Here is a 258,827-nt window from a genome sequence, read left to right as displayed (position 1 = left end):
TGGCACATCACAAGGAGAGAAAAGATTGTGAGTGCACTGGTTGAGGAATAGTAACTGAAACCCTTAACTGTGAGCTTTCATTAAAGGCCTTTGGAAGTCAACCTTCTGCTTAGCTGTACTTTTATGGGGCACTCTGGGATCTCAGAAGCCCTTTTTTGATTCACTTTAGAAGTTTTGCGTTCAGCAAGTCCTTTCAAAGACAATAAAAATATCACCTGAGTATGTTTCACAAACCTGTGTTTGGAATCTGATCAAACATGATAATTACAGTATTTCTTTAGTGTTTCCTGCTCCAGTGTCAGTAATGGTATGCCCTACCCTACGTGGTCAAAGGAGGCAGGTTCCACACGTGTGGAAACTACTCCCTCTTGTTTAAATGACCTCCCACAATAAGTGTAGCTGCATTACTTTTGGTCTTAACAAACAAACAAGCAAAAAGCTTTAAGGATGAAAGAAGTCCAAACTGTACTTGTCTTGCAATGTAACATTCGGCTTGTTCACTGTTCCTTCTCTCAGAATGGTATATGCAACCGTCAGAGGTGACCAGTGTGATTTATTCTTGGCTACAAGAATGCACCTCCCAAAAGGAGAAGTACCTCTCTCTTTAAACCCAAGAGGTTTTGGTCATTTGGAAAACATGACAATGCAGAGGGGAAATGTTAGGGCAACTTTACTCATGCCCACATGCTTAGCAACCTCTTGCATTGTTTAGTTTGGGCAGTTTCACAGAACAGATGCACAATACATTCCATAGGATCTGCTTTTCTGGTTCTTTAAACACAGTCTCCTAGACAAGTCTACATCAAATGGAGTAAAAGCCTCAAGTTACAGCAGTAGCACAGGAGATTCAGCTGAAATTTCTTGTAAAGAACAAGAAAATAACACTATCAGTCTAAAATGAGAGCATCTCACAGTTTCACCTCTAGACTGCTTAAGAAAATTATTGACAGATGTGAAAGTGTACAGCAAGTCAGAAAAGCTCTCTTCTTCCGAGGCAGTATTCATGCAGAACAATTGTCCTGGATTTATAGACCAAACCCCAAACTAGTATTAAATAGTATATCTGGGTATCTGCCACTCTACTGTAGGACTAGACTGTAGTTTGAATACAGACCACAGTAAAACGTGAGAGGAGCAAACATGGAACCAGAAGTTCATCCTGTGTAGTAAGAGAGGAGAAAATAATATGTGGCATGGAAAGAAAGGTGTATTTATGAGACACATATTTCCAGCAGAAGGAACTTGGAAAAAAACTATGCCTTAGACAGTAAAGCATACAGCACAGCAGATCATTTTCTCCTCTGTGCTAGCAAGTCCTGGCAAGTGCATTGAGAGGAATGATTCAGGGTGCCACTTGGTCCTGGACAGGACCATTCTTGGATGCTTCCTGCTCACTGTCACAGGGCAAATCAGCCCTCTCACTCCATATCTAACAGTGTAGACGTCCCAAATCTGCTGCTAGAAAGTACTGTTTCTTGTCCCTATCTTCCATGTTGAGACACACTGCATCTATCACAGCCATACCTTTAGTTTATATTTATTCTTATGGTTAACCCTGAATTGTTAAATGGATGCATATGAACAACTAAGATCATTTTTAGACTAAATGTTAGCAGTGATGCATGATGTAATAATGTGCTCCTTAGTTACCTCTGCTGAAACGTCTTGGGTTTTGTGATTCTGTTTTTGCTTTGCTTCTGATCATTTTGCTTACGCTGGCAATATACTTGCTAATCCTTCATCATCCCAACAACATCGTTAATGATATCAGGTGTTTAAGGAAGTTAAGCTGAAGTTCATGGATTTGTTTCCCCCACAAAGAGTTGTTTACATAATAAAAAGTACTGTCAGGCAAAACATGCTTTTTTTCCCAGTAGTTAGCAAATCAGAGGGAGTAAAAATAAACTGGCTTATTTATTTTAGAAATCTTTCTATTTTGCTGAGCAGTCAGTTTCCTTTTTAGTAGCCTAATTTTAATACTTTGCCAGACCCCAACCAAATTCTTTTCCTTAGACTGGACTGAATCTCTTTTCCCAAGAAGTTTTAACTTCTAGGAAAGACTGTGAACAAAGCTAAATAACCTAAATACGTAGTTCCGTGGAGTGGCCTTGCACAGTAAATAGTTGTGGTAGTGCAGATAATTTCATGTTAGTGCAACTCTACCATTTGCTTGATAGATAATGTAGTAGGTAAGATCAATTCCTAAAATAATGATGTCAGTAGAAACCTTGATGTAATGTAGAGATAATGGCCCTGCAATATACTTCCTAGGGCAGTCCCCAGACAAGGACATGGCCTCTGTATTATCTTTCATCTGCAACCTCAACCTGACTTCTGGCAGTCTACAAAACCCCTCTGGCCTTGCAACAAGTTACGACAGGGGTTTTCTTAAAAGGATGCTGGGACTACTTCTCCCTGACGTTGTCTCTGCAAGGACAGCAAGCTGTGTGGAGGCTAAATGGAGTGATGGGGTGTGCTTACACACTTCAGGCACCAAATGTGATCCCATAATGTAGATGATTTTAGTCGTGAGGCTGCATAGGAGGGATGGGGAAGACAGAGAAGGAGGGAAAGGCTATTTTGTATAGCACTGTAGATGCCAGGCCAACAAAATCATTAAAAATAGCGTAAGGACACAGGAGGCAGGGGGATATGTGGTTATTATAAGGTAGCTCCCTGCTTAAGGAACACCCTGGCTGTGAATGTAAGGTGTGTATTTGCATTTTATAGTATTTTCCGGTAAGAGGAAGAATGGTCACTCATGGCGCTGGGCAGACAGTCCAGTAACAAGCGTGTTCCCAGGAGAATCAGAGCCAGTTTTGAAATCAGTAAGAGCAATGAATCCCGAAGAGCCTACTGGCATCATTTTCTTTCCAAGACCAAGACCTGATTTTGCCCTGAATTAGTCATTTGACATAGTCTGAAAAGTCACTATCTTGAACTAGCTTAAAACCACTATGACAAGTGCATGTGTAAGGAAAAGGCTGTTGCACAGCTGTCATAGGCTCTGTCACCTGTGTGACACTGGCTGGCAGTGGCCCACATGCACCACCCTCCTATTTGAATATAATACCATTAAGCCTTTCCTAATCTACGTCCTGATTCAGTCCTCCACCTCTGAGGAATCCCAGCCACTGTCCACTAGCAGCAGTGGGATCCTCCAAGAGGACTTTTGGGATGAAAAAAAAAAAAAATTAGAAGACTTGAAACTTACTCACAATGTTGTGAAATCCTGAGGAAAACGTAACAAGGCTTTTAACAAGTTGGATCCAAGGAGAAAGGAGACTTGTAGAAAGTATTGATTTTCTTGAATATTGCTGGAGTTTTTAACAAATCAGGATGAGAAGGCAAGTAGTGAGATTTTATAGACAGTAAGCTGAAGGATAACTGCATTCCTAGGAAAAGCTACTTTTTAAAAAAATGCAGATTTCACATCAGACTGCAGAAGGGAGGAGAATTCTCTGAAGAATTTTTTGACTGAACTTTAAATAATGATTCAGATACACTTCATCATATTCCTCATATTTATCTTAATTATACTTACTTGATATCGTAAGTAATTGAAATCAGGAATTCAAAGTGTGGAAAAGACTGGTAGAAGATACAGACTAACCTTTCTCAAGCTCTCTAGGTATGTTAGGTAAAACAAAGAAACTGGTTAGAGAGAAAAGATACAACTGCAGTAAGTAGACCGTCCTCCAAAAGAGGAACTTGGAAAGCTGGAATACTTTTCAGAAGAGAGTCTAGAGCAAAAACAGAGAGTATGCACAGCTGCTAACAATGTCCATACCTGAAAAATCCTGCGACAGCTGCAGAAAGATGTAAACATTTTGCAAGAATTTGTTGTCAAGAGAAAAAGAAGAAAAAGAAATAGTATATCTTTATCAGTATATCTTTATCAGTATATCTTTATCAGTATATCTTTAGTAGCAGAATAAAACTGGCTGTGGACCCTGCGGAATAGCAGGTAACCGTCCAGGGATTCCTCAGCCCAGAAGCATTTCTCTAGTCATGAGAAAGACACTCAAAGCACAGTGTAAACACCCTTTTACACTAGAAGTAATTAGTAAGAACAGAATATCCTATTAGTTCTGGTATATAAGAAAAGAAGATGATAGATTCTGACTGTGGTGCTGGGGGGTAATCAAATATATGACATTTCTTTTGAGATATTCTTTGTGGTAGAAGCAAATTAGAAACTCTCAATGTCCGTAGGAAAGGAGAAATAAACAGGCGTGCCTCTCAAAATACAACTGGGTTTTTTCCCCCCGATATTACTCTATGATTCAATAATAGGGTGTAAACAGGAAAATAAAGATGGATGAGGCATCTGATGAGATGAATGCTTTCAAAAGTATTTGACAACTGTTTTTGAAAATGATAGGCTTTTATAACCTAAGTAATTTTCTTAGATCATCCAGTCTCAGAAATAATGAGGAATAAATTTGCAGCAATACAGCGAAAGATGAGACATTGCACAAACTCATTAAGGCCATCCCAGTAAGGCAGCCAGGGAAGTACACACTGAGCCCCTTATTACCAGCTCAGTTCAGAGATACAGATCACTGATGACTTACTACTTCAGGTAATAAAATTATGTCACTGCAAGTATTATAACAGGCTTCAGAAAAATATGTAGAGGTCATACGGTATAACAAACTGTAAAAGAAAAGTCTGTAGAAAGAGAAAAAAATATAAGAAGTATGAAACCTGTAAAAAAAAAGTAAAGTGGATGAATGCAGTTCTGGAGATGCAGAAGCCAAACTCTAAAGGACGGACATTCTGGTAAAGATGATGTTATAATGTTGTGTCATTAGCCTGAAATTACATTATCAGAGACTCTAATAACAAATCATGTTACAGCACATCATAAATCTATATTTGTCAAACATAAAATATTAAAATTGATGTGTCTACTAATAGTTCATTGTAAGTGGTCAGGATTTCAAACAAATAGTGGAGGATTAAAGAGTTACATGAGAAGCATACATTACCAGATATTATCCACTGAACTGTTTACTGGAAAGTGCAATAAAAGAGCAAACAGATGTTCCAAAGTTTAGCCTTTGACAAAGGATCCAAGCTTGGCTCTGCTGAACTTCAGAACAGTGCCTTAAAGTACAGACAATCCCCAGGAGAGCTGTTAATTAACATGAAATAGTAGCCAGAAATCTTTCTTTAACCAAGACAGCAAAAAGCATAATTGACCCCAATGAATTAAAAACATCATAAAAATGCAAAGAAAAGTAAAATGGCTGGGGTTCCAGGATGCTAAAGCCTCAAGATGGTATTTACATGCACAGCAGCATTTGGTAGGCTCAAAGGGCTATGGTTCCTGAGGAAACTGCTCATAGTGCTGTAAAACACAAGCTTTTGAATGACAATCTTTCAGGAAAAAGCTACCATTTCCCCTTTTCTTTATCTTTAGTGGGAGAGACAAAGGAGGAACATGTAGCAGTGAAGTAAACATAAAGTGGAACAAGCGTAGAAATCTGTTTCTACCAGCTCTTACATGGAAAAGGGAGTCAGCAGCTGCAGCAAGCAGGAGGGAGAAAGAAGTGCCTCTTAGGGATCTGCTTCATCAAACACACTCTTGAAAGAGTTCCTAGGCACTTTCAAGGTGGTTAATATTGAAAGTGCTTGTAATATAAAATTGCAAGGTTAAATATTTCTCTCTTAATGTCAAGGATAGGCTCACCGTCATTAAGAGCGAGCAAAGACTAAGTTCAAAGGACCACAGTGCCATAGGATAATCCAAGTGAGGAGGGAGCTCAGGAGGTGCCTGGTACAAGACGTTGCTCCCAGCAGGGTCAGCCATGCGGTCAGACCAGGCTGCTCAGGGAGGGAGGGAGCCTGCACAGCCCCTGGGCAGCCTGTGCCACCGCTTGCCTTGTCCTCCTGGGGAAAGGCTTCCTTACGGCCAGCGTCAGCCCCTCTGCCCCTGACCTGTTCACTGTGCCCCTCTGAAAGAGCCCGGCTACCTGACAGCCCCTCGTAGGCACTGTGGCTGCTGTTAGGTGCCCCCAAGCCCCCCCTTGTCCAGGCTGAACCAGCCCTGGTGCTCCAGCCTCTGCGTACAGCACTGGAGCAGGCTGGAAACCCAACAGCGTGTCCTCCGTAGGTCCCATCCACAGACTCTCTCCCATCTGCTGTAGTGTGCTCAGTCACATTTGAACTGTGAGTCTGGCTATGGGTCTGCTTCCTTAAGAAGCTTGAAACATCCCTGTATACTCCTTGTAAACGCTGAAAGTTTTGCAGAAAAAAAGAAAATCCAAAGGATAAAAGTAATATAGAAAGCTGTATTTTTTTTCATAGTATTAATTCTGTGCATATATAGACTTGTATTTGAGGACTTGGAAGCACCTTACTGAACAGACCTAAAATAATCACACCCCATCATTTCCCATGGCAGGTATGATCTGGAGTACAGAGGAACTCAAAGTCCCATGCTACAACACTGCAGCCCCCAGAGTAAAGAACTGCTGTGAGATAATAGGAAAAGATGGCTCAGTGCTCTTCCACTGAGATTAGTAAGAAAAATCAGCATGCACTTCAGTGAAGAGTGGGAAATAGGCTGGAAGGAGTAAACCTCCTGCATGTTCAAGGTCAGCTAAAGTGACAGCCGCCTGAAAAAAAAATAAAATCATAAAAGCAACAGTGCTGTGTCTACGCAATGCTGAAAGAAAAGCCACTTAACAGCCAAACAACACAAATATTGCAATTAGTGCTGCTTGTGACTGCACAATATTGTGCAAAGCTGCATATTTTAGTCTTCTGTAGTTTGAGCTGCATCTGACACTGATTTTGCTGTCGTGTATCTGTGTGATCACATGCAGCAAAGGTCTTTGTTATGGTGCTGCCACCTAAAGTTATGAAACAGAGAAAGGGAAAACAGTGGCAATATGTCGATTTTGTGTGCCCTTCTCAGCTGTAAAATTAATAAAACAGCTTCTACATTAAAAAAGTCTGTGCTGATATGAACAAAGGTGACAAATTCATAGATAGCTTGTAAAGGGTTTATCTTCAGATTACCTTGGTTGGCACACAGCTTGTTTATTAGAGTGCAACAGAAATTTTGTTGGTGCGATGTGCACACTGCAAAGTCAGAAAGGTGTACCAATGAGTACATTAAATTATCAGGAACGTGCATTCACACCACCTTCAGTTGCTCTGCGTGTGTACTACACCAAATAAACTCCTTTATGTAGAGGTAGAGAAGTGTAGGCAGCTTTTAATGGAGAGCTGCTAACTGTAAAATAACCTAGTCTGCATCAACCTGTACATCACCTGATTTGTTCTGTGCCCACGGCCCATTTGTAAGGGGACTGAAAGCAGCAACAAAGGGAGCTGCGTATAAGCCTGAACAGACGTGACAGGCAGGTTTATGCTGCTGATTGCTGCCACAGTGGGGCCTGTCAGCAAAGCACTGGAAGGTATGTTTAAAAAAACTTGTATCTTATTAACAGCACCTGTGAGTAAATTTGGTGTCCCAGCCATCTTAGGCCAAGAGCTCACACATTTCACCTAACAGTGGTAACGGAAGAGAAGGGGTACACTTCTCTTTTTACTCAGTTAATTTATTCCTGTCCACTGTGCCTTGTGATAGTCTCCTGCTGGGGCTGTTGCCAAATATTTGGAATAGACGGGCTACAGATACCATCTTCAGAGGGCACTAGTGAGCTTCTCACCCCGCTCCATTAGTGGGCTCAAAGGCATATTGCCTGGTAAGGTGTTTCACCAATATTTATATACTTCAATATTCGTCAACTTCACACCCCAAGTCAAATGTCACTTCTCTGATTTACATAAAAGAGGATCATATTCTTATTTTGTCTATATTTACTATCTATGAAAGAGTTTGGAAAATTCCCAGGTCCATCTCTCAGTTCCTTCTTCTAATCAGTAAATGAAATTCACACTTGACTGAAGCTTAGATCACTTGCCTTAGGAAGGAATGAAATTATTTGTAGACATTTTTCTCATTAGATTTCTCCAAAACTGATAAAATTAGCGGCTGGTACATTTAGTGCATGATTGGCATTGTGCTTTAATTTCCGTTTTCCTTCCTATCATCTGACCAGTGCAGCAAATCTGCTCATTTTTCCTTCTTTTATGAAACTTCAAATTTCTTCCAATTAGATTATTTTATTTAATACAATGTTATGCAAAGTGGGCTTATAACCATTACTATTTCCCAAACCTAAAATGCATTTCTGTTCTTTATGCAATATATCTTCATAAAAAAGAATGCAGTGATAGCATATAAGTTGGAACCCCATAAATTCAAAGTTTTCATAACTAAAACCAGTTTAGAATTAACATGTAAGTTACCAAATATGAAATATGAATGCTTCATTTTTTCCCTCCAGAAATATCTATATCCTTTGGTAAAATGGGTACATTGCTTTCTTAAAGAGTTCTAGGGGGGGGTTAATTTTTTTTTTGAGCCCTCTTTTGCTTACAATTTTGTAAGTTATTGAAGATGACAGTTGTAAAACTGTGCAAGCAGTACTGAAACCAAGATACAATACTTCACCGGCACTTTCCTGAGGACAGTTATTTTTAATTACATGTGTATCAACCATTCAATGGGAAATTACAGTTGTCACAGTAAATTTCATCTAGCTACGATCAAAACCAAACTGGTAATTTTAATGGTTTTGATATATTGCCTCATATTTTCTGTTGCTTATTATATAGCACATTAAAATAATGAAATATTGATTTGTCAGATAGTCATTTGGTGTTAATGCAAAAACTGTAGTGCTACATCTAGGAAAAAAATCCACTTTCTATTAGACAGTACTTGTCATGTAATATGAACACAGTGTGAATTCTTAGAATGATAAAAATCTTGTAAACTGAAGGGCGATGAGCTTTTCATTGAATCATCTAGCAATGAAATAATTAAAGATTCATATCTCTTCAAGTTTCAAGTAATCATTGCTGATTACTATGCATTCTGAAAACATGCCAAGTAGCATGCATTGGTGATGATTCATAGTCTCTTTCTTTCTCGCACACAAAAACACACACGTGAATGCACACCTATGCACACACAGACTCCCAAAAAGGTAAGCAGGACTGTTTAATGCTTATGTGGAAGTCAAGAGCAGGAACCAATTTCCTAGACTGAACTGCCAGTTTTAGGCTTTTCGGTGCTGATTAGTTAGTTAGTTAGTTAGTTAGTTTAGTTATTTTCCTCTCTGGACGGGTATATTTAAACACAGAACCTAATTATAGATTATATCTGATTACTATCAATCTTATTTCTCTCTCCTCCTGAGGCGAGGCTGGGTCTTTCTATTTTTAAATAAGAAGACAAAGTAAGCTGTAAAAGCAAACACAGAATGCGTATCAGGCTTCTCTTTTGCCTTGTGACTGTATTTGCTACCTGTTTCTTTGCAAAGCCCCCCAGAAAAAAAACAGAGATAATATACCTGATGTAAATTTCAAACAAAAATTCCTTATAGACATTGGTACTGACAAAGCACTACAGTTTATTTATCAGTGTCACTGAATCACAGTGGCCTTTGCAATGGAAGTTCAGCAGTTAACATACAGATTAAGGCACTGGCATTGCAGAAAAGATTTTTTTTTTTTCTTCCTCCAAAACGTGTTTAAGGGCATCATCTCTACAATACAGCTGTCTACCCCAACCAGTTACATTTTTTTACATGTGAGCTAACTGTATTTATTGAATAAAGCTTTGCACAGCTGTTTTTTATTTGCCCTGTTGGCATTTTAATATCTGTATGGTTCAAGCAGATTTTGTTTTTAAATCATTGCCTGAAAACCTGACAGAGAAAACTGCTTAGAAAGAAATATACCTAATGTGGAAAAAAAGACTGAAACATCCTTGCCTGGATCTGAGTCTGTATATACAAAGTGATTTAGTGTATCAAAGCAGAGCAGGACACCTGCTTCTTGATGGCTGTTGTTATTTCATTTCTCTCTTTCTTTTATGTTTGGTTCCTTCTCAGGTGCGTGCTTCTGGTACAGCAGGATCCCTTCTGTTCACACATGCGTGGAAAATACCCTGTTACTTGCTCCATAGGGGTAGAACTACACTGTAGAAAATGGACCTTCCAGGTTTTATACATGCCCTGCCTCGCACAGTATTTCCCCATTGCCTGGTCAAGTCCTACAGGACTGTTGCAATACAAGCAATAAACAGTAATAACCAAGGCCTAGGCAAATAAAATATGAGCAGCTTCCTGCTCATCCACCATCCATATATGCCAGGAAAACCTTCCCTCCTGTCATTCCCACATAAGCTGCCTACACAGGCACCTGCCCCAGAAAACATGACAGTGTATTTTCACCCTTTCAGTGACGCTCCTGCCTGCTCCACTGAACAGCTATCGATGTGTGATTATCAGCAACATCAAATAGCCCTTTATCTTATCAGGACACCCGAGATAATTCTCTGCCATAGTTATTCTGTGTGGTCCCTTTTTTTCCCCTACGCATTACATTTAAATGTACTTTTGCAATTCCACCTGCTAATGGGAGCTAGGACAAATGAGGAAATCCTGCCGTTGCCCATGCCAACTCTCATCTGCCAAATCGAGTGTTTTATATAGCAAAAATATTTCCTGATGAGTCTCTGCAATGAAATATTAAAATTCACGTACAAACAAATAATGTTATGCTACAAGAAGAATCGAACTTTAAATGGAAAAAAATATATGATATTTTTTAAAGCTGCTCTGTCACACATGGTTTCTGCAATCAGACTTTCATTCTAGCACTTTGGGGTGTTGAGCACCCTTAAATTCCACTAGAAACTCATCGAATATGACAGGATTATGGCCTAAATGCTTTTAAAAGCTTCTGGTACCATTCAGTTGCTCAGACGGGGATTAAAACTACTGCAGGCAGTAGCAAAGTGGTAAATATTGACTCAGCAGTAAATAAAATCAGTCCATTGAGGTGGAGCGTACAATATGTGGTGGAGGAAGAGTCACGAGAAAGCATTATCGCTCTTGGGCAAATTAAACAGTTTACATCACAAAACCACATGCTGGAAAGTCACAGTCTTCGTAAAACACAGGGACACTTTATACTCACAGCAAAATTTAAACAAGGAAATTATGTGTTCTTTTTTTTTTAAATCTAGTCAAAAAGTTATTTTCTTTAGTTGCAAAACAGGTGAAGTCTGGTACTGATGGACAACTCACCACCCTTTAATATGTCTTAAAATGTGCATGTGTAAATTTTAGACCCTGTCAACAACTATGTTAAAAAATCTTACAATTTGTTATTTATAAAATGTGGGATGTTTCAATACCATTCTCTCCTATAAAAACACAAACACTTTATTACCAGCTAAAGAAAAATGGATGACATACAGGTGATCAAGTGATGAGAAAGATGGCAAGTTTAATAGCTCTTTTCAAGCCTTGTTAAGTGTGGTTAGTTTCACTCAAAATCAGTAACTGCAATGCCATTTTCTGCTCAGCATATAGCAGTCAGCTGTGAATCCACCACCAGGCTGAAATGTTAGTGTCTTATTAGTCTGAGTGCCTTTGTTTTTTATGTTTCTACAGAGCTATGAATATGTCATCAAATGATGGAAGGAATTTGCAGTAACACAAAGATGAGCTCTCCTTGATTTGGTTGCTCTTGCTTTCTCTTCCGTACTTTGGGGGATAAAGACAATATGAAGAAGGTAATATTAATATTAAAAAAAGCAAGTATGCCTAACTGGTCAGGCACCCTGCGTATACGTATATGAATGCCTGAGCAAAGGAATATGGCTCCATTACTGAAATGAAGCAAGCAGAAAAAGAAACAACTTGTGAGGTTTCACTGTATACCACTAAAACTGCTGGCAAAAGAACAAAAAGTTAGACTACCTCATGAAGTGGCTGTGAGATAAGAGGCGGTGTATGCATTTGAGGGGAAAATGGTTTATATTTGAGTGTTATGGTTTAACGCCGGCCGGCAACTAAGCCCCACACAGCCGCTCCCTCACTTCCCCTGCAGTGGGATGGGGGAGAGAATCGGAAGGGGAAAAGTGAGAAAACTCGTGGGTTGAAATAAAGACAGTTTAACAGGTAAAGCAAAAGCTGCACACGCAAGCAAAGCAAAACAAGGGATCCCTTCACTCCTTCCCATGGGCAGGCAGGTGTTCAGCCATCTCCAGGAAAGCAGGGCTCCATCACACGTAACGGTGACTTGGGAAGACAAACGCCATCACTCTGAACATACCCCCCTTCCTCCTTCTTCCCCCAGCTTTATACGTTGAGCATGACGTCATATGGTATGGAATATCCCTTTGGTCAGTTGGGGTCAGCTGTCCCAGCTGTGTCGCCTCCCAGCTTCTTGTGCCCCCCCAGCCTGCTCGCTGGTGGGGTGGTGTGAGAAGCAGAAAAGGCCTTGACTCTGTGTAAGCACTGCTCAGCAATAATGAAAACATCCCTGTAATATCAACACTGTTTCCAGCACAAATCCAAAACATAGCCCCGTACTAGCTACTATGAAGAAAATTAACTCTATCCCAGCCAAAACCAGCACATTGAGTTACTCTGCAACAGGAGAGAACAACAGGCTGGTGTGTTTCATATTTTTCTTTCCCAATACTTGAATGGCCATCTGCTTAAATCTGTGTATAGGTATGGGTTAATAACCAGTCCTCTGTCACAAGCTCACACCATGCTCCTATGAGGTTAAAACCTAACCATAAAAAATCTTAAAGAGGTAAAAGGTTGAAAAAATAGCATAAAATCACTTTTTTCTTTTTTCAGCCTAGCCCTTGAGCATCTTAAGCCATTTTAAAGGCCTAAATATAAACATCCATATGTGATAGATTTGTGGAAGTATGCTGATACCCAATTTGGAAACATATACATCCAAACACTTGATATAAACTTGAAAGGAACAGCAAAGTGATTGCATTATACCTCAGATAAGTTTGTTAGGGACACCTATAAAGGGTGTCACCCTTTTAAACATGATATGGGAAACATATATGAAAGTTCAAAATATATAATGGAATATTCTTTGTTAGAATAGACTGGCAGTTTGAATAGAATATTCATTATGTGAATGTGGAGTCTATATATTTATTTACGTATCATTTAACAGTTCATAGTAAACTAAAAAATAAATATTTGGTATTATACTCAACCTGAAATCAACAGTATCTCTGAGAAAAGAATAGACCTACTGAATAATTTAGGGTTTACATAAAAAGGGCAAATACCTTCTGGTAAATAGTACTGCATAATGCATATTTCAAAGCCTTTCATGTGAATTTCAAGTAACAGACTATACACGAGCAACCTAATCAGAGTTCAATGCCAGCAGGTAAGCTGTCAGAGGAACTCTCCAAGGCCAGATGGAGTCTCCCAGGTCTACACAAAGAACCAACCGACTGAAAGGGCATCTTTGTATGGGTGGAGAAAGCCTGGCTCAGTCATTTCCAGGATACTGACTATTGCACTGTGGCACAAAAAAGTACCCTGTGCACAATGAGACTGATGACATTTGAAAATTGGCTGATGGGTCTGGAAATTGGCACTGTTTAGCATTTGCAGTAAGACAGGACTCCTACATGTCATGCAAGATCACTCTCAACCACGTGCCACAGAGTCCACCAGCGGGTATTTTGTACAGCGGCTGCATACTGAAGCAGCCTGCCTGGCTCTCACAGCCCTGCTGTGGCGCAGCCCCATGGCCTGGCAGCAGCCTGCTGGAGAAACGATGGAGGGATCAATGAGAAACCTCCCCAGGGCCACCCTGCTGCCCTCGCTCGAGAGATGAAGTCCGGGTCAGCATCCTCAGCTGTCCTCGGCTCCCGCTCGCACCCCTGCCCCTGCCTGCCCCCGATTCTGCTGATCCCTGGTGGGAAGGAGTGAAACGCACACCGTCTCCACAGACAGGGGCCAAAACTCGAGCTTTCCAAATCACGCTTTAAAACACCCCTGTCTGGAGCTCAGGCATGAAGAAACAGTGAACAGGAGGTAGGAGCAAATGGCCTGGCCCAGTCTTCCCACCAAGATCATTGGGTCTAGATGAACTGGTAAGCACGAGCTGAGCTTAGTGATTCAGGGATCAGTAAATGATGCAAAGAAAAAATACCCTAATTTCCATTTTCTAAATTATTAGTCATCACATAATATTTTATAAATACATGGGGAAAGAGTGGACAGTTAATGTATTATCCAGCAGCCCTTTCATGATTTTCTTCAAAACTAGCTTTAATCTCAGTCTGTGAAATGAATGTAAAACTCTGAATATGAATGGAAATTTTAAAAGCTTGTTAATTGTTAACTGTTAATTTGCAAGCCTGAAGGATCTAATAATGGTTGGCTTTTACCTTGGAAACAGCTACTGAAGATACTATGAGCTTATAAAATGGAAGTATCACCAAAAGCCAAATAAAAGCTGAATTGAATAAATCAAAACATCTTTACTAATCTCTTGTAAGAAAGGATACCAGTCAGCATATATCTCCTTCACCAAGTAAAACGTTGTATCAGATCACTGAAGTGAAAGAGAATGTACTGCACTGTACTTATTAAGAGATGTGACAGCAACATAAGCTGTTACAAAATGTCTTTCACCAAAGGAAAACAGCACAAAAAAAAAGAAGCAAATATCACTTTAACCTGCAGGCTGCAGATATAAAACACGGGGTACTGAAGACATGAACAAAGCAAGCTTTTTGCAAAGAAAGGTTTTACAAAGTGGTCAACTGTTTAGGGACTGTACTACTGTTAATGTTTATGTATTTATACATTTCGTGTTTTCCCAAGATGCTATGCTGTGTTTTGACTCTTTTTACACAGCTAAAAGTCATAAAAGCTCAAGAAGAGAATCGAGTACTTCTTCAAGTGATTCCCAGTGTGGGCACAGAGGGCGAATTCCAGATCTTGGGGAGATCAGTAAGGGGTTTTTCCCTTGACCTCAATATGGTCAGATTCTTGCCTCAGGTATTCACAAACCAAAGAAAACCTGCGGAAAGATCAAGGGCAACAAAGACAAGGTCAAAGAGTATATGAGGTGGAACAGTTGTTCCCAGCTGCAGTGCATTGTTTTTGTAAGCAGCAAGTTAAAATATAATGAATTCCATATGATAAATTATTTCAGAGGGAAAAAAAAGAAAAAGTATGCTACCTGCCTGTAGCTTGTTATTAAGAAATCAGAGAAGAAAACAACATTTTCTAGTACTGTAGCAAATTCTAAACATGTCGCTTAAAATGTCAGCTTCTTTCAAAGGTGCCTGTGTATCACTAACATAAGTGAGCTCACTGCTGTTAATGAGTGACTCATGGATGTTCATTGTACAGAAAGAACACAAAGTATTTCATTGTACTTGTGCAAGTGAAATAATTTACAGATATACATCAATTTTCTACTGCATTACACTGAAGAATATTGTTAATATGGATTTCCTTTGCAGAGGTGCAATTTTGAATTTAGAAGAGACCTGTGGGAGTATGATTTAAAATTCTCATTTGGACTTTCCTGGGACATTATTAGGGAAATACAAGCAGGATTTACTGATGAAAAATGCGTATGTATGTACTTGGTATTGCTTTTTGGAGCCTTTCAAAGGCCTCATTGTTATTGAAAAAGTAATGCTTTGGTCAATAACCAAAAAGCAGTAAATCATTCACTTCCAAGCCCTTCTATACATGCACAAATGCTGAAATTCTGGCAGATTTTCAGAAGAGCCACAGCCACTATATGTTAAAATATTGGGAAGTGATAGTCTTTCCTGTCTTCTGCTATTCCAATATTGAGAATATTTTGTATAATGGCCCTTTAAAAAGCCAAAGGCAAGGACTAAGTGAGCATGTTCAGCAGCAGTTGTGAACGACAGGAGTCAGCAGCTTGGGAGAAGAATTACAGCTCCTGAAAGACTCAAAGAAAGAACATTTACTGATGTTAGGGGGCAAAACAACAGAAAGGAGCTTGTGATGGTATTTTGTAATCCTGTAGGGCAAACTCAAGGCCATTTCTGTTTTTTAGATACTTCTGAGTAAAAGGTGAAAGAAAGGGCTTTTCAGGAAAAAATGTTTACTGAGAAGGTGAGAAAAATATGCAAAATGAACAAAAAGCACAGGAAACACTTTTGTGGTGGTTATTAGCTTTCTGAGTTTTTTTTTTACCTTCCAATGACTGTCAAGTTCTGAAATTCTGAGCAAAACCAACCTCTGTGTTTTTGTCAACAAGACAGTGTATAAAGATACATTTAATTGTATTGAATAATTTTAAGCTTTTTTTTTTAAATGCCTGCAGTATGAAATTGCACAGGCCAGAGTTGAAATTTTTCAGTGTCCAACCGTGCATTCACTTTGATATTACAATAAAATGTACAGTACATCATTTGCCTGTAGCTGAATTCACAGATGTTGCAAGAGAAGTGAGAATGGGCACCAAACTGAAGGATGTGTGCCCAAGTCCCACTTCTGGTGGCTGCCCTTGCCATCCCCCAGGCTGAGAAGTGGAAGAGGCACACCAGCAGTGTCAGGAATCAGCAGCAAGGAGTGAGCGCTCCTGTGCTACAGTTCACTGCTGACAGCAAATGTGGAAAGGGAAAGGTAGTGCCCCATCCCCGTGGGGGCAGGATCCAGGATATGGATGCATGTGGCTGGCATGTCATTACATAGGCTCTCACTCTATCCACAGAGGAGAGGATAAAAGGTAATACCCTTTCTGTTATGAAGTAAGCCAAACATCTTAATCTGAATAGTCACACAGACCAAATCTAGTCAGGAAGGAAATGAGAAGTTCCATATTTTCTTACCATATCAGCATGTTAGGGTGTGTCAGTTGTAAACACATCATATTGTGTTGTAATTAGATATAGATTAAAAAGCAGTTATCAGTAGAACTCTTCCTTTCATTCTTTTACTCGGTGTCCTGAGTGTCCCCTTCTTCCTGAATTCTTCATCTTCCTCAGACTGGGGTCTGGGATTGCTGCCTACTGTTACCCTGCTATCTCGTCATACTGCAAATCTTATGTGCTTTACACCTGTAGAGCGAATAAGGCTTGAGGAATCAATATGGTTCTGCAGGATCTTCAACCTTTTCTGTCTAGCGTATTCCAGAGCAGTCCTTGTAGGAAGAATATCAGCTGACTGCCGCCAAAGCTGGAGTGGTTCACAGTCTGAGCCCAGAAGTAGACGGCCATGATGAAAATCACAAATAAGGGCATCTTAGTGTTTTCAGTCATAATTCACTTTCTTGCTTAGAACCCAATGAAAATAATTTTTGTTAACTTAAAAATCCACTAAAGTTGCTTTATGAGATTCTGCAGCTGGCAGAAGGATAAGATCACTTATCAGTGATCAGCATTCCTGGCAAGGGTCAGATCACTATTCATTGATAGGATAATTTGAGAAGCTTTTTGATCCTTTCCAAAACAAAAGCAATTAGGGTGATTGCAGTTTATGACCAGCATGAGAAGACCATGGCTCTTTGAAGGAATGTCTATATGCACACAGTGCCAAATCTGATGGATTTTTCTCACATCAGACGGCTTTAGAAAATAGGAGGAACCTTTCTTTCATTTGCATGAATTATTGCACCAACCGGTATTATGGTGAGATACTTTTCAATCTGCTTTTCAAAGGATGCGAGGCTTATATTTACTAAAATAATGTGAGACACCATGCCCAAAAGGGTATGAGGTTGACCTTGCTTACACAAGGACTGGAAAAGTATCACAAGAAGAAAAGGCATTGCCATGTACAGGTACGTAATATCACCTTATAAATATTGTGGGATGTGATACACAAAGTTATGCCTATACATCTTGATTTTGTATTATTTCTTGGAACAGCTGGTGGGCAGAAGGAGGCTCTAATATTCAATAGTGGGGTAATGCAAGAATGAAAATCGATGTGGGAGCTGTAATTTACAAGGGAAAACACAAGTAATGCTTAAGTTTCTATGAGAAATTGATGGAATACTAAAAACTAGTTACAGTGGAAAGAAATATTAATAACGACATAAAGCGCTTTCAGCGTAGCAGAGAGAATGGCCACACTTTCTCACAATTGGGAGACACCTCAATCTTTCAGTCCATTTAGAGGTGAAGAGCTACTTAAATGTTGAGGTGCCCTGGTAGGACGGATCTGAAGACCCTCCTGTCATCCGAACATGCAGGTTACACTGCCTGTCACACTTGGGCCTGACTTGACCTTCTCTCATCTCGCTGGACCAAATCGGCCTCCGCTAATCCGGCTCTTAAGTTGCCTGTAAAGCAATACCCATCCTGGATGGCTCCCATTTTCTTTTTTCTCATGTTACGAGCAAGGTGCAAAACCCAGTTGCCTACAGCTAATCTGGCATCCCAGGAAAATGTCTTCTTCGTTTCCCAAGTCTCAGGGAGCCACGTCTCCCACCGCCAGATGCTTCCTCTTGTAATGGCCTGTGGCAAGGCTGCGGCCGAGTCCCTCTGAAATTATGTGGGCTGGAAGGGGATGCATTTGGGGTTATTGACTCTTGTAAGGGTTACCGACTCCTGCGTCCGCCCAGCGAGGCGGGAGGTGGAGCGGCAGGCTTGACAGGTTTTGAGTCCCCCTCCTTCAGCCCGCCCCCTGGGTCAGCCACATCGATCCCCTTGCCACCGGGCCGAGGCAGCATTTTCCAAGGCTATTTTAATAAGAAAATTAAATTCGTCATTGAGCTACCATGACCCACAGCCTGCCCCAGCGACCAGGGCCAGCCCAGGCAGGGCCAGCCGGCCCGCAGCACGCCAACGGCCCGCCCTCCGCGCCCAGCCTGCCCTCCGCGCCCAGCCTGCCCTCCGCGCCCAGCCTGCCCTCCGCGCCCAGCCTGCCCTCCGCGCCCAGCCTGCCCTCCGCGCCCAGCCTGCCCTCCGCGCCCAGCCTGCCCTGACGGGCGGCCCCGCCCCCGCCCCGCCCCGCCCCCCGCGGTGCCGGCCGCCCGCACATGCGCAGGCAGGACCCGCCCCCTCGCCCCTTTCTCCCCCTCCCCCGTGGCGGCCGGCGCGCATGCGCGGCAGCCGGAGCCGGCGGGGCGGCGGGGGCAGGCGCAGGGGAGAGGGGTCGTGCCGTTGGGGGCGGGCGGTGGCGCCTCCGGAGCGGGCTCTCGCGGGATCTCTCTCGGCGGGCACGGAGGCAGGGAGCGGGCAGGCGGCGAGGCCGGTGGCAGGGGGCGCTGCGCCTCCGCGCCCCGCCCGCCCGCCCGGCGAGGCTCCGCCCCGCAGTATGTGCCGCCGCCTCCTCCGCCGCCCGCGGGACGAGGGGCGGCCGAGCGGCAGGGGCCGGCGGGCCGGCGGCGCCCTCTCGCCATGAACCTGCACCAGGTGCTGACGGGGGCCGTGAACCCCGGGGACAACTGCTTCTCCGTGGGGAGCCTGCACGACCAGCCCTTCACGGTGAGTCCTCCGCCGGGGCCCGGGCGCCTCCGCCGGGCCCGCGCCCCTGCGCCGCGCTCCCGGGCGCCTGAGCCGGCGCCGAAAGCGGCTGCGTCAGGCGCGGCGGCGGCCAGCCCTTGGAGGGGGGCGGCTCGCCCCCGGTAACGTCGTCGGCCGGTAGCGGCACTGCCCGCCGCCGGGGGAAGGCTTCCCCGAAAGGCCTGCGGCACACCTGCCCGGGGTCGGGGCGGCGGGGGCAGGCGTGCAAAACTTTCCCGGAGCGGCGGCGGTTCCCGGGCCCGGAGGTGCGGGCAGCGTCTGGGGTGGGCGGGACGGGCGGCGTTTCTAGCGGGGCAGGGGTGGAAGGGGCGCGGGGCGAGTGCGGTGCCCGGCGGAGGCAGGCACGCACATGCCGCTCCTGGGGGGGTTTGCTAACGCAGGAAGATGGTGGCTTCGATGGAGGATTACATAAACGGCAGCCGGTACGTGCGACTTTCTGTGGAAGGGAATTTCAGGACTCGCTTTCAGTCAGATGGGTAATTAAAATGCGTACTGGTCGTAGTTGAAGAGCTTGAAACACCGTGCCTGAGCGTTAAGATTTTAAAACCATTTTTGAACTCCCTGTCGATGTTTATACTTAGAGCGGAGAAAAAATACTTGCAGTATTTAGTAAAGGCTAAAGCCTTTTATTGGTGTTTGTTTTCCTCCCTTTCACTCTTGTTTTGTAAACAGACTTCTGTTGTTGTGTTTTTCTTCCTACTCTCCCTCTAAAATGTACCCTTCCTGCCTTCTGTTTTGGGCTGAAGAGGAGTCAAATAAGACACAGCAAAGTTTCTTGGCGCACCACGTTTGGTATTTTTAACCTTACCTTTTCTTGGCCGCCCCTAATTACAGCGTAATGCGGTTTTGCGTGTGACAGGGGAATGATAGATAGAAATGCAAGAACTAAGAAACTTTTTCTTTTCTGTCCCGTCTGGTGTACACAGTTAAATTCAGCTGGCTACTTGCAGCTTCGCTCTGTGGCAGCGGCGCAGTGCCAGTGCTGGAAAGGTGGGGTGCAGTCAGCGTTCAGAGCGAAGCACCGTAGAGCTGCTTCCCCAGAGTTAGGCTGGCTTCGTAAAGTCATTTATCTACAGCCTTGTCTGGTGATGTGCTTGCTTCTAAAGCAATGAATCCTGTAAGTTCATGTTGGAGGACTTCCTGAACTGCAGCAATTGAGACTTCAAATTCCAACTTTCTGATTTTAGTGATTTAGATCAAGTGCCAAACTTTTTGATATCCAGAAATGTTGAAGACCCACCAGTGGTGGGAAACCATTTGGTAAGAGACAAGGAGGTTTGCTTTACAGGGAAACGCTGGTAAGCTTTCAAAATATGTTCTCGTAAGTTTCCCATTTCGATATCATTCTTTTTTGAGGGAAATAGTTCAGGTTATCAGTGTTACTGAAGCGCTCTCTGCCTGTTATGGCCTAACTTATCAAAAGTGTTAGAGCCCCCCAGTGCATAAGAAGAGTAAGAATCTCTCTTTGGGGAGAAAGGAGTGATTGCGAGGTGCAGTTATCAGTAACTGTTTCTATCGTCTCTTTTTTTACAAGAGCTATTTTGACATAAATATAGTAACAATGTTTCCTATAGACACATTCATCTTGCTTTGTTTTGTCCTTTGCCCCAGAAGGTTATTAATGGATTTCTTTTCCTCAGATTTAAAACTGCTAACAGAAGTATCCTCGACTGCTTCAGGGCTTTTTTTTTTTTTGTTGCTCTTACTCATTTTATACTGCTATGTTAAGTTCACGAGATTGCTCAGGATTAAGAAGTGAAAGGTACTGAAGCTAATTTCTACCTTTTTGGAAAGAAATGGTAGACTTGACGTTTAGAAAATCCAACAAGAAAAATGGACAGTTGCTTTCCCATATCTGAAGTCATGATATAAACATTAATAAGTATAAATACTGTTGAATGATATCTTAGAAATGGAAAAAAAAACCCCATGTCTCAGCAAACTTCTATGCGTTCAGTTTTTGTGGCTGAGAATTCATAGCAACTGATATTTCAGGGTTATGTACTGTACAGGTGGGGTGAGTTACCTTTGTCTGACAAGGTCTGTAATACCTTGATTTTTGGGGGGGGGTACAGTATGGCCCAGAATATTGTCTGATATGCCGCACTAAATATTTAAGGTGAAAAGTTCTAAAATACTACAGTTTTAAGCCAAAAATAACATTCTTCTTCTAAACTCTGAAAAACTGGAAGTGAAACTTGTAGAAAGTGCCTGTACCCGTTGAATTGCATGCACCTTTCTGAATACGTGCAGTTCTGTTTTAAAATGGTATTTGAGATACTCGTCCTAATAGTGTGCAGGTTGCAGAGGTTTCTTGTTCTGGCCTTTTTTTTTTTTTTTAGGATGTGACGTGTGGAGCTTGAGCTTCCTTAGAGAGAACGCTGATAAAGAGGTTTTGGCATGTCTTTTATTTATATATAGAAAAAAGCTCATGAGCATCAAGATATCATAAGAAGCATGCCTGTTGTTTAGCTGCTGAGAACGGGTGGTAATAACGTATGGCACACTGAATGAATGAGAACTCAGCCCTCAGAAGTCAGAATTTAACTGTTACTCTCTATGTGTTTCTCCTGAAATCTAATTGTTTTATTTTCTGTGCTTGTCCACAGTGGACAACATCCTTTGCCTTCTTTTGTTTTTCTCCGATCTGAAATATATGAGTAAAAACATTTGTTTAATAAGTTCATGGAGCTCATCACATAGGATACTGCTGTACTAGTTACTACTGAAGTTGTATTTAAGTTGTTGGGTAACCAGCACTGATACCCCTTTTGTAATTGGTTGACTTTGTGCATTTTTGCTTATTCGGTTCTGCTTCTGTAATTTTTTTAAAAATTTTTTTTTCCAAGTTTCAGAAGGGGGGGGGGGGGGGGGAATCACTATGAGCAATAGCAACTTTACAAGCACAAGTCCCAAGACTGGTAATGGAAGTCACAAAAGAGCGGGCTGTTTGTAGTGGTAAAAATTTGGGAAAGAAAGATAAATTGCATGGTTTATTTCAATGCAAGCAGAATCTTTTCTGGACAGATTTCCTCTCTGTATGTGGTTAAACTCATCCTGGACTTGAGACTTGCTTTGTATGATTGACAAAGCTGTGAACTTCAATTGTTAAGTTGAAAAGTACTTGGAAAATGTGTTTTTGGATAGTTTGGTCAGACCACACTGAATTTTCCAAAGATACTGGGTTGTGATACAAAGATTTCCAGCTTTGTAAAATTTTTTTGATAAATAAAAGTAGTTTCTGTGGCTCAATAAAATTGTTACTTGTCTGTCTAGAAAATACTTAACATTTTCTTTGTATTTAGAACTGTGTGTATATCTATAGTCAAGAAAATTAACTGATTGGTCATAAGAGTCACTCAAGAAGTCACACTGTTTACACCTGCTTCTTGACTGTGGTTTAGAAAAGGGAAGGAAACCTTTCTGATACTTTTCCACCTCCCCCCCCCCCCCCCCCCCCCCCCACTCCCCCCCGTTCCAGTTAACTTATTCTGAACTTAAGAAATGAATTGTTTTTTTAACTGAATTAATCTTTAAAAAAAAAAAGGATAAAACCTCTTTAAACTTCAATGAAAAGTGCAGTTTCAGTGAGACTTGATTATCTCAATAAACCTTGAGACCCATCAGTGATAAAAAATGGCCTTGATGCGGCTTTAGAATTACCTCCCATACAGTAAGTGAATCAGTTGCAAAACAAAAGAAGCAAAAGATAGTGTGGGTTGTTGAACTGGTAAGCTTCCAGTATAGCTATAGCGGGGAGAGATAATTTCCAAATAAGTTACTGTGAACTGTTAAATGTAGTCCCTTGGTCTGCTTCGGCTAGGTGGTTCTGTGTGACCTTAGGCCCAGCACAGAGTTCTGCATTACCTTTCTAGTCTGTATGTTTATCCCATATATATTTGCATGTGTTTATATTTATATTACTTTATAAATGCGCATGTGTGCACACATACTACTGCATTCACTTGTGGATAATAGCTGGCAATTTAGGGTAGGTGTACTTGTGCCCTTCATGTAAGAGATGTAGGTTAAATAAAGTTTGTGCAAGTTGTGCAAGATAATGTGCCAGTCCCTATGTAGCTGTAGCTATGTCAGTACATAGAAAAAGTATATAAAGAGGGTCAAGTATAAGGGAAATAATTGCTTTAGAGGTGCTGTGCTATGTGCTATGTAAGAGGTCAAGGTGCCTGCTCATTTGCTTTTCTTCTGTTGAGAGTAGAGTCTGATTTGCCAATACCATTCTCTGTTTTTAAGAGTTGGTTATATCGGGCTTTTACTTTAGAAAGAAAATGGAATAGTTCATATAATTGTCTGTACTATTTTCTGTTAAAACTAACATGCTTTTAAAGCACTGTTATTGCCAAAATATCTGTTAATCTTCTCCAAAGAAATATGATTTTAGAAATAAGAACTGACGTCAGAATAAAAGAATGGGTTGAAATTGTGTCAAAACCCAGTACTGCCTGCAAAATCAGATTTATTTTCACAGGCCTGAAACATCTTTCACTTCCTAATTTCAGACTTGTTTTGCTATGTCAACAGCTAGTGAAATCCATGTTCATGCAGCTTGAACTAGTTCTATCTTGTTTGTTTGTGTAACAGAAGAACAAAGCATTGTTTAATAAACATTCCAAGAACATGATAATGTCAACATTATCTGCTTGTCCCATTGTGCAAAGACAACTTTCTTGTAAACATTCTAGGACATTCTTAAGGTGAAAGACTTTTATGGCCTGCCAAAATCGGACTTAGAGGCTCTGCTTGCTTTAAAAAGGCATCTTGGGGTTTGTTTTTTTTTTTTAAAACTAATATATATTTAGGAATTCTTTCCTAGTTGAACTGTATGGCAGCATTTTGTGTGCCCCCCTCTCCAGCCCATGTCTCCCTCCCCCGCCAAGGGCCAGGTAATGTAGACAAGAGTGTAGATATAAGAAATGCTTATACTCTGAAATTGCTTCTTCCCCTACGTGTAATAGAACACTTGAATTACTTTTTTTCTTAGTTTCCATAACTTATAAAAAGACAATCTCAGTAGCTTCTGTGAAAATGAAGATGAGGTGATGGGTGAACTATTGTGGATAAGTCTTGCAGTAAGAAGTAGATAAAGTTGACTGGTCAGCAGAATTCATTTTTGTTGTATCTGAGAGACTATTAGGGTATAGAAAGTATACCTTACTCCTGAGTACTGACTTCCATTATACCATGCTAAAATACCTCATACAGTTTTCTGAGGTGAGAAAAATGTAAGTATAAAATTAATCCAGCAGTTAGTTTTGTGCTCTTGTTTTAGAGAAATGTCTTTCTAAGATACTACTGCTTCTAAACCTCATTCAGAACTGGAGTCTGTGAGTGAGTATGAGGATGTGACTTCTCTGCACAGAGACAGTCTAATGGACGAGTTGCAGTGGGGACAGCAAAGAACAAAAGGAAGGACACCTTAGGAGGAGGGGAAGGAACACTCAAGCTTCCCTCCCAGAGTGTCTGGTCAGTGTGAGGTGTAATGGGACTGGGATGGTAGGCAACAATAGAAAAGGGAGCCTGTTGCACTTTCATTTGCCAGACAGCTTCATTACCTTCTATTCAGATACTTTTTTTTCTATGAAATATAGAGCTTCCTTCCCCTCTGCATCCTTTGCCTTTTGTCTTTGAAATTGTGGTTCTCCTGCAGGCAAACATTGACTGAACGTCAAAAATAACCTCCAAGTCATCATCCTTCTGCTTGGCTGTAGTTATATTTGGAAGCTCTTTGAAAATGCTTTTTTTTTTTTTCCTTTCCTACCTCTTTGGGGACAGATCAGCTCTGCAGGCTTATGAGCTAGTCACTGGTTCTGCAGCTTATTGGGGATTGGGAAGTCAATGTGACCAAGTATGATCTAATCCATCTGAATAGACTGATGTCAGAAGTGATTCTTTTTTTTTCCGAATGTCAATTTTTTTTCAGCTAATATGGAGAATTATGAGAACGTAAGGATGGAATGACTGTATTTTTCTTCCAAGAACAAGATTTTAAAAGGGCACTTGTATTGGGTTTGCATGGCAAGGTTTTGATAGCGGGGAGACTACAGGGGTGGCTTCTGTGAGAAGCTGCTGGAAGCTTCCCCCATGTCGAATAGAGCCAATGCCAGCCGGCTCCAAGACAGACCTGCCGCTGGCTAATGCCAAGCCAGTCAGCAACAGTGGTAGTGCCTCTGTGATAACATATTTAAGAAGGGGTAAAAAACCAAACCTCTGCAACAGCAGTTGCAGCAGGAGAGAGGAGTGAGAGTATGTGAGAGGAACAACCCTGGAGACACCAAGGTCAGTGAAGAAGGACGGGGAGGATGTGCTCTAGGCGCCAGAGCAGAGATTCACCTGCAGCCCGTGGTGAAGACCATGGTGAGGCAGGCTGTCCCCCTGCAGCCCATGGAGGTCCACAGTAGAGCAGATATCCACCTGCAGCGCATGGAGGACCCCATGCCAGAGCAGGTGGATGCGCCCAAAGGAAGCTGTGACACCATGGGAAGCCCACGCTGGAGCAGGCTCCTGGCAGGACTTGTGACCCCGTGGAGGACCCACGCTGGAGCAGTTCATAAAGAACTGTAGTCCATGGGAAGGACTCACATTGGAGAAGTTAATGGAGGACTGTCTCCTGTGGGAAGGACCCCACGCTGGAGCAGGGGAAGAGTGTGAGGAGTCCTCCCCCTGAGGAGGAAGGAGTTGCAGAGACAATGTGTGATGAACTGATTGCAACCCCCATTCCCTGTCCCTCTGTGCCGCTGGGGAGGAGGAGGTAGAGAAATCAGGAATGAAGTTGAGCCCAGGAAGAAAGGAGGGGTAGGGGGAAGGTGTTTTAAGACTTAGTTTTTATTTGTCATTATCCTACTCTGATTTGATAGGTAATAAATTACATTAATTTTCCCCAAGTCGAGTCTGTTTTGCCTGTGACGGTAATCGGTGAGTGATCACTCCCTGTCCTTATTTTGACCCACGAGCCTTTCATTATATTTTCTCTCCCCTGCCCAGCTGAGGAGGGGAGTGATAGGGCAGCTTGGTGGGCACCTGGTGTCCAGGCAGGGTCAACCCACCACAGCACTCCTGTTGCCCCACCCTGGTCTGGATTCTGACGAGTGCATTTATAATTAATTGTTAGAACTGAGAACCGCTGGGATGAGAAGATAATCCCTAACTTTTCTTCAGAAAGTTCATCCCCAATTTGACAAACGTTTTTTTTTTTAAACACACAGCATATGAAGTTGGGCAAGAAATTAGTATTAAACATAAAATAATAGCATCTTTAAACATAGCAAAAGGGAGGAGGAGCTATAGCTCTTGGACAAGAATTTATATTCATAAAGGGGACATTTTCAGGAAATGGCAAGTCTAGGATATTTGTGTACTTTTTTTGAGCTACTGCTATCCGGCACAGCCTGGGTTAGCAGGAGGTAGCCTGAGTTCTGATGCTATTTTAAATCTTTGTTCCTGATACATTGATGAATATACCAGTTCCTAAAGACTCCAGTGTGTAGTGTTTGATAGTTACTTTAGAGTTCTTCCAGTGCAAAATGCCAAGTGTATTCAGGATTTTTTTTATATGTTAAAACTGGTTGAGTTCTTGATCCCATTAAAATGGTTAGTTTATGAACTTCAGCATTGCTGCTAAAGGTATGTGTTACTATATATGCTAGTTCTTGCTTACCATGGTGGAAATACTGTAGTGTGACGCTATGTGATCTCAGGCTTGCATGTGAAGCTAGAAATGGAGAGAACCAGATGGGAGAAATCTAGTAAGTCTGTAAAAGTGCTGATGAGGCCTAGAGGGCCATACAGACGAGCCGGTGGGCTCAATATAGTCTTTGGCACTTCAGTCTTTTAAAGATATTTTTAATAAAGCCATGTTATCTCTTTAAAGTGAAGCACCTTTTTTTTTCCCTTAAAATTGCCTCCATATGGAATGGTAAATTCAACAAAGTGGCTTTGGGAAAAATTATATATGTAGTACTTCTGAATAACCTTTGCCTGGTGGACTAATGACTTAATCAGTGAGTCACCAGGTGAGATGGTTTTTAACTAAAGAAAAAAGTGTTCTGCAAGGAACAGGTCCAAAGTTCATGTCATTGTGATATCAAAATAATCACTTTAACATCTGAACAAAAAATAGTGCTCAATCTCCTCTTTTGGAATGAGTTTTAAATTAGACTGCTTTGGCACCTACAGTTTAGTATGTCAATTTGTAATAAATGCTGCTCTTTTGACAGGAGGAATTATACTGCTTGAACCTCTTGTGGAACTGAAGAGGGGACAGGACAGGAAGGGGCTCAAAAACCTGACCAATAGTAAATGATCATAAATAAATATATGGTTATATTTAGTCTGCAGAAGCATTCTAAGCAGCATTTTCAATTATCAGGTTATTTTAAGGGTGGCTGGTGGCCTGCTGGTTGGAAAGTAATAACTGAATATTGGCTGAGAATGGTGATCATAGTCTTCTGGGTAAGATTGTTTTGTGAAATATCACTGAACCCTTTGTGGGGAAAACTGTCTTTGAACCAAAATCTCCATATTTTTAATTTTATTTATTTTAATGTATGTAATGGTATGATAGTCTTGGTCAGGCTTGGCTAAAAGTACTCTTTCACGTGAAACACCTGAAAACATGATAATCAGATTTCAAATTTGTAAATCTAACATACAAGTTTTCTGCCTTTTTTCAAGTCAAAAATGTTTTTAGTTAATATACTGGAAATTAGTAGTGTTGGTTGTAAGGCACGATCATTTATGTCAGTATATGGAAATCTTCCATTTGTACTTTTTGTGAGACTGTTCTGCTCTTGAATCTTTTGGCCAACTAAAATGGCATTTTTGGCCCTTTTATTGTTCTCTTGCTCTCTAACAGAATACTATTTTTTGCGCTCTTAATTTTGTTGCTGCCTTCCTGCCTCTAACTTTTTAATGCTTGTGCATTCCTTGTTCTAGGACTCTCATCCTTGAATGCTATATTCTTATGCTTATTGGATTATTCTGCTCACTGTTGTTTCCACAAGTTTCTCCAGTGTTTAATCTTTCTCCATTTTAATCTGTGCTCAGTTTCTAACAAAACTTGCATAAAGGTAGGAAGAAATTTTGACTCAGACATTGCAGTACTCAATCAGCTGGCTCCGTGAGTGTGTTAGATATATCCAATTATTTAGTGACAATATAAATTTAAGAGAAAATAAAATTAATCCAGGGAATGCAAGTAACAGGAGACTCAACAAGTCTGAAAGCACAGCTTTGCTTTTCTATAACTAAGCTTCACTCTGTTACCCTTCTGAATTTTTCCTTTACTAAATTCCTTACTAAATGCTTTGTACCATTTTAGCTCCTCAGGTCTATTTCCCCTTTTCAAAAATTTATTTTTAAATGCCTCTGTCTCCAGTCTAGGAAATATCTTATTTTCCTACTTTACGTGAACTTTGTTCATCGTGCTTTTTCTTTTCTCTTAGATGTTTTCATAACTCCATCTTTTTTGCCACTTCTATCTTGAACCACTGTTTGCTTGTTATGCAAATTTTGTGATGCACTTCTAAGCATGGAGGAAGAGTAACTTGCCACTTCTGTTGCTTGATTTAAAACGTAGACATCTGTCTGATCTCTGCAAATACCTCTGTACTTCTCTCTGTAATGTTCTACAAGGATAGGATATGTGTATTATGCTGTTTCATACTTCACTGATATGCTGTAAATAGCTAAAGCTTTAATTATTGTTTCTTTTTTCTTTTTAGGCATATGCATCAGGATGTGATATTGTGGTATTGGGGACTGACTTTGAAAGATTACAGATAATCCCTGGAGCAAAACATGGAAACATTCAGGTGGGATGTGTGGACTGTTCAATGCAACAGGGGAAGGTACGTAGAGCAGCGTTTCTAATAATGTTCTAGCAATGTCATGTTAAGCGCCTTCTCAATAGTGTGGATACTTGCAAGTTAAAGCAAATACAGAAGAGTGAATAGTAAAATGGCTGATTGGTTCACGTCTTTATTTGTGGTAAGCAGCACAGTGAATGTGAAATAGTAACCATAGATGTGAGATTGTAGAAGATATGTAGGGCTGCACAGGAAGATACAGATACGCACAGGGCTGCATAGAGGAGATAGCAAGAATTTGTCTAAAAGATGAGTAAGGTGGAAGCAAAGGTAGTTTATTCACTATGGCTTCACACTACTGGGCTTGTCATCGACATGCTTTGACATGTTAGTGGCTGGTAGCAAATGAGTGCTTCCACAAAAATCACTTTCAGGTCATCCAGAAAAATGGCATCCTTTTCAAGCAATTGAAAAAGGCTTAAAATTGCTTTTGGACAGGGTTTTGCTTTCTTGAATTCTCAGCTTTTCTTTTTCTTATGTAGGTAAACTGGATCAGAAATGTTGTATTTTAGACACTATTAGGTTTCAAGTCCTTTTTACAGAGGTCTTTCTTAATTGTTCTGTCACAGTAAAAAAGAAATAACCAGTTAACTATACATTGGGATATCACAGTGTGATTAAGCTATTCACCAGCTCAGTAGGAGCTGTGTCTGGGTACATGTTGGCTCATCTAAGACGTCTTGTTTTACTTTGTTGCTTTCTTTAAGCCTGTCCTAGTGTCGTGGCTTAACCCCAGTTGGCAACCAAGCACCACACAGCCTCTTGCTCACCCTCCCCCCCACCCAGTGGGATGGGGGGAAGAATCAGAAGACCAAAAGCAAGAAAACTTGTGGGTTGAGATAAGAACAGTTTAATAATTGAAATAAAATAATAATAATAAATTGTAATGAAAAGGAAAACAACGAGAGAGAAAGAGAGGAACAAAACCGAGGAAAAATAGGTGATGCAACCACTCACCATCTGCTGACTGACGCCCAGCAAGTCCTCGAGCTGTGATCAGTGCCCCCCAGCCAACTCCCCCCAACTCTCCCTCCCCAGCTCCCCACAGTTCATATACTGAGCATGACATCACATGGTATGGAATATCCCTTTGGCCAGTTTGGGTCAGCTGTCCTGGCTGTGCCCCGTCCCAGCTTCTTGTGCACCTGCAGCCTTCTCAGTCGGTAGAGCATGGAAAACTAAAAAGTCCTTGACTAGTGTAAGCACTGCTTAGCAACAACTAAAACATTGGTGTGTTACCAACATTATTCTCATGCTAAATCCAGAACACAGCACTGTACCAGCTACTAGGAAGAAAATTAACTCTATCCCAGCCAAAACCAAGACACCTAGTGAGGAGATAATGTGAGCCTTCTGCACATCACTACAGGCCTTATGAGTTGATGAGAGCTTTGGTTAGATTTTGGTGTCCATCTAGAAACAAGACCCCTGCATGGAAACCAGTTCATGTTTACATGTGAAGTCTATGATGATGATCCTCAGCCACTCTCTGTTCCCGCTTTTTAACATTTGAGTGATGAACTCTTGAAATGGTAGTGAAGGCACATAAATGAAAATGAGGAAATGTTCTCCTCTGTCTCTGGTACTTCATAGCCATAAAGACTGCATGTGTTTCTCCATTGGCTGCTGTTAACGAGAAAGTTTTTTTTAATTCACTGGCCATATATTAACAGATGGTAAAATACACATGCAGATCACATATCACAGTTAATCTTACAAAATTTTTGTGCAAATTTGCAAGGTCATCTTGACTGCATGATAGTAGTTCTGTATGCATTTAAATGAAAAACTGTCCTTGAATTTTAAATTAATGCATATGAATATATCAAACGATCAAGCTTGCTAAGTTTTAGAATTTTTTCGTTTCTTAAGTAGACCTATGTGGTCGTTTTGATTCTGCAAGTTGGTATTGTTTGCTGTTAGCAATTAGACTAGATGTATTTGCAGAGTGCTGAAATACTAAGCAGTGAATGGCTAGGAATCTACTTATTGACCGGACTGATCAATACATTTCCAGTTCACTGTTGCAAGGATGGAATTTCTTCTTAGAGCTTCTTCATCAGTATTGACACACAGATTTCTCTTCAGTTTACCTCCAGATTATTCTTTGTTGTTTAAAATCTATAGGAAGAAGCAGAAAGCAAACAATGCAGCTTATTTAGGCTGCAATTTTGAACCTTTCTAGAAAGCACCCAGTTAAAATTTGTAGTTTACAAGTTATGTACCTGTCGTGGTTTAACCTCAGTCAGCAACTGAGCACCACACAGCTGCTTGCTCACTCCCCACCCACCTCCACCCACCTCCGCAGTGGGATGGGGGAGAGAATTGAAAGAATAAAAGTGAGAAAACTCGTGGGTTGAGATAAAAACAGTTTAATAATTGAAATAAAATACTACTACTAATAATAATAGTAATAATAAGAAGAATGTGCAAAGCAAGTGATGCACAGTGCAATTGCTCGCCCCCCGCCAACTGATGCCCAGCCAGTCCCCGAGCAGCAGCCCCCCCGGCCAGCTTTCCCCAGTTTATGTACTGAGCATGACGTCACATGGTATGGAATGTCCCTTTGGCCAGTTTGGGTCAGCTGTCCTGGCTGTGCCCCCTCCCCGCTTCTTGTGCACCCCCAGCCTTCTCAGTCGGTAGAGCATGGGAAGCTGGAAAGTCCTTGGCTAGTGTAAGCATTACCTAGCAACAACTAAAACATCGGTTTGTTATCAACATTATTGTAATGCTAAATCCAGAACACAGCACTGTACCAGCTACTAAGAAGGAAATGAACTCTATCCCAGCCAAAACCAGGATAGTACCTTTTTAATTTTTTACTTTACGGAGAACTGCTATCAAGCATTTTCTCCATAATAGCTGACCTTTACTGTCTTTGAAGGATCTCCGTCATTCATCCAAAGGGAGAATTGGTTTGTAAAAGAGTTACTTTCTAGTTATGAAAGTAATGAGTTGAAATTTTTCTCCATTCTTGCCCCCTAAATCTAATTCCAGTTTGTTGGAAAGCTGGTGCCTTGTGAAGCTACTCTAAAGCTGCAACAGCTTAGAACTTTGTGTATGACCCACCTCTCCCTTGTCTTTGAAGGGTAGGGGGAACATGGCACCATCTTTTCTCTTCCTAGTCTAGTTTTGGAGATAAACTTATTCTCTGTCTTCACGAATGAGATGAGGGGAAAAAAATGGATGAGAATTTTCAATCATCCCAAGAAAGCATGTATGTATACGTTTATATTTACATGTGTTTGTATGCGTATGTATACAAACTTTTTTAAAAAGTCTCCCATGGATTTGCAAGGACTAGTTTCACAAACAGGGCAATTTAATCTTAGGCCACTGAATCCAGTCTCTTGCTTCTGGTTGTAGGCAACTTGGTAATCAACAATTTATTTGTAAGTGGGTACAGTACTTGATCTTCTCCCACACAATGTAAGCTACAAGCCTCTTTCCATTTCCTCTAGTGAACATAAGAATTAAAGCCAAAACTTTTAATGAAAACCTGACAAAACTTTAATTGTTTTTGTGGTTTGGCTTGTACAAATACCTAACAGGGTACAAGAAGATGGTCCTAACTTCAATTAAACATTTCAAATAATCTGAAGTTGTTTGTGTCACGCCTAGTGACTGCAGTGTTACAATGTATATGAAGTGTTTTCTTTATGGAACAAACTATTTTACTGATGTCAAAGAAAAATGTAGGTACTGATTAAAAATTTCATTTAGTTTACGTGCTAATAGGTTGAAAATTGGTAAGTAAAACCAGTAAGTTTGTTAAATAAGACATTTTTAAATAAGACCTTTTTTTATAAGTAGAATTACTAATTATTTTGAGTATGATAGCTCAGTTTTGAATCCAGGGTTTATAATTTCATAAACTATACTAGGATGGGGTTTTTGTGTTTGTTTTTTAGTAGGCAGTCTGTGAGTTCTTTTCAAAGGAACTGTGATTGTTTTATTTTCTGCTGTTTGGTGGTGAGTGATAATGTAACTCAGTACGAGTTACGGAGCTTTTGATGAATGAGAAAAATGCTGAGGGCTTCTACGCAGTATGGAGGCCTGGTGGAGAAAAACATAAGTGTGTCAAGAAACTATTTGGTTTACACTAAAACTTTATAAAATGAGAACCTGATGCTGCCAGTTATATTCCTACTTTGGACAAAGTGGTGAGGGTGGACAAAGATTACCCCAAGGACTGATGCTTTATTCTTACATGGCGGTGCAAGAATTATAGTCATAGAATGGTTTGCGTTGGAAGGAACCTTTAAAGATGATCTAGCTCAACCTCCTGCCCTGTCATGGGCAGGGACATCTGTCACTAGGTCGTGTTGCTCAAAGCCATGTCCAACCTGACCTTGAATGTTTCCAGGGATGGGGCATCTACAACCTCTCTGGGCAACCTGTGCCAGTGTTTCACTACCCTCATTGTAAAAAATCTCTTCCTTATATCTAATCTAAATCTACCCTCTTTTAGTTTAAAACCATTACCCTTTGTCCTATCACTACAGGTCCTGGTAAAAAGTCTTTCTCCATCTTTCTTGTAAGTCCCCGTTAAGTATTGAAAGGCTGCAGTAAGGTCTCCCCAGAGCCTTCTCTTCTCCAGGCTGAACAACCCCAACTCTCTCGGCCTTTCTTCACAGGAGAGGTGTTCCATCCCTCTGACTGTTTTTGTGGCCCTCCTCTGGACCTGCTCGAACAGGTCCCTGTCTTTCTGGTGCTGGGGACACCAGAGCTGGATGTAACACTCTAGGTAGGGTCTCACTAGAGCAGGAGAATTGCCTCCCTCGCCCTGCTGGCCACCCTTCTTTTTATGCAGCCCGGGATGCGACTGGCTTTCTGGGCTGCAAGCGCACATTGGCAGCTCATGTTAAATTTTTTCATCCACCGGTACCCCCAAGTCCTTCTCCGCAGGGCTGCTCTCAATCCATTCATTCCCCTAGTCTATATTGTTACTGGGGATTGCCCAAGGTGCAGGACCTCGCACTTCACCTTGTTGAGGTTCGCCTTCGTGAGGTTTACATGGGCCCACTCCTCAAGCCTGTCGAGGTCCCTCTGCGTGGCATCTCTTCCTTCTAGCAAATCAGCTGAGTCACTCATCTCAGTGTCATCTGCAGACTTGCTGAGGGTGCACTCAGTACCACTGTCTATCATTAGGAATGACTGTAACCTCTCTCTTACAACTCAGTAAGGCTTCTCTGCCTTCTTATTTCTAATAACAGGACTTGGGACTACAATAGACATTTGGTTGATGTCTGGGTGGTTATTGTGGTAGTTTGGGAAATTAGTCAACACACGAATTTGCATTATTCTTTTTGGTGGCATGCCGCTCAGTGAGGACTAGTCTGAGTGGCTGTATCATTGTGGAAGCCTGTGGAAACTTTCAGGGGGTAGCAGTTGCTCTGGACACTGTTTAGCATTTTGGCATGCTAATATTACTTTGTCTTAAAAAACCACTAAACAATAAAAAATGGAAGAACTGTGCACACTTGGAAAAAAGGAAAAATCTAATCAATATGAGTTTATATAAACTTCTTGCTGTTGGGGTGTGGAATGGAATTACGAGAATAAAAGAGTAAGTGAGGTAGGTAGAGAATTAGAGAGGGCAAATATTAGCCTGAGATGTAAGGAAAAAGTTTCTTCAGGCATTTTGCAACTGTGACAAAATTATTCTTGGCATTTTTGGGTCAGGCTGATGTTTAAGTTGTTAGTGTGATAGAAATTTCTTTACCTATCTGTTCTTTTTAATGCAGAGGGTTTCTCTTGAAGCTACAGATCTATGAATTTTAGGATCTGTATGGATCTGTATGTTTGTACGTCTGTACAGTTGTACAGATCATGTACATCTGTAATTAACAGATATGTAAATAACATTAACAACTTAGGTATGACAGTTTAGTGCTTTTTTTTCTTGAAGCTGTTGTGGCTGATACTGAAATCAAAATGTAATTTATAAGGTGATTCTGACTTTCTTTAATGTTGTTAAAAGAAAACTGAATACTTTCTGAGCCAGAATTTCACAGAAATAGGAAATAGACTATTACAGCATATAAGAACTGTAGATGTGCTCCTTTTAATGTCAAGTATCACTTCAGAATATAGGATGTCCATTATGCATGACCTACGCAAACTCCTTCATTTTTGTAAATCTGTATTTCAGAGTAGTTTTGGGCAACATTGCCTTGTGATGGCTCTCTCAGGCTCTCTGCCTGAGGTCTTTAACGTACATTTGGTTTGTTTTGGCTCTTCTTAGCAAGTCTTTTAAGCTTGCTTTTATATAGATATCTTGAAATAAAATACTCTTACTTTTGTCTTAATGCAAGTTTGGGGTGGCTGATACCACTGATGGAATAAGACTTTGAAATACAAATTAAAGCTGACCATACTGCAACTTTTTTTGAAGTATTTTATGTTAGCATTTAGTAGTTCTTCTGTTTTGCAGTTCTCTGCATTGGGTGTTTAGCTTGCATAGCTTGAGTCTTCTGAATTAACTTTTTATAATGTAGCATGTTCTCATGCCAGGGAAGTCCACAAAAGTACCCTGAACCAATGTTGGTTCCATTTCTGAGAATGTGAACTTAGCAGACTCCTTTGAGTGTTTACCTAATTTAATGTGGAAAGAATATTGATAATAGATCTGGTTTAAAGAAAAAAATGCTCATGTCCACCTGTACTCTCAGTAGTTCGTCAGGGCTAATGTGTAAATAAAGAATTGTATTTTTATTATCGTCAACACTTGCTTCATGATTTTTACTAGATGTTGTTTTTCTGTTATTGAAAGGGAATATGGATGTGAGCTTCAGATTTATCTGCAAGGAGAGTTAAAAGTAGAATCAACAATTGGCATTTTATTCTTGTTTGTTCTATAGCTTGTTTGTTCTGTGTGTGATTATGTACGTATAAATATAAATTGCTTTAGATTGCAGCTTCTTATGGAAATGTGATTTGTATCTTTGAGCCAGTTAGCCTCTTGAAGCAGAACAGAAGTCATCATAATGTAAGTAATTCATCACTCCTTAATTCATTTACTCAGTTATAAAGCCTGACTCATTATTCTAATTTGCTTTAAAGTTGAAGATTTCTTTGATGTCTTCTTTTAATGCTAGAATAAAATTGAGAGATAAGATGGTCCTTGGGAAGTGAAAATGGTAGGAGGAGGGCAGAGACATGTTATTTGAAATAGTTTTAAAAGAAATAGGTTTTACTATAATGATTCATATAAAGTCTATGGCTTTTTTAGAATATCTGACTGAATGCTTATACTTCAGTGTTACAATGGTGAATAAGAACAATATTTATTCTCTTGATCGCATGGCTTAGTTTTGGTGACAGTGGTTTAGTGAATTAGCGGACTTCTTACATGGAGAGGATTACTCTTATCATTAGAAGCATTAGAGTCCAATTAAAGTCAGTTTGACAACATGAGGGCTTTGACAGCAATTGCTCAAGGAGCTTCAGTCTCCCTCTTCAGGGGTTTGGTCTCTCCATTTGTATTAATAAATTGTTTATACGGCTGTATAGTGGATTCCCTTCATTATACTAACCAGCTCAGTCATACGGTTCCTGGTGTACTTGTAAACCAGTGGTATTTTATATATTAATTAAATAGCTGGTGTCGAAAATATATATATATATAAAAAAATACTTTATACCACTGGAAAGCAGTGGAGTAAAATAACGGTAAAATGTGACTTCCTCTGCTCATATGAACTTTTTAGAAGTACTGCTCTCTTTTTTTGGTCATTGTAGCTGTTGAATCCATCCTGAATGTTTTTCTAGACCGATAAACACTATACTTACCTTGAAACTTCGAAGTTAGTGTAGTAAGTGTAAGCAATAGAGGAAGCACTCTCCACCCATGATTTGCTTTCAAATACTTATAATTGAAGACATATTCTGTTAATTCTATGCAATAATTGACAGCATATTTAGGTTGTAAGATTTTTCTCTGTCTTCCATTTACTAGAATGTTCAGGATCAAAAAAAACCAAAAAACAAACCCCAAAAAAACCCCCAAAAAACAGCTTCAGAAATACTTCATTTAGATCCTTATCTGCAGGTACTTCTTACTAAGTAAGAAGTTACTTAGTAAGTTACTAAGTAACAAGAAATTACTTGTTTTCTACCAAACTTCTGAAGATTTATTTGTTATATTTTAATTTTCACATGTATTCGTTTGATATTTTTGGAGTGGGGATGATTACTTTAAAAAATGTCTGTGAATTAAGAAAAAAATCTTTTGGCTCTTAATATTATTTCCAGTAATGATTTCAGTTTCTTTTATAATTCAAAGCATCAAAACTTTGCAACCTATTATGAAAACAGACCATATAAATATTTTGTGAATTTAATCCTCAGCTTGTTGCAGTGAATGAAGTAATGATGCAAAATCTGAAGATAATTAACTGTTCTGTTGTATATTAAAAAAAAAAAAGGGGGGAGGAGTATCATATGTTATCTTGACCTTATTGAAATCCTTTAATTCAACAATACTGCTGATATCAAACACCATGTGCATTTAGTGTATTTCATTTTGAAATATCTTTTGTTTTCCAAAAATAAAGTCAGACTTCCCTTTAAAAAAATCTCAGATTCTGATGATGATTTTATGTACTGAATTTTTTTCAAGCTATGTTTTTAAAATAAGTTAGAAACTTTTATTTGTACTGTCAGATTAATGGAAAGCTACTTTGTTTAAAAATCATAATGAATCCATTTTTATTAGATAAGCAATAATTATTTTTAAACACATCCCTCATAGAAGTTGGAGAGTGCAGTGAAGATGTACTATATTTATTATAAGAGGGGAAGGAAGAGTTTTAATGCTAACATTTGTGAATACTCAAAATTTCAGACGTTACATTATCAGTGGCAGAAGAATGCTCAAATATTACTGGAAGCCATAGCACATAATCTAACGTGGGATCCCACAGGTAAGAATAAAATGAAAGAAACACCTAACGATTTGATACCACAGCTAATTTTTTGTTTAAATTTCACCATTCTTTGAGGACAAGGAAAAGATTTTTGTTTTGTCCTAGCATGATAGAGAACACCAAAGTGGAGTGAAATCTACCTTTTGTCACTTGTCATAGGAGAGCCGAAATATTAGGCGCATCTGTATGGTCTTTCTTGATTATCCTAATCTCATCAGTATCTAATGTTTAAAAACATGGCTTAAAGGGTAAGTATTTGTTGTGAAAGAGGGGTGTCTACAGTAGCTCTATGTGTTTCTTTTAGAGAACAGCTACTTTGAAAATTGGATTAATTTTCACTATTTAAACTGTAGATACTCAAATCAAAATGTCTTATAATATGTGAGAGTATCTTCTTGCAAGATTGACCCAATCTGTATCCATGTAGGGGGACATGTAAAAGGCACGCTGCTATTATAGTAACTTTGCTATAGAAAAGGTGTTAAGACAGTATCTGGCATATTTTGTTCTGCAGTTTCAGCTTTGCAAAAGGGGTTTTTTTTCTCTTTATAGAAGTCTGTATTTTTACTTGTTTTGTAGTTATATTGTTATAAATATTTGCTTTAGGTACTCGCCTTTTGACTGGTTCCAGTTGTCTTCAGCTTTGGTCCAATGTTCTTTTGGAAAACCCTTCTGTCAGTGACAATACTGAAAGAACAGATGTTGGACTTGGAGAATGGAGGTGTATCTGGCAATGCAAGTAAGAAACTCGTTTAAAAACAAGCAATTCCTTTTTCCTTGCTGATTCATACCTTTCAGATTAAATACTTAGTGTAGTTTAGTAAAATCCTATTCTATACTGTTATTTGATAAATATGGTTGATACGTGATAAATTTGAATCATATTTCCCTTGAATATGTGACATTTCTTTCTTCCTGCAAGATCAGTTGTAATTGTTTTGGGGGTAGTTTATGTTCTTAGGCAGTTTTTCAATTATATTGAACACGAGTGAAATACTGAGGGAACACTGCTGTTGAGACTGGACCAGTAGACTTTGTTCCTTGTACAAGAAGTAAGGTGAAAGCTGCGTATTTGGAAATTAATTGTGCTTGCAGGACTGATTAAAATAAACTTCCTTCTATGTCCAATGTACTGCACCTTTCTTTCCTTCTCTCACATCTCCCCCCTTTCACACACCTTTTACTTTTTCTGTGTTTGTTCTGGATATTTGGGACAGTCATGCAAAGATGGATGCATTCTGTTTTACTGCATCTCTGAATGCTGCTCTTGTATTCATGTTGATTAATCATTTTAATCTTTGTTTCTGTGTATTGGTACATTCAGAAGAGTTTTAGTTTAGTAGTTCAGTTTGTAACACAATTTAAATCACGGTCCTTCCTGCCATAGAAAGACTTTTCTAATACATCAGGTGCACTGTTCACTTGGGACCAGTGTACCATATGGAAGTCCCTTAAAGAAGTCTCCTGAAGTGGCTGGCTGGAGACACCCACCTTAAATTATTCTTTATGAAGCACTTAGCATTAGTTGGGTAATTTCCTGGATGTACCTGAAAAAATCTTTTTTTTTAATTCTTTAGTTGTTCCTTTTTCTGTCTACTCTCTAACTTTTATCACGGAGATGTTTAAAATCCCAAGATCATCCAAATGACAACTGAAAAATTTTCCTTTGAATATGATGGACTTTCTAAATAGAAGTTGTTGAAGACTTAATTTACTGAGATGCCTTTGGACCCTCATCTCTCAGCCTAGTAAGAGGAGGAGTCAGCCTGTAGATAGAACGCCATGGGTATGGTTTTAGAATCTGGGGTTGTGGTAACAGTAGTCAAGATCATACCGATACTGCTTTTCCTCTGTCCCTTCAATAGTGTGTTTTGCATTTGTATCTTAAACCTTACAGAAGTCTTCATAGCTCTCCACTTGTTTCCCTCTTTTAAACTCTTTTGTGGAGGAGAGTGCGCTGAGTGTTGTGTGCTTTGAACTGGTAGGTCCTGGAAAGGGTCAACAGAACTTGCTTTGCAGTTCATCTTTTATGCCTGTATGTCTTCTGGCATTTGTACTTCAGTTAGATTTAGAATAGGTTTTTCTTAAGGAGGTGTTTGCAAGACAGTGATTTTGCAGTGCTACCCTTTGCCAGAATAATTTTTAGTGTCCGAAGGAGGCGTTCCCATATGTCTTCATATTGGCTCTACTAGGAGAATGTTGCTTAAACCTAGGTGGAAACTGACTTTCTTTTGATGCACAGCTTTTTTAATTGGCTTGCTCTTGTTACTGCACACAGTAAATGCATCATCCTTTTGTTGTCCTGATGGCTAACTTAATGCTTCTTGAAAGTTAGGCCTTACAACTTGTTATACGTCTGATAAATTCAAGATGAAAATGTACACTGTACTTGTTCTGCACAATTAAATTGTGTGTTCGTGTTGCCATTAATAAGCCTGTTACTTAGGCAATAGCTTAGTACTTCAAAACCTGTAAAAGAAGCTCATTTATTAGTATTTCCAATGAAAGTAAAACACAGCAAAAATGAACCACATACTTAGGTTTAGATTATTTTGGTGTGGCATCTTTTACCAATGTGACCATTAATATAAAAACTACTTTCAGATACTTCTTAACTACGGTATTCTTTTTACGACTTTTTGTTTTCTTGAGTTACAACTGTAGAAAGTATGAAAAATGGAGTTGTCTTTCAGAAAAGTTGGAAGATAGTATGGTACAGCAGAAGTCAATTTGGAAACCAAATGATTGTGAAGTGGAAGTAGAGTATATCTGCATAGAGTTTAATCTGTTAGCAGCTGTTTTTCTCATGATATTTTGGAATATTGGATATTGTAGCATCCTCAGCTACAACTTTTTGGTTTTCTATTTTTCCTGTGTGATCACAACCATGCATTGTACACAGGTTTACCTCCTAGTCCCGTCTGGACTTTGTTAAAGCTTAAATTGTTTCACACAATACAATGGACACTTGCATATAAGAATTACATAACTTTTATGAATTCAAGAGGAAAAAACTATTTAGAGTTCTGAAAAAGTTCTTAAAACTTATTTTCTGGTTTTAATTGTCTTTATTTCATAGAACTGCTTCTCAAGTTTGTTTAATGAAATTCTCACCAGACGGGGAGTTTTTTGCTACTGCTGGAAAGGTAAGCATTTTTTTCTCATTTGTTTTGTAGTAATTCAAATAAGTTATTAAAGCAAGCAAACAAACAAAACAAACCATACTTTTTTTTTAAAAAAAAGGCTTTTTAATGAAAAATTTTTTAAATCTTTTTTTGCATAGTATTTCCAGTAATCCCTCTCTGCATTTTTACATTTTTGTAAATAAGAATTTGGGAGAAAGGTAGTTTGGGGGGGAGAACCCAACAAATATTCACTGCTTACTCTTTTAAAATACTCATTTTTAATCAGTACCAAATAATAAGACATCAGAAAGAGAAGAGTTTCAGGGAATGGGGGAGATCTGTGGATGAGCTAACCGCTGAATATCCTTCTAGTAAGGAAATATATTCAGTATTTCACTATTATCGTGACACCATTAATCAAAAATAGCTCTTTAATATCTTTCTGTGTCAATGTGTTTGTATACCTAGAAGAGAATTCACATTCCCCTCCACAGGTATATTCACACATAATTGTCAGTGTTTGTGGCCAATCTTACAGATCAGTTCTGTGTGCTCAACATTGAGTGGTTTATCAGCAAAAGCAATAAAACCCTTTGGCAAAATAAGCCAAGAAGTTAAAGCAAAATGTCACTGTCATATCTTTTCACTTCCTGAAACACTAACTAATCTTTTATTTATACTACAAAACTTGCTGTTCAGGTTTTGTAAGAGAATAATATCCTAACAAGTCAAAGCAGAAAAAATCAAGATAAAGTAGAGGATCCAGTGAAAAAGTGTGACAAATCCATGCGAGAATTTATATTATTTGTTAAGGGATGTGAAATGAGTAATTGTTTTCTGCAAATACTACTGTTGCCTTTATTTGAGGGGAGAATGACATTGACATTGGTCAAAAAGTTCTGGTAAGAATGTCCAGATGCATCTTGTGAGAATTTATGGGATTATCAAAGTAGATAGTTAGGGGGAAAAATAAATGTTTTCAGATTACTGTTTTTTAAAAAGAAACAGAAAACTTAACAGTATAAGCAGTTTTAACACAGATTAACAGATGCAGGTGGGCATCAAGTTTGTGCTACCAACTAAAGAACCTAGCAGAGACTGCAGAATTATTAAAAAGGAAACAAAATACTGGTATGTAAGGTTAATTGGGACAATGCGATTGCTGGGATTAGTGAAAACCTGGTTTAAGTATCACAGAATCCAGAGCAGTATTAACCTGACAGAATGAGTTTCAGACTTAAGAATGAAAGAGAGTTGTGCAGTTTGGTCTAGTCTGTCTCGGAAGCATGAATGAAGAATTAGTATGTACACATAAAGATTGGTTAGAACAGAGTTTGATTTAGTAGTAGTATGTGGAATTTCGCTGTTGCTGTTTAGATCATAATGTTTCTTAGTACATGCTCGAAGCACAAAGATTCAAGGATGGTTCAGTCTGCAGATCTTGCTTTTAAAAGGTAGTTGTCATGCATATTTTCGTGATTCAGTTGTATGCATCAAGAACAGATGAGTAACACATATTTTGCTTAGTTGTAGGTGTTCGGTTTTTCCTCTAAAGCTTGCCATGTCAGATCGTTACGCTTGCTTAAAGAGTAACTTTTAAGGTATTTGCTATCTTTAAGGAAGAGACAAAGATGTAACAAATCTGTAAAATAATCTAGATTACTTTTTCTAGATAAACTATATACCAATTGACTAGTTTCCAACACATGAAGTGAAATACTAGACTTTCTTGATGAAAAACAATACTCCGTATAATAACAAAGCAACAAGTTCTCATGCTCCATTCCTGTTTTGCTTATCTGGGATGTCATATTGCTTGCCATATGTTCTGTGATGTCTTTAGCCATTTACTGGCTGAAAGGAGAGTTATTCCAGTTATAGTTAGGGTAACTATTACTTATAAAATTATTCGAGTACATGTTTTATAAAAAAAAAGTGTTTTGTAATTGTTGGCAATATATACTATATGTATTACTCTATATATTTTTTTCAATGCGTAGGAGTTAATATTTATTTTAAAAGTCAAGTTTTAATGGATTCTAATTTTATAGTATGTGATTGAATTGTGGAAAAATAAATTAATCTGCAAATAGCTTCTATAAGGGTAATATCCTTGCAGAGTTTTTGACTGGAATGTCTTATGGCCTGTTGGTGTTACCTTATATTTTAAACTCATGCAAAGCACAATTACTGAATAAGTAGGAAAAATTACTAAGTAGGAAAATTAATAATGATTTTTTTTTACCATAAATGACTAAGTTAATTACCTGCCTGCAGAATCTTTAAAATGCGTCTTTGTTTCTGTGTCTTCTTTCTTTGTTTAATCTTTTATGAGAGAAGATGCTGGTCAGCAAAACAACCTCCCCCCAATAGGGTCATGTTGAGCATACCCAGGTTAATAAAATATTTCAGTACCACTCATATTTAATGGTTAATCAACAGCTTGTGAATCTAGATCCAGATTAATTTATCTGGTCCTTAAAGGCATAAGGACACTAGGAACATGATTTTTTCAATTTATGTGTGTGTGTGTCTAAGAAAAGCAGGCTGAGCAGTACTGAGCTTGATTTTTGAGATGTCATCTTTGACCTTTGTTTGTATTCCTAGCATTTAAATTTGTGTGTGTAGGTTTTGGGGGTTTTCTGTCAAAGTACAATAAGTTATATTAACATTTGAATACCAGCTCAAGCCAGTACAGCTTGCATTTTTGTGGTTAAAAACTGGCAGCTAATCAGAAGGAGCAAAATTAAATCCAAGTTAGTAATGGCAAGAGAGATTAAAAGGAAGCTCTGCTACTATGTTTTCTTTATGATCAGGTTTTGAAGACCTGTTTACTGAACTGAATTTCTGCCATCAGAAAAGTATTTTACTTAAAAGAAAAATGAAAACCCAGGAGTACTTGAAGTGCATCGTATTCTTATGCAAGATAGTCTTACTTACTGTTTTTGTTCTTTCCCCAGGATGATTGTCTTGTGAAAGTATGGTACAATACAGACAGTTGGCGATCAGCCGTAGCACCACCTGGCGCAAGTCCAGAAAAACAAGCAAAAGAAGTTGATTTTTCATTTGTTTATTTGGCTCATCCTCGATCAGTAAACGCATTTTCATGGAGGAAGACCAGTAAATTCATGCCACGGTCAGTAGTTCTAATAACCTGAGGTTTCTGAAAACCAAAAAAACCCTATCTGTACAGTCTTCCCAGCTGTACAGTCAACAGTCACACAAGTTGTAGAGTTTACTTCAGTTAATAATTGAGTTTGCACACCTTGTATATTGTTTGTGTGTGTTTGTATAATTCCTTTGCACTGAAGTTCTTGAGAGGATAGTAAGCATCCTCTTACCTGGGAAGGAACTGGAAAGATAGAAAAGGAGTCCCACAGACTGGCTTAGAGATTGGACTAAATATAAAATCAGCTCTTGCAAAATTACCTCTCTTTGCATCTTTTTGATTGCACTGTCTTAAATGACCATTCATGCAGTTGATCCCAGCTTGCTCCTTTCTTTCTGTCCTGATGAAATCGGAGCAATTCAAAAGTCCTGTCACTTTGTCCTCTTTCTCAAACATTCAAATATTTCTGTCTTTTAGTTTATTTCTCTACCTAGTACAAAACTAGACCTCTGTCAGAAACAGTATCTGGAAATTGAATTAAAATTATCATTTGGAATTGGCATTTTGAGTTTGATTTTTTTTTTTGGTGTGTGTTCTGATGATTCTTAAATGACCTGTCCCTAGTTTTCACCAGTAACTGCAATCTCAAACTGAAGTAGCATTAGCAATTTTGTGCCCTGCAACCATTTTTTTCCCATATTATTCCAAATAGTAGCCATATGAATTCTGCATACATTTGTGTGTTTGAGCAAGTTTGTTGTCTTGTATACCAATCTTTAAGTAGAAGACTCTTCATAAAGCCATTACTGTAGTCCTTAAATCGGTTTTGAAAATCCACCTACTCCATGATGCCTAAGGGAGTTTGATGCTGCACAGTCCAGTCAGATGATCCATATAGTTTTTGAGTCTTAGCTAAAACTAAATTGTGAACTTACATGAACTGGAAACCTGATGATCTGCATAGTTTTTTTCAGTGCCTGGTTTAGGTTAATAGGATTTTTTTTGAATATGTACGTAACACAAATTGCATTTGGAAAAATAGTAATTCAGAAAAGTTTGTAGTTTTAAATTTGCTGTTGTGTTCCTGGTATTACCTTGGTTTCTTTGTTTTGGATATATAATTTTGTAAGTGCTATATAGCAGTAAGATCTGGGGAATTGAGAATAGGTATCCAGAATATGATTAGCTTTTTATGTGAAGGATTTTAGAAAGAAAAACATAAATTTTGCTATTCCAGCTATGACTAATTCTGTAAATTGAAATCCATGATTTGGTGTTGCACAGTTGTGTAATGAAGTTTGAGGTAGTTTTTATTCAGATACTTGAATAGATATGAAAGCCTTTCATACATCATTTGTTTTCCTAAGAATGTATTGTTGAGTTTTTCTTTCCTTAGTATCTTTAAGTTACTTGGTAACTGATAATGGAAAACTGTTTGGTAGTGTTACTTTATTTTGATGCTATGTGATAGTAAGCAGCTTCTTCATACCTTAAATTTTCTTTCATTAGTGGTGCTGTCTGCAATGTACTCCTGACTTGCTGTAAGGATAATGTTTGTCGTCTCTGGGCAGAGACTTTGTTACCCAATGACAGTCTGTTGTATGGTGGAGGATACAACAACTGGAGTGAAGCAGTGAACTTCACAAATAACTTCAAGAGAAATACTTCAAGTAAGGAAAAAGTGCAAAATGCTCTAGAGGTAAGAAGTGAAATTGAACAGTGAGAATAAACACATGTACACACGTAATTTTAGACAGGATTGTAATTAGTAACTTGAACATATATCATAAGCTGAAATGCTTTATACCATAGATGTGCATAAAATGTTATAAAAGAGTGAATTTATCTTGGCCTTCCTAAGGAAGATTTAAAGTGACAGCTGTCCTACTAAGCTGTCACATTAGAAGACACACTGTCATTATGTCACTACTGTCTACTTTGCTTTTGTGACTGAAGCAAAGTGCTTCGCAGTATCTAGTTCAAAAGGCTAGGAACAGTATGGAGCACATACTGTATATAGGTTATGTGAAACCCACTAATGATGCTGCTGTAAAATGTATGGTAGGGGCTCACTTATTACATCTGAAGTTGGGGAATGTTCTCTGGCTTCTGCAACTGGAAAAACAGTGATAATATAGAGGGAAGAAAGATAGCCTTTGTTGCCTTTCTGCTGTAGTCCTCAAGTAGAGCAGACTGCTCATAAGCTGTATCTCTAAGGCAAATGATCCTTGCTGGATAGTGTTTTCTGACCAGTGGGGAGCTGGGGGAAGGTGAAGTGGTCTCCTACAAAGCTGTGTAGCGAGTATGTGGATGTTGTGCTCTTATCTTAATGGAGTGATGTATTTAGCATGATCATGGTGCTTTCTTAGCACATGTGGCACAAATGAAAAATATGACAGGCTGAAAGGCATAACACAGCAAAGAAAAGATATTCAAAGGAGGGAGGGGAAGGGAAGTTGGAGACAGCTCTGTGTTTCCGTTGAAAAATAAGAGGCAACATTAGAGATCAGAAATAACAATTACATAAAAAATGGGAGGAAACTATTTTACATGGGCATGCTGTGGTAAGATGCAAAGGATAGCAAGTGAAAAGGAATGCCAAGAGTGTAATACCATCCTTAATACAAATTGTGTACCTTCTTGTACCTTTTGGTGGCTATATAGATATCTACAGCACAATGGCCTTGAACTGTGCAGTATGTGGAGTGAGACTTTTTAATACTGGCATAGTCAGTCTTAAAAATTGACTATTATTTTTCCGTTGGAAACATCTATTTGCATAAAGGGGGGAAGACCTTAAAACTCATTGGGCTCTTTTGGCGGGAGTGGAAGTACTGATCCAATCAGATCTGAAGTACTGATCCAGTTTTTTGGTCTCTGAAATGAGATTATTCAGATTTGCTGCTTTTTTTTGTTCAGAATCTTGAATAAGTATGGTATATGTTTATGAAACACAATAGTATTTTTTGTTTAAGTATAAAAACTGTATGAACATTGTCTGCATACTGAAATATGAAGCAGTTACTATGTCAAGGTACTGTATGGGCCTTCATAAATGAATCTGAAGGCACTGGTATCTCTCTAATCTGCACAGAGAGTACTGTGGAGTACTCTCTACTCCACAACCTGGATAGTGTTAATTTTTGCGAGAAACTCCACTGATGCTTTAAAGTAGCTTTTAAACTGAAAAATTTCATTCACTAGAATCTAGAAAACCACTTACAGATGAAATCTGCTTTCTCTTTTTGAATGGAATTAAAAATGATACCTTATTCTTCATGCAGTTAAACCTGAGGCACTTCCGACGAGGGAGGAGGAGGTCGGGCACTGTTGTAGCGCATACTGGATATGCTCCACATCAGCAAGATCCCCACGAAGTTCACAGGAACATCCCTCCTCATGCAAATGCACTTTGTCACTTCCATATTGCTGCCAGTATCAATCCAGCCACAGGTAAGAAGCGTGGTAAATCCTTGCTACAGGGTGAACTGTTAGGTCTGTGTTGTCTGTGTAAGCTTAACTGGCTCAGATGTATTTTTACAGTATTTACATGATCATGCAAAATCAGTAGCATGTTGGTTTCATTTAATGCATGGAAGAACCTTCTATAGTAATGAAATGATTTGAATAAATTTCATAGAATCACAGAATCATTTAGGTTGGAGAAGACCTTTTAAGATCAAGTCCAACCATTAACCTAGCACTGCCAAGTTCACCACTAAACCAGGTCCATAAGCGCCACATCTACAGGTCTTTTAAATACTTCCAGGGATGGTGACTCAACCACTTCCCTGGGCAGCCTGTTCCAATGCTTGACAACCCTTTCGGTGAAGACATTTTTCCTAATATCCAATCTAAACCTCCCCTGGCACAACTTGAGGCCATTTGTTCTTGTCCTATCCCTTCTTACTTGGGAGAAGAGACTGACACCCACCTCCCTACAACCTCCTTGCAGCGAGTTGTAGAGAGCGATGAGGTCTCCCCTCAGCCTCCTTTTCTCTTGCCTAAACAACCCGTTCCCTCAGCCACTCCCCATAAGACTTGTTCTCCAGACCCTTCACCAGCCTCGTTGCCCTTCTCTGGACACGCTCCAGCACCTCGACGTCCTTCTTGTAGTGGGGGGCCCAAAGCTGAACACAGTATTCGAGGTGCGGCCTCACCAGTGCCGAGTCCAGGGGCACGATCACTTCCCTACTCCTGCTGGTCACACTGTTTCTGATACAGGCCAGGATGCCATTGGCCACCTTGGCCACCTGGGCACACTGCCGGCTCGTATTCAGCTGGCTGTCAACCAACACCCCCAGGTCCTTTTGCGCAAGGCAGCTTTCCAGCCATTCTTCCCCAAGCCTGTAGCGCTGCATGGGGTTGTTGTGACCCAAGTGCAGAACCTGGCACTTGGCCTTGTTGAACCTTGTACAATTGGCCTCAGCCCATCGATCCAGCCTGTCCAGATCCCTCTGCAGAGCCTTCCTACCATCAAGCAAATCAACACTCCCGCCCAGCTTGGTGTCGTCTGCAAACTGACTGAGGGTGCACTCGATCCCCTCATCCAGATCATTGATAGAGACATTAAACAGAACTGGCCCCAATACTGAGCCCTGGGCAACACCACTTGTGACCGGCTGCCACCTGGATTTAACTCCATTCGCCACAACTGTTTGGGCCTGGCCATCCAGCCAGTTTTTTACCCAGTAAAGAGTACATCCATCCAAGCCATGAGCAGCCAGTTTCTCCAGGAGAATGCTGTGGGAAACGGTGTCAAAGGCTTTACTAAAGTCTAGGTAGACCACATCCACAGCCTTTCCCTCATCCACTAAGTGGGTCACCTTGTCACAAAAGGAGATCAGGTTAGTCAAGCAGGACCTGCCTTTCATAAATCCATGCTGACTGGGCCTGATCACCTGGTTGTCCTGTACGTGCTGCGTGATGGCACTCAAGATGATCTGCTTCATAATCTTCCCTGGCACCGAGGCCAGGCTGACAGGCCTGTAGTTCCCCGGATCCTCCTTCCGGCCCTTCTTGTAGATGGGTGTTACATTTGCTAACTTCCAGTCAACCGGGACCTCCCTGGTTAGCCAGGACTGCTGATAAAGAATTGAAAATGGCTTGGTGAGCATTTCCACCAGCTCCCTCGGTACCCTTGGGTGGATCCCATCTGGCCCCATAGGCTTGTGTGTCCCCACATGGTTTAACAGGTCGCTAACCATTTCCCTTAGTTTATGGGGGCTTCATTCTGCTCCCCATCCCCGTCTTCCAGCTCAGGGGGCTGGGTACCCTGAGAACAACTGGTCTCACTATTAAAGACTGAGGCAAAGAAGGCATTAAGTACCTCTGCCTTTTCCTCGTCCTTTGTCGTTATGTTTCCCCCCGCATCCAATACAGGATGAAGATCTTAGCCGTCCTTTTGCTGCTAACGTATTTATAGAAACATGTTTTATTGTCTTTTATGGCAATAGCCAGATCTAGTTGGGTTTTGGCCCTTCTAATTTCTTCCCTGCATAACCTCATGGCATCCTTGTAGTCCTCCTGAGTTGCCTGCCCCTTCTTCCAAAGGTCATAAACTCTCCTTTTTTCCCTGAGTTCCAGCCAAAGCTGTCTGTTCAGCCAGGCCGGTCGTCTTCCCCGCCAGCTCGTCTTTTGGCACATGGGGACGGCCTGCTCCTGCGCCTTTAAGATTTCCTTCTTGAAGAATGTCCAGCCTTCCTGGACTCCTTTGCCCTTCAGGACTGCGTCCCAAGAGACTCTGTCAACCAGTCTCCTCACCAGGCCAAAGTCTGCCCTCCAGAAGTCCAAGGTAGCAGTTCTGCTCACCCTCCTCCTTACTTCTCCAAGAATGAAAAACTCTTGTCGTTTTGTGGTTGCTGTGCCCAAGACAGCCTCCAGCTGTCACGTCACCCACAAGTCCTTCTCTGTTCACAAACAACAGGTCCAGCAGGGTGCCCTTCCTAGTTGGGTCACTCACCAGCTGTGTCGGGAACTTATCTTCCACACACTCCAGGAACCTCTTAGACTCTGTTTCCTCTCTGCTCTATTGTATTTCCAGCCAACATCTGGTAGGTTGAAGTCCCCCATGAGAACCCGGGCTAGCGATTGTGAGACTTCTCCCAGCTGCTTATAGAATATTTCGTCTGTCTCTTCATCCTGGTTGGGTGGTCTATAGCAGACTCCCACCATGATACCTGCCTTGTTGGCCTTCCCCCTGATTCTTACCCATAAACACTCAACCCTGTTGTCACCATCAGTAAGCTCTAGACAGTCAAAACACTCCCTAACGTACAGGGCTATCCCACCGCCTCTCCTTCCTCGCCTGTCCCTTCTGAAGAGTTTGTAGCCATCCGTTGCAGCCCTCCAGTTGTGCGGGTCACCCCACCATGTTTCCGTGATGGCAACTATATCATAGTTTTCCTGCTGCACAGTGTCTTCCAGCTGCTCGTGTTTGTTGCCCGTGCTGCGTGTGTTGGTGTAGATGCACTTGAGTTGGGCTATTGATCCCACCACCTTTTTGGGGGGAGAAAGCCAAATTCCTACGTGACCATTCTCAGGCGGTCCCTTGGTTTCTAACACATCCATAACCCTTGCGTCTTTGCTGCCGTATGGGTCTCCATGCCCTACCTCCACTGAGACGGACTCCACAGACCAAAGGACTTTGCTAGCGCACCGTCCCTCAAACATTGGCATGCCGCCCCCAGGCTTATCTCTAGCGAGCCTGGTTTTATCCCTTTCCCCCTTCAAATCTAGTTTAAAGCTCTTTCAGTGAGCCCTGCTAGTTTCTGTGCAAAGATCCTTTTCCCCCTTTGAGACAGGTGTACCCTGTCTGTCGCCAGCGGGCCCGGTGTCGTGTAGACCGACCCATGATCAAAGACCCCAAAATTCTGCCGGTGACACCAGTCTCGGAGCCAGGTGTTGATCTGCCGGCTCTTCCTGTTTCTTCCCTCATCGTTCCCTGCAACTGGAAGGGTAGAGGAGAATACTGCTTGTGCTCCTGATCCCTTAAGCAGTCGTCCCAAGGCCCTGAAGTCTCTCTTGATTGCCCTTGGACTTCTTGTTGCAACTTCATCGCTGCCTACCTGAGAAATCAATAATGGATAATAATCTGAGGGCTGTACCAGGGTAGGAGGTTTTCTCTTTGTATCTTTTACCCGGGCCCCAGAGAGGCAGCAGACTTCCCTAAGAAGTGGGTCTGGTCCTTGGGCCTTCTGTTTCCTTCAGAAGCGTCTCTTATGACAATGACCAATCTTTTTTTCTTTATGGAAGCGGTTTTGACGCAGGGCGTAGGCTGACTTAACTTCGGCAACTCCTCCAACCTAGATGAACCATTGTCCTGTTATTGTTCGGTTCCACTGGCAGAGCGTCGTACCTGTTGTGCAAGGGCACCTGGAAAGGTGAGGTAGTCAGGGAGGAGATGCGCCTGCTGTGCCGGGCAGGAACTTGTTGCTATTGCCCCCTATCCCTTAACTCACTGCATTCTGCCGGGTGGAGAGAGGATAGGGAATCCTCTGTACCATACGTCCTGTCTGCCTGTCGGGCCTGTCTCAGGGAAGGTAGGGTGCGGTTCCGGTAGTCAGTCTGTCTCTCTCTCTGACTCCCTGATACTCCTCAACCTCCTCCCAGAGCTCTGTCAGTAAGTGGTGAAGTTCTCTACCTGGGTGCACCTCCCACAGGTGTGCTCACTGCTGCTGTCTGATACTGGTGTAAGAGCAGGGCACACCCTGCAGCCTGACACCTGTGTGGCAGCATGTCCCCACTGGAGCTCCACCAGTCTGGGAAGCTGCATCAGTCGTGGTGGGTGCAGAGCTTAGAGAGGCTGTGGCTTTCTGCCGAGTGGATGCTGTTGCTCCCTGGTTGAGCTGGCAGAGCTTCAGTGCCCTCCCTGCACACCCACCTGTGTGAACTGCCGCACCACGCCCTTGCTGCCATGCCACATCCTGTTTGCTCACCCTGTTGGCGGTGCTCCTGGTCACTAGTGCTCCCCAGGGTCTTCTTTTATACCTGTGGGCGGGGCTCGGCTGCTGTTGCTCCTGGCCCCGCCCAGGTCCCATCAGCTGCTGTCGTGTGAGTTGTGGGCTCTTGGCAGCTCTCTCGGCTCCCCCTGAGGTTCTCCCAGTTAGCAAAACCCCAGTATGCACTGTGCTGGAGCGCTCTGCTGCTGATCGTGCCGGCACCGGAGCTGCTTGCCTCAGCGACTGAGTGATTCCTCTACAGTCACCCCATCTTTCATTTTTGGTCGTCTTTTAAATGAGATTCACAATGGTCTGAGATGCAGAAGGCTAAGTATTTGTAAATGGAGTTACAAATTTACTGGGAATTGTGTATGATATTGGGAGCACACTGGTAAATCAAAAATTTCCAAGCTTCTTAAAATGAGTACCTGACACTAAGTGTCTGAAGTAACCCCACAACCCTGTACTTCTGTCTCTGAACCAAGTAAAACAAACAGGCCTTCATCTTGTGTTCCATAAACTTTAATATTCTCTTGCACTCAAGCAATATGTTGATAGGCATTAAGGAAAATCCCCTATAGTCGCTAATATTTCTGTCTTCATAATTGTTTGTGTATGCTGAAAATAAAATGCATGTCTGCTCATTGGAAAACTGAATAGAAATGCAATATTGAATGGCCTTTCATTAAGGTTTTATTGCTGTGATGTGGTTTCCTGTGTCTAGACTTAATGAGCAAACATATTATGTAATCCTTTTTCTTAAACTAGTTAAGCTCTGTCTTATAAATAGTATTTTTAAATGTTTTTTTTGTTCCTACTGACCCTTGTTTGAAAGGCCAAGTTTGACCTAAAGGCATTCATGATTAGTTCATATTTGTAGCTGTACAGTCCTTGGTATGATTATAAAGAACTATTGGTTTCCATTACCATTGCTGAGCTAAGCAAGCTGTAAACACTTTCTCCTGTAAGATTAGTTAGTCTTCACCTTTTAAAGTATTGGCTCATGTTTCTTTTAACAGATATGACTAGAATCACATCCAGCCTACCAAAAGGAAACTTTTTGCAGTTTTGTGCTGTACCATCAATGCTATCCTATTTCTACAGGAAACGTCTTCAAGTCCTTACATATGTTACTAACCAATGTCATAAAGGAAGATTTCTCCAAAACTTCTTGGAGATTTGTAGGTCTCCTCTCTGCATTTCTGCATCTTCAAATTGCACAAGGAGCTAGCTAACCTTTTCATGTGGCTAGCACATAATCTTTCACTATCTTTTTTATATCTACTCTTAATGCACTTCTTTCCTTGTTTGTTTATACATAATAACTAAGTAAACTTTAATTTTGCTTTTAATAGTCTTCACAATATAAATGTGCCCAACAGCAAACTCACAGAATGGGAATAAAAATAATTTTGGAAAAGAATGGTAAAAGTCTTTTATAGGTGTCTAACACTTGTTCCATAAACTTTAATATTCTCTTGCACTCAAGCAATATGCCTTTTTAATCTTGTATTTCTTCTATGTTATCTGTATTAATATTATCTATCTTGATACTGTCTTTTGGATCACTTGGTCTTTGACTCAGTAGATTGGAGGGTAATGAGTTGTTCTTTAATGCAGAACCTCTGTTTGAAGTAACTTTCACATCTTAAATCTTAATTTGAAGAAATATCTGTCTTCCCTCACAGTTAAGTCCTTAAGTACGTCAGTCTAACCAGATTCTCTAGGTAGTCCTTTTAGTTTGCCCTTTTGAAATTAAATTTTATCTGAAAACCTAATTCTATTTTCTTTCATTTAATTTGAACCAAATCGGTTTATGATCTCTCACTTGAAAATTTGCCCTTATTACATTCAGAGTACTTGATAAAAACTAAGGCCAAAGCAGCTTTATCTCTCATTCACTTCACTTTTTGAAGAATAATAATGCTGTCATATAAAAGAATAAATGTCGTCTTAATTTTTATTCTGTTTGTGTTTTGTTGTTAATTTTGAAACTCATTTTCTTGCAGCAACAAAATCATTGAGGCCTTCTTTTATACTAGAGTGTTATTTAAACTGGTATTCAGCCTGGGTGGAGTTCAGTGAAAAGAATTAAGCGGTGGTTGTTAGGACAACATTATCTCTAGGCAAATCCAGAAAAAGTTACTGAATCCAAAGACCTTAGAAGTTTTCTGGAAAGAGTGAATGTGATTTATGAAGCAGACAGAAATTCACTAAGGATTTTGTCCAGAGCTGAGCAGTAGTTAGAATTTGGTAGTTTTGAGGTAGGAGAATGGGGAAAAGAAGTGATTTCTTTAGCAATCTTTTGATATATACTCAAAGTACGTAGATTTATAATATAATCTGAAAAGTCATCTTTCCAGTTCACCTTCTTATTCATGTCTGCTGTAGTTTCGTCTTCCAAAGAGAGACCAACAGAATTCTTCCCTCCAAGTTCTGTTTTTGCCAAATGTATTACGATGTTTTTGAGACTGGCATTAATTGGCCTTTTCAGGAAGACAGACTGTTTCTTAAATACCGTGTTTCTTAAATACTCTGTGTTCTTCTTCCCCCCCCTCCCCTGCTGCATCCCCTCCCCACAACAAAATTGCTGGTAGTCATGGTGGTCTGTCCTTCTATCTGTGTGTTCTCAGTTATCATTTTCTTAAGCTAGACTGGAGGGTAAGTAATTCAAAGCCATCACTGGCTTTGGAAAAAAAAACAGAATTGGAGTAAGAAGTATTTTGTCTCCCAGGGCATGGAATTTAAGTAATGCTGAATAAATAGGGAGCAGAAGGAGATGAGTATATATGGAGACTTCTAGGTGGAAATTAAATGCAGGTTGAGCTTTTAGCATGCTGCTGTATGTCCCATTTGAGGAAATTACAGTAAATCACCTAGCTGCTTTTTAGCCACACTTAATTTAGATGATGTTACTCTGCAGCATTCTGATACTTGCTTCTGTCACTTACTTTGTGATTACTGCTTTATTTTTCATAGCCACTTGGGACACCAAGTAGCACCATAGGGCAATATAAAATAATAATGCAATCTATAGGAATCAGAAATCCTGGCTTTATGTGATGGTGTTACAGAGTTACTAGTCTGTGCTAGTGTAAGCCCTGTAATATGTGGTCCTTGATTACAGTGTATACTTACTGCAGCCTCCATTGTGGACTAAATGTTGGGAAATTATGCTTAAATTATTTGGTTCGTACTGAGCTGTAGTAGCAAAAGACAAGGTAAATTAACCAGCACATACAGTGTTACATCACAAAGATGTAACAGTGCAGGGCCATACTGTATGTAATGTAAGCACACCAAAGAACCTCCCTGTGGAACATCTCTTGTGGTAGCAGTCAAGCAATTTAATACTGAAAGTAGATGATGTTGGTGAAATGAATGACAAGTGGCAATACACTTAATGTATTATTTTTTTCATGGCAGCGTTTCTGCTTAAAAACATTTTCTCTAAAATTATTTTTTGGCCAAACTACTTGGTTTTCAAAAATGTCAACATCTTTTTCTGGTAGATATTCCTCTACTCCCTTCTATCACATCTCTGAGTCTTGGTGAAAATGAAGAAAAAAGTGGACCTTTTGTTGTGCACTGGCTAAACAATAAAGAACTTCATTTTACCTTATCCATGGAAGTATTTTTGCAACAACTTAAAAAGAGTTTTGAACATCATTCTCCTGAGACTAATACTGAGGAATCTAATCAAATGGATAGCAGATCCATGGAAGGTAAAACTCTTACCATAGACAAATGGCTTTCATTTTACAACACTATTTGTAATGTTCTTTCATGTGAAGTAAGAGGTGGGCAATTTGACATGTAAGGATACAGACAGATTACAGTAGCATTTTTATGCATTTTCTTCCCTTACACTGGAAGTACCTAAGTGACTTAAAAATCTCTATCTAGAAATTCTGAATTTGTTTATGGTTGTTCCAGAGATTTTGAGTGAGTTATGCTGAAAACTGTATTATTTAGGCTGACTTGGAGGCCTTTGCATTAAAGTGTGCTATTTTAACATGTTTAAGGGAGTAGGTGCGACCTCTAGAATTAACTTTCTTTTTTTTAATATTAATGTACACCTAATTTAAATAGCTTTATTCTATAACATAATATAGTCAATTAATTTAAATATATACAGTTTGGAAATGACTGCTTTTGTTCTGCCTATGCATGCAAAAATTTATATAAAATGGGGAAAAATAAGAGTATTTAAAATTAAGGTGCAATATAAACAATTTTTGTTTGTTAGTCATTGACTGGGGTCCACTAGAGGATTTCTGGTTAAAATTTTAATTATTTTAAATTTGTGCTTAATACGAGTGGTTTATAAAAGGCCTGAAATGTGCTCCAATGCCTAAATAACACTGCTTGCTATACTTCTGCTTTTGAATATAATATATATATCTGTGTGTTCTAGAAGTTGATGAAAATGGAGATGAACAAAAAGGAAACCAAGAAAAGAAGGAACTGGGTGATGAGAAAAGTCCAAATTCGAGCCTTGTTCCTTTATCTTCTGCTATTATTGATCATGAAATTGAAGTACTACTTTCTGAATGGAGTAAAAATGCTGACATGCTATTCAGTATACACCCTATGGATGGTTCACTGCTGGTATGGCATGTGGACTGGCTAGATGAATACCAGCCTGGCATGTTTCGCCAGGTGCAGGTACTTTATTTTATTTGGATTATGCATTGTTATTCAGTGAGAAGTATGATGAGAAAATAACTTTAATATTCTTTCTCCCTTCCTTAAAATTCCAGGTATCATTTGTCTCAAGAATTCCTGTTGCATTTCCGACGGGTGATGCAAACTCTCTTTGCAGAAGTATAGTGATGTATGCTTGTACCAAAAATGTTGACTTAGCTATTCAACAAGGCAAACAAAAGCCTCCTGGCCTTACACGATCTTCATCTATGCTTATCTCTTCAGGACACAGTAAATCAACCAACAGTTTAAAACTAAGTATCTTCACACCCAATGTTATGATGATTTCCAAACATGCAGATGGATCATTGAACCAGTGGCTAGTGAGTTTTGCTGAGGAATCTGCTTTTTCCACTGTACTCAGTATTTCACATAAATCCCGATATTGTGGTCACCGTTTTCATCTTAATGACCTGGCTTGCCACTCAGTATTACCACTGTTGCTTACAACCTCACATCACAATGCTCTAATTTCACCAGATGTTGAGAATGCAAAACAGGCAAATGACTCTTTAAAGTCTCAGGAGTCACCAGTAAGACTTCAGAGTAGAGGCAATGCAGATGTAACATCCCAGGATCCCAATGCGGTTTACAGTGAACTTATTCTTTGGAGAGTTGACCCTGTTGGGCCTTTGTCCTTTTCTGGTGGAGTTTCTGAACTTGCTCGGATCAATTCTCTCCATGTTTCAGCTTTTTCTAATGTTGCATGGCTGCCCACACTTATACCCAGCTATTGCCTTGGTGAGTTTGGTTTCCTGATTTGTGAAGTGTTCTGGAGTAAAAGTAATATAACCTAATAATGCAATTAAATAGATAATGTAGCTATACTTGAATGCGTTGGAAAAAATGTTAAGCATGGGTCCTTTATTTCACAAAATTTCCAAACTGATACTTGGAAATTGTTTATTCCTGTGTGAAGAATTGCTGTGTTCTTCTGCCTTCTTTTATGTATTTGATATTTTAGAAGCTAATGCAGTAAAGTTCTTAGATGCTAGTGCATACTTCAAAGTGTGTGGAACACTTAAAAGCAGAGATAGATTTTGCTCTGGTTTGCAAATGGTGTTCTCATTTCCTTTCATATACTTAAATTTGGTTGCCAAGTGCAGCATTAAACTTTGTAGTTGTTGCTTGTGAACAGAAATTAATGAGAGAATTTTTCTTACACTACATTATTTTCGTTCATAACGTCAAAATTTCCTCTTGCCAAAAAAAGGGAGCAACTTGGTGTTTGAGTATTTCAGCACTTTGTGCATTCTTATTTTTCAGGTGCATACTGTAATTCTCCAAGTGCCTGCTTTGTGGCTAGTGACGGACAGCATTTGAGATTATACCAAGCTGTAATAGACGCTAAGAAACTTTTGTGTGAGCTCTCCAGTCCAGAAATTTCTGTAAGTGAAAAGCTGTCTCAAGTTTTTGGAGGTTGGAACTTCATTCAGTAGTGCTAGTTTCAGGCTTGTTGGTAACTGACTAAGCTGGTTGCTGAGGATTTCACATTGTAGCTATACTGCATTCCATTTAATCTGAAACACTGCATGTTGAGGCAGGTCAATGCTTGGTTGGGAAATACCTCTGAAACACTTGCACTACGAGACGTAATAACAGAGCAACAAACTGTGTGTGTGCATTGTCCCTCCTAAAATAAAGTTGAGGTGACAATGCAGCTCGGGGAAAGCACAATAAACTGCTGAATGCAAGGCTTTCTAGATGAGAGATGCAAGTTCTTGTCGCCTGTCAGCCATCGAAAACAACGTGGCTCTTGTTAAAACTGGGAATGTTATCTGTGTTCTTGGTGGATTGCAACCAGTGTATGTTTAATGCTTTAGTTTACATTTGCTTAGTGATGTTGCACCTACCTAGCAGGCTGTACCACAGAAATGCACAAAACTGAGTTAACAAGACCATCCCCCTAACTCTTTTTAAACAGAAATATGTTGGTGAAGTTTTTAACATCGTAAGTCAGCAATCTACGGCTCGCCCAGGATGTATCATTGAACTGGATGCTATCACTGAGCTTGTAAGATCTTTTTCTTACTCACTTCATACCATAATTAGCTTGTTTAAAAAGTGTTAATAATAAGGCTATACCTTTAGCTCTTCGTCAGGTAAAGATGAGGTATTTAAAGACTGATTCTGACATATACTTGCTTTTGGTTTCATAGTACCTGTAAATGAAAAAAGTGAGTAATGAAGGTGCATTTTCTTGAGAAATCTTTCACTGATGTGTATAACCGAACAGTCAAGTTAAAAGCTCCCATGTTAGACAGCAATCTTAAACAGTACACTCCATGATGTTCACTTCTTGTGTGTGTTTTTACTTTCTTAGCATGGCAGGAAAACACAGTTATTCCATGTTTTTCAAGAAGACTTCATTTTAAATAACCAGGAGAAGAAAACACCTGAAAAGAACAACAATTTGCCGGACTCTGGTAAAGAATTCTTTTTCATAGAACACTGAAGACAAAGTATTATATTTTTCATTCCACAGAGGAAAAAGAACTTGTTATATAGCTTTTAGCATTTTAAGGTCAAATACCTTAGTCTGTTTGAGATCTTTATATACCAAAGAAGAAAATCTAGTCTAATGAAACTCATGGGTGTTTCACTTCCTTTAAGAGTAGTGTGCAACCAAATTTAGATAAAGTAGCTTAAATCATGAGATACCCATCATGTACTGTATTAAGCATTCCATTGCTGATACCTTTCTTACATGAGGAGGAAAGGGTTTTAAATGTAGAGCGTGTAGCTGTAGGATATGACATAGACAAAGCTTACTTGCGTCCTTTCATGATGGATGTCCATCCTTTACATCAACTAAATACTGTTCCTCAGGCCTTGCGTTGTATAATAAATGGCAGGCCAAACAAATCCCCCAAAACACAACTATAAAATACAATACTATGAGTAGTGTGTGAATTTGTAGGTCTTTGGGCAGATCTGAATTGCTCTGGAATAAATGATCAGTTTTCCTTGGTGGAGTGGGTCATTGGTTGTGTTATATAGGCATCTCAATTTTGTTTTGTTCTGTTCCAATGATATAATGTAGAAAAAAAGGGTCAGAGTAAAGTTTGTGATACGAAGTCATCAGCAGTAGTAAAGGAAATGCTAAATAAAAGGAACCAAAGTTGTGGAACAGTGTCAAAATGTTGCATAATAACTTGGTACACAAAATTTATTTTTGTTAGAAGAAAAGGGAGACACCTAAGGAAATATTACCTGAACTGTATATACGTAGTGATCAATTCTGTATTAGCTGTTTCTAGTTGAGAAAGATTTGGAGTAATGGAGATAATCTATGAAAATGTCAACCCAACTCTCGGTAGAGGTCAAAAAATGCAAATGGGATGTTGAAAATTAAGAACAAAATAGAGAACAAAAAGAACTGTTACTCTACAGCATAAATTTGGACATTTGCATCTTGAGTATGATGTACAGAAAGGACTTTAAAAGAAATATAGAAGCTATTTGATCTTAGAAAAGGGCAACTGTATACATCTGTATGTGTTCTGAAGGTCTATATGGATTGTTGCCATGTAAGAAATTGGGCTAAATGGACCCTTTGAAAATCTGTAAATTAGAAGGGTATCATTCACATACATTCTAATTTGAAAGTATTTTCTAGTACTTTAAAGCTCTTCAGTTTTGAAAACCCCCACTATTTCTTCTTTAATAAAGCATACAAGTATTTAGCTCATGTTGTTTTTAAAAAAAGAACAAATGCACTTGCGTTTTTCTACAGTACCGTAAGCAACCCAATGTCAAACCCACAGGGCAAATAAAGCTTATTCTTGATGATGTTTTATATAGGTGCACACCGAAAGAAGGGTTGGAGGAATCATGGAGGAAAGATGGTCATTAAACTAACTATTCCCTCTTGGTCCTAATGGGTTTACTTTGGTGCTAAGGAAGGAGGATGGTTGGGTGCACCCTCCAGAAATTGGCTCCTACTAATATTACAACTCATGTTGTCTTTTCTTGGGGTGAAACTATAGCAAATAATTTCTTAGGAAGAAGCATTGTATGTCTCGTGCATTCCAGACTATATAGTTGGTCTGGCTGGGTTGTGATGGATGAGCCTATCCATTAGACCAGGCTATGACTTTCCCAACTGTTGACATGGCATTTCTTCTCTAGATGTAACTTGTATACTTTTTATACATTAAAGGCCAGACATCTGTGTAGCTCGCTGTCTTAACTGTTACAGTTGGCAGTAACAGATAGCTAAGAAACTGTAAGAGACAAGCATGTAAAAGACAAAGGTGTAGAGCTGAGAGTACATTCTGGGATTTAACTTTAAACACAACAAATTCAGGCAAATATTTTGTTCTCTCTAAAAGAAAACGTTGACAGTTCTTCATGTGTGTACCTATAATTGTAGTCATTGTTGCTTGTGATAAAATACTGAGAAAACTAATATAACAGAGTCAGATCATTGCATTTCAGTATTAGTTCGTAATAGCTTAATATGATTATTTGCTAGCCAGCAAAATTTAGTTCTGCTTTCAGGTGAATAACCCCTAAGATCTTCCTGTTCTGAATTTCATCAGGAAATCAGCAGAATGGATTCTCTGAAAAATTCTACCTAATAGTAATAGAGTATACTCAAAACCGTTCGTTACTACATATGTGGCATTTACATTTGAAGTCAATTCCTGTCTCAGTAGGTAAGCCCTTTTTCTTGTAGCTTTCTGTTTAAAAAAAAAAAGGGACTATCTCACGAATATATCTGCTATTCAGCGTATTCTAAATTGTATTTCAGCTTTTTGAAAAGAATCTGTAATTTGATTACAAGCTTTAGTCACAACCCATTCTTTCTTGATTACTACTTAATCTTCAGAATGATGAAGCTTTTGAGTTCAGCCTGAGCCCAAAGTTTGGTATTTTTTGTGCATTCTAAGGGCAAATATATTTATCTGGTTTTAATACAGCCTAACAGTTCAGATGTTTTGCTTCTCAGAAGTTTTTGTTCTGCAGTTTTTGAGTTTACACTTAAGTTCTAAATTGGACTGTAGTCTGAAGCACCTAAACATCAGAGATACAATTACGAACAACTTTAAAGTTCTGAAATCTGCTGGTTCTCTTTCAGACTACCAAGCTACCACAAAAACTATAAAACTTTAAGTAAGCTAAGATACACTTCAGTAGTTTTCCGTTAACATTTGAAGATTTTTAAGAAAACATAAATATGGCATTCATTACATATCAGAGGAATCTGTTACAATGCATGTTTCTGTCATTTAAACCAAATTGGTCTTACTGTTGCTTTCAAAGGCAGAATTTCTTGAGTTATTTTAAGTATTATTGCAATTAGTTTATAAGTTGGTGAGAAGACTAAAGATCCAAATTTTCTGATCTACTTACATAATGAGGACATTACTGATAAGGCTTTTCAACCAACCTGTTGGCAATCTTCATGTTCCAAATCCATCAAATTCATACTTCAACTGTTGAGTTTTATGAAAAAAAAAAGTAATGAAGCATTTGTATCACATAATCTCCAAGATCCTACATTTTAAGCAAATACTAACAAAACTTTTCTGAATAATACCTTTCCCCAATTGTAAGGTAAGACATAGAGGTCTTAATTTAATTTTCTCTAACTGCAGGTATTTTGTGCTTCATGAAACGTTAATTTCTGTGGATAACCACATACATACCTCTTTAGTCTGCAGTTTTAGTGTTTCTGGTTACAGTTTGATTGTTTTAAGTCTGAATAGTTTAAAGCTATAAATTGTCAGCAGTTTTAGAATTTCAGAAGTATTTAATCTGAGGTGTGCTAGCATTTCTCTTTAAAGCATTTCATTAAAATGAAAGTAAAATTTTAAGTCATGTTTTATCTGTCTTTTTGGAACTTTTAAGGTGAGTAAAATTTCTTCTTAGGTTAAAAGAAATCATTGACTTTTTTAAATTAACAATGCAAACTTTTTTAGATGAAAAGATAGATTCAAATACACCTGAAGCAGCAACACAAGCGGAAGAATTGTATCCTTCACCAGATCCAGAGAAGATCCAATCACCTTTCACTCAAAAGTACCAGGCCTGTAGAGCAAACCTTCAGAGCACCAGCTGGCTTACTCTGTCTTCCAGAATGGTGTATAGTCAAGAGTTGAGTTTGCCAGAAGGAGTAGAGATAATAAGTGTAAAGCCATCAGCAGGTTTGTAATTGTTTTTAAAGAATAAAATAAAGAATCCTTGCATTTCTGACTTTGGTCTTAAAATAGAAACAAAGTAATAGTAAGTTTGGTATTTGTTGTGAAAATTAAAACGCCTGTAGGCGGATCCAAAAGGTTTGCAATAACTTGCTCCCCCTGACTTTATATCTCAATCCTGGAACTAATACTAAAATGCAGCTTTTATTTAAGGTATAATATTTATTGAATTCCAGATTCTTGCAATAAAAGGAATAGAAACACAAATTTGGTTTTGCAGTCATTCATGAAATTTTTTGTAGGATCTATACGTAAATTTTAAGGCTTCCATCAGTAGTCTTTCCAAAAATATTTTATAAAGATTTTTAGGTTTCTGAATGGAAAATGTTTGTTTGTGAAAGATGGTAGATATTAATATTCAGGTTTAAATCATATAATTTGACTCCTCTCTAAGCATGAAATGGAAACAAAGGGTAATATGGTTTCATAATATTTTTGTCATGTTGTCGCCTTTGTGAGGCGCTGCAAACAACCCTCTTTGTGAGGAAGTGCTAATATTTTTTGTTTCAGAATAATAAAATTATAACAGAATAAAAATGTCTTTACTTTTTCACTCACTTTTTAGTATTTCCCCCAGTAAAAGTGTATTTTATTTAATTTTAGGACATCTGAGTTCTTCTTCCATATATCCTGTTTGTCGTGCACCATATCTGCTGGCTACTTCATGCTCTGATGGAAAAGTTCGATTCTGGAGATGCAGAGTTACCACTGAATCATCAGCTTCTTCCATGCCAGAATATAGTGCACACAGTGATGTTACATATGTATGGGAAGAATGGCCATTACTGATTGAGGATGGACTTCTTAGTAGTAGTGCTATTAATGTTCCAGGAAGGCCAACTGAAGTTAGCTGTGCACACACGAACAGATTAGCAGTAGCATACAAGCAGGCAACATCTAAAAATAGTCATCTTTCTCAAGATTTTATAATGCATGTTAGTATTTTTGAATGTGAATCTACAGGTGGTTCTTCTTGGATTCTAGAACAGACTCTTCATTTAGATGAGATAGGCACCATGTTAGACTCTGGTGTTAGTATTGATAGTAATTTAGTGGCATATAACCGACAAGACATTCCTCTGTCTCATGGTGGGAATATTATGCCCAGCACTAAGCACTTGGTACACTTAGATTGGATGTCTAGGGAAGATGGTTCACATATTCTAACAGTGGGAATTGGATCAAAACTTTTTATGTTTGGTCAACTGTCTGGGAAAATGCAAGAACAAAATGGTAAGGAGATTGTAGCAATCTCCCATAGTGGCAGTACGAAGGCTACAACCCTTTCTAGGTTTGTTCTGCTGCGTTGTGTTGACTTGGTTTCATCTGTAGAGGGGTCACCTCCTTTTCCAGTCTCCTTGTCTTGGGTGCGTGATGGCATTCTTGTAGTTGGAATGGATTGTGAAATGCATGTTTATTCCCAGTGGCAATCTCCTTCCAAGCAGGAACTAGTTAGTACAGATTCCTACAGTGGAAGTATGCCATGTATACCTAGCTTAATGAAACAAAGCCAGTCAGCTGCCTCAAGTGTGCATCCACCAAAGCGAACCTTGACCAGATCAATGACCAGCCTTGCACAGAAACTTAGTGGGAAAAGATCTGCCTGTGATCTGTCTACGGAAATGGAAGATTCTGGTCTTTTTGAAGCAGCTCATACATTATCTCCCACTTTACCTCAGTACCATCCATATCAACTGTTGGAACTCATGGATCTTGGTAAAGTACGTAGAGCAAAAGCCATTTTGTCCCATCTGGTGAAGTGCATTGCTGGAGAAGTTGTTGCTGTAAATGAATCTGAACCTAATCATGATAAAAGGCTCAGATCTCTGACCATCAGTGCTAGTGGAAGTACTGCAAGAGATCCCAAAACATTCAGCAAAACTGAGACTACAGACTATATTGAAATAGACTCTGTTCCACCATTGCCTTTGTATGCTCTGCTTGCTGCGGATGATGATTCATCTCATTCCTGTTCAGAGAAGTCTAATAATCAAAATAGTCAAAATAAAAAAGATATGCCCAATGACAATTATGAAGATCTCTTTCAAAATACTGTTATAAGTACAGATGAACTCGTTACATTTGATGCAGATGAAGACAGTTCAAAACCAAAAGTCATCGATCTTTCTCAGTATAGCCCAACTTACTTTGGACCAGAGCATGCTCAAGTTCTTTCTCGTCACTTGCTTCATTCAAGCTTGCCAGGTCTGACTAGGATGGAGCAAATGTCATTGATGGCCTTGGCAGATACAATATCTACTACCAGTACTGACATTGGAGAAAGCAGAGACAGAAATCAGGGTAAGCTGTCTCTTCCAAGTTAAATGTACTACTGTGCTTCACAACCTTTTTTGGGAGTTTTTCCTATTTTGGAATATTTTTGTGGCTCATGAAAGCACATCGTAGTTTTGTTTCATAGTATAGCCTGTGTTATTTACTGTGCCATCACAGTATTTACTGTTTAACTAAAGTTTCAAAATATCAGACTTTCATAAAATCAAATTTTGTATTGCTAACTGTTAACATCAGTGTTAGTCTGTCAGTCCACATAGCATAATTGTTTCTAATTCACTTTTGAAGAGACAACTTTCTTAATGGCCAATGTTTGTTGCATTATGTAGAGAAATTGAGAAATAAGTTTATGGATTTTTTTAATATGATAACACTTTTTCTGTTTCTTGCATTAAGAACAAATAACTTCAGAAATTTTCCTCTTTCCCTTTCCTTGAAGGGAAGAATTATGAATTAAGCTACTGTATTTATGAATTTAAAGCATTAGTAGTCACAGAACTGTAAAGTATTTCTTCTGTGAAGACACCCAATAGCAACTTGATTAGTAGTTTCTCTAAAGTGCATATAAATATTTAATTCCAGGTGGAGAAACTCTTGATGAGTGTGGTTTAAAATTTTTATTGGCTGTTCGGCTTCACACATTTCTAACAACTTCACTTCCTCCTGTACATCGAGCTCAACTGCTTCACCAAGGTAAGTGATGTGTTTTCTTAGATGAGGTTAATCTTAGTGACATAGCTGTGCATATGATTGCTGCGCTGTTGACATGCCTGTGCAGAATCAACGTGTTATTTTGTTGTTTTTTTTAAAAAAACATTGTTCAATATGAATGTATGCCAGAGCAGAAAATGTCTGTTTTATTTTAGGCAGAGGTCTTGGAACTGAAGTGATTTTTCTTTGTAACAATTTTTTAGTTTCAATTTTTTCTATTTCCCCAAAAGAACTAGCTTTTCTAGTGCTTCTAGTACCATGTTGATCCAATAACCTTCTGCAGGAATAATGCAGTGGAAAACAAAATACGTGTTTACTTAGTTTTTTTAATACATATTTGAAAAAAAATCTCTTACAGTCTACTCAGACTTTAAATGTTTTTTTCATAGGCTTACTGTAATTATCCAATGAACTATTTCAAATAGTTTTCTTTGGTATAGTTTTGAGTAGTTCCAACCTGATGTTGCAGACGACTGAATGAGGTGGATTTGATTAGGACTAATCAAATCTAAAGGACTGGCTGTGATTGCTTCTTCACCCTTTCATTAGTCATCATGACAGTTGATGGCATTTCCAATCTCATGGCTTGTCACCCCTCAGCTGCATCAGAGATTGGAATTGCCAGGACTGCCACAACAGAGTACTGCTGAGTTAGCTCTCTGATGGAATACTTTTAGTTGAGATACTTCTGCTGAGCTCAGAAATTGCTGAGAGTAAGAAGTGACTCCAAGGCATCTGCAGAGGTGCAGTTGAGTGTGCCTCTGCAAAGAAGCATTTCCTGGCCCTCACTAGAGTCGCAATTGTCCATAGCCAGCTATGCTGCTGCTTAGTAATTGCTATCTTCCTCATGTGCTTTTTTTCCTTCCAGTTTTCTCCTGTATCTCTATCCTCAAACCTGTTTTCTACTGTGATTATCTGAAACTTTGCATTTTCTAATCTAAGTCAAAATAGTGAACCTACCTTTCAAAACTTTGAAAAGTTCAATCAGTATGTTGCACTTTGTAGCATGGCTAATCTTAATGCCACCCACTATAAGTATATTTTGAGCTTCGGTCAGTAACTCTGTTCTTTGCAAACTTACATAAAGAGTTTGCAAGTGAAAAAATGTTTTCATCTGTTTGAGTTTTCTTTGATATTTAGTACGCAGTACTTACAAATATTCTCAAATTTCTGTTGCCTCATCAGCAATGCACTTAGCAGTCAAAACCAAACAATCCAACCTTCTTCTCTTCTCCCTTCCCCACCCCCTTGACTCCAGATTCTGGATTATTTTATTAGTGAATCTTTGTTTTTTTTTTTTAATGGCTTATTATGTAGGCTTATCTACTAGTCATTTTGCCTGGGCATTTCATTCAGTAGCGGAAGAAGAACTACTGAGCATGCTCCCTGCAGTGCAGAAAGGAGATCCAACATGGTCAGAACTCAGAGCTATGGGTATAGGATGGTGGGTTCGAAATATCCATAGCCTGCGGAAATGCATAGAAAAGGTAAAAATAGCATTCTGAAACAAAATTACCAAACTTTTTTCAAGCAGCTGTCCTCTGGTGTTTATCTAATATTTATGTGGTTTTAAATTTTTAGATATGTTCAGTGTTTCTGAATGTTTCGTGCTGTATTTTTTGTACGTGTAGTTTATTGTATGAATATGAACTTTTGTATTTAACTTTTTTCAGTACTTTAGGTTTCAAATTCCAGTGTGAAGTACATTTTGCGCTTTTAGATATTCCATTTTGAAGGTGGCAGTGTACAGTGCTTATTATGGATGTCCAAGATGCAGATTGAGCATACAGTTGTTTTTTATAGCAAAATTAGGAAACAAGTTATGGAAAAAGGTTCTCCTTAGGAACCTATCAGAAGTTGGGTCAACTAAGATATTGTACATCTGTCTTACAAATTGATACATTTCCATGATAACAAAACTTCTTGTTGTTTTTGTTTTGGCGTGGTTGTTTTTGGGGTTTTTTTTGGAAATATGTATTTTAATCATCACAGATGCGGCAATAAGCCTAACCTCATTATCACTTGTTTTAAGCTCTTGGAAAAGCCAAGTGTGTTGAGCTAGAAAATGACATGCACAAGATACTTTGACTACAAAGCACAAAGTGGTAAAATGCATGTCTCTACTTTTACTTTTCAATCTTCAGCAATTAATCATCACTTTATGAAACTTACTTGCCTTGCATTTAAAAAATTCCAAGTATTCTGGACCTGCATTTAAGGTTACCTTACATGGGTCTTGGGCTATTCTTGCTGCCACTTACCCCTTTTAACTTTCCAACCTCCAAAAGTAATCTCCTGTAAACAACTTTTGTCCTGTTGTGACTGATCCCAGCCTGTTCTTCAAGACTCCATCTGTCCTTTGATTACCAGAGCAACTAATAAATTAATTTTGTTATGGATTTCAGGAACTGATTTCAGAGGTAGACATTCCCATTTGATCTGCCAAAAAGCTTTTAGAACTGGAAAAGCATTAGCTAAATGATATCAAACAAAAACAAGGGGTTGAAGCTGTGGTATCTTCACGTGTTCTTATGTCAGACTCATAGTGAGAGGAGGGACCCTATATTAAAGAGAACTTCCAAGCACTATGGGGCATGGGATACCAGAAGCAACAGAAATCCCATTTAAGATTCATTTAAATTTTGGTTGTTTTTTTGCTGTTGAACTGTCTTCACAGGTGGCTAAAGCAGCCTTTCAGCGAAACAATGATCCACTTGACGCAGCCATTTTTTACCTTGCAATGAAAAAGAAGGCTGTGATCTGGGGATTATACAGGTAGGAGACATGTAAGCTCTTACATGGAGTTTCATACTGTCTGGTATAATTTTGGGAAAAAAGTTGAATGTGATGGTGGTCCAAAGAAAGCACAAATATTATCATTGAAAGCTGAGATAAGATTTCTGAATTAGTCACTGCATTGAATGGGTAGTTTTTAAGCTTCTTGTATTTTTTGAGGTAATTTAGTTGCTGTTTCTGAAGGTAGAAGCTTCAAGTTTTAGTCTCAAAGCTACTGTAATTCCAATCACTGCTTGATTCTGATTTACTTTTGAGGACTACCTGTGTAGTGTGTGGAATGATATGGCTATCTTTTAGAAAAGTGTTTGTTGTTATAAATTTTACCTTAAGTTCAGAGGACTGAGTTAAGTCTGTCTTTCAAACTGGCATTTCATAATATAACATTCAATATTGCAAACTTTTTAAAAAGTAGTTTGCATTGTCACTTACTCTTAAGAACTCACCTGGGAAAAATGAGCTTTTCTGTATTTGTATCAGGTTAACTGAAAATACCATTAGTTTTTGTATTTACTAAAATTTTTGTTATTTTTAAATATGAAGCCTCCTATGTTCCCAGTGTGGTGAGAGCCTCTGCATTTCCTAATGAAAAGATCTGTGTAAAATTCTACTGGCATCTGAGGAAATGAAGAGCCGTAATACATCTAGTAAAATATGTAATATATTTATCAATTATGTTCAATATGCAGGTCCCAAAAAGATACTAAAATGACACAGTTTTTCGGAAACAACTTTACTGAGGACAGGTGGCGTAAAGCAGCGTTAAAGAATGCTTTTTCTTTGCTTGGCAAACAGCGTTTTGAACATTCTGCAGCATTTTTCTTGTTGGCAGGACACTTAAAAGATGCAGTGGAGGTAATAAAATAATGAACTTTTTTTAATGTTTAAGACTGCTCTATTTTCCCACACTTACAAATATATTGATTGTGACTTGCATTTTGCATTAGTATGACCCCTGAAGATTCTGGTTTGTTTGCGCTCTTTCCTTCCCTGCCCCTCCTGCTCCCTCCCCCCCCCCCCCATTAATGACAAATACAAATCCTCAATCTTTACATTTTGATTCTGTTTTAGCTCTCATATTAGTGATACTAAAAAGTTCTGTGGTTAATTTCTCCATAATAATATTAAGAGGCCTACCTACCATTAACATGCTTTCAGGTTGTCTGCCCTGTCATATATGAAGACAACATAATTTTTCATTAGGAAGTTCCAGATATGAAAATGAAAGCTCTTTGGCAGTGGTGTGGGTTGGGTCCTAGAATCCCTTCACAAAAAAAATTAATTCCTGGGTCTCTTTGAATTGAAAAGTTGGGGGGGAATTAATCTTTGACAATGAAGGATTTGTTCTGTAAAGCTTCGTAACCAAAACATCCAGCTTCAAGAAGAGGCATGTGCACACTGAGAATGATTTATTGAAGCCAATTGATTTCAAAGATCTATTGTCATGTCAGACTTAAACTGAAGAAATTGTAAATCAGATCTTGCATGTAATAGTTGGCCACAGCTGTTCTGCATGCTTCCTGCTAATTTTTTATGGAGTTGATGGACCTACTTATCTCAATCTGAACAGATTCGTGTGTCTTCTGTCTTCTGATCATTCTAACCAGAAGAGAAATTATAATGTGTGGTCTTGTGAATATATTTACTTTTCAATTAGGTCTGCCTTGAAAAACTGAATGACATTCAGTTGGCTCTTGTAATATCAAGACTTTATGAGTCGGAATTTGAAGTACCTAGTACTTACAAATCTGTACTACAGAAGAGAATTTTGGGAAGTGTGTTTCCTGGAAAAGAGAGCTCAGGAAACATGCACTGTGACCCTTTTCTGCGAAGTATGGCTTACTGGATTTTGGAAGATTATAGCAAGGCTCTTGACACTTTGATTAAACATTCAGTTGAAGATGAAGGAGGTAAGAATATGAGTATTTTGCCTGTTAGGTTGGTTTTAACTATTTGTTCATTTAAGTAGTAGTTTCTTAAAGTGTAATCTGAACAAGATCAGGTACTGCACAGTTGCTCACCATTGCTAGTAAGTAGCTTGCTGTAGCAACATATGTGGTTTTTATAGTAAATGTGGTGATTGTGGTGGTGTTATCCTGTATCCCATCAATGGATACTTAATTTCTCCTTTAAGTATGTGAATATGAGGATAATGAGAATGAGCCTGCAGTGATGCAGCTGTTTTTCCAGCAGCAGCTTAAAGATGAAGAGACAAATTAGCTTCATTAGTTAATGTGACTCCATCACAACCTAGGAAAAAATTTCTGGTGGCACAGTTACATAGCAGAGTCTGGAAGACATGGTGTTTTGTAGCTTTTAGTCCTTGGGAAGAATGGTTGACCACAATGATACACTGCCATAGGAAAGACTTTGATATTTACTGTGATATAAGGAGGCCCACGTGGTGCCTGAAATAGCATGTAAGTCTCCTAAAGTGATTCTTTTCCCTGTTCACTTGCTAGCTTTATAGGCCTCCTAAGAATCAGTTGTGTTATTTCCTAAAGTTAATGTTCTCAAGGAAGTTGAATGTTTCAAGTCCCTAGTAGTTAGCATGCTAGCTGGTTTCAGTCCTGGTTACTGAGAGAAACTTGATGGGGATAAATGAAGACTCGAATCCCCCGAGTTGTGTAATTCATTTTAAAAACTGGTTTCAGTACACCTCAGGATAATTTGGAGCGAATAAGGGGTGTAGTATTCAGTTGTTTCCGTCTTGGTCACATCCTCCTGTGTAAAATCATTTTAAAATGTTACTAAATCTTATTTAATCAATTCAGTGGCTTGTTTGTGATGTTTTGCTTTATTTTCTTACTTAAAAGGTGCTCTTTCATGTACCTTTTCCTATTATCTGTAGTTAATTGTGCCATAACTCCTGATAGAGGAAACAGTAAGGGTGTATCTCAGATAACCCAGACTCTTCGAAAGCTGCGTGAATCATCCTATGCTGATGCTTGTATCTTTTCAGGGTTTTTTGTGGTGTGGTTTTGGACACGAAAATAAAATGTGTAGGTGCTGTACTGCTGTATAATTAATTTATTTGTATGTAATACTGATATCAATATGTATAAAAGTTATGGATTTCCTAATTTTATTATAAGTTGCATTTTTGTTAAGAGGTAGACAAAAAATACTAATCCAGAATTTTTAAAAATACTTTTTTTAAGTAAAAAATCTTTAGTAAGATGTAACATCGTATTATCATTTATTGATGGAAACGTCAAAAAGCTAAACTGAACAGGAAAGTGGTCTTGTTTGACTGCAGGACTGGCCTGACTGCAAGGAAAATAAATGGCAGCTGTTTTAAATTAAAGGTCCTACTGGCTCTCCCACTCAAGCTTCTCTTTTTAGTAGTGATTAGGTTTGGCAATGTCCTCCCTCCTAAGATATTCAATTGATAAAGGTGCAAAGCAAGGTGAAAAGGGGGGTGCAATGAAGTAAACAATAGAATTGAATACTAAGACCTAATAGACTTCTGATGAACTTGGAACTTTGCAGGTGGATTATTTCATACAGAATGGTAGATTTTCCTCATGATGCAATATCTTTTCAGATGAAGGAGATGGCTCATCAAGTTGTAACCCTGCAGTATTTAACTTCTATAACTACTTACGAACACATCCTCTCTTGTTGAGACGTCATTTTGGCTCTTCTGATACATCTTCTACACACATTTGCCTAACAGTAGAAAATGGATTAGCTGACAAAATCAACCTAGGTGAAAGACGGCTGTTTTTCACCACTGCATATGCTCATCTAAAAGCTGGTTGTCCTATGTTGGCCTTAGAAGTGTTATCAAAAATGCCCAAAGTTGTCAAGAGGTCAAAGTCATTCTGTAGAACCCCTAGTGTAATGGATACTAGTAAAGATTTCTCACCATCTTCTCCAGTTAAAGAGTTGGAAACAAAAGACCAATCTTCCAGTGTTGATTGGTCACAGCCAGTATCAAATGGTCTAGGTTCATCTTCAGATTGTTCATCAGTAAAACATTCAAGTTCAACTCCTTCCTTTGACTGGAGCCAGCCAAGTGTGGTATTCCAAGATGAACACTTGAAACTACAGTCAGACAGTGATGAAAGTGATGAGAGTGAAGATTCTTCCCTGGTAATGAAAGAGCTAAAACCTCTGAAGAAAGCTAAAAAATTATATGAAACAAGTTCTAGCTACACAGAATCTTTTAGTGTAGTTGATGACAAAGATATTGTAAGTCCATCAGAAGATATAATTTCAGCACAGCTGAAGTTTAGAGCTTGCCTGAAAATTCTTACTGTAGAGCTTCGTACGCTGTCCACTGGTTATGAGGTAGATGGTGGGAAGTTGAGGTATCAGCTTTATCAGTGGCTTGAAAGAGAAGTGGTAGCTCTTCAAAAGACCTGCGATTATAGTGTTGAAGTAGAAGAGATACAGTCAGGAATTAGTGTGGTGCCAGAGGAGGCTACATTACATGAAAATGCTGAAGACTTAGCTGACCAGCAAAAAAATATGCTACAGAAAGAAGACTTTCAGAAAAGACGTCAATGGCTTCTGAAATACCAGTCTCTCCTAAGAATGTTCCTTAGTTACTGTATACTTCATGGCTCTCATGGTGGAGGTTTGGCATCTGTCAGAATGGAATTAATTCTGCTATTGCAGGAATCTCAGCAGGTATGTGGGGGAGCTTAGTTTGTTTTCTCTGCTTCAGGTTTGTTGTAGATTTTTTTGAATGTTTATGTATTATTGTTGAAGTTTTCCTATTATAGCATGCACCTGTCTTATAATAAATGTAACACTGTTTTTAACATGTTATGTTTTCTGTAGGTCATGGGGTTTTTTGTTGTTTAGAATCCCCTTCCCCTCTTTCAGAAGTTCTTCTGTTCCCTTTAGGAAGCTGTACTATCACTTTGTGTGTGTGTTTCTGGCTTGTTTTTAGGAGCAGTCAACACAGATACCTTCCAGCCCTCTACCAGAGCAAAGCTCCATACCTCTCCTATTTGCTTGCACAGCTAGTGCCAAAACAGTGGTGGCTAATCCATTGCTACATCTTGGTAACTTAACTCATGATATATTACATGCCATAATAAACATTGATTCGCCACCTCATCCAGATACTCAGAACAACAAGGTGTGTATTTTTTTTTATACGTGTTTGGGTTTGTTGTTTTTGTCATTGTCCAGTTTGCTGAAGTCATGGATCTTTTTCTGACAGCATGACAATTTTCTGACATGCCTACCTGTGACAAGTAATAAAACTGTGGAATATCAGCGTTCTCTGTAGTACTTATCTTGGGCTAAAATAAGGTTCACTGATTATTACTTATTGTTGAGGTGCTGAGCATCTGGTTCAACAAGCTGAAGTAGATTGGCCTCTCTCAGGATATTGGTCGAAGGTGACATCTGTTATGGAAAACATGTTGTACTACACTGTCAGTGACACATTGGTCTTTATGACAATATAATCATTACTTCTGTTACATTAATGGTAAACTCTGCATTTCAGTCCTAGACCTAAGTAAAATTAAGTTTTGAAGTATAAAAACTGATTGTCAACAAAGTACAGTAAACTCAGACTTTTTTGTGAATCAGTATATATGTTTATACAGTAAAATATAGCCTGTTTTTTTAAGTTACATTTCTGTAAGATTTCTTCTGTATTTGACCTTGGACTGGAAACCAAACTTTAAGGTTAAATTTTTCTTGGAGTTTTGTATGTGTTAGGTCCCAAATCATGTTTACTTTTAGCAGAGATTTCTAGAGAACACTCAAGAGACTGCTTAGTTCCTGGTCTGTGCTTCATTTCAGAGGGAACAGACAAATAAGTATAAGAAACTCATTTTTTAACTGAACCTTTTTGATCAACAGATTCTCTAGCTCTTTGTGTGTTTTGTGATACATTAAGAAAAGTATCAGCTATGATAAAAATAGTGATCATTGTGATACTGAGTAAATTGTATGTCTGAGAGCTGCACAAGAATTGTTCAAGAACTAAGCTGCATTGTAATTTTTATTCTGAACCAAAGCCTTTGTATTCTGAGCCAGCATATTGCTACTGTCTGAGGGTATAATCACTTATGACTGTTGTATAGAGGTTTAATATGTTGCTGTTTCTTAATTGAAAACATTGCAGCTAGAGCTGATCTGTGATTGTGGGTTGGTGGGGTGAGTGAGTGCTTCCCCATCCCTTTCGTTGCAAAGTGGATTGATTTACCTGAAATGAATGCTGAAGAGAAGGTGGCTTTGTAAGTGATTTTTGCCATAAATGCTTATACCTTCCATATTCAGTGCTTGTCCTACTGTTACAAATCTGTATGCATGAAAGGCTGTGATACTAACAACTGTTCATCTTGGGTGTAATATGTTCTATAAAACTTTGTCTTACAGATATATGTAATGCATACCTTAGCAGCGTCACTCTCTGCTTGCATCTACCAATGTCTTTGTGATGGCCACAGCTACAGGTAAAGGTCTATGAGAAGTACTTTTTAGAGAATGGTCAACACACTGTCTCACTGTAGTGGTGGTATAATAGATAGTGCACCAGAAGGCAGTGCTCACACCTGTCTACATCTAGAAAGGGTTATCACTTGAATAGTTTTAAACATAACTTTTTTTTTATAAATAAGACATCCCACTTTTCTGTTTCACAGCTCATTTCAAGCAAATCAGTTCACTGGAACAGTGTATCAGACAGTGCTATTAACTCAGCGCCATTCTCTAAGAACAACAAGCTTAGAAGAAACAGTGACTCCCAATACATCACCTGCTCAGTGGCCAGGTATCTAGAGTTGATTTGTTTTTTTCCTCTTAAGGAAAATTTAATTGTCTGGATCCACTGTAAGAGCATGTAGCTATGCTCTGGACTTTCTAGTAGTACTTGTAACAGCTGTGTGGTAAAAAGTTTCTTACAATAAAATTTTATCTTCATTTTTCAAAAGCTGTAAGCTAGTAATTCTGGTTATTCACTAAGTCAGGTTGATTTATATTGCTTTCTCTTGCTAAAAAATGTTAGTGGGGGCTCTAGTAAAGGGTGAGTAAATGGAAAGTAAGGTGCCGTCCTGTGCTCTACTTGCTCCCCCTTGCAGGCAACAGATCAGTGTCACCATTTTTCTACTTGTTACTCTTGAAAAGGACTTGAAAGACTATCTTAGTTTGTGCTCCATCTCAGAATGATTGTAGCTTATGTACAGCTTTTGAACTCACTTGAAACTACTGACAATGAGAAGTTTATAATGAATTATGTTTTGCTGTAGCTGTAAAACCCATGTAGGACTTCAGGTAATTCTTAATGTGTGCTGGGGTCTATGCTAATGAAGCTACACTGCTCACATTAGAGGGAGTGTAAGCTACGTAATATATGTCTGTATGAGCTTCAGTTTACAGCACTCACTTTAATGTAAGCGTAACCAAGAAATATGCTTTTATGTTACGGGATTTGTTTTTTCAATGAGAAAACTTCAAATTAAAAAAGTCTTTTGGAGAACCTTAAGCAGTCTTGTGTTTGCTGTACTGTTTTTCCTTTTCTGCAAAATGTTCTGTCACTGAATCTACAGATTTTAGAGATAAATCAGATTGTCATCTATTTTCTCCTTATTTCATTAGTTGCAGAGTTAAATTTCTAATGAATGAGACAAGGAATTGTTAGCAGGTGTGCTTATAGGTAACATCACCTTGAACTGATTTCTCTATTTTTTTAATAGCTTCACATGCTTTATGTGCAAATGAGAGAGTATGACACAAAGCAGAATTCTTTGGCCACTGCTGCTTGTATTTTCTCTATGTGCACAAAGTGACACAGAGCCACATCTGAAACATCTCTTTACAACTTTTTGTGGGAGCATAAAAACACTGCAAGATGTTTAGTACTTGGGTGAAAGAAAACTTGTCAGACAATGCGTAGTTCAGGTCGATGCCCATGATTTTTGGTTGGTTTTTACCACTGTAAAGTGAGAATAGAACATTTCAACTTAGTGTTACGCTGGAGTTATAAATCTAACTGGTGAAACAAGCACCACAGGAAAGTCAATGAGCAGATTAGTATTTTTATCTTAAGTATAAGATTTGGATGCTATGTATTGAATGTACTGTGAGGCACTGGATTAAAAGTAGATAATAAAGAGCTAACCCTTTGCTGAAAGAATTGAGGAGCCAGAAAAGAGGGAGCTTGAGAGATGGGGGGAAGAAAGATTCGTGTAAGTAATGTAACTAAATGTTGTATCATAGAGTTTCAGTACCAGGGAGTTGAATTAAAGCTGCCAGTGTTTTATTTAAGATATATACCAAAATTTGAGTGCTTTTTTGTTATTTTTTTCCTCTTATTCTTGAAAAGTTGCTATGTATTTCTTTTAACTGTTAGTCCAAAACATGAAGCTGAAAAGCTGTAATAAACTGTTAAAAATAAATAGCATGCCACTTTCTCCTGGAGTTTTCAATTTCGTCTAAAGCTTAAAATTTTTCTACACTGGAAGGTACTAAATAACGTAGGTTACCAGTCAAAATACCCATGATAATCGAGAGTATGTTCACACACACATATATGCTTTTTTCTTTTTTCTTTTTTTTTTTATAAACAGGAATAACAGCTCTAATACGTCTCTTGAATTCTGCTGGTGAGGAAGCCCAGCCAGGTCTCACAGTTTTACTTTGTGAAATTCTAACTGCAGTCTATCTGAGTCTGTTCATCCATGGCCTAGCAACACATTCTAGCAATGAGTTGTATAGAATTATGGCTCATCCACTTAACAACAAAATGTGGTCTGCTATCTTTGGAGGAGGAGCTCATATGCCCAGCAGAGGACAACTGCAATTAAAGACAAAAACTGGTTAGTTCTATTGTTTTACTTCTATTTGTCTTCTGGGTTTTTTAAGAAAATGATGTGACTGCTGAAAGCTTAAGAGTAGTTGCTTTAAATAGTTCATGTTCAGTAATAATTCGATGTTTCTATATCTGCAAAGAAAAACAAAGATCTAAAATTATTGGCATAGATAATTGTGTAGAAGAGAGTAGGAAGCAGAAGTGAATGTTACTGAAATAAGGTTTCCAAGTAGCACAACTGCTGTAATGTGAGGGGGTTAAGTTCATCTTAAAAAGATGATTTTCAGTACTATTACAGCCTAGTTTTTAATGTTCATTTTAAAGCTTTCCAGTTCTCTCATAACAGGAATATATTCCCATTTTACAAATACAGTATGTTTTCTCTCTTTGGCAGGTAGGCACTTCCCAATGCCTAGCCCACATCAGGTAGTAGTGTTCTCCATGGAATGTGTTGGGTTTTCCAAATCCCTTACTGCCTTCAGTACTCATAGTCCTACCAAATCTTCAGGCAAGATACTAGATTTAGTACTAGGCCTCTACATGCAGTTTGCTATGTGTGATTTTTTTTGCATACGTAGAAAGACAGAAAAACTTCTGTTTGCAAGCCATGACATCAAAATTTAAAGCAAAGTTTTGTAATTAAAGCAGCAATTGAATTGGGCCTTTTTAAAAAAGAAAACTGGCAGTGCTGTTGTATTCTTATTACACTTCATTTGAAATCAATGTTAAATATAAAATGACTTTGACCATGGTTTGAAAGGATCAGAAGTGTTTCATATCTTTGTTGGAGAGCTGCTTGTTTTGCTTTTTGAATATAAGCATTATTATGCATGTGGATTTCTAAGTGTTCATTCTAGACATTACAAAGAAAAGGTGTCTTGTTGATATTCAATTTTTGTAGTCTGAGAACCCTTTAGGAAAGCAAACAATCTTCAGGTTTTAAATTCAGATGATTATAAATTACCCTGAGGTCCAGAATGAATTCTGTAATGCTTTTCTTCTTGATACAGATTTGTGCTTTGTAATTTAGTTGGACTTCTATAAAACCAATTTTATACAGATAAATTTACTTAAACTATGGTGACTTCGTACGTCACATCTGAATATAGATACACAATATAACCTGAACGATACAATTTTCATTATTATATTGTTATTGATATTATATGTATGTTACATATAAAAATGTCTTACCTTGCATTTAAGGAAAACTGGAAATGTAGTCTGTTTAAATACAGACTTTGTCAGACGTTTAGAAAAGTATTTTCAGAGTAGAGGTCTTTAATCAAAAGTGAGCTCTTATTCTAGATCTGATCAGTTTTCTCTGTGGTATTGAATAAATATTTCTCATTATAATTTTGTTAAGGTAAATATATTTGCCATATCAGAATTGTTGGAAGGCATAACTGGCTTTTGTTGGCAATTCTAACTTTCCTAGGTGTTGGTAACTGTATACTGAGGTGTGTTAATGCTGCTGCTACTACTGTTTTAAAATTATACTTGTTTTTACATAGAAATGTATTCTGAAATGTATACTAAATGCCTGTCTATTGCATGTTTTTCTTAAAATGAATGTTGGCTGGCTGATCGCAGAATTAGTAAAACTGTTGCTGGAAGACTCAAGAAGCTGAAACTGAAAATTTAAGGGAAGAAGGGACCTTTTTAAATACTAATTTGTAGGGATAATCAAACACTGGAAGAGGGCCTAGAGGGGTTGTGGTGTCTTCATCTTTGGAGTTATTCAAAACTTGGAACAAACTAGGCCATCATGTAAGCAAGCCCTGTTCTGAGCAAGGGGCTGAACCAGGTCCCTTCCAACCTATGTAATTCTAGGATTCTGTAGGTCTCTTATTTGTTTTTAATGTGTGTTTATCTAGAACAAATTTGGGACAAGGAATTTTGGAGAAACATCTTTCTCTGTCACTTTAAATTAAAAAAAAAAAAGGACTCCCAGTGAAGCAGAGGAGCTGGATTAAAATCAGCTATATTTTTGTGCGTTTACTGTCATCTCTTACTTTTTCTTCTGACACCCAGAAAAGAACACTGAGAAGTGACTGGAATGCTTGTTCCAGTCAACTATGGCACATTTTTCCACAGTATGATTTAGACTTTGTATAGCTTCCCATTTTGTTATGCATAACTAGACTCTTTTTTCTTAAGTTTATTTTGAATTTTTCTGAAAAGTTTTCACTCTCAAATGGAGATTAAAAGTAAAAAATTCTTAACACTAAAAATTCTAATGTAATAACACTATATGTCCTGCACATCTTCTCCTCCTTGCTTCCCCCCCCACCCCGCCCCAATCCTTTAGCACTTTATCTGAATGTGGATGTTGATCTCCAAGTTTCAAATTTAAGAGATTATAGTACTATGTACAGTGCTGACCAATGAAGTTATGTGATTTCCCTTTCTGCTTTTTGCTTTAGTTGACTTGAGCATATAATAGCTTTGGATATAAGATTTCTTTTAAACAAATGTGATCTTTCTTTAAGACACAAACTAAAAAACAGGAACCAAAAAATAGTTCCTGGTAGTCTTGTAAAATCCTGGTCTCTGTTAGGAATTAGTCTGTATGAAAAACTATTGTTTTATCGCCTCTTTCATAGTAAAGAGCAGACAAAGCATAGCAGTTTGAATGCTTTTTAGAGCTGCCTGACATGTTATACTTTCCAGCCGTGTTTCTTGTTTTTGCAGTTGCAGCAAATGATTTTGACAAACTGGGTTAGCATTTGAGAATTTACATTGTCTTAAAATTGTGGATATGTTTTGTTTTCAAAGAGGCAATTAGCATCTGAAAAATAATCCTATTGTTGAATATAGTAGATCTTTTCAGAATCATATTTACCATGTAGTTTCTCTTCAAAACTGACTCAGAATACTGTTTTGTAACTTAAGTCTATATAGAGATGGTAAGTCCTCTATAATCCAGAGGGTTCTTAAGGAAAAGTTTGAATTTTGCTTTAACAGTTAGAAATCTGTAATTTCTTTTCATATATTCAATTATTCCATGCTACAAGATTAAATTAAATGCAGAACTACTTCCAAAACTTGAGTATTTTACAAGTATATTTTATAGACTTAAAGTTGTCATTTTGGGTTTCAGATGTAGAAAATCAGAAATCTGATAATACTTAACTATTAAGACGAGTTATTTTTCTCTGCTGATTGTCCTAACTTTCCAAGCAATTAGAAAAGTTTTGACACAAATACTATTTCTGAGTACTGTCATAGTTGTACTTGCTATTGTAGGTCCTTGCACAAGCTGGAAGGTTTTAAAACTTGAGGAATCTGTATCCTTTTATCTATTCTGAGATTAAGCCATTCCTGGAGGTGAAGCCTAAAAATAAAGACCTTTTACTGTTGTTTCCAATTTGCTGGTGGAATTGAATAGCACTGTTGGATTTAGTCCAAAGCAGAAAGCTTCTAGTCCGAAGCACTACTAATGCAAGTTCAGTTTTGTTGTTGTTTTAGATTCTGGATGAAACCTACCCCACAGTAGGTACAGCAAGCAGATAAATGCAAGAGTTCTAAGGGTTTGTTTTTTTCTTTACAACTGCCAAGCAAAAACTTGGCCAAACACCAAATTCATCTTCTGCTTAGATGCTCTGTTACTCTAGGTCAGACATTTATAAAATCTGTAATGGCAGTATGTTTTCTAGGAGGTCATGAATAATGGTTTGTGGAGAGCAAGTGAAAGCTACAAATTATTTCAGAGGATCTAACAAGAGAAATACATGCATAAGACTGACAGCGGGACTGCACATCCTATGGATAAGTTTTATGTGCACATCCTCATTATCAAGGCATCTGTTTTTCAAAACCTCTGGCATGTTAGACAAAACTCATCACAGCAAGAGCTGACAGTTTATCATTTCTCCCTTCTTATGTACATATAGTAATCAAACTGCAGCTTACGGAACTTAATTTCAGTTGCTACTGTTGAGTGCTAATTCATTAAATTTATCACCTTGGCCACACCGGCTATTGCCCATGAGTAAGCAGAATATCATGTCAAAAAATTCAGGATTTGTAACCTTGCGAAATGCAAATTCTTTTTAGGTTTGAAGTTGAAATGTCCAGAAGTGTTACTAGGCTGCTGTTCTAGTTGGCTTTCATAGCTTCCCAAAGAATTACAGAAATCTGTGCAGGGCTTTACACTCACTAAAATGATTCGAGGTGTGATTCAAAATCAGTATTTCTTTGTCATGTCTCTCTCATTCCACTCTGTTCTGGGCTTCAGCAGTGCTGATATTTGTTGATGCCTGCAATCAAGGGTGAGGTTTTGCAAGAGGACAACTTATAATTTTACATCTCTTAATCAAGACTTGCATTTTCCATATGGTGTTGGGGTGTTGATGCTTCATGCCTGCACACAGTCTTCAGTAAAACACAGTAACTGACTTGCGTTTTAGTTTTTTTGGAAATTGAAAGAGATCTGCCTTTTAGCTCTTCCTGGGAAGGTGGAAGGGAGGTGATGTGGGCAAAAAGTCTTTTGAATATCATTGTATGTGTTAGATCTTGGCAGAAATAGAAGCATTTTCCTTGTCTGAAATATTACAATATTCTTGGATAATAACATAAATTGTATATTTATCTTAGAAGTAAAATGGAACCAAAGATAAATGTTTTGAATGCAAAAAACATGTAAAAGAGTTTTAACTAGAAATATATGAGAAATTTGAAAGTGACTATAATTGATGATCTGAAATCCCAAATGACGAAGTCAGATTTTTAATGAATTTGTTAATTTATCTAAAGATTTTTAGAATGCAAAAGAAAGAAATTGGCATTATTAGTATGTATTTCAAACCATTTAGATGCTTGTACTTTCGTGTGGCTTAAATATTGAATTTTTTCCAACGGCTAGCCTGCAGTATTCTTAAAAATACAAAGAATGATCCAACAGAATGGAAAAAAGTACTGTTTTAAAGTAAAGCATTTGCTTTTTGAATTCTGCTTAGAAAACCAACCTGCAAGCATGTACTTGCTTATTTCTGTATCATGCAACACTTGCTCCTTATTTTATGCCTCGTGAATATTTTTTTTAAGCAATTGCTAAAAATTCATACAGTGATGCATGTGCATGCTCTTTCTAAGCTGATGAGCTTTAAATAATGAAATGAAAATGCATTGTACTGCAGCTATTATATTTACGACTTTTAGTACAGGTAAGTGGATTTCAAATAATATCCCTAACAGGAAAAAAAAAATTATGATACAGTATAGGAGCGCAACACAAACTGTTAAAATATCCCAGTTTCAAGATGAAAGATGAGATACTGTCTTCAGCTTTTAAAAGAATCTATATATAAATTATTTTATAGTTCAGCTGCTTGTAGTGGTAATGGTCATCCTCATATGTGGTCAGATATGTTTTTGAAAATCCTTGGAAAAACATGCTTTTTTCTGGTCCAAAAATGACTAGAAAATATGAAAAAGTTCCATCAGCCACTGTGAATACAGAGAATTTGCCCATTTGAAGGAAAAAAAAAAAGAATTAAAAAATCATGGTTGTGAGGTATTAAAAAAAAAAGGTTTTTTTAAAAATCAACTTAAATCTTACTTCCCTTAGGATTTACAGTTGGCTCAGTTTGTGAGCCAACTTACGAGCATGTAAGTCTTACATGTGGAATATAACTGTTCTTAAATGAGCGCTGTTTTTCTTTTGTCCAGAGTGTTAGACCTTCTGTTTTTCAAGTGATTGGAGTACCCATAAGAGTTTTGAAGGAAATAGTCTTTCAAGCATCTATCAAGACTCAAAGGTTTCCTGTGGATAAAACATGTAAACAAACAAAAGAAAAAAGGGTATAGGAAATACTTCTTTGTAGTAGTGCACTCCAGGCATTCGTAGGGATGCTGGCTCTTTTTGTGCCATCCCCGGCATTATTAACAGGAGAAAGTAATTTCAGAAGCTTCAGTGGAAGTTAGGTTTGTGGGCCCTTGGTGGCAGAAGGGAATAAGGAAAGTTAAAACAATAAAGCACCCATTTGCGTTTGTGATGTTCATAACAGTTCATCTTTGCAATCCGTCTGGCCCAACTTATTGATGCTTGAATTCAGTGACAGGGATGTCTAATCTCCAGGTCAGCTCTTTTAGCCTGCAGATTTGCTTTCTTGGAGCCTATTTATTACTGCTGTTAGATCAGCCAAAGACTCAAATCATAAGGCAACCCACATTCCCTTTTACTTAAGAGATGTTTAGATGAGATCTTTTATGACTAGCTGCCTGATCACATTATTGCTCTATGCAAAACAAAAACCCCACTTAATTAAGCAAGAAACAATGAAAAGGTTTTTCTATACTCTTCTTCCCCAACTGCTTTTTTTTTTTTTGCATTTAAGAAAAAGTAGTGGGGTGGAACTTAAGTGTGTTCTGTGATTCTTTTGGGTGATGTCATAGTTTTCAAACCTTAACGGGAAGAGGGAGATTTTAAAATGCTTAAGAAAAAAGTAAATGTTCAGTACTTGGTTAAATAGGTGTTGAAAGTTTTGGGGACTTCAAAAAGCAGTTCAGAAAATCGACTCCCTTTTTATCTTAATGTTTTAGCTTTCTTTGTTTTACCTAGGTTTTGAACCCATTCAGTTATTTCACTGTAGAAACTAATCTCCATGCATCTACTTGAAAATAAAAAATAAATTTTACAATCAAGTAGGAAATGGATTCAAGTCCATTTTGTCTGTAATGGAAGATGAATGAAGGCCACCATGTTGTATCAAATCTCCAAATATGATTCCCTTTCTCCCTTGTCTCTTCTACTTCAGAAGTGTTCTGGCTCTCCAGAACACTAACTTACTGATCAGGAACAGTGACAATCAATGTCATTCCTTCTCTACTAACAGAAAGGCTGTATGGAGTACAATTCACCTACCAAGAACCAGAATGATTTCAGGTTATCAGATGGTTATGTGAGCCTCTTTTTAAGTAAGCTGTTACTTTTTCCATATTTGTGAAGTTGATGCTTCTTAATTAACAAGAAAATAAGGGATCTGAAATGAAGCTTGCTTGTTCATTCATTTATGATATAAGTGCATTAAGATGTTTCTGATAGCTTGGATAAACTGTTTCCTTGAGTACTGTAATCATCAAGAATGTAATTCAAATAAATCTCTCGTATACACTTGTTGGGGGAAGTGAGGGGACCCCTCAACTCCTAGGAGTTAGAGTATTATTACAAATAATTAGTCCTTCCTTGTTTGATAAGGTATATATCGGATTGTATTAGTTAAAATGGGATTTTTTATATTTGCTGGAGAAATATATTGTCAGGACATATGGATTTATCAGAATTTAACTGTTTAGAAGAAAGTACAGACCTCTTCTGGAAGGAGACAAGGAGTTAAAACTTGGAGTAGGAATGGCAACCTTAGATATTTGTACTATATATTCTGAAAAACAAGACTCTTGGGCTTGTCTTAAAAAACAAGCATAATCAGTATTCAGTAGTGCTTATTAAAGTAACTTAGTTTTGCAGTATTGTTGCTTGAGCAACAATATTTGTCATCTTTGTTATAGGAAAAAAGCTTCTAATGCAGTTATGGGTGTACTCTGCTATTCTATATTATTTGTGCTGGGGGTTTTCCCCTTCTGGATTTCTAGTTCAGTATTAGTTTTGCATATTTGAGGATTAACATTCTCTACACTTATTTGCGACAGAAATAAAACTTGTAATGAGGAAGATTTTTACTTTCTATTATAAATTCCTTTATTAAAAGCAGTAGAGAGGTGGAGCAGACAATTTAAAGCAACGTACTGTATTTTTTTGCTCTGTAGGTGATGGAGAGACACAGCAAAAACGTTACAGGCTTTCATCAAAAACCTCTCCAAAAGAGAGTTCTCAATCACTTGCATTGCCATTGGTAGACCAAGAATCTCCGTCTTACAAAGAAAGATTTATTCCTCCTGAGCTTAGCATCTGGGATTATTTCATTGCAAAGGTAATTTTTTCGCTATTATAACAGTTACATATCTATCACTTCTGGAATGGTAATTTTTTTCTTCTTAGTCTTTATTCTAGGTATTGATTTACATGTGTGATAGAAGCTGCTGGTTTTTATTACTCATATTTAGCTTTTTCTAAAACACTGCCTATAGATATTTTTTGAAACAGCTTTCTTAAAAACTGTTGCTATGAAATTAATTTGTTTTCAGATGCTATGAAGAAAACATGTTGCTTTTTACAGTTGCAGAGTACAAATGTATAAGTAATTATGGATCAGCTATTTAGATGAACAAGGAGATGTGAAAAGCTTTTTATCATCTTTTTCAAATGGGTGAAATGAACATGTATACCTACTAGAAATCAAATTACGTTGCCTTCTGTCAAGTCTGTTGTGGCAGATCTTTCTTTGTAGAAAGTTACATAATTGTATGGGGTTGTATGTCACATTTCTGTGTTAACTATTAGCCATATCAGCAAAATAAATATGTAAGCAGTATTTTAGGAACAAGGACAAAAAAAGAAATTGTAAATACTGAATAACACAGTGGGGCACTGATGGTGGGCTTATCATATGTGCTGAACTCTGTAGGCAAGGGATAGGATTTTCTTGTTCTTTAGTCCTCTGAGCCCTTGGAAGAACTAGAGAGAAAATACACTGGTGGTTTTGGCTGCTCCCTGACAAATAACAAGCTTGTGTGTCCTATGTGTGGTTTGATATATCTGACGTGAAAGTAAAGCAAAATAAGAATTGGAAAACTGTTAGTATTTTCATTTTCAGCATTAGAATTTTGAGTAATGTAAAAAATAGTTAAGCTGTTAAAGTATGCAATGCTCATGGACAGTTACCCTTTTCATGAGGTACAAACTCCAATGTTACTAATTGAGTAAGATGATATGCCTGCTTTTTTATAAAAAGCATTAAATATTATAATGATGTATTTTTAAAAAGATAATTTAAAACTAGATGTTAGCTAGAAGATACTCAAGGAATATTGTTTAAATTTTTAGCCTTTTCTTCCATCACAAAGTAGAGTGGAATATGATTCAGAAGAGAGTCAGGAAAGTGGCGAAGATGATGAAGATATTGATGGAGATGTGTTTGCATCAAATTCACATAATCAAGAGCATTCTAATTCAAATTCATACAGGTAAGTAACTCTTTAGAATGCAAGATGTTCTGCAATGGCTAGACTTGCATTTCTGGCCTTTTACTTTTGAGATAATCCACCAGTTACTTGATATTTCATGGCAGTGCATCATCTAGACTTAGTAGTTAATTTTTCAATGACTATAATCTTTAATACATGGTATAGTGACTTTTGAATTCAAAGTGTCTATAATATTCTAAAATACTGTTTGTAGTTATCAGCAGTTTATAATGAGAATTTAAAGCTCTAAATTTAAATCCTAATTGTGAATAAGTGAGAAAAATTTATTTTCCTATTAGTAAATGACTTACTAGTGCTTTCTTGTTAGTTGGTCGCTGATGAGATTGGCAATGGTTCAGCTGGTACTTCACAATTTGAAGATTTTCTACCCTTTGGCTGGACATGATCTTTCAGGTAATAAGCAGCAGAGTTGTCTTTTCATACTCAATAACATTTAAAATGTTAAAATGTTAAAAAAAACATTACATTTAAAATCAGTAATGTGTTAAATAATATATATGTTTGTCCTGGTTTCGGCAGGGATAGAGTTAATTTCCTTCCTAGTAGCTGGTACAGTGCTGTGTTTTGGATTTAGGGTGAGAATAAAGTTGATAACGCACCGATGTTTTAGTTGTTGCTAGGTAATGCTTACACTAGCCAAGGACTTTTTAGTTTTCCATGCTCTACTGACTGAGAAGGCTGCAGGTGCACAAGAAGCTGGGAGGGGGCACAGCCAAACTGGCCAAAGGGACATTCCATACCATGTGATGTCATGCTCAGTACATAAACTGGAGAAAGCTGGCCGGGGGGGGGGGGGGGGGGGGGGCGCTGCTCGGGGACTGGCTGGGCATTGGTCGGCAGGTGGTGAGCAATTGTACTGTGCATCACTTGCTTTGTGTATTATTATTATTATCATCATCATATTATTATTATCATTTTATTTCAATTATTAAACTGTTTTTATCTCAACCCACGAGTTTTTCTCACTTGTGCTCTTCCAATTGTCTCCCCCATCCCACCGGGTCGGGGGGAGTGAGCGAGCGGCTGTGTGGTGCTCAGTTGCCGACTGAGGTTAAACCACGACAATGTTGTAGCTTTATTTTTAATTCAGAACTTCTTCTTAATTTTTCCATGATCTGTGAGTAATTGTTCTGATACTGTTTATCATACAGGTATATTTATGAAATAACACGGTGGGTGGGTAAGATGAGCGGGTGAGAAGGAATGCTCAGTAGCTAGCAGAAGTCTCTGCATACTTAGGTTTTTTCTTTGCCTCTTAGGCATACAAGAATGTTTACAATGTTTATTTCTTAGTGGAAACCCAATAGTTTTTTGTAATTCAAGTTACACCATTCCTACTCCTTGTTTCATAGAGTCGTAGAATCATGGAATGGTTTGGGTTGGAAGGGACCTTTAAAGACGATCTAGTCCAACCACCCTGTTGTGGGCAGGGACACCTTTCACTAGACCAGGTTGCTCAAAGCCCCATCCAACCTGACCTTGAACACTTCCAGCCATTAGATGGCTCAACTTCTCTGGAAACCTGTTCCAGTGTCTCCCCATCCTCATCATAAAAAAATTTCTTCCTTATATGTGATATAAATCTACGCTCTTTTAGTTTAAAACCATTACTCCTTGTCCTGTCGCTACAGGCCTTGGTAAAAAGTCGTTCTCCATCTTTCTTGTAAGTCCCCTTTAAGTTTTGAAAGACTGCAATAAGGTGTCCCAGGAGCTCCTCTTCTCCAGGCTGAACAAACCCAACTCTCACAGCCTTTCTTCATAGCAGAGGTGTTCCATCCCTCTGACTGTTTTTGTGGCCCTCCTCTGGACCTGCTCTAGTGGGTCCATGTCTTTCTTGTACTGGGACCCCAGAACTGGATGCAATACTCCAGGGCGGTCTCATGAGAATGAATTAGAGGGGGCAAATCACCTCTCTCGCCCTGCTGGGCACCCTTCTTTTGATGCAGCTCAGGATGCGATTGGCTTTCTGGGCTGCAAGTGCACATTGGCAGCTCATGTCCAGTTTTTCATCCACCAGTCCTTCCCTGCAGGGCTGCTCTCAATCCATTCGTCACTCAGTCTGTATTGATACTGGTGATTGCCCTGACCCAGTTGCAGGGCCTCACACTTGTCCTTATTGAACTTCATGATGTTCATGTGCACCAACTCCTCAAGCCTGTCAAGGTCCCTCTGGATGGCATACCTTCCCTCTAGCAAATCAACTGCACCACTCATCTTGGTGTTATCTGCAAACTTGCTGAGGGTGCACTCACTACCACTGTCTGTGTCATTATCAAAGATATTGAACAGTACCGATCCCAATACACATCCTGGAGGGGCACCACTTGTTACCGATCTCCATTTGGACATTGAGCCATTAACTGCAACTCTTTGGATTCAGTCATTCAGCCAGTTCCTTATCCATCAAATAGTCCATCCATCAAATCCATATTGCTCCAGTTTAGAGATAAGGATGTTGTGTGGGACCGTGTCAAAGGCCTTACAGAAGTCAAAATAGAGGATATCGGTTTCTCTTGCCTTGTCCACCAGCACAGTCAGTCCATCATAGAATGCCACCAGATTAGTCAGGCACTGTTTGCCCTTTGTGAAGCCATGTTGACTTTCTCTCATCACCTGCCTGTCATCCATATGCCTTGACATAGCTTCCAGAAGGATCTGTTCCATGATATTTAATTTCTGTCAGCATTGGAGAAGTCTGTTTCTGTATTTAGCAATGATAGCACAAAGCAGTTCATCTTTTTATACTTGCAAATATCAAGCTGAGGTTTGAATAAAGCTTACTTTTGGAGATATTTGAAATACACTTCAGTCATCAGCTGTGGAATTATCTTCGTCAAGATCATATTGGAGAAGGAAGGGTTTCTATTATTGTTTGCTTCTCTTTGTAGAGCTTCCAGTTAGCTCACCGATATGCCATGCAGTTTTGAAAACACTACAGCGCTGGGAACAAGTTCTTCTCCGACGTCTTGAGCTATATGGGGGTCCACCTCAACATTATATTTCAGTTCATGCTTCTGAAGATGCCCTAGCTGCTGGTCCTGCATTGCTTCGTCATAAAACTTTACTTGAGCCTACAAACACTCCATTCAGGTGGGTCTAATTTCTGTAAACACTGGCTCTAATATCTTCAGTATACATGAAGCATTATGTTGTTAGTACATGTGATAGACCATAATTTTGATAACTATATAATGCCAGTTTCTAGATTTGCTCTAATCCATTGTGAAATTGTGGGTACACATCAGAATTCATGCATCTCTGGTCCAAAGCAAGGTCAGGAAAAACAATCAGAAGTTTCTAATTTTTTTAAGTTCTTTTATTGAAGTTTAACATACTGATTTTGAGTGTCTCTGTGGAAAAACTATGGTTGACAATAAAATAAAGAATAACAAATTTGCCCTGAGAGATAATTAAGTATGAGTGACAATGAATTAAATAATTGCCCCACCTTTGGAGGGAATAAAATTTTGTTGTTATCAGTATCTTTTCCTAAAATCAGAGAAGGAATATTTACTATTTATAATATTCGCATAGTTATGACTCCACATAATTGCATGTTCAGCCAGAAAAGTGTTCTCAGTTTCTTAAATTGTCACTTTTTAAATAGATTTCTGCCTTTTTAATCTTACTATCATCTGTGGTTGCAGAATCAACAGAAAGTCTGTCTTTTTGTTGTAAAATACCTCAGAATTGTCATGGTTTTAGTAATTGGAGTTGATTAAAAAGGAACAGCTTAACATGTATCTGCTGCCTGGCACTGTTTTTAAATTATGATTTAAGGTGATTTAGGGTTTGATGGTTTTTGGCCTGCCATAAGCAGCTATTTTTGTATTTACAAGTTTTGCTTGAGCATACAGTTTCTAGGGATAAGCATTAGCATTTATGAGATCTGATTCTACAATCCTTCCAATGTTGTTACTGAAAAGTCACGGTTATTTCAGAGATGTTACACAGCTGATGATGTGTTCCTAGCAGGAAGTGTTAGTCATTCATTGTCCATGTGATAGAAGCACTCATTAGCAATAAACAGAGATGATCCATATTGTAAAGAATGAGGTGGACTAATAAATAATCTGTATGCTGACCTTACTGTTGTGTAATCTCTTAAAGAGATTTTTCTCATTTGTCCCAAGATAGGAGGTGAAAATGCTACAAGTTCTTCTTCCTTTTGCACCTCCTCTCACATGTAGGTTTGTCAGGAAGATGGTACCAGAATGCTTCTGAATAGGTCTTGTACAGTGTTTAGAGAGCTGTAGTTCTGCTTCAGTACTTCTCCTGACTATGGTTTGATTAGAATATAAGGTATTGCAGTCTAAGTATGAGCATGATGTAAATATTCGTTTTAACTTTGTTCTGTAGATCTAACAGTCATGTTGCACTATCTGTGAAGAGGCTCTGGCAGTACTTGGTTAAACAGGAAGAAGTCCAGGAAACCTTTATCAGAAATATTTTTACAAAGAAGCGATGCCTAAACGAGGTTGGTGTGGTATATAAAATGCATAAAATGTTGCAGGTCAATCTATGAGCTTTCACTTAAGTTATTTGATTGGCTTGTTTACTTTCTAGAGCATGAATGGATAATATACTTGGCTATGACTCTAAATCTGCAGTATTTCACATTAAAAAATCGTTGTCCATTGTTTCATTGAAAACAAAAGTAATCAGTCTTTGACTGTAGACTGACAACTAACACCACTTAGCTACAGTCAGCCTCTTAGTTAAGATCACTATAAAAGCTGCCTCAAAAGAATGACAACCTTTACAATTTCAAAGTTTAAAACTGGTAACCTAATCAGTCAAAGTTCTAAAAGTTTGAGTTTGTCCCTACCATAGTCATCCTGAGTTTCTATCCACTGGTTTCTATCATGTTATGATTCAATTTTAATAAGAAAAATGGTCATACGACAGTTAATATTTCTGTCCCTGATAACTTGTCCCAGTGTCTAGCTGGATTCCAGATTCCAGATTCAGTTAAATGTTTTAAAGTTGTGGTTCTGTAATGGAGTTTTGGGCTGTTTTTTTCTCCTTCTTTAGTTGCTCCTTTTCTTTCTTACTCACACTGACTCCCAATAATTCAAAAGAATCACTTGCATTATAGAAAAACTATGGAGTAGCAGAAACAGGGGAAAAAAGCAGATCTGAACAAATGAAACATGCAGGAGAAAAAGAGTATTCATGACTAGTAAAGCCATGGCAGTGAAGAGTTCTATATGAGCTAATCTTTGTTCTGTCACAACTCGAATATTAGCTTGTTTGAGTATTTGTGCCTAATTGTGTTCACTACAGACTGCAGTTAAAAGGAAAATTGTTCCTTTTGTCTTGTCCTTTGAAGATGCACCATTTCTGATCATGTCTTATGTTAATGCAGCCATGTTGCTATGCTGTATGGAAACGTATTTAGGAATATTTTAGATGTGCATTACGTGTTTCCAAGTAGGATCATTGACAGCCTTACACCGCATAGGAGTGTTAGCTTTATTTTGTATCATAGAATCATTGAGGTTGGAAAAGACCTCTAAGATCGAGTCCAACCGTCAGCCCAACACCACCATGCCCACTAAACCATGTCCCTAAGCGCCTCATCTACACGTCTTTTAAATACCTCCAGGGATGGGGACTCCACCACTTCCCTGGGCAGCCTGTTCCAATGTTTCACCACTCTTTCAGTAAAGACATTTTTCCTTACATCCAATCTAAACCTCCCCTGCCGCAACTTGAGGCCATTTCCTCTCGTCCTATCGCTTGTTACTTCGGAGAAAAGACCAACACCCACCTCGCTACAACCTCCTTTCAGGTAGTTGTAGAGAGCATATCCTTTTGTTACTGTTAAAATGCCAATGGAGATAGCTTATTTTCCAAGAAATTTGACTTTTGAGATGGACAAGATGAAGTGTATTCTGTACTGAATATAGAGTTTAGAATTTGCTAATTACTGTTAATACATAAAATACGTATGTGTGTGTGTGCGCAAACATGCTGTTGTGTTTCCATTGTTCTATGTAGGGATAAACAACAAGGAATTAAGGATTTCCTTGATACCTTGCATGTTATGTCTTATCTTTATTCTTTGTTCTGTGGTTGTTCTTTCCTTGGTGAAGTCATTAGAGGAGCACAATGAAACCATGAAAAATTCTGTGGTGGAGGAGTCCATCGTCAATAAGGTACACAGCAGTAATGCTCAAATTAATTAGACCTTACATCATTATGAAATATTTCCTCTTTGAAATGGTGCTGATCTCCCTTAAAAAAATCTTTGCTGACATACCAAATAAACTTAAAAATTCAGTTTTGCAAGCGATTGAGTTAAATTAGTCTTGTAATAGAGCCTATCAGAAACTAAATGTATCTTAGAAAGCTGAATTAAACAACCAGGTAAGAAAAATATGTATTATCAAATTCCATAGCTATGCCAAGTGAAGAGCTGAGGTTGAGATTTGCCCAAGTGACAAAAATTCAGTAGTACTATGGGAATACAGTATATACTGGAGCTTTCACCAGTAGGAGATGGCTATAATAGTTGTCTATAAATGAAGGTGGTTAACTGAAGTTAGAGCAGTTTGTTAGCATGGTACCGAAAATTTTTGCTGAGCCTTAGTTTTAACATAGAATCATAGAATCATTAAGGTTGGAAAAGACCTCTAAGGTCATCGAGTCCAACCGTCAATCTAACACCACCATGCCCACTAAACCATGTCCCTAAGCGCCTCATCTACATGTCTTTTAAATACTTCCAGGGATGGTGACTCAACCACTTCCCTGGGCAGCCTGTTCCAATGTTTAACCACTCTTTCAGTAAAGACATTTTTCCTCATGTCCAATCTAAACCTCCCCGGCACAACTTGAGGCCATTTCCTCTTGACCTATTGCTGGTTACTTGGGAGAAGAGACCGACCCCCACCTCGCTACAGCCTCCTTGCAGGGAGTTGTAGAGAGCGATGAGGTCTCCCCTGAGCCTCCTTTTCTCCAGGCTAAACAACCCCAGTTCCCTCAGCCGCTCCTCATAAGACTTGTTCTCCAGACCCCTCACCAGCCTCGTTGCCCTTCTCTGGACACGCTCCAGCACCTCAACATCCTTCTTGTAGTGAGGGGCCCAAAACTGAACACAGTATTCGAGGTGCGGCCTCACCAGGGCCGAGTACAGGGGCACGATCACTTCCCTGCTCCTGCTGGCCGCACTATTTCTGATACAGGCCAGGATGCCATTGGCCACCTTGGCTGCCTGGGCACACTGCCGGCTCATGTTCAGCCGGCTGTCGACCAACACCCCCAGGTCCTTTTGCGCCAGGCAGCTTTCCAGCCACTCTGCCCCAAGCCTGTAGCGTTGCATGGGGTTGTTGTGGCCGAAGTGCAGGATCTGGCACTTGGCCTTGTTGAATCTCATACAGCTGGCCTCGGCCCATCGATCCAGCCTGTCCAGGTCCCTCTGCAGAGCCTTCCTACCCTCGAGCAGATCAACACTCCCACCCAACTTGGTGTCGTCTGCGAACTTACTGAGGGTGCACTCGATCCCCTCATCCAGATCATTGATAAAGATATTGAACAAGACCGGCCCCAGTACTGAGCCCTGGGGAACACCGCTCGTGACCGGCCGCCAACTGGATTGAACTCCATTCACCACAACTCTCTGGGCCCGGCCGTCCAGCCAGTTTTTGACCCAGCGCAGGGTGCACCTGTCTAAGCCGTGAGCCACCAGCTTCTCGAGGAGAATGCTGTGGGAGACAGTGTCAAAGGCCTTACTGAAGTCCAGGCAGACCACATCCACAGCCTTTCCCTCATCCACCAGGTGGGTCACCTGGTCATAGAAGGAGATCAGGTTGGTCAAGCAGGACCTGCCTCTCATGAACCTGTGCTGGCTGGGCCTGATCCCCTGGTTGTCCCGCACATGCCTTGTGAGCGCCCTCAAGATGAACGGCTCCGTAATCTTCCCCGGCACCGAGGTCAGGCTGACAGGCCTGTAGTTCCCCAGATCCTCCTTCCGGCCCTTCTTGTAGATGGGCGTCACATCGGCAAGCCTCCAGTCAAAACATGGTGACAAATGAACCCATATAGCAACTTTATTGAAAGATTGGTATGAGAGACTAAAAAGTTATAATACTATGCCTAGAAATGCAAATAAATACTGTATTCTTCAGGTGTTCTTTTACAAAACTAGTGAGAAGGCAGAAATGAGAACACCCTGTGATGCCCTTGGACTACCTTATTGTTATTAATTATGCGATAAAGCAGTATTAGCAAGTAGGTAATTGGAACTGACTGGGGAAAAAATCTTAATTTCATGTGGGTTTGTTCACCACACAACGCAGATCATATTTTTGTAGCTGTTTGTTGCTGCAGTTTTCTGCAGGTTTACATACGTAAGATCACTGGAGTATCAATTTTGTTTTAATCTTAAAAAAGGTATTCTACTTCACGGTGTATAACAGCTACAGACTTTTCAGACTTTGAAAAAGACTGTTTGCAGTTTTTTGACAGCACCATCTTACTGTTTTTCAACTAAAATATCCTTGTTTAAATCTTTCAAAGACCAGATAATTAAGAAATTGAAGGGGAGAGGCTGGGAAATGGTGGTTCCAGAATAATTCTTTGTGTTTTGAAGAAAATACAGAATTTTACATTTGTAATTCAGGTTTGAATTTTTGTGTTACCGTTTGTTTGGCAATGTTGGGTTTTTTAACTGTAAAATTATTTTGTAACTACAACAGACTGGAGTCTGTAATTTATCAGTTTAATACTTGCAATGCTGAGCTCTTTAATTTTGAACAGGAGTACTACAGTGCTGATAGAGTTTAGAATTTTGTTGTGTGGTGGCATATACCTGGATGCATTTCTAAAATACAAAAAGGTAGACAAGATTCAAATACAACATTAGATCACATTGCGGGGCAGGGGGAAGAAAATGTGATAGTGAAAAGTTTGTGGTACTGGTAATGTGCAGGATTCCAGATTTATTTAATTGTGGAGAATGGTGAATAGATAAGCTGACAAAGTTCAGATGTATTTTCCTGCTCAGGATCCTGTCTGTATGTACCTTTGGACTATTTCATCAGTTTCAGTGGTGAAAAGTGTTTGCTAAGAGCATGAAAAGACTTAACAAATTTTTTTAAGAACAAAACATCAAGACTCAATTTTTTATTATCAACACCCCCAAGTATGCACATAGCCTTGCTGGTTTTCAGCATCCCTGAAAAATTTGAGAATGAACACAGTACTGTGACTTCTGTGACAAATTACGCTTTCTGTGTTGCTGTGGTAATCTCAACATGGCAGTGGGAAGCTAGATTATTACACACGAAACAGGTTTACCCTAATTATTACAGGTTATATTTGTCATATTTTCTTGGAATTAAAACTGAGAAAAAAAATTACATGGAATTTCATACAATCCAGTGTTTGGTCTCTGTATTTCCAGTAAAAAGCAGTGTTGCATAGAAGTTTGCATTTAAGTATGCTTTACTTTTTAAATACAGATAGAAACAGATTTGGGATACCCAGGAGGCAAGGCAAGAATAATCCATAAAGAGTCTGACATCATTACTGCTTTTGCAGTCAATAAGGTGAGTATAAAGGAGGTAGGATAATCTAATTGTGTTGTACTTCCACCTGATAAACAGGTGGTAGTCCCATTGTGAATGGGTGAGAGATCCTTTGCCAGCCATCCTGCTACAGCTTGAACTCTCAGTGCTCCCTTCTCTAAAGCACTTCATAATTATCTTTTCATAATTAAACAGTTCTACTGCAAATTGTCTTTTTTCTATTGTGCAATGGATTGAGGGAAGGTGTGGTGGTCTCTACTGTTTCTTTAAGCTTGTGTGTAGGAATGTTTTTCCTTCTCTGTCGAAGACAATCAGGAAGTCATCTTTTCTTCTCCTGTTCAACCATTTAAGCCTTAAGAAGCAGAGGAGGAGAACTTGGTTGCAAGCATTGTAGTATAGTTACTTCTTGTTTATCCTGTGAGGAAAGCAAGGAGAAACTAGAGCTGCTTGAGAGGTATAAAATACAAATACTGTGTGATGCTATCCCAGATGCAAATAAACTTTTAGAAGGGAAATGTCAGGTTTAGACAGTTTAAGTATATAGATTTGCAGCCATAAATGTTTGGGTTTTGTAAATTGATTAAGTGCATGTTTTTGTGAACAACTGTACCATAAGGAGAGAAAATAAAAAAAGCACCTTTTTTGAGTATTCCTTTTGTATCTGCCTTTGTGTGTGTTTGTGACTTTTTTGCAGGCAAATCGGAACTGCATTGCAATAGCATCGAGTCATGACATTCAAGAATTAGATGTTTCTGCGATTTTAGCTACACAAATCTATACCTGGGTTGATGATGATGTGGAAATAGAAAATAAAGGGTATACTTTCTATGTTTCCAGTATCACAGTTTGACTGTGTATAAATCAGTGTAACAAAGCACAGTATTTTATGTTGTTGTTTGGAATCTAACTTATAATATTGTTTCGTTTATAGGGCTGATGATTTCTTAGTTATACATGCTCGTGATGATCTGGTAAATGTTCAGGGAACCACTCCTTATACTCATAGTAATCCCGGCACACCTATCAATATGCCTTGGCTTGGTAGTACACAAACTGGCAGGGGTGCATCTGTGGTAAGTCGCTTGTCAAAGATTAGCCTTATGTACTCTATCTACTTCTCTCCTTTTGTCTGTTCAGTGTTGCTGGTTATATTTTACAATTAGCATGTAAGTAAATGTAGTTTTTCTGTGTAATCAAGACAAGCTGGAATTTTTTATAATCATTAGATTAATAGGTTAAAATACTGCACAGAATTTAAGGTACACCAACTAAGCAAGCAAAGTTTTTAGTCAAGCCATATATGCTTTCTATACTTAAGATACATCATTTAAAAATAAAGAGTAAGGATTCAGGTAAGAAGTTGCAGCTTTGTTCTTTGACTTGAAGCCAAATGCTGTATCTAAAAAGTATATATTCAGGAGATTTCAGGGTATAAATTCATAACAACTGGGTAGAAATATTTGTGTGAAATATCGAGGTAGCTTTTATTTTAAGCACAATCTTAAGTTTCATTCTGAGTTCCAGACTATTCCAGCTTTTATTTAAAAGTAAATATCAACTTCTGCTCTGGTACAAAGTACCATTGTAGTGCACTGTATATTAGTACGAGCCTGTATTAGAGAAAGGACAGTGAATGAACTCCTAAAGCAGATTTCACTGGCAGGACAGAGGCTTCAAATGAAATGGATTAAGCTCTGGAAACTGAGCAACTTAAATTTGGGGAAAAATGGGGATTCTTGGTTTCATAAGAAAAATGAGGAAGGCAGTCCTGCAGAAATAGGACCAACTACAAACATGATGCATAGTTTGAACTACAAGTCACACTGATGTATGACTGTTTATCTCCACAGCTGTTGTCAGCTCTGTCTTCTTTGAAGTGCTGCACAGTTTTGCCATAACTCTGCTTGGTAGCATTATTAAATACCTCACTTCTGAAGATTGTGTTTTAGTGAAACTGATTATGTCCTCTGTTCGGCATTTCTGAAATACGCTAGCGTGGGGGACACCCAGTAAAGTGTGACTATGTCCACATGAGCAAATTGATCCTTCTGATCACAGAGGTGACACCTGCACAAGGGTAACTCTTACTTTTAGAAAGATTCTGTGTCTGGAGTGAAGCTTGGCACTGAGCAAAAAGCTATTAGCTCAAATTTAATTCAGATCAAATGATAATTCTAGTCTGGCCATTGACATACCTACCTTAGTTCCTATGCAGCACAGATGCTCTCTAATAACGCAGATCTGTTGAGTAGTTAGCTGGGAGGTGCTTATTTGGACCCACTTAACTGGACTGAAATGGTCATACAAGACACCCATACCTCTCAGCCTATCTGCACATAGATGTGGAGTTTTCCTGGATAACTGAATGCATTAAGTCTTGTGATTTGGCTGCACTTTGTGGTGTTTAACAGCTCTGAGCAAGTCGATAAGTGGTGGCAGAATGAAAGAACCATATGTTAATTTGTATTGCAGTTGATTTTTGAAAATATTTGATGATTAGGCGGAGTAAATAAGGAATGAGCATTATAAGAACGATAATGTTATCCACACATGGAAGTGGGTATTGTGCCAATACCTACACCTCTTCCTTCTATTTAGGAACTACTGATCCTAGTTGCCAGTTTTGCAGCTCTGGTATCACAATCAGGTCTCTTCTGCAAATATTCTTTGAATGACTTTGCCACTTTCTCCTCTCACTTCTATTTTTATATATATATATGTATGTATAGAGTTTGTGTGTGTTTGTGTATTTCTCAACAAAGAAATTACATAATCTATTAATGTAAAGTATTCTTATGACTTCTTAGTTTATATGTAGTAAAACTTTCTAACCTGAAGATATATGTCTGTTTGTTGAATGCGTTTGCTGTTAAACTTTGGACCTAAATTTTATTTGGCATACTGTTTGACTGTGGCAGAGTAGAGGACCAACCACAGCACACAACGACACCTGCCTACTAGGGAGGGGAGACAAAGGTACTGAATGAAGGACAAAGTAAATGAAGGAAGATATAGGGATTCTTGGGAGAAAATAGTATTACTGTGGAAGGACTCAAATCTGGAGGAAAACCAGCTTCACCAAAATCTTTCTGTTGCTACTATTTGTTACTTTGTTCCTTCAGATACTGCTTTCAATCCTTGTTCCCGTCTTTGCTTTTCCATAATTTGCAGCCCATTTAGTAGATATAGTCCACTGTTCTTTACCATTACTGGCTTTTCAGTCTTGTTGTCTTTGCTTCACTTCCATGAACAGGGGAAACTATTTGCCTTATGATACTCAGGCAGTTAATGTTTTATTAGCCCTAAGGGTTTTTTGTTACTCTTCTTCACTGTTTCTTGTTATGCAGTTCATACAAGGTAAGTAAGGAGGCTCACCACCAGATCCTTCAGTACAGTATGTTTACACAGTTCTTACAGGAGGTGTTTCTAAGAAAGCACTGAAGTAAATAGTACGTACTGTCAGCTTTGAAACCCAGGTAATGTTCAACAGCTTGTCTTCCAAACCAGTATGATTGACACCAATATTCACCAGTTTAATAACTGGTGGATCGGATTTTAAGCTTTTTAGTTCTTCAGTCTTACTGTACATTAGGCATAAAGCACCTAATTCTTCAACAAAGTAATGGGTGTTCTAGCCATCAGCTATTGTTAAGGGGAAACTAGCAGTATCAAATATCAGTTACATTGGTAATGGAAGTATTTGCATTTGATAATGATACTTAGCTTCTAAATCAGAGAAGCTGCACCAGAGATTTATGTTAGCTTAGTCTTTCAAAGGCACGTTTCTGTAAGCATGCGTTTTTCCAAAGCATAATCCAGTAGGGGTCAGGAGATCACGATGCATGCTTATCTGTTGAATGAAGGAATATGATTTCCATTGACTTCTGGGTAAAAGTTGGTAGCTATAAAACACAACACAGCTCTTCATTTTGGTGAAGAAATAGAATGAGCATGAATAATTTTTTCTTTCACTTACACAGAGAGATAAATTGTAAGTTTAGAGAGCAAAGTATTGCAATTATTTACTGATTGGTATAATGCACTAATGTTTGAAGAATATCATCCTCTGTTGTCTTGTCCTAAATCTTACAAGGTATATATTGTTTTATTCACCAATGTTTTACCAAACCGTTGAGCTTTTTTCCTTGTCATTTAAAGTACTTACAGGAAAAAAGGAAAATATTTATTTGAAAATCTTATTTTTTTATCTTCAGGAAAGTGTTTTGAAATAAACTTGGGTAACCGAGAGTCATAAGACTTTCTCTTCAACAAATAATAAAGCTTTGAGAATTGAAAGATCTAAATCTGCTTCCAAAATGTAGTCAACAGGGTTGCAATTACTCCACTAATCCAAACCCCATGAAACTTTAACAAGAAAATAAATTATTTCCCTTCCAGGTGTTTTTCCTCCTTTTTGTTTGCAAACTGAAAATTTGGAGAACATTGCTTTTCAACTCTTTGGATCATATTTAGTAAAATGAAGCAAGTGAAAATTTGTAATTCATATGTTCTTCCAGTTGACACCCTGATATGATTGGAGGCTGAGGAGAATAGCATACTTAAAATACTTGATTCACTATCTACTGTTTCGGTGACAAAGCAGTAGCAAAATACTGTACAAAATTATAGCAGTTAAGTCATGGTTGGACTCGATGATCTTAAAGGACTTTTCCAACCTAAATGATTCCATGAAAGTAGTTCAGTGCCAGCTTGCTACTGATGTGTAGTAAGTGGTAAGCTGCTGTGTTGAAAGTGTATGCTCTGGCAACAAACTTTTGTTTGTGTTACCATTTAAAGTTAACACCTGGCATGAATATAAACTTATGCCCTCTTCTCTCAAATGTTCAGGTAAATAATACATTCATGAGCAAACTGAATCCAACAATTTTCTGAGGAAAGACAGTCCTCAAAGTAGCCAGATGCTTTTGAGGAGAACTAATAGGGAATAAAAGAATGAAAACTTAACTTTGATGTACATTAATAAAAGGAAAAGAAGGGAAGATACAGATGCATTTCCCTGATGAAAATCCCTACCATTTTTTTTCCAGTTGTGGTGTTGTGGGTTGGACTTACGATTTCATTAGATGGGGTCTTTATCTGAATTGTCTAATGTCTCCAGTCCTCTTCATATATTGAACTCTTCCCAGTTAGGAATTAATCAACTAAGAAAAACAGCATTCTTGGTAATGTACCTTGCTCAAAGCAAAGTTTGAAATTTAGGAACAAAAGTGCTGCTGAAAATCCATTGGATGTGTATTTGCAAAATTACAAACGCTTTTGAAGATTTACCGGTTGCTAGGTATATTGCTTATTCTGGATGGCCACAAATAATCACTTTTCAATCAGTGACAATAAATTAACTAGACTTGAAAATAAATATATTCCTTCCTATTTTTTACTTCTGTTAAAGTTTGTTTACCTCTTTCTTTACATGCTTCTGCCTCTCTCTTGCTTATCTTACAATATTCAGGAATATTCCAATAAATTTAATGGAATCAGAAAGGAATTGGCAAGAAAAGAGGTAAGACTGCAGTCTAAGGAGTGTTTATATTTGGATCCATAAATCTCTGAAGCAAAAAGTTAATATTTACCTAGATGTATAAAGCTGCAAAAGTATTAACATCTACACTAGTCTTGGAAGAAACTGACTTCTATCTGAATTTCTAAACCCAGTACTTGTTTTCAGTAGGAATTTTGATAGGAAACAACTCTCTGTGATCACTGATTATTCCAGTTCAGTAAGTTTTTGGTTAATAGTATTGTTTAATTATTTTCTATTATTTTGTATATTGAACAGATGCTCAAGAAGGCTATTAATAATGTCAGAAGAATGGCTTCTCATCCAACATTACCATATTGTAAGTTCAGTTTTGTTAAAAAAAGAAAAAAGTTACCTAAAGTTTATATATTTACTTATTGGCCCTGTTTCTTAATATGTTGCTATTTTGTACTAGCACAGCAATCTATTATGTTTTAAAAGTTGCTTATAAGCCCTATTTTACTGAAACTATTTTGTTTCAAAAAAAAAAAAAATACTGTGGGATATAGAATAGCCCTTAGAAACAGTGATATTTTTTTAATACCAAAAAGTACTGTATTTCCGTTTTATTTGTGACTTGGATGAAAGATAGCAGGGAAAAAAATGCATTATCATCTCCAAGTAAATAGCTTCCTATTTCAGTACCATCTAAATACAGTTCTTAAATAATGAGTAAGTACAGTTCAATAAGGTTTGAATAGCATGGGTTTGAGTTTCAGTGGTACCCACTATTCCTATGGTATGCCAGGTACTATGGCGCATACTGTGGCACTAGTTATTTTGAGGATGTTGTGAGCTGGTATGAGATTTCTTAAGATTTTGGAAGAAACCTTCCTGCTCAACTGCTACAACGCCTGTGAAAAGTCATGTAAATATTTTCTGTTGCAGACCTGACAGGTGCTCAAGACGGTAGTGTAAGAATGTTTGAATGGGGTCATGCACAGCAAATCACATGTTTTCGGTCTGGTGGCAACTCAAGGGTAACTCGAATGAGATTCAATTACCAAGGAAATAAGGTAACTGGCAAATGCCTTCTGTACTTACCCTCTTCTCCCCTCCCCCCCAACATAATTGTAAACTAGCAGACACATCACATTCTTCAAATCTAAAGTAGTTTCTCTGAATTGTGGATAACTTCTCTGTAATACATACATATGTATTTACAATTAATATTACCTTTTTTCAGTTTGGAATTGTTGATGCTGATGGATGTATAAGTTTATATCAAACAAATTGGAAATGTTGCCCACTTACTGGAACTTCACCTAAACCATATTTGGTGAGCTGAAAACTAAATTTGCTTCCATAAACTTGCGTTGTGCTCTCTTTCCTTCCTCCTTTAGAATAGTTAGGAGAGGGCAGGGATTGTGCTGATAACCAGTATTAATCAAGATTTAATAATATATTGTTGCCATCCTGTGATCCGTATGAGAAGTTCTTAAATCTTAATCATACTTACTAAGTTAGAGAGTAGAAAATACAATGTTAGATCTGAAATAACTTTAATGTTCTTTGAGACTTGTCGATAATTGTCAATTGTTAATTAATTGCCAATAACGCAGGACTGGGAAGTATACTTCTGTGAAAAATTAAGAGTATCAGAATGTATACACATACCTTTATATCCTGTGTTCTTTAAATTGATTTTGAAACAGCTCACCTTCTTGAGGAAGTTTAAGATTTCATGCTTACACAAAATCCGTTTTTTTTAATTAATAATTTCTAAACTGCAATTTTTCAGACCTGGCAGTGTCATAACAAAACAGCCAATGACTTTGTTTTCATCAGTTCGTCATCTTTGATAGCCACAGCAGGATTGTCTTCCGACAACAGGTAAGAACTGCTGTGATCATGCATAAAAATGAAGTGGTGCCATGTTTTCTCTCCTTCCCTTCCCCCCGCCTTTTTTTTGATGATTCTCCTCAAGCAGTTTAAGAGCAACATGTGTACTTCTGGTCTCTTTCGTTGTGGGAGGGGGAGAGAAGCAATGTTTGCAACTAAATTTCATGTGCCTATTAAAGGAGGTTCCATAGGGAAGCACAGATCCTCTATTCATACTCCATATGAGGTGGGGAAGTGGAGAGGGAGGTGCTGATCTCTCCTCCCTGGTATCCAGTGACAGGACATGTGGGAATGGTTCAGAGCTGCATTAGGGGAGGTTCAGACTTGACATTAGGAAGCATTTCTTTACCGAGAGGGTGGTCAAACACTGGAACAGGCTTCCTAAAGAGGTGGTCAGTGCCCCAAGTTTGTCAGTGTTTAAGGGGCATTTGGACAGTGCCCTTAATGACATGCTTTAACTTTTGATCAGCCCTGAATTGGTCAGGCAGTTGGACTAGATGATCATTGTAGGTCCTTCCAACTGAAAACTATTCTATTCATACGAGCCTGTTTTAAATTACTTTTATAGACATAGGGAGTTGTGCATAGCTCTTCATTTCACACTTATTTTTTTAAGTAAGTTTTGATCAAGAAATAGCAAAACCTGCTAACATTCAGGTGAATTCAGCTACAAAAGATTGTAATCTCAATATGAATCCTTTATGAGAATAATCAGTCATAGAATGATTGTGTAGAGGGCATGTTCTTATAGTATATGTATAACTATGAAAGTAATTTGGGGTCTGCTCAAAAGTAATCATTGAAAGTCTGTTTACAGTGCTTTTATGCCTAAAACAATCTTTTTAAGGTTCAGATGACTTTTCAAGTGTTCAAAATATTTTAGAACATTTCTTGCTGAATTAAAACTTCTTTTTTCTACAGAAATATTTGTCTTTGGGATACTTTGGTTTCACCTGCAAATAGCTTGGTGCATGGTAAGTAAAATACAACCAGCAAAATATTTGATCACAGTAAAAAATATGTATGTGTGTGTCTTTATGGAAAAGTTATTATGGGAAGTAATTTTAATATTAGCAGTAAAACATCTTTCACTGTCCTGTGTGAGTGCACCAGCAGGAATATAAAAACAGATTTTTGAGAAATGATGCTATATAGTAGATGTGCTATATATAAATGATTGGTTTCATGGACATGAGCACCTTCCTTTGCATACCTTGTAACTTTGCACCACAAGTGCAACCCCTGCCAGCCAGACATCTGTAATTTCTGTTCCTTTTTAAAAGAATCTGAGCAACTCCTGCTTGTATTTACTAGCTTGTTGAGAAGACAATAGCTGTAACACTGTCAAAACTACAGTTTTTAGCACTGTTATGAGATACGTGTTTGTAGGATATGCATCCACACCCTTAAATTCAAGGTTCCTGTGTCTGTACTCATGAATCGGAGAGGCCCCACTCAAAATTTATCAATTAAGCGTTAGACCAAATAATGGTACTACAAAGATAGCATTGGACACTTGCAGATACATTATCTATTTGGAGAGTATGAGAAGACATGCTTTTCATGAACTGTTAAATATTTCATTGCCTCTGTGAAAATCCTATCCTCAGAGAAGCCATGATTATAAAATGGTTCTCTGAAGGTATGTATATGAATAAACGCACCCAATTGTCTAGAAAATATTCATTGATTTTTTAATTAAAATATTGAACAAGCAGATGTACAAATAAGATCTCATATAGTAATTTTCAGTTGAACTAAAAGGTGAACTTACTGCTATATTTGTAAAGTAGTGCATTTTTGCTTTCAAAGATTGTCCAGTCCTATGACACTTTTATTCTATGTATTATGCCAAATACCGTGGAATTTTTTAAATGCTTTCTTTGTGTGTGCGCATGTATAGATATCTACATACAGTATTACAAAAATGCTTTAGAAGAATTATTCCTATAAGTATGCTTTTTGAGATGTAATAAATATTTCTTGGGGTTTCATTAACTTTATTACTAATGTTTTGTTGCAGTGGAAAAGAAATACATTTCAATGTCTGAAATACAGAATTAGGCTCAGAGAGAGGAGTTGTGAACTCCTTGTAGTTGAAGTGTGGTGACTACTTAAGTGTATGTATGAGACGCATGGAATTTCTAAACATAAATTTAGAGAGCCCTTTGAACTGCAAGTAGAATATACTACATGCCATGTGTTAGGATTCATAGTGTCTAGTCTCAAACATACTGGCCTTTATTCTGATAATTATAATCTTCATTCACTTCCTCCGCTCATTTGGGGGAGTAGACGTGTCCAAACAAATGTGAAAAGCAGCAAATTAAAAATAAAATAACCAGTGGGAACTTACAAGATATTGGGCAAGTAATTTAGGAGGACATTTCTTACGGGAAACATATGCCTTAAAATAATAAGCACTGGAGAGTTTGAAAAGAATCTGTTTCTGGTCAAGGCTTAATAGTTTGTGATTACACAGGGAGAGAAAGAAGAGTATAATTTTTTTTCATACAGATTGTAACTGCTTAATTTGAGAATAATGCAACTTCAGGATGTCTGATGTGAACCTGGGCTTACATATATATGTATATATATGGTACTGCAATAAATGGACTGGTTGTGGTCAATTGGATTACAGCATCAAAGTCACTGTTGCTACTATCTTGAACCATTAGAGGTTGATGGAAAATTAAAGTTAGTACTGTGAAATTGAAGTTAGTACTGTGTGTTAATTTAAATTACTTTGCTTTGGCTTTCAGCTTTTATCTGTCATGATAGTGGAGCAACTGTGCTAGCATATGCTCCAAAACATCAGCTGTTAATATCTGGAGGCAGAAAAGGCTTTACATGTATAATTGACCTTCGCCAAAAACAGCAGCAACAGTTACTCCAGAGTCATGATTCTCCAGTCAAAGCAATTGCTGTTGATCCTACAGAAGAGTATTTTGTCACAGGATCTGCTGAAGGCAACATAAAGGTATTAATGAGGGGGAGGGAGCAGAGAGATGAAGGTGGTAATGATGTGTAAATTCAAAAAGAATCTTGCATAGGTGTGGAATAATCAGATATGTCATACGTTCTGCATTTGTTCTCAACCCTGACTTTCACATTTACTAATTTAATTATGAAATGTTAGTCTTACCTTAGTCCCCGTATATGTTCCTTATTATAGAAAATGAATATTAATGTTCTATAACTGTGTCATTACAGATTGCTACAGATGCTATTAATGCATCTTTTCTTTTACAGTTAGTGTCAGAAAAATGAATGCAAAATGTAGTCCAATTTTTCCATGACTCATTACTGGTGAATTTTAAGATCATGGTAATTATCCTTATAAGAGATTGACATTTTGATGCTTTTTCAGGTATGGAGTCTGTCTACGTTTAATCTTCTTCACACTTTCATCAGCGAGCATGCTCGACAGTCTCTCTTCAGAAACATTGGGACGGGTGTCATGCAAATTGAGACAGGACCAGCAAATCACATATTCTCCTGTGGTGCTGATGGAACAGTAAAGATGAGAATCTTGCCCGACAGATTCAGCCCTTTAAATGATGTGTTAAAAAATGATGTGAAATTTATGATCTAATATTCTTCTCAGAACAGTGTATAACATTCCCCTTCTGCCATCCCTGAAAATATTTTTCCTGGAACTAGCCAACAGAGTAGATACACAATGATAGCTTGTGCCACAAAGATGCTTCCTCCCTGCCTCTCCCCCCCCTCCCATATTTATTACCTGGAGCTTTTAGTCCCTCATGCACTGATGCCTTAAAGATTAACAAGGTCCTTCAGATTTTGATCGTTGCCTAAGATAAAAGCTATATGTGACTCCGAATTATATACTTATAATAATATTAAGATGTTGCTGAAGTGGTTTACTTTTCCTTTTGAGGTAGTCACACACCTGGAGTGTACCATCTGGGCATGGCATCTGCTTATATTCAACACCTGGCTGCCTCCTAAAAGCAGGTGCATCCAGATGGAAACCTTAGATAATGTTAGCTCTTTCACTGTGGCAACAATAACTGTCTCTCTTCTCAATTTGTTTAGTCAGCTGACAATAAAAATTTATACCTATGTGTAGAAGAGAAACAAAGCCTGTATGAGTAGATACTCCTGGCCATGCAAGCATTCATATAACGAACCACTGTCTGTCTCCATTCCTGGAATCCAGGCTGTTTACCTCTCTGGCTTGCCTGATCTCCTTCCTCTGATCTAGGGTATAAGAAACTGAAGGATGTTCTGTAACTTGTCTTCTGTTCTATAGCTTGAATCACTGCCATCAGGATGGCAGGCTTAACTTTTAAAAAAGAAATATATTTTTAACCCTGAACACTCCCTTTACAAAAATATGTAAATATTAATGGGTATCTTCCTAGTAAAATAGTCAAGATTACGTGTGAAGCTTTAGTCTTGATCAAAATGATACAGGAAGATACTGCTTTAGGATATGGCACTAGAATTTCTTCAAAGAGTATTTATTTACATGTCTGTAGAGGAAAAAAAAAACCTAATTTATTTTTACATTTTTTCCAGTAAGACTTTTATTTAGCCCAAAGATACTCAGTTCATTCTTAGCACTTACGTTCTTGTTTGTCTGCTTTTCCTAAGTACTTTAAAAAAGGAAAAAGGAAAAAAGTTCAACAGCAAAGTACTTTAACACTGTCAGTCTTTGTACTGTATGTTTACATCTGGTGTGAAATGAAAGAAAACAATTTTTAAGGGATAGATGGAATTTTTTTTGCCAAAATATTAAACTGCATAACTTAAATGTTTTTTGACCAAATTATTAATGCACAAAGCCTTTACATTTTTTTTCAGTCAGCTAAAAACTGTTTCTGTAAGTATTTTGGTTTACTTTTCCTGACTTGAGAGCTTGACAGAGGTTTAATTTGTAAATTAGATGTGAGGCTGGATTACTTGAATGCCAATGATGTACTTTTTGCTAAAAGATATTTTGTGAAATGTAGCACCAAGATTAACTGTAAAATAAACTTGTCAAATTAGGAACTATGGGGATAAATAAAGCATAGCAGAAATGAAGGGCTTGTAAAACGAACTTTGTAACATTCTCAGGATGCTTTTATCTTAAGAATATGAAATTGTTTAAAAAGATTTTGTAAAATGTATTAAGGTCATTTTAAATGTATGTTTCACAAGTTGCAGTGCAAACACTATGAAGGTTTTTATGCACATAACCTGAATTTTCAAATTGTGCAATAAAAAGAATGTGAATATTTTGCCATGAAGAAACATGTGACAGCATTTCAAACTGGTACAGCTGTTCAGTGATTCAATTGTAATTGTTCTTCCACAACACTTACAGATTGAAATCAAAATTGATATCAAAACAGTTTAAGTACAGTGATGGACCAGAAAAGTGACTGACTAAAAGTGACACCACCTTACAAAACAGACTTGCTCAATGCGTATGTCGTATCTGCTCAGTGACAGAGTTTCTAATATTCTTATGAAAGAAGGAAAACAGTGGAGTTAACAGCAGCACACTCCTTGAGAATCAACTGAAACCCTGACTTTGTATCTGCTTATATACATGCATTAGTCTTATGCACCCACTGAACTAACAAAGTTGCATTCAGAAAAGGAAGATGTGCAAAAATCATGGCAACATTATATAATAATGCCCTTGATGTTTTGTCCCTAAATATTTGTATCTCATTAGCTTTAATATTTCAAGCTCAGTTTATTGTACTGGCAATCACAAAAAGCTGTCTTATCTGCGAACTGAGCAAATTTTATATGTAATTTGCCAAGACATACAATGTTGTCACTTTTCTGAGTAGAGCTGCACTATGAATAATCCTGGCAAACTTATGCTTATACCAGAAAAGTACTGACTGTGAGCAGGCATTTTCAATAATGTTTATAGTTACCATAAGCTACTCTCAAAACTAAATTATGTAAAATCACAATGTATTTGCCACACCTTCATAATCTTTCCAATAAATCCTGCAGAAACTCAACCTTCGAGAATTCTATGTTGCTGCTACTTCATTTACAAATCAGTTGTTTGCTTGTATAATGTTCATTGATATTTAGCAATTATTGTAAGTCAAATTATCGGTAGCTTTCTTATAATGATGGAATCAAAAGGAGTTAACTTCTGTTGTATCTGAAGCTTTTAAAGGGACACTCTCAACTTCAAATCTAGTCATTGGGGAAAAACTCAACTCAGAACTCTTCCAGCTGTTGCCCATAACAACTTCCACTGACTTTTGTCCTCCAGCAATTAATGCTTCTCCCTGTTGCTGTGCAAGTTATTCAAACAGAAGGGTAATAGTGGCTACCCCGGGTTCTGTGCTTGAAGTAGCCATGTGCACAAATAGAACTTAAAATTTGCATTTACCACTGCTTAATCAACAAAATTACTTAGCTTGTAGTTGATAATGTCCCTTTTAAATATCATAGACTAGCAGTTGTGACTTGTGTTTGTCTATGTAGCAATACATAATGCAATCAGAGTGTGTCATTCTTGTGTTGCTAACTGATTCAGTTACCTCAAACAGATACATGATCCAAGTTCTTTACTGTTACTTTAGTAACTTGTGAGAGTTAAAACTCTGGCCATCTGGGTACTTAAACTGGCTTGCTGTGTGACTTGTAACCAGAAAATTCTTGGCTGACAGCTGATGTTGCAGGATGTTTATGGAGAAAGATGGAGAATGGAATAGATGCAGATTTTGTACCGCACTGCTGTGGCACAAGGTGAGCTTATACGTCTTCTACTGAGTTTTAGGAACCTCGCTACCAGTTACAGGAAATAAACTGTTGAGATACCGTACATTAGGTACCACTCCCTTCCTCTTAACAGCACCCAGTGTTAGATTAGTTGCAATAGGTGTGAAAAAAACCAACAGTGATTAAAAGGAAATAAGCTTGGAGATGATATGTCCTCCAAGGTAGTTTTTTCAGATGTTTATTTTTACTAAAAATAGCAAAACCACCTCTAATGGCAGGTTCAGCACACTGATCAAACTACTTTCTATAAAATAAAGAGATTGATTTACCAAGTTTCTTAGTGTTTCTTATTTCTCACAATTTCTAGCTCTAAAATGTGCATGGTTTTGATCTTTCCTTGTATTAGCTTTTTGATGTTTTGGGGGGTTTTGTGTGGATTTGTTGTTTTTGTGTCGTGTCCCCCCCCCCCCCCCCCCAATGCATAGCTATCAGCTGTAGTCAGTTCTAAATAATTTCTCAGTGGAATGAGAGATGTGTGATGGTGTTAGTTGCACAACCAACTTTTTTAACCCCTTGTCTGTTTCATTTAAACTCGAAAGCCTGTGAAGGTCTTGGGAAACTCCACCTCCCTAATTTTCCCACCCCTAGAAGAGATACAAAGATGAGTGTCCCTGCTCTAGTTATACACTAGGCAGCAAGCTGCTACCAAAATTAAAAATACCTCAACAGATACAGTTCAGTAGAACGGAAGAACAATTTTATTTGGGACTTGCCCTTGCAATAACTGTAACTCCTCCTTTGGTAGCAAAGCAGGGAAGGAGCAAAGAAAAGATGTACCCTAAAATCTAGCACCGAGACTCTGATTTCCTTTGCGGGCGTGTTTAACCCCCTCTTCTCCCCCGACGTTTTCCTCTCTGTGTGCCGGGGGGGGGGGCAATCTAACCGAACTGCCTGCCGCTGTGCCGGTCTGCCTGCCGCCCGAGCGTCCCCGGGGCTGTGCGAGCTGCTTGCCTAGGTGAGAGGCGGCGGCGGAAGTTCGAGTGGGACCGGCGACGGGCAGGCAGGCGGGCCCCGCCCGGGGGACACGCTGCCCGCCGCGGGGGGCGGCCCGGCCTTTCCCCTCCCCTCCCGCCCCGGGGCGAGCGGCGGCGCCGGGCCGCGGAGGGCAGAGCCGCCCCTCTCCCGCCCGCCAGGGCCGCGCCCCGCCCCGCGGCGCGGGAAGCCGGGGTTGCCTCTGCCGCGCCCGCACCGCCTCGGCAGCGCCGCTCCCACCGCTCCTGCCGCCAGCCCCGAGGAGGCGCCGCCGCCCCCGCCCCGCGCCCACACAGTAAGTGCCACCCCTCCTCGGCGCGGGGTCCCGCTCCCGCCGCGCCGGGCAGCCCCTTCCCCTGCGCGGCGACGGCAGGGCGGGCCGGCGCTCGGCGGCGCCTCAGCGGCAGGGCGGGCTGGGGCCCGGCAGCTCGGCGGCGCCCCGGCGGCCACCCCGCCGAGGGGGCGGCCGTGGGGGCCTGGCTGCCCGGCGGCTGCAGGTGGCGGACCCCGGGGTGGCGCTGGGAAGCAGAGCTGGGCTCCCAGCGCCGCCCCGGAGTTACTGAGGTTTCAGCATGGGGGGGCGAAATGCGGTGGCCGGGGCGGAACTCGGGAAGCCCCCGCGGGGCCGGGGCCGGGGCCGGGGCCGGGGCGCCTCGCTGGCGACTCCTGTCCCGGCGGCTCTCGGCGCCGCGGAGCCCCGGCACCACCTCGGAGCGGCTTTCCAGGTGGGAGCTGCCCAAAAGCACTCACGTTGAGAGTTTCGTCATGCAAAAATGTATTTGGGTGAAAGCTGTACATAGGTTTCTATTCGGGGAAACCTAACCGCCTGTCTTCCCCCTGTCGCTCTTCCCGGGCAGCGGGGCAGTTTTCTGCTTTTTTCAGAAATATTTCTGCTTTTGCTCGGAGTGAGCCGTCACCCTCGTCAGGGTGCGCTTGAGCACGCACAGAACAGATCTGTAGCTCTTGAGGCAGAGGCAGCAAGTGTGGTAACGCAGCTGAATTCCGCATGGTGCTGGTAAAAGACAAACTTTTCTGAGATACCTGAGTTTGGGTTTGAAATACTACCAGCAAAAATTCTGCCAGTAAAATTAGTTTGTATCTTGTTTACATACTGCTAATTAAATAAGAGAGATCACAGTTCAGTGTGGGCTTTTCCTTTTTAGAAACCTGGATGGTCAGGCTTTCCATGCTGGAGGTCTGTGTGTCTCTAGAAGTGCATGCTTGCAATCTTACTTGACCACACGTATGCACTGCTAAAGCAAAACGCAGTCCAAACAATGTTTTGCTCTGCAAGTGTCTTGTTTCAGTTACGCTCCTTTGCAAATCATTTCACATAACTGACTAGTGAAACTACTCACGTTACAAGCTGCCCTGTCAAAACTCCTTCTCCGACCAGTCAGATACACCAGATGAGGAGCTGTCGGTTGCAGTTGCTGGCTGGGCTGACTGCTGCCAGCCCTGCTTATCTCTTGTCAGCTCTAAATAGGAAATTTGCTTTGAAAGAGCGCTGATAGCAGAGCTGAGCACTCGCAGCCCTTGCGACAGCAGGCTAGCTTTTTGGTTGCCACAGACGACAGGTCTAGTTTGAAAAGCATCGCTGGTCTGAACCTAATCGCTTGTGGGGATCGCTGTGAGATCCAGAGTACTGTTACTTATTGGCAGACCCAAGGCGGGTATTGCAGGGGCAGCATAGGTCAGGCTGTGCTGTATCTGTAAAGGCACCGCGCCTAGACGGAGTCCTGATCCCACACACCGTTCCTGTTCCCATGGTGGGAAGCACGTTAGATTAGATGGATGTTGTTTAAAAAACATAGGAAAAGCCATTGACACTGTGTATTGCTTATAACTCTTCCTTTTAATGGCTTTTGGTGGGAATCTCTATTTCTTTGTGGTGGAAGTCTCTGATTATTATTTCTACCTTGCAGTGATGAATGAGCATTTTAGTAAACTTTGGAGACAGTGCAAGTCTGAGCTATTATAATTTGAAATTCGGCTGAATGTATTCCCTTCCTCACCACGCTACTTATATTGTTGCCAAGCATTAATAGTGCAAAAAGGTAACGTGTTTGCAGACCTCAAAGTTTTAACTTAAATAAACAAGCACATGATGCATGTAACATGCATGTTACATGAACAGGATACATTTTTACCTTTGCTTCTTTTAAAAAATGATAATGAGGAGGAGAAAAAAACATCCTCAAGGGAATGAGCTACTCAAGTATTAGGAGAAGGTGTTTGGATGCTCCTCACTGCTTCATCTCAGAAGTCTATTTTCAAAGAGGTGGGAATCATCTGCTGTCTGTCAAATAAACTGCATGAAAGTTTCCTGAGGCTCTAAACAGGAATTGGCAGGGGAAAAAATCCAGAGAGGAAGCGTTTTGCAGAGGAAGGAAGTCCAAGATTTTATTTGGAAGACAAAATTTGGTGAACTTGGAACATACTTTAGAAGCAGGAAGAAGGAACTAAAATGTTCTAGTACATTTACATGCTTGTTTTTATTTAACCTGGAAGCAAATTTCACATGCAATATTATCAAAATAAAAGTTATGGTGCAGATCTTTGCAGGAGCACAAAACACTGAGGCTTGAAATGGAAGTCGCTCGCTGTTTGCCCTGACAACAGAAAACTGCTCATTTCCATTAAATAGTAACTAGCCTAATCTGACTAAACCTAGTTTTCAGTGTACGTTGTGGCTTAATTTGCCTATTTTGAGTTTTCTTTTAATACTTGCTGCTAGGTAAAGAATAGTAATTGCTGCTTCAAATGGCTGAGGAAATAATCAAATGGTTGAGAAATCTCACCTTGGTCAACTTCTTATTTCAGTACATCAAGACAAGTCCTTCAAGTGACAGACAGTAAAATGCCTAATAATCTTTAAAGCAGATAATGTGTCCCTACAAATTATTTTTATACAAATAACAAAAGTATGGTATGTAAACAGTAGCTGGTTCGAGAGAAGTTACATCTCTATGATTAATTTTCTTCCAAAACAAAATTTAACCGAAAATTAAGCATACAGGAAGGATTTTCTTACAGGGAAATTATACCTTGTATAAAATGTATCTTGAACAAGCATCAAGACATAGTCCAGTGATATGTATCTCAGTTTAACAGATTCTACTACTCTTGTCTGTTATTTGGAGTATCAATACACAGAATGTGGTGCTCCAGGAGCTGATGATTTAATGGCAGCGTAACTTAGGGACTTTTTAGGGTTGGTTTGGGGGTTTTTTGTGTCTATATGCTCACAGCTATGAGCAGCCATGTTGTGTATTTGATCTGTAATAGAAATGTTTGCAACGTTTTTCAACTGTGATGTAGTGGAAAATCTAGTCCTCTTTATTTGAGACTGGCTTCATAATCAAAGAAAGGGAATATGGCTTGAAATTAGTTACGGGTTTTTTTTTTCCCTTATGCCTCCAGCATCTTCAGATCATAAGACCCAGAATAAATGTTTTATGTGGTCCAGTAGAAGTTAAGATGGCATTTTGTCAGTTAAGCAAGCGAGGAAGAAGTTTCACTTGGCATTTTTACACTCTCTTTCTTGAGTAATGCTTTGCTCAAACCAGAATTTCCTTTTTTAATTTGAAGATAGGCTGACCTCACCCCCACTGAGAAGTGTGAGCTCTGTGCCCTGAGACTGAGGTATGTAATTTGAAAGCCGTAGCACGTGCCCATTTCATTAGCATCTCTAACAAGTCTCAAAGAAGAGGAAGAGTACAGAATACACGATTTAAATTAGAAGCTGATAATCATGTGCTTCAGGTGCTGTTTTCTGAACTGATCATTGACACTGTTGCTTGGAGCCAAAACATCGCTTCTTTCTCTTTCTTTATTTCACTCTGGTGGTTCCTGGGATCTCTGCAGCAGCCTTGAATTTAGTAAGGCAGGTGTGTGAGATGGAGTATCAAACAAAATACATACCCTTCAAATGATGCAAGTTAAAGCTATTCCTTAATTTCAATTCTGTTTTTCTTTATAAACCCAGATGGTGAAAAGTAAGTGTCTCAGCTCTTGAGCAAACCTTACAGGGACTTCAGAGGTGTTGCATGCCTTTTTGGTGATAAAATCATTAGCTGGCATTGGTAGGTTAATAAGATGTATGTTGAGGATTAAGTCCAGAAGATATCAGTACCAAAATCTGCATTTCTTTCAATGCTTTCTCATTAACTAAAAGCATATCTCCTAATAGGTGAATTTTAGTATTAGATATTCCTGGCTTAATCCAAGATCTCATTTTTCTTCCAGAAATAAGGTTAGGTATTTTTAAATATCTATTTTTGAAGTTCAATTTATATTATAGGATCAACAAAACTAGACATGTTGAAATGCAGCATTTTCTTCCAATTTATGGAATAATGCAGTGAAGAATACAGTAGTGTTATCCTATGAAATCAGGCTGGGTGCAGTCGTTGCTAATGGTAGTTATTTGGATTCATAGAATCATTGAGGTTGGAAAAGACCTCTAAGATCATCGAGTCCAACCATCGACCCAACACCACCATGTCCACTAAACCATGTCCCTAAGTGCCTCATCTACACGTCTTTTAAATACCTCCAGGGATGGTGACTCAACCACTTCCCTGGGCAGCCTGTTCCAATGTTTCACCACTCTTTCAGTAAAGACATTTTTCCTCATGTCCAATCTAAACCTCCCCGGCACAACTTGAGGCCATTTCCTGTTGTCCTATCGCTTATCACTTGGGAGAAGAGACCAACACCCACCTCGCTACAACCTCCTTTCAGGTAGTTGTAGAGAGCGATGAGGTCTCCCCTCAGCCTCCTTTTCTCCAGGCTAAACAACCCCAGTTCCCTCAGCCGCTCCTCATAAGACTTGTTCTCCAGACCCCTCACCAGCCTCGTTGCCCTTCTCTGGACACGCTCCAGCACCTCAACGTCCTTCTTGTAGTGAGGGGCCCAAAACTGAACACAGTATTCGAGGTGCGGCCTCACCAGTGCCGAGTACAGGGGCACGATCGCTTCCCTACTCCTGCTGGCCACACTGTTTCTGATACATGTCTGACCATGAGTGATAGTTGTTAAATCATTTGGAGGAGGTGTGTGTGAGCAATGGGCTGGGCTCTCTACATCCTCAGCAGAGCATTTGGCCCCGTTTCACGTCCGTGTCTGGAGGCCCTAGAATTCAGAATGAACTGGTGGGAATGATGTTTGGCATATCAATTTGATATTCATTACCTGGATCTATAGCAAAATTTTTGTTGTGTGGTGTGCTTAAGCCTTCCTCAACGAATGGCTTAATTTTTGCTGTAGTATCGCAGCTTCATGGGAGCATGTCTGAATGCTGTGCCCTTGCTAAGGAGCTAGTCTTGAGAGCAATTCAGGAAATGGGAGAGCAAAGCAAATGGTTTTAAACAAAAGTGTTTGACGGTTGAAGATTTTACGTGCTTACTTTCTTTTAGTGTATTCATCTGAATGTTTATAATCTGACATTCTGCTAATCAAATATTTTTATAGAGACAATGTTTTTTCTTGTTTGGTGTTTTGTCTGCAAAAGTTACTGGGGCTCAAATTTATTCAGGATTGGCTCTCCTAAATAGCTGAACTGAAGAAAAACCCATAACTATAGTCCATGTTATTCCTCTATGTGGCAAGTATGTGTAAAAGGATAGAATATATTGAACTGTAAGGTACTGAGAAGTGGGAAAATAAGCTCTAAACTGAGAAAGCATATCTGCATGTGATTATCTTCAAACATGTTTGTGTCTTCAGCTTTGAAGTTGAATACCTGAATTGTGAAGGAAATTAAAAAACCTCTAGTTAGCAGTAACTGATTTTCAAGCCCTCTGTCCTCTCCGGCACACATACAACATGCAGATAACATAAATTTGGCTGTCCTGAAAGGCATTTTAAGTAATAAAGTAGTAAGTGATCCAGGAAGGCAAAGAATGTCTTTCATTTGTTAGGAAAAAAAAATGTTTAAGAAGGAGATAATAATTTTATTCAAAGACATGCTAAAGTGGAGTTTATCAAACAAAATGCAACCACATTTCAGTGATTGTTTGGGAAAGACAATGTCTGTAACCACTCTGATTCTCCACAAAGATGAATTTCCCTTTAGTTTCTAGCTGAAGTAAGTAATTTTGGACCCAATTCCCATATAGCAGTGTCAGCCACTTCCAATCTGATGGGTAGTACTGAGCTATCAAAAGCATGTTGGCATTACTGCAGAATATTATACTTGCCTGAAGAACTTATTTCACCTATAAGTACAACTGAAGTTCTGGAAGTTAATCTGGAAATCCTGAAAAAAAGATATTAAAAGTAGGTTTCAGGTGATGAGGAGCGTTCTCTGTCGGAAGTCTGTTGGGTGGGTGTGCTAGCTAGCACTCCAGGCGTGAATATATCGCTGCTGTCACTCAGTCCTAACAAAACCTTAACTTCCTGCTTTCACCAGTTGTGCAGAAATCTAAGATATAACCAAGTCATTGGTGTCACTGGACAGAAATAGCGAAATGTTCCTACAATATGATTCAACTTTTTTGTTACAATGTCCAAAGTAAATAACTGCCTCGTGACTTACTGAAAGCATTCTAGTGTTATTTTTATACAAATAGTTATGAAGGGGGTTTTGGTGCTGCTTTGCTTTGAGAAACAAAGAGGAAGTTGCTGCTATGTTAATGGCTATTAATAAAGCATCACAGTTTTATACGAAGCAGTCAGTTTTTAGAGCTCTCTCTGGTATTTTGTGGTTAACTAATATGAAATATGTAGCTAAAACATACCTCCATCTTTCCCAAAACATTTTGTAGATTTTTGGATTATTTAGATATTGTCGTTTCAGAACGTTGTAGAGAAATACTAGTTGGTACTGGAATGTACCTGTGACTTTCTGACTCATCTGCTGCAGAAAGTACTCTCCGAGTAGTGAGTATGCGCAGGCATAGAAAACCTAGATAAGGTTACGTCTAGTTAAATAGCCTGAAATTAAGCTCTGATTGTTGAGCCAATTTAAAGTATTCATAATTAGATGTGTGTTTGTTTATGGTATCCTTCCACTTTTTGGTAGAAGAGTATTTGTTTTGTATATTTGCTTAGCCTTTTCTTTAGTATATTAAAGCAGTTTTCAAGTTCTGTGGAAGAACCTTTGTCTACCTTCAGCTCATCTCACATCCGTCTCCTCAGTTGGGAACACAAACTCTGCATTTGATCAGCTGCACTTCAGCTGAATTTTGTATTTCATGCTTCTTTACAAGGTGAAACAAAAATCAACAAAAATTGTTCACAAATATTTTTTTAAAAATTCCAGCTCCTCTTCATGTTTTACAGTCAATAAATGTTGATATTAAGATCTTATCTAATCCTGCTGTTTATAGTACTGTCTTTATGACTACTAACTGCAGAATTGTTTATTTAAAAAAAAAAAAAAATTCCCCTTCTGAGGATACCTTGCCAACTTACTTAGAGCTTTATGCCCTTGATATATTTGAGTTGTTGAGTTTATATTAAGGAAAATAATTTGCTACTGTTGGGCCTCCAACTTCTAGTGTTTGGGATTCCAGACGTAAAACCTGTCTCTCGAGTAGTCTAGACTTGGTCTTATTTACAGTATTGCTAGCACTTTTAGCTGTGTTATCTTTTTGGCATGATTGGAATGATTTTGTAAACAGCTAGGGTGTGTTTAGTGTCATGTGGAACTTAATTATGCTTTTTATGAGATTAAAAAGTAGAAGCCTTTTGCATAATATACAGGGAAGAAAAGAAGAATGTAAATAGAGGGTAGAGCAAGAGAGACAAAGCTGAGCTTATTTTAGGAGTCTTGAAGTTTGCTTAGCTGTCCAAAACTTTGCAAGTCAAGTTAGAAGTAAGCAGTTGATAACCTTTATCTTTAGCTGTTTAGTTATGGCTATTATTACAGTGAAATATGGAACAATGCAGCTCAAGGGCTTTTTGTATCTGTGCTGTTCTTGAAATTTTTGTGTAACAAAAGTCATCACCGCGTTTTTGTGTAACAAAATGGAGAAGCTGTGTTGTTTTATTTTAATGTTAACCTTGTGATGCAAACTGACTCTATTGTGGAGAGCTAAAGGACAGATCTGCATTGGTGGGATAACAGGTTTAATATTTCATATTTCCCCCCCCCATAACTTCTTATAAGTTAATAAAAGCAGTTATATAAAATACATGAGGTTCATTTGTAGGGATATGTCCTGCTGAAGTCTCAAGTGGATTCAGGATAAGTGTAGCAGAGTTTTTCTGAACAACTTCCTGTGGTTTCCAGCAGTTCCAGAATAATTTAAACACACTGAGGGCAAGCTAATGGTTTTTCTCTGTTTGACTAGAGCTTTCTTTTCTTGTATCACTGAGTAGTATTTAATGTTAATAATAATGTGGATAAATAACAGAATGCTTTAACCTCCTGTCTGATGAAATCACGAAATAAGATAATACAGATCTGTTACTATAAATACTGTAATGGGAATCTTGATACTTTTTTTTAGCTGCCAGCCCTTCTTTTTCCCCCAGTAGTTGACAACATATTGATAGGTGGAATTGTTTCTCGTTTGAAGATGTCATTCTAGAAACAGTTTATGTGATACTTCTGTATTTCCATGAATTTCATATCAAGGTCTTATCTGCTATTTTATGTGAATTCAATTGATTATTTCCAGGCACATCCGCTTAATTTGTTATGCATTAAAGTGTTTGGTGTAGTACTTCGGTGTATTAGATTAGCCTCATGTTAAAGAAAAAGAAATCTGCAAATCCGTTTTTGCTTGGAGCTTTTGAAAACTTATTAAAAGTTCCATGTAGCAGTGAATAATTGTAGAAATGTGATTAACCTTTGAATTGTAGAGAAATCTCTGTAATCCGAGCTGTGAATTTGTGTTGTTCTGGTCTGCAAAACACCACACTGGTCAATGATGCAGAAAGTATGCTAATTGCGACTGAATGCTTTTGTGCAGATTTGCTAGCAGTATTTGCTGTACAAGTGGTTTTGAATATGCAGGTGGATAGTTTAAAGTCACTTGAAATGTGAACTTTGTTGTTAATACCAGGAGGATAACTGCGGAATAGATGAGGAGGAGTACTGAATGTGAAGTCAGTGATAGGCAATAAAATACTGTGTACATTTTTATTTATTTATTCCTGTAAAGTATTCAAATGTTACCTCAGATGATTGGCAGTTTATACATTTCTTCCGCTTCAGATATTAGGCTGGATAGGAGAGAGTACTGGAAGTCTGGATTATTACAAAAAGATCCATCTGTTGAAAGCATGGTCTAGGTGACATCAGAAGATGAAGAGCGCAAGACATGGCCCTTACTATTAACTGCAGTTTGTACAGTGCTGTCCATCTCGTCTGGCATCCCAAAACACTGTTTTTTTGCCTGTGCCTTCCAATAAGCTTTGTGTAAGTTGGTTTTTGTTACCTGTAGTTTTTCAGAAGTTTCTCAGTATTTCAGCAGACTCATTTTCTAATCGCTTGTTTAAAATTTAAGACCTTTACAAAAATAAATCCCATATTTGTGGAAAGATCCTGCTTTACAAGAAGTACCCGGTTCTATGTATCAAGCCAGGTATTTAGTTTCAGTGATCATAGAACATGGTTTATTGAAAACATTTTCAGAGTGTTTGGGTCCAGCTGGTGGGGAGTCAGCATCTGAGACCTATAAAACCTGCAAGGGCCTAAAACCAGAGTATGCACTGCTGTTATGTACACAGGAAACCATGTCACAAAACCCACCCTATTTTCTGCTCAAGCACAAGAGGTTGTGTTTGGGGAAGGAGAGTGTATCATTACAGTGGACTTTGAAATTTAGTTTTAAAATGATGGGAAAGCAGACCTCTGTACTAGTCAAGCTTAAATGCAGCATGCACCATTTAACAATCTATTAGTTTTACAACTGTACATGAGAAAAGTAGCGCAGGAGTCCACAGCTAAAAATGCAGTTATGATCAATTTCACCTTTATTTGCCTTACAACCGCATTGTTTAAAAAGTGAATAGTTACAGCACAAATCTGAAAGTTGGTGTTCTGTGTCTTGATGGCAATAAATACATTGATGGAGAAGAATGGCAATTAACAGATAGGTGAAGTGATAATTAAATAATTAGCTAGGAGGAGTAATTTCAGATCAAATTGATCAAATACTGGGATAGGAATAAAGAGAAGCCTTGAGGAGCTTAAATGAACTTCTTGAGACCAAAAACAAAAAAACTGAAAATAAAAACTTCATGTATGTTTAAGGTGGGGTTTTTTTTCTCAATATGAAGAGCTGGATAACACCATAATAAAGTAACCTAAAGCTAATAAAAAAACATTTGACAATAGTGCCAGGCAGAAGAGAGGTCTTTTTCAAAGCCTCTTCATGCTACAGAAGTGGTTTAGATACCCGACGTGACAGTCTGAAACTATCTGACAGTGCAGTTTTTTTCTGTGCTCAGTGAACTAAGGGCTTGCTATGAGAAAGTGGTAGAATCAGTGAACTAAAGCTTTTCTAGATATTATTTCTGTTTTGGGTGGATATGAGCTGAAAACACTTCAGAGAATTTCACCGTGGTAAAATCGTGTTGAAGGCTTGTTGGCTTTAGAACACACACGTACATCAAGAAAAGCTGGCAGGCCCTGTCTGTACCATTAGTTGAAGCTCACAACTTGGGCATGGCTCTTTGTGAGGGCCGATAGCCGCCATGGTGCCTTGGACCACAGGGGCACATGGAGCAGAAGCACCCGATGCACCGCGACTGTTGTGGGCAGACCACCTCTTCCAGAGGTGGCCTGCAGGGGGGCAGGCGCATCACATAAAGTGCCTTGCAAAGCCCTCACACATGTCACAAGATTGTGGTTATCTAGCTGGGGTAACCGTCTGCCTTCAGTAATGCCCTGGTATCATACAGGGGTATTTGTGTCTCCTGTGTTCAGGTGGGTGACCAAGTACAAATCTTCTGATGTTATGCTGCACAATTGAGGGAAATAAACATTTTGTCAATTGATGCTACACAAACAGCATGAAGAGTGGTGACAAGTGCTTAATAGCCTCTGCTCAGGTAAATTCAACTGAAGTTCCCTTAAGGGCAACGCTACTGTGCCTGACTAATTTTGGGGCAATTTGTTCAGGTGCTTAGTGTTGCTGCAGTGTAACCCTGAAAATAACATGCCTTGAGCTTGTTAATACCTTAAACAAGACCGTATTGTAACTATGATTTTCAAGCTATGGAGCGAGTGCTGCTTGCTGAAAGCTATGTGTCCTGCTAGTAGAAGCCCTTCATAGGCAGAGCTGGGGAAATCCTGTACTCTGGACAACCCCCATCCCACTCTCAACCCCTTTTATTGAAAGAAAGTACTAGGAAAACAATAACTTTCTCCAAAATTAAACATACAAAAACCTGTTAGACCCTGCTAGAATTTTCAGTTAAAAAGCACATTGTGACATTATCCACTCTGTTCTCCATGTGGGGCCGCAGAGCATCTTTGACCACTTGTTCAAGTCACCAGTGCTGGTCACCTTAGTTTGGCAACACAGTCCTTTACGAGCAGCTGAAGACCGGATCACCTAAATGGATCTGTCTGAGGAACAAAAAATTCACAAACAACAATTTGATGGTATTTCCCTGGTGGGTACATCTGTTGCTATGTGTGTCCAAATAGCATGGTGGTGGAGTAGCTAGCTCTCAGAATTTGCCGTACAAATGTTGTATCTACGTATAGTTAGAGTGCTGGAGCATCCATTTTGTCTGATGACAGTTTTAGGAGATGTGCTGTTGAACACATCCACATCGAAGATGATAGGGACATATGGTGGGTGATGAGAGGGGATGGTGGGGTATGTCTGAGTGTGACGGGCTCCCACAACTCCTGTTACTTCCAACTTCTGGGACTCTTGGCGTATGCCGAGCCCGCAGCAAAACACAGTGCCCAGCGATCGTGTCCCAAAAGTTATGCTCCTGTATCTGAAAACTTTGGCTGAATACAATAAGGATTGAAATAGGAAATAGCTTTCTGTACAAACGTGATTATTGTGCAACAGTTATTTTGTAATACTTAATGTGTGGCAGCTTAAAGCAAAATTAACTCCTACTTTGGATCTGAATCTTGAAATGAAACTTTCAATGCAAGATTGTTTTGAGGGAATAAAAGTCAGTCAAGTGCTTCAAAAACATAATCTCTGGAGTTTTTTTCTTTAAAATTATTTCAAGGTGTGGTATTTATGCATAATTTAATTTTTAGCTATAAACAGGCATTGACGGAGTAGTTCTGATACTTAAAATGGGAATACTGAGGCCGTTCACAAATCCATGTAGTTTAGGAAAAAAGTTAGAGCAATGGTATTTTGGCAGCCCAGCTTAATAACTGAGAGAAAATGGGAAGATAAATGGATGAAGTTATTCTAACATAAGCTAGTGAAATAAGAAGATGAAATTCGGAAACTGGAAAGACTTCAGGCAATAACTTGCCTGCTCCCTTAGTACCCTCTTTATTTTCAGTGCTCTAAAGGAAGTAAGCTAATTAATTTTACACCCATCTATTCTTGTACTACCTCTGGCACTATACATGTACATATATATATACAAATGTTTACTCTGACTAGCAAGTTTTGCAGTTCCTCTTGTTTGTCTGACCCTTCCATACAGGACTTGTACTAAACTCTTCTTTCCCGTGCTGCCCTTCTCCAGAAAACCCCTGGAAATACTTGAATAGTGTAAGATGAAAGCAGCCCGAGATGACCCAGTAAGAAATAACCGTCACAAAAGGAAAATGGATTCCTCTTTGAGTACAGAAAATCTTTTATTGACAGTAGAGGTGTGTAAGTGAATTATTGCTGGTGGCTATAGAGCTGGTTGTGTGATCCAGGGTAAATATGTTTACGGATGTTGAAGTGTTGTCTGTTTTGAACAAACCTAAACCAAGCTGAAAAGAGTCTGGTGGAGGAAAGCATTGTCTGTGAAATTTTAAGCTCCTTTTGCTCAACATGAGTGGAAGAGTTCAGGCTTTTCTATTGGGATAAAACTTCCTTCTACATTGCCAAATAGAAGTACTTGATTTCTGTTGTGTTTTGCAATCATTTAGATGAGGAGTTTTCAGTAACCGGTAATATTTGATCACGAGTGTAATTTGAGATAGTTTTCTTACATAACACACATCCGTTTTTATACACAGTTTAAGAGGTAATTCATACAAAGCTAAACCTTTTTATACACAGGAATGTTTCTTAGACACCTGGTTTTAATGCTTGTTTATTAAATTGATTCATTAAATGCAAGGTGCTTCAAAAGTTGTCTTTCTCCCTGTGATTCATATCTCTTCCCTTGATTTTTTTGCGGAGTGCCAAATCCAGACAGGTTTCTTTAACAGCTGCATGTAGTTACATGTATATCAAGTAAGTGTAGTATGTCTGAACAGTATTCTCCTCCGCTTAATAACATACAGAAATTACTGTGACTAAAGCTTTTCAGTGCTTGGGACCACAAGTTAAGTTGCTTCCCAAAACCTAATTTTTTTCCCCTTGTTCTTTCAGTGTATCACTATAGGACTGAAGAAAGTAGCTCAAGATATTCAGACCTGCATTTTCATTCTTAACTCTTTAATTTTTTTTTTTTTTAGCAAAACTTTAACCCTGAATTTTCTTGAAAAATTACTAGTATAGAGATAATTGCAGCATCCTATCATTTTTTTTTTCCTTGACTGTGTGCCCCCATTTTTATCAGAATCATAGAATGGTTTGGGTTGGAAGGCACCTTCAAAGATCATCTAGGTCCACTGCCCTGCCGTGGGCAGGGACATCTTTCAATAGCTCACGTTGCTCTCAAAGCCCTGTCCAACCTGGCCTTGAACACTTCCAGGGATGGGGCATCCACAACTGCTCTGGGCAATCTGTCCTAGTGTCTCAAACTCATTGTAAAAAATTTCTTCCTTATATCTGATTTAAACCTACCCTCTTTCAGTTTAAAACTGCTACCCCTTGTCTGGTCACTACAGTCTCTGGTAAAAAGTCTCTCTCTCTTTCTTTTAAGCCCCCTTTAACTATTGAAAGGCTGCAATAAGGTTTCCCTGGAGCCGCCTCTTCTCCAGGCTGAACAACCCCAACTCTCTCAGCCTTTCCTCATAGGGGAGGTGTTCCATCCCTCTGATCACTTTTGTGGCCCTCCTCTGGACCCGCTCCAACAGGTCCATGTCTGTCTTGTACTCCAGAGCTGGACGCAGTACTCTAGGTGGGGTCTCACCAGAGCGGAGTAGAGGGGGAGAATCACCTCCCTCAACCTGCTGGCCACGCTTCTTCTGATGCAGCCCAGGATACAGTTGGTCTTCTGGGCTGTGAGTGCACATTGTGGGCTCATGTCCAATTTTTCATCCACTAGTATCCCCAAGTCCTTCTCTTTTATCCTAGTGTAGCTTTGGTGGGAATTCCCTTGATCTTATTTAGTACTCCTAGGTATCCTTATTTAGTATTTAGAAATCCAAATATCATTTTGGCATATTTCTAATACTTGTAAGTACAGAATATTACCTTTAAACCCTTTATTTTTGGTGACAGTATTAAAAGGTACTTACAGATGGTTTATTTATTCTGGAGTTGAAAATACACAGGAGCTGTCTGATCATTTAAGCTGTTTTCATAGCTGCTTTATCGTAATGAAGAAAGTGCAAAACAGCTTGCGTTTTCTAATTTTCCCTATTTTTCTTTTAGATTTCCTTGCATGCACGTGGACCTGTGCAGCTAAAATGTTACAGATGGGCAATAGCTGGTTCCAAAAAGAAAGGCAGGCAGGCCCTGTAATGAAAGTCACAAGTTATTCTGCTTTAAAACCTGCCAGTCTGTATTATTTTCAGGGAAAGTACATGTAATTTTATGAAAAGCAATGCATGGCCTTAATCCTCTAGGAAAGACAAGTAAGGTGAGAACAGTGAAAGCGGTTGTTTAACTGGCAGGTGACAGCCTCAATGGCTTTGACTACATCCCAGTGCTGTAAGAACTGTCAAGGAAAATTTGATTATATTTATAATTTTCCCCTGTTTAGAATGACATACCTGCATGTGGAATAGAGTCCCATTTCCAAAAAGAGAGATTCCTAGAGAATGCAAAAGAAGATGGAGGTTGTGTGAGGCTTAATTCATTTAACATTTAGCTACGAAACTTCCAGATCCTTCAGGTATCATGTAAGTGTTTAAGAATTTTGTATTTTTTTGTGAAAAAAATTCAAATCTACGTCAGACTTCCAGAAGCTTTAAATAGAAAAGTGTCATCTATTGAGATCATTTAGAAGAAAGAAACAGTTCAGTACAGAGTACTACATCTTTCAAAGGAACTGGTTTTTTTTTAATTTATATTCAGAAAACGTATTTTTTGATCGGTTCTGTGTATTTTTATACGTATTACTTATTTTGGTGGTTTTTTTCCTATGATTCCTGTTTACATGTAAAGCATATCTGACTGCAGAAACACAGGCTGTGACTCCCGAAGTGTGACATTCACAGGTTCCCTTTTATAGTCTTGATGGGAAGGTGCTGCTTCAGGGAATGCACCTCTTCTGTCTTGCAAGAACACCTTTTTTGTTTGTCAGCCATGGGAAGTGAGCACTTTCAGCCCTTTGACGCTTGCTTGGGTAGCATAGGTAGATTGGGAACCTGTTTTTCAGAGGTAAAATTATGGAAATTTGTAACCCTGCTGACAAGTTATTTGCATAGCCTAGAATGAAATTCTAACAGTAACTCAGAATAGCAATTAAAGCACCTCCCTGTGTTAACTACAACATCTGGCACCAGATAGCTGTAAGGAAGTGTACTTTGTCAATAGCCATATAATGATTTTACTGAGTGTCCTTTGGATAACGTCATTTTTTGTTTCGAATGCATTGAGCTTTGCTAACATTACCTGGCGGTAAAGATGACTAGTTACAGCACATTCCAGGAAGTGTGGTTCTTTGCCCTCTTGCAAAATAATGAATGTCTTTGTTGTAGAGACTGTGCAAGGAGACAAATCCCCTGGTGACTGATACTGCTTTCCTTACTGGAGAGCTTGAAGCCAGGAATCTGAACTGTTAAATAACTGCTTCAGCCGATGCATGTTAAAACCAGCATAAGCTTTTCCAGTCATAGACTGAAACCAACTCTCATGCTGCAGTCATCTGCCACTTTCACTTAGATTCTTCTCTTCCATTGTTTTTCAAACAGGAACTGTAAAAAATGTCACTTCTCAAGCTTCTTTCCTGAAAGAAGAAACTAAATTTATAATATTTGAAGCCTGACAAAATAATTTTTGACATGGCAGAAGTAGAAAAGTGTCTATGACTTTACTAAATGTTGATTATTTTATTTTTAGTAGGAAGATAAATTTAAAGAAATTTAACTTAAAAAGTGATATTCATAATATCAAGTTAATCAGAATCAAACTAATGATGGGCAATTTTGTTAGTTCCGCTGGTTGTGCAATTTTTTTAAATAATATTATGTCTCCAGACATAAATTTCACTACTGTTCTTCAAATAATATTGAATACTATCCACTTCGATTCATAGAATCTTTTCTAGTGTTTTATCACTAATCAACTTGGGATGCATGCTAAATATTTTTTGCTAATGTTTATGCTGTTAGCTTGAAATCAGGTGACACTTGCCAGAATTTTTGCCTTTAATAATTAAGACATCCCCTAATTCTTTTTGATAAGATAAGGTTTATAGAAAGAGGTTTTTTGCATTTGTCCTACTCCTGTATACACTCATACCGATTTCATTAGGCTGTGGTGGTGGCTGTGTTTTAGGAAGAGGTAACTGGAAGAAGTCTGCCTTCTGAATCACAGGCTCCAGGTCCCCCTGTAGCGAGCAACTGTGTCTCATGCTGCGGTCAAACCTTATTTTAGTTCTGCACAGGTGCTTGCACCCTCTACAGAGGTAGGTGGAGGATTGCTCTAGTACTGGAGGCTTCTGATGTTTAAAGTTTTACTTGTTTTTTGTGGCTGCTCTGTTCTCACTTGTTTTCTTATCAGCCTGTGAGCTGAAATAATTGTTACCTGCTGTTCAGCCCCTGGATGTTTTTATAGACTTAGGTCTTCTGTAAGGAGCTTGCTTGTTGAAAGAGTAAATATGCCAAACTCTTCTGCCTGCTGCTGCAGGATGGGCAGTCCCTCCCCTCGACCGCTACGCTCTTCCTTTGCGTTTCCTCTGGTTTGAATTCTGCTCTCCTGAACAGTGTAGGCACGTACATACTTTTGTTTACATACATACATGTACATCTGTCATAAATAGCATCTCTAGATAGAGTTATGTTTCTGCTGGAATTACTTCTCATGAGTTTTTCTTTTCTCTTCTTACTGGAGAGAGACTGGTGGGCTCCTCTGCTAAGGGTTTCATGGTGCCACAGGCATAGATACACCTTGGCATTAACTGTTGTATTGCAGCAGTATTTCTGGTACATCTGGCTGCGTTACCACCGGATTGGTATGCACATTATTAGCAAACATACGGCAAGACATGTTTTTCTTCATGCTTAGCTGTGAAAGCTGCTCTGAGCAGTGTGTGTGATGGTGTTGCAGATGCTTTTGGAGCTCAAGGGCATATGGAGCTGTGAGGTCCTGGGTGGATTCAGCCCTGATGCGTGCTCAAGGTTGTGAAGCAAAAAGAGATGCGGCATGTTTGGCCCCTTCACTTTCTGTGTGTGAGAAACAGTACAGACTGCTTTGTTAGCAAACGTTGGCAGGATTCATCCATTTGAGCTAATTGCAAGAATGGTGGAAAATCTGTGGGCAGGTGAAGTTATCCTTGTTTCAAGTGAAGAAGGTTAAACAGTGTTTGTTCTGAGCACACGCTGCCGAGGTAGCTGCTCATCTAGAGCTGGCTTGAGGCTGAAGAAGGTACCGTTTAATAAGAAAAATACCCAGTCAGCAGGAGAGAAGTTGTGATGTTTGTTTATACTGAAAAATACAATATTTCAAGCATCAATAGGTGTCGGGATTGTGGGTATGTCAGCCTCAAAGGAAGCCTGTGGGGTGAGCATTACGCTGGCGCAATCCCAGGCTGTTGTGGGGAGTGGTTCTGGTGTTGTCTTCTTGCCCATCTCCACTGGGAGAACTGGGTGCTGTGCAATGAAAGAGGTGGTTGCTGAAATGAACAGGATCGGTCACCGATGCTGACAAGGTGGGTATGACGCAATGACAGCCAAACTAGGGACGTTGTCGTGGCAGGCCTGAATTTGGGTCTTGAGATGGTCAAAATGCTGGCAGGTTGGGTGCAGGGTGAGTAGATAGAAAGAACTGCAGTGCACCTAGGAAAAGCTGTTGAGGGCTGGTAATGTCCCGTACTTACCAAGCACGCTTAATGCCTGAGTGAATGTAATGGAAATTTGGAGTTTCTGTAGAAGAGCTGAAGCTGTGATTTATTGTTTAATCACATACCAAGTGTCTGTGTCATCCTTTGTATGCAGATAAGAGTCTGTGCATCCAACCATTGTTGTCTTATCTTTTTTGGAGCATTAACAGATTGGTTGATTTGTCATGATCTTGTGGCACAGGACCTTTTCCTTTTGTTTCCAGTTGATGATATCCTCTCTTTGCTGAAGGATTCAAGCGAGTAAGCACTAATTTCACACACATCTTTGGCTGCCAAAAAAGTCATTCAGTCCTGTTCCCATGCTCGTATTATTTCCTTCCTTATGTCAGCAGAAACATTCATGTTCATCAGACTGAGGAACTCAATCACAAGATCGGTTAGCCCTCCCCCCCCGCACCCCCAGCAATTTTTTTCTGTGAATCAATTCTGCAATCCGGTGTGCTGTGCAGCTAAACAGATGCTTACGCTACCACAGGGAGCTCTCAGGCTGGGGTAGGAGGAGAAGACAGAGTTGGTGTAACATGTCTGAGGGTTGGGAATTGTGCAACCACTTCATTTGGAGGCAATGCTTAAAAGTTGTGTGTTCATAAAGGTCTCTCAGTCTGACTTTGCACTTAGAAATACTGGTCTGCATCCCATTTCACTGAAACTAGCCCTACTCAGATTTGTTCACTTTTTCCTGTGTGTTTTGTCTTTCTGTGTTAAGGATGCCTCTTAGGTTTGTGGGAGGCATTGCACAAACTCTCACATTCTTTTGAGCTAAGTTTTATTACTGAAGCTTTGGTTAAATATGTTGCAAGGTTTAGCCTTAACCTAAACTGTAGAAGAAACCTTCTTTTAGCCCGATATTTACCCTCCCAGTACTCTCTGTTATCATTTTTCCTTTAGCAAGTCCACTGTCTAACTACATACTAATAGTCATCTATCGTTCACTGGTAGCTTTCCATATAATAAGGCTAGATCGGGAAAGACAGTAAGTTGTTTTCACATGACATACTTTTGAGATAACTGTTTCTGAATTATGTTTCAGTTTCATTAACCTCTCTTTCTTTAAAAAGCTTTCCATAACCTAGAATGCTGCTGTAAACTAACAGGCTTGTAGTTGGTCAGGTCACTTTTTTCCTTTTTCCATTCCCCATTGTTGTTTGCAGTTTTGCAGTTTTCCTCAATTACAGATGTAATTTATTCAGCCTTAAATCAATATAAACAACATCTGTGTATAAGAATTTTTTAGGAAATTTTCTAGAGTGTTTGGATTCTGAAGTATTTTTAGGAAAGGTGCTTGATTCTTGTTAAGCCAGTTTTTAAAGTAAATTTTTTTGTTGGAGCATTGAGTATTTGAATACAGCTTGGCTTTGTTTCTCAAAAGTAAACTTGCATACCAGAAAAACCTGCCTTTGAGTAACGCTTATGATCCATACCATCTATGTTGTGCCACTAGGGTCTGGCATTTATTAGTGAACTTGCCACAGTAAAGTGAGAGATTTACCTTGGAATGCAAGGAAATTTGACCCAGGAATGTCTAAGTACAATAGATGTACGGAAAACAAAAGATGCTGGACACTGAGATTTTTTTCATTAATCTTAGCCTTTCTTTAGCTATGTCCAGTGATTTAATTTTGTAGTTAGCTCTTATGAATATGTCTTCTCAGTGTCAGCAGTGGCATGGTTGCATTCCAGGATGTATATGAGAAGGGCTGATGTAGCATCTGCAATCCACGTGTGTGTATTGTGTTTTAGATAAGCCCTTTGCTGTATAAACATCTCAGTAAATAAATGTGTATCTGACATACGTATGCATGTCAAAATATTCTCATGTTTATACTAGTAACCATGCAGAGTTTTAAGAATACGCTTCTTTAGCAGTTGTTTAATTGCTTCTGTGTAGCTTTTCAATGCAAATGGCAAATCAGTGCGTGCAAAGGAAGCACTGGGATTTTTAAAAATATTTAAAATATTAACTAAGGGAGGAAAACTGGTAGTATTTAATCCTGATCTGCCGTCTCTTTTTCAAAATATATTAAAAAGTTAAAATATTATTTCTTAAACTGGTTAGACTGAATCCTGAGTTATTTGCTGCAGTTCTTCTCTGCTTCTCTAAAAGCCATAATACAGAAGATCACTTAAAATAGTGTTAGTTGTGACAGAGATACTTGAACAAATTAAGACAATACACGGAAGCCAAGATGCTGTGACTTGCTTCCCTATTACAGTTGTATTTTATTATCTGCTGAACCAGAGTGGTGAAGGTTTGGTAGACACAGATGTCTGATTTTACTGTTCAGGATTTTATCCAACTTCTTCAAGAGACAGCTAAAGAGTACGTTGTTTAGGGATTTGTAACATGCCTTTATTCAGCAGGCTAAGGTATTTACTGATGAAAGTTAAAAAAAAAAAAGGGGGGGGGACTGTACACACAGTTGTAGCTAGCAGTGAATATCTAGATCATGTAATGTGTAATCAAACACAAAAATTAATGTTTTCTGACCTGATATCCTTGGGGAGAAGAGAAAGTAGAAAGTATCTAATGTAGTTGGTGGGATACAGAACAAGAAGTGGGATTAACATACATAGTCTTTCATGCTGCTGCATAGACTCACACTGCTAGTTTCCTCATCTATCACCACTCACATAAAATCAAAAAATAAATGCCATAACAGGAAGTATTAAAACAGTCTGTTTTTTTGAGGTGTTTTCCTGTGGATTTTTTTCTTCCTAATTCTTAAGAACAATTATCTGGTAGTACACAATATTGTGCTGAAAAATTTCTTCTTTTTTACGTAAACTTAATTTGTCTTAACAATCCTGATCTGCCCTGCCCCAAACTTATTTGTCAAAATACTAAGGACAAATGCCCTAGAAAGAGAGCAGGTGCTGGAAAGCAGTGGAGATCTCTGTTGGATGAATTTTGGCTTAGAAAGCAGAGCCCTGCGGAGGTGATCTGTAGCAGCTGAAGTGGACAGAGGTAGTAGTAATAAAATGAGTTCCTACTAATGGAGCTTCTCGGGCTTTTCTTCTTGGGGTGGGGTGACCCTGGCCGGCAGGTATGTCGCCACCAAGTCACTTGCTCACTCCCCCGCAGCTGCAGGGGAGAGGATCGGAAGGACAAAAGTGAGGAAAAAAACCTCACGTGTCAAGATCAAGACAGTTTAGTAGGTGAAGAGAGGGGCAGGGAACTAGCGATGCAAAAGCAATCCTTTACCACCAGCAGACCAACGCTCAGCCAGTCCCAGAACAATGGCTACTTTGGAAAAACCTAGGGCCTTCCCCAAAGCTGTTGAAATGTATAGACAAGTCTGAGGAATCTGACAAAGGCTCTGAGGTTTTCTCCTGGTATCTGATTGCTACAGAGATTGGGGTAGGTGGCTGCCAGATGTCAGAAGCAATGAATATCACCATATTCTACCTATACAAAATTCTTGGAAAACACAAGTTTCACATGGTTTTACTGCTTAACTCGGTGGCTACTTCTTTATCCATCTTGAACTGATTTCCCTCATTGCTGTTGACTATGAAAACTAACTGACAGCTTCATTCTGGGTTTTTTCGGCAAAAATCTGTATATGTCCTGGTGCTTATGATAAAGCTTGTATTTCCAAGCTACTCTACAGATTAGCACAGTAAATTGAAATTGTTTCTGTCTGCATTAACAGTTTATATTCGTTAGATTTAAATGCTTAAAATAATTTCCTTTTCTTGAAGAAGCTGACTGCATTACTCTTCCAGAAGATCATCTTGCCTTGAATTTTCCTTATAAGAGGTGCTGGAGTCACAACAGCAAGGACTTAGAGCTCTGCCATTGATGAGTTCCTCTTCATTTTCCATGCTGTCTCTGAAAGAAACTGAACCAGAATTTAACCTTCTCTAGAACCACAAACTCTGCCTCTGTTACTTAACATTACGACCACTCGTACTCATCCATATATTCAGAAAAGGAAGCAGTGCTGTTGCTAATAGAGACTTCCTGTCTTTGCCTCCAACTGTATCTCACCACATCTTTGAACGCCTGCCAGAAGTGGTGTGTTTTTCTTTTTCTTCTTCTTCTCTTCTGCATTTGGACACAGACTGCACATTTTCCATTTCACTTGCAGTGGTATCATCACGAACATAATTTCTTGTGTTTATGACATCATGCCTAACTATAGTGGAATGTGTGATGTCATCAACTGACATAGTATCTCATGCCATATTCCACATAAATTGATGCAAGGCATCAACAATCCCTGAAGATAGCTGTGATTGCAGTCCTTCTGATATTTTAAAATTCTTTCTGAATGATGCAAGGCTAGACAAGGTTTTTGGGGAACTGTCCATCCAGATTCAGATGTCATGGAAGTCGCTCTCCTCAGCATGGTAGCACACTTGGATGGTTAAGGCTCAGCATTTCTGTATACTTATGCACAGCAGCTTCATGTGGTACAGAGGGATGTCTAGTATTTCCCATTGAATCAACAGCTGTCATGCTTTAGTGTTGACAGTTAACAACCATAATGTATCACATAAACAGAAGTATGAGATCTTTCTCCTGTGTAAGGAAATCATTGACTTTTGGGAGGTTCTCTTACAAGATAACTCAGTTTGGTTAAACATCTGGCCTGCTAGTGAGAGGCCCAGGACAAAGGTTCAAGATAACACATTTTGAATTAGGAATTCCTAAGGCTTACCTTTCTTTTTACTTTAAGAAGTGATGGCTTTTCTGTTTCTGAGCCAATTGGTTCCCAGCATCGCAATTGGATGCCTCCCTCCCCTCTCAGTCTGAGGTACGTGTTTCTACTGAGCATTTCTGCCTCTTCTTCAAAAAAGCTCAGGAATCCCTGGAGTGCTGGGACAGCTTCCCTTCCTGAATCCTTCCCCTTTTGTCACCTGGACTGTTTCAGCCACATAAACATATGGGTTTCTCAGCCCCATGAGGTGCAATTGTCAATTTTAAACGCAGTGTTAGTTTATGCAAATGATATCCTGTGTCAGGCCTAATTGGGTTCCTTAGTATTTTCTTTTGGTCGGGGATAGTGTTTCACAGGGCACCTTAATCAGGCATCGATGTCTTTTGCAAAGGAGCTTTTCAAGGCTGCAACCATGAGTGGTCTGCTGTTTCTTCTGGAGGAAAAGGAGGGTGAACGTGAATGAGCACTCACCTGAAGAAGACGTGAAGGCTGTTTATTAATCACTAGAGATTATTCCAGATATATTCCGTATTCACATTCAGAGTCCTCTGTCTTTCTGCCTCAAGTGCTGCCAACTGATTTTGAGATTCAAAGATTGTAAAGAAACTGAGAATGCAGCAGCATGTTCCAGCTATTTATGTCCTCCTGGAGGGAGAAGATGTGAGCACATCTCCTGTCCCAGCAGCTCCAGTCATGCTTAGTCATGATGTGAGTGGACAGTATCTCATAAAGGTATCGGTTACTGGTAACATACACATTTAGGAATATAGCAGAGTTGGATTTGGAAAGCGCTACGGTTTGTGCATGAAGGGTGCATGTCTTAGCAATATTTCTGAACTATTACCAGGTAGGCAGTTGTTTAACATTGCTATCTCATTTTATAATAAATCAAGGTTTATACATACCAGAATGATAGCACAGGCTTGGGGTAGGATGCTGAATATATTCACTGAGTGTTAACATTCAAAACAAGCATTTGGCCTAAAAATAAATTCCTTAATTTTTGTAATGAAACTGGTCCCCAAAACTTCGTAATCACTAAAATGCATGTAAAAATATAAATACATATTTCATTTTGAGGAATATCAGGCATCACAAATACAGTTAAACAAGACCCTTGCAAGTGCCTTCACAGATGCTAACTGTTGATGTTTTTTGTCACTGCCTGGACTTTATCTTTCATAATGTTGCTAACCTTGTTTTTGATAGAGGCATATCAGACACTTTGATCAATAGCTAGTCTCCGGTTCAGTGCAGAAACAGATACTATTTATTTGTTGGGAGTTGGCAGTTCTGCTCAGTTACAGAAGATACAGTTTCATTTCTCTTATTTATTCAAAATATCATTTATGTCTAGTTTGAGTTTTAGTATAAAACACCTGTGAATAATTAACTTCCCTGTACAGCCAATTTTAGAGTAGGTATTTGTAGTTACAGTGTTTTTACCCTATGAAACCAGTACTATGTGAAATCAGAAGTCTGTTGCTTTAAAACTGAGGGGTTTGCCCTAAGAGATTTGGGGAGGAAAAAGCTGCTGTCTTATTCACTGAGGGATTTCAGCACACAGCCCTGGGTCAGACATCAGGACCCCTGAAGAGAGCTAGCCAACTTACGTGGGATTCACAACCACCAGTAGGTTAGGTAAGGGCTTTCCTGAGCATCAGCAGGAGAAGTTGACACGCATGAGGTCCTAGTTCCTCTCTGGAGAGAGAGATCCTACTTTGAACGGAAAGGCAGTGCCTGTTTCGCCCCAAAATTTGTATCCTGGAGATTTTACCTCTGAAACAAGGCCTTTCGATGCGTGGAGGTTGCTAATACATGAATTCAGACTAAATATCAGTTGTGGGGTTTGTTTTTTTTCTTTACATACCGAGGTTAGGAACAGCTTCGAGATGATAAAAAATTCTTATTTCAAGTCTCAGTCAAGGCTGAGCTTCTCAAACCCAGTTCAGTTCTGATTTCATTTAGAACTGTTTGGTGAAAAGCCGTAAGTAGCTCCAAGCTGGAGATCAGATAAGATGAGCATACATCTCTGTGGTCATCAAATACATTTCTTTCAGATCTTTGTTGCACAAACATTATCAACTATGAGTGGTTTCTCGTTTTGGTTGTGTACATTGGCCTGTGTACATCTATAGTTCTGCAAAGAATTTTTAAGCTGTATTTAAAGGAAGGAGGTGGCATCAATGTGTAACACTTTTTGAAGGGTAAATATTCATAGATACCATATTTCAAAGGACCTGGAAAAATAGATGGACAATAGGTACTCCACAGGTGTTTTGTGTGTGCGTGCATGTAGGCATCATCAATGAAGGCTCCACAGAAACCTGTGTTGCTCAGAGTCATGCGGGGGATACTGACATTTGCTATACCTTATCACTTAAAAACGCAGCATTTCATGCTGAGTGTACTTGCATGCTTCTTAGAAACTAGAGAAATAAGAAAATGCATCCAGTTCACAACTCTAAGCCAAAGCAGCAGTGTTTGTCAGCAATCAATCGTCACAAAATACCAGTTTTGATTAGCAAATTTTTTTAAACTTTTTGACAATGTTTTTCTCCAAACATTATATTAAGACAGATTTCTTTATTGGTGTTAGATACTTGCATATTTTAGTGCAGTAGGCTCTTTTTTCTTTTCATTATTTCCCTATTCATTCACTATTAAGTGTTTGTATTTCACCTATTTCTGATTAGTATTGGAATAAATGCCAGAAACCCACTATGACAAATAGGAATTTCCATTTCTTCCTTGCAGTCAGTAGGGTCAAAACCCTGGAACTACCGATGAGATGGCTATCCTTGTGTCTTTTGTCATGCCTGTGATTTTTGCAGTGAAGTTTTCTTTTCTTTACCCCTGATTCACTTTGATAAACTGATGTACGTACTTCTAAATTTCCAGGTATCTACATGGGGAGTCTGCTGTGTTTAAATTCCATAGGAATTTTTAAAACAAATTAGATTATTTGCACAGCGACTGTTGAAGAGCTATCCTGAGTTGGTCACAATCTTGAAGGTCAGTCTGCATTTACAGTATAAACTGTGGAGTAAAAACCACAGAGGATTGTGAAACCAAACTCTCAGGAAATGGGGAAACATGATGGCTTTAGTATTATGTTGCCCAAACATGTTCACTGTTTACTGTCAGGTAAGCTTCCGCTGGCTTTTTCCTGATGTTAAAAATAAGTTGTGTTACGTAGGTGTTAGAATGTTCTGTTTTGGGAAGGCATTGCATTAGCTTTGAGCCAATATATTTGTAGCCTGGCCTCATAATGCTACATTTCACCTCAGCTTTTCAGTTCATCGACTAGACTTGCTACTCTTTTCTACCTGCAGTCAACTGTGCTGAGATCAAGTAAGCTTGTTTGGATATAAAAATCCAATTTGAACGGAACAGCTGTATAGCCAAGTGAACATAATGAGCTTTCTGCTGAGTAGATGATGCTTTACTGCTTTCTGTTAAAGTGCTCTTTAGTACCATTCTTTTAGTTTCACAGTTAAGACAAGCATGTCAAGTCTGGTATTTGGTAAAAAATGGAGATTTATTTTGTTGATTTCACTTACAGAGATGAAAAATTTGATAACTCTGCATTGGCTTAAAATATGGATCAAGATGTTGGGGAAAACCTTACCTGCTTAGATAGCATTGTTTAGAGTAACTGGAATGTTTTAAGTGGTGGCAATCCCTGCCTCAGCTTTTTTCATGAGGAATGTGAATGCATTTGTACATACATTTAGGATGAAATGCTTTAAGGCAACCAGGAAGTAGAAAACATAGATTTAGTATTTGTTTTATTTTCTTAGACTTATGAAAACATGATAGGCAGGTGTCTCTACCCAACACTGATTAAACTAGAATATCCTAATTTGTCTTATTGCATCTCTGTTACTATAAATTAACTGCATTTTTTTAAAAATGTCTGCTAAGGTTTTAATTGACATGCAGAAAAAGTAAAAGTGACTAATACTCCGGGGGGGTGGAGAAGATTATGGGGGGCTGGTCCCCAGATACTAGCAGTTTTACAGTGTACACAGAAATGACTACTATTATCTAATTTTAGGTGAACCACCTTTTCTCCACCATTTGAGTTGCTCTTAATTTTCAAAAGAAAAGATTCTTCTGAATTTTTGAATTCTCACAGAATTACTGAGACTTTGTCTTTTGCCAGAAGTGACACAAAGAAAACTGTAACTCTTGGGGATGTTTTCCAGGCTTAGTGAAGGTTGTATGTGCAATCTTTATCCATGACATTCCTTTGTTATGATGGGCATTTTAATTCTGCATAGTAGTGATATTTGTGACTTCCTGGCATTGGACCTCATATCACTGCTACCCATCAGGCGAGAGGCCATCAGGATTCCCGATGATTAGATGAGGGCTGGGGCTCATCTCTCCCTTACCACACCAACCTCCCCACTGCTCTTTCACCCCGTCTGTACCTTGCTGGGGACCTAGGACCTCTTTCAGCATGACCTCTTCTTCACAGAGGCGACTACAGCGTGAAGAGTCCCCCTTCTCCTATTTGAATTCCTGAAATGGGGGAGACCTGCTCCAGTCCAGACCCCTCTTTTATCCACTGTCCCCCTGAATTATCCACTATCCCCCTGATATATCCACTGCCTCCGCACGTGAAACAATCCTGCATGTCTGGTGAGAGGAAAGGCTGGCACTGACTTTGGAGCTGGGAAGGTGAGTTATAGGTATCTCAAAACCTCCCCTTCCGGGGGGGAAAAAGGTTGCATTATCCCATTTCTGGAAAGGCAATGGCAGGATAGGGAAGGGAAAGACATACAGGCAGAGCAGGGCTGAATTGAGTCACTGCAGGCAGAAACTGGGGACAAGGGATGAGCATCACAAGCGGCACAGTTGTATCCATACCTTGAAGTGATACTTGAAATTTTAGTATGGTTTTAAATTCATGGAGCCAAGTTGTTACCACTGTATCATCTGTTATATTGCTGTCTTAATATAAGCATCCTCTAGATAGATTTAAGTCTTTTTTCAAATGTATCTGGGATTTGGGTTGGAAAAAATGATAGACATTTTCTGCTGCTGCCTGGTGTGTTGACGACCAATGTCAGGCAACGGCCACCATGTCAGAAGTGTTTAGTTCTCCAGATTTTCCATTTCAGCACATACAGACGAAGCACAATTTCAACCTTTTGTGTGAGTTGCAATATGAAATGTTAATGCCGGCTGCATGTAAAGCCGTTCAACTTTTTTTGCCCTTTGCTGCTGGTCCTGCTCTGTTTCCTAGACCGGAGCAAAACACAATCCTAAAGACCTGCATTTTTTTTCTCAGGGCGCTGTTGCCACCTCGTGGCATTGGCCAAAACCAGCAACAAATGCTCCGTGACCTACATCGGTCGCTGGCAGATGTCACGAGTGAGATGTGGGAGGCGCAGGGGGGAGTGGGTGGGTCTCTTTTGAGGCTTTACCTCTGTGCAACGCGCAAAAGTTAGTTATGTGGGATTTCTGATGAAAGTGCCCCATCCCTTGTGCGCCAACAGTGGCAGAGTCAGTGGTAGTCTTTATTCTTTTTCTTGCTCCATTTATTTTCTAAAGTGGACAAAGATACTAACTGTTGTCCATGCTAAGACTCAGATTTTGGATACACCCTGTAAAGTCCTCAGCCTTTAGGAAGAACTGCAGTAGCACAGCCATGACAGACCAGCCGCCTGAACAGTAAATCATCTTAAGCATGTGCCATAATTCAGCTTTCAGCAAACGAGATGTTGAGGAAAAAGACTAGAAAGTCTTGTTCAGATCTTGTTATCCACATGTCTTTTTTTTTCCTTTTTTCTTTTTGAAACTGAATACTTGAAATTGTTCATGAAAGTCTTGCAGTAACCCTGTGAAGTGGTATTCAGTTTGGCCTAGCCCCAGAGTGCAAACTCTGTTGTTATTGTTGCTAAAGCATTCTAAGAGCTGAAGTATGAATTTCCTGTAAAGTAGATAAAATACTTGAAAGGTTAGACACGCTTCTACTAAACAAACTCATTTGGGCTCCAGCAAAAATTGAGGTGTTTTTTTTTTTTAATTGGAACTCACAGCAATCAATAAAAATCCAACATTAAGTTTTTAATGTAATGCTAAAATACTAAACAGAGTTTACACCTGGAATTTGCCTATGTTGCTCACTAGCATAAGCCTGCTTAATATAGGGAAAAATGAGCAAGGTATGGATTTTCAGTTGTCATAACTAGAGTACAAATCATCCAAGCCCTTCTTTTTTGAGAAAAAGACTTACTTTTAGCTGTAATTCATTTATTAGGATCAGAGAGCTATTTTAGGTTAAAATTCTCCTAGCCAAAAAATAAATATTAAAGGTTAGCTATAACTGGGATCTTCCTTAAGTGGACACCACATGCCTATCCTGGCATGGTAGGTGGAAAAGAAGAAGAGGAAGATGCTGCTGCTCTGTTAGACAGTCACTCTCACTTGGAGCAGCTGAAAATGCTGATCTCCCAAGTGTGCTTTAGTTACGAAAATGGCACCGTAGGCCAGGGGAAGCAAGTGCTGAAAATCTTCCCTCTAAGGCTGCCCTAAGTGGTGAGTTCTTAAATTTGTTTGGGTATTGGGAACTGACTTTTCAGCACTTGTTCAGCATAGTCTTCATTAATATTTTCCCAGAAGAAATCCAGTTCTTGGAAGGACTCTTCCAGATTCTTGATGTGGCTTCAGTTTAAGCTTTAGGCGAATAATAAACTGATTTAAAACCGATTTGGAACATGCAGAAATCAATATGGTTCTTTGAATGAACACCACATAATTAGGTACATCTGGCTTGTGAATGTAAACTATAGCTAAACTGAATTTTTAAAAAGCAAACTCTGCTTAAACAGGTTTAATATCCATTTAAATCCCTCTTTTAATCTCTTTTAATTAAATTTGAACTAGAAGGAGATTATTCTCATAGCTTGGTATTTTTTAGTTTTGTTTGATTTGAAATTTTATCTAGATAAGATTGCATTTGATATGCAAGTGGTGTTTTGACTGTTTTGCATGATTAATGGCTTTGGCATCTAAAAGAAAAAGGGCATAGTTTGATTGTTACACATTAGCAAAACACTTGGATCGTTTGCTTGGGACTGGAACACAGCCCTCGCAAACTGAGACACATGTGTTTTCCCATATGTACACTGCTTTTATACAAACAAAAACCTTCCCTTTTTAAGGTAATATTCAATTTTCTGTTCTATCAGCATCGCTGCCATACCTTTTTAAAAAAAAGAAAAATTTACCTTATTAGCCATACGCTGCAGTAGCACTGTTTAAAACATACGGTATTTAACAGTAGTTCAGGCACTTTGTTTTCAAGCTCTTTTTGACTTCTGGCTATGTGGATTAGATTTTCTGTTTTTAATTAAAATATCTCTTTTCAATTAAAATTGTTCCAGCACTGTGTTTTGATGCATAAGTATCTGGCAACACCTCTTTTCTTATGTCTTGCTCAGAGCGGATCTGGTGTAAGTATCTCTTCTCATGGCCTGTGGTGACGCTGTCAGTCTGTGTAGCACGTTGACTCCCCGCTCATCTGGAGAATCTGTGACGCTTTTGTGTGATTTCTGTTTCTGTTGCAGGGTTTTTTCATGTTTACATTTTCGGCGTTCTGCCCCTCAGATTTCTTCTTAGACCTTTCTTTCATTTTTGCAAAGGCTGCAATGTCATATAATAACACAACCATTTTGTAAGTATTTTATCATAAACTACTGCTGGGAAGCTTATTTTTCTGTGTGACAAAACCAGCTCGGATCTGCTGTACTCTTTACCAAACTGGATGATTGCACCTTCCTACCTCTGTTCGTGCGGGTCTCTTTGTCACTGTCTCATTCTCTTCAATGCTGCCTTTTGCTTGGCATAGCTGTGTTGGCAGTAGCAATCTGTGTGTGCTCATTTTAAAGGAAAAATTAAAATAATGAGTGAATTTTTTGGTATCTGGAGAAACACTGCTATAAGGCTGTATCAGCACCTGTTGCAGTCCTTGGTGCAAGGCCCTCAAAAGACAGCTAACCCTGACTATCTGTCTTTAACTTCTGTCACATGCTCAAAGAACTCCTGAATGTTCAGCAACCATCATTGATTATCACCTATTTGTGGGTAGCAACCAAGTCACTGAATGTTATTTGGCATGTTTGCTCTTGAGAAATTGTTTTATACTTGCTCCTGCACTGAAACCTTGTCTTCAGTAACTGCTGGATAGATAAGTGCGCCTCAGTGCACGGTATCTATGTGGCTACAATAAAACCATTGTTATTATTAGTGGTTTTGTACAACCTGATACCTACAGTCAAGGCAACAAAATTACATCAGAGTTCCCATCTCAGAAGTCACTGTGTTGCTCTGTGTGTGAATTTGCAGAGTTGTTTTGAAAGAAAAAAGGTAAGCCAGTGAAACCCATTCTGAGCGGAGAGCAGTCTCGTGCCCCGGCAGTGTGTGCTGTTCTGTGACAAATTATGCTCATCGTGAGGCCGAAAGGTGGGGATCAACCTAAGGCAGCATCCCAGTCCTGTGCTGAGGCTGTGCTGTGGCTGAAACATACGACAATTAGTGGGAGATGCAGATAAAGCTTATGAAGAAAGCTGAGTTTTGAGACTAAGTGAAGACGTTTCCTCACCTCTGAACCACAGAGCTTTTGAGTAGAGGCAACAGCAGCTTAAAAACAACTGTTGTCACTCTTTGGAAACCAACAATCTCAGCATGTTTGTAAGAGGGACACAGGTTTGGAATATGCACACTGCACAGTAGTCTTGACAGTTTGCAAGGCGGTTACTATTATGTCTTCTCGGGCTGTCAGCACTGAAAATACATAGACGTGATTGTGGGTATTGCGCAGATGGCCTGTGCCATGGATGAGACTAATGGGACTTTCAAATTTCATAGCAAAGTTGCATTCAATATTAAGCAGGTTCAACTTCATGAAGCTTTTTCTGCATGTATCTTCCTACCCTCTCTCTGTCCGTTTTCTGTCTGGGGGAGAAGAGCTGAGGTGAGGAGCCTCTGTAAGGCAAGTTTTACTGCATCCATATGGAAACCAGGATCTGTCCCCTATGTGCTGCTTCTTCCTATCCCTAACTTGGTGGGCTCATTGTGAACCCATTTGTCACCCCGTACTGCTGCTTATTCTGCCAGTTCATTATCAGAAAGGAGGTCTTTAGACATACTTTTGTACAGCTTACTGTATGGTGAAGCCATAGGTTTTGCTTACTTTGACTGAAGGCCACACCAGAGTGTGGTGTGGGTTCGTACAACATTAGATTTGACATATGTTGTTCTTGCCATTTGGAAATGAAAGAATGGACAGGCCTCAATAAACCACTAGCAGGGTGGAGAATGGATGTAGTATAGAAATAGGTGAGGAGGACAGCACAGGGGAGGGGGGCAGAATAGGATGAAGTGCTGGATGCCAAGCATGGTGCAGAAGCTGTTGAGGGATCACCTGATCCCTTGGGGGCTGGACTTTCTATAATTTGTTAACCACATGGTAGAAACATACACCAGAGTATCATCGTGGGTCTGCCCAATAGGTGGAAGTATTGTGAGTGCTTCAACAAGTGCGACAAGCATTATCGTCTGAATTGGTCTGAAGTCTGTTGTGCAAACAGGAAAAAACAAGTTAACGATAAGGAATAGCAAGCAGTGATGATCAGGCCAAAACCAGGAGTACCCATATTTTTCAGATCTGGCTTATAGATCAACCTGCTAATGTTTTGATTTATTTTGCCTCTCTAGCTTTCAGTGGACTGAATTTTCCTGAGATGAAAACTGTACCTGGTGTGTGGTTGATGCACGTGAAGACAAATTGCTTAAAAATTCTGCACTGTAGATAACTGAGATGTTAGAGTTGTGCTGTTATATGAAAACACTGAATGCTGTATGCTGAAAACAGTATTTCTGACATCAATCAAAAGCTAAGCACTGTGTAGATTATCTTGACACATGTGTGTTTTATGGCAGAAGATAATAAAACAAATAGAAATCAGGAGTAAAGTCTGGCTACAGCAACAACAGATGGGCTATTGTACCTAATCCTTTTCATTACAGAACTGTATAAACGGTGCTATTAAAATCACACAGCTAACCAAAAGTCCTCTTTTTACTGTAAAATATTACTAAACCCAAAATTAACAAAATTGCATAAGAGTTGGAATTTGTTTTTGCTGCACTCACACTACACAGACTGCATATTGCACTCTCTTTTGCAATAATGGAAGTAACACAATTACAGATGGTGTTGCTCTACCTCTGGGTTAGGAAATAACTTTAAAATAGGTTCTTGGTTTGCTAATTTGAATGTCTGTGTGTAACTGTTTAAGTGCATAACTGAAAGCAGAACAACCTAGATACAATGCAAAAAACCTAAAATTTTACCATTTTCTGTGACTCTGTGCCCCTCCCTCCACAAGTTTCCTCTCCCTGTGCACCATCGTGCACATGGGATGTCCATGTGCACCTTCACGCGCACGTGATGTCTGTGTGTGGCAGCAGTAAAAGGCACAGACAGCAGGTCAGGGCTGCACTGTTTGGCACCTGGGAAGATACCTGGCATGTGGATTTCTGCATCCTAGGAGATGGGCAGTGCTGGAGGAGGCAGCAGCTCCTCGCTTTGTGCTGCAAGATCTCAGTGCTCTGTAGGGATGCCAGAGAGCTCATCCACCAGTCTAAACTACTAGGGAAGGGCTAGAAAACAAGAATGTCACCTGTTTTATAAACCTGTGCATCTTGAAACTCAGTGCAGTTATGATCTGTCTGCCTGAAAAAAGATTGTAGTGGTACCGGAAGAGATGCAGAAAAGGACCAATGGAGCAAGTCGAGGGCACACTTCTATGTTGTCTTTGCTTACTCAATCAGTAACTTCTATAAAAAGATCTTTCTGGTAAAACCTACAAGTTAACAACGCATCACTTGCAGAAGAGGTAGCTACAGTTAATTTCCTAATGATATCTCAATGTGGCTTCCAGGCTTTGGAATTTAACAATTTGTCCTCTTTTTTCCATGAACTATTATCTTGTACCTTTTTTCTGAGATGCTGTATAAATGTCTTGTTGCCCTTCTGATAGGCAGCATGTTTGGAGATTCCATAAATGTGTGCACAGACAAGACCTGCTGCACTTACTTCTGCTTGGGAGATCTTGAAATATAACAATCTTACATCTCATTCCCTTTCAGAACATTAGTTTGAGAAAAACTCAAATATTTGACAATTGGTGAAATGCATTTACAGTGCATTTCATATATCACATCGTTTCTCATTACATTTTGCAAGTGAAACATATGAAGAAAAAATACATGTGAGTGCTTCAGGATAGTATCCTTGTCCTGTGTGAAAACTTGCATTATGTGCCTGTAATCCACACCCACTGAAGAGTGTCAGAAGTTGAAAATTTGTCAACCTAAACCCCTTGTATCAGAAATAGGTACAAATTGTTGGGGCTACAGAAGAGAGATGGCATAAGCTTTCCTTATATTACTGCGTGATTGCTAAATGGCAAAGTTTACATAATCCTTAGGTTACACATTTAAGTATGGTATGTTTGTGTTTACTCCATGAAAACAGCTGGTCGAACAGCTTTGTTTGTAGTAGTACTGTGAAAGCCAGTACTGTGTTTAATTATACAGTCTTACATGGGACAGTGTAGTGCAACACTTTTACTTTCTCATCATTGATCCACACGACATTCTCCATCCTTGCTAATTCATGGGAAAGAAAATCTCTACGGCACAGCTAATGGCATAGCATAAAGAAACCATCCCTGCAGTTATGTGTATTATGATCTTTCAGGGTACTTGTACATCTCTTTCTTTTGTCTCACAGTTGGGAATAGGGTGGGAAACCCAGATTTCCTCAGCCACCATCAGAGTTCTGTCATGTGGCTTCAAATAACTCAGTGCATTTAGAGCCGGCAAAAGACATGCAGTTGTCTTTGCATTTTCTCTTTAAAAAGAGAAAATGATTGGTGGCTGTCGTCTGTAGCAAGGAGTTGAAGTTGGGCATGGACATTATTTTTGTTTTTTAAAGGTTTGCAATCCATTGAATGTGACATTCTGGAAGAGCAGAAGTTATCACCAGACAACTTTAATTATGTTAACCAAACATGGGGAGATTTTTTTTTTTAAAAACCCATGAATATGTAATGTCTAAAGTGTTACATTACCACTTCCTTCTCTAGAACTGTTCTAGGGCTGTGCAGGGTTTTTTGTAGTAGGAGATTTATTCTTGCTTCCATGGCAGCTGCCTCCTCTTGAAAGCTTCTTCCTGATACTTTTTATGTAGTAGTGCTGCATCCTCTTTTTTGTGAACCAAAACATTACAGGCTTTTTTGACATTTCAGCGCTGAGCTTCAGAATCTTCTTGGCAGTAATTTTAGCACCATTTTGGGGCTACTATGATTTTTATTATTTATTTAAATATTTATAAAAGACGTAATAGGATTTGCCACCTGTGTATCTAATAAGAAAATGCTTCTGTAAACAGAGCTGTCTCAGCGTGCATTGAGACACAAAACACGAGCAAGATTTTGAGCTGGGCTGGGGATGTGCTGACAGAGCTACCCATCCTTTCACAGTGCCCTGCATATTGCTGCAGTGAGCCAAGGCCTGGCTACAGCCTGTTCTTTCATGGTAACCCTGCCTTAGTGTTAGCAGAAATGAGGACAATTTACAAACAATGAGCTAAAAAACAAAACAATTTTTTTGTAAAGTAAAACCAGAAGTTTTTTGTTTTGGCAGAGAGAGGTGTAATGGACTGTACTTCACTGTACCCCCTGGTCTTATCCAGCTTCGTGGCTTTTAGACTTTTAGCCACTGAAACTTAGTATGTAAACCCATTTTTGTGTGTGTGTGCCACACAAAAGATTTAATTTTCCTCTGGAAATTCTGGCCTTCCCTCTGAGACAGCGTCTGTCCAAATGTGTGGTGGGTTTTAAGCCCTTCATTTAGTAAGTTACTTTTCTTTTCCCTAAGAGAATCTGCCCTATGAAATTTAGCTGTATCTACTGATTCTATTTTTAGAGTTTTTGTTATTCTTTGTTTTGTCCTTCCTGCTCCATATCACATGCACAGTTTACAATTAAAGAGAGGGTTTTTAAGCTTCCAGGCAGTTTACTCATCATGGGATCCAAAAATCAGTCTGGAGGCTTTGATAACTGGCTCTTCCCTGCAGGTGAGGTAGTGTCATCGCTTACCAGGGCTCCAGTGTTGTCCATGGAAGCTGTTCAATTTTTATTGTTACTTTTACTGGCCTTCTAAGTAAAATTATTGGAGTTCTTTGGGTGCAGACTCCAAAGAAGGTGACAATGTCCTCATGATCGAATGCCATTACAAGTCGCTGCTTAACCTAAGATCAGAAAATTACCTACCTAAACAGTCTTTGGTCTGGTTGGGGTCTTTTCAGCCAATGCATGTGTTTTTAAGAAGCATAACAACCAAAAGGAAACATAAAAAAACATTTCTGGAGTCTGAATTGAGACCCTGTACACAAGAGGAACAGGGCTGAGTGAGGAGATGCAATCTTTTCTCTGTAGGGAATAAACAAAACAAAACCATTGGGCTTTTGTTATCTTTCCAGAGAGGTCTGAAGTTTCTGAGATTTGAGAAATCTTAATTTGCAGAACTTGCTGACGTTTAACCACAAGGCTCACTAACTCTCTGTGTCTGTCTGTCATCTAAAATAAGAAAAGGCATCCATCTATTGTGTAAATCCGTTCACGCAGGGCTCTTGATACTGGCTTATATTCTGGCTATTTTATCTCTCTACCACCACTCCCTTTGATTAAAGGACACCAAAGGCTATTGCAGTTCATCTTGATGTTTCTTCCTGTTCCTCCTCTATTCTGTGTGGGGTTTTTTGAGTGGTTTCAATCTACTAAACAGTAATTGCCCCAAACCAGTAATTTTTTTAATTTTTTTTTTTTTTTAAACTTGAAAATGTGGCTTCTTTAGGTAGTCCAGTGTTGTAATTACTTTTTCTTCTGTGATACCGCTTAGGGAAATACTCGCTTTCATTCTCTGTGCTTTGAAGGATGCAGCTGCTGTGCTTTGCCACACTGCAGGAGACGATGAGGCCTGAAGAAGACAGCTAGCTTCTCGAGGACTGTCCTTCAGGGACCTATGGAGTTGTGCGTATTGCAAAATAAAAAATTGCCAGTGCCACCAAGAGCCTTTAACTAAAATGAGATCTGTCTGTCTTAGGCATGGGAGAAGTACATGGCAAAGGACAGTCCTTATCATTAATAAAATCACTCAAAAAAAGCTTTGGTGCTTTCTGACCTCATCTTGGAATACACTTATTTCTACTTGACTCCAGTAACACACACGCTCGCTAACTGTTAGTAGCTGTTACTTCCACGAAGACCCTGACAACCCTTCAGGCATGTGCCTGTGAGGGGGAAGTAGGTGGCAATTTGGTTGCATGTCAGAGCTGGCAGCGCCATCAAGACTTCTTCTGAGAGATCACGCCTCTCCTTTTGTCTGAGCAGACACGTTTCCACTGAGGTTTTATCCTGTTCGCTGTGCTAAGAATATATCAAATGAATAAGTAGGAAAAGATGGTTCTTTTTGATGGTGATTTTACTGGAGGCTCTGCCAACTGGAAAATAGGCTTCCAAGTAATTCCCCCTGATTTTTCTCCAAAGGCGTGTATGATGCATGGTGAGTTGGGGGGTGGCTGCAAAAGACCCATGTTCTCCTGCTGTGCTGTAAAACAATGCCATGTAATCATTAAAAATAATGGTGTTTTCTAGGATGCAGGGGGGTCTGTAGCACAAAGAAATCAGATAGCTTTTCTAAGAAGGAAAGGTGAATTACTCCTTTCAGGGTAGATGGCACCATGCACTGAGCATGAGTGAAAGAAAAAAATAATTATTTAGCTTAAACCACCCGAAAGAGAGCTGCTGCTTCTCATCCTTTAAGCATGTATTTAGTCATCCTGTATTAGTCAGTGTAATTAGGGAGACTACAGAACTAATTCCAGATAGTAACCAGTGTTGAAATATACAATTTAGGCTTAAAAAATAATTGATTTAAATTAGATTTTCCTGCAAGTTAAGAGATCCCCGATCTGATTTGTTAGTTACCGCAATCAGACACGGCTCCACGCTCAAGGCTTTTTTGCTCTCCCCTGCTTGCTTTCTTATACCACGTTGGCAAGCTGCAACAAGTGAAACTCCACCCTTCCCACAGACTGGGGAGAATAAAATGCATAAACGGCGACTGCTGGCGAGTAAAATGAGGGTTTCTGCGAACGTGCTGGTTTTTGCAGACAGTCGCTGGTGTGCAGCTGAGAAAGGGGCGGGATCCTTTTCAAGTAGCTTAGTTGTGATTTGCTGAATTCACAGACTTTTCCCCTTAAAATCCCAACCCTCTCCCCCCCCCCCCCTTTTTTTTTTTTGGAGAAGTTGACTTGCGGCTGCTTCTCAGTGCGCACGTCAGCTGTAGTCTGCTCCCCAGTGCCTTGCGCTGACACCATGAGTTCGGAGGCTGATGAACCCAAGGAAGGTACGGTTTTTAACTGTTTTCACAGGAGGGGAAACGTGCACGCTGACCAGCGCCAGCGCCGCTTTTGTGAGCGTGGAGGAGAGTTTCTGCTTGCTTTAGCTTTCGGGTATTCAAAGGGGAGGGGAAAATGCCTTGGCAAAATCATCAGAAGTCCTGTCGATTTCGCTGGATATGAAACGACTGAAGTGTTGGCATCCAGGATATCTGTCTGTCTTGGCAACGGTAATTTACTTGCACGTGAAATACTGATAAGTGGAAGAAACGGCGTTTCAAAACGCGGGTAGTAGAATATCGAAAGAGGAAGATTTTTTGGATTTGGAAGCACTGTATTTTTCAGCAGAAGAGGAAGTTGCATGGGGGAGAAGTGAAAGGTCATTATTTTGGGATTAAGCTTGATGCCGCTTACTTCCCTGTCTGAATGAGCGTGCATGCATGCGTGTGCAGGCACGCATGTGCCTGTGCTAAAAGCTCAGGAGTGTGCCAGAGCTGCAGGGTTTCATTTACTGCTTCTAGAGTGGAACGTGTGGAGGAGCTGGAAGTGCTCCAACAAAAATACAATTATTCACTAGTGTTGATTGGGAGGGGGTGGGAGCCAGAGTAGGACAGTAGGGAGCAAGCGGGGGAGGAGGAGGGCAATTTCCTGAAAGTGCCTATATACAAAAGAGCATTTATACAGAAGAGGGAATAGGGCAGTAGTGGGATTATACATTGGATTTCTTAGAACAGAATGGATGTTTCATGGTTACAAATAACCCTTAGGGAGACTCAAACTTACAGAGATCCAGTACGGCTCAGAAAAAGAATTTAAAAAAACTATAACAGATAAGCAAGGAGTAAGGCAACCTAAGCATTTTGCAGTTGGTGAAAACAAGAAATTTTCAGAATATTCCGGATGGTTTTCCCCTCACACTCTGTACAACTTCTCCCACTTGAAGAATAACGTTACCAGGCACCTCTACCTGCTTACTTGCTTAAAAGAGTATTTTGCTGATTTGCAGAAAAATCAGGTTGGACTGAATCAAACTTAATGCTAATAATGCTGATAGAACCTGGTTAGTAATGAAGCACGGTAGTCTATGTTTTGATAAGAATTACAACGATGCTCTCCATTTTCTTTTTCTTCTTTCTCGTTGAATGAACAGATGAACTAAAAGGCAGCTTTTCTTTTTTTCCGAGAAGATCTTGTAGGGCAGATTTACTGAAAAGCAGAACTGAAAAAAATATTTCTCTGTAGAAACTGTTTGAAAAAGAGAGTATGTGAGTAAGAACATGGCAATGTGAGCATTCTCCCTCAGTTTTGCAGCAGGAGAGATCAGCATGCATGCCACAGCATGAAAGATCCTCTGGTTTACATACAGGAAGCTCCAGACAATTTTACCAAGTTGGATATATTTGAAATGTAAATTTTCTTGTTTAAAGAAACCTCTTACTTTCTTAGATGACTCAGATTCTTAAAATGCTCTGAAAATGTTTTTGCCTTTCTATGCATTTCTTTTGAAACAATTTGAGATGCCAGAATCTTCATGCTGAAAAAAGCATTTGGAGCAGGTGGCTGAGACAGGAAAGAAAGGGTAGTTTTTTGGTTAGTTATTTTTAGCTGGGAAAATATTTGGGTTTTGCTGTCCTGTGATTTTAATTGGTTAGAATGGAAAATAAAAATAGTAGCCATTGTGGGTAGATAAGGTACAGATATCACTGAGAAGGTTTTTCAGTTGGTCTGTAAATGTATTCCTGGTAATATACTCCCATCTGTAAAGGAATAATTTAGAAGAAGCATGAGAAAAGGGGGTTTAGTGTATATGTGAATAAAGACTGGGATTAACAGGTGAATATGTAGAACTGCAGCTTTTACACTACTTTGCCTAGTCTGATTGAATATGGCATGAAAGATCACTGATCAAAATACTGAAAAATACATTCAAATACCTGTGGATTCATAGTGGTCCAGTGTATGTGGCATAAAATAGGCATTCAGAGTCTTTCAACTAACTAGCTCTGTTTCATCACGAAACTGTGTTTTTTCCATAAAGAAAATTGATGCTTCACAAATTCAAATTGAATTTGGGGTTCATGCTTTTGACACTGAGGATATATAATCTTTTAAGTTGTTTACCAAAGCAGGGGGGTGGTTGATTTTTCCTTTAGGTGCAAGACTGAACATCACTTTCTGACTTACCCACAAATTATGAGGCCCAGCCAGGAAATTAGTAGGTAAAGGTCTGTGACTGATTATGGAAAGGGTAGAGGGTACATTTGGACAATTATAAAATAGTTATTTTAACAAATTCTGTACATGTCAAGGCCAAAGCTAGCGATGAAAGCATAGTGGTTAATCTGCTACACGTTAAAAAGTGAAAGGAGGAGAAGGCTACAGGAAAAATGTTATTTTAATGTTGTATGTAAGCAAAGGCAGAACTTTGCTATTTTCCTTAAAGCAGAGATGCTCAGGTGGCCAGGGAAGTGTCACTGGCCAGGAGCGAGTGAAAGGATATACAAGGAGCTCTGAAATTCAGTTGCAGCTTCCAGGCGTGACTCTGGGACCATGTGTTGGAAGATCAGCCTGAAGCAAAAGGAAGGTTGAGGGCACAGATGTTCTGATGCTGAAGTGAGCAATACTTCACTTCCAGCTACTTTATACAAGTGAATTGTAGTATTTGGAGAACACTGGGATGTCTAAGAAGTAGATTTAATGGGTAAATATGGATTATTTTTTAAAATCTGCATAACAAGATCAAAGACCATAGGTTTTACTACTGTAAAAAATGAACTATACCCATTGTTACAGTGAAACCCAAAATCAGGGTCAGTTTTGAATGGCTAACTCCTGAAGATTTTCTTTTTTATAATTAATTGAATAAAGGTAGAGTCTTTGACCTCAAGTCAAATCTTACATTTTTTAGCAGGAACTGGTAGTGAAAAGACATTGCTAGAAGACAATCATTACTTCACTGTATTTTGTACTAATTGCTGGATATGGGGTATGCAGCAGCGTATCTGGGCTTTTCAGCTTCTGCCTTTGATCTCTGCATGGTCCGTATTAGAATGGTAACATGAAACATTTTTTTCTCTCCCGTCATGCTGCTTAGTAACATTAGAACAATCTTTGTACTCATCTGTATACCACAATGCTGTGGTAAATACGTGTGTGTGCATGTGTATGTGTGTGCATTGGTGTGTGTGTGGCATCAATCTGTGTTGCATTTACAGATTCCAACAACTGTCATGATATAAATAACCCTGGCACATTTTGTTATAGTTACTTTTGCCCTGGATGAAACAAAGAGCATGGTAAAGTCAAGACGACGACTGTAACATTTAACTGCATGGCATAATTTCAATCTGGTGTTGCATGGTGGCATGTCATGTACCAAGGAAGGTAACAAATGGTTTCAGGCTGTTACTTGACTTCATTCCTTTCTGCGATCTGAAGAAAATGTTCTTAATGCTGTCATATTAAAAATATATATCATGAATCTACCTTTTTAAATACATGCCAATACGGGTTAAAATTATTGTGGTGTTAATTGATTCCTTACATAGTATTTCTTCAATAGACGGAAACAGTATTTTATGTAAAGCTTCAGAAAACTTCAGCTTCGTTCTACAGGTTTTATGCTGTATATTTAGAAAACAACAGGAGATAAATCTAATGTCTCAAAGGAAAAGTACAATAATAACAGATATCAGAGTGAATGTAACAGCCTATGAAACAATGGACTTTGTATTACAAACTCAGAAGCAGTGAGAGCCTGCATTGCACCTTCATCATACTTAGTTTTAAGTACCACATATCATGGGAGAAAGATCTCTCTGCATTCCTGCAAATGCTCAGAGCTTTTTTAGACACAATTAGCATTTTTTAATCCGAATGACATTACTGAGGAATGAGTTCACCTGTTTTGTTCTTTTTAGAGCTCAGAACAGAGACACAGGGGTTATAAAATCACAGAGCACTCACTGTTTTGAGAAGTCAGTACTCCCTCCTGTAAGTAGTCATGGATTTGCTTTGACATTTTGCAGTCACCTCTCATTGTGTGAAAGTTTTCCAGGGTAGAATCATGTTCATTTAGATAACAAATTGTCTGCTCTTGTGCTCCTACAGGCCACCTCTGCCATCCAAAATGTCAATGGGAGTCCATAATCATAGAATCATAGAATCATTTAGGTTGGAAAAAACCTTTAAGAACATCAAGTCCAACTGTTAACCTAACCACTGCCAAGTCCACCACTAAACCAGGTCCCTAAGCACCACATCTACACGTCTTTTAAATACCTCCAGGGATGGTGACTCAATCACTTCCCTGGGCAGCCTGTTCCAGTGCTCGACAACCCTTTCAGTGAAGAAATTTTTCCTAATATCTAACCTAAACCTCCCCTGGTGCAACTTGAGGCCATTTCCTCTTACCGTATTGCTTGTTACTTGGGAGAAGAGACTGACACCCACCTCGCTACAACCTACTGTCAGGTGGTTGTAGAGCGTGATAAGGTCTCCCCTGAGCCTCCTTTTCTCCAGGTTAAACAACCCCAGTTCCCTCAGCTGCTCCTCATAGGACTGTGCTCTGGACCCTTCACCAGCTTCGTTGCCCTTCGTTGGACACGTTCCAGCACCTCAATGTCTTTCTTGTAGTGAGGGGCCCAAAACTGAACACAGTATTCGAGGTGCGGCCTCACCAGTGCCAAGTACAGGGGCACGATCACTGCCCTACTCCTGCTGGCCACACTGTTTCCAGTACAAGCCAGGATGCCATTGGCCTTCTTGGCCACCTGGGCACACTGCCGGCTCATGTTCAGACGGCTCTTGACCAATACCCCCAGGTCCTTCTCTGCCAGGCAGCTTTCCAGCCACTCTTCCCCAAGCCTGTAGCGTTGCATGGGGTTGTTGTGGCCAAAGTGCAGGACCCGGCACTTGGCCTTGTTGAACCTCATACAATTGGCCTCGGCCCATCAATCCAGCCTGTCCAGGTCCCTCTGCAGAGCCTTCCTACCCTCGAGCAGATCAACACTCCCGCCCAACTTGGTGTTGTCTGCAAACTGACTGAGGGTGCACTCGATCCCCTCATCCAGATCATTGATAGAGACATTAAACAGAACTGGCCCCAATACTGAGCCCTGGGCAACACCACTTGTGACCGGCCGCCACCTGGATTTAACTCCATTCGCCACAACTGTTTGGGCCTGGCCATCCAGCCAGTTTTTTACCCAGTAAAGAGTACATCCATCCAAGCCATGAGCAGCCAGTTTCTCCAGGAGAATGCTGTGGGAAACGGTGTCAAAGGCTTTACTAAAGTCTAGGTAGACCACATCCACAGCCTTTCCCTCATCCACTAAGGGGGTTATCTTGTCATAGAAGGAGACCAGGTTAGTCAAGCAGGACCTGCCTTTCATAAACCCATGCTGACTGGGCCTGATCACCTGGTTGTCCTGTACGTGCTGCGTGATGGCACTCAAGATGATCTGCTCCATAACCTTCCCCAGCACTGAGGTCAGACTGACAGGCCTGTAGTTCCCTGGATCCTCCTTCCAGCCCTTCTTGTAGATGGGCGTCACATTTGCTAACCTCCAGTCAACCGGGACCTCCCTGGTTAGCCAGGACTGCTGATAAAGAATTGAAAATGGCTTGGTGAGCATTTCCACCAGCTCCCTCGGTACCCTTGGGTGGATCCCATCTGGCCCCATAGGCTTGTGTGTGTCCACATGGTTTAACAGGTCGCTAACCATTTCCCTTAGTTTATGGGGGCTTCATTCTGCTCCCCATCCCCGTCTTCCAGCTCAGGGGGCTGGGTACCCTGAGAACAACTGGTCTCACTATTAAAGACTGAGGCAAAGAAGGCATTAAGTACCTCATCCTTTTCCTCATCCTTTGTCGTTATGTTTCCCCCCGCATCCAATACAGGATGAAGATCTTCTTAGCCGTCCTTTTGCTGCTAACGTATTTATAGAAACATGTTTTATTGTCTTTTATGGCAATAGCCAGATCTAGTTGGTTTTGGCCCTTCTAATTTCTTCCCTGCATAACCTCATGGCATCCTTGTAGTCCTCCTGAGTTGCCTGCCCCTTCTTCCAAAGGTCATAAACTCTCCTTTTTTCCCTGAGTTCCAGCCAAAGCTGTCTGTTCAGCCAGGCCGGTCGTCTTCCCCGCCAGCTCGTCTTTTGGCACATGGGGACGGCCTGCTCCTGCGCCTTTAAGATTTCCTTCTTGAAGAATGTCCAGCCTTCCTGGACTCCTTTGCCCTTCAGGACTGCGTCCCAAGAGACTCTGTCAACCAGTCTCCTCACCAGGCCAAAGTCTGCCCTCCAGAAGTCCAAGGTAGCAGTTCTGCTGACCCTCCTCCTTACTTCTCCAAGAATGAAAAACTCTTGTCGTTTTGTGGTTGCTGTGCCCAAGACAGCCTCCAGCTGTCACGTCACCCACAAGTCCTTCTCTGTTCACAAACAACAGGTCCAGCAGGGTGCCCTTCCTAGTTGGGTCACTCACCAGCTGTGTCGGGAACTTATCTTCCACACACTCCAGGAACCTCTTAGACTCTGTTTCCTCTCTGCTCTATTGTATTTCCAGCCAACATCTGGTAAGTTGAAGTCCCCCATGAGAACCCGGGCTAGCGATTGTGAGACTTCTCCCAGCTGCTTATAGAATATTTCGTCTGTCTCTTCATCCTGGTTGGGTGGTCTATAGCAGACTCCCACCATGATACCTGCCTTGTTGGCCTTCCCCCTGATTCTTACCCATAAACACTCAACCCTGTTGTCACCATCAGTAAGCTCTAGACAGTCAAAACACTCCCTAACGTACAGGGCTATCCCACCGCCTCTCCTTCCTCGCCTGTCCCTTCTGAAGAGTTTGTAGCCATCCGTTGCAGCCCTTCAGTTGTGCGGGTCACCCCACCATGTTTCCGTGATGGCAACTATATCATAGTTTTCCTGCTGCACAGTGTCTTCCAGCTGCTCGTGTTTGTTGCCCATGCTGCGTGTGTTGGTGTAGATGCACTTGAGTTGGGCTATTGATCCCACCACCTTTTTGGGGGGAGAAAGCCAAATTCCTACGTGACCATTCTCAGGCGGTCCCTTGGTTTCTAACACATCCATAACCCTTGCGTCTTTGCTGCCGTATGGGTCTCCATGCCCTACCTCCACTGAGACGGACTCCACAGACCGAAGGACTTTGCTAGCGCACCGTCCCTCAAACATTGGCATGCCGCCCCCAGGCTTATCTCTAGCGAGCCTGGTTTTATCCCTTTCCCCCTTCAAATCTAGTTTAAAGCTCTTTCAGTGAGCCCTGCTAGTTTCTGTGCAAAGATCCTTTTCCCCCTTTGAGACAGGTGTACCCTGTCTGTCGCCAGCGGGCCCGGTGTCGTGTAGACCGACCCATGATCAAAGACCCCAAAATTCTGCCGGTGACACCAGTCTCGGAGCCAGGTGTTGATCTGCCGGCTCTTCCTGTTTCTTCCCTCATCATTCCCTGCAACTGGAAGGGTAGAGGAGAATACTGCTTGTGCTCCTGATCCCTTAAGCAGTTGTCCCAAGGCCCTGAAGTCTCTCTTGATTGCCCTTGGACTTCTTGTTGCAACTTCATCGCTGCCTACCTGAGAAATCAATAATGGATAATAATCTGAGGGCTGTACCAGGGTAGGAGGTTTTCTCTTTGTATCTTTTACCCGGGCCCCAGAGAGGCAGCAGACTTCCCTAAGAAGTGGGTCCAGTCAGCATATTGGACCTTTTGTTCCCTTCAGAAGGGAGTCTCCTATGACAATGACAGCCTCAAGTTGTGCCAGGGGAGGTTAACATTGGATATTAGGAAAAATTTATTCACCTAAAGGGTTATCATGCTGTCGTGGTTTAACCTCAGCTGGCAACTGAGCACCACACAGCTGCTTGCTCACTCTCCCTCCCCCCCTGCAGGTGGGAGGGGGGAGAGAATTGGAAGAGTAAAAGTGAAAAAACTTGTGGATTGAGATAAGAACAGTTTAATAATTGAAATAAAATAAAATACTAATAATAATAATAAAACAATATACAAAGCAAGTGATGCACAATGCAGTTGCTCACCACCCGCTGACCAATGCCCAGCCAGGCCCTGAGCTTTCCCCCAGTTTATATACTGAGCATGACGTCCCATGGTATGGAATATCCCCTTGGCCAGTTTGGGTCAGCTGTCCTGGCTGTGCCCCCTCCCGGCTTCTTGTGCACTTCCAGCCTTCTCAGTCGGTCGAGCATGGGAAGCTGAAAAGTCCTTGACTAGTGTAAACACTACTTGGCAACAACTAAAACATCCGTGAGTTATCAACATTGTTCTCATTCTAAATCCAAACCACAGCACTGTACCAGCTACTAGGAAGAAAATTAACTCTATCCCAGACGAAACAAGGACACATGCATTGGAACAGGCTGCCCAGGGAAGTGGTTGAGTCACCATCCCTGGAGGTATTTGAAAGACGTGTAGATGTGGCGCTTAGGGACATGCTTTAGTGGGACTTGGCAGTGTTAGGTTTATGGTTGGACTTGATATGATCTTAAAGGTCTTTTCCAACCTAAATGATTCTGTGGTTCTATAATTAGAATAAACTGCATGAAAACCATAAGATTAAACAGAAATGGGATGTTTCAGTGTCCACTTTTGACAGCTGCCTAAGTTTGAGATTGTCCCCTTCTCTTTTGTGGAGCTCATTTTTCCATACGAAGCCACAGGGAAGCAGCACAGACAATTATTACTTGCCCCCACATATTAGACCCATCTGCTCTCACCCTGAACCCTACAAAATGTGGGCTTCCTTTGTTTCACCTGCTCTTCACCTGCCCTCCCTTGTCAAAATAACAATCTCCATAAAACATTAAGGCCAGTGAAACAGGGCTTTTTGTTGAGAGTAGTCTGAAAAGTTCAGTTCAGGAGCAGGAAGAATCATCTGGCCCCAGTGGGTGTGTCAGAGATCTAGATTAGTCAACTGGACGATTTTTTTATTCCACAGATAACTTGCCTACTGCCGATGAAGAGAATTAAAAGATTATTTGGGTCATACATATCATGTACGCAGCTCTATAAATCAGAGCAATGCTTAACAGTTTGGCATTTCATGTAATCCCTTCTATAGATTATTAGAATTCAAGATTAAAAGGACAAGCAAAAGGCAAAATAGATCATTTATTACAGGAAAGAATGAGAAAAGGAAGTAAGCTTATGAAAAATTAGAAAGAAAGAATTATTACTAACTGGACACTGTAATACTGTATCACATATGCATGGGGAAAGCATTGCGAGAGGTGCAAATAGGGCGGGTGGAAGGAGAAGCAAGAAGCTAACACCTCAATGAAGAAGGAGCAATGGGAAGTTTGGAGGAAATAAGACCAGGGTACACAGGCAAGTCAGAAGACCAAAATTTTTTAAAGGGAGTTTGGAGGATTGTATGTTTAATGAAGCAAGATACAGGAAACTGAGAAAGGGCTTTGAGGAAAGGAATACAACTGCTGTCGTTTGTAGTACAGCTGCCGCAGCTCCATCTAGATGTGGGCGCTTGAATCTCTTGGTAAAAGCATTGACTTAAGGCTGTTGAACTGAAAGATTCTGGAAGCAGTTCTGCTCTCTCCCCTCAAAAAATTGAAAGAATGGTTGTTTTTATTTTCCTGGCCAAATCAGGGTAACCTTTAAGAAAACCTATCTGTGAATGGATTATGTGGCCACTCTTGTTGCTTCTTCTACAGGCTCAGAATTGAATGGGTTGAACTGGTGTTTTTTGTTGTATACCACGTTTGGAAGTCCATATGGAAGTCCAGTTGTCTTCTGCAGAACACTTCGTACCCCACGTATTTAGCAATCTCTCCCATGCGCAGTTGGAGCTGATGAGGAGGCTAGATGGTAATTTGAGCAGAGGCCGGGGGATAAGCATTAGCTGTAGCTGGTAGGTTACTTCAGAGAATCACTGAAGCTCTTAACAGGTTAATCATTTAGTTGTGATTGTTGGGTTGAATGCTAGATTGCTTTAAGAAAATTCCATTAATATAATTATACTTATGCAATCAAATCTTTTAATCCATAGCAAACTGCAAGACTCACATGTTTAATTTCAAATAAGATACAGTCCCTTGAGCTATCTGGTCGATAGAGAGAATCATAGATTAACTGAGGCTGCAGGGAACTTCTGGAGGTCATCGGGCACAACCTTCCACTCGAGGCAGAGACAGCTTTAAAGTCAGATCCAAATTGAAAGTTAGATGAGGTTGCTTAGGCTTTTTCCAGTCAAGTTGATAGTGTCCTCAACAGTGGTGGTCCCGCAACTTCTCTAGCAACATATTCCAATATTTGACCACCCTTGCTATGAAGGTGGTCATTCCTAATGAGAATTCCCCTTGCTGCTGCTTGTGTCTGTTGCCCCTTGCTCTTTTGCTGTGTAGCCTCAAAAAGAGCCTGGCTCTGTCTTCTCTGTAACTATTTGGTAACAAGTTAGATGTATCGGTTAGGTCCATTATTAGTCTTCAGGGTGAACAAACGTAGCACACTCAGCCTGTCCTCTGTATTGTGCGCTCCAGCTCCCTAACCATCTCGGTGGCTGTCTGCTAGACTTGCTTCAGTTTGTCAGCTTGTTTTTTGGAGAGAGATTGGGGAGCCCAGAACTGGACACAGTACTCCACATATGGGAAGACAGTACTTTGTTTTCAAATTCTACCAGTCTTTTCCATCTTACAGAATTGATTGTTGTACTGGAGACGTAGTTTCCCCTTCTGCCTTCCATTTATCTGTTGATGACAGCATTTGCTATATTATAGTACTTCTTAGACCCTCAGGTTATTTTCTTTGAGGAATTTGCAAACTATGCGCTGTCATAAAGGAGGCAGAGGTTAGAGATCAGGGAGCAAAAGTCAGTGAACCTCTGCAGAATCAAAAGAAGTATCTGGGTAAGGGAAAGGCCTTGCACCTACATTCGGAAAGGCTGTATTCTTTATCAGTATTATTTCCAAGTATAGCAACAGGCTAAAAGAATGGCTTCTAAGAATAATGAGTATTTTGTAATGCATGTGCCAGGGATAACATAAGGAAAATGTAACATTCAAATACTAATTGTAATTTCTAACTTTTAGGCAAAAGCACACATCATTCCTTTCATCAGTAATGATTTATCATTTGGTGAAATGTTCTGTTAAATGTGACAGTTTCATAAGGGTTCTTAATACTGCTTTTTGAGAAGCAAATTGCTTCCCCTCCCCCCTCTCTCCTCAGACGTTTAGAATCTCTATAAACACATTTGGGTAATAAATAAAGCAAATGAAAACTATATTGCAGGTGTTATTTCAACCTTCTGGACTGATTTTTTTGTTACAATTAGATTACAAAATGTGGTAAGAGGAGAGCATTTCATAAAGAGGTGTGGAAGAGCTGCTGGTTTTTATGCTACTTTATGCAACAACTTGTGTTTTTCTTTTTCAGTACATCACACTCAATAGAAGAAGTAGTGGGCTAAAAATAGTTTCCTCTATTTCATAACAACCTTAAACCCAAAATGACTTTTTTTCGTGTTTAAGGATTGATTTTTCATGTTTGCTTATGGGGTAGATAATTCATAGATCCAGTAGTAGTACTGTTAGTAGTAACAGTTGCTGTATATGGCTTTGTAAGAAATTTGAGTGTTTAAACTGACTGTTTCTGCATTAATAAATAGCACCAATCTGCACGTTAGCCTTATACAGATTGATATTAACATTTTTTTTGGTACTGTGGGAAATCTGGAAGTTACAGATTTTCATGTTTTCTCTGTCTGCACCAGTAGGTTTGCCGAGTTACTTGTGTTTTTTAATGGTAGGTGTACACTTTTTCTTTTGTGGACACATCTCCATCATGACTACTGAACAGGATACACTGTGGAATTAGCAATGCAAATGCAACTGCCAGCAGCTCGGTTCTTTTAACCATAACGTCAGCAAAAGCACAAGCCTTAAATCTGCTGTCAGCTGGGCACAGTCTTGTGTTGAGCGAGGAGGAGAGAAACTGGGAAAACTGTCCTTTGAGAGTTTCATTCTACCTTCATCCTTTGGGGTGTTTTCTCATAAATTTTGGTTTTCTTCATAAGATTCCCTGCCTGGGTCGGGGTGTGGTTTGATTCAGTTTCGTCACATCCCTGTCACAATTCTGTTTTGTGGTTCATTTCTAGTGCTTGCCTGGCTAGCAATGAGAAGTAGAGAGCCTGCGCCTCTGCACGGCGTGGCAGGTTCAGTCTGGGGAACTTGGGATCCAATATCTTCACCACAGATCTCTTTCAGCAGAAGCAATGTAGAGGATTGAATACATGCTGTATAAACTAATTTGTTTTTCCCTACCTTTTGCTGAATTCAGAATCAATATTTGTAACTATACAGGTCAGTAATGAAAGAGCAAAGAGTCTGTTTTGCATAGCAATAGGGAAAACCTACATTTCCGTTTGACATACAATATACAAATGTTGGGCTGTCTGCAGAGAGTCCTGTTCCTGCTGGCAGTTTACAGTAATGAGAATAAATTGCAGTAAAGTGGGAGTTAGCATTTCATTTATTTGAGGGTGTTTATCCTTGAAAAGTTTGTAATTTGAAATCCAGGGACATATTCTGAGATGTATTTTATGTATCTATGAAGGTCAGTACTTGCAGGTTTCTCTAAGGCATTGGTAGCTGACCTGTGATTTCAGTGGACCTCTAAGAATGTGATACCCTCAAATCTTGACCCCAAAATGTTTACATTTCACTTTGTACAGGAATTAATAAAGCACTGAATCAGTGCATGCACAGACAAGCTTCCACTTAATTAACTTCATCGAGGTGTGTAGGAAACTTTGACTTTGAAAAATACAGAAATTCCATTGTTTTAAAACTTAAAGTTTTCATGAGATCTGTTTTTGCTTTTACTATGTCCACTTTATCAAGCTATTCTGCAAAGACAGTTTTATTTATGTAAAGAAGAAATTTTTGGTTTAATATTAGCAAAAGCAAGTAAATGACACTGGTGAATATTTCAGCTACTGACTCCAAGGGCTATTTTTTCCTACTTGCAAAAGAGAAAATGAGTGAATGTTTTTGTTAACTTAAAAACATTTATATTAACATATTCACTGAGAAATAGGGACTTAGACTTTACTGCAGAAACTAACAAAGAACTTGAAACAATGAATCATGAATTTGAGCAGCTGTGAACAGAAGTAGTGGATGCTTCAGAAAGGGGTAAGAATAAAGTTCAGCTCTGGTGTCTACATCTGTGATAAGATGTCTTCACCAAGCTCACAGCCTTGTCCTCAATGCTGGGGATTAGAGTTTAGAAATCGGTGATGCAAGACATCACTGTCCTGGTTGTATGTTTAAACTAACCTTTCTTTGAACAAACAGTTGGTGTTATAATCAATTGAAAGAGATGTAAATTATGGTGGATTTAGATGTTGCTCAGTGTGTTGTGGCTCATTATGTCATGCCATGCAATATGGGAGAAGAGGGTAGCAGTATCGGTAAGGCAAAGGGAAACTGCTGACATTTTTATTTCAGTGCAAAAATGTAATCTAACTAATTTGAAATTTAGATTGATGGTGTTTATTATCACCACTTGAGGCCTTTCCTTCTCCGGGTTCAAATTTACACTCCCTCCTTCTTACTTTTTGGGTAATAATCCTGAAAATCTCAAGCTACAATAACCTTTCCTGGTGGTGGATATCCCTTCATAGCTGATCAGTGCTGTTCATCGCCTACTTAAAAATACTATTTCATGCCAGTGCAAAGTAAAGAAGCCAGACATTTAAATTCTACGGTAGTCCACAGCTGTAAAAAACAGTGCACTCAATCTACTACGCCTTGCCCTGAGGAGTGAACTACAAAATAGATGCAGGTTTTACAGAATCACAGAACAGTTGAGGCTGAAAGGGACCTCTGGAGACTGTCTGGTTTTAGTCAGTAAACATATTTGCAACATTTAAAAATAAATAGGATTGCTAGTGCTTTGCTAGGTATCAAAGTTCTGTATCCAAATAATACTGCTTCCTGACGTAAAAGAAAACGTCACACACATGATGTTTAATCAGAAGATTTAATTTTACAGAAGATCAATAATACTGCTAGCAGTATTAAAGACCTAATTTTTCTCTTATGCTTTATATTCTACTAGGATTTAATGACATTAATGAAAACAAAACCAAACTCTTAAGATACGTGGGGAGGTAGACCTGTGTTTTGACAGTCTTAGTTTATGCTTGAGAGTTTAGGTGCTGTTAAGTCAAAGATTTTAAAGGTGGGGGTTTTTTTTCCCAGTAAGTGTTACATATAGAAATACTTTGCATACTTTTTCAGCTGTTTTGAGCATTGGTTTTGAATCGGAGACGCCAGGAATAAAGCAAACCAAGTGGAAACACACAGGAGTCAAAGCAAAACCTCCAAAAGATGGACTGTGCGTTTGGGTCTTGGGGAGCCTGTTCTGAACTGACAGCAAAGGAGTAAGAGAATGAAGGAGAGAAAATACTCTCAGGCATTGATTTCATGGCTGGAAGTTTGAACAAAAGTCCTGGTAGTTGTAGTATGGATACAGAGGGAACAGGCTGTGGCTACTAAATATTGGGAGAAGAAATTAAAACTGAGGGGTTGGTTTATTTTGCTCCTTGTGGAAGAGGAAAGGGAAATGCATGTTAGCAGTGGCAGTGGAAAAGACCACTATGGCCACCAAGTGTAGCCCTCCATAATCAAAGCTACCGTGCATGATTGGTGCAGAAGAGTAGACAAAACATGTGTTCTATGTACAGCCATGCATTTAATGCCAGAAAACTTATCCTTTGTGCTATAAAACAGGAAAACAGCTAGTGAAAAATTAAAAACTGCGAAAGAGATGAAGGGTGTCACTGGTGTCCCAGGCCTAAAGAACAGCCAGTATGTGATAAGTAAAATTCTTAGATGGCATGTTTTCTTGTGTTTTATGATCTGCATTTCAATGTTGATATTGAAAAAAGGGTATACTAACCAGATACCTGAGAATTGAGTGCCCTGGGAATCACTACTGTTTCTTTCTGTATCCGGCCTGTAGCTGTGGCCATCTTCATTGCCTCAGAAGATTCTTTAGAAAGGAAAAGACAGAAATCAAACTGGGGGGGGGAGGGGGGCAGGTGTCATTTAGTTTCTCAGGGCAACCGGTGGAAGACACAAGAGTAATATATATAAACAAAGTGCAAGCTAGCAATTCAGCCTTCTCAACATTACACTGAAAGAGAGATACCGAGGGACTCCCATCCTGTCTGCAAGAAACAGACAGGGTGGCGTACGGATCGACATTGAGAAGAACAGAGAACCAGAACTAGAAATACAGGAAAAGCATTATTAATACTTTCAAAGCCATTGTAAGATCACTCACAAACCTTTCTGTCATTTGAACTCTCTGAAGCCTCTGCTGTGGCTTTCTTTACATGCTATTCAAAATATATGCCCTTTGCATTTTGACAGCCGGGTTGCTACCTTGTCCTTGTAATTGAGTTCCCTGTTCCTCTCATGCCAGATTTCCATCTTGTCTCAACCTTCCAGTTCATTGCATTTTTGCCACATGTATCTTAAACTTCCTCTTAACTTCCCCCCTTGTCCCCATGTCAAATTTAAGTCTCTCCAATGCAATCAAAGTTCCCCAGGGCTGCTGGTCTCAGTGCTCTTCCTTCTGCATTCAAGCCAGAAGCTCTTCTGTTATGCTCTAGGTCCAGTGCCTACAGCTACGTTTTTTTTGTGAGAAGATGTTCCTTTTTCCAGGATGGTTGTAATGGCAATTAGAGACCTCTTTTTGAACTTTTAACTTTTGGTAAAACATTCAATTGTAATGGCCAGATTATTTTACTGGAAGTGCCACTTGGCTTAGGGAGCTTGGCACTGTTGCCTTGCTGCAGTTTGGTACGTGTTTCTAAGGCTGGACAAAAAAATACAATACCTGTGTTGCATTTGCTTGATCGGAAGGAATGACCTAGTATACACTTTATTTCCTGTGAAAAGATTTGTGCAGTATTACTGTTGAGTGTTCATGGACACCTGGTAGATACAGAGGAACTTGATGTAGCCCTGAAATGACCAACAGCTGAAATATACAGGCTGCATATTTAATACCACAGCACCTGTTGTTACATTCCAGCAAGGATAACAAATGGTGGCAAAGGAGTGAAATACCAAATTAAGTTCATGACCCTACTCTGTGTGACTGTAGTTTTCTCTGTTTAATATCCAACATATTTTAAAATATGCTTCTTTAAGAGCAGTCAACAGAAGTTAGTCTGATTTTTTTTCTTATTAAAGCTGCAATGTTAATTAAAATACATGCAGAGGGTCTAGGAAAAAGGGCTTTTAAAAAGGCTTTTGAAATTTCTAAATCAGCTACAGTATATGTATCATGTGATGCACAGGGTGGCTGTGGGAAGCACAGGCATGTAAAACCAGAATAACTTGTTGGCACAGACTGCTCTCATGGGACTGCAAAACTCTGCACTTACATTCCTGTTGGAAATAGCATCTTTCTTTGCCACACTCTCCAGCCTTAACCTCCAGGTACTTTTTTTGGCAATTCTTCTCACCTCTTGATCAAAAATGTATTTTTTTTTTTCTGTTTTTTCATGGTTTGTTTTTGTTTTTGCAGCTAGAAAGTGGGTCATCTTTTGCTGTTGGTCAAATTTTGGACATTTTAATACACTAAGGCTAGAATTAAATTACAAAATCAGGACGCATATAACAGTATCATATGTGTTTTGCAAACCTATTGACAATGACTTCTTTAGCACTTGAGTAAAAAAAGGTGTTCCCAACGGTGTTTGCTAGCTGTTCTTTTATCCTTCCCTGATATATGCTGGGGAATATGCTCACTTTCAGTATGAATATGCAGATTAGACATACTGTGTATTTCAAAAAATGCTTGATTAGCCAGATTTTTTTCCAAAATTGCTTGATTAACTGTTACTTCAGAGTGACTTGCAGCCTCAGAGCTGACTTCCAAATCCAGTAAGCCTGCTCATGCAATATTTGCCATGCATTAGGCTTGGCTTCAGATTGGGTACTTTTTCTTTTGAAGGTCTTCCAGTGTGAATGTTAAAATTAGTACACATTGCTTGACTAATTAACATTCTCATAGTATGCTCAGTTGGTAGAGATTATGGTGAGTGAGAATTTAGTACAATTTACTGTACCTATTAAGAGAACTGTAGGCAAAGGTTACTTACCTTTATGAACGAATGCTTTGTATGCATTGAATATTTTAGTTTAAACTGTTTTCTAGTTAAAAATTATATTCATATATAAATCTCCCTTTTTAAAAACAAGGTGCCAAATAAAATATTTGCTCTTCAAATAAGGACCTTGTGTACTTGAATCAAAAAAGTAGAGACATATGTGGAAGAAATAAGTACTGTTTAGGGCCTGTGTTTTGGGTTCTTTTTCTGCCTTCTCCACTTAGCCGTTTGCCCTCTGGGTTTTCCACTGCCTGATGTTGCTTGCCCAAGCTATCTGCCCTGTTGCAGTCCTTTTCTCAATAAACTCTGTGGCTGCCCTGGTCTCTTCTCACCCCTGCCATCAGCCAGCTTAGAAGTTGCAGTCCCAGTGTCTGAGGTTGAAGAGTGAAAGCTGTGAGAGCGCTGTCTGGTCTTGCATGTCTGGTACAAGCTTCAGTTTTCATCAGCTTTTGAAAAGCCAACAAGTGAACCAACGCTTGCAGATGCAGAGACCAGCCAGTGTGCTGAAGTGGCCCTCTGGAGACTGCTGCGTTTTTGGAATGATTTCTACATTGCAAGAACTTTATCTGTGCTTTTAAGAAGTTTAAATTTAACACATCTTTCACCCAGGAAACTTTGAAGCACTTAGATAAGAATCAAAACACTCTTTTCTTTAAAAAAAAAGAAAAAAACCAACACCAAAAAACGTTCTTTGAAACTGTGACTCACTCACTCAGATGGTTATTAAGAAGCTATAAATCATGGTGACAGCTAGAAAAATCAGCTTACCGTATTCATATCTGAAGAATTCATAGTCTGTGTCCTACTACTTATTTTTTAATCTTATCATCACGTAATACATTGTGAAAATTGTTACAGCCCTGGTAACAGGTTTATGACTCTCTTCTGCCTGTTCTGTACCTCAGCACTTGTTCGTTCACTGATGCTAGCTCTTGCAGTTTATCACCGTTGGAGCTTTACCTTACTGAAGTCATGTGTTTGTACATGAAGTCATATATTTATATGCTTTAGTGTATTTGTTTTTTTAATGTTTCTGGCCTGTATCATTCCTGAAAACAAGGATAGCCCTGTAAAGACCCAGAAAGCAGAAGGCTCAAGAAAAAGTAAAAATTCAGTAATTTTTTTTTTCCCTTGATATCTAGGCAATCTCATGATTTTGGAGGTGCATGACTCATGGTCACATACACTCAGAGAGCATAGCACTGTCAATCCCGCTTGATTTCAAGTTGCCTGCCTCCAGGGAAATGATGCTCTCTCACTCCGGGAGTCTGACTGAACATGCAGTGCGTACGGCGTGCGCGGGCTTTGAGCTGTAGCTCTCACCCGCAGTCTGTAGAGAGGCAAACACAGTTGTCGTCCACACAGGATGCCTGGCAGGAAATCAGTTGCCACATTTCTCAAAGCTATGTGATACAGTCTTTTAAATGCTGCCTGAAGCACTCAGTTGGTGCTGTCTCTTTCCTCCTAATCCCATGTAAGTGTTCTTTGTGCCTTGCCCAAAAACCCCTGTCATTTTTGGACCTTGCGTTCACCAGGTACTGTTGCAGTACATGGTATGCCAATCACTAAAATGAGAACTTGTTCTCACGCAGCAGCGTTGTTATTAATGGCTTCACAGTCACATTTTCTTTTCCTCCGGGACTGTTGTATCAATATACCTAGTACGTACGCTAGAAATGCAACTCATGTCAGAAAGCTCAACTCTTGACTTGACCATGGAATTTAACATGGTTCCCTGGAAGTTTTTACTGGATGCTTTTTTTCTGGTCCTTCTTTATCACAACAAGCTTAAAAATACTCAGTGACTCAAGTATTCATTGTCAATGTTCACAAGATTGAATACACTCAACTGCAAGTTACGTTGAATCTAGCATCGTTACCTTGTGGAAAAAACATTCTGCCTTGATTTAAGGCAGTGAAATCATCTGATTCAACTTTTTTTTCCACATACTTCTTTTTTTTTTTTTTTTTTAGTTTAAACAGAGTTGAGAAATAGGGTATTTGGTAATAGGCATTTGCCACAGTACAGAGGGGGGTGTACTAGCTTCCATGTCAGGGAAAAGTCAGCATCGCAGCCATAAGTAGTAGCCTTCTTGTACTTTTATACCAGTTTCCTGAGAGCTTATTAACCCACAATTCTAAATTTTCACTGGAAGTTTATACTTCCACCACAGTTTTAAGGAAAACATGTGTAAGGTAAAATATTTTGGGGAAAACACATCCAGAATGCTACATGTCCAATATTTACTGACTTCAGCACACAAGTGCTAAAGTCCCAAGATACTAATGTTAAACAGACATACTGTTGGTTGTGAAAATAAAGAAGTTTCATAATCAGTAAGCTCCCAACTTTCACAGGAGGCAGTCTCTAGCAACTTGTTTCCTCCTCTGAGTCATAAATTAGAAGACTTTGCAGATGTCCCCGTTATCCCTAAGATCCTGTGAATTTCGAAGTAATGGAGGCAGGATTTCCTCTGAGAGCCTTTCCCCTTGGACTGCTCTCCTCTGCGGAGGGGCAGCTCTACTGAACATAATCATGGTTATTTGTATAGATTGTACAGAAAATGACATCCCATTGATTTCAAAGGGGTATTTTTTGATGACACACTTTTAAAAAGTGAAGTGTAAAACTGCACAGGAGAGAAATAGGAACTATAAAAAGCAGTCATGAGGAAAAGCTATCTGTGAGATGCTTAAAATTAGTGGGATTACCTGCCCAAATTCTACTGCAGGCCCCCAGAGAAATGGCACTATTTCAGTTTAAAGAGCAAGAATGGGACCTGTCAATACAACAGGTCAGAGATTTATACATCCTGGCCAGCTACTGTAATCACTCTTAAAAGGTGACTACATACAATCAACCCTAAGAAAATGAGCCTGCTTTAAGTAATTGCCTAAATGTGGATTTACAGGCTTATTTTTAGGTGCTTGCGTCTGAACTTTTATTCAGAGGTTTGAAAGGGGATGCTCGGCTGTCCTCACACGCGAGTATCTGCATTTGCAGATGCCGGGTTAATGTTTTAACCTCTTCTTGACACATCCCCTGCCCTTTTGAGTCACAGGACCTTTCTTCTCCCTCCATTTCTGCTAATTGTTCCAGTTGTCAGTTAGCAATAACGGCTATTGGTGTTGCACTGCTTGCTCAGCAGTGCAATTTCCTTTCAGCTCTCTTTTCAAGGAAGTGAAACTACTGCGATGTATTTTTGCATTCTGAGGTGCCAAAGCAAAATGAAGCACTGCAGGCAGGAGGGAAAGGTAGCTGAGAAGAGCTGCTGTTATGGTGAGGGGGAAAAACCCACGTTCACTCTCTGATAGCTTCTGACAGCGTTTCAAAGCACACGATAAAGTGTGCGCTGGATTTAGTGGAGTAAATAAGCCTCGGGCCAGTCTTAACCTCGGGTATTTTGTCTCTTTTTCTGCTGTCAACATTTAACAATTGCAATTCCGTTTGATGAACAAGTAAGTAATAATTTTACTGTTTTTTAAGGAAGTATGTATGTTCGGTCTGAAGGAGCTCTATAATCTTACTGCTTAAACTCAGTTTTATTTAAGCAATTGACTGTGAAATACATTTTAGGTCTTTCTGCCATCCATAGTGAGGAAAAATTCTGATTATAAAATACAGTTTGCAAGTTCCTCTTTGGATTGACTGAAATACTGAAGTATTAAATTACATATTTAGCAATTAAATTAGAACCCATGTAATAACACAGGGAAAATGAAGCTGACTTTTGGTGCATTGCAAAGTAGATAGAAAATAGGCCGTGCTGGGTAGTCCCAAAACTTGGACAGTTTTTAGAGAAATGCCATTAAGAATTTAACACCTTTTGTAAGTGAGCAGTTCCTGTCTTGCTTAGCGATGGTAATTACACATCGAGCTCCACTTTGTCAAATGTTAAATTACATAATGTAAGGGGTTTTTTGTTGAAAAACTGTAAAATTTTTAGAAAACTGCCATGTTTTCAGTTTCTTGAAATTGATACTTTGCAGGTTGTTATGTGTAAATTGTTAGAACCATACCTGAGCATTTGTGTGACTTACTGGAGGCAGGTTGTACAGATTTCTGTTCAATTACAGTGGAGCATTCTGTATGATATAGTTAGCATTTTATAAGAATACCTACAGCATCCTGGGAAAGAACATTTTAAAATATGTATATATGGTATTGTGGGTTTTTTTTCTCTGCAAATTTATGGAATATACTTTGAAACAGCGACTGCTATTAGTACGAACATCTGTATATCTTTGTGGAGTGTCAGAAAGAAGACATTGTGAGAAATTAGTAAACTGGAAGGCTTTAAGAAATAGAAGTTATGAAAGAACAATCAATATTCCTGTTCTGGAGGAAAAAAGCTATCATTCATCTGTAGATTGTTGTAAAGCATTGGCTGTTGAGTTCTAGTATTTGACCACCCTTTGAAATACTTTTATTAGTTTTGTTTGAATAGTAACAGTTGCAGTTTTGTATTTAAAAACACAAAAAGTGAATAAAATATTTTCAGTTCAGATTGACTGCTTAGCATCTTTAACGTCTTCCTGTATCTTTGTGGTTGAGAAATGTGCCTGTCTTGTGATCTTGAGTGCTTTGCCCAAGATATTTAACAATGGGTTCTTTGGTTTTTGAGTGTCCTCCTGTAGCAAAGATTTTAAAAAATGTGCTCAAACACTTGATACTTCAAAACAAAATACAGTTATGCACCGAAAGTCTTAAGAAACAAACCTGCTTGAAAGTTTCCGAGATGACAAAAAAGGAGCTTGTTACTAAGTTTCTAAAAGGTACCACTGAAGAAAAAATACAGATTTGTGTCTTGTGTCCTGAAGGACAAGTTCCTTCTATTTGCTGGAACCCCAGAGGCACCCTGTGTCTGAACACACCCAGCTGCCCAAATACAAACAGTTAAGAGGAAACCTTTTCCAAATTCAGGGACTTACAGTTTATGTTTTCATTAAAAGAAAAAAAAAAAGTTTCCAGACCCAGTGTTTGCAAAGCAAACCCTCCATCTGTGAAGTAAATGTAAACAGATGAAGCTTTCCTTCAGCCTGAGACTCCAGGAAAGCTGCAGCGTAAAGGCAGCTGTCCCCCCGACTGTTCAACCTGGGAATATGAATTCACGTGTGATTTAGTGGAGAAGGTGCTGCAAAGGGCATATGCTATAAACAGTGGTCACTGGCAACAGAACATGAGCAGTAACATTTCACAAAACAAGTCTCTGAAAGAATGTTTGGGGTATTTAAGTGTGTGAAGAAATTACAAACCAGTCATTGGGTATATTGGTGCAAGCAAGCATAGTTTTGGAGGTGCAAATCTGTTCTAGGATCTATTTTATTGGTCACAGAAGGATTTCTTTATAAGGTTATGCTAGCAAGTGTTATGGCAATCCCTAGACTGTTCATTTTTGGCTATTTCTGCATTAAGTATAGGACATAGAAGTGTTAATCTATACTTGCTTTCCTTCTGAAAACTAGCATCTTCAGATTGCACCCAGAGAATCTCAGTATTGTCTGCCGACAAAGGATTTTTGTGTTTGTATTATATTTTTTTATATATATTTTTTTATATATATATTAAAATATATATAAAAATATAATATGTGTGGGATCTGAATTCACTGATCATGTAAAATGCTAAGCAGAAAAAAGTTTTACAATAGTCAATTCACTGAATTACTATCTCTAATTGAGTAGCAGTGGTAACTATCATGACATTGGGACAGTCATGGTTTCAGATTTCATTACAAATATGAGAATCACATCAGACGTATGACTCATCTGATCAAATAGGGCAGGTTTATTGCCTCAATTTGAAAGCCCATCAATCCATATATAGAGAGATATTTTAAACCGTTTTTGAGCAAGTTCTATCTCATTTTGTGTTTTCTCAAAGGTAAAAGTCTAAAAGAATGTAAACCTAAAGACAGCAGAGTTTTAGGGATTGAAAAGATGGGTTTTTCTGCAACTACATACATAAGTTTGCATTATTTTTGTGGCAGTTAGTAGGACTAACATGAATGGATAGGCATGGAAATATTCCTCAACTTACTGTTCATAGGTACGCCTGTTATGAAGTATTGACTGCATACTTTTTTTTTTTTTCCCCAGTGGCCACAGATGTCTTCAACTCCAAAAGTCTGGCCATTCAGGCCCAGAAGAAGATCCTTGGAAAAATGGTGTCCAAATCAATAGCAACTACTTTGATCGATGATACAAGCAGTGATGTTTTAGATGAGCTCTACAGAGTGACAAAGGAATATACACAAAATAAAAAGGAAGCAGAAAAAATAATCAAAAACCTCATTAAAATAGTCCTCAAATTGGCAATTCTCTACAGGAACAACCAATTTAATCAGGATGAAATAGCATTGATGGAGAAATTCAAGAAGAAAGTTCATCAGCTGGCTAAGACCGTGGTCAGTTTCCATCAGGTGGATTATACCTTTGACAGGAATTTTTTGTCCAAACTGTTAAACGATTGTAGAGAGCTTCTTCATGAAATCATTCAGCGTCACCTAACCGCAAAGTCACATGGACGTGTCAACAATGTATTTGATCACTTCTCTGATTGTGAATTTTTGGCTGCCTTGTACAATCCCTTTGGACCTTATAAACTCCATTTGCAGAAACTTTGTGATGGTGTCAACAAAATGCTAGATGAGGGGAACATATAAGTACTTGTATTAAAGTTGACTGCCTTATGCATTATTTGTAGATGGAACACTGTTGATTTATGAAGGAATAAGGGAGCATGCAAAACAGGTTTTTTACATTATGACAAATATTTCCAAAATATCTTTATTAAATTGATTCCTTATTATGAGCTATCTGTTGCTATTCACAGTCCATCTGGAAGAAGGACTGCACATAACTTTTTTTACTGTGCTTTGCCTACGGAAACAGCTGGATAAAGACAATAAAGCAGAACAGTCCAAGTAGAGTAAGAGTCTTGCAAGACAGATATACAAAACAAAATAATATGCTGTCAGACAATCCAAATCTTTCATACATTTACAAAATTATTTCTAAACTATCAGAGTCCAGTGATGTTAGTAACAGGCTATCATAGTGATGGTACACGCTATAATTTCTTTGACTTATTTGTAAAATATATATTTGATTCACTTACAGTCTTTTATGCTCTCTGCACAGATCACAGCTTCCTAGTGTTGCCCTTACAAAGCATTCAGTTTTAAATAATATCAGTGATGCTGTCACGTAGAGTCTTAACGGGCTTGTTCATCTCCAGCTCAGTGGTGAAAACTTCCTGTCTGCAAGGCTACCAAGTATAGAACCTTATAGACCCGCACAGATGCTTGCTTCCTTCGATTATATGGGGATTATTTGAGGAATAAGCTACAGTAGAATAGCCTAACTGGGGAGAAGTATTCCCTAGGAAACACTTGCGGTACATAATTTTAACTCTGCCTATGATAAGGTAAAACACAGTAACTTACCTGTGCAATTCCTTAAGATATTTAGAATCCTGCTAATAGGTCATAATTCTTTTTGAAAAGGTGTGAGTCAGTATATTTTATACACTAGGCTGATGTGTATGATGATGTGAATTCAGAAAACTTAATCATCTGAAAATAAATTCCAAGCCAATTTCCTTTGTGTACAATGAAACTAGAAACAGAAATTAGTTTTTATCATTGTGTTATATACTATTTAACTAATGGAAAAATGGCATCTTGAATAATTTTTTTTTTCTTCTTTTCTCCCCTCCTACCTTTCACCCTTCTTTTTCTCCCTCACCTTCTCCCTGCCTTGCCCTTGGGGGATAAAAAAATGTGACTTTCTAGACACTGTAATGTACTTAAAAGCATGAAGTTAATACATTTCAAACATCCGATGACTTTTTGTTAGGAAGCATATAAAGAATTTGCTGTTTATTTAATTGCCAGTGTTTTTGCTGTTTGCTGTGTCCTTTTGTTTTAATGAGTAAACCAAAGAATATTTGCACTCCGAACTTTTCATGCCTTTTTTTTCCCATGTTGCATTTTAAATTATAAAGAGCAAACTTGGCCTGTGCCGGCAACGAAAGCATCACAGCCTCTGACATATGGCTTCAGCATTACTTGTGATTTTTTAAGAGAGAAAATTCACTTTTATTCATGTTTGTTTGGTGACTAGGCTCTGAATATTCCCAGAAAGGTGCCAGAAATGTGCCATAGAAATGTGTGATCAAAATGTGAACTCATTTTATACAAGCCACTAGTGTGCAGCAGAGACAGAATATTAATGTACTACTAGGCTGGAACAACTAGGAACTGATGTAAGGATAGTGCACCAGAATTTGCCAAGAGATAGATTATTAGATTGACATCTGAAGGAATATAATTTAAGATCCCTTCCCATGTTTTACTTAAACAGTAAATACATTGTACTTTTGTCCATCAGAAGTCATGGATAGGAACGCAACATCATGAGGAAAATCCCACAAATTGTAAAGAGTATAGTTTCTGAAGTATTTGCTCCACCTATTTCTTTTCTTTTCCCACCTAGAAAGAGAAAGCTATTTGTTTTCTTTCTCAATTCTTCTGAGGTGAGACTAGAAAGGAACTTGACTTCTAGAAATTGAAACTCTTTTCTTTACAAATCCTATTTCTAAATCACATTCTGATTCTCCAAAATAGCATAGTTTATAATGAATGGTAACAGTTACTGAAAGGATGGCAGGACAGTACCTTGTTTAGAACCAGGCACAATATACACGTGCTGTGTAAACCACGGAAGATTTTCTTCAGCTATGACCCAGAATATTTTGACTGCTCAAATTTGAATTGTCTCTGGGACAAAAATTGCTTAAATGGTCTTTGTACATTGTTAATGAACACCTACTTACATGTATATGAGCCATATTGTAGTCAAACTATGTATATTTTCAGTAACACAGTAACTTTTTACTCAGTTGCATTATCTGGCCATATACCTCTTAGAAAAAGCAAAAATTGCTCATGGAGATTTGATTATAAGCATAAAAACTTGACAACTAGGAGAAGTTATATTTAGCTCACAATCTAGTTACATTCTTCTGAGATGCTGTAACAATAGTACTTGTCTGGCATTCATTTTCAATTACAAAGAATTGACTTTCATAATGATGAAAGAAAACAATTGTACTGACCTACCTTTATAAATAACATGACATAGCACTCAAGCTGTATAGTTTTGCAGTTAATTTATTCTTCCTGCAGCATACATAAATAGTGGCTTTAATTATCAAAATTCAGAAATAAATTGATAGCATTTTTCCTTGTAATACACTTGCATTAAATTATCGACCTTCTAGCAGAAACTTGACATAGTCAAGAGTTTGAAAAAGGTTACAGTAGTACTGTTTAGTTATGGGTAGGATAATGCCATTATTCTGTGCTGTAAAACTGAACAACACTGTGTTTTAATAGGGTAAAAATTATTAATACATTAAAATCCAGTCATCATAGATTCATTTTACAATAGGCTTTTAAATCTCAGTACGTTAGGTGTTTCATATTTGTAACATCCTTTTAATGTTTGGTTAATATGTAGTGCCTAATGCCATCCAAATGTATGTTGGTGAAGTTGTGGAAGTTAAAACTTATGTTATAGCCTTCTAGAGGAGTTGAAAAAGTGGTAAGTCAGACCTTGGATACCTTTTGCAAGACACATCAAACAACCATGATCTCAGCCATACAAAGAAAACAAGATATAGGGCTGTTATCACGGCCATTTTGTGTGTGCCACCTTAAAAGGGATTCAATAGAACTTTTGGCCACCCCTTAATTATGTTTGTATGCATTTGTGTGTATGCATAGACAAACAAAAAGACACAATTGGGTAAGTTACAAGCCTTATTCTTGTCCTTAAGCTCTCTTGAGATTTATCGCCATTTAGAAGGTACAGAGATTATCAGGAGTCTGGAAGCTTTCAGCAACTGGTGTGGTTTTGTTTTTTTCTTCTTTAGGAAAATACCAAATCATGTCTCTTCTAAAAAAAGATTCGACCCCACCCATAAAGCAAATTCCCATAAAATAAAGGAATGAGATGGCCAATTGCTTTCTCACATCTCTCCCTAAAAAGAGTGCCTTGTCCCAAGGAAGTAGCAAACTGGTTTTGATGCCAGTTGGCTTCAGTTGCTTTCCAGTCCCTTTAAAAACTATAATGTGACTATTTAAAGGTAAACTGGAATTCTGCATGTAACTCTTCAAAGGACCAGAACATGCTTGTTTTCATGGTCTAGCAGAGAGGAATCCACACTACTCCTAAGTCCACCATTGTCAAAGATGACAGTGTTATGAGGAGGACGGGTAAGTTGCACATTGTACTGGCTTAGATGATCTCTCTGTGAGTGTTCACCATCTGGTGACCTGCTACCATACCTTTCCTTTGGCCTTACATGCTTTTCCTGCCCTTCAGAGCAGCAGAACTTCTCTTCAGACAGGTCTATTCCTTTCCTACCATTCTTGCTTCAAGATTATATCACATTGTGTATGCATCTAAGGAGAACAGTAGATAGACTATGTTACCCACTTCACTTAATGAAAAAAACAGAGCTAAATACCAGTTTCCTGGGGTTTTTTTGCAATGTAATTTGAAATCTGAAAGAATAATCTATGTCTTGATGCAGTTGTTAATACTGTTTTGGATATCTTCTATACCCTCATCAGTATAGTAAGCATTTAGCTGTAATTTCAGTACATGTACTTCTGAGCCTTTAAAAAACAAAACAAAAAAAAAGTAGTGCTTTTGAATGCATTACAGAGGGTATACTTTAGCATGAACATGAAATGAAGATTCCCGCTTGCATAACCATTTGCAGAGAAACCTTCTCGTTACAACTGTTTTTCATTGAGATTTGGGCAGGTCAGCCAACATTCATGGTTAAGTGGCAAACATCTGTGCTCTGGATAAAACAACTGTCAAAAGAGATTACAGTTGTCCATAAAAGTTCCATAATATCTTATTTTTATGATTTGCACATAAATGAAACTTCTTTTGGGAAAGAAAAGTTTCCTATCTTAAAAAAAAATTTGCTACCCCAAACCACACTGTGGCTACTACTCTGAAAGACTAAGTAATCTAGTTGTTATCTCCAATTTGTTAAAAAAAAAACTTGCATTTGTTCTTACAGAGAAAGAAGTTCTAAAAAAACTAATCCATACTAAATTACTAATCTATTGGTGCTGAAGTTTGCATACTGCAGCTGAAATTATATTGCAACGTGGACATTCATATCTATAGTAGTATATATTTTAGGTTACCATGTGATTTATTTTCCCTCTATGAAAATAAAGGAGTAGTATCTCCTTACAGGCTATGTCTAAGAGCTCTCTCTATTACAGTAGTGCCTGGTCTATGTCACAAATCAAGATTTCTTACTGTTTAAACCACAAATTGCCAAAGTGACCTCTCTTTTCTTAGTACTTGGTTTTAATATTTAGAGTTCTGGTTTCCAATTTTAAAGCTGATACTTACAGATAGGACATTCCTGAATCAATACCCACTTTTTCTTGTGAGTTTGGGAAGTACAGGAACTGAAGTATATCTTCTAACAACCTGCAAATTTCTACTTGCTATCACTCCACCAGTTTCTGGAGAAACATCCCTTATGGCATTTCTTTCTATTAGGGAGCAAATTGAAAAGAGGCGGCTCATAGCTTTGGGATGTCCCATAATTGCACAGTATCAAGCAAAGGAGCAGACTATAACAATTAAGAATAATGGAATTAAGGAGGTACGTTACTTGCCCAACTTTCCCAAGCAACCGAAACCTGTTTGCTATTTGTTGTTCTCCCCTGTGGGAAAGTCTTGGTGTGGTAGGTGGAGGACAAAGGTGGAGCTTCCTACAGTTACTGTGATACAAATTACTTTTACCATCAAACGTAAGACCTTCCATTTTGTACTGTAAAAATGTTAACACTGGATTTTAAAATAATGCTTCACATTGGCTTCATGACAAATTAATTCCTACTTCAGTTTTTATTAAATATTTGGGGTTTAAATGTGCTTTTATTAATGCACGTAAATATGAGCTGAAACAATTGAAGTCAGCCTTGTGCATCATATCTTTCTTCCTAGATACTGTTTTTTCTTCAGTCAGTAGGTGTTTTGTGTGCTATAAAGAAACTTCTTGGTGGATATAATTCTGAAGGTTTTGATAAACGCAGATTGTTCCAAGAGAAAATTGTTGGCTTTTCACCCACTTGTTCTCCCGTTCCTGCTGGCAGCTTTTCAGAGTATCAGCCCCACCGGTCTTTAAACATGGCAATTTAGAGCTCTTCATTTGCAACACCCTTTGTAGGACATTTTGAATTACATTTTTCAGAATTCATTCATAGTTGATTGTTCTGGCCAAGCCACAGCTAATAGTGGATGAAAAATATTGTTACATTTAATTTGTGTGAGGTTTTTTTAAACACCTCATGAGAGTATGATGGTGCAGACGGAATAAATCAGCCCAAGTAGGGCCCGTATACCACCAACCCTTCTTTTCTTGCCTGGGAATGGCAATGCACCAGTTCTACTCCATTATGGAATAGTATTGAAAAATTATTTGGCTTTCTTGAGCAGAATTTAGTGTCCTTGCATTTGAGGAATCTATTTCAGTAGCTGGGCTTGGCTTGGGTCCTGAGGCGAAAGTCCGCTGGCTATTGATAGACTACGGTTAATGAAGGGTTCCTGTGACATGAAAGGACAGCCTTTCCCCATTCCAGAAGCACTTAGCTGATGCTCTCAGTTTACTTCACTGACCGGACTTCAAATACTGCGGGGTTTTGCTTTGTTTGATTGGGGTTCAGTTTTATTTTGTGGAGAGTCAAGACCTACAACTGTGTACCATCTGCTAAGATATTGCAGAAACAAAAACAGACTGAGGCAGTGCTTTGAGCCGGGGGGGAATAAGTGCATTGGTCCCGGGACGTAACATGAGATCAGCTGTTACTTTCAAGAAAGCTGGTTCTGTATCTCAAGGATCTTGATAATTCAGCAACAGAAAAATGATCTCATCCTTGGAACTAAAGTGAGTCTCTTTGCCCAACTGAAAAGCTGTCTCAGTTATAGGCTGCTTAACTTGATTTGAACAGTATGGACACTCCCAAAGGTACATTTCCTGTGCCATTACATGAGAAACTATTAGGGAAAAGTGGAAAGGAAAGCTCAGCACTTTTCTGGGAGAAAGGGCTGTGATCAGACAAAGATCTTATTAAGTTTGCTTTGCCATCTTCACTGTGATAAGGTCTACCGCCTACCGTAAGCATAGGCGTTTGACTTTGGCTAAATAAGACAGTATATTTAAGCTTACAGTTCCAGTATCCTATGAGACTGCAATCTACAGTTTACCCCAAAACTAGAACTGAGAAGCTCATGCTACAAAATATGGAAATAGGGAAGGAGGCCCTTTACAAAACAGCATTGATGAAAACTAGTCTTCGCTGCTGTTTGGAGCTGGGAGAACCTTGGCTGGGGAATTCAGACTGCCCACCTCGTTCCTGATGAGCAAAGCAAGTGCTGAAGGGGAGTACAAGCTACTAAAGAAAAAGGTGTTTATGTTGTTACTTAGTTGACTGGCTGTTCTCCATCTAGCCATCTTGCTTCTCAGTTAGTGGGCTATTCCGTATTTCATGTATTCTTGACTAAAATTGCTCTTTATAGTGCAGGTTGGGGAGGAATTCTCACCACAGAATATAGTCAGTCTGAACCTGTGGTGTTTGGCTTTCATTTACATTTTTGGGGTGGTTGGGATGGAAGCGGGCGGAGTGGGTATTTCTGAGAGACAACTGGAAGTCTGCTGTTTATCTGAGGGGAATGAATATACGTGTGCTGTTGTGCACAGAGAAAGCTTCTGTAACAACACTGGGATTAAGAACTCTAGAATGTATTTGGTGGCAACTTGAGAGAAGAGGCCATTTTAGGAGGCACAGTTTAAAAGTAGCTTATATTTTGTGCACTTTTTCTGTTTATTAAAGGAGCTGCCTGGATTTATTCCAAGAGCAGAACCTCTTGGAATTTTTGGCTGTTCTAAAGCTCAATATGGCTGTTAACTCAGGAAGCAACTGCACTGAATCAGTTTTCTCAGGAGGCATTTCAAGTCTTTCTTCCGTCTACTCAGTAAAGATTCAACTCATCTGGAGAGTCTACCCGTAACTTGGTAGTAGTGCCAATATGCATCTGATTGCCACAGAATGCGACATATGGTTATTTGCTAGACCTTTTACCTCTTATTTTAGTCCATGTGGTTTTTACTCTCCTTTGTTTGCCTTCAAGGAGACCAAGTTAATGGATTTTTCATGAAAAATCATTTAGGATGAAATGGAGTAGTTGTGTTACGGGAGCAATACCATAACCTTTTGCTGGCACCTCCCTAACATCTCTCCACAGGGTGTATTTTCAAAGCCATAGACGTGCACAAGCAACTAGTTTCTGTTTGAGGAGTTTGTTCTACTAATGTGTTACTACATACCAGCTCAGCAGTCCACCAAGCCCTGACTGACCCAAGGCTTCAGTCTCCCTTAAATTGTGAGTCTCTGATGGAATCAAATGGATAGCTTCCATAGCGCTCTGCTTGTGCCCCCAGCATGGATTTTTCCACTTAATTGAGTGGTATGTGCAACAAATGCCAAAATGAACATTTCTTGCCAAAACAGGGACATAAAACCTCCTGTGATATGGGTTGTTGACAAGAGCTATAAAAATGTTTGCATGTACATTTGCAGTTGGTTCATAAGAATATATCCAGTCTTAACTACACAGTAGGCTGCTCCTCAACATGACATCAGGAAAGCTGCTTTTCAAGTTCTGAGGGTGACAAACAATGGATTCAATGGCAAGAAAAACCCCACTTACTAACTGCTGTAGGCTCACAGAAAAATAAAAGAACACAAGAGAATGCAAGTTAGAATGGAACTACTACTATTTGCTGTTCCTGCAGATGGAAGGAAGCAATAGAAACACTATACTCTAGCTATGAGTAATTCCTCAGCAGGGGTTTCTATCACATAAAATTGTATACCTAATCAAAATAAGTAGTTTTCTCTCCACTTTTACTGAGAGAGTAATTAGTAGGGTGCACTGGGCCATACAGTTGGTTTATGAGATGAACATTTGTGACCAGCTCAGGGCTGAGACCTCTCAATGACCTCTCTGCACTGGCAGCCAGAGGATGGCTGCAGAGAGAGAGAGGAAATGGGGACGATGACCTGGCTGCAAGTGAGGCCTCTTCGGTCACAGCAGGAAACATCTATCTTCAATACCCCGGGGACTTCTACAGCACTAAGGCTGTGGGGAGATACCATCCATTATAGGCCATGCTTTTATAGTGTTCAGTGAAGGGTGCCACAGTGTTTAACATGGATTCAATATCTAGTTGTTGGTCATGGCAAGAAACATCGGGTTGCCCCCTTCACTCACGTTTGTAGAGAAATCTTTGGTCCCAGTGAATAGGCCTCTACAAATCTCCATGAGCAAAACCATTTAGAAAGAAAATGAAGTACTTGAAAATAAGCCTTATCATCCAAACAGATATTTTAGCAATATTAAAAAATAGAGTAAAAGCAAGTCAGTCAATTCTTTTATTCTCCCTGAATAAAAGGTTCAAAGGCGCTCACCATCTACAGCAACAGACAGTAGAAAACATGTTAAGACTTCTACAGTATCCACAACACATGCAACCCCAAGTTTATAAAAGAGACAAAGCCACAAAACCCCCAATTATCTAACCTGTTAGACGAAAGAATGACTTTAGAACATATACCAAATTTGTTTTAATACACAACATGAAAATTCACTGTTTATAAAAGAACTTACGTGCTCTAGGCATCGAAGCGTAACAGAAAAAAACATTATTATACTCAGTATTACAGGGTACTGCTTGGGGTTTCTGGCAAATTTTTCCTGGTGTAAAAAGCCTGCTATGTCAATAAAAGAGCTGATGATAAATATATGTTAGTTCACACTGCTCACTAAGAAACAAAATAAAGTAGATTTGGTCTTCCTTTTTGACTCACTTATTTTGTTAGAGTTTCAACCACTTTAAACCCTGTCTGGCCGAGTTTGGAATCTGAATATCCTGCTATTAATCTCCTACTATGGCTCACTCATTCAAAACTCAGTTTGACACCTGCTCCATTCAAGTCTCCACCTAATGTCACCCTGCTTTGGTTAACAGTGGTAGTGTTTTGCCCTTATACCTTGTTTCAGACTGATGCAAGTATTTTCTGATAGCTGTATGACTTTTGGAACAAATCACTTCCGACTGTTGAGGGAACCCATCAAACCCTGTTCCATCCTGAGTGGTTCTTTGTATTTTGGATCTTTTTAATACAGACAGGTTTCACTTTAAAAACATAAATATAAAAGTGACATATTTTCACTCCAGTGCACTTTCTGTTGTGTTTTCCAGAAAAAAATCTGTTGAGGAAACTCCAGTTTTATTTATTGTTTTGAAGTGTGAGCTCTTTGCTGATTCTAATCCCAGTCTATGCACCAAAATGAGGAAGCTATAAAAGATCCTGACTTGTTAACAAGGCCTGTTTGTTAGCTACCTGAAGAACAAGTTATGCTATAGAAGTCCCTAAGGGTCTGATTTTACTTGGGGCATGTAACCACTGGCTTCCAGGCAAATTCAAGAGTAGAGTCCTTCCCTTGAATACCCCATCATCTAAAAAAAACAGGACATGGAAGACTATGGAACCTGAAAGGCTAAAGCTGAAATGGCCTGTTCAAGATCACGTAAGAGGCCAGAACCAGCACCAAAAATGAACTAAGTTCTCCCAGGACTCATTTATAGCCATGCACACAGAACTACGCTGCTTTAGATAGATACGATTATGTAAGGGATTACGCAAATAAATTTGGTGGTGTAAGGATGGCCACATTTGTTCCTGTGAGTATTTCCAGTCTGAACTAGATGTTTCCAGAAGTGTATCCACATTTGACTAAGCTGGGTATCCGTGCGGTTAGTGTGCACACATTTCCCTACCCTAAAAAATTACATCCTAAACTTACTGGACAGTACAGAAACAAGCCCCTAACTCCCCCTAATAAACGCGTGGGAGCGAATAAGGGTACATAACGCATCAGTGCAAGGCTCTCTTCCGTGCACTGTATCTTTAAAGGTACACCGCGTGTCACGGTCGTGTTGCGGGGTCAGCCAGGCGACTCTCGCTGCAGCCAGCACCGCTCTTGTCCTGGAGGCTTACCTCTCTTCTCCCAGGTGGGAGCCCGATCCCGCAGTGTACCAAAAACAAACAAAATACTGAGTGTTGAGGCTGAACCAAAGCTCACAGACGGTTATGAGCTCAACCTGTTACCTGCTTAGGAAGAGCAATCGCAAACTCGCAGCTCTGCCCTCCCGGGGAACAACTTCCTCCTACCGCCGAGTGTAGTACAGGTAAATGACGACCAGCGATGTTCTCTCTGCAATACACAGCCAACTGCACCGGCCTCTCACTGTTGGAAGATTTGCTCTTCTGTTGAGCTGCATTCAAATGAAATAGGCAAACTTTGGAAGTGTAATTAATTGTGAGGGTATTTTGTGCTGATTAATACGATGCCAGAACAACACACATCCAGTGCAAGGGGTTGTTTCTGCGTACATTCAACAATATTTCCCATATTTAAAACTCGTGATTTTTTGTAGACTATTTATCTGTCCTGCGTTCCCTTACCTGCCTCCAGAACAATTTTTATTGTAGTTTACAGTGCATACACATAATGTGCCTATGCAGCCAGAAGAATGCCACCACGCCAGTGAATCTATTGGGTAAGTAAACCCAGTGTGCATTAAAAGCAGTGCCCCTTTGACTCGATCTGTGCGTAAGCCCTTTTTAGGGTCGTCGTATAAGAATTTCGTTACTTGTGGTATCTGTAAATGTACATATTTGTCAGTTTTACTGTTGCACAATGCTCCCTCTAGTGCCCAAACTGTAAATTGCAACTATGGTATTCAATGCAATTTCTCCGTTCAAACTGTAATAAAATCACAGGCAATACATCTCTATTCCTAATACTTCTAAAGAGTGAACGTTACAGACTACTTGAGGTCAGAAATACTAATTTCTTATAGTTTGGAAGTCTCCAAATAGCTATCACTCGGGTAGCTATCACTTCTCTTTAGTGTAGACAGTAAAGCACTAACAGCCAAGGAGATAATCTGCAGCAAAAACAATTTTTCTTTCTACTAGCTCCAGAAATAATCCAAACTTTACAAGAAAGGTTAATCATGAGTTAAAAGTTCATCTGTGCAGAGGGAGTATGTAGATGATTTCCCCAACAAAATAAGCTAGTCAGCTGCTCTGAATTCTGGGCACTCCTTACACCACCCTCTGTTGCCTGAGCACCTTCTAGATTTAAGACAGGCAATGCAAAGAAGCAGGGAGTTTACAGCTCCCAGAGGCTCAGGCTTATGGTGCTCCGTCAGCTGGGAGAGTAAGTAAGAAGGAATAGCTCCATGAGATCCCTGTCCATAGTTGAGATAAAGTTTGTCATCACCTGAGTTGGATGGGTAATACTGGAAAATCCTAACTAGATCTACTGCCGAGATCCAGAGCAGTGGCCCTATGAAACTCCAATAGAATTACATTCTGAACGACACTGTCTCACACTATGCCATGCCTGCAATGATATAATGAATAGGCATGTTCATTCTTACTTAGCCCACTGTCTGGTTCCACAAAATACAATCATCTCTACTACTCTTTCCTCCTCACACTGTTCCCCTGCTTCACGGTGGGGTCACTTCCACAGGCTGCAGTTTTTCACCAACTGCTCCAGCGTCGGTCCTCTCCACTGGGTAGTCCTTCAGGAAAAGACTGCTCCAGCGTGGGTCCCCCAGAGGGTCAGAGCTCCTGCCAGCAAACCTGCTCCACTGTAGGCCTCCATGGGCTGCAGGGGGGCAACCTGCCTCACCATGGTCTTCTCCATGGGCTGTAGGGGAATCTCTGCTCTGGCTCCTGGAGCACCTCCTCCCCCTCCTTCACTGACCTTGGTGTCTGCAGAGTTGGTTCTCTCATGGTTGTCTCACTCTTGTCTCCCACAACTGCCCTGCACTGTTTTTTACACTTTCTTAAATATGTCCTCACAGAGACACCGCCATCTTGGCTGCTAGGCTCAGCCATGCCCTGCAGTGGGTCTGCTGGAGCCAGCTGGAATTGGCTGTGTCCAGCACAGGGCAGCCCTGGCCTCTCCTGACAGAGGCCCCTGCAGCTCCCCTGCGAGCACCTGGGCACAGCCAGCCAGTATGGCCTTCCACAAACAGAGAGCCAACATCTGGGGGGAAAAAACCACAGTATATTTCACATTAGTTGTTCAGTCTAAAGAACTGCCACAACCAGGGAAGCAACAGTTGAAAGCAGTGACTTGGATTGGGAAATAGTAAATAAAGCAAAAAATAACACAAGATTAATGTAAAAGAAGTAAATAAAGATTAACTTTAAACGGAGGCGTGATGTCTACATTCAGGCAGCCTGGTCTTGAAATCCACCCTACCCAGCCGTGGCCTCTTACGACACCTGTGAAGATGTGCCTGCTGTGGAGCAGGACAGACGAGCTCGCCTGTTAAAATCCCTGTATTTCACAAGCAGCTGGCCTTGCCTGTAAAGGCATGGAAATACAGGGAGCAGGCAGGGCTGCAGCCCGAAAACAACCGCCTCCGCCCGCCCCGGCGCCGCGCTCTTCCCTCCCCTCAGTTCGGCGCCGCTGGGGCCAACGTTGCGGTCCAGACTACGTTTCCCAGAGGGCGGCGTCGGCGCATGCGCAGTGTCGGCGCTCACCCCTCCCCTGCCGCCCTCCCCTCCCCTCCCCTCCCCTCCCCTCCCCTGCCTTGCCCTGCCTTGCCAGCGGCGGCCGGGCCGGCGGGTAGCGCAGTCGGGCGCAGGGCAGTGGAGCGCCATGGCGGCGGGGCTGAGGTTTGACGGGCGGGTGGTGCTGGTGACCGGCGCCGGAGGAGGTGAGCAGCGCCGTCCCGTCCCAGGGTGCGGTGTGGCGGGGGTTTCGTCCCCCGCAGGAGGCGGCTGGGTCCGTGGCGGGGCGTCCCGCGGGAGGCCGGGCGAGGTGGACACCCTGCAGCCGCCGCTGCCCGCGGCCCTGACAGGTGCCCCCGTGCCCTCCGGTGGCAGCCAGGGACGTCTGTGAGGGCTTCACTCGTTAAAAACATGGTTTTTTCCCGCAGAAGAGAGAGGTGTGGCGGCAGGAAGGAGGCGCGGCGCGCCGGGCGCCCGCCGCGGGGCTGCGGGCGAGGCCAGGCCCCGCGGCGGCCCTGTCAGGTGCCGGCCCTCGCCCGCTAGGGCCGCGGTAGCAGTGCCAAGGCTGTGCAGGGGTTACCGTCGTGTTTCTTGCAGGGCTTTGGAGCTGCTGCAGTTTGATCTGAGCCCCAGTACTGCTGCAAATTAACACGTTAGTACTGCCTCCAAATGCGTACTTTCCGTTCTTTAAATACACGGGAGGAGTAACACTCCTTCACACCAGTCAGTAATGGACATCCCGCTCCACGTACTGTTTTGCTATCCTAATTCCTTCCAGTTTTGCCTTGGACCTAGTGATTGACGCTGGTAACCTGGGTGGTCTGGCAAAGTGGTGTTCCAGCAGGGGTTTGACATGTGCCAGCGCTGCTGCAGAAAGCAGCCTCGACCTGCTGCTGCCTTCCCTGACCTCCTCCTGGGAGGCAGTCTGAAGGCACAGGGGAGAGGGCAGCAGAGAGTTGGAAGGGTGGGGAGAGGTTTCTTTCAGCAGCAGGGCTGGTCTGTGCTGTTGGTGGGCTGTGGGCCTGGCCTCTCCAGGGGAGGTGGTTCTGCAGTGGAATGCTTGGTTTTGCCAAGAAATGTTTTTGTATTTGTTGTTGTGGTGTGGGGTTGGTTGTTGGCTTTTTTTTTTTTGTTCCTTTTTTTTTTTTTCTTCTTCCTCTGAATACATGCTTTAACCTTTGCCTACTCTGGTACTTCAGCGAAGATAGCTGTGAGTGTGGACAAGAGAGAGGCAAAGTTTGTAGTTGTGATGAGCTGCTGAAGGAGCTTGTTCTGCCATCCTCTAAGAAGGTTCTGCCTTCCCACAGTGAAGTTTTGCTCTTTTTTTGTGGAACTGCACATAGCCAGAGGAGTCATTTTGGGGGCCTAGATTATATGATGTCTTGCGGAGAGGGACTGTCGTGGTTTAACCTCAGCTGGCAACTGAGCACCACACAGCTGCTCCCTCACCCTCCCCCCCACCCTGCAGTGGGATGGGGGAGAGAGTCGGAAGAGTAGAAGTAAGAAAACTCCTGGGTTGAGATAAGAACAGTTTAATAATTGAAATAAAATAAAATAGTAATAATAGTAGTAATAATAATAATAAAATATACAAAGCAAGTGATGCATGATGCAATTGCTGACCACCCGCCAACTGATGCCCAGCCAGTCCCCGAGCAGCAGCCCCCCCGGCCAGCTTTCCCCAGTTTATATACTGGGCATGACGTCACATGGTATGGAATGTCCCTTTGGCCAGTTTGGGTCAGCTGTCCTGGCTCTGCCCCCTCCCAGCTTCTCGCTGGCAGGGCATGGGAAGCTGAAAAGTCCTTGACTAGTGTAAGCACTACTCAGCAACAACTACAACATCGGTGTGTTATCAACATTGTTCTCACCCTAAATCCAAAACACAGCACTATACCAGCTACTAGGAAGAAAATTAACTCTATCCCAGTCAAAACCAGGACAGGGAGCAAGAATATGAGATTTTGTGGAAAGCACTAAACAGTCCAGTCATGTCATCTGAAGGTGACAAACCTGAGAATAATTGAGGCCAGATCTTTCTGGCCTTTTCAGCTTTTACCAGACCTATATTTATGTGCTTCTCTCTATGTAACAAGTCTCTCTGAAAAACAGGTTAAGACCTTAGGTAATAGCAAAACAAAGACACTTTGGCAACAACAAAGCTTCTAAAAAGCCCCGCATGGAGCAAAATTAGCTTGTCATAAGTGTGGGTACAGTGACCCTTGTACTTCTAGTATTAGGCTACTTGAAAATGGTTTGTTAACAGAGAAAACTGTCCTTGGATGTGTTATTTCACAATAATTTTTGATAACTGGTTGATTAAATTTACGCCAAGATAAAGGGAAGCCCTGTTAACTTCAGATTAGTTCTTGTTTTGCTTTTATTTAGTTTACAGCACTGTAGTTAGACTGTACTGCTAATAGCATTGTTTGTCGACATTGATTTTTGAATTGGATACCAATGAGCAGGTCAGAGCTGGGAATTTATTTAAAACATCTGGATCACTAATTTGTTTTAAAGTGAGACCTATTTTCACATACACAAGCATCTAAAAATACAGTAGTTTCTTTTCACTTTGGGCAAATCCCTTGTGAAGTATTGTTCCTGCCTGTCATGCAGCATTGTCATTGTTTATGCAATTCAAGCTAATTTTTTTTTTAAGATCAGTTTTGATTCTTAAGCATTTAGTCCTTGCTTGCCAATTGAGAATACCAGCACATATAACATGGTCTGGATTTCGTGCACTTCTCAGTTACGTGGCTTTTCAAAATAAAAAAAAAGTTTTCTTGGACGTGGGTTACATCAGGCAGTGGATGTATATGCACCTCACATGTGATACTCTCCATTGCAGAGGCTCATAGGAGTCTTAAGGAAAATTCTAATTTGTTGGTGTGAGGTTAGTGTGTTTCAAACCAGTTTAAATAGTTCTGATTTTTTTTTCCATTTTTTTCTTTTGAGAGCTAGCTTTGAATGTTTTGGTGAGGGGCAAAGAGGTACTGTTGCACTCTGAGAAACTTTTTTCTGACCTTGATCATCTTTTGATCATTCAAATCTCAGTTTCTTTTGGAATGGAAAAAAAGGACCATCATCATTGATTTCAATAACTTTTGGCGGGTACAGTGGATAATACATCTGTAAATCATTTGTCGTAACAAATAACTTATGTATAAAACACCCAGAAGCTAAGCCAGAGTAAAGGTGCAAGAGTCTTGCTTTTGTATGTGAGGCAAAAATGACAGTCTTCTGTTATAATAGGTAAACTATGGGTGCATCTGGTTAACTGTGATATTAAGTGATCCCTTTGTATCCAAATAATTGAAGGGGGTTTGTCAGTACATCTTTAGTCACAGTTAAATTTTGTTCAGTTTCTTCTTCAAATCTTAAAGACTAACTTTAACCAGGGAAGTATCTTATTCACTTAGAATGTAATTAATTAACTTGAAACATCCCCTCCTTCTTCAAGGTTACACCAAGACATTAAACTTTCTGCCTTACAAATGTATTTTTCTATCACAAGCACAAACTCAGCAGCAGACAGCTTTCCCTGATGGTTCTGTTGGGTGCAATAACAAAGAGTAAGCATGGGGATTTTTTCTTTTTTTTTTTTCCCTCGGCTGGAGGTTTGTCTGCAATTTATCTGTTTGTTTACTTTTATGTTTTGAACTTACATGAAACTTTCAACTCTTGGGGGAAATAGTGTTTTACTTTGAACCTTCAAGGTGTTTGTGTTGATTTGGTGCATTTTTCTTCATGCGGTTCTTTTTTGTGTGGCTTTTTCTCTGAATTGTGATTCAGGAGACAAATTGACTCTTTTTTTTACTTTTTATTTTTTTAAACTAGGTTTGGGCAGAGCATATGCTCTGGCTTTTGCTGAAAGAGGAGCTTCAGTAGTTGGTAAGTTTTATGTTAACTAATTTGATCTATACAATAGCCTTTGCCTTTTCACGTGGCTTGCATTCAACTGTCCATGCCCTTTTTGACAGTAACCTTTGTTATTTAATGGTTTTCTGTCTTATCTTTTGCTGTTTAAATTTTGCTTCTAAGCTTTATTTTCTTATGAAACAAGTTGCCCAAGTTTGTCCAAGGGCTTATCTTTGCTGGAAAGCCAATTTCAATCAGATCGTTTCCCGGACTTGACTTTCATCCATGCATACCAACCTTTACCGTGAGTTGTGGCCAGAGAGGGTATTGTCTTAGGTGAATACTGTTCAGAAACTTTTAATAAGACCATTTGAAAATGGGAATATGTATCTTCTAGTACCTTCTCACAGGAAAGATGTTATTGGAATGTAATGCAGTATCAGTAGCTCCCTAGAAAACACAGAATGTGCTGAAAGTGCACTGCATTGTTTCTTTCCGCAGCGTGTTGCACAGAAGAGCCATCTGGTCTCCATGACAGTGCCAAATAGCTCTCAGTAAAGGATTTCTGATAGTGTAGTCATTTGGTTGAACCTTCTTCAGGGAATATTTAGTTGTGCAAAATGCTGTATCACAAGCTAATTCTGAAGGTTAAGTTACATTCTTGGGCACTTTCTGGCAGTTGGCATAGCCATTTGACTGCCTGTGAATGAATTTGTACAGGTATTGTTGATGAGTTCAAGGTTAAATGTTTAAACAGATTATGGACAAGAACTTGCTCACTGATTTTAGTAGCTTTCTAATAAAAATCCCAATCTCAGTTTACAAAATTTCATTCAAATTGTTTGGTTTTACTTTATTGATAAAATAAGTCTGTGTGTAGACAACTTAAAAAAAATCTAGGTATTTTTTTCTAGTAGTTGCCACCTTTGATACCTTATTTACTAGGAACGTGAATACGTCATCTCAAGTTCTTATTTAACAAAATTAGGTTACTAAAGCAGCCCAAATGTTTAATTGTATTGATTCTGTGTAGCTAGCGGTGTTCTGACTTTCCAGAAAGATCTGAAAGAAAATGTATTATATTGCCTGACCATAGCTAATACTCCTTTATCTCATGGCCTTACTGCACAATGGCTGAATCAGTAACTTAAGAATTGACCGTGTCTGAGGGAAACTTCTTATTTCCCTTTGGAAACTGCACCTCACTTCACCTCTTATAGTAGTGCTTTGCAATTACCTCTACATGCTTGTATTTATTTTTCTTACTCTTGTTCTCTTATGATTCTGACTTCAAGGAGTTGAGAAGTTACTTGTGTAAAGACTTGAGTCTTTTTCAACTAAAGCAGATATGAGACTCATGTCTGTTTAAATCAAGTTTCCTTTTTTAAGTTACGGAAATGAAGGTATGTTGTAAGAACAATAATCAAGTACTCTCGTTGGAGGAATACCAGTGGGCCCCAACATGGGAGCTTTTTCTGTCCAGTCCCACATCTCTCTCTGTGTACAACCTTCTGTTCAGTGAGTTGCTGATGGCATGGTTAGACTGACCAGTGCGACCCAAGTGGAACTCGCCCTTTTCTTGTCATCCAAAGGCTGCCTGCTACCACCTTTTTTGTCATGCTTCATCTCTTTCATGCTTCTCATCAGAAAAAAGTTGAAAGCAGGAGGAAAGGAATGCTTTGTTTTTGTCTTGTGACCTGTATTATGTCCAGGCCCTACTGTTTCTTCCTTTTCAGTCTACCTGAGGGCTCTTCTGTGTTGCTGTTTTAGTTTAGATTAGAGTCACGCTTTTGAAGCATCTCTCCTGATTTGTATCTATTTGTATTTTTGTTTGCATTGTGGGATGGTATTGAAGTGCATGTGTGGAGTTCCTTTGAAAACCAAACTGGAAGATGCAATTTAGCAGTGCACCTAAATTATTCCAAATGTGTGTTTGGTTTGTGGCACCAGACTACAGCAAGAAATAAGCTGGTTTATTTTTTAAAAAACATGTACTGTAGATGTCAGGTCCTCAGCACCAACTGTTTCACTCTACAGATTTGCTTCTGCTGCTCTGTACTACTTGCTAATAATGCACTCATAGCTTTAGAGCAATTCTTCTCTATGATTCAGACTATAACCATGCTCTGTCACAACTGCTACAGTCTCTGGCTCTTTTCTACTGGATGTTTTCAACTGGAAATTATATGATGTAAAGCTTGAGCTTAAAATAATGTTATTTATCCTTTTTTTTTTTTTTTTTCCCCCAAATTACTCTATCACACTCGCGGAGTTATTTTATCATTTTCAAAGCCTGGAATAGCTCTATTCTTTCTTGTGTACTCATTTTTGCTTCAACTCTGTTAGTGCCTGCACTCAGCCTAAGGTGCTTTGGTGCCTCTGGAAATTTTCCCAAATATTTGATTAAGATTTTTTCAGCAAATTACTATTGAAGTGAAGGATAAACATATATAAGCATGTCTTTGGTAGAGAGTTGTAATGTCTTAACAAGACTAACTGAATGTTTTTGTATAAATGTTTACCACAAAATTTTTCACTCTTCTTTCCCAGGACAGATTGGAAATCCTAGTGCTGTTTCTGACTTGCTTTTCTTTAATGTCGTGTTAAAGACCTTTGATGTTGCAGGCTGAGCAGTCTGCCCATGTTGCCTATTCTAATGCTTCACTACACTTGGAAATTTTCCCTAATGCCTCACCTGAATTGTGCTAGCTGCATGTTCGAACTGTTACATATTGATTATTTAGCTTTGTTTCCTTTCTTTTTTGCATCAGTCTGTTAATGTACTTGAGGATATCATCATGTTCTGTTGTAATTCTTTCTGGTTCAGGCTAGACAGTTCATGGTTTTGGTTTGGTTTGTTGTTTCCCCCCCCCCCCCCTTCTTTTCATGGCTCACTTCTTCTGGGCTTTGGCATTTTCATTTACTCATTTGGATTTCTGCAGTGTTCCCACACTTCTCTTGAAGTGCTGCACACAAAGTTGAATACAGGATTCAGATGAGACTTTCTTAGTCTGAGTAATAGAGAACGATTTTGTCATGTGTCCTGCAAGCTATGTACCTCTTTACATTGAGAGTGTAAAAAAAAAAAAAAAAAACAAAACCCAAAAAAAGGAGGGAAGGAAAAAAAAGGGCACAACATGGATTTATTTCCTTTTGCGATGATACAGCAGACTTACAGTTGCTGTTTATCATCAAGACCAGCAAGAATATCTTGCATGTTTTGTGGATTTCACTATTACTGGCTTCTTGAGGACTTTGCAAAAGTTAGAAGTCACAAAGCTGGAGTTCACCGTAGCAGAAGACTATTTAGCAAAATGCCAGTGTTGCATGTAAATCCACAGTCTATTCTGGTTTTCTTACAGTTTCATTTTGCACCCATTTAAACGTAATTCTTACAATTTTTTGAAATTCTTTGTCCAAATATAATGTGTGGATTTTTTGGGGGTGTTTTTGTTCCCCTGATGAATTCCGTGAAACTGTGGTACATGCAAATACAGCAATGCAGCAAACAGTGGTGATGATATGGTGCAGCTACCATTAATGATGCATGCCCCAGTACAGAGAGCAGCCTGGAAACAAAGCAGCTGCCTGTGTCAGGTGGCCCTCTTATCCCACAGGAGCAGAATCCGAAGCTCCAGAGCCTCTCCCTTTGTTCAGACTGCTTGATCTGTTCTATAATGAAGTTTACTAGTAACATTTTAGCTACTGTATTAAACAGGAACAAAGTCTTCTCAGTCTTGTTTACGGTTCATGCGGTAGCTATAGCCGTTTGACAAGAGACCAGAATTAATCACCTGTGATTGGTATGTAATCTTGATCTTAATCTCTGAACTACAATAACACAATTAGAGAGGTAGCCTGGGCAGAGCAAGCAAGTTGAATGCATGGTGGAGAGAAAAAAAAAATGTTCTGTTTCCTATTTAAAAAAATGATACTGTATGTTATACTACTTAAAAAAAAAAAAGTGACCAACTGTTCTTCTCTAATCATCTGAGATTCTCAGTAGGATCCAGATGCAGCAGATTTTATTAATACTCCTTACAACTTCCAGCATGATAAGGAGAGACCATGAAGTCTGAGTGCTAACAATGAAAAATTCATTTCTTTGTGATGCACAGTGAATGATCTTGGAGGTGATTTCAAGGGATATGGCAAGAGCTCCTCAGCTGCTGACAAAGTTGTCAACGAAATCAGAGCGAAAGGAGGGAAAGCAGTACCCAATTATGGTATGTAACTTTGCCAGACTAGTTTCATGCTTTATCTATAGGAATAGTGGACCTGTTGAATGAAAAGTTGACACTGCTTAATAAAGGACTACTGCCAGCTTGTCAATACCACATAAATTAAATAGGTGGAATGAAATGTGGATTAGGGAGACAGAGGCATTAAAAGCAAGTGCATAAAGTACTTTTTTAATTAATACTCGTCTAGTAATGCCCTTTTCTTTCATATGCTTTCTTAACATTGACATACTAAGAAACTGTCCATCTGCAGTTGTCAGAGGCAAAATGGGAATGGATGATTCTTACTTGTTTTGCTTCTTGTTTTTCTTGCAATGGCAAACATTGTGCCATTTAGACTTACTGGGTGGGATTTGCTTTAGGCCACATGCAAATAGTCGCTGAATTTGAATTTATTTTATATTGGGGTTGTACACAATTTATTTTTCTTAGCTCCATGGAGTTAGCTGATAATATCCTGGAAGTGCAGTGTATCCAGTTCATTTTACTTGAAAATTCATACTTTTTTTCTTATAGATTCAGTGGAAGATGGTGAAAAGCTGGTGAAGACAGCACTCGAGGCTTTTGGGAGGATAGGTACAGTTGCTTAATTCTTTTTGTAACTTGATTGCAGGCACAGAGCCATTAATAAACAGTGCAACTGACAACAAGTGTATGAAATACAGTGTGACAACAGTCGAAGTCACCAACCCTTGATGCCCTTAGTCAGTGAAACCTAAATCAGGGGCTTTCCACTTTACATCTGAATGGGCAACTTTTCTGTCCTTTTTGGTACTTTTTAGCAGAAGTTTAAAGCTCGATCTATGATTCTTATTTTCCTGCCCTTCAGAATTTCGGTACTTCAGTAGTGGTTAACAATTTCTGTCTCAAAGCACAGAGTTCATCAAGTATTATAACTAGCTGCATAAAATTAGGATAAATAATGTTGCTGAAGAGTCAGAGATGCTCTGTCATGTTTTGGAAGCTCTTTTGCCTATGTGAAGATCAAAATGCTTCAACACAAATTGAAAAAAAAAAAAAAAGCTTGAGGTATTCTATCTAACAAGTAATGTTCCTCTTTACCATATGACTGCCACTGTTTAATTGTGAAGTTTATGTGATTTTAGCTCAAGATTAAGTGGCTAAAGGTACACATGATCAAAGCCAACAGGAATCAGATTAGATATTTGACAAAAAATTGTTATGATCCAGGTTGCTTTAGTGGCTCTGTGACTGTGGTTCTTCCACTTATCATTTGGGCTTTCTGCAACAAAGATGGTGGCACAAACTGCATTATAGGCAGCACTCTGGAATTCAAAGCAAGCTGCAAAACTGTGCAGGATGGCTGCATCCTGCAGGTATTGTTTTCCCAGGTAGTCAGCACTTCTCAGCTATACCTCTCTGTCAGACTTCATTCGGTTGGCAGGCCGAGACTTGCCTGTACTGAAGTATTTTGTCTTGTCTTAATTATTGTCCAATGGTAGAGTTCCACTATTCGGGACAAGGAGCTATAGAATAGTAGTATGATGTTTGTGTGCAGTGTTCTGTCTATATATATTTTTAGAAGTGGAAGAAAAATAGAAACAAGCTTGTATTTTATCAGTGCGTTCACTTAGTTTCTTTTCCTTTTTTTTTTTTTCTTTTTTCCCCCTCAGATATTGTTATAAACAATGCTGGGTGAGTAAACCTGAAGGTTTTTTCCTGTTTGATTGTGGGCTGTCACTTTGTGTAAACACCTGTTCATCTTTTGTTTGTTTTGTTTTGTTCTCCTAATGATGCATTTTAGGATCCTAAGAGACCGTTCATTTGTTCGGATAAGTGATGAGGATTGGGGTGAGTTGATAAACTTTAAAATGTACTTTCTGTGTGAAAGATGAAAGGTACATCCCTCCCATTGGTACAAGGAAAAAGAGAAGGCAGGGAAGGGTGTCTATGCCAGATCAGAGAATTACCTTTTGCTCTGAAGGCTTAGTGGTAAGCTGCTTGTATTTAGCTGCCTTGTGTTCAGCTTGCAAACCAGATCTGTGCTGTAATGCATGGTAGGTGTATGAAGTTCCAAAGGGGAAGAAAGGCTCTAGCTGCCACTCCAGGTTGCTGAGTGGAATACAAAAAAGAGCCATGTGAAACACACACAATAGTTTTTGTGAGCAGAACACATTCCTAGCACCAGCACTGACTGGCTGAATACTGAAGAGGCTTAAAAGACACAGAACTAACAACGGAGGAAAGCAAGCTGATGTGCCAAGGGACAGAAGAACAGGGGGAACCTTCAGTGAGATGGTAGGTGGTGATAACCCAGTTGAGCAGACTTTTGCAAAGATGGTCTAGCTTCTGTAGTCCTTGTTTGATTGTGCTTAAGTGCAGGAATTTTGAATGCTTGTGAATTCTATACAGGAGAGCACCATCCAAGAGGCAGAAGAGATGATTAGTGTATGTTTAGGCAAGCACTTCAAAATCATCTATAAAAAAGGAAAAAAAAAAAAGCCCACAACTTTTTTAGTAACAGTTTGAGAGTCTAAAGAGAGTGCAGTTTTTGTTGTGAAGAAGAAACAAATGGTGTATTTCAACTTGGGAGATGAAATCCTGGAATTATTAAACTGACATTACTTCGTTCCTAGATATAATTCATAGAATTCATTTGAGGGGTTCGTTCCTGGTCACCCGAGCTGCATGGAATCATATGAAAAATCAGAAATTTGGCAGGTAAAAATTAGTCTTTTTTTTTTTTTTTTTTTTTTTTCTTTTTTCTTTTCCAGTAGGGTATAACAGACTGATGCATGCCCTGACAGTGAAGGAGGAGTTTTGCATCCTTTTCTTCTATTGTCACTGGGATGAAACAAAATCAGTCCAAATGTGTAAGCCCTTATCCTTTCAGTTCTGCCCCCCTCTCCACCTCCCCAGCCAAATGTTTAAAGGTTTTTTCCATGTATATGCAAGTATCCCAGACAGGAGCTGTAGTGTTACAGAAATACCATTTCTTTTCATGAGGACTGGTTAGAAATATTTGTTACTTGTATGTTATTGCTAGTCCAAGGGATTCTTCTCCTGCTCCTTCTTATTCATATGACAGGTACATGCAGTTCTGCTTGTGGGTCTTGTTTTTTTTGTTTGGGGTTGGATTCCCCCCCGTCCCCCCTTTGGACAAATGTACTTGTCTTAGAAGTTGTGGGAGTGTTCTTAGTCTATTTTGGTATGTGTTACTGTTAACTGAAAGAGTGCAGTGAATTCAGACCTTTAAGTTTTTTCACTTTTGTTGTTTTTCCTTATCAAAACACTGACATGATTTTATTAATCTTAACAACCATACCCACATGTTGAAAGCTGTATGAGCTTCTTTGTCATTCTGTGACCAAACTGCATTCATTTTCATCCAGGGAACTGAACTGTAAGGATAAGGGAAGAGATCAGCAGGCAGAATACACAGCTAAAGTCTAGGAGTTGCATCCATTTAGGAAAACGCTTCCCTTGGCTCCTTTTTTGTATTTGCTCAGATAACAATGGTAGTGAGTGCTTCTGCGGTTCATGTATAGATGTGTGCCATCTGCAAAATGCCTGCTTTGTAAAGATTTTGTAGCTTTTTTCGTCTTGATCATATTGAGCCAGTACTTGTAACACATCTCTTTATTTAGATTAAAAACAGTGGATTATTGTCAGTGAGGCAAATAATAATAAAAATGAAATAGATTTTGATCCCAGCTATGCAGTGTGTTTACAGTAGATTGGAATGGATTCTGATAAGGCTTCTTTTAAAACTAAAGGTGTAGACCCTTTTCTTTTGAATTCCAATTTATAAGAAGACATGCAGCACAATGTTTTCTTGCCTCAGACCCGCTATGAACCGCAGTGGTTTTAGAGCTTTCTTGTGAGCAGTTCAGTCATCTCCACAGCAATAATGTTAGGGGACAGCAAAGGGCAAGAGTTTGCTGTCTTCTTCCTTCATGTGTTTAACACGCGTTAGGATTCTTTGAATGTGAATTCTGTAAGAATGCATCTTCGCGTATTACTAGGTAGATATTAAGGTGAAGTCATTTTCAATAAAATAATATTCTTCTGACCACTGAAGTAATTTGTTAATTATAAGAATAACGCCACTTGAAGTGCAGTTAGAACATGAAAAGAAAATACTTTTCTCTATATCGTACCCTGTTGTCACAGAATGTCTGTTCTAGTTTTGCAGTATAACTCAGAAAGGCTCATGACTTTGTTAGTTTTCTGCTACTATGACAATGCTTCAGGATTTGTCAGATGTTTGCTATCAATCAAACATAAAAAAGGCATGTGTTTGTTAGCAAAAACAACACATAACATTTTCTTATTTGCACGCTTTTGTTTTGTGGAATGTGGAGAATATAATACCAAAGCTGGAAAATGCTGTTGTGTAGAATTAAACGACTTGAAGAAATCATTGAACTTTTTTCTTTTTTTTTTTTCCCTCCTCTCCCCTAAGAATAATTATGACTTCCTCAGCTGCTGGAATATATGGAAACTTTGGTCAGGCAAACTACAGTGCTGCAAAACTTGGCCTTTTGGGTCTTTCAAACACAATTGCAATTGAAGGCCGGAAGTATAACATCCACTGCAACACAATTGCTCCTACTGCTGGATCCAGACTGACCCAGACTGTCATGCCACAAGGTGAATCATTTAAGCTTTACCTGTACTAATATTTTTCAGTGAATTGAAGCACAGCTAACTTTATCTCTTAGAAAACGCAAATCCTTTACACTTCATACACTGCTAATTCATTATTCCCACTGTCTTTTTGTCTCTGAACTGACAACTTTGTCTGTTGTAAGGAATTCTTATTTTCTGCCACAAGATAAGAAGCGATTTTTGTAATTCACAAAAGCAATTTCATGTGGCAAGGCTCTTTAATTATAGTCTCTTCCAAGATCCTCTTACAGTAGTGGAAAGGCTTGTTTGTTTCATCAGATGTGGAATCAGGTATGTGCATAAGGTGTCTGCACTTGTTATAATATTGTCTAATTGCAAAATACTGTTTTCTGCACGTCATGCGTGCACTTCTTCGTTCCATGATCAGCAAGAGATGATAATGAACTGAGTTGCCCAATACATTATGGTTTTCTTTATTGCACAGTTACTAATCTTTGAATGCTTGAACAGGTTTTAACAGAGCGCTGCATTGGGAAGTCAGTATAAAGAACGTTCTAGGAGACAGCTGTATGTAAAGTGTAAATCTAGGATAAATAGAGTAACTAATAACTTTGGCAAATGACCAGAAGAAACAAAAAGAATTTGGAAAAAAAAAAAGCCTGTAAAAGGAAATTAGTCTTAGAAAGTCTTCTAGAATCAGCCTATTTCATTTCCCTCCTGCCCTTCTTTTCAAAGAAGATTTCAAAGCCAGTGGAATCATTACATTTTTCAGACTGATATACAAGATACTGAAGAGTAATATATTTTATACAGTTATGCATGGATTGAATGCATGATTTTGTTTGACTAATTAAGTTCTGTGTAAAGTATCCTGGTTTAGGTCTAAATAATCCGAGTGATCAGGAAATCTAGCAGCTCTATAGGTTGTAGGTTCCAGGGTTTTATTGCACTTACAGAAGAGTCAAATACATTAAGCTTGCAGCTATGAGTTCCTGAAGCATAAAGGGGAGTCCAGTAGCTGGAATTTCCTGAATATATTTACATAGAGTGATAAAACCACCTCCTAATTTTCTTTCTTAATCATTTTAAGAAGAGTGAGATCCTTTGGTCTTATAGGATAGTTACAGCTCTGATCGTTTATTTCTTACCTTGTTCCCTCCCCCCCGTCCAGTTTTACAAATACTCTTAAAAGGTTTGGACACCAGAACTTTAAAAACATTTTCACGTGTCTTATCAAATTATCCTTGTTATCTTAGTTGGTACTTCCTGTTCATCTTTAGATGTCTGCAAGCACCTATGCTTTAGCATTGCCACAGTTATGTATGTTCAACTTGGCCCACTTACTGTTGTTCTTGCTAGAACTCTAAATGTAGTTTGCATCTCTTATGTGTTTTTTCTTAAACTTCTACCAACTATTTCTTAATAATAGTGGATTAATAGCATTAGTGATAGGAGTCTAGTGCTAATTTTTGAGAGCAAATGGTGTGTGGCATAAAGTGGAATACTATAGAAAAGCCTAAGGCTTTTGTTAGACATTTACAACATGCCATATTAAATCTAGTTCAATTTCCTTTTACCTTTGTGGAACGTCTAAAAAGGAACTTCTGTTACTTCAGATTGGCTATTAAAGAAGCACCTGTAATGCTAAACTTTCCCAGCTCTTCGTCTGTCAGGGTATATTTGAAAATGCTTGCTGACCTTTAGCTGAGGAACAGCTATGTATCTATTGCTGTTGAAAAAATAACTTTGTTTAATTTCCTTTTTCAGCTTTTAGAATATTACTCTTTCTTTTCAGACAGTGGATAGAATATGTGGTAAAAGCTGCCTGGACAACCACACTCTGCTTCATGACAATATCTCCATTTTCAGATAGTTTTCTCTTGTGCCAGATGACAGTGAAAATCCCAAAATACAATTGATACATAAATTTAGCAGGGCTGATAATTCCCGATATCTCATTTGGAAAGACCAGCATTTCCAAATGGAATGTTTCTCAGATATTCAGCATCTACAATTCTTCTCATGTTGTCTTTTCTTCATAACAGACTAGCAAATTAAAAGGGAAATTGCTCAGGTACCTCTCCGTCAGGATTATGTCTACCTGAATTGTCCTTGTTTCAGGCTGCCTGTCAGATGGGAATTTAGGAAGGTACCTGGCTTTGCAGTCTGCATGTTACAGTGTTCCCAACGTTTAGACAGTTTTCATCTGTCTGGCTGAGAACCAGTGTCATTGGGTTTTGAGGCATACACGTGTCTTACGAGTTGTTCGTATTTAATGAATCTTCAAATGTTTCATTTCATTTGTCCTTTCTTTTCATGGCAGAACACTATTGTTTAAATTCTCCCTGGCTCTGCTGTTCATCAGAAGGTGGTAGAGTAAGAATAATTTGGTGAAGTCATACAGTATTTCTATTTTATGATTCCCCCCACCTCTAATTTGCTCTAGATCTGGTCGATGCTTTCAAACCAGAGTATGTTGCTCCCTTAGTTGTTTGGCTTTGCCACGAGAGCTGTGCGGAGAATGGCAGTCTGTTTGAGGTAATTTTTTTTATTTTCTCTTTCTTCCACCTCTTTCCCTCCCTTTTCCCCCTCCCCCGAAATCAATCATTTGCTTTAGCCTGTCCAGTCTTAACCTTTTTGCTGAAACTGAATTATCATGTGAGATACTACATATTCAGCATAGACAGAAGAAACGTTGACCCTGTTGTGCTGTATATGACAAGTACATCAGGCAGTAAAATTGTCAAATTCTGGTGTGTGTTCAAAATACTGCTGATTTTATTGTTACGATTGTTCAAATGTACAATTGTTGCAATTCTTACTGTACCCTTATAAGTCTGAAAAGGTACCAAAGCAACTACTTCAGAAGAAGTTTTTGTTTTCTAAATCATTCAAACACAGAAACCAACTTGCAGGAAGGATGAATTACTTAGTTATGCAATACATTATAGGTATTCATATCAAACTGCTAGCTCATAAATTGGATGGAAGCTGTTATCTTGTTCTTGGAGTTTTATGTTGCTCATGTTCCAGTGCTTAACTAAACTGTTAAATACAACCAGCAGTAGTTCAGAAATCTTTATTGTGTTGAGTTTGTTCTGAAGTATAGTTTTGTTTCCCTACATTACCAAAACTTTGCTTTGTAACGTGGTAAGCTGAAGTTTTTCTTTTTTCTTGGCAGGTGGGAGCTGGATGGATTGGAAAATGTAAGTACTTTGTGTTGAAGGATTGACTTTGTTTTTTGGATTGACGACAAAAGCATGCAAATTGTCTTTACAGTTAAGCTCTGCTCAAGACATTTTTATTTAGGAAGAGAAGACTAGCAAAAGCCTAGGGTTCTGAGGAGACTGCTTATTTTAAGTAAAAGTCAAATATTTCACTACACATGGGGGAAACTGGTAACCTAGGTATGTATTTTGTTAGGCTTTTGAGCTGACTAATAGTAACTGAAAATCTGCCTAAGTAACCTTAACTCTTGGATCCCGAGGATATAATTGAAGTCAAGAAGAATCTCCATTTTTCGTGCTAAGTATACGTTGCTGCCTTTTCTTGACAACTTTAACTTTTCATGGTATAAAAGTAACACATGCTGGTAAACAGGCTGCTTTTTAGTTGCTTTCCACCTTTATTTATACTTCTATAAAAATACTAGTGATATGCATTAACACATTGAGGCAGTTAGCCTTCTTAATAACCAGTAGCTATGCTAGCTAGGTATTTTCCTTGAGTGACTCCAGTAACTAGCTTAAATATGACTGTAAAGAAAACTTGTAGACAATACTGAGGGCTTACGAGATGGAAAATTTAATTCAGTGTGTGAAATGTCTTAACTTTTTCCCCAAATATGTTGAACCTAATACCAGCATTATTTTCCAGAACTGTTCAAGGACTTTTCAGCCTACATGAATATCACCAGTGGGTTGGAAGTAGGGCCATTAATTCAAGAAGTGGTTCCCCCTTCTTCCAAAACATTTTTTTGCTCACTTGATAAAGATTTTGTACATTTCTAACTAACTGTAAATGTTCTGGTGGCTCTGGAATAGCTTTTCCCAGGTAGTGTATTAAACAGATTAAACAAACTGGGGCAGCAGAGTAAAACCTCTTGCTGCCCTCCACAAGGAGTTGAGTTTTAATACAGCCAAAAATCTGTGGCTTCTCCTCTCTGGTCAAAAGAAAATACCATTTTTCATCATTACAATGGCTGTTGTTGAAGCCTTTAAATGAAACCAGGTTGTTAATAAGGTACCAGTATGGCCTTATTCAATTCATTACCTATTGCTAATAGCAGAACAAGCATGACAGATTAAGGATTAGTTGCAATCCAGGAAGTCTGTATCCTTCCAGAACTGCTTTCACATTAGCCTTACCAGTTTCTCAAGGTACAGTATTGAAATACAACTTCAGGGACCATTTGGAGATGCTGGCTACTGGTATTAACATTCTTTCATTGGTAACAAGTGGTTTTCACATTTCCACTATAGTTTTCCAAGGCTCTCAGAAGATTCCTAAGCATTAGTAGCCAAAATCATGTCAGAAGAGAATGTCTGTAGATACATACTAGCTGCAACTTTTCACTGTACAGAATCCTAAAACTCATGTATATTTTCAGAGAGCAATCAGTCTGTTGCGGCTTTAATGAAATTTAAAACCAGTGCTATTCCTTTTCTAAATGTTAGTTAAAAGCAGTGAACCCTTTTAGTCCAGCTTGAAGTTATACTGGTGAGTTAAATTGGAGTACTTTCCTTTCTTGCACTGTCTTGGAAGTAGTGGCCTGGATGAAAGTAATCTAAAGAAACTAAAAGTTTCTTTGTTTGTTACTTGAACTCTCTGGCTCATGTTTCCCCTTAGTGCGCTGGGAGCGATCCTTGGGTGCTATTGTCAGAGGAAAGAATCAGCCAATGACGCCTGAAGCAGTGAGAGATAAATGGGAGAAGGTCTGTGACTTTGATAACGCCAGCAAACCCAGAAGTATCCAAGGTAAAGGAGACTTTGATAATGTGGATAGTTTGGGCAAGCAAAGCTTAGAAGAGAATGCTTTCTTGTCAGATATTTGGTGAAACCTTACTTCAAAAGTCTACAGAACCAGTGAATTCTTTTGTAAACGTGTAACATTAATCATTTACTGTTTCAGTGCGGTGAGATCTTTTTAAGGAAACTTTTGTGTTCTTACTTGTATAATTAAGACAGTTTTATCTTTCTTAAGAGTTTCTAGGGAAGCGACATCACTGTCATTTTATGTATTACAGCCAGACTAATAGTAGTGTTTTATTTGATTGTACCTACATACAGGTAGTAGCAGTGTAATAGAGAGATTGTATTTTCTTTTCAGTCCTGGAATCTTGTTTTTTGGTAGACATTTCCATACCAAAAAGCTCTCTGGTTAAGTCGTTTGGTATAACACAGCAAAGAAGTTCTTCCTTACTGCCTTGTGTTACTGGGTAACATCACCCCCTTGGCTGGTGACCAAGATGACTGTCTTTTCCAATGCTTTGTTTACTTTCTTTGTTCCTTCCCGTTATTTGTTTGTTGGGGGTTTTTTTAGCCAAAATGACTCTGATCTTTCCTACTGCCGTACTTCCTTCTCTTTCATCTTCCAAGCTTTCTCTTTGTTGTCTTGTGTCTCTCCTTATTTAGATCCATAGTTGTCATAGTTCATAAATGAACCATACAGACCAATTTTCCTGACTGCTTTCGAAGATTTCTCAAGATGTTACCTTTAGTTTGTTAGTGTGAGTTACATGTGCTTAGTATCACTGATGGTTGTTTTGTTATTATGCATGTCATTATTTAGGTCAAAGATTGAGTATTTGTCAAATTAGGAAATGCCAGCATTTAAGTGTTGGGGGAGGAGGGAAAGAGGCATCCTTATGTAGAAAGCCAGTTGAATTTCAAAGATACTTAGATACACAGTAGATGTTTAAGCTGTTGGTCCTGAAATCCATTATGGCATTTCATTAAAACCTAGGGATATGTTTTTAGATGCCTAAACCAAAACCAGAATAGGAGATACTTTGTCCTTTCCCTCAGATCTTGGTAGAGGAATGTAACCAGCCATACAGTATCACCTTACTGACTGTTTTCGCTGATCTTTGGCTTACAGATGTCCCATTTCCAAATGTATGTCAGTTTATAAATGTTCTCTGTCCTGCTATGGAACAATGTTATTTATAACAACATAATTCCAGCTTTATAGCTTCTGATCTGTTCTCCGAGCTGTGCATGTACTATGTTACTTTTATGGGTTGCTAGCAGAAAAATGTTGTAGATGGGAATTTCTTTTGAAAGTTGCTTCATCATTACATATGATATTCCATATCTGCCTCTTGATGCTATTGGGAGAAAAAATTGGACAAGATTTTGGACTTCTGAAGTAAATGTGCTTACAATACAACATAGCACGTTTCTATAGTCAGGAAATTGTAAATATGAAAAATCTTGCATTAATTTTTTTTTATGTGAGAATCAGCAGAAGGGTTGAGGAAAATTCTGAAGAAGTTAGCTGAATAGAATTTTCAGTTCTATATTAAAAGCTTTTTCTACTGCCAAAGTTTCCACTTTGTTGCTTGAAGGTATTCAACTGTGAAATAGGGGAAACTAATTAGAGTACTTGCATTAAAAATGAAAAGCTACAATACCTAATATCTGCAAGTTAAAACTCTCCCATAAGATTTCATTAATTTAAGTAATTTGATGCTGTGAAGAGCAATCGTGTACTAACCATTATGTATAATTATAAAAAAATACCAATTAGATAAAGTATTTGCTTGTTATATAGTAGAAAATCCCATAATCAGAGACGTTAATCTTGTTTCATAATTTGGGCATACTGATAAGAGCAGTTTGACTTTATTTGTTCTAGATTACAAAACATCTGTTGGTTGGTTGGGGTTTTTTTAAAGGTAATTTTTCTTACATGTGGAACAATCATACATAACTGAATACTTGGATTCATGTTGTACTTTTTTTTATACATAGAATTCTCTTTTTTGCAAGCATAGGGGGAAGTTATTCTCTTAAAAATAAATAAATTAAATTCTCCACAGGTAATGTCTGAATGATCATGCATTTAGAGCCCTGCCTAGCAAAGCACTCATTTGATGTTTAACTAGAGCATGTTCATAGTTGTGTATTTTAGCCAAGGTTGTTCTGCTGGAGATGCTGAACTCTTGAAGACTAAATGGAAGTACTGTCTCATCTTTATTTTTTAGTGGTGGTCTTTTAAGAAATTAAAACATTGAATTATTTTTCTTAAAACCAGTTTAAGTAAAAAGATTAGAATTTTTCTTTCCTTCTTTTTTTGACTTTTTTTAAGCACTTCTTCAGTTTGTAGGCTTAACTTGTTCTTTTGGCACATAAACTGAATCAAGGTAAAAAACTCTCACTTGTGTATCAGAATATGATTTTATAGGGTTTGTGCAATTTTAATTAATAGGAAATAGCTAATCGTCACTTGATTTGGCAGTTGATGTTAATTCAGTAACTCATTGAAGTTTCTCAGATACCATGATAATGTACTCAGTAAAGAAATCTTTTTTGGTAGTTACCCTACATCTTTCTAGATGAGCAGTACAGTTGATTGCGCAGTACATTTTTTTGCCCAAACTCCTCCCCTTACCCCAAAAGCTATCTGACACAGTCAGTGTGACTGTGCCTGCCTTTTCACTTTCCTTTTAATGCCTCTTGTCTTTGCATGTTCTCTGTAGTTATTCCCTAAGCTTTACAGGCTTAGTCCTTAATGTACTTGGACAAGTTCTGGCAGTTCCTCTGTATTCCCACACAGTTTCAGGTATAGTCCTGTTAACTAGTAAAAGATAACGTGCATTCTCTACACGATGTCTTTTTAACAGCAGAAAAATCTGAGAACAGACTTTCTTAAGAAGCTGTGTGAGAATTTAGGCCTTAGGAAGTTGAAGAAGTGGAAGAGGTAGTTTTGCTGGCATGTATTCTCCTACTTTTCCTTTACCAGGAGTGAAAGGTAACCATCTACTTAATGCAACATGAAAATGTCACTGCCTCTGAGGCAGCAGTGAATCTGCAGTGACTTATGTATTAGAGCCTTTTCCTAATTTGCATTATGATGTTATTTTCTTACTAATGGTTAAACTGAAATAATAGTTTTAGCTTCCTTTATACCACTTTGGAACAAGCTAGAAATCTGTCAAGAAGATACGCAGGGCATAATCAAAGCCTTAAGGTTAGGACGCAGAATCAACTTACAGTGTACATCAGTGAGTCACTGTAATTGGCTCCCTGTATGCCCTTAGGCAGTAGCAATTGCAGAATAATGTGACTTGGCATAACAAGTACTAGAAAAGAATTGCTCAGGCTCTCTTTTGCAGCTGGATCTAGTGAGCTGACATATTTGTCATGGTAACATGATTCCGTGTTTTGAGATACTGAGAGGTCCTGGGCTCCTGTGCATAAGCAGAAGGGCCAAATCGAATGTGTTATAGAAGCTTCTGAATGTGTGGTGCATGTGCAGTAAGTCATAGTTGCACATTGCACTGCATGTTGGCATGTTGTCTCCTTATATTCCCTCTCAGACAAAGCTAGATCCAGTAGCCCTTGCCTCCACAGTGCACTACTTGCTCTTGTGTCCTAGTCCGATTCTTCCTGTTATGTAAAGGGAGAAATCAAATTGTGTTGTGAGATAAGTGAAGGACAACCATCCCTGTCTTGCAGATTATATACTGTATACAGCATTCTGTAGTATGTATTGCACAGGTTAGTATGTTTAGTTGTTTTGTTTTCTAGGAAAACAATTAATTATGCCTGTCACCCATATAAGGCAATCTCTCTGTGTCTCGATTTCCTCCTTGATTTTGAAGATAGAAGCCAGTTTCAGCTAAATCTAGTCTTTTAGAGGTCTGTAATCTGCTGTCACGTTCACGTGCATTTTTAATTCTCTTAGAAGCTGTGTAGGTACAGCAAACAACTTGAGTATTCTCACTGGCTGACTTTTGGCACATTTCAAAAGCTTATCTCTGGTGTAGAGCAAATTAATATAAAACACGTATGTATGTATACTTTGTGTGTATATAAACAAAAATTTTGCATAAGAAGACTGTTCCAGCTTCGATTTCAGCTTTCTGCATATGTGTTTAAAAAGGGTTTAAACACTGGTGCTGTTTCCTCCATAGTTAAGGGGTATGGTTCACATGCAATGTTCCCTAATTGGAAAGTGAGACGAATAACTTTTGGAGAGAGACAGGCTTTGCCATGACTATTTTCAACCTTTGCTCTTTAGGTCAATCTTTCCCTTCTGTCTGCTAATCATTTGCTCTATAATAGCAGACCATGCTGGGGTAGTGGACATTTAAGGTTTTAGAGTCCACTGACAGCATAACAACTTAAAAAAAAATCCCAAAACCAATATTAAAAATAATTATATTAATGAAAAGTTTTCCTACTGGGTTTGTTTCTGCCAAAATTATACCCTTCGAGCTATTTCTTGGATCTTAGAAGAACCTTACTCAGCTTGTAGAGTCATGTATTAAGAAGTACAAATTGTCATAGTTAAGTCTACTGCTGAAATGTTAATTTCAGACATCTTTGTGTGGTTACATGACTGAAAACTCATGTACCACTCTGCTTCCCTCCCCACCTCTTTTACTTTCAGTACTCAAAATGAATGCAAAATAAAGACTGTTGAAACCATCCTTAGCAGTGTCCAAACCTCACTTATCAGTGATCTTTTGTAATTTTTCATCTTTCTTTTTTGGCAATCTTATATCGCATTGTTAGCTCATAACAATGTATTTGATCATAACGTTTGTACTTCTTAATGCAATAATCTAATTTACTCTTTCTTTGGAGGTGTAACCCTGCCTCACGTGAAAGATCGTATCTGGTCAACTGCTAGAATATTACTGTAAATCTAATGCTATACTAGTCCAGTTTCTTATGCCAGGCAGCAGAAAAGCAATGAAGACTGAAATAAATTAATATGTTGAGACATTTCAGTTGCATGCTGCTCTAGCAGTCCCTGGAGGATGAAGGGAATGTGTCAGCCCTGGCGTTCTTAACTGGAAAAGTTCTGTAACGTAATAATTCAGGGGGAAAAAAAGAAATTAACTTTTTTCCCCTTTATTTAAAAAAAAAAAAAAGAAAGAAAAAAGGTTTGCTGCCTGTATTTGGTGATATTCTAATAGCTTGTGTAAGCTTTTCAGGCAACCCAAAGGGACGGCATCTTAAAAGTAGCTTTGGTATTAAAGGACGAAAACCACCTTGAAACATAAAGCATAACATACACTTTCTGCTGAAATTTGGGCCTAGAACCATAGACTTATCTCATGCAGTTCATGTCTGTCATAGATATAAAGAAATAAACCCAGGAGTCCTTGAAAGAACATTCCATCCTTAAAGACAGCTTTTTCTGCATACCTATGCTTTGAAAATCAGTAAAAATGTTACTAAATCATTCTGGTATGATCCAGGTCAAGTGCTGTTGCTGATTACAAATATAACAGTAGTCCAAAGTTTAAAAAAAAGAATTTTGGTGGGGCCTTTGATGTTCAGGATGAACAACAACACATCTTGCATTTTAAAAAGGGTAGAAAGGAGGACCCTGGGAACTACCGACCTGTCAGCCTCACTTCTGTGCCTGGCAAGATCATGGAACAAATCTTCCTAGAAGCTATGCTAAGGCACATGGAGGACAGGGAGGTGATTCAAGACAGCCAGCATGGCTTCACCAAGGACAAGTCCTGCCTGACCAACCTAGTGGCCTTCTATGATGGAGTGACATCCACATCAGTGGACAAGGGGAGGACTACGGATGTCATCTATCTGGACCTCTGTAAGGCCTTTGACATGGTCCCCCACAACAACTTTCTTTCTAAACTGGAGAGCTATGGATTTGATGGGTGGACTGTCCGGTGGGTGAGGAGTTGGTTGGATGGTCGCATCCAGAGGGTATTGGTCAACTGCTTAATGTCCAGATGGAGATCAGTGATGAGTAGTGTCCCTCAGGGGTCCGTATTGGGACCAGTACTGTTTAATATCTTCATCAATGACATAGACAGTGGGATCGAGTGCACCCTCAGCAAGTTTGTAGATGACACCAAGCTGAGTGGTGCGGTTGACACGCCTAAGGGATGGGATGCCATCCAGAGGGACCTGGACAAGCTTGAGAAGTGGGCCTGTGTGAATCTCATGAGGTTCAACAAGACCAAGTGCAAGGTCCTGCACCTGGGTCGGGGCAACCTCTGGTATTAATACAGGCTGAGGGTGTGAAGGGATTGAGAGCAGCCCGTGTGGAGAAGGATTTGGGGGTACTGGTGGATGAAAAGGTGGACATGAGCTGGCAATGTGTGTTAGCAGCCCAGAAAGCTAACCATATCCTGGGCTGCATCAGAAGAAGGGTGGCCAGCAGGTCAAGGGAGGTGATTCTGCCCCTCTACTCTGCCCTGGTGAGACCCCACCTGGAGTACTGTGTCCAGCTTTGAAGTCCCCAGTACAGGAAAGACATGGACCTTTTGGAGTGGGTCCAGAGGAGGGCCACAGAAATGATCAGAGGGATGGAACACCTCTCCTATGAAGAAAGGCTGAGAGAGTTGAGTATGTTCAGCCTGGAGAAGAGAAGGCTTTGGGGAGACCTTATTGCAGCCTATCAGTACTTAAAGGGGGCTTATAAGAAAGATGGAGAGAGACTTTTTAGCAGGGCCTGTTGCAACAGGACAAGGGGTAATGGTTTTAAAGTAAAAGAGGATAAATTTAGACTAGATATAAGGAAGAATTTTTTTATGCTGAGGGTGGCGAAACACTGGCACAGGTTGCCCAGAGAGGTGGTGGATGCCCCATCCCTGGGAACATTCAAGGTCAGGTTGGACGGGGCTCTGAGCAATCTGATCTAGTTGCAGATGTCCCTGCCCATGGCAGGGGGGTTGGACTAGATGACCTTTAGAGGTCCCTTCCAACCCAAACTATTCTATGATTCCTATGATCTCCTTAGTGTTCAGCCAGACACTAGCCAGCTCACCAATTTGAGAGTCAGTCATATCATATATTCTGGAAGAAGGACAGACTCCTTGAAAAGGAGATTGTAGTATTCTGCACCATTATTAAATTACAGGTTGCCTTTATACCGTTTGTCTTAATGATGTCATTGCATGTAAAATGCATGATGGTAATCTTCAGATTTCACCATTAAGAATGATAGTTATGTTCCTGCATGGAAATGGGTTGTGGACATGAAAAGTTGAGGAAACATTCAGGTTTACTTGGAGGTCAAGGCTGTATTTTCCCTTGAAGATTTTAAAGCCATGTGAAAGCCTTTCTTTGGTTCATGCAAGAAAGGTAGAAACAGTCTGTTACTTCTCCCAGCAGCTCAGTATTGCTTTTCCTTCATTCATTTAATGAAAAAAAAAGGATAAAAAGGATTATGTTTTAAAGGGTTTTTATAAATTACAAATCTCGTTTTGCACATTTTCACATTTCGTAAATTACATAACCTCGTGTCATGTTATGACAGTGCTTGTACCCAAAGATAAAGCTTGGCTTTGGCAGGAGAGGTGACAACATATGTTTATTTCGTAGCTGTTCCTTTTTCTTCATGAGATTCAGGCCGCGAATAAAACATTATGATGATTCTGGCAGTGAGAATGGGAAGGAAGAAATAGTTTAGGAAATCAAGATTCTGCAAGAGGGTATGCAGCTAACTTGCAGGATATTTAGGGGAGTGCTGTGCAACAGAGCAACACAGTGTTAGTCCGAGCACCAGTGCAAGTCGGTATGGGTGCAGGGGTTTTGAAGTGGAGGGGAGTGGTTCCAAGGTAAAGGTAGTTAAATAATGATTTTGCGCTCCTCTGATATAAACACTTTTTTATTTTTCTGTGCATGATTCTCACCAATTTTTGTTTGATTCTTTCTAACACACAAATGTTTCATATCTATTTTAGCCATATCGAGCTTCAAGGAACAAGCTGTTCTTGATCTGTATCTCTTGTTCTGTATCTCAGCCGTGCATCATCTCGCTTATAATCTTGGCATTGTTCAAGCCTCAAACTTAGTGATCGATCTATTTATTTATTTATGTGACTTGTGAAAGAGGGTAACCACCAGGAGATGAGACCTGTTACTTGTATTGCAAATAATTTTCAAGATAAGAAAAGGAGTACTAATTTTTGGGTGTTTACTTCTGAGACATTCTGAAACGTAACGCTCATTATCTTCTCTTTAACACTGTGGTTCAGGGAATAAAACAAAGTATTTACTGACGTATTCTGCTTGGCTTGAATGGTGGCATATAGCACCAGTTGTGTTTCAGGCACTTGAATTAGATAGGTGTCACGGTTGACTTCTGGGTGTAGAACTGATGGAGCTGGTGTAGAGATCACTTATCATCAACTGTTGTGTAGATGCCTGTAAAATACAGCACTACGCTCAATTTGCAGATGTGTATTTATTGTGTTTAAAAATGAATTGAGAAGTACCAGGCTATATCTCATTTGCTGGCGTGTTTGTTGTGTGTCTAATTAGAGTGTCTCATTTATGGCTATTTATAAGTGATTTTTTCCAATTCCTTTGTCTAGAGTCCATAAGTGTATTGAATGATGCTCTAAGTCAGATAGAGTCTCAAGGGAATGTTTCTATGAATTCAACAAGCTCTGGATCAATGGTCTCTTCATTTGTTGACACAGTAAGTACCTCTGTCTACCAGATACACTCAAAGTTAGGTGAAAACCTTTAGCAGAGACTTGTGTTGCTGATCAGCTTCTACTCTGGCTTGCTGTCTGCAAGATGAAAGGTGGATTTTAAACTGTGAAGTGAGGAAGCAGAATAAGAAACATCGTCGGACTCCACTTTTTATTTTTCTTATTGATGATGGGAAAACTTAAGGCTAAATGGACTGAATAAAGGATGAACAAAGCAGAATGCAAGTGCTTGTAAATTCTGCAAGCCTCTTTAGTTAGGGTATTGTTCAGAAAAGGGCCAAGGGATGGGTCTTGTTGGGCAATGTGGTTTTGCTCTGGCTCCTTCTCTATAGATAATTTCTCCTTGTTTCAATCTTATTACAGTGAAAATTATTTCATTTGTGCTTTGTTGTAGAAAAATTCTTAAGCATTGCTCAGAGTGGAGCTGTATGAAGTTACACTACTTATTCTTGAAGTAAATTGCTTGCAGCAAGATATAACACATTACATTAGGGTTGTTTGCACTGCAACAAATACATTAATATTTTATGGTATATTTATTACTCATACTTTATGTTTATATGTGACTCTAAAGAAAATGCTCAAATGTGAATTTTTTTTGATACGAGAATTATAGAAAGAATGCAAGTGCAATATTGTCTATTACGAAGTTTTATTTTATACTGACTTTTAATTTCCAGGCAAGCATTGTTGGCCGGGAATTGGCTACCAACGTGTATGAATATACTCACTTAGAGCCTATTCTATATGCCCTTGGTGTGGGAATGTCAACTAAGGATCCAGATCACCTAAAATTTCTCTTTGAAGGAAGTGAAGATTTCTGCTGTTTACCTAGCTTTGGAGTAATTCCTGCTCAGACTTCAATGTTTGATGGTGTTCCTTCTCTTCCAGGACTAAATATTGATCTCACAAAGGTATGGAAGAGTTAAGTATCTGATTTTGTTTGTGATTTATGTAACTATAGGGTGACTCTAATTAGTATGTTTGTAATATTAATAAGTTCCCTTTATTCTAGAAAAGGAAAATTCAGTGTTTTGTATTCTTACATCCTAAGAAATTATTCATTTAGTTCACTTGTATAATCTGTGTCTTCTTAAGATGGTATGAATCATTAATTTCTTCTTAAATTTTAATTTGTATTCACTATGCTTTTATTAAACCACAAAAGTTTAAAACTTTCTTTGAGAATATTTTCTGTTCGGGACTAAATTAGAAAACCAAAACAAAAAACTTGCAGTTTTTATTTTATTTTATTGTATTTGTTCTGAACACTTTGTAAAATAACTGTATATTTCCTTGCAATTGTGATGGGGGAAGCAATAGAATATAGTGATTGTTGTTATAGCGCTGCCTTTCTTTACATAGATGCTGCATGGTGAGCAATATCTGGAACTGTATAAACCATTACCAACCTCAGGTCAGTCCTTTTGTGTTGCTTATTTGCTTTTCACTATGACAACAGTTCCTGTAGCCATATTATAAATGGAAATAGGGAAGCTCTGTTTCCAACTGGATTTTTTGGATATTCTTTTTACAAGGGGTGGGGGAGAAGAGAGGCAACCTGTTGTGTTATTGAAGGAATTCTGAAACTCTGTGTTCTTGGGATCAGGTGTTGCTTTTCTATAGTATACTTAGTGAACTGATGCCTAATCTTTGATATAATAAGCAAATACATTAAATGCTGGTGTATTACTCATATAATTTGATACTAATTAGCAGAGCTTTTAATTCTTTCTGTAAGGTTGTATCGTAGAACTTTGGGATGTTTACCTAAAAATTCTTCAACAATGGTTGCATCTGTGTGTCTATAAGAAGATCAGATTTAAACTATGTATGTAAAGGAGGAGTGGACATTTCTATGAGGAGGCTAAAAAACTGTCCTGTCAAAATTATCAAGATACTAGTTACTGCAGTAGCAAGCTCTTTTCACAGATGGCTGTGTTTTCCCAGATTACAATACTTGAGAGGTGCTCCTTAGACTCATTCAGGATATGCATGCATGTGCCTGGGATTCTTCATTAGTAGTTGTTAAAAATTAACTTTTCCAGAGTGTAGAAGGAAAAAAAAAATCTTGCAAGCCACAGATAAATGGCATAATTTCTTGTTGAAACAAAAAGGAGATGTGTGAAAGTTATATTAATTTCAGAGAAGTCTGATAATTAATAGTGGATTGCCAAGACTTCATAAAGCTTTTTATTTTTTCATTCCATAGGCTGATTCCGTAAACATATATGGTTACATATCTCTCTAGAGCAATAACCTCTTTAGAGACAAACTTCATAAACCCACAGGCCCAGGCCTTGAGCTGAGGTTCTCTTCTCTAGAACTGTAGTTGTCTCAGCCCTCTTTTTGTGGACAATCCTTAAGTGATTGGAGCTATCTTTGAAGTTAGCAATGTGTTTGAGTCTGAAATGTGATTTGTGTTTAGCTCTGAATACATAAACTATAGCAAAATTCTATTTTAAAAAACCGCAAAACTTAAAAAAAATTCCTCACATCTGCAAACCAAGATTTGCAAAGATTCCCAGACACTTTTATTGTAATCATGATGGTTGTGATTACTGTGACTATTACTATGATCATTATTACCATTATTGTTAGTAAGAAATTGTAAAGAGTGATCTGTGGACTTAATTACTGAAGCAAAACCTTACAACATGTACGTGTTCTTCTTTTCTTACAGGGCAATTGACTTCAGTTTCAACCGTTGCTGATATTCTCGACAAAGGATCAGGAGCAGTCTTGCTTATAGATGGTAAGAAAGTTCATAATTTTTGGAGGGGATGTAGTAAAATTTGACAGGCTCAGTTTTTAACTAGCTGTACCAATAACTGCCAGCCTTTCCACAGTAAAGACTATTAGCTTATTAAATCTCAATGAGAGCTGAGAAATGAGCTAATTAGCAATAGCTGTGTAAACGTATAATGTAATTCTTCTTGGGCAATTAATGTACTGAAATTAGAACACTGTCTTTGGAAAAAGATTTCAGAGAAGGTTTGGTTTTTTCCTGTGTTGCTGGAATAGTGCACTATGCAAATTGAACAAAGTTCTTTAATAGTAATACTTAGTCTTCTCTGAAGGCAGCCATTTTAGATTCTGCCACCCTTCAGCAAGGGGGTGTGTGTACACGCATGTGTGCGTGTGTTTTGTGGGGTGGTTTTGCAAAGGTTAGTCATATGTGCATGTTGTGTAGACTCCTCTGCAAAGCAGCCATCTTTAAGAGCATGTCCTGTGTTCTTTTCTTATGTCTACATTGTTCTTTTCTAAACAAAACAAAACCCCATTTCCTTCCTCTTGTATCCAAGTTAAAGGATCAGAATGTCCCTGGAAGTTGATAAGTTGTCATTTTCAGAATTTTAGTATCTTTAGGAATTGTTATACGAAGGTCCCTTGGGAAATTAGGCTGCAAGAGTAGCTTAATAGGCAGTGAATCTGTAAACACTCTTGAGCTTTTATTCCTTCAGTGCACAGATAAAATTGTAAGAAGGTCTTTAGTGTCCCTTTGTTCCTCCTAGCTGTGTTTTGCTTCCATACTGGGCTAACATTAAACCTGTCTGTTTCTGCAACACGCAAAAGTTCTTTTTGTGAGCAGAGTCTTAGTGGTTTTTAAATTTCTTCTGGAACTGGAAATGAACATTAGTAATAATACTGTAAATTTCAGTCTAAGGTGTAAGGGGGTCAAATAGGCATGAACTGGAAATAGGAAGCTGAATCTCAATTCAGTGTAACAAGTTTAACTTCTTCAAAAGAGAGAACAGGTGACCTTAAACTAAAGCTTGCTCCAGAGCTCTTTTTGTACAAGGTACTAGTACTGCTTTTTGTATGAGTTGGTAATGTGCTTTACACAGCAGGGATTGTTAATAGTGTCTAATACTTCGTATTTTATGGCACAATTCTATCATATTTAAATAAATTGATAATGCAGTGTGAGATGCTGAAATAAATACTAATTTCAGCACTCTGTTGTTAAATATTTTTAGCACCTTGAACGTGATGCTGAAAGCATCAGCATTTTGATAGCTCATTTTTTAATTTTAATGCTTTCATATAGATAAAATTAATGATAATGTTATTTGAAACAGATCATTAGTCTTCACTAGTGAGGAAGTGACTTGCAACAGTGCAACATGGAAGTGTGACCATTGTCCCTTCAGTTGTTAAAATTAGCTTTGTCACGTTTGAAGCTGAACTTTTCTCTTGTAATAACACATGCTAGCTATATAAAAAATGAGATCGAAGACAATATATGACCTTTCTCTTTTGTTGTCTTTTAGTGAATACCTATTGTGGAAAGGACCTGGTGTGTTATAATCAGTTCTCTTTGTTTTTTGTTGGAGCTGGAGGATTTGGTGGAAAACGAGTATCAGAAAAGGCCAAGGTAAATTCACGCATATTCATATTAAAAAAGACCCACATAAAAACTTCTGTTAACACTGCAACAAAAATATTTGCTATATCAACTAGGAAGGATAAACTAGCATTTGAGCAGTGTGGCGGTACAAACTCAACTGGAATATAAATATTTCTGTTCATTGAAGAGCCTGAGTGAAAAGGTACTGTTCAGGGCCTGGGAAATCAATGCTTTTGTTTTGACAATTAGGGAGAGAAATGAATTGCTAAACATGCAACTGATGAGATATTCCTACATTCAAATATTTGAAATTACAGATATGGAATATCCTAATGGAAAACAGAATAGGAGATTCTCGGGAATCAGGCTGTAATCTGACCCAATTTGACCCAATTAATTCCATAGAAGTGGTAAAATCTGCTACATGTTGTACTTTGGGCTGTGCTAAATTCCTTAAAATTCTGCTTCTGTAGGTCAGATGGAAGATGCTATCAGTTCAACTGTCCAATTTGGCAAGAGTCTTATTGACTCTTGGTTTTATGAAACCCAAATGTAAGCTTTGCAAACAAAAGAAACTTCGCGTGCTTGGATTTTATGTATTTAGTTACTCCCAGTCACGCTCTCCATAAATGGACACATGAGGAAAGTTACTAATTTCTTGTTAAAAGCTAGCTTGGGAAAGGTTTTATTTCCTCAATCTATTTTTGATCTGAAAAATTTTCAGAGACCCCTTAGATCAGAACAAGAACAGAGAAGTGGCTTTTATTTGTAAGTCTTGTTTTTCTCAAGTAGATTTGGGGAGCTTTACCTCTCTTATATGTAGTTTTAAAGGAAGATTTTTTAGCCGCTCTTGTTTGAGCGTGGGCAGCAAGGAGAGTGACAATGAAGTTGAGATTTTAGATACTTTGTCTAGGGGCCTACTACTGTGCTGTTGGATTGTGTCAACTAGACTCATAACAGAGGCCTGATTTAAACCTGTCTCAGCTCTGCTGTCACGATCACATTTCAATTTCTGCCACAGTGCTTGTATCCCTAATAGGGAATACATGATCTGTGGGTCGTCAGTTTAGCATTACAGTGTGTTCTGCTGCTCCACCTCAGAGATTTTCTTTGCTTCTGTTTAAGGAGGTGGGAGGGCTATTTATATTTAAAGATAAATTTATACTTAGTGATAATTTCATGTGTATGTATACAGAAAGTGTTCATGTTTAGTTTAGTAACTTGTTTTTCATATGTTAAATTTGTGCTAATAGGCATGATCATACATTAATATTGCAAGATGTTGCTCTAGTAAAAGTCTAACAGTAAAAAGCTGAGAAGTACTCAAATGTGTGGTGTTAGGTTTGAACTTGCAATTTCTAGAAGAGATCTCTAGGTGTAGCTCTTTATAAATCTGTGTTTGTGTGAAAGAGGTTTGGAAAGCATAGAAGGGAAAAGAGAGAAGTAGCATTATAGTTTCTCACTTCAGTGGAGTGGAACTCTTGCATTTTGGGAGAGAGTTAGCAAATGACAAACAATGTCACATGAACACATAGTGTGCATGTCCAAATGCATGAAGTAGCTATTCAGGTACCTGACATAGAACTATTCAATACTATGTTTAAGGGTAGTGCCAGCTATGATCGAATGTTGTTACTGTGAACTAGAGCCTTGAGGCACTACAGTAATAAACAGTCAGTTGAATAGAGGCTATTTTAAACTCGGTATTTTTGAAAATCTGTAATGAAATACCTAGGTTTTGTACATCTGTAATATTGTAGGTAATGTTCTTTGGGATTTTTGGATGTAAATTTACAAGTTTCTTGGCTTAAATCTGTATCAATTTTATAGACATTTTCCCATATGTAACTTTACAAATCAAATCTTGAAATGCCTGCTGCTTCAAAGAGAAATGGGAAAAGCCTCTGTGTAGTGTAAAAAATTCACAGAATATTATTGCAGACAGTGTAAAATGTCTTTGATGGAACCCTTAATTCTTCTGTAATCAGATTTTATAATAGTGCATGTAAAAGAAATAGTGGTTCAAAGGAAATGTTGCTAATCTATAGTGGTGGCATCAGTGAGTCCAGTGTAGTGCTTTGGCACTTTTCAGTTAAACATTGCACTTTAGGCAACTGCAACTTCTTCGCTCTAGTGAAGTATAGAATGCCATATAAATGATTTTATGTCTTAAAATATAAAGAATACCTGTTGCAGGCAGCAGTCCTTCTTGTGATAGAAGAAAACAAAATGTAGTCTACTTAAGACAACACAGTGGTAGCAAATTCAACAGAGGCCTTTGCATGCAAGAGGCCAGTTTCAAATGATAAATTTTCCTGCTTTGTCTTGCATACCTTCCCAATTAAAAAGACTTTCATGTCCCTCTGTGCCAAAAAGAAATCTCAAGCTGATGAGATATATTTTATAATGTGTCTTTTTGTCACTTTACACACCTTTGTATCTGCAAACTAAGGAGAAAAAATTTCCAAGTTGAGGTCTATGATGAGCTACATGTTGCGTAAGTCATGTCTCTCCTCTTGAGTTGGGGTTTTCTTGCCCTACTGGCAGAGGGGTTTCCTTAATTATTCATATGTTGGCTAGTTTTAAAGTCTTAATAGCTTGGTAGGTCAGGTTGAGTTTCTTTAAACCAACTGGAAATAGATTGGCAAGCCATTCTTGTTTTGAAAGCATGTGAGGTAGTGTCCTTGTTATCAGGCTGATTAATGTGTAGGTCTGTTGTTCTCTGAAGTGACAAAAGCAGGAGTGATGATATCAAGTCTTCCATCCAAGAGGTGGCTTTGCTCTGCTGTTAATAAACAGGAAAGAGCCTTTGCTGCTATTAGATGTGAAACTACACAGCGCTCAGTGTCTTTTGATTTCTCTTTTCTTTGGTAAAGAGCTTACACAAGCTAAGATTAATTAGAATTACTACAGGTGAGAGTCAAGTTGCTTCCTTTCATTTTAGAGCTTATACCAGTTTCTCTTTGCTTGGTCTTTTTTTTGTTTGTTTTGAAAACCCAAGGAGAGGGGAAAAAAGATTTTAGGTACTTCAGTAGTTTTAAATTGGTTATGGTGTTCTTTGTGTTTATCATGACCTAGGATGTTCTCTGTCAGTCTGTTGGTAAAGTTTATATCTTCAAAACTGAACAATGAAGCTGTAGATTGCACAAGGAACAGCTTTTTTAGAATAATGTGGGGCTTAATATGCAGCATGTCATGGCAAAAACAAAAGAAAAAAGTGCAAAACAAAAACAGAGCTGGAAGCTCTTCAAGGCCAAAAGTGATGTAGTCCATGAGTGAGGTAATAAATCATTTTGTACTCCATTGCGCTTTTTAAAGTAGTATTTTAAAAGCTTCGTTTTCGTTTCTGTGTTCCAAAACACTAATGTTCTATGAGACAACTATTTTTTCTGAGTGAATAATTCTTGCTTGAACTTTTTTGGATAGTTTGGAAGAAACATAATCAAACTGCTCAGCTATAACATGTAACTGTTAGCCAGATCTGTTGCCTCAGGATTGCTCTCTTTGTAAAGCTAAGAGACTTTCTGGCCTAAACATCTTTTTCTATTTGTCTGTACATGTAGAAAGAATAGGAGGAACCTTAACAGCTTAGTAAATGCTGTTTCTTTTTATACATACCTGACATATTCTGGCATGGGTATGGATAAAAGATTTTTGCAGTGCAATACTAATACTACTGCTTTTGCTTTAGGTAACAGTGAATCCACCCGAGAGACCCCCTGATGCTGTAATTTCTGATGTCACAACAGCTGATCAGGTAAAGTTTTGTATGCTCTAAGTGTGGAAATGTTTGTTTTGTTTGAAGGAAAGGAGTCTTATATGATGTTCACTAATAGTTCAAATTTTCTGATATACCTCAGGTATTTATATATGTATATTTGTGTGTGTATATATCTATGTATAACGTGAAGCTAAAATTTGTGCTAGGTTAAGTTATGACTGTGTTCAGTGTACTATCTAAAACATTCTTTTCATAAGGCTGATGCAATTTTATAATCATTTGTTACAAAATTCTACATAGAAGGAGCCCTACCCACTTAAACCAGGAAAGAGAGCTTAGATCAACATTTTTGTTTCTATCACTGATGTACTTGCTGCATCCTAAAATTCACAGCATCAGTCTAGGAGGTACAGATGTCTAATTCTTCTGAATAGGCTTCATCAGAAGTTGGCAAGGTGAGCAGGGAGCAGGGAATGGTGAGAGAGTACTTTGTTCCTGGGAGGTGGTTAAATTTAGTGGAAGGTGCTCTCTAGCAGCTGGCACTTTATTAGATAAGATTCAGCAGCCCAGCAGTTAAAAGCATTTACTTTGAATGTTGGATCCCTAGTTCAGATTCTCCTCTGTGTGATTATATCAGAATTGATATATCCATAAATTTTCAGATGACATTTATGATCCCCTTGTTCACATGGTAATCTTAGTTTCTGAGCCTTAAACTCTTATGTTTGGAATTGTTACTGTGTATAAAATGCTAAGTTCATGAGATAAAAGAAGATGGTAGTGACCCTATAATGCAGAAGTTGGGAAACTTTGCGAAATTGATTTTTGGACATAAAGGAAGTGGCACAGAGTAGCCACCACACTTGTTTTATTTTAAGATCTACTCTGACAGGTAGATATATAAAAAGAATTCCTTTCCAATTAGATATTGCAAGAGCCACAGCCAGTGGACTTTGAGAATTGCAAGAAGGCTTATTTGCCAAATTATTCCGTAGCATCTGGGCTTAAGTGATGATGCCTGTGTACAGGAGGGGGAATGTGTAGAACTTGGGAACTTTATGGGCAGGAATACAGACTTTCATGTGAAGGACAGCTTGGGGAAATGTTACCAAGATTTTACATTTATGTGTCTGTGGAATGACACATAACTGCCTAAAATCCTTTTTGAAAATGGAAGCTGGCACACAAATTGCATTGAAGTTTCTGAATTTTTTTTTCTTAGTGTTTAAATGAAAAAGGTGTTGGCAGAATGGCTGTTGCCATTCAGCTATTGAATGACTATAGAGTATGAGACAGATTGAAAGAGTCAGTTTGCAGATGGCATTTGAGTTAACTTGAACTGTATTAATTGCCAATGATAGTTGTGACATTCACCACTCAGTTTTTGTGTTACCACAATTACGTGCCTAAACTGCTCTTCATAATTAGCATTTTTCCCCCTTAACTTTTCATAGTATGATCATGTAGTAAATTTCCTGATGGAGACCATCATGCATATTTTAAAAATGTTTACAGTGATGACTCCTATCTTTCACTGAAGTCGATGACTGGTTATCTTGAAAGTTATATTCAGTTCTAACTCAACTGTATTGGCTTAATTTTTTTCCAAGAGAAAAAACGTTTTTTACATGTTTTCAGGCAGGAGGAAGCGCTGCGTAGTGAAGAGGGTACTGGGAACAGGGGGCTAATAGCTGTTTTTGCCCTTCACCATGTGTTCAGCAGAATGGAGAGTACAGCCACCTACAGTTCCTTGAAAAATGATTGTATTATGTCAGTGACCATTGACAGAACAAACTAATCCTTTTGGTTAGTGGTATCAAAGACTAATAGCAGGTAGTATCGTAAATGTTTATCCCTTTCAAATCTGTACACATTCCTGAGAAGTTCTTTAATCACCAACCAGTGCTTATGAATGAGTTGCAGTACCATGGTGTAAGCTGCTTAAAGATGAAAAATGGTTAAGAAAAATTTAGAAGTATCTGACCTTCTAAAAGACTTTAAGGCTTAAAATTTGCATCCTGCTGAAGAAGTACATAAAATATTTCTTCTGTGTATTCATGAATTTTTCCGCAAAGAACTAGGTGACACTTTTTCCATCTTGCCCTGTAGAGATGTGCATGTGCTGTGGTATTTTTCTGTCTTGTTCTCTCTCTGTAACCTGAGCTATGCTTTACTAGATACACTGCCATAAATCTTTTGAATAAAATAGACCTTTTGACAGAATATCAAGAAGTCTAGAGGGTGTTTGACTATTAGCCGTTTAGCAAGAAATGAATCATTCAATTTCAACCCTGTAGGGAATGTTGAATGTAGTTACAGAGCTTCGGTATCACCAAGCTACTCTTGTCCTGCTGGTTTTTGAACCAGGGCCATAAATTAATCAATCAAACAGGTTTTGCTGAATGGTTCCTAATGCAATTAAGAATCACAGGCAGTGAATGACCTGTATCTCTGGAGAGTTTTGTGTCTGTAGAGTTTTCTTTTCACTCCCTTCCCAAATGTATTGATTTCTTGGGAATTCATTTTCTGATGACACACAAAATAAGCTGCAGTGGGTATTTAAAGTGGATGATGTTCAAGTGATACAGGTCACTTCTGAGGAAGGAAACAAATATGGAGTCTTGAGTTTGTTGGGGGCTTTCTGTGGTTTTGTTTGTTTGTTTGCTTGTGGAAAAACCTCACAGCATTCTGATATTTTGCAGTTTGCTTCCCAAGAAATAAACTGTTCTCTATCTTTAAATATCAGAATTAATATTCAGAATACACAATGTTGTGACAATAAATAAACAGTATAACAGTAGACCATAAAATGGAATTTTTCAAGAAGTTGTTTCAGTTTTACTATTCTGTGTTTCCTCCCACTGTCTTCTGAAAGCTACCTGTCAAGTTTGCCTGTATGGAAAAACTAAGGCTGTAACACGCGGAGTTTGCAGGACTTCCAAGTTCTTGTTAATGTCAGCTCATTTCAGTAAAGTGTCTAATCATTTTAAGAAATGGTTGCCAGTTGAAAAATTCTCTTTGCTTGCAACATATATATTTCACTAAAGCATTCTCCTACTTTAAATTCTGATTCTGTGTATTTGTTACTTTGTTGTGGTTTAACCCAGCAGGCAGCTAAACACCACACAGCCGTTAGCTCACTCAGCCCCCCAGTAGGATGAGGGAGAGAATCAGGGAAAAAAAGTAAAATTTGTGGGTTGAGATAAAGACAGTTTAATAGGACTGAAAAGGAAGGGAAAATAATAATAATAATAATGATGATAAAAGAATATACAAAATAAATGATGCACAATGCAGTTGCTCACCACCCGCCGACAGATGCCCAGCCAGTTCCTGAGCAGTGGTCACTGCCCCCTGGCTAACTCCCCCAAGTTTACATACTGAGCATGACGTCATACAGTATGGAATAGCCCTTTGGCCAGTTTGTGTCAGCTGTCCTGGCCGTGCCCCCTCCCAGCTCCTCGCTGGCAGGGCATGAGAAGCTGGAAAGTCCTTGACTGGTGTAAGCACTACTCAGCAACAACTAAAACATCGGCGTGTTATCAACTTTATTCTCATCCTAAATCCAAACCACAGCACTGTACCAGCTACTAGGAAGAAAATTAACTCTATCCCAGCCGAAGCAAGGACATAGTTACACTGATACAGAGAAATAGACATGACAAAGAGGTAGAAAAGACTATTTAGATAGATTTTGAAAAACATGGTGTCTCAGCCTACCATGCTTTGGGACCAGCTGTGTACATGCAACTGTGCCCCCTATAAGACTCTGCAAAGCAGTGTCATGTGATCTATCACATGTGAATTTCTGCCAGAGCTACTTTTCCGTGCAGCTTGGGTATCTCAAGCATATGATACTTCTGCTCTGTCATTTCCAGGGTCAGGAAAATTGGCTGTCCTTGCTTTCAAGAATTTTTAAATTCCTTGTTAGAGCTGATGAAACTGAGACTGATACTGTTCTGTTGGAGGAACAGCTTTTTGATATCCTGTCGCTTTTAAGTTGCTTTCATTTGGAAAACTATGATAATGTTTTAGATGTTGCAGAGTCTCTAAAAAGATAAGAATTCCAAATAAAGCTTGCTTTGTTTGTAGTCTTAATCCCCTTTGTATGCAATGCTTTATGATACAGTTTTCAGTCATGCAGGCATAAATGGTGTGTTTGTTCCTTCTCCTTCAAAAGCTCTTTCCACAGGTAAAGAGAGGGCTCTAGGCAGGAACTGATACAGCGTAGGAAGTCAGTTTTCCCATGTTATTTGTTGCAAGAAGTAGTGTTCTGAGAAGGGGTAATGAGAGGAAAATGATCTCATGGTTAGTGACTGGTTGGAGCTGCAGTTGTTTGACAATGGATTTTCTTTGCTTTGTCCATAAAATTCTTACGGTCTGTGGGCAACCGTTACCCAACTGATATCCCAAAGTACTCAGACATGGGTGCTCCTTAATCAGTGGCTGATAGGAGAGGATGAGACGATAGAATCTGGAAGATGAAATTTGGGAGTTGGACTAGCAGGAGGGTGTTTGAGCATCACAGGCTGAAATGGAAATTCAGAGGAGCTCTGTTCTGAACTTGTACAGTGTACTTTGAAAATGTGATGCGCTTTGAAGAATTAGGCCTTCAAATGTTAAATTGGAGAGCTGGAATTGGTTTGTGCTGCTGACAATTACGACCTTTTCTGCTGTCTTATAGTTTCCAGTGTATAAAGGATGTTTATAAATGTTTGAGGCATTTTAATTGTACAGAGGGTGTTTAAAGGAGTGGTGTATAGCATCCGATGGTGATTTTTGAGAATGTGATACACTGAGCAGCATAAAAAAAAGCCAGCTTAGGGAATATAATGATTCTTTACTCATTCAGAGATTTTTAGAGAGATTCAGTAAATTCACACCTAGACTAATCTGATAGGATTTAAAATATACAAGCTATGAAAAGCCTTCTGTTCCAGGTGTAGATCAAGTATTGACTGACAGGGTGTGAAGAAATTGCTGCTTTTTAGTGGTTTGGTTTTTTCTAAAATACATTTCTTTTCCGTTTTTTCTGAAAGAGGAGAAGATAATTGGCACCTGCCATGTTTCAAGTAGTGTCATCAGCACCCTCTGACTAAGACTTCAGGAGTGTCCTTCCCTTCCTGAGTCATTCTCAGTCCTGCAGTCCTCTTGCTCATACTGCTGTCCTCTACCTACCCGAGCTTAGTTTTTCACTGTGTCAAGTTCAGCTAAAACTGCAGTTCTTAATGTAACTGGAAACAATTGTGAAGACAGTTATGCACAAATCTAGTTTGTTGTAAAAGAGTGGACTTCACAGTAAAAACTTACTAAAAAGACGTCTTGGAAGGCAAGAGGTGCATGGGAAACGTTTAACAGCCAAATGAATTATTAAACTAAAACCTACGTAAAATGTTTTCTGCCTGTTGGCAACAGGTTCAGTACTATGAGTCAGTGCTTTACTTTGAGGATGGTGTGATAAGACCTTTACAAGCTTCTGTGTAATTGGGATGTGAATACTTACCTGTGGAAAGTCATCTTTTATTCTACACAGATTTTACTTATGCTTTTTGTTTTAAGCCCATGGTAGGGGGGTTGGACTAGATGACCTTTAAAGGTCCCTTCCAACCCAAACTATTCTATGATTCTATGAAATATTTGTGTGTGTTTTTAGAGAATGTATGTGTAGACAGAATAAGTAATCGTTAACATTATACGGGAAAAAAAGTTGGTTATTTCCAGCCTATGTTTGTTTCCTTGGAGAGATATTATGCTTATTTTAAACAGATTAGAAGAAAAAAGTTGTAAGAAGGTGAGTGTTTTGAGTTAAGGTCATTTTTTGGATGAGTGCAATAAAGTCATGTGAGAGAGAAGATGATGAAAACATGTGCATGGATTGGGAAAATACGGTTGCAGGACAAATTTTTTTACGTCCTGCTCTGTAAAGATTGTAGTACAGCATTGCCTGAAAACCTGTAAATTTAATTTAACTTCAGAGAATAGCACCAGAGAGCCTCCTGAGAGCCTCAGGTGACTTTTTTTCTGTTCGTAGCATAAATAATTTGTTTCATGACAATGAAGTGCCGCAGTAGGTTCACAGATATGGAGAGCATGTCAGAAAAAAAGTGCTTAACAACAAAGGATGATACAAGCAAACCAAAGGGATGTGAAGCCATTGCAAGGATTTGATAATGTTTTCCTAATTTGTCTAGAGATTTCAGTATGCAGAGATGATACTCTCAGAACTACTTTTATAGTGAGTGAGCATTTGTAATAGTAATTACTTTAAAAGTTTGTTACATGTTATGATGCTAATTTCAAGATTTATACACCTTCCCCCTTCCCCCACACCGCTCCGTGTTTATTCCAGTCGGGAAGGCCAGAATACAATTTTCTAATTATGGCAATTTTGAGAAATAGTTGAGGGCTTGAATTACACTAGAATTTTGTGTGGTAAGATGATAAAAAAAAAAGGTACTAGCCTGGCAGTCATTTCGTTTAAACAAGATGCTTTTCATTACGAAGAATTTGTTTCCTTCCCTTATCTATTCATGTCTTAGTAAATGATATAAAAATTGTTCCCCAAACCAAAGTGGTTTGTTCTTTTTGATTAAGAGAGGCGCTGCTAAAGGAAAGGCTTCTTGTACGTTTGCTATGCTACTGAAAAATGGCTAATGTTCTGTGAAGCCTGTGCCAGAATATATAAGTTGATTTTAAATTTGAAAAATAAACAGTATAGACATGAATATGAATACTGTATAAACAGTAAAGACATGAATAATGTGAGGTGAGGAAGGAAAAAAGATGTAGTGCCATTTTATACCTACTATAACTTTTGCTATTTATAGCTGTGTATGTGAAGGTGTTTTAATTGAACATTTTAGTAATTCTTATTCTTCAGGGAGTCAAAGGTATGTAGGGATTAAGATAGCGTTTGGATAATCCAGACCACTAAGAACACATAATTGCAAACCTAAGGTAGTCCAGGAAACTATACACTTGTATTTCTTAATTATAGTCTTGTTAAAAAATAGAATCATGTATGTTCCAGATTTCCACAAAATATGTTTAGGCATTGGAAACTATTATGAGCAACTTAAACTGTCTGTTTTGTTTATTTTCCACATACGCCTACTTTGAGAAAAATAGTTGGTTTTATCTGGAGGAACAAATAAACCCTTTTACCTTTCTATGTGTTGGTTTCTACCAATTGGTCTTTCCTAACATCTCTCCTTACCCTTACAGAGATAATTAATTAAAAAAGAAGATATGTCAAATGGGGATCTCAGATAGTCAAAGAGTAGCTGCTTAATTTTAAGTACAGTGAATTACTTAAGTACTGTGCTAAATTTGAGCCCTTGAAGCATCAGCACTGCCAGTTTAACTGGAAACATTCATTGTTCTTAATGTAAATCAGAGCTCATTGAAATGTGTAGATGAGATTTGTGGCTATTTTTTCTTCATGAGATTGCTTGACTGCTTGCTCTTACTTAAGTAAGCTAGGTGAAGTATATGTACACACATATGTACATGTATACATATATACACATGTACTTGGTAAAATAAGCTCTTGGGCAGAGCTCTTTTTCTCCCCAGTTAGAAGGGAAAATATATGGATAGTTGGCTTCCTTTTTCGTTAGCTTTACCACTGACCTTTATTGCAGTCTGCAGGCCAGACTGAAAAATTGGCACAGACAGGTTGGATATCGCCTTTTCTTTTGTGGTCTGGCAGAACTCCTAAATTGTTAGGAAATGAGACTTGACAGTTTGTGTTATTAATTGGAGAACAATCTAACCATATTATGACTGACTTCAATCTAATGCCCCACATGAATTGACTCTTGTCATCCTCCAAGGTTGCATCACTTTTTTTTTTTTTTTTTTTTTTTTTTTTTTTAGTGCTATCACTCAAGACTTCAGGAAATGTCATTATTCGAGGAATATAGAAAGTAGAGCCAACAAGGCTTTAAAACAATTCTGTTCTCATGTGGAATGTAATTTATGTAACGAAGTAATACCAAAGACTGTGGTAAATGAAGTTTGTTGGCAGACCTGACTTGGCTGCACTGAATCTGAAATAACCTGCTGTGTAACTCTTTTATTCAGTTCAGCCTATGTGTTTTCTAGCTGTGACCAGTGCCAGTCTAGTTGTTTAAAAGTACAAAAAGACAAGTATTGTCTCCCATATTCATGCATCAGACTTTTAGTTAAATACACTGATCACATTTAATTCTCTGAACCTAATTATTTCCTAAATGCTACAGTTAGTTAGCAAAGCACAAGTATTTTTTACTACAGTAATTTTGAAAAGCATTTGATAGAAGTTTTGTCTCCCAAGTAGTGCTTGTTATCACCCCAAATAAATGGCTGTTCCTTATTACAGCTTTAGTAAGCAACAGCTGCATAGCTAGATTTAATTGAGATTTGAGCTTAAAACAGAAATTTATCTTTTTTTATCATACATAAACAGAATTTTCCAGTACTACAACTACATGTTATTTAGTTTGAATTAAAATTTATTACAACAGCTCCTTCGTGAAAATAGCCTCCTGACAGCTTTTGTAAAAATTCAAATTAGTGGAAGAATGAAAGTGAGACCTTAGAATTTTAATTTATTTTAAAAGTAATTTAATTATTTAATTTAATTCTTTCACATCTGGCAATTTTTATTTTCTAGTTCTCAAGAGTGGCGATTTGCTGTTAGATTTTTAGACTCTTGAAAGAAAACTTCAGTAATGAAGGCTGGTACTCTGTAGAATTCTGTCAAAAGCAACTCTCTTTACATTGACAGGTTTTATTTTTTTTTAAAAAAAAAAGGAACTAAGGGTCTGTTCCTCACTAAAAGTCTCCTTCATAGTGTTGTAAGTCATATTGGTGGCGTTAAAGCCTTAGCCCGTAGCAAAGAAGCTAGTGGTACATCAGAGCTGCTCATCTCTACCTTTTGACAGTGAAAGCACAGTTTTAACAACTACTCGGGAAGAGTGGGGACAAGTGAAGACACAGCAAGTCAGAAGAGCAGCATGTGCATGTTCTTCTCTGAACCCCTGCTGCTGTGGGTTTTTTATATGTGCAAGTGGGAGTATGGTGGCACTCAGTTCCCCATTTTTCTTCTATTTGTGTGAGAAGTGACATAAGAGAGAACAACAAGTGAAGGGAGCAGGTGCTCTCCATGGATGGTAATTGTTAGCCTGTTTCCAGCCGTCTCTTCCCACTCATCACTTAACTCCAGCTGCCTTAGTGGTGTAGTAGAGTGTAAATATTTGCATTATCTCCGTTTGCTTTCCTGTTCCACCCTCAACCAGTACTGTGTGTTTCACCACACACTCCTTGGGTGCCCCCTATAGAATGGCCTCTGTGGCATAGGATCACTTGGCAGTCCATTTGGCTTGCTCCTTAGGCCTTGATTTGGCTTGTAGATTGCTAGCTGAAGAGTCCTGGCACTGAAGGATACTGCCTTTAGGAGATCTTGACTTTATTCTTCTCAGATGGTGAGATATCTTAGCTATTTCTACTTCTTGGTGATGCTGTAAGATTAATTTCAGGTTATCTGTTCCTTCAGCAAAGTATTTTCACTCTCCTTTGTCCCTTTTGGAAGGTCAAACTCAGACCCATCTGAATTGTAGTCTTACATTAGTATGAAATTTCCAGTCTTTACTATTTTTCTAACAATTTTTAGGGTCAATTAGAAGATAATTAAAAAAAAAAAGTTACAGTAAATATATTTTTGGGGGCGAAAGTAGAATTACAGTTAGACATTTCAGATCCAGTGATGCCATCTTACTGATACATCTTTGTTTTCAAAAGGAAAAGTGTTTCAAAAAGAGTAAACAACAATATAAGCAGCCATGGAGAAGCATTAGCTTAGTACTTGGCTTTCTAAGATTTGCGTGCTTAAGCTATGGTGCAGTTTAGGATTTTCTTCTTGCCATTTTTAGTGCATGTATCCAACTCACACACACAAAAGCAGTGACAAGCTCTTCTACATTCCACCATAACTGAAGTTTGAAACACTTGCTGTATTGATGAAGGCTACCAGGACAAATAAGAGAGAATTAGAGCTTACTGTGAAAGCTGTATATACTTGAAGAAATGAACCTGAATATTAACAGATTAAAACTAAAACAAATGGATTATGGATTAAAATGACAATATGAGTTCAGAACCTCTTTAGGTACACTGTCCTTTGCTTCAGATTTGATAGAAGAAATGGTGTTAGACATATATCAGAAAATACCTCCTTTGGGGAATCTTTTTTTTTTCCTTCCCTTTGAGAAATCCGTTAGCTTCTTTCCTCCAAACATATTTAGTGCAGTTTATCCACATTTGGATAAACACATCCCATTTTTTACAATCCCAGTCCAAAATGCTGGGAGAAAATGTTTAGTGATAAGGGGTTCCAAAGACCAATAATGTGCTCGATTAAAATAAAATTTGTTTTCAGTTTAAAAGCTCTTTTCAATTAAATTCATGTTCAATTTGTATAAGCTATCATATAAAACTACTAAATCCTTGAAATCTTCACTAGTGTTAGTTAACGTGATGTCCTGATTTTCTCTGTACTTCTGGGAATGTTGTGCTAGAGAGTACTCCACAATCATTTAGTCACTGGTTTTCACTGGAATCTGATGACCAGGGAGTAAGTTTTTAGTCCAGAAAGATGCACAGGTTGGCTTGTCACACCTCTCGTATTCTGGACTGCTGGCCGCTGTACACATACAGCAAATACAAGATTTGATAATGAAAATGCTAAGGCCACACAGAGACAGAAAACCGAAGTACAGTAGTCATATTCTTAATAATTTCTCAGGTTTGTTCACATTCACAGTATATACAATACACTAAATCTGAATTTTTCTACTTTTTACTAGTGAAAGAGAATATTTAACATGAAGCAAAACTCTTCTAGAAAGCTTGGCATGTTACTTTGGGGTTTTGTTTGCTTGTTTTTAGTATTGGGACCAGCTACCCATGAAGCTGCTAAGAGAGAAGGGTATCACAATTAGTCAATCATGTTACTCTTAAAAGGGAAGGATAAGTTTATTTTTCATCTCTGTAAGATGAACCAAATGTTGAAAAAGCATGGTAGTGTGTGTGTTTAAAAAAAAAAAGGTTTTGTATGTATGTATTTTTTTTTTTTAAATTGTGGATGAATCTGTCATGGGAGAAAACTCTTTAAAATTGCACTTCAAGCTAAAGAACCTATGGACAAATTCTAGAAAATGCATTACTTCACTGTTGCCAAATTTTAGTGAAGCTGGATCTGTATGTCAGCAGAGTAGGTCGGTTGTTCCTCCCATTAAGCAGTTGTATTATTTTCTTATGTACCAAGACCACACACAGTTCTTGGCACATTTCCCTGGAGCTTTGGCAATTTGTCTGCACAATAACATTTAATTTCTATTTTACCTGCTTTGTTGTAGAGTATGTTATCTAAGGACTCGTAAAATAGATTGTGATAAATTTGTTAATCTATCATAAGTTTTTGAGTGACTCCTGCTCGTTTCTGCCAAGCACAGCTAGCCTCCCATTTTTCTTTCTCTGTTTCTGCAGGCTGCCCTATATCGGCTGAGTGGGGATTGGAATCCTTTACATGTTGATCCAAGTTTTGCTGCTCTTGGAGGTGAGCTTTGGAATACCATTGTATTAATATTTAGATGAAGGATGATGTAAATATATTTTTAATCTTATTTTCACTTAGTCTGTACATCTTTAACAAGCTGAAAAAAACCAGTGCTTTTTATAGCTGTTCTTAGAGTCACCATTAGATGTCTTCAGAGTTCTATGTGACAATTCACTTCAAAGCATTGCTTCTTGTAGCTAGGAATGCGGAAGGATGCTTGGACTCTACCTACAATGGAAACCTACCTCCTACCCTCTTTTCCTTTTAGAGATTATTTGTTGCTACTATCCCATCTTTACAATCTCTGTTTCATAAGCAGAAATAATTGACTATCAACAGCTTCAGAAGGAATTCCATAAATTCTTTGATAGATAATTCTTTCCATCTAAATAATTTTGAGATTATGTTGGTCTTGGTGGAATATTTTGTGCTTCTGTGTAGTCTTCTCAATCCCAATAAATCTCAGGAGGGTGGGAGAGAGGGAGTTTGTTAGCACTTCTTTCCTATAAAATTGCTTAACTGCATCTCTTGGTAGCACAGTAGCTTATTCATTGATGTAATGCTACATGCCAAAGCAACAGACCATAGACTACATTAACTGATTCTTGCAGAGATGTAATTACTAAAGAAGGGTCTGTTTTCTTAAATTTCTGTTGTAAAGGTATTTTTTGGAGTTCTTTTCATGCCTTGCTAGTAGTATAGTGTGATTACTCCAGGCAGACAGCAATTTGATTTACTTAAGAAATTTTCCTGAATATGTATGCTATCATCATAAACTTTACATGAAAATACTGGTCTGTAATAATTGGTCTGCAGTTTTCCAGTGAGTTCTTTTTAATATAGAGTTATCATTGTATGGTGTTCTTACCAAGATAAATAGAGCAGAGCTATGCTTCCTTGTTCAGATCATGCTTAACACGATTCCACAAATCATCCCCTCTCATAAATACATACTAATTGTTTGGTTAACTCTGTTTTGTATAATTCTATGTAAATTTGTGTTAATAAATAATGGTAATCAAATACCAGAGTCCAGAAAGAGATTTCCCCGGTTTATTAAACCATTCTGTTTGTTTGTTCAGCTGATGATTTTGGATAAATATTTAGATGGAATCACCCAATTACTCTTGAAGATGCTGGAGGAGAAAAATACATGTTTATAATTGAAACCCCAGTGTTTAAAATAATTATGATAATCTTACAAAAACCTTACAAGAGAAGAGAGGTAGAAATCTTCTACCCGCTCACACAAAGAGCACTGGCACTTAGACACAGTGAAAAATGAAATTAACTCTGTAGATGAGGTAGTCTCGTTATCTGAACATAAAACTGCCACACTGGATTTTGGAACAGTGGCAGTCTCCTACTTAAAAACCTATACTAAATGTAGGTTCAAACAAAGAAGAAAATGACTGTGGAGATACTCCACAAATATTTTTTTTCTAGTTATACAAAAGCTTTTTTCTTTGGGCGTATTCACACACCTTCTTGTCTTTAATCTCTGTAAGTGTTCTTTTTGGCTGGCCCTAACCAGTGTGCACTGGAAGCAAGCATTCAGCGTAATGCGCTCAGGTCTTTCCAGGATTATCGTTAAGCTTTCCTGTGGGTAATGTTTCAGAGGAGATATACTACATGAAAACGTGTTTATATTCTTGTGCCTTTATTCCTGTAGCTTGTGAGTATTTCCGAGATACTAGAAAGCGAAAGCAACATTTACTTTGCTTTCATTTTAGTCTAGACAAGAAGTAACTTGATTGCCTTATGGATTTTTCTTTGAGTATGCATTTGTTTTATAAAGAAAATACTGGGGAGAATAGGACCGTATGTATTTGTCTGTTTCTGAGTTCTGATAATAGTGGTGGGTTTTGGTTCTTGCATGGTGAATTGAGCTAAGCCTTTAAAGAGCCAAATGTCACTATAACATTCTGTATGAGAGATGCTGAATACTGATATTGTTACAATAATGCCAGTAGTCTGTTTTAAAATCGACTGCACGGTATCTTTGTGCTTTCAGAAATACTCTGTGCACAGTGTACAAAAAAGTGCTATTAAAAGTGTGCACATTTGAATACTTTACAGGAAAGAAATGGCGGAATGATCAGAGTAGAGTACTGACAGCGAGAAAACAGACTCATGTTTCTTTTAGCCTGTCCTTCTGTCACATCTCCTCTCCTAACCTAACGAGTCAAAATTTCTGTTTCTCGTCCTCACTCCTGCTAGTCTTGTCTTCCCTGTGAGCCATGTCTCAGAATTCCCATCTCTCCCAGCATTGAGTCCTAGTGGCATTTTCTGTTTCTGTCTTGAAGGTGTTTTCTTCTTCTTCTTCTACATCTTCTGATTGTCTGCAGGCTAGACTTTCTCCTGTCTGCTCTTTTTTGTTTGGTTGGTTTTGCTTTTGTGTTTGCTTTTTTCTCCCAGCTGTTGTCCCTTGGGACAACTTTTCATGCTGTGTAGATGCTATGAGGAGTTGTTTAGAGCTCAAGGAAAAACAGACTCTGGCAGCCAAGAGTGGCAGATGAGTTCCAGGCAAAGCAACTGGTTTCAGAGCCAAAGCTGGACAGACCTGTCTTGAATCCATGGGTTGGTGCAAGTGTGATCAATTACTGTTCACATGGCCTGTCAGGTCAGAGCAACCTGCTAAGCGATCGGAACATACTCAGTACAAGCAGCATCTTTAAAACTTAACCGTTGCACTTTAGCAAATCTCAGGCCAGTTTTCAAGGGTTTATTTTGTCAGACTTTGACAGCGCTAATACAAAGATTATCCTCTGCCAAGGTTCAGCTCCTGCTCCAAAGCATAGAAGTACGAGGAAACCTGACCAAAAATGTCAGTATAAACAAAGCACTGTAATTTTTTTTTTTCTCTTTTTTGTTACATGTGTTCAAAATGCCTGAAATCTTTTTGGGGTTTTTTCCACTTCTAAATAAAGAAAAATTAATCCTGAAGTGTGCACTATATTTGAAGACTTTTAGCAACCATGAATAGGAATTAAAAATGGGAAGCATCAAATAATCTTAATATCACCACTTTTTAATCATTACAATACCTCTTACCCTTGATATGCGTACTTCCATGTGACTGTGTATCTGGTGTGCCTATGCACATATACTAAACCAGCCAATCTTATTTTTCATTTTGTCACCCCTACAGACAGGGACTAATTCTACTTGTGAGTCTTACATAGCATAGGCAGTGTTGGAGTGCCAGTTCTGAGTGAGCACTTTCCTTTGCCTCAAAGTAGAGGAAACAATAAATGGTAACAGACGCTTTTTCAGTGAGATAAATTAGGTTAAAAAGAAAAAGGATTAAGAACATGATTGGAGGAAAATACTGTGAATAAAATACAGATATTTGTAGAAGCAACATGCAAACTCCTAATATTACAAATGCTAAAATGTTACTTTTTGAAATAGGATTTAAGAAGCCTATACTTCATGGACTATGCTCCTTTGGATTTGCTGCTAGAAACGTTTTGAAGCAGTTTGCAAATAATGATGTGAACAGATTCAAAGCGATCAAGGTCTGTGTGTTGATTCTTTGCAGTTAATTTTCTTGATTTTTCTGGTTTTGGTGCCAAAAAAAATTCTTTAGGGTGGGAAAAGGCTTTTGCACTATCTTAACTGCCACAATTGCTTTTAGTTATTGCTGCATGCATTTTAATGCCTCTATCTAGTATGTTTACTTAAATATTTAGCCTTTCTACATTGCTAGTTGACTGATTTTTCTCTTTGCTTTTTCTCCTTTCAGTAGAGCCTATGCTTTTAAGCTTTGCATGTACGTATGATAGATCTGTTCACACCCCCACTTTTTTCTTTTGTTTTTTTTTTTTTTTTAGGTTCGCTTTGCAAAACCAGTCTTTCCAGGACAAACTTTACAAACAGAAATGTGGAAGGAAGGAAATAAAATCCATTTTCAGACTAAGGTCAGAAGACACTCACAATTGTGGGCTTTAGAGAAAGATGTGTTGGTTAAAAGACTGGGGGTATGAGGGGAAGCAAAGAAGTGGCTCATCAAGCACACCATTGAAGAAGGTTTTGTAAAGAAATTAAGTGAATAGAGTGAAATATTCTTACTTATTTTATGGTGTCATTAAGATTCCAATAACAATGCCATTATACTCGTAGAACTTAATACACTCCTTGCATTAAATAATATGAGAACTCATTTCATTGTATTGCATTTTCTCTGTCCACTGTGGAAGAGCAAAAAGCAGTCATACTCAGGTCAGCATAGTTTGTATTTGTTTTCTGCAGTTAATCATAACCTCATGTATGCATCTTTTTTTAACATTTGTTTATCTTAAATCAACTCCTGACAGTTAGTTTATGCAGGTAAACTTACACAGATTTAGCTTAAATTGAGTTAAACTTAAGCTGCATCTACACAGAACAACTTACTTTATAATGGAAGTTTCATAGCAGTTGGACATAGTAACTACAATAAAACAGAGTTTACACTTTAATAAATTCAGGTTTTGCATTATTCTGTTTTCTTTGGCATTGTTGTTGGCATTTTGTGGGGGTATCCTGTAATCCTCTCCTACTCTTGGTAGGATACTTACTGGAAGCTAAGGGTAAAATACTCCATGTAGAGGCAAAAAGTAAATTCTCATTGCTTCTGTTGTAGCGTCCTATGACGCTGTCACTTTCTTAAACTATGATTTGCTACTGGTATTTCTTAGTATGTGTTGGCTTATGCAGATGCAATTTACATTGCTTTGACTGGCCAAAGTTTTGCAACCCCATCTCTGTAAAAATGTAGCCAGCTGTTGATTAGTGAGTACAGCAGCAGGGATAGTTGCAGCTGCAGGGAGGATTGGGCAAAATCAAATGAGGAGAGTCATCATAAGGACATAAGACTTCTGTTTCCACAGGAATATAGCTTTGTGGAATAAATGTTGACTGAAGGAGGTAAATTCTGTTTGCAGACCTGATGAGTGTTAGCAGCTACAGGATTTCAGAATCATAACAACATTGAGGCTACTCTGTACTAACTCTCTATCTGGTTACTAGTAGTAAACAAGACAGTTTTGTGCCTCAAATGAGCTTTGGCGATTACTGTATTGGAGATGGCGTAGCTATATTTAAAAGGTACTACCACCCAGTCCTGACACAATTTCTAGACTTCAGCTATTTACTTTTGAGGGGTTTGCATGTACAGTGTAAATTAACAGAATTCACGATAGGCTTCCAAGCCCTTTGGAATTTGTAAACAGTGCGCGATGTTTTGTAGTGTTTTAAAGGCTGGATTTGTTGTTATGCTTGGTTTAGTCATTGCTAATATGTAGACTTTGGGGGGATTTTGCTACAGGTTTTTTTGCCACAAGTGTGGAGTAATTTATTTTGGAGAGAAATTACAGCATTTAACAGGATTATAGAAAACCACCTTGTTTCAACAGTTGTGAATTGTGCAGAACCCTGTTTCTTATTGCATGTTGGATTAGTCTAAAGTAAAGCCATCTTTGTGCTTATAATAAACTCCGGTTAAATCAAACTAAAAGTAGACATATAACTTCGATAAGCTGGTTTAAATCCATTTTCAGCATTGTCTGAAGTGCAGTGGCAGGAGGTGACAAGCTGTTAGGCATGATTTGCATAATCATTATTATGTAGTCCTTCTGTATTAATTTCACCTGTGCAATAAGCTAGGCTGTGAAGCTAGGCTGTGATACTGGGTATTCCTCCGCTTTGGCTATTTATCATATAACTCTCTATATGCATTGTCAGTGAATCATTTTGCCATCTTCTGTTTGCTGCCATAAGTCAGAATGGTTTGTCAGATCCCTTAAAGAGACAATGCCAAAATGAAACCCATTTTCCTCTCTGACTTAACTATTTCAAACAATTAAAACAGAAGGGAATTCAGGTATTTTTCATCTTTCTTCTTGTAATCTTTCTGGTTTTATAGTGCTTAAAAAGTTGTTTCTAGTGCAAGTTGCAGTGTAAGGCACCTGGAGATAGCGAAACTGTCTAGATGAACTCTTGACAGCTGCATATCTACCTCAAGGAACAACATTTTAGAAAAATGTCTTTCTCAGAACTATTTATGAAGTAACATTAACTTATAATGCTGGAGGTAAATTTTCAGATAAATAATGTTTTTCTACCATTTTGTGAACAGAAAACCAGCAATATATTTTGGTATAATTTCTCAAGAAGCAAATAATTATTTTGTTTGAAGAGCTGTTTGCAAAGCATAGTATACTGATTTGCCACAAGACTACAGCGCATTTATGGTGTGGGTTTTTTTCACTCTGGAACTTGTATGTTTTCTCTTTTCTTCATCTCTGATTTTAAAATGTAAGCAAGACTCCTTGGTTGCCCTTCTGTTGTGACTTTCTGTGAATACGTTATCTCTTTAGTGTAATTTTTTCCCCCACCACAGGTCAAAGAGACTGGAGAAGTTGCTATTGCAGGGGGCTATGTGGATATAGTACCAGCCTTGGATAAGCCTTCTGCTCAGGAGCCTCTGAAGGTAGGGGGAAGCAACAGAAGTCTTAACTTGCAAAGCAACAGAGTTAGGCTTTATTTTTTTGAAAAACACAGGAAAAATACTTAGATCGCTTACCAGTCTTATTTGCAGTACTTCGATGAGTATATGAGTTCAGAGATGTGAACACACATGTTGTTTAAGATAGAGGTTCATGGATCTATTTGAGGGGAAAAATACAGATGTTTTAAGATACACAGGATGGCTGATGAAGTTTGAAGTGCTTGATGCCAATTGAACTGTTAGGATAAGCATCACGCTGTATGTTACAAAACAAGTGAGGCTTGCACCAGTGAGGGCCACAAGTTTTGAGCACTTGCATAAGATTGAAATTAGTCCCTGTTTTGGGGCTGTACCTGTAAAACGAGCATTTTGTTTTTATTTTGTAGATGTTGAAGATCAAACTCAATGTAAGTTGTAAAAGTGTGTGACCTTTCTCAATTTTTTCAGAGACACATGGGGAGAGTGGCAGGAAGGCATTAGAAGAACAGAACAAATGAAAATGAGATAGTGTACTCATAGAAAGGAACAGTTTTGTCATTGAATCATGCTGAAAGAAGGCTCTGACGGCTGTTTGTGCATGTGGTTAAGCCTAACGCACAGTATGCACTTTATACCATATATATTTTAAAAAATCCTCTGCATGCATGCATTAAGCCTTGGGTACTGGACTTGCCACAAAAGACAGAATTGTACATGCAGTGCTGAGGATGTCCTGCGTTCTTAATGTTGCCTAAAAGACACGGGTGCAGAGTGCATTGCCTTAATAAACTATATCTTTTTTTCCCCATTGATTCCTGCCTGCAAAGGATGAAACTTTAATGCATTGAAGTTTATGAAGTACTGAGATAGTGATATTTATATAAAGCTTGTGATATATTCCTGGAACCTGTTTATTTTTGCTGGTTGTGTTTAGTCCTCTGACATTCTGAACTGTTGCCAAATCTGCATTTGAAGTTCAAACATATAAGCATTAGAACTTTTCAGTGAAATAATTATAGAGATTTTTTTTTTAACATGGGCAGAACAGTTTTTTTTTCTTTAAGGTTAGTCTGAGAAATTAAGGTGCTTTGGCAGAATTTTGCTGACAGAGGTAGACATCCACCAGGGGAAGCTAGCCTGAGTGAGTGAAGATTGGCAAATTTAGGTATCATTGGGAACTCTGTTATATAATGGAAAATGTTAGGCTTAACCAAAGAGTTGACAAGAGAGCAGTGTGAGGAGTATTGCATTCTGGTGTACAGGTAGGTACAGCAGAACGACTAAAGCTATGACAGCTTCTTTGCTCCAATTCCAGTTAGATGAAAAAATGTCACTGAAGCAGCTTCTCAGAGTGTAGCATTTTATCCAGTACAAGTATTTGAAAGGCTTGCAAAATAATACGTGTTTGGAAAAGTTGAAAACGTAAACGTGTCTAATCCCACTCTTAAATGATAAATGATAAACACGGGAGTTCTGACTGAGTTCATAGCGCAGTATGTTTTGAACATCTTCCATGTGAAGTTAAAGTAATGTAGTGGTAAAAACATTTTTGTGTTCTAAAAACTAACATGCCATTCACCATGGAAAATGGTGAATAACCATGAATAACTGATGGTTATCCTCCAAAGGGAATAAAGGGCAATTTAGAAGCCCTTAGAGTCCTAATTATAAAACATATCTTAAATTGTAGTGATAAATGACAAAAACTGCAAAAACAAGATTTGAAATAATTCTCAGGGAAGAGTCCATGAAACATTTTCTGCTTGAATGTACTCTTTAATGCTGACAGTTGCTAGAGGTGATTATTTGTGGTGGAAGAAATCTCAATTGCATTTAATAATTCTGCAATAGAGACTTTCCTGGACACAGTGCTTGAACTAATAGACATATTTAGTACTTTTTTAATGGAGTTTCAATTTTCAATTTTTCATACTCTATTTTTTTAAGACTGCAGGGCTGCAGAGTGACCTTGTGTTTGAAGAAATTGGTCATCGCGTAAAACAGATCGGAAATGAATTGGTAAAGAAAGTAAATGCCATATTCCAATGGGACATCACTAAAGATGGAAAAACAGCAATGCAGTGGAGTAAGTTGTACCTTTTATATAATGTCCTGATGCTTTTTTTTAATGAAGTGAGATTAATTATACTAATTCTAATTAAACTGCTATCTTGAAAATAAGCATAAGGTAGTAGATGAATATTCACTGGGACCTAAGAATCTATATGCATACTGAATGCACAAGTGACAAGGAGGTCAGATAAAGTTCCATAATGGCAGTTATTAACCTTTCTAGGAACATACGTCTGTAACTTGCCTATTTAGATGTAGGCATAGGCAAACCATCCTCTAGAACTTCAGTGCATTTCTATTTACATTTTCCAGAATGGATCGCCACTGCACTTAGAAAAGCAGGCTAAATTAACCTACTAGGAGCTCTGTGTTACAGCAATTAGTCTGCTGGTGATGTACACACTAACTAATCTAAAACAGATAAGTATTTATTTCTACTGCATTGTTCTTGTCACTTCAGTGAAAATATAGCCCAATTTGTTTCCATTCAAATTTTCTGAGATCAAGGTTTAATGAAGGTATAATGTTGCTTACCCATCCTTTAAGCATGGGACTGGATTGATGAAGAGAGGCTAAAGCTTGTAATAGCAATGAGTCAGAGGGAAAGTGTTTCCTGGTAAAGTGGATTATACAAGTATGTGAAATGGTCTGATGGGGGCAAAACTACTTCCTCGAAAAACTCCTTTTCTTAAATTCTTTTGTCCTCAGATTCTAAGGGCATGTATTTTTGCAAAAAGCAATCTAATGTTAGTAATTGGATAAATTTCATTGTCTTTGGAATTATTGAGGGTTTTTTTGCTGAGCTGTCCTAAATGGTCTATTAGTAGAATGTAAAGTTTTTCCAAAGGGGTAAACCATAGTCAGGTTATAACTTCCAGGTGCTTGCTTTTTTGTGGAGAAATGCAAGTCTTGGGGTCAGTCTGTCAGTTAGACTGCTTCATTTTGATTGGTCTCAATGGTTGGATCCAGTCAGAACAATTTTGGGGGAGATGCAGATGAGGTGGGCTATCCTTTGACAGGCTATGGGGAGAGACTGACATGTTGGTAGGTCAAATCAGGTCTGCATTGTGCTTTGTCCCGTAGACTGTGACTTTTTAAACTATTGTTAAGTCTTTGCAATGTCTGTTGTCAATAAATGGTTATAGAATCATAGAATAGTTTGGGTTGGAAGGGACCTCTAAAGGTCATCTAGTCCAACCCCCCTGCCATGGGCAGGGACATCTGCAACTAGATCAGATTGCTCAGAGCCCCGTCCAACCTGACCTTGAATGTTCCCAGGGATGGGGCATCCACCACCTCTCTGGGCAACCTCTGCCAGTGTTTCACCACCCTCAGCATAAAAAATATCTTCCTTATATCTAGCCTAAATGTACCCCCCTTTAGTTTAAAGCCATTCCCCCTTGTCCAGTCGCAACAGGCCCTGCTAAAAAGTTTGCTGCCATCTTTTTCCTAAGCTCCCTTTAAGTACTGATAGGCTGCAATAAGGTCTCCCCAAAGCCTTCTCTTCTTTAGGCTGAACAACCCCAACTCTCTCAGCCTTTCTTCATATGACAGGTGTTCCATCCCCCTCATCATTTTCGTGGCCCTCCTCTGGACCTGCTCCAACAGGTCCATGTCTTTCCTGTACTGGGGACTTCAAAGCTGGACACAGTACTCCAGGTGGGGTCTCACCAGGGCAGAGTAGAGGGGCAGAATCATCTCCCTCGACCCGCTGGCCACGCTTCTTCTGATGCAGCCCAGGATATGGTTAGCTTTCTGGGCTGCTAATGCACATTGCTGGCTCATGTCCAGCTTTTCATCCACCAGCACCCCCAAGTCCTTCTCCACATGGGCTGCTCTCAATCCCTTCATCCCCCAGCCTGTGTTGATACCAGGGGTTGCCCCGACCCAGGTGCAGGACCTTGCACTTGGCCTTGTTGAACCTCATGAGGTTTACATGGGCCCACTTCTCGAGCTTGTCCAGGTCCCTCTGGATGGCATCCCGTCCCTCTGGCATATCGACCGCACCACTCAGCTTGGTGTCATCTGCAAACTTGCTGAGGGTGCACTCGATCCCACTGTCTATGTCATTGACGAAGATATTAAACAGTACTCGTCCCAATATAGACCCCTGTGGGACGCCACTTGTCACCGATCTCCATCTGGACATTGAGCCGTTGACCACTACCTTCTGGATGTGTCCATCCAACCAATTCCTCACCCACCGGATAGTCCACCCATCAAATCCATAGCTCTCCAGTTTAGAGAGAAGGATGTTGTGGGGGACCGTGTCAAAGGCCTTACAGAGGTCCAGATAGACGACATCTGTAGCCCTTCCCATGTCCACTGATGTAGTCACTCCGTCATAGAAGGCCACTAGGTTAGTCAGGCAGGACTTGTCCTTGGTGAAGCCATGCTGGCTGTCTTGAATCACCTCCCTGTCCTCCATGTGCCTTAGCATAACTTCCAGGAGGATCTGTTCCATGATCTTGCCAGGCACAGAGGTGAGACTGACTGGCCTGTAGTTCCCCGGGTCTTCCTTTTTTCCCTTTTTAAAAATGGGGGTTATGTTTCCCCTTTTCCAGTCAGTGGGAACTTCACCGGACTGCCACGACTTCTCAAATACGATGGATAGTGGCTTAGCAACTTCATCCGCCAGTGCCTTCAGGACCCACAGATGGACCTCATCGGGTCCCATGGCCTTGTGCACCTTCAGGTGCCTTAGATGGCCTCAAACCTGATGTTCTCCCACAGAGGGTGGCTCTTCCTTCTCCCAGTCCCTGCGTTTGCCTTCTGCAGCTTGGGCGGTGAGGCTCGAGCACTTGCCGGTGAAGACCGAGGCAAAAAAGTCGTTGAGTACCTCCGCCTTCTCCATGTCCTGGGTAACCAGGTCTCCCGTTTCATTCCAGAGAGGGCCCACATTTTTCCTCGTCTTCCTTTTATCTTCCTTTTATTGTGTTTAAGAAACTGCTCTTCCTTTTACAGGGTGGTTTAGAAACCTGTAATTTTCCTTTCTCTTTTCCTAATGTTAACCAGCAGAGATTCTGAGTAGCAAGACTGCTGTTAAGTTTCAGGAAAAATACCATACGTAGATTGATCAAGACTCTACCTGTATTGCCTTTTTAGCAATATTGCCCTATTTAAGCAATTTTTGAGGGATGAGGGATGATTTCCACTTGGATAGGTGTTAATAAATATATTGAATATACCTGTGTAGATTATGCAGGCTGAGTACCTATACATCAAACTGAGAGGGGGGTAAATACTGCATAATTGAACTCAGAAGATCTGTTTTAAAACTCATTACTGCTTTTAATCATTCCTACCATCTGCAGTTTTCCACTTCTACACTTAGTAAGTTAAATGATGGGCATACTTGGAATCTGGACAGAAGGCTTATGATGTCTTTTCTGTGTTCATGCTTACATTTTTAGAAGATGTATCAGAAGCGTATGGATTAAACTCCAAAACACTTAAAGAGGATACTTGTGTGTGTTAGAGAATCACTCTGTACACTACATCAGTCATGTCTATTGTTTCATGTGTAACTAAATGTAATATAAGTATAGTCATGTTTGTAATAACAACCAGAAAACTATCTTCAAGATGATTTATCATTGTCTTTAATTTTGGAACTGCTTTCTTTGTCACCTAAACCCCGTATTACATATGTTCAAAGAATGGAGGGACAAATCAATGGAAGAAAAATCTGATGAGGAGTGTTCAAGACGTGGATAAAATTTCTTGCTCAGGAAGACCTTAAGCTGAAAACTGCTGAATGCAGAACAGGCACACTTAAAATTTAGGCCTGAGCCGTAGCCTTACCTGCCTCATGAGACCAAGTTTTATTAGAGGGGAAGCAGGTGGATGTTTTTGCCATTGTATCCAGAGAGAGAGAGAAACCTCCTGCTTTGAGTAAATCAAGAGTCAGCCTTTTGTGTTTTTCAAACAAAGCTTGTCCTCTCTTCTGTTTCCTACTGAAGCAGTGGGAGGGGAAAGTAGTGCCTTCTTCCAATGCTTATTTCCCTAGCCAAAAGGGATTAAATAGACATAACTTTTCTTTGTCCTGTTCCCTCTGCTTCTGTTGCATTGTATTCTGTACAATATCTGTACTTTTATACAAATTTGGAACTACTTAAAGCTCCCTGTGGGATGAAGGGTGGAGGAGGTAATCTAATATTTTAAACCTTTCCTGTCGCTGACTACTATTAGGAGCTTAAATGAAACATTTCCAAAATCTTGGAAAAAGTTACTGCAAATTTTTGTATAGTATGGTCAGTTCCTTCAAGCTTAGGTGTCAAAACAGTGGCTAGTGTTTATGAATTACTGTGGTCTCTATGGTCTAGTAAATATGTAAGGCTGAATGTAAATATCTAGGTGTCTGTAGAAAATGTTGCTTAATTTTCTCATCAGGAATATTGGTATGCAAGTACTCCCTTCGTATATCACTTTTTCAAAGAACTTTCTATGTTATCTGATGATTTTCTGAATATTTTTGTGTGTCTTTGAAATTTCAAGCAGTTAAAGGATGAAAAAAGTAGGAGTTGGTTAATAGAATCATAGAATCATAGAATCATTGAGGTTGGAAAAGACCTCTAAGATCATCGAGTCCAACCATCAACCCAACACCACCATGTCCACTAAACCATGTCCCTAAGCGCCTCATCTACACGTCTTTTAAATACCTCCAGGGATGGGGACTCCACCACTTCCCTGGGAAGCCTGTTCCAATGTTTCACCACTCTTTCAGTAAAGAAATTTTTCCTTACATCCAATCTAAACCTCCCCTGGCGCAACTGGAGGCCATTTCCTCTCGTCCTATCACTTGTTACTTGGGAGAAGAGACCTACCCCCACCTCGCTACAGCCTCCTTGCAGGGAGTTGTAGAGAGTGATGAGATCTCCCCTGAGCCTCCTTTTCTCCAGGCTAAACAACCCCAGTTCCCTCAGCCGCTCCTCATAAGACTTGTTCTCCAGACCCCTCACCAGCCTCGTTGCCCTTCTCTGGACACGCTCCAGCACCTCAACGTCCTTCTTGTAGTGAGGGGCCCAAAACTGAACACAGTATTCGAGGTGCGGCCTCACCAGGGCCGAGTACAGGGGCACGATCACTTCCCTACTCCTGCTGGCCGCACTATTTCTGATACAGGCCAGGATGCCATTGGCCTTCTTGGCCGCCTGGGCACACTGCTGGCTCATGTTCAGCCGGCTGTCGACCAACACCCCCAGGTCCTTTTCTGCTGGGCAGCTTTCCAGCCACTCTTCCCCAAGCCTGTAGCGCTGCATGGGGTTGTTGTGGCCAAAGTGCAAGACCCGGCCCTTGTCCTTGTTGAACCTCATACAGTTGGCCTGGGCCCATCGATCCAGCCTGTCCAGGTCCCTCTGCAGAGCCTTCCTACCCTCGAGCAGATCAACACTCCCACCCAGCTTGGTGTCGTCTGCGAACTTACTGAGGGTGCACTCAATCCCCTCATCCAGATCATCAATAAAGATATTGAACAAGACCGGCCCCAGTACTGAGCCCTGGGGAACACCGCTCGTGACCGGCTGCCAACTGGATTGAACTCCATTCACCACAACCCTCTGGGCCCGGCCGTCCAGCCAGTTTTTGACCCAGCGCAGGGTACACCTGTCTAAGCCGTGAGCCCCCAGCTTCTCTAGGAGAATGCTGTGGGAGACAGTGTCAAAGGCCTTGCTGAAGTCCAGGTAGACCACATCCACAGCCTTTCCCTCATCCACTAGGCGGGTCACCTGGTCATAGAAGGAGATTAGGTTGGTCAGGCAGGACCTGCCTCTCATGAATCCGTGCTGGCTGGGCCGGATCCCCTGGTTGTCCTGCTCATGCCTTGTGAGTGCCCTCCAGATGAACTGCTCCATAATCTTCCCCGGCACCGAGGTCAGGCTGACAGGCCTGTAGTTCCCCGGATCCTCCTTCCGGCCCTTCTTGTGGATGGGCGTCACATTGGCAAGCCTCCAGTCATCCGGGACCTCCCCCGTTAACCAGGACTGCTGATAAATGATGGAAAGCGGCTTGGCGAGCACCTCCGCCAGCTCCCTCAGCACTCTCGGGTGGATCCCATCCGGCCCCATAGACTTGTGAGTGTCCAGGTGGCGTAGCAGGTCATTGACTGCTTCCTCTTGGATTACGGGGGGTTCATCCTGCTCGCCGTCCCTGTCTTCCAGCTCAGGGGGCTGAGTACCCTGAGGATAACTGCTCTGCCTGTTAAAGACTGAGGCAAAGAAGGCATTGAGTACCTCAGCCTTTTCCTCATCCTCAGTGACAATGTTCCCCCTTGCATCCAATAAAGGATGGAGATTCTCCTTGGCTCTCTTCTTGTCATTAATAGATTTGTAAAAACTTTTTTTGTTGTCTCTAACGACAGCGGCCAGGTTGCGTTCTAGCTGGACTTTTGCCTTTCTCATTTCTTCTCTGCACAACCTAATGAGATCCCTGTACTCTTCTTGAGTCGCCTGCCCCTTCTTCCACAAGCGGTAAACTCTCCTTTTTTTCCTGAGTCCCAGCAAGAGCTCCCCGTTCAGCCAGGCCGGTCGTCTTCCCCGCCCATTCTTCTTATGGCGTACAGGGACAGCCTGCTCCTGCGCCTTTAAGACTTCCTTCTTGAAGATCATCCAGCCTTCCTGGACCCCTTTGCCCTTCAGGACTCTCCCACGGGACTCTCTCAACCAACGTCCTGAACAGGCCAAAGTCTGCCCTCCAGAAGTCCATGGTTGTGGTTTTGCTGCCCCCCCTCCTTACTTCACCAAGAATCGAGAATTCTATCATTTCATGGTCGCTAAGCCCAAGACGGCCTCCGACCACCACATCTCCCACCAGTCCTTCTCTGTTTGTAAACAGCAGGTCGAGCGAGGCACCTCCCCTGGTAGGCTCACTTACCAGCTGTGTCAGGAAGTTGTCTTCCACACACTCCAGGAACCTCCTAGACTGCTTCCTCTCTGCCGTGTTGTATTTCCAGCAGACGTCCGGGAAGTTGAAGTCCCCCACGAGAACAAGGGCTAGCGATTGAGAGACTTCTGCCAGCCGCTTATAGAACGCTTCATCCGCCCCTTCATCCTGGTTGGGTGGTCTATAACAGACTCCCAGCAGGATATCTGCCTCGTTGGCCTTCCCCCTCATCCTTACCCATAGACACTCAACCGTACCATCATCACAATCGTTGAGCTCTATACAATCAAAACACTCCCTAACATACAGGGCCACCCCACCGCCTCTCCTTCCTCGCCTGTCCCTTCTGAAGAGTCTATAGCCATCCATTGCAGCACTCCAGTCATGAGAGTCACCCCACCATGTTTCTGTGAGGGCGACTAAGTCATATCTCTCCCGCTGCACAATGGCTTCCAGCTCCTCCTGCTTGCCGCCCATGCTGCGTGCATTGGTGTATATGCACTTGAGCTGGGCTATCGATTTCGCCCCCGGCATCGGCACGCCACCCCTCGGCTCATCTCTAGCGAGCCTGGTTTTATCCCCTTCCCCCTTCGAACCTAGTTTAAAGCCCTCTCAATGAGCCCTGCCAATTCATGAGCCATGATCCTTTTTCCCTTGTGAGACAGCTGGACTCCGTCTGTCACCAGCAGGCCCGGTGCCATGTAAACCTCCCCATGATCAAAAAAGCCAAAATTCCTCCGATGGCACCAGCCCCTGAGCCACGCGTTGATCAGGTGTGTTTTCCTGCTCCTTTCAGTATCCTTCCCTGCCACTGTAGGGATAGAGGAAAACACTACCTGTGCTCCCGATCCTTGAACCAGTCGCCCCAGTGCCCTGAAGTCCCTTTTGATCGCTGCAGGACTTCTCTCTGCAACCTCATCACTGCCAGCCTGTATAACCAGCAGCGGGTAGTAGTCGGAAGACCGTACCAAACCAGGGAGCTTCCTAGTGATGTCTCTGACCCGGGCCCCAGGGAGGCAGCAGACTTCCCTGTGGGACGGGTCCGGTCGGCATATCGGGCCCTCTGTTCCCCTCAGAAGGGAATCGCCTATGACAATTACCCTCCTTTTTTTCTTAGCAGTGGCAGTCGTAATGCGTGGGGCTGACTGCCTCACCCTAGGCGACCCCCCGGATGGACCTTCATCTACGTCCTCGCTTGCCTCACCCTCAAGTTCCAGGGCCCCATATCTGTTGTGTAAAGGCAACCGGGAAGGTGAGGGAGGCCGGGCGGGGGTTCGCCAGGCACGCCGAGCAGGGACCCGTTTCCATCCCCCCCCGTCGCTTAGGTCCCCTCTTTCTACCTGGTGGCAAGAAGGCAGGGGATGCTCTGCTTCTCACGGAGCCTCCATCTGCTGCCTCTGCCTCAGGGATGGTAGGGTGCGGCTCCACCAATCTATCTCCCTCTCACACTCCCGGATACTCCTCAACCTTTCCACCTCCTCCTTCAGCTCTGCCACCAGGCTGAGCAGATCATCCACCTGGTCACACCGCACACAGGTGTTGTCTCTGCTGCCCTCCGGCACAGCTGACAGGCTCAGGCACTCCCTGCAGCCAGAGACCTGGACAGCTGTATGCTTGCGAGTGAGCTCCGTCTGGGTCGCCACATTCCTTCTGGCGACGGCTTTCGGCCGAGTGGAAACCATAGCCGGTCCTCTTCTCGGAAGCCGACGATTACCAGTTGAGTTGGCCTCTGGAGCCGGGCTGCGCCTTGCCCGCTCGCCTTCCCTGCACGCCCTCCCTCGTGAACTGCCGCGCAAACTGCCGCGCCACGCCCTTCTGACGCGCCACGTCCTGTTCGCCGCGCTCCGGGTCGCTCGCGCTCCCTGGGGCTGCTCTTCTAAGTGAGGGGGTTTGGCCGCCGCCCCTCTTGTCCCCGCCCACGCTGAGTCAGAGCTGCCGCTCGTCAGGAGCTCCCTCCTCCGGCTCGGGGAACGGCGGGGCTGGGGCTCCCTCTCGCTCCCTGCGCTTTTGCTTTTCGCGGGTTTGGCCGCGGTTTTGCCGCTTCAGGAAGGGTCCCCCGTCGCGATCCTCCGCTCCGGAGCCCTTCGCCTCGGTGGCTTCATAGTAATAGTAAAATAAAATCATTAAAATTAAATTTTGATTAATAATTTAAATATCAAATTGTAATATTAAAATAGTTATGTAAACTCACTGGCAGAGTGTTAGCAGTTGTGACAGCATCTTATGGATGATAATAATTCATAGATATTTAATTACTGTAATACAACACTTATGTATACGCGTAAAAACAAAAATTTGAAGGATAACTGCTGTTTTATCCACTGAAACTGCTTGATTCTTCTTTTCTGCCAAGTGTGTAATACTAAACTTTTATATATTTAAGAAGCTAGTAGATTTTTAAAAGGGACTTCAGCTTTAAGTTTAATTTGTGTTGCTACACACAGTATTGAGGAGTACCATGCCCGTGTTTCAAACTTCTGTTTTTGTACGGAGTGGATCAGCCATGTGAATGGCTAGGAGAAGAGCTGTATCTGTAGTAGCCATGAAGGGCTCCATGTTCTCAGGAACAAAGAACACCAGAGACACCTTTAGGCTACTCATCTGTTAATGCTAGCAGTGGAGCAGCACTAGCAGTGCCTAAGGTAGTTGCCTGGCAGGTGCCCAGGTCACCAGCCACTTGAGCACTGACATAGCTATGCCAATACCAAGTCATTATCAAGCTGGCTGCTGCAATCGTAGCACAGCATGCAAGCTGCAGTGATGAGATGGTAGCTATAACCATAGAAACATGTATCCGGGAGATATGTGTAGAAGACATGTATAGGAGGCTTGCATCAAGACTGTTTCCTGCTATGGCAGGCAGCTGTGTTATATAGCTTTATCTCATAAAGTCGTATTTTACAAGAAGGCACCCTCTCTGGTCATTTTGGAAAGCTAGAATTTTTCTTCTCTGATGGTTGGAATCTGTTCTGGTATTCGGCTCATTTCTTTCATTGTTAGTTTATATCCATTTGTCTGTGTGCCAGTGCTATAGTTTAGTCTCAGTTGTCATCTGAATACTCTAGGCTAGGTGTATGTCAGAAGGCAAGAAAAATGATTGTATATGTTCCTAATCCTTCCCTGCCCCTCCCCCCCCCCCCCCCCGCAAATGAATGAGCAAGTTTTTGGGGTAGTTTTCCGTTCTCTGTAAGGAGTGGAGTTCCTTTCCCTCTTTAAAATACCAGTATCTGGTGTATTTTGAATCGCTCTTTCTCCAGAATTCACCCACTAGGGCTTACGTATCAAGTTTTGGGTTTTCATTTCCTCCTGCTACTTTGGGGTTTTGGGTGGCTTTTTTTTCATTTTTTTTGACTGCTTGCATTAGAGATGTCAGAACTCATTTATGATAAAGCTTAAAAAAAGGGGTGGGTCAAGTAATAGTAGAAGGTCCTTCATGTTTTTGTGAAAAAGACAGTATTTTTTGTCACAGAGCTCTTCCCTTTTGTGGCTGCTCTGTTCTTTTTTCTTTTTTTTCTTCCTTAGCAAAAATCTTAATGCTCTTTAAAAAGAATAAAGAGAAAATGGAAATTATATTTTCATATTTTTGGGAAAAGAACATACTAATAGATTGGCCCTCTTTTTTTTTACAATTTCTAATATGTTTTAATTTGAGATGGGTTAAGGATTTGATGTGATGAAACGTAACAGTTTTGCCCATGGTACCATGATTATGCAGTGTTTACAGGCATATTTGTGCTTTGAGAGCTTACAATTAATTATAGATGTGGATTGATAAGCCATGCTCTTGAGACTTGGATAGGAAATGGAGAAGGAGAACGGGGATCGTAACAATATTAAGTATGTACTATATTCAGATTAAAATCTAGAAGTTGTTAGAACTTGCCTGAGTCACTACACCTTTTTAATTCTATCTTTTTGTCATCTAAACTTTACACTGCTGAGACTGATGAATAGTATTTTCAGTGAGATATATCAAAACTGCTTTTCCAGCCAGTGCTTAGTAGAGAAGGAGAAGAGGGTCTGTTGTCTTGGGAGTTGTTATGTCAGGCTTTCAGCATCTGGGTTCCCTTCTGGAACAGTCTGGGAAGGGTAGGGTCAGCCAAAAAAATTAATGCATGCAAAATGAAGCACAAGAAGGGACTACATCTTTTGATTTCTGAGGTCCAGAAGTAATTAAAAATAAATAATAAAGAACTGTAAGCATCCTAGAAAACCATGTGTGTGTTTTGTGAATGTACATGTGGGGCTTGCTGACCAGTGGTATTTGGCTCAAAGGGAGCTCAGCTTGGCTACATTGGAATGGTTTGTAACATTGCTAGCAATTGAGTAGAGGTATATTTTAAAAGCACACTGACAGTTAAGCTTGGTTAACTTAATCTGAGCAGCTGGTATCCACTGTGAAACTTGAATTTCATGATTCAATAGATGTTTGGTTTTGTTTGTTTGTTTGTTTTAAGTAATAGTCTGTGCCTGCATAACCTACAGCAGCAATGTTTAAAGGCTTGCTTACGATGTTAGACTATATAGTAGCTGTTTTGGATCAAAAGAATGTTACACAGCTCCTACCCACAAACACAGAAGGTATAGATTGTTCATCTGGTGCTCAATAATTTTTTTTTTTTCTTCTCTTACTGCATCAAGTTAGTGATGTCCATTAAACCTACTCCTGAAACTATAATTTACCTTAAAATCAAGTGGATAATAATAATCCAGTATGTCACTTCTCACTGACCATCATTGTACACTTAATTCCCCTTCTAGTCTTGTTATAACTGGATAAATATTACTTAGAACAGATTTCAGAAAATGAAAGACTTAACTCAAACAGACAAAACCTATTCCCAGTCTGTATAGTTCACCTTACCCTTTCAGAAAAATTATTTGGAAAAAAAATACACGAGATAGTTCATGCAGAAATAAGTCTCCATAGTTAGGCCAGTGTCTTAAAATTTGTAAACTAAGAGAAACCAACTGACAGTATTAGTATTGGCTAGGCAGCCATGATTCTGTGATTAGAGATGTCATGTCCTTATGGGAACATCCACTTGAATAATGATTTTTTTTCTTGTGCTTAAAAAGCAGGGGGAGACCAAGAGAAAAAGGTGTAAAGGGAAAGACTGGAATTTGCAGAATCTGAGAATGATTTGGCAGAGGACATCCTGTCAAAATATTCTTCTAATACTCTTCTAAACAATTGACACAATACCTGATAGTGTTAGCCTTGTAATAGATTATTTTGGCAGGTCACTTGGTGTGGGAAAAGAACACTCCGAAGCTCCAGACACTTTGCAGAATTTTTGGCTTTCCTGAAGAGAAAGACAGATATTTGGCAAGGTTTTAAATGCTCTTTGCATGAAGCAGAACAGGCTATATTGCCTGTGGGGCAGAACAGGGAAAATGCAGCAGCATGTTTGAACACTGCCACACTCGCTTTCTCTGAATATAGGATGCTGTTTTAAAACATTAGAGCTTTATTACTAACTTTAAAATTTTTACAGTAATTGCACTAATTAATATCTTGTAAATCTTAAGTGTTGTTTAAAAATGGTTTTTGCCATCTATGCAAGAATTTTCAAATGTCAGTCCTTGCTGTAAGCTCCCTCCCCTTTAGTACAGGAATAATTTTTTTTTCTATTCTAATCTAAATTATTTTCTCTCATTAAAGAAGAAGAATTAAAACCCTTTCATTTTCTAAGTGGCTGTTAGCTCAAGATTTATGTTTAGACTGGATGCTTCGTAATAACAGATAAGGAGAGTAGTGTTCTTTAGACTGAAAATTTTATCTTCAGTTTTAAATAAAACTATCTTTGCTGCTGCTTCTCAGCAATTGACTTAAAGAATGGCTCTGGAGCAGTGTATCAAGGACCTGCAAGAAGTTCTGCTGATACCATCTTCACTCTCTCAGACGAGGATTTCATGGACGTGGTACAACAAAAGACCAACCCCCAAAAGGTAAAACCTGTGCATCACAGACATACTCACTTGCATGGGGACATGTTATTTGCCTTAAATCAAGCTCTGGTTCATGACTGTTTGCATTCCGATGTCTGCAACACTGGATGTTTTGACAGTGCAAACCAGAGTCAGATGAGGTATAAGCACATCGTTACCTTATACTGAATTAGTCAGAAGACATGAGGAGGAATTTATGCCATCTTTATCATCTTGAGACAAAGGTACCTGAAATGACATAAAGCCTGGCAGTACAAAGTTAGTTGTTTGTTTCCTGGCACTTCATAATATATGATTTCCAAGGTTAGTGTTTGTCAGTTTGATCATTCAGGGTGTTTTGATTGGTCATGTTGCAGGAACTTGGTATTTGTTGCAATATTCTGATTTACTGCTACTATTGCAGCAGAGAGAAGTCTTGGACAAGGTATGCATGTAGATCCATTGAAACTGGTCAAAATTCACCCAAACTAGGTAGATTTTTAAGGGAAAGAAAGATTTAAAAAAGGTATGTAACCTCGTCTGCACTTTTAGCTTCTTGGAGTAATCAACTACTTAAAACCTCTAATTTTACTAATAAAAATGCCTTGTGTAAAAGTAAATTGAACTGTCACAAATTTAATATGTCAGCTTACAGATTAAAGCTTGAGCAAGTGAAGACTTTAATTAAGCTCAGCATATATCAAACAGTTCCTTTTCTTTGATCCCAAGCGGTTGTTGTTGGAGCCTTTGATTGTAAATTGGAGACTGACAATGATGGCAAATGTTTGTTACAAGTCCTACATACCACATGAGTAAAATCCTTTGTGGCCCTCTGTATATAGCAGGCATAAAGCATAAACCAACAAGATGTTGATGTGTAATCTTCAGAATGCTCGAGAACAGTGATTGCAATTCAGGAACATTATCTATTCTTAGGCATTAGTATTTCCTTTGAGTTTCTGTGAAGTTTTTCATTTAAAGAAGCTCAAAGCATCTATTCAAATTCTTTTGTGCTGGCTCTCTCCTTATTTGAATGTATTTCAAGTTAATGGAACTATGCAAAAGCACATTGTTTCAGAACTTTCAAAGAGCTTTCAAATTGCAAAGCCACAGCGAAGGAAAACTAGTTTTAAAAAAATCCTGAACTAGATTGAAACAGGGTATACAGCTCTTTGAAGTAGGGACAATAAAAATGTAATATACCGGCATTTCAGTGAAAATATTGGTTGATCCATGATTCTGCACACACAACAAAATCTTGTTTAGTTCCTGTTTGTTGTAATATGCTATGTATTGCATATGAAATGCCAGTGCATTTCTTTGAAATATCTGTGTATGTATATTGTGCAAGTTCCTGTTTGGATTTGTTACGAATTTGAGTGAGTAGCTGACCTTTTCATTAGGCCTTTAATTTTCATTAAATGCCCTTTTCATTCAATTTTCTCATTTCATACAAGGATATGTGGATTTCTATAGCACAGGGAGTGAAGGACTGGGAGCTTTATTTTTGTGCCCTGGTGAAGTTTTGCCATCCGCTTCTGTGAAGAAGTTTGTCTTATACCAGGAGAAGTCCTCTATGCTATATGTAGAAAAGAAATGGAGGCCACTGAAGTTGCTTTGAATTTATTTTTTTTTCCCCTGAGTGATAGACTTGGCCTTGCCTGCACTCTAGATAGAAAACTGTGATTCTGGATGCTACTAAAATTGAACTAGGATGGTTTTCTGTTAATAACCAATAACCAATGGGCATTGCGCACTGAAGGCTTTCTCCTAAGCACTAAACAACCACACTTATCTTTGGCTTCTTGTTTGGTTCTAGCAACTCTTTGGATTGTGGGTGAACAGTTTAATAATTTTTTTTTTTCCCTCCTCTGCTTTTTATAGGCATTCTTTTCTGGTAAACTAAAAGTGAAGGGAAACATCATGCTGAGCCAGAAGTTGGAAATGATCCTGAAAGATTATGCCAAACTCTGAACTGCTTGATCATCTACCACAGCAGTGAAGAACTTCAGAAGATAGAAACTTCAATTAGTTCAGAACCAATGATTGAAACATTTGCAGGCTACTTAACATCAATGTACTAATTCATTATACTGCTAATATACAAGCTGTTTTAATTGCTGTAGACAGAAAATTATGAAATGAATGTAACTGTTAATATTATCCCTTTTTTGTTTCACAGCAGTGGTAGAGAATCATACTTTCCTCATTGCACAACTTTATCTGAATAAAATGTATGTAGTTCTTACGAAGATGCATATATTTCTATATTAATTCTGAAGAAAATTAAACCAATACACCTCTTTGATATCTCCTTCTATGTGTCTGTCAGCCTTCATGTGTATTGTCTTAGATAGACTGTCTAATTTCTATGAATCTAGCTGGTTTATTATTAAAATTAACATTTTTTTTTTGTCTTAAGTTCTCATGATCCCGTTAAAACAACTGGAAGATGGAAGTCAGTTCCATTTATTTACATCTTGTCATTATGGGTTTTTTTTCCGTACAGGAAAAAACTCTTGAACTTTAGCTCTGCCCACCTTATTTAGGCAGTCATTTTTACTCTTACAAAGTTACTCTTACAAATTACATGGAAAGTGGTAAGCATTAATTCTTTAGGGGAAACTCTTTAATCTGAGAGGTATTACACTGCAGCAAAGGCTCTCACTGTAGCCAAATTGTTCTTCATGTAGATTCATTCTCATGAGGGTCAGCATCATGGCAGCAGGGAAAGATACAAGAGTGAATTCTTCATTTTGTACCTATGGCCAGAACTGAGATGGCAGCTGTGGCCCTATGTTTTCCTGAAGCAAGTACGCTCTTAATCACTGATCGTCACATGAACACCTAGAAATTTGATTTCACCAATGTGATCAACATTTCATGTGCTCAGTATCTTTTTTTCTCATTCAGACTTGTTCTATGTTGATACTTTTTGAAGAATACAGGCCATCTAAGGCTTGTCTCCTTGGTCAGAATGAGAAAATAATTTTGCTTTATCTTAAAGGATGGAATTTTTTTTTTCCCCCCCCAAAACTGGGAGGTACATCACTGCTGTGACTGTGTGAGTAGACTGTAGCCATTAAAGAGCCTTTTGGGGGCTGCAGATGAGTTTGACAGTTTGAGGATAAATTCTACATGTTGTAATACTGAGTCAAATTCTCCACAAATTTATTTCTTCACAGCTGTACTATCAGCCATGCTTTGATTCAGGCGGAGAAATACGAATCTGAAGTATGTCAACAAGTATCTCACATAAATTACATCATGAATAAATGGGAAACAGAGTAAGTGTGATGTTCACCACCTCAAAGAGGCCATCCAATAGAAATGACTGAAGAAATGTCCTTTAACCAATTAAAATTTATTTTTTTCACAGTGGTCATTTCTGTATAAGTAGGACCTAATCATTGCCTGTACTGCCCAGCTTCTATTTACCAAGCAACTTTGTGACACATAGATAAAGGTGTCTTCTATTACTTTCTCTTAAGAAATTGTATGAGAAAGACTGATTGCAGCTTTGTATGTTTATGCATGCACATGCTACACCAAAAAAAATCAGTTTTCTACATAGATCTTTCCTGTCTATAAATCTATATATAATGCCATGAAAATGTTTATTGAGAAAAAGGAACTGATGAACTAACTTTGAGTCTAGGAAAGCAATTATCACTACATCCATTTAAGAATATGGTATTTACTGTAGGTCACATGGTCTTGAAAATTCACAACAGGTGTTCTTTTTTCTCAGCCCCATAGATTGTCTGAAACCTTACAGCACTGCTCTACAAGGAGGGAACAGACTGCTAATAGGCTGGTTTTTTCCTCCCCTTTGGAAGCAGGAAGTAAAAATACTAAGGCAACGGAAGCTGGTACTGTTGAAACCTGTTGTGATTTAACAGGTTGGAGTCAGTCTACTAAAGAACATCAGTTCACTAAATGTGTTGGGTGAGGATGAAAGGAATAACCCAAGAACCATATCAATTATAGGTACTCTTGTGATGATTTCTATCCTGCATAGTTTCAGTTGGACACAAAATCCACGTGCTTCAGTTGTATCCCCAATACTGGCCTTAATTAAAAACACAAAAGATACACCCCAAAGTTACACAGGTGTTTGAGATATACATCCTAGACTTTAGCCTGACTTCAGCTTCTTTCTGCACCATGACTTGGTCATAGGTGTTAATCTTGGGTGGAACAGAAAGTCCTCCCTACTTTACTGCAGAAGGCTCTTCCTTTTCCTCTCCTTACCAAGGCTAATTGAGCACACCTCTCAGTATTGTGGTGTCCTGGTTTCGGCAGGGATAGAGTTAATTTCCTTTCTAGTAGCTGGTACAGTGTTTTGGATTTAGGATGAGAACAAAGTTGATAACACACCGGTGTTTTAGTTGTTGCTAGGTAATGCTTACACTAGCCAAGGACTTTTCAGCTTCCCATGCTCTACTGACTGAGGAGGCTGGAGGTGCACAAGAAGCTGGGAG

General features: G+C 39.2%; 3 protein-coding genes across 15 annotated transcripts; all 3 read left to right on the top strand.

Moving 5' to 3' along the window:
• The first annotated feature begins 19,250 nt into the window (after positions 1-19,250).
• DMXL1 (Dmx like 1) lies at positions 19,251-110,935 on the top strand. Of its 8 annotated transcripts, XM_076362562.1 has the most exons (46): positions 19,251-19,363; positions 29,143-29,268; positions 36,200-36,277; positions 38,135-38,213; positions 38,823-38,955; positions 41,296-41,362; positions 44,302-44,477; positions 45,960-46,149; positions 47,735-47,903; positions 55,903-56,115; positions 56,808-57,058; positions 57,154-57,838; positions 58,364-58,485; positions 59,022-59,111; positions 59,421-59,523; positions 61,642-61,758; positions 63,025-63,249; positions 63,907-65,604; positions 66,178-66,288; positions 67,624-67,793; positions 68,984-69,081; positions 69,789-69,954; positions 70,757-71,009; positions 72,647-73,737; positions 74,003-74,194; positions 75,451-75,527; positions 75,717-75,844; positions 77,640-77,888; positions 78,276-78,389; positions 85,652-85,815; positions 86,829-86,968; positions 87,297-87,382; positions 89,878-90,079; positions 91,349-91,466; positions 93,088-93,150; positions 96,457-96,543; positions 97,217-97,338; positions 97,454-97,595; positions 101,993-102,043; positions 102,320-102,380; positions 102,950-103,077; positions 103,248-103,340; positions 103,803-103,894; positions 104,825-104,877; positions 106,666-106,883; positions 107,274-110,935. In XM_076362562.1, the coding sequence occupies exons 1-46, from the start codon at positions 19,277-19,279 to the stop codon at positions 107,496-107,498; spliced, it is 9,303 nt and encodes a 3,100-aa protein (XP_076218677.1). In that variant the 5' UTR covers positions 19,251-19,276; the 3' UTR covers positions 107,499-110,935. The 8 variants fall into 8 exon arrangements, with proteins under 8 accessions (XP_076218677.1, XP_076218680.1, XP_076218679.1 ...); XM_076362565.1 differs by lacking the exon at positions 78,276-78,389; XM_076362564.1 differs by lacking the exon at positions 93,088-93,150.
• Positions 110,936-111,854: 919 nt separating this feature from the next.
• On the top strand, positions 111,855-175,208 carry TNFAIP8 (TNF alpha induced protein 8). 5 transcript variants are annotated; one of them, XM_076362555.1, is made up of 2 exons: positions 111,855-111,938; positions 173,352-175,208. In XM_076362555.1, coding segments are annotated over exons 1-2 (567 nt in total). In that variant the 5' UTR covers positions 111,855-111,937; the 3' UTR covers positions 173,918-175,208. The 5 variants fall into 5 exon arrangements, with proteins under 5 accessions (XP_076218670.1, XP_076218671.1, XP_076218673.1 ...); XM_076362556.1 differs by lacking the exon at positions 111,855-111,938 and adding an exon at positions 137,885-137,943; XM_076362558.1 differs by lacking the exon at positions 111,855-111,938 and adding an exon at positions 139,257-139,278.
• Positions 175,209-187,063: 11,855 nt separating this feature from the next.
• HSD17B4 (hydroxysteroid 17-beta dehydrogenase 4) lies at positions 187,064-256,658 on the top strand. Of its 2 annotated transcripts, none has more exons than XM_076361615.1 (24): positions 187,064-187,170; positions 190,805-190,858; positions 194,944-195,051; positions 195,583-195,642; positions 196,701-196,722; positions 196,832-196,878; positions 197,664-197,748; positions 199,493-199,680; positions 202,106-202,197; positions 202,841-202,865; positions 204,508-204,636; positions 213,192-213,298; positions 213,995-214,228; positions 214,680-214,731; positions 215,998-216,069; positions 217,589-217,692; positions 221,357-221,422; positions 232,916-232,985; positions 236,400-236,506; positions 236,822-236,908; positions 239,371-239,460; positions 241,405-241,543; positions 254,237-254,364; positions 256,228-256,658. In XM_076361615.1, exons 1-24 carry the CDS (start codon positions 187,113-187,115, stop codon positions 256,315-256,317), a joined length of 2,214 nt encoding a protein of 737 aa, XP_076217730.1. In that variant the 5' UTR covers positions 187,064-187,112; the 3' UTR covers positions 256,318-256,658. The 2 variants fall into 2 exon arrangements, with proteins under 2 accessions (XP_076217730.1, XP_076217731.1); XM_076361616.1 differs by lacking the exon at positions 187,064-187,170 and adding an exon at positions 190,491-190,539.
• The last annotated feature ends 2,169 nt before the right edge of the window (positions 256,659-258,827 follow it).

Source organism: Aptenodytes patagonicus, chromosome Z (genome assembly GCF_965638725.1).
Source record: "Aptenodytes patagonicus chromosome Z, bAptPat1.pri.cur, whole genome shotgun sequence".
Classification (NCBI taxonomy): Eukaryota; Metazoa; Chordata; class Aves; order Sphenisciformes; family Spheniscidae; genus Aptenodytes; species Aptenodytes patagonicus.
The sequence above is the reverse complement of the archived record's forward strand: the minus strand, read 5'-3'. Positions and strand labels throughout refer to the sequence as shown.

Bases quoted from the DNA above. Each gene is read 5' to 3' on its own strand.
- DMXL1 (XM_076362562.1), top strand. From the start codon at position 19,277: ATGAACCTGCACCAGGTGCTGACGGGGGCCGTGAACCCCGGGGACAAC. The intron at 59,112-59,420 runs GTAAGATCTTTT...TTACTTTCTTAG, and splicing joins TGGATGCTATCACTGAGCTT to CATGGCAGGAAAACACAGTT. The intron at 69,082-69,788 runs GTAGGAGACATG...TTCAATATGCAG, and splicing joins GTGATCTGGGGATTATACAG to GTCCCAAAAAGATACTAAAA.
- TNFAIP8 (XM_076362554.1), top strand. From the start codon at position 150,054: ATGAGTTCGGAGGCTGATGAACCCAAGGAAG. The intron at 150,085-173,351 runs GTACGGTTTTTA...TTTTTTCCCCAG, and splicing joins GGCTGATGAACCCAAGGAAG to TGGCCACAGATGTCTTCAAC.
- HSD17B4 (XM_076361615.1), top strand. From the start codon at position 187,113: ATGGCGGCGGGGCTGAGGTTTGACGGGCGGGTGGTGCTGGTGACCGGC. The intron at 195,643-196,700 runs GTACAGTTGCTT...TTTCCCCCTCAG, and splicing joins CGAGGCTTTTGGGAGGATAG to ATATTGTTATAAACAATGCT. The intron at 217,693-221,356 runs GTAAATTCACGC...CTTTTGCTTTAG, and splicing joins GAGTATCAGAAAAGGCCAAG to GTAACAGTGAATCCACCCGA.